Raw genomic sequence first — 288,358 nt, forward strand, 5'->3', positions numbered from 1 at the left:
CTTTGTGGTGTAGGTGTATAGGGGTGATTACATTATGTAAATGAAACCAATATACTTAAAAATCTCGGTGAGCGATCTTCCCGTGCAACCAAAAAAAAGGGTGATTAATAATCTCCTGGTTGGTCAGAGATGAAGTGAGTGATTTACGTCTAAAACCTGAGGTTCGATTCTCCGTTGTGGATAGACTACATATTTTGTTGCTTTGCATGAAAAACAACAGCGACAGCAAAAGATGTTTGACTATGACGTCAAATAATTCCGTCGTAAAGCGAATATCAGTTATAGGTCTTGAAACTATTGTAGCAAAAACTGCAAGGTTACAAAGAAAATATTTAGCACAGGCTATAACAATGTTGCTACAACGAAGTTCTTAACCACAAAGTCTTTTTGAGTCTTCATTTCCATTTCGAAAGTTATCGAACACTTTTCTTTCAAAGTTCGTTAAAATTCTGCTCATATCCTTATCTTGACTTCAATTTGATCGAATATACTTATTTTGGAGTTTACATAATTGTTATCGATCGTGCTGTTATCATACTGAAGAAAAATGAACAAATTTACTCGGAACTTAATACAGAAGCCGGATATACTTAATATATGCTGTTACCCATAACTTGGAATTTAACACAGAAGACGGACATACTTCTTATATGTTGCTACCTAATCACTCGGAACTTAATACAGAAAACGGACATACTTAATATACGTTGTTACCCAATCACTCGGAAACTTAATACAGGAGACGGACATACTTAATAAATGTTGTTACCCAATCACTCGGAACTTAATACACAAGACGGACATACTTAATATATGTTGTTACCCAATCACTTGGAACTTAATACAGAAGACGGACATACTTAATAAATGTTGTTACCCAATTACTCGGAACTTAATACAGAAGACGGACATACTTAATATATGTTGTTACCCAATCAATTTTTAGTGATACCGCTATGACATTTCTTCCATAGTCATTTTGACGCGTATCATTCTGTACCCTTTGAAAGTTCTTAACTATTATACTTTTTGTATACTTTCTATTTCTTGGCATCGAAAGAAACAACTGACGATGGATAGAATTACCGAAACCTGTCTAACTTAGTGACAAATAACAAATGAAAAGGTAAACTGACATTCACGCTTCTCCCTTTTACCATAATGGATAATTCTGGTGAGTGGAGAAACACCCTGCATTAAGAACTGGCTTCGCATGGCCAAATGGGTTAAGGCGTGCGACTCCTAATCTGAGGGTCGCGGGTCCGTATCCCCGTCGCACCAAACATGCTCGCCTTTCCAGCCGTGGGAACGTTATAATATTACGGTCAATCTCACTATTCGTTGGTAAAAGAGTAGTCCAAGAGTTGGCGGTGGGTGGTGATGACTAGCTGCCTTCCCTCTAGTCTTACACTACTAAATTAGGGACGGCTAGCGCAGATAGCCCTCGAGTAGCTTTGTGCGAAATTAAAAAAACAAACAAACAAAAGCATTAAGAACAAGTCAATTTGGTCATTGACATGAAAATTTCAATACTTATTACAATTGTTTTAAATAAAATAAGTTTGTACTCAGGAAGCTGTACATATAAATTAGACTTAACAACGAATCTTTTAATATTTTCTCTCTATTTCATTAAGTTATGTCTGAACTGTTTTTGCTTTTACAAAAATAGCAGTAGACAAGAAGTAATTATGAACGTCATCTTTATCGGGAAAAAATAGTTAATATTGTGAAAAGTGCTTTAATCCGGAAACAGGAAGTGTGTTTAGGAACTTCGTTTTCTAAAGACATTCATTCCGTCTTTTCAAAAATTTTTGTCCGTGTAACAGTGTTTGATGTCGCACGTAGAATAATGGCTATCGTGCCCAGATTGTAAAGTCAGAGGTTCATGGTTTATGTTTCCCCCAGAAATACGCTCCACACCTTCAGGCTCAAAATAAATGTGTTTTTCATCAATTGAAATACAGATTTAAAAAACTGCAAAAACAAACAAAATGTTTTGTTTGACCAACTGTATGCGTATTTTGTTTCTGACTGTAACACTTGTGTATAATATAATTGTTTGTGTATTATTTTTTGAATTTCGCACAAAGCTACTCAGATTATAAGTCGCGACCCTCAGATTATAAGTCGCACGCCTTAACGCGCTTGGCCATGCCGGGCCGTATAATACATGTCTGTCGGTGTTTGGGTAAGAAAAGTTCATACCCTGGAGGGTCAGGTTCTCTGTGACCTCTTCCTCCTCGTATAATATAGTAACTGATTGTTTGTTTTGTTTGAATTTTGCGCATAGCTACACGCAAACTATCTGCACTAGCCGTCCCTAATATAACAGTGTAAGACTAGAGGAAAGATACTTAGTCTTCACCACCCACCGCAAACTCTTGGGCTACTCTTTTTACCAATGAATAGTGGGATTGACAGTGATATTATAACGTGACACTCAGCTTACGAGTTAAGCGTCTTAATCACCTTGTCATGCCGGACCTTATATATTAATTAATGTCACGTATTAAAACACGTTTGTTTATGCTATCTGAAGCTGAAATACAGCCTTTGAAGAAGCGATTATCACAAGCATTATAAAACGTTTTATGTTTATCAGAATAAAGTCATGAAAAACGATATCCAATCAGTACTTTTTTATAATTTTTTTAGAATTTGTTCATATAAACATATAACCTAAAATAAGTTAGTACTAAACACATTTTAATTATTTCCCGCTTTTTTAACAACGTAACTCAAAACTCACTCAAACATTGTTTCTTATTTGTAATTAAGCACAAAGCTATGCCATGGGGTCTGCCTATCAAGGGTGTTGAAATCCAGTTTCGAGCGTTCTAAATCTGTAGACATACTGATGTGCCACTGGGTGGAAAGGGCTAACTCAAACAGAGGTTTTATTAAACTTAGCATTTGTATGAATAATATGACTTATAGCTGAACAGTAATTTTTAAACGGTTATTTAGTGATATGTAAGTCTGTTTGTTTGATTGGTCAAGTGCTTATCTACTGTCCCAATAAAGCTTGTCTTCTAACTCACAAATTGTTTAAACAATGCATATTACATAGATAAAAAATATTTTATATTGTAGTTTTTCTTTTTCTGTTTTTATTTTCTCTATTCATATTTTGTAAAAACCAATGTCACAGTTTATGACTAAATCTACCATCAATATTTTATTACATAGAAGGGACTTATTAGAGCGTCAAACGTCGTATGTAAAATGTTTCTGTAATTGTTCCTTTATTTTACCAAATATTCCCAAGGTCTGTTGTGATATTTTTAAATATTAAAGAGTACCCTATCAAATGCTTTATATACAACATACTAGGGATTTTATCATGAAGCTTATTAACTAACGGCATTGTTAAACAACCGTAGTTTACCTTTTTCAAAACTATCACTTTGCTAAGTAAATAAAAGTAAAGACAAATTTCAAAATTAAAAAGCCAAAGGTTTTAATTTTGTTTGATTAAAGTGTTTATAGTTTTAAATATCTATACATCTAAAGTATTTATTTTATTAGTGGAGAATACATCTAAATTAAACATACTGTTTACATTTGAACATTATGTGAACCCTACTTTGTTTCTGCTTCGCTCACCCAAACTCTTGGCACTCAGGGAATATGCTTTCGGTGAAACAAGTCCTTAAGAAGAAAGTATTGAAGCAAATAATATATTAGACTTCATATTTTCTTGACTGAAATTTCCATGCTGGTGATGAAAGGAAATTAATCAAGAAATGATAAGGTTCATTTCACAGATTTTTATCATATAGAATATCGTTTCTCATTGAATAACGTCCTCATTTAACGATAGAAAAGTGAAACATATCACTATTTCACAGATTTCTATGCTCACAAACATATTTTGATAAAGAAAATTGAAAGTGTTTTCGTGTACTCTGTTAACTGTAAAAACAAATATATAGTTGATTTCGTTCTTCATATAAAAAACAACACGAAAAGTGATACAAAGCTATAACCACGTGCATCGAAAAATAACACTTAACTAGGTAACTTTCTCCCTACAAGGTGTAATACCATACATTTTGAATTGCATAGCCTCAAAGACAATGTTACACAACACTTCAGTTTTAAACAGCATGAAAACGTGCTTACGTCAATGGTAGTTGGAGATACATTTTATTTTTGAGAGACTACTTTAATCTGGCCAGTCTATTTAGTCCAGTGTATTTGGTAGACAAATGAATAAAAACAGATGTATTGGGTGGTTGTAAGATCCTGTTAATATAAGAATAAGACATACGGCGTGGAATAAGGAAAGCCGCCTAAGTAATACTTGATGTAAACATTTTATCATGTTTCATAAAAATAGTGAACAACATCAGTATGCACGTGTGTCAGTAACAAGGTGTTTTTATTAAGAAAATGCAAATCGTTTTGTTACAGTTATATGCTTGGAGCAATACAAAATCATGATTTAAACTTATACTTTCTTTAGACTTTTACTGATATAAGCACTATTGATGTCTCAATCTTGTTTTTATATAATGTATGGACAAAACTCTTATGGGTTACATGATTATCCTTTTTAACAGAGAAGATAAATGAAAACATGTAGACAGTAAAACTACTATTGCTACTGCAATTAACACTGTTATTTGAAGTGTTTTACATGTAAAATGAGTGAATTTCACACAATGTTTTCATCACTTCTTCTTGCTGAGTGTTATAAGAAACAATAATGATTTAATACGATACAATAAATACGGTTCTACTGGTACTTAACGATATGAAAATACGTCGGTAATATAAGGATCTAAAACTGTGGTCGCGGGTTCGCATCCCCGTCATGCCAAATATGCTCGCCCTTTCAGCCGTGGGGTCATTATAAGTGACGGTCAATCCCATTATTCGTTAGTAAAAGAGTAGCCCAAGAGTTGGCAGTGGGTGGTGATGACTAGCTGCCTTCCCTCTAGTCTTACACTACTAAATTAGGGACAGCTAGCACAGATAGCCCTCGAATAGCTTTGTGCGAAATTCAAACAAACAAACTAAAACTGTAACCTCCCACGATATTAATAATGAACGATGAAAGAGAAATGCGTAACTAGATGGAGCATTTGAAAAATCGGATTTACTAAAAATAGTTAACATAAACGTTGCACAATGTAATGCTTAGAATGTGTTTGTATGTTTTAAAGAGAAGGATACAAATAAAATTATAATATGCTATACATTTCTTGATACAAAAACTCGTTTGCTATAGAATTTGACAGAGAAATTCAAATTCATAAAACGTTCTATGTTTGCTACAGTGCAAAGTTGAAAATAAGGTATTTATTCAAATAAATTAGAATTCTCTAAAGTAAAAAAAAGAAATATAAACCAGTAACTTATTTCTGTTTAGCAAACTTCGTCGTATTCATTTTTAAATGTAATCCTTTTAATTTGCTTTAACAACAACGATTTTTTTTAACTTTAACTCCATCATGGAAGTGGTGTTTGTTTAAAGAACAGAAGATATTTATTTCGAAGAATAAACTAGTATTTCTGACACTCAGGGAATGTGTAAACGAGGCGAGGCTATTTTTGCGTCTGCAATACATTTTAACATACATTACTTAAGAGAAATCATTAGAAACCTAACGCACTTAAAACGTTTCCATTTCGCTGTTTACTAAATTTTCATACAGTACAAGTAAATCTGGAAGCTTTTAAAATCTTTCAAAGCAGTTTAGAGAAGGAAGAAATTTTTAATGATTTCATATTTCAAAATAAACTTTAACAGTTAAAGTAGTGAGTGTTGCGAAAGACAAAACCATGCTTCAAGTGAAAGAAGTCACTAACATGAAAGGACATACTTTAATAACACTGAAAAAAGTTTCGTTTTTGACTGCAAACCCTACTGGGGTGTTAATATTTTGTAGCTTTACCAGTTAGTTATTACAAATATGATTAAATTTATAGTACACAATACAGGGGCCCGGCCCGGCCCGGCCCGGCATGGCCAGATGGTTAAGGCATTCGACTCATAATTTGAGGGTCGCGGATTCGAATCCCTGTTACACCAAACATGATTGTTCTTTCAGCCGAGGGGGCAAAATAATGTGACGGTCAATCCCATATTCGTTGGTAAAAAAGTTGCCCAAGAGTTGACGGTGAATGATGATGACTAATTGCATTTCTTATGCTGCTAAATTATGGACAGCTAGCGCAGATAGCCCTCGTGTTGCTTTGTGCGAAATTCAAAAACAAACAAAAACAAAACAAACACAACACAGGAATCTCAAACTAAAATACAACAAAATAAATTAATGAGTCGTAGTCGTCAGCAAACAATTTTCCAGTATTTATAATATCACGTAATTATTTAAAAATACCACTGAAAATGAATTATCTCTAGTGTATATGAAAATTAATGATTTACGATGAAAATAGTTCGGAAAAAAAAGCATTTTCAGACGAAAACTAGAGGGACACCAGATGAAAACTAGAGGGGGGCACTCAGTAGAGCGAATACCTCAGCACCGCATACTCATATTTGACCCTCAAAATATATGAAAATGTATTCGTATGTCCATCATTACCGACGAATGTAAACCATTTTCAGCAGGACAGTGAAAAATAATATTCTACACGTGTTACCAAGTTTCATCAAAATCCAATAATGTTTTAGTGATTTATGGAACAAAGATAGTGTGAAAAGTCATTCTCCATGTTAACGGATAGAGAATTTTTTTGGTTTTTTGTGACCTTGACTCTACAACACCTAATCATGTTTAAATTGGATCATAGTCCAAATGCACACCAACTAACGTTTTTCTAAATTCATTCAGACGGTTTTAGAATGCCTTGCTGACTAATATTCGAACAAGTAAACACACACAGAAGTGAAACATGACCTCCGTATATCTATGGAGGATGTAACAAAAGCTGATTTAATGCTATCCAGTTTAGAAACTATAAAATTTTGTAAGTATTACAAAAATGTTATGCACTTCATTCTTGAATTATATATCGCATTTGTTTCAGGTTTCAGGTATTGTAAAACACAAACTAACATACGTAATAAATGTGCCTTTATGTCGTGCATTACAGTTCAAAATTGGCAATTTTAGCCAATATTTTGTTCACTCCACTTTATATCACTAGAAGTAAGGAGGGCTAAATAATTATTACTCCTCCTGTTACGTATTAAAATTTATATCGAACGAGTCTCCGATTTATTACGTTACGTATTACGAGTTCAAATACGCTGAAATATTAATTTTAATTTAGTGGTTAATTGAACGTCAATATGTATCAAATTTATATTTGCCAACGAGATTGAAACACACAATTTTCTTTCTCAATATAAATACATTTAATATATAAACAACAATACAATTGATAAAAACGTTTATTACAAATAGTTATTAGAAATAATGGTTTATATACAACAGTTTTACAAATATAAACCACAGTGAGTCTTCTATCTGGTCTAGAATTGAATATTTTATCAACGGTCTAGGTTCACGATGAGCGAATTAATTCTGAATTGATATTGTTACACTTCGCTTAAGCTAAACCAGCTGTATATTCTTTGCTGGCCACACCGTTTACAAGATTACGTCAGAAGATAATTCACTGAAGTTAAGTAGTTTATAACGTTCGAAATCTATAAACTTCCTTATAAAATATCTATCTGTAGTTTCTGCGATTAATAAGTGTTTATCACGATTATATCTTCCAAGGTTTATAGTATACTGACTATTTCGTACCAGCAGTGTAAAAACTGTCTCTTGACGAGTCGATTTATAAACCTTAGGTGAAATTCTCGAAAGTTCACTTTATTCAATAATATTCAAAAATACGCTAGCGCTTTTGTAAAACATATATTGTTGATTCTTAGTCTTGAGAATCTTCTACAAATTTAGAGAACAGGCGGTACATGCGCAACACACATTTAACAATATAAATTATATACATCTCTAAATGTATATTAAAATGAAACAAAGGTAGATATTAAAATAACATTAAATCCGTTACACTCCTTACTTTTTTTAAATAAGAAAAAGGGTTAAAAGAAAAGCTCTAAAAGACTACTGTTATAAATTTAGGATTTATTTCAAATTTCAAATTAACAAGATAAAAATACGGTTTAGATATATCTACAAAGATCTTTATATGTGTGTTCAAACACAACTCACGACCACTGACAAGATATTGGTTTATATGTTTGTTGTTGTACACAAAGCTACAAAAAATTGCAAATATCGAAACTTGATTTCTAGTGTTAAATCCTTCAGTTAAACTTAATTGTTGTAGTTGAAGACGCTCTTTTTTTATAACATTTATTTAAATACTAATGTAAAGAATGCTGTAAAATGTTCGTTTTTACGAGGAATGTGTAGCACTTGTAGGTCACAGTTATAATTAACAGCGACTTCTGATCATAGTTATCTTCCTACTTACACCAAAACTAAAAGTGATCCCGGTAATGAGTATAAACATTTAAATGTTCTATGCTTAAGTGTTTATTAGGATTCATTGCTTCATCAGTTGGGTACATCTGGACAATCCAGGTAAATCCAAAGATGAACGCTGCAGATCGTCGCTATATCACGAAAAATATATTTGAACTGTTTCAATATCTAAGTCAAGATGCTACTTTCTCCAGAATTATATTTAATAACACGTTTCTGTATGTCAATACAAACTGTAATTCACACTACGATTTGGAGACATTTGTCATGAGCTTCTGCACTTTTATGTTGCTCAAACGACCCCTGGAGGCCGTCTTAGAGACAACATTGATCTTAATACACTGCATCACATCCTCCTGTAAGGCCATTACAGCGTACACCATCGGTAGTGGAAGAATAGGCGATAAGTACCAGATGTTCAAGCTTTCTGTCGTGAACACCGTAGACGTTAGTGGTGCGCTAACAATTGGGAAAACAATCATAAACGTGTTCTCTCCTCTTTTTCAAACATTCAACCCTTGTAATCTGCATTCTTATCTTAACTCATTACTGGAAGAGAGTTACTGCTAAGAACATAATCTCAACCAATTTCAGTGATGTGTATGATAGTACGGTGCTTGGTTTTTCTATGTTAACAGCTTGTGTTATAGATTTTCAGATATCGTTGAAACAAGAATATTCACATGTACAATGGATAACTCAGAATACGATCAGTTTTGTTTGTTTGTTGTTGTTTTTTAATTTGCGCAAAGCTATACGAGGGCTATCTGAGCTAGCCGTCCCTAATTTTACAGTGTAAGACCAGAGGGAAGGCAGCTAGTTATTACCACCTGCCACCAACTATTGGGCTACTCTTTTACCAACGAATAATGGGATTGAGCGGCACATTATAACGCCCCTACGGCTGATAGGGCGAGCATGTTTGGAGTAACGGAGATTCGAACCCTCAACCCTTAGATTACGAGTCGAGTACCTTATCCACCTGACCATGCCAGGCCGATCAGTTTTGTATTTTCGTATTTAACACAATATTTTAGTTTGATACCCCCATCTTTTAGATGATTATGAAAAGAATGACACTTACAAAAGAATATTAAAAAAAAAAATCCTGTATCACTCTAGATATAACTGACTCCTTTACAGGTTCCACGTGGCAAACGCTTATTATGAAAATATGTGTGAATGATGAAGGTTTTTCAAAGATTTACTAGGCAAAGTCGCTGCGGATTTAACACTCAACAAATATTGATTCTTCTCTACTAGTGCCTTTTGTTTGAATGGCTAAGTTTATAGAGAAACTAGTAAGTAAGAAACCTGAATGTTCAACCAAAAGTTTAGAGGCTTAATACCTTGAATGAACAAATAAAAAACATAAGTTGTTAATCCTATTTCTTATTAGAGTATTTACAGCCATTTTTGTTTTATTCAATAACATCAAGTATATCATCTTTTCAGATTAATTGAGGTATCTTAAAGTTGATAAATCAAAGAAGTGTGTATTAGAAAAAAATAAGCAAGGTATATTTTTATAAATCTTATAAGTCGAATGGGTGTTTCTTATTAAAACCATGTTCATATGGCTACGGATATTGTTGACCAGCTTTCTTTTCTTTTGTCTGTCAGCACAAAATTAGTGCTGGCCATAAGCGGGCAGTCCTCGTATAGTTTCGCATAAATTATGAAATCAAAGAAACAGAAAGGAATGATATTTATTAATGGCCCGGCATGGCCAGGTGGGTTAATGCTTTTGACTCGTCATCTGAGTGTCGCGGGTACGAATCCCCGTCGCACCAAACATGCTCGCCTTCCCACCCGTAAGGGCGTTATAATGAGATGGTCAATCCCATTATTCGTTGGCAAAAGAGTATCCCAAGAGTTGGTGGTGGGTGATCATGACTATCTGCCTTCCCTCTAGTCTTACACTGTTAAATTAGGAACGGCTAGTGCAGATAACTCTCGTGTAGCTTTCCGCGAAATTCAAAAAGACAAAAAACATCTTTATTAATTTTTTAAACCTCACTTTGTTACATTAAATATAAGAAACTAATCAGAATTGCATAGACTGTCTGGAATTTGTTAATATGATCCATGCGAAGTTAGTGCGTTTTGATTGAAGTGACTTATTTATTATGCAAAGAGTAAATTTGTATTGCTTGTTTTAGATGAACGTAATATTACATTGAATATTTTTCAAATGACGTTGGCCATGTAAAATCAGTACCTTACTAAATAGAAGCAGAGATCCATTAAGTGTAACTGGGTTTCCAGTCCTTAAGTTTCAAGATAAATTAGTGGTTAACTGGTTCAACTCATTTAATTATGATTAATGCAAATTTAAATTCCTGACCAACTGAAACCAATTATTCATCACATAATAATGTTTCATCTGTTATTATTCAGACGGAGATTAAAACTATAAATCACATAGTGTGAATACTTCTTTCATTGTTATTTTTCTTGAATCTAATGCGTCAAAGATTGAAATTAACAAAACTCAAATACAATATTACCTGTTTATTAGTGTCGCACATGGAATTTTATTTATCATTCGTTCTTATTTACAAAATAACATCAGGAAAATCTAAATAGTGGATTTTCATGTAAGTAAATACTGTGATTATTTATATCTTGAGAGTTTAAGACTTTTTCTTAAGTCTTTACTACTGGTTAGAATGTTCTTACTGCTAATATCGTTGAACGAGTTTTTTGCTCAGAGACACTTCTGCTCCGTAAAAACAAGTTTGAACATCTTTATTTGCTGAATAAATAGAAAAGTAGACATTAACAGCTATCATTGGAACAGAATGAGCTCTTTACAGAACGTCTGTAATAAAGTAAGGCTATCTAGATAACGAAATGACACACTTTCGAAGCGAGAACAGCTATATAAAAGAAACTTTGAAACACAAACTGGTTACAAGTTACACACTCTTTTACTTGTTAAAGTGTGGTTAACATGGTGTGGCAGGTCGTGGTTGATGTGTGCCGTATAACACTATCACAAATTACTTATTCATTATCCAGCTACAATAATTATTCTCCTATACCTAGTTGTTGTTTTTTACTGTGTTTACTATAAGACGTATCTTTACTGCTTATTTTACTGTTTGGCTCAGTAATCTATTCTGCCTGTTTGTCATTGTTTCCTTAAGCACTGTTACTTTTCCTCGCTTTTGAATGTTGTCGTGTGAGTGTGTTTCAGTGACTTAAATGACTATCAAATAACAGCATCAAGATAACTGCGAAAGTCCTAGGATTATATACATAATTGTAATGTGAGAAAATGAACAAATGTGATTATCTGTATGGTTTGTATGTTCAGAAGGCTTAATGTCACATATCTGTAATAATTATATAGCTTACTAACTGTACACCGTTTATGATAGTGTTTTGAATATTTACTGTTTATTTTTTCATATCTCCTCTTACAAACCAACGGGACAAATTTGATGCATGTGCTCGGGTGCCATGGAAGGTTGTCCGAGCAAACTTTGCTTTTGGATACTTTGGCGACAGTATTGTAAGTCCGAAAAATGGCCACTAATCGACTGGGACTTCGAGTATGTACAGTTTTTGAAGTAACTATAAAAAAATTAGAGTAATTGGTACATTAGAGTCTATATGAATTATGGGGAATTTGAACCACGAGTTTAACAAGGGTATTTTACACTAATACATTTAGTCCTTAAGGCTAAGAATACAACTCAGATAGGTCTTGAATTTCAAACTGTTTTAACCAATATAACGTGAACAAGTTAACGATTAAAATGCTTTAGAAACATTAATTACGTACAAGTCATGTAAAAAACATTTGTATCTTTCACTATAGATCAATTCATAAACTGTTATTTTGCAACTGATTAGAATAATTTAAGCTAAATGTCTTTCTATAGATTGAATAAATGTTAACAGCAAAACGTCTGTTTTTTTTAAATAAAAATGACTTTATATCAGGGTCCCACGTAGCCAGGTACTTGGGGCGTTCCACTCAAAATCTGAGAATTGCGGGATCGAATCCACGTCACACCAAAAATCTCTCCCTTTCAGCCGTGAGGGCACTATAACGTGACGGTCAATCCTACTGTTCGTTGGTAAAAGAATAGCCCAAGAGTTGGCAGTGAGTGGTGATGACTAGCTGCCTTCCATCTTGTTTCATACTGATAAATTAGGGACGGCTAGCGCAGATAGCACACGTGTAACTTTGCGCAAAATTCAAAACAAACCAAATAAATCTTGTACCAGTCTTAAAGGAAGGATAAAAACAACACAAAGCAAAGATTTATCTTCTGATTATTAAGAACTTCAAGCAAAACCAATTTTTATCCTAAACCATTAAATCCTGATGTAATATTGAAACTTGGGATTCTAAATTTCAAGAACTTGAAAAAGGACGAAAGTTTTAAATGCTAAATTTTATTACTTAGATTATTTGTTCAGAATTAAACACAAAGCTACACATTGGGCTCTCTGTGTTCTGCCCACCACAGGTATCAAAACCCGCTTTCTGGCGTAATAAGTCCGTTGTGCTTATAATAGGCACTTCTTAGTTTTGCAACTGAACTAATAACGCCAAAATGTACATCCCAATTTTGTCACACTTTAGGAAACGGCTAGCGATAATTGTAAATCTGAAGCCTTCAGAAACCTTTTTGTATCTTGCTTCTGGAATGATAATGACAAAACTATAAACATTATGATACCAAATGTAAATCATTTGAAAGAAGTAATAATCATTTTTCATCATGCGAGAAGTAGCAGAAAAGGAGAAAACAAAATTTAAAACTAGTTTAAAACATGTGAAGAATAAACTAGTTTAAATATCTTAAATCTGAAAAAGTGAAAAGAACAAGAAACAAACAAATAAAGCTTTAAATCGTGAACTGAAAATCTTGGAGTGAAAACAATGTGAGCAGCTTAAGCCAACAGTCAATATTTATACCTCAAAGTTGAAACATTATACTAAATATCTAGTTTTATATGATAAGTCTAAGGCTTTTATGAATCAATTAAATACCGAATGTAAGGAAGTATAAGTCGACTCCAAGTCCACGTGTGACGATACAATGGAAACTGTGTTCAAGTTCACTTGTTTTTGAATTTCGCTCAAAGCTACAAGAGGGCTATCTGCGCTAGCCGTCTCTACTTTCACAATGTAAGACTAGAGGGAAGGCAACCAGTCATTACTACCCACCGCTACCCTTTTACCAACGAATAGTGAAACTGATCGAAACATTATAACGCCCCCACGGCTGAAAGGGAGAGAATGTTTGGTGCGACGGGGCTATGTTTATGGACTACGTAAGCTGTTGTTGCTTCAGTACATGAACCACAAAATCCGCCTTGCCCACAACTGAGAAATGAGCTCCGCGGTTTGTAATTTGTAGGTCTGTTTAATTACCATTGACCTACCACGAGATCACTAAGTAAAACTAATGTTAACAAAGCAGTTTAAGCGATAGTCATAAGAAGGAGTATATAAATGAAAATTGGATTAGAAAGAGAAGTTTAATAAAAATCAAGTTTTGTATAATTTAAACTTATTCTAATATGTGTGTTTTCTTATAGCACAGCTACATCGGGTTGTATGCTGAGCTCACCGAGGAGAATCGAACTCCTGATTTTAGCGTTGTAAATCCGGAGACATACCTCTGTACAAAGGGGGGATTATTTCAATAGATTTTACATTGTTCTATATTTCCAGTGGTGAAATAGAAATACTAAGAACGGTCTTTTCAAATACTGTTTCTGAGAAGTTGTAAAATTTAAAGTTGTCACTGCAAGTTGTTTTAACATATTTTTATTTGTATATGAGCCAGTGATACTTATTTTAAGAGTGAGCACTCTTGTTAAGGGAAAATATAGTTACAACTGAACTTAGAACATGATTTGCACAGTAAAGCTGACATCACATTCTCTATTTAAACAAATTTCTTTAAGGAATGGCAATGATAGTCTTATGTCACACAGATTGAAGAAATTCCACAGTCCGTCCACTGTGTATAGATATATACTTCAAAAACATTACTTAATCAAATCAAAAAACACAAACGTTCATTGTACTTGAAATAATTGACTAGGAATATGGTGAAAAGAAAACCTACGATATCAGTTTCTTCAGCCATCTTTCTTGTTTTCGAAACTTACAATCAATACTGAGTTTTATATCTGGTCCAGAACTAAATATTTTATTATTGTTTCACGTTCATGACGACAGAAGTAATTCTGTTGATACACCTGTCTTAACGAGCTAGCTTATTCACGCGTGAGTTTTCCCGGAGAAAATATCTAATGTCCTCGTAGAAATACTAACGTCCGAAGTTAATTCACTGAAGTTAAACCGTTTGTAGTATTCGAAATTAAAAATGTTCCTGGTCAGATATCTGTATTTTTCCTATTAATAAGCGTTTTTCACAGTTATAGACTCCAAAGCTGATGCTATACGGACTGTAGCAAACCAACTAAATCATAAAAAACTGTCTATTGGCGCGTCGATTTATACACTTTAGGCAAGGTTCTCGAAATTTCAGTGGACAACAATATTATACTTGCACACAGGGTACATAATTGATTCTTACACTCGAGAATCTTCTACAAACTTATGAAATAAACGGGCATTTCGTAACACGTATTGTTTCTTTGTTTTTGAAGTTCGCACAAAGTTATACGAAAGCTATGTGCGCTAGCCGCCCCTAATTTAGCAGTGTAAGTCTAGAGGGAAGCCAGCTGCTCATCACCGTCCAACACCAACTCCTGAATTACTCTTTTACCAACCAGTAGTGGGATTTTAACGTCACATTATAAAGCCCCTACGGCTGAAAGGGAGAGCGAGTTTGGTGTGCCGGAGATTCCAACCCGCTACTCTCAGATTACGGTTCGAGCGACCTAATCACCCGGCCGTGCCGGGCCAAAGACATATTAAACACTATAAGTTATATGTATTTCTAAATATATATCTAACTAAAACAAATATTGATATTAAAAGAAATATATATTAGTAAATCCGTTACACAACAAAGTTCTAGCCAGTTAGTGCTTTGTATGTTTGACTAGTAGCTTGGCAGAGTGGTTTGTCATACTATTTCGTATAAATTAGCTCATTATTATTATTTTGAATTCACAAAAATATAAGAACTAATTAAATGTGAGTCTTATTAAAAGGAATAGTAATATTAGAACACTTATAAACGGGCTTAAACAACACTAAAATTTCCAAAAATATTAACTGAGCATAATGTAAACCCTTTTATAAGTGTACAAGTAAGTATTGGAAATGTATTTAGTAACATTAAGCTAATTTTATTTCTGTAACAGTATTATGAAACTTCCTGCTATGGTAATTTCGCTTTATATGGTGTGCATTAAATAAGATAGTTCCAGTATACGTTCTTTAAGTTTTACAAATAAATACTAACTACGTCCTCGTTCATAAAACAAATTGAACGATGCAACAGAACTATTCGTTTGTTATGATTTCCATCAGAATAGTCGTAAAAAAGGTGGTTAGTCGTGAAAATAAAAATATTTCTGAAAAATGTCTTTTTGATCTAAATCAATGGTGGTACATAAGCCTTCAAGGATTGCACATACTTTTGAAACTCATTTAAAATTATATGAAACCTGTATGTCGTATTCTTATCAAGATAAGTTCGAAAATTCCTAGCCACAATTCAATGACACTAATCTGAAAAATAAGAACATTTTTCAGCCAAATAGCGGATTACTATATTCTAGGGACATATAAAGAAATCCTCTTAAGAAAGAAACACCACCTGGTTCTTGTTATTCACAACAAATTACAATTTTCCTTGTGGTTATTTACATTCAAATTTTGTATTTCTTAATTATTTTAATAAGGTAGGATCGCAGATAAACTAGGTTTAAATTAATATTGTGTGTCCTTTTCATCTGCCTTTTTCTGCTTACGATAGTGACTCACGTTGTTAAGACTTCAATTGAAAATATTTTTCGTTACTTTATTTACTGCTGGTTGACAGAATGGTTTAGAACCACATCTATAAAATGTAACTTTCGTTTATTGTATCAACAGTTGTCTAAAGATCTCAAAGTGTAAAGAGCTCGTAAAAATACTGTCATTATTTCCAATTTATACGAAATGAATCGAACATCTAAATCTTGCTGATTATTGTTAATAACTGAATTTATTTTTATATTCATTTTATTTTTATTCAAGATTATAATTAAAAAGTGCAAACAGTGCAAAAAAAGCTCAGTACTTTAAAACATACACATGCAAAAGGGTCAATTGAAATTCAAAATAATGATTTGCATTTACTAATTCTGTGAGGTATATTAAAAAATATGAGTGATGTCTCGCTAACAAACAAAAACATGTTTAGTACCCATATCTTGTTTGTACCGTTTGACAGTGCGATGATAATACGGGTAAACTTGTGGCTGGATAATATCAAAGTTTTATCGAGACAAATATTCAAACAGTGAGATTGTTAAACAAGTTAGAACAGAAGGAACCAACATTCTGAAGAAAGAAGATGCCACTGTAAAAGAAATAGAGCTTTGGAACATTATTGGGTATGAAACACGAACCAATCCAAGTGGAGTTCTCATACGCAAAAAGAACTTTAATTACTTGCTTTGGGTAAATTTTTACTCTTTGTATACGCAATTAAAAAAGTAAAATATAGAAATTTCTCTTCTAATCAACAAAAGGCTAGTGTGATATGTATATCCTCTGTAGAGTTTATTAGTAAATCTAAAGTTGTTGAAGCCTCTACAACTAATAAGTATGAACACATTATGGAATCCTTTTTGTACTCAGCCAACGCTCGTACATCCAAAAGTGAGCAGCTTTAAAGGACCGCCATGTAGCCATCAGCGAATTTAAGAAACCAACAAAGAATGTGTTGCTCGCGATATTGAACCACAAACCGTGTGAACAGTAAGTTTAACTAACCGTTGTGATTAACATGCACGAATTACCTCAACATTTCCAATTATTAAAATGTTCAAACCGTGGCAAGTCACGTATAATGCTTAGCTTTCTATCGTCAAACATTATCTAATTATTTACATTTCTTAAACACGTTTTACCTCAGCTGCTCAAAATATTTGAAGAAATTAAATAATGAAATGCTGATAATGAAAGAAGTGACATTAAATCACTAAGAACACACAGTGCGGTAAAATGGCATCTAAAATCACGCAAGCGTGATCATCTAATTATTCTACAAATTGCAATGCCTTTTAATAGAAGTGACACGTATTAAGATTGAATGGCTCTAGTATCACTTATTATTGTATTGAATATTTTATTTCTTGTGAATTATATATCCTCAAGAAGAAATTCTAGAAAAAAATGTTTCTGTATTTATGCATATTCCATGCTTTTACAATAGATTATTAACTGAATAACTTTTGCAATGTTTTTCCTGAATATTTAGAACTTCATCGGTGAAATCATTTTAGAAGCAAATATAACTGGAAGAGAGAGGCAGTACAATACCTTTCACTGTATTAACTTTGTCAGTAGTCACGTCTAAGACTTAACAGATATGACAATTTTCATTTCGTCCTGAAATATCAACAGTGGTCATATTAACCGTTTTACTTTAATACATGTTTAAACGTTTCACATGGCTGTCTGTGAGGTGTGATTGTAGATGTGTTATCTTCAATACAATGCTACACCAGTAACTTAATGGTCTAATTCATCAGCTTGTTATCTCGGAGTACTCGCTGTTTTTGTTCTTCCATTTTGTAGCACAATGTGACGCAAAAACTAACATTTGGATTGTTTTCATCTAAGTAGTAATAATAGCACAATCTCATATATATATATATAGAAAAACATTACTTTTTTCCAATACGATGGTATATGATTGATATTTCATCAGCTTTACCGATCTGTTTGTATAAGCACTTCTATTTATACAATAACAGCTCCTTTAGCAGTTGCCCTCTAGTGGCTCAGCTGTAAGCTCAAGTGCTTACACGTTAAAACTTAATGATGATTGTGAAGGGCAAAGCGCAGATAGCCCATGGAGTAATTTTACGATTAGACACAAAAATAAGAGTCAAGATTAAAACCTCTAGCTATATTTCCATCTCTCTCTCTCTATATATATATATATATATATATATATGTGTGTATATAACGGATAAACAGTAACATTATCTGACTCTATTAAAAGTTTCATTTACTTTTCAAACATATAGATATTGTATTTTATTGTTGTTCTACAATGATTATTAAGAGGAACTCGGGCTTCTCATATGCAATATTTGTTCGTTGTGGAATGTATTTGAATGTATAATTATGAAATATAAAGACAGCACTTTGTGTGTTTAAAGTAATTAAAACACTTAAGTAGTTCATCTAGATTATTCACCAAAATGGTTAGGTACGTAAAGTTTTAAACGAATCTGACGGTCGTGCGGGACGTCTCAATAACTGTGAGGTTAAACGTATTCTGCAACATGTGATACCCATCAAACATCTCAAGTATGAACGACAATTTAATCCCAACAATATGATGAAGAGCGATAAACTGATCGATTTATCTAGTAAGAGACATCGCATATAGTGATGCTTTGAAAACCTGCGTAGCGGAAGAAAGTTTAAAACACAACAGAGTGTCGGTACCTGTACTCTAAGTGTCTACACACAAATGATAAAGTCCAGAGAGTCCACATTAACACTGATGTATGACATAATCCATTCCTCAAACGTCTTTTCCTTTACAATACAGAGAACTATCTCTGTTCACACCTCCCTTACGCATGTGGTGACGTTGTCCATACTTTACTATTCCTAATTTCATTTTAGCATAGTTTAAAGAATTTAAAAGCTTATCATGCACAGCGATAATACTTCATGTGGAGGTTACTTATTGAAACGGGAGATGTAAATTGAGAAAAACTGTCATCCAGTCTGGTAAGAACTAAAATTTCATGAAGCAGAAAAATAAGGATTACAATTCATCATTTTGTGTCTTAAAATTTATTTTCTTTCTAAGCTTGCATTAAACTATAAAAATATTAAAATTTAGTTTCTTAAATAGGAGAACTTGTCAATAAAGAAAAAATCTGATGTAGGTAAATAAAAAATATCTATATTTCAGTTCGGTTCATTAATGTTAACTGAAACAACAGGCTAACTGTAGAACAATAGAAGTAAAGTAGACGCTCTTGAAGTAAAAATATTGATCTCTAAGTCTTATCAACTTAAAAAGTAAATTATACCACATTATTTTAATAATCGTGGTATTTTCTCGTAATCGTACCTCGCTGTTAGAATTGACGTAACTCAGCCCTCTTTCCTGTCACATGACTGATGACATTAACGAACTTAAAACGGCACAGGTTAAGGTTATTTCATTATGGAACTCACTGAAGTTAATGGAAACTCTCAATAACCCAAGTATCTGAAAATGAAATGGAAAGATTGAATAAATGCAAAAAAATTAAAGTTCTAGAATATCTTTGTTAAATATTCAACCTAAATGACAGGAAACGTTTCTAAAGAAAGTAACGGTCTGGTACATGACTATATTGAAGCATGAAACCAACACTTTTAGTATTGGATGATTATTAAGAAACCATATTTTTTGAAACAGTTACAATTCAAAAACTATTTCTTTCGGTGAATCAAAACTTTCTCCTTCATTAGAAACACAATTAGAATCATACCGTTATTTGTAAGAGATTGAGCATGGTGTAAAAACGGTTTTAAATCTCCAGATACCGCGAAAAATATATTTGCCTGAATCATTTACGTCTTCTGGCTATTATGTATGTGGAACGTTGAAATTAGATGATTGTTTTTTTTACCATAATTGTCTACGTGGCTTAGTCCTTTCAACAGGCTTGGAGCTAGTACCAAATGAAGGAATTGAAATTTGTTTTTCGGCACGTAACTCTTCGCATTTCTCATACGTCTGCTGTTCATATACCAGCAGTCTAACCAGAATGCTTTCGAAGTTTTATCCGTGCATTTTTTACGATATTAGTAATTAAGCATTGCAGCAAGAAATTAATTAACTTTGAAGTTAATTCTTGTTGTGTGAATACGCTATTTCTCATCAACAAAAATTAGTACGAGGTAAAAACCTTATTCATTTCCTTTTACACACACATTTCATTTATATAAATACTAGTTTTGAATATTTGGGTTATCTGTATTTTAAAATTAGAAAATAAGGGTTATCAAAAATCGTACTGTCATCTTAAATAAATATCGAATGTAATCGAGGCTATAACATTGTATTTTGTTTTCTACCTAACTCTCTTTGAGTAGTATGTTAAACCAGTGCTGAAACTGCTTCTAATTGTTTGAGCAATATTCTGTCTAAGGTCTGCATTCTTCAGGATGTCAACCCTTTATTGTCAAACTTTTGTAGAAATAACTCCTAAGTAACATATTAAACAAATTTTCAAAGTAGTTCTAGTTGCATGAATAATATGCCAATTCCTTAGAGTCTACCTTCATCAAGATCCTAGTCCCACTGCCTATTTCTCGTAAACGGAACTGCAAAAAATTTAGTCTTCAATAAAACCTCACAACACAGTCTGAAGATTCATTTACGTTGTAACAGTTTGTCACGAAAGGATCCTAATATCAACCAACAATCTTTACGGAAAAGCTGCTCAGTTCCTTGTTGAAATGTCTTTAGCAGACAAAAAGTCTATTCGAAATATTCCAAAATTTAAAGTTTCTAGATACCGCTTTGTTTCTGAAACACATTTATAAAATGAATCTTATGAGAAACTTTTTATTCCTTGACCTCGAATTCAAGGTTTTGAAAAGCTAATGTGAATCAAAATTAAATATATTTCAAGGTTTATCTAATTCTACTAAGTTCCCAGGACAACCCAATCTATTGAAACAAATTTTATTTTCTATATTTTTAATAAAAACGTATGACTGGAATTTATAACACAAAATAGTATATGTATTTGAAAAAAAAAACGAAATCTTATGAAATGTACTGTTTTTAGTTAGTGACCTTCCCTTATTCTGTTTCCACAAATAATTCGCTCTTGTAACAAATTTTAACACAATTTGATGGACAGATAAATAAAAAAATGTCCTATTAATGTCACCAAAGCTACGATTTATAAATGTTTTCAGTACATTTTGGATTAACATTTCTGTAAATGAGTTGAGAAATTTTATAACCATTATCAATTAGTTTACATTCTGATTAAATACGATGAAATGGATTACATAAAGGGTAATGGAGACAATTTTTTCACATCTCTCTGTGCTTATATACATAATCATTTTAAAGATCAATAATTTTTCATTTTGCAGATATTTATTTGTTTTGTCAGAAAGTAATTCGAATTCTCTTCAGCAAACTATTCTTTTCTGATGAAAACATCTGTTTCCACTGCCATTCATCACAGCTGGTGGCACCCTATCATTGCTATTTGTAAGATATTGCACCTTGTAGACCGATCATTCATAAGCCAACTATTTCTCCAGACGTATTGCATTTCTTTTATCTACGAATTAATGAATGCATTAAATTAAAAAATATATTCTATTTCGAATATAAAGCAAATCCACGCTACTTTTTTTTATCTGTAAATGATGTGTCTCTAATTATTATTGGCTAAGCTATGTTGAATAATCGTTGTGTTATTTTTCTATCTAATAACACATATTTAACTTCGCTTGTGTAAAGGTGACAAACGTTATCTTGTAATTAGGTAAGTTTATAGTATAATAGAAACAGACTAGTTATCTTTAGAACTTACAGCCAAGTTGGATATTATATTACATTATAGAAACATTTGTGACAACCAAACACACCAACTTCGAAGATTAATGGCGAAAATGAAAAAGGCAAATAGTCGAGTATAATCATACAAATAATGTCTATTGATTATTTTTAGTTATACAACAAATTATTGTTTCATTAATCGCTTAAGTACATTAAACAACTAATTCACATAATTGTACATAAATCCTATTAACATCTAAATTACCACCAACAAACAGTAAAACTATGATACTCACATCTAAAGGTTTTGTATTTTGCTCTTGTTAAGAGGGAGCCATAATAAGGAAGACTAGGAAGAACTGTTAGCTAACCTGCAACCTATCACACGAATGATCAGTAATCATATCATTATCTATATAAGACTAGGAAGAACTGTTAGCTAACCTGCAACCTATCACACGAATGATCAGTAATCATATCATTATCTATATAAGACTAGGAAGAACTGTTAGCTAACCTGCAACCTATCACACGAATGATCAGTAATCATATCATTATCTATATAAGACTAGGAAGAACTGTTAGCTAACCTGCAACCTATCACACGAATGATCAGTAATCATATCATTATCTATACAAATGCACGTTCTTCTCTTTCATTGTAGTTTTTTATACTTGTTACTTTGGTATTAGTTTTGTTTAGAGAAATCTAGACAAATGAAGCTATGAATATATTATGTTACAGATGTATTGAAAACAGACGCCTGGGTTCAAGAGGACTAGACTGTCACAATAAACCACAGACATCCAGTTCTCGCCTCAAGAAAACTGGACTGTTACGCTAAAACACAGACATCCAGTTTCGGTTCGAAACGATGAACAGAAGGCTTTACTTACTGCCATTAACTCCCTACCAAAGGACATCATACACGTTAACAGGCTATTACAGTTAAACGTTTTCAAAGGAAGTTTAAAAAAACTTACTTTTTTAAGGTGTATCAAAAATTATCAAAAAGTAAATTTCTATGCTTATCTTTTGGATCATTAGATCATTACATGCATTCACATAAGCTGATTTTATAACATTACTCTCGACATGTTCTTGAAATATCGACTGGAAGTGTAACATGTTATTACACCTGATAATTTGTGTTTTATATTTCTTTATTAATTACTATAATCATATGTTCTTTTATGTTGAAATAAATAGAAAATAGTGTATGGGCTTTCTTAAAGAATTATAAATAAGGCAACATTCAAAAATCACCATAAAATAGAGATTAATTAATCACCAAATATCGCCATCTCTTCCTATCCAAAAACTTTGTTTTACTCTATCATCTAAACAGGCCTGCGAATTTAACTTCATGAAAGTTTTGGTTCTAGTAATGGAATCCCTATAATTCAGCTACAAAAATTTATCAAATAATATTTTTTTTTCTATCATGTAAGAACGTTTTACAACATCGGGGAAAAAAAAAACTCCTACTTAGATCAAAATATTATTTCGTTTACCACAATGAAAATGAACCAAATGAGCAATAGGAACAGATGCATATGTTAATATTTTGAAGAAGAACACCTTTAAAACATTTTTTGGATAAATCAATGAGCAAGCGGCACTCACTTAGTTCATAGACTGAATCTCCTACTATTGGTGGGATTATTCCAATAAATCTCACGATTTCTGCACCAGTAAAATGATATCCCTGGAGAAAATAAGTTTTTATCCCAAAGTCTGGAACCCTAAACCTCTGAAGAATTCTTAGTGAGACCCAAATCTCTTACCATATTATCAAGTTTATCTTGTGTGAAAAGTTATAGTTCATTAGATGTTTCAGGTTGAAAAAATTGCTATCATGATTTCTATTGACTTCAGGTTGAGAATTAGATGAAATCGTATCAAGAGTTTCCAGTAAAGTAGGTACAGATACATCAGGTCCATGAGCAACAAGTCTTATAAAAGATTGAAGGTTTGGATAAGATGTTTGTTTTGTTTGTTTTTGGAATTTCGCACAAAGCTACTCGAGGGCTATCTGTGCTAGCCGTCCCTAATTTAGCAGTGTAAGACTAGAGGGAAGGCAGCTAGTCATCACCACCCACCGCCAACTCTTGGGCTACTCTTTTACTAACGAATAGTGGGATTGACCGTCACATTATAAGGCCCCCACGGCTGAAAGGGCGAACATGTTTGGCGCGACCGGGATGCGAACCCGCGACCCTCAGATTACGAGTCGCACGCCTTAACACGCTTGGCCATGCCGGGCCGTTTAGATAAGAAATTTACTCTTTATTTTGAGTGTTGTAACCTTGCACGTTACATGAACAAAAATGGCAGTCATCTCCGTAAAAATTTGAGCCCGGGATGGTCAAGCGTGTTAAGGTGGTTGACTCGTAATCCAAGGGTTGCGGGTTCGAATCCCGGTCGCAACAAACATGCTCGCCCTTTCAGCCGTGGGGGCGTTATATTGTGACGGTCAATTTCACTATTCGTTGGTAAAAGAGTAGTCCAAGAGTTGGCAGTGGGTGGTGATGACTAGCTGCCTTCCCACTAGTTTTACACTGCTAAATTAGGGACGGCTAGCGCAGATAGCCTTCGAGTAGCTTTGCGCGAATTTCAATACAAATAAACCGTGAAAATTTATTGGAATCTCAAAAGGCAAAAACTTTTTTATTTCTTTAGTCCGTGGTTTCAACTCTTCGGCACAAAAGGTTCAAACTAATTTCCTAGTTAAGATTCTATCATTGGCGTATACAAATAACTACTTATAAATAAAACTATTACCCAACAAGTGCAGTTACAGAATGTTAAAAGTTTGAAACACAAATCAATGTACTTTTTCTAAGAGAAATAAATATGTGTGATAATTGATTTTATATTAAACTATACATGAATACAACTTTTAAATTTCTCACAATATATTGTATATTTTCTCTTATTCTGATTGTAAATCGAAATCAGTTAATGACCACATACAATCTACAACCCACTCTCACTATTTGATCTATTGCGCTTTGAAAACACCGGTTGACGTTGTGACGTTGACAAATAGAGCTGTTGCCACGATTTGTATATTCATGATTGGCTGAATTGACGGAAGTGACGCTGTTGCCCAAGTCCTTTGAAATGAATCAGTTCGTGAAGCTCTAGTCTTACGCTAGTAAATTAGGGACAGCTAGCGCAGATGGTCCTCGTGTTGCTTTGCGAGAAATTGAAAAGCAAATAAACATAACAAAGATAAACGAACTCAAAAGTAAAGATTTTGTTGAAGGCTATGCTTATCCTTTAGAGCAGTGGTGCACAAACGTTTTTGAGTCAGAGACCACAAACAGACTTCTCGTAACCTTTGGGGGCCACAAAAAAGTGAAGATTAAAATCGTCCCACAGTTGTTTCACACAAGATGGACATCATATTTAAGAACACACAATTAACGATTACATCAAAGAGTTTAAACAGTAGTCTAAGAAATGTTATGATACGTCAACTGTCACAAAGTCAGTGAGATGGATGGTGCTACAGGTCATCTACGAGCTTAGAAATGTCCGGCTTGATGTTTGACGTTGAAAGACGCAAGACTGCTTCCAGATGATCATCAGGCAGCTGATTGTGAGTGTTGTTTTTGTTCAGTTTCATATGCAAGGAAGCCTGTTCGCACCAGTACGTGCTGCCAAACATGCTGGTGTGGACAAGTGCGTTCTCTTTCAGATTAGCAAATGTATCAGGCAACATTTTGTAGAAGTCAAGCAAACTGTTTTCTCGGTAAATAGCACGCAGTTCATCAGATGCCTGGAGATCAGTAAGTTCGAGCTGATATTCTGCTGACAAGTCATCCACTGACACACTGAACGGATCAGCAAACAGTTTCATCAACAATTTGCATTGGTCAAAGTCATGGAACCGTGAGTTGAAGGAATGAATCAAGGTCTCTAGCTTCCCAACGTAAACTTGTGTGTTAATGTCCTGATTCTTCTGTACCTGTGACTGAAAAGTGGAAAAGTGCACGAAATGCCTGATGTTGCTTGCTGCCAGAACAACTGCAACTTTGTCCTGAAAGTTGAGACGTAATTTGCAAGCTGACAGACAAGCTGATTTTTGCCTTACAACTTCAAATTCAGATCATTCAAGTGTTGTGTCATGTCGACCAGGAAGGTCAAATCAGCTTGCCATGCTGGATCAGTCATGGAAATGACTTCTGTGTTTTTGTTCTTGCTTCTGAAGAATTCTATCACCTCATCAATCAACTCCCAGAATCTTCTGAGCATCTTCCCTCGATTCAGCCAGAGTACTTCACAGTGATACACAAGGTCACCATAGTCTGAATCAATTTCTTCAAGAAGACTTCGAAACTGACGGTGATTGAGCCCTCGTGATTTGATGAAATTAATGGTTTTCGTCACTAATGCCATCAGTGCCTAAAAACCAAGTTTTTTACTGCACAGGTTCTGTTGGTGAATAATTCACTGCAACTGTACCAACTGTCTGTTCTGCTTTCCCGATGCTTCATCAACAGTGCTACCAGCCCGCTACTTTCTCCGGTACTGGCTGGTGCTCTATCAGTTTTCACACTTACCAGTTTCGTGAAATCCAATAAAACACTAATACACAGTCGTACTGTCTCCTCGAATGGAGCAGACCCAATTGTTTGACCCTTTATGGAATCCATGCCGATTAGTTCCTCTGTGGTATCAAACGATAACGACACACCACGCACAAAAACTAGTAGCTGTGCTGTTGAACTGATGTCAGTCGACTCACCTGCTGCCAAAGAGAAGTAGACAAAGTTGGCTGCTTTATTTGTAAGCTGTCTTGTCACGTCTGCTGAGTGGTGTGAAATTCTTCGTTGAACTGTCATACGATTCAAAGCCACCGTCTGTAACTTGCGAACTGCTTCCGGACACGACCTTTTCGATGCAGTAATCATACATTGCTTGACAAAATCATCATCAGTGAACGGTCGGCCAGATTTCGCTATCATCAACAAAATATCGTAACTGACCTCACAAGCTGCACCTAAATCTGCTGACTGCTTTGAGAAAACGTTCTGTTGGTGATTCAGCAACCGCCGCAGAGATTCAATTCGAGCTGTTCGTTCATCACCAACAACGTTGTAGAAATCTTTATGCTTCGACTCATAACGATGCTTTATATTGGATACCTTCGCCACTGCTACAGTCGAATGACACAGCAGACAAATCACGTTCTTCTGTTATTGAACAAAACAGTATTGCGCAGTCCAATCATCACAAAACTGCCGGTTTTCGTCGTCAATTATTGGTTTACGATTAGCTGCCATTTTTGTTACAAAATAATATCAAAATAGGGTTCGTAAGTAAATCTCGAAGAACAATTGGAACGCGTGAGATTTCGTAATTACTGAAATATTACGTCATTGCGCCAATGATTAAATGCCTATACATTAACGAGATTTGCTTATTAAATTTTCTTTATTGCTCCACACAAATATGGAACCATCCGATATCTAATCTAATGCATATTCTTCTATAGCGCTTAATCTTCGCGCAGGCGCGAACTCTCTATGCTTGACTTTCCCGTTGGACATCGCGAGCCACTCCGCGACTCGTCGCGGGCCGGACTTTTTGCACCATTGGACTAGAAGGAAGACAGCTAGTCACCACCACCCATCGTCAACTCTTGGGCTACTCTTTTACCAATGAATAGTGGGATTCATCATGAGGCTGTTGTAACGTGACAGGAATTCGAACCAATGACCCTCGGATTGCGAGTCGAATGCCTTAGCCTTCTGGACATGTCGAGCCTTACTTGTTTCACGATCTACTTTCTTATTCAAGCCAAGCAGACGTACATGTTATATTTTAATTTGTTTCAACATTCATTTGGTGTATTTTACAGTTCAGGTTTCAATGATTCCATCTTTAATACTGTTTGCACCATCTTTAGATGTGTTTTTATTTATAGCAAAACAAAATTTATTTCTATTTTCTATAATTCGCAAGAAGAAAAACATAGTTTGAAAAATTACACCCACGTGTAAGAGTGACAATGAAAGGCTGATGTTTGATATTGTAATTGAGTAGCTTACAGTGAAAACAATTTGTATGTTCGATTCGCAATTAACGTATAATATTGAAGTGTTTCGTAGCAGATAATTGATTTTCCATAAAGGAACTCTTAACAGCTATTGTACATATTAAAGATTATTTTCACTAGTTCTTTACGCTTTAATGGCGAGTCAAGTCATTTACGATACCGAACAAATCTATCGATATAATGTTTATATTGGTACGTTGTAAAATGATTTAAAAATAAAACGGATGATGAAATAATCAATAGCACTTGTTAATTATGTGTAATATTATAACGTTGAAAACAAATTAATTAAAAGAAACTCTCAAAATAAAAGCTGCATAGTGCAAAAAGTAGTCCAAAATACATATTAATAGATAAATAAAACGATCGTGGTCATCTCGTTGTCTTTTGTTCCTCATGGACCTCTTCGATGAAATTTACTAGAAGGATATCCTTCAGTGGCAAAGTGGTAAGTCTCGGACTTTTAACATTAGAAATAAGGTTTCGATACCCGTTGTAGGCACAGTACAAATAGCCCAATGTGTAGCTTTGTGCTAAATTATAAACACACAAACTAGGTTAAGATGCAACAATCAAAGTTTTTGTCTTTTTCATTTCATCAGAGGTATTTTAGCCTTTGTAGGCCAGGGAGAATCAGGTTCACTAGGACCTCTTCCTCCAATGCTTAATGGTACTTTTTGCTTTTTGAATGTCGTACATTTGCGCTAGATGTCCCAGGCTTTGAAGTTATAGACTTTTGCTGAACATCTCTGTCTTATATTTCCTTTTCAAACCCACATTGGACCAATCTTTAACCTTCTGACCTTAAATCTTCTCTCATTATATTGAATTAAAGCACTTCATAACCATATGGGTATTAAAGTTTCATAAAAGCTGAACCAAGCTGCTAATCCCCTCACTCTAATAATTTTTTAATATTGTAATCCCCTAATATCTTAGAAACTGACCAAAGACCCGCCATTTTCTCCCGTCTCTTTACTTCAACTGCTGTTTCTTACACCTAATTTCGTAACATAGATCAATTAAATACAATCATATATATATATATATATATATATATACTTGCCTAGACCATCAATGCCGCTCTTATTAATTTTTGTGCCTTTAAACACTACATTTGAAACCAACGTTTTTAAACACATAAGTTTTGTTTGTGTAAGGTTTGTCAAGGCGCGTGGTTAAAGTTTAAGCTCTATTTTTTTTCTTTTGCGAGAGCTTGTTACAATATAAATACTGTGTAATCACGTCCATTAAACTAAGCATGATTGACGATAAAGAAAGTATACTTTCTTAGGCAGCATAGGACCAGGAAAACCTTACTTATAAAGCATGATTACTCTCAGTGGATGAGGACATAAAACTAAGAGATAATGAATCACATTTTTTTAACAAAACTTTTAGCTCATGAATGTCCAGGGTATCTATAAAAAATATTCTAGATAGATGCTTGGACCGTCTGTGAACATTTCAAGAGCTCTTCACAATTCTAATTGTCAAGAATGTTTCAGGGACTAGGAGATCAGTATTAGTCAAGAAAGAATCATGTAATTTCTAACTACATAAACTATTCAAGGAATCACAAACGTAAAAAACAAAACAAAAACTTTTGTCTCTATTCATCATTTAGCTACACAAATATGACCAAACGTTTCGTGTCAGACTTGAATTTTAAGAACGAGTCATAACTGAAAAACATAGTTACCTATACATATATATAGGAAAACAATTTATATTCTTTACCTAACATCATTTAATCATAAAACTACAATAAAAGTCTACCAGAAGCCATTGTAGCAATAAGTAATGTTTCCAGTATTTCCTTTATTCTTCCAGGCCTAAACTCGATGACACATAATTCAATAGGTTTCACGCACTTTATGAAAGAATACTAGATAATTTTAGTGTGATTTTGATCAGAGTTGTAAAAATTATTGAACTTTCCTTAAAACTTGTTTTTAAATTGTTTTTACATTTGTATATCAAAATTAAGTAATACAACCATTGTCTCCTTACTAGCCCATGGTTGTTACTATTCACTAATTATATTCATCGTGGCTCAGATGTCTTCAACATTGTAACAGTTTACAATTACCTGGGTATCATGGTTTACTTGACTACGTTCAACAGTTTACGTCTTGAACATATAGTGACATTTCCCATTTACACCTAACCGTCTGTTATATGCTCATTTACAACACCTAGCAACTTGGCGATTCAACTGTGCGTCTAAGGGCTTATTACGTTACATATCAGGGCAGAGATCGTCCTTTGTGTAGCTTGGAGCTTAACAACAAATAAGAGAAATTGTTACAAAGCCATTCAATTACAATATTTCCATGGTTAAATAATATCATAGATTTTATTGCTTGTTTGTTTTGAATTTCGCGCAAAGCTACTCGAGAGCTATCTGCGCTCGCCGTCCCTAATTTTGTAGCGTAAGACTAGAATGAATGCAGCTAGTCATCACCACCCACCGGCAACTGTTGGACTACTCTTTCACCAACAAATAGTGGGATTGACCGTCACATTATAACGCCCCCACGGCTGAAGGAGCAAGCATGTTTAGTGCGACCAGGATTCGAACCCGAGACCCTCGGATTAGGAGTCGAACGCCTTAACACACTTGGCCATGTCGGGCCAGGTTTTATTTCAATTTGATATTTCACTACTTAAGTTGCATCTAATACCGTTAACAGTTTTATAAATTTCATTTGGGAAACTTTACAATGGATTATATTGCTTTTTATCGTTGCTTGTTAGCTTTACGTATGCCCTATTTACCCTTTAATTGTTAATCTCAGTATTTCAATATTAAGTATGTTATTTCTTATCATTTTATTTAGTTCATTAACATTAGTACAGAAAGGAGTTTGCTCAAGACAGCTATTACTCATATAATGCTGCATTGGTATTATTCTTTGCTGGAGTCCTGTATCTCGTAACATTACTGATACTTGTTCATAAGCGTAACAATTAGAGTTCAATTTAAACAACCATTACACGTTAGTTAATTTGACTAATTATTGCTGTTTAATAAGTTTATTCTAAAATATATTTTTCACTTGTCACAGTTAAGTAGAAATGCACTGTTCCACTTACTAATACATGTTAGCCCTTCTTAAAGAGATCTCCGCAAACATATTTAGCAAGCTTTTAATAGAGGCTGTTTCTACATCGGCTCATTTGTAAAACATACAGATTCGATAGCTTTTAATTGACATCAAAACTTGTGCACTGCTGCTAAGATAAACTTTAGTCTACTAGAAGACACGAATTATTTTAAGCTTTCGGTACCACTCTAGTGAATTTACTAAGGTACTTTTTTTTGGTAAAACTATATATTTCTAACGTGATCTTTACGCTTACGTACATATAAATATCTATATAATTATACATATTTTTATATAATTTATAAACGATGTTGATTACCAATTATTTTTATGTTGTTTCTATTATCATCTTGTTCATTTATTAAATACATTATCTTGACATAGTTTCTTTGCGTTTCTTCTATTTCTAATTTATGTTATAAAGATCAACAGTAATGAACGCTTCAAATTTAAATTGTGGATAATGAGATAAAACAGTTCATTTTGTTAAAACGGCCATCTCTGAATATAATCATTTTTGATGTGCTTTCGTCAGGGTAAAGTGTATGTAACTATTATTTACATGATCCTGTATATAACAAACACGGGATGGTAACGTAAATAAAATTAGCGAGATTTTAAGTTTTTATTTTAAAAAATTGTCTAAAGGAACCAATCTAAAATATTTATGGTTACAAGGGCATTTTGTCTTGTCTGTTTCAAGCAATTAGAATTTATGGACGGCCTAATATGTCATAAAAGCTACACAGTTCAGTTTCTCTGATTTTTCATAACGGTCGATTTATCTACGATAAATGTCTTAAGATAAGATTTCATTTTCCTTCGGGGTGGCCATCTTAGCCCATACTAGTGACATGTATTGTAATCATTAGTAACTGTTTCAAGGTATGTCCGTGTCCTATACTAGTTATCATGTTATTTTGTGCGGTTTTTCTAAGTAAAGCATGATTGCGAATAACGCGTGATCTTTCCATTCTTGACAAGATAATTTAAATAATTATCCAAGTGAGTTAAACTGATTTGTTTCATCATACAGCATTTATTTTAAATGGACCATGGTATGGGTTCAATGGGGACATCTTAAACTATGCTGAACCAGAGTCCTTGCTCAACAGCTCTTCCTCCACCCTTTCCTGCCCTCTGCTCTCGTGTTTTCCCATAATACGGTCAAATTAATGATCGACTAAAATCTGTTTTTACAGACGTTTCTCTCGTTTCTTTTAGAAAAAATAAAGCTTTGCATTCACACTTGGTTCACGCTAAAGTAAACTTTAAGTTAACACCAGGTGGAAGTCATCCTTGCAATAGCAAGCGATGCCAAACCTGTAAACTTACATTGGAAACAGCAAAGTTCTCGAAAAAAACAACCAAAAGAAGTTCAAAATCACTAAACCCTTAACCTACTATATAAAAAATGTTATTTACTTAATCCAATGTCTAAAATACAACTTCTAATGTGTAGGTCAAACCAAAACAACTACACGGGAATTTTTTAACAACTATAAATCACCACAAAGAACTTCTGGTCGTAAAATACATCAACATTCCTAAACACTCTCTTAAAACTTTAACAAAAATAGAGAAACTAAATATGCTTACTGGATAACACTATCAGATACGGTAACGCCAAATGGTATCAATCGCGATCCAGGGATTTTCAAAACTAAATTCGTAATTAAACGCACTTTACATTAGCATTGTTACTCTAGCTTAATTTTTTCTATATTAGTATTATTTCCTATAGATTGTATGGCACTATTATCCTCTATTTCTTACCACATTTTTGCAACGCTAAAATCAGGGGTTCGATTCCCGTCATGGACGCAGCAGATAGCCCGATGTGGCTGTCCTATAAGAAAACATACCCACCCACCACCTTTTTAGCCGTTATTTTACTTCTATTTTTTATCTTATTTTTATAGAAATTAGCTAACCATTCTTATAAGTATTAAGTGTTTTATGTACTTCATATATCGTTTATGTACTTTATACATCTTTTATATACTTCATATATCTCCTTCATACAAACTAAACCCGACATAGACAACTCTAGGTTATGATTTGCTAGTTCTCAAGGCAATCTCATATTGAATATTATGTTTATGTGACGTCGATATCCGTGTCTCTATATGTTTCATTACACTTTAAACATAACCATCTATTTTCCTACAGAGGAATAGCCAAGTATTCGAAATCGCACGAGTTTTGGGTCTAGTTTGAAAACATCTATAAATTGTAATTATATTCGCAAGTCTTTTGTTTCATTTTTTTCACATTTCTATATTTATTGGCGAGTTAAATTTTAGTTCTCTCATGTACGTTGAAAGAACGAGAACAAAACGTAAAGCTTACTTGTTAGTTTTTTTTTTATCAAAACGTGAATTTCAATAAAGAAAAACTTATGTTCAAACCTAAGATATTCTTTGATCCGCTACACCTACTGTAACAGACTACTTTTGCAGTTTTTCGAGGACAAAACCGATTGACTTTAGTTCATAATCGTATGCTCTTTTACTTGTTTTTTCAGATTCAACTCGCTATAGTACTATTTCTGTCACATTGCTTGTGCCTTGCTTGACTGATGAATCACTCGTTTTGCTCCACCATTGTTGCCAATAGTATTCGGAGTTTCTCTTTTATCTCTTGTATTATTACGTTTTTTTTTATAAATGTGTCACCTCTATCTTTTCATATGTTTGTGTCTAGACTTAGATCTCTAGGGAGATTTTAATAAACGCACCGTCGTCTATTAACAAATCTCGCAAATATTTTTATGACACAAGTTGAAACATAAGCAGTTAACACAGCATTACATCCACCACTATACTGGTACAGATATGTAGATGACACGGTTGCGGAATTCATATCTACAGAACACACACTTAATATTTTTCAATCACATTAACTCTATACATCCCAACATTAACTTTACATGTGAACAAGAAGAAAGCAATCAAAAATCATTTATTAACCTCAAAATTACAAAAACCGACACACAATTCAAAACAGAAATCCACCAAAAAATCACCCATACTGGACTATACATTTAGACTCAGCACATGAAACAAAACAAAATCTTCACATATTAAGAAACAAATAAACACAGCCATAAAACTATGCTCATCAGGTAAAATTAACGATGAAATAGACAAAATAAAACAATACTTCATCAACATCAATAAGTTTCCTCCACAAACCATAGAAAACATTATACGCACACACCTAGACATAAAGTAAAATCAACCAACAAAAGTAAATATGTCTCACGAATCAAAAAATCACGAAACCGTATACTGCTTCGATAAGTGTATAGACTTACAAAGCTGAAATCCTGTGTTCGAATTCCCGCAACAGACATAGAAATTAGTCTAATGAACCTTTGTTCAAAAATAAACACTTATACCTCAAAGTGTTGCAACGATAACTTTGAAGCTTATAAAGTAAAATTTAGATTTCCATACCTGTGGAAACGACAAATAAACAAATAACTGCTTTTTCTTTAATGTTTATCTGTGAAACATTCTATCTTGTTTCAAGACAATATTTTTTTTCTATGGGTAAAATTACACCACAACTTTACAATGAAAAGTAATATATCTCTTATATTTAGTTGTTTGTTGTAATTCTGTAAAGTAATAACACTGAAGATATCTACTTATTTCTTGTAGTCTTATGTGAACACATTACTTTAATAACACGTGTAGTAAGGTTAAACGTTTCTGCATATATTTTAGCAGCTGTGAGCTGCGTAATGTTTTACAATCACTAACCAAGTATACTATAAAAATATCTTCTATTGGCTTAAATTTAGTTGAAAAAGCTCTATATAAGGCTTAGAATCTCTGATCTGTTAAATTATTTTAAATAGTGTTGCAACAACACAAGCCAGTTCGAAAATAAGAGCACTTGTAACATTACAGCTACGGTAATACAAAATCAGAGTAATAAAATAATGTCCCATCAAGTTCATTGTTATAGAAACTAGACGTCTGATGATTAACCATGTAGTCTGAAACAAAACGTATTTGTTATTCAAACCTGTGCCATATGTATGATGACTTCACATAGCCTTCTTGTCTGAGTAGGCCTTTGGTAGTGAATTGTAGAACTTAAGGTTGCACAGAAACAATGGTTAAATGAAGATAACATTTGAAGGTTATATTTTGATGGGAAGTGGTCGAGTAGAAGGAAACCAAACACGAACACCAGTGAAGAACAGAAACACGCGTTTCAAACTGTCGTTAATTGAAATAAACATGTATTATTGTTTTGAAACCGTTTATAGGAAAGCAACTAGACGATTACTAGCTGTTTATTCTGGATTACGATGATCGTAAGTGACGTGCCGCCAAATCTCAATTATATATTCATAGCCACGAACAGTATCAGTATATAAATGGTTAGCAACCAAGGCAAATCTGTATGCCGGAACCCTAGTGAGTGATATTGTCACAATAAGACACAAGACAGATAATGTGTTAATAACACGACACGTGCGATGCTATAGAAAGACCTGTGATACTAAAGATGTCATCCCAACGGCTCCCCCATAGAGTCATCGAGGGTGTCTCGAGACCTTATTCACGAGCATTTTAAGTAAGTTCCTTCGATGATAATGTGTCAATTCTGTTAACGATAAATCTATAATTCATATTATATTGAAATCCCATGAACTACGCAGGTGAACAATCATCTCTTTTAAATATACACTTAGGAACATATTTTGAACAAAATATTGGAATTTCAAATCACATGGGGTACGATCTGTATAAAAATGATATTAGACGGAATTAATTAACATTTTTGTCCAACGATTGCACAACATGAACGCAGACACAGCATTATAAATTTGAGCTATCCTTTCACTGTTTGTGCAATGTACTTGTTCTTCAGTATTGGTGAGTGTGTGTTTTCTTATAGCAAAGCCACGTGGGCTATCTGCTGAGCCTACCGAGGGGAATCGAAACCCTGATTTTAGCGTTGTAAATCCGGAGACATACCGCTGTACTAGCGGGGGGTGTATTGGTGAGAAGGAAATACTGATGGGCCTATATCTTGTTCCTGTTTATTTTGGTGTTTACGTATTTTTACCTCTTGAATACCATTGACTAATGTTAATTTTAGTCTTACGGGTATTGTGCACTATACTAAATATCATGATTTAATCTACCCTAGCCTGTTTTATAAGTATAACGTCACGTTGTAATAAACCCTATATAGACAGTTAAGAACACATTATTTTTCTGTTTTTAAAGGTACTTCTGGAGATTTGTATTGTTTTCGCTGATCACAAAATGGCCTTACAAATTTCAGAGATGATCGACTACCTGTTATAGTTGTATAAGCGTATAAGAGTGCTTTATTATTTCTGTTGGTTGTTTTTTGTTATCCTTTGGGTTTCTCAATATTGTTATCAACCTGATAACAATTAACACTGAAACCTTGGTTGTTTAGGATATCGCACAAAGCTAAACGAGGGCTATCTACACTAGCCGTTCCTAATTTAGTAGTGTAAGACTAAGGGAAGGCAGCTAGTCATCATTACCTACAGCATACTCTTGGGCTACTTTTTTACTAACAAATGGTGAGAGTGGCCATCACATAATAATGTCCCCACGACTAAAAGGGCGAGCATATTTGGTGTGTAGGAGATTCGAACTCGTGACCCTCAGATGAAGAGTCAAGTGCCTTAACCACCTGGCCACTCTGGAACCTGAAATTTTGTTATCACACGCATTAATCACACTTTTAGTTCAAGGTTTTGATTTCAGGCTTCTCAGTGACTTTCTTCGGAACTTCTTTTATTTCTGTTGTAATTACTGCTTTTCACTTTACATTTTTGTTTAGTGCTGTCTAGATTAGATCCTAAATTAACTTTCCTAGAGCTGCGGCTATTTAGTTTTCCAGAAACAGTAATGTAAACTTGTATTAAGCAGCGATAAACCTTTTAAAATGTTCTATTGATTATTTATCGCAGAAAATCTCATTAGACTCGATGAAGCACATTTATTACCTTCGTGGAATCATACTTGGTCTAGCGGCTAGGTTCTTAGCCTAGGAAACCTAGAGTTTATGGTTCGCGGTCTGCTGCCTCCAAAATTCGTCTCACACTTTGAGGCTGTCGGTGCGTTATAAAAGTGAGAGCAGTGTCTCATTATTTGGTCAGACAAGATTAAAAATTAGGATGGGCTAAGGGGAGATAGCTCTTTGTGTAGCTTTGTACAATAACCTCTGAAATAAATATCACCTTTTATGTTATGCACCAGATTTTGAGGATTACAACTTCTGAATTTACGTAGAGCTTTATATTGATATTTAAATTCAAAACTAGTGCAACCTCTAAGTTACGACAGTAGTGATAAAAACAACAAACAAACAGGAAAATGTCGCCACAGTCTACAAAGTTAATAACTTACTAACACTTAGAAACAACGAACCACCTAAGAAACATTGAAATAAGAGAATAACAGAAATTATGAATAAGGCGTAGCACGATGTTAAATCAAACAATGTATGAAATTTTAACAATATTAACAGTGTGTGCAGTTGCATTAAAATCATGAAAATCTTTACGGTAAAACAATATATTTAAAGTTACTACACAAGGGAATTTACGCTTTGATAACCGAGGTATTTAGCTTGTCTTCTTGTGTCAGTAACTTCATTCGTTTTACGTTTATTTCTAATTGCTCTCGGCGATCAGTCTGAGGGCTTATAATACTAAAATACCAGGTTTCCATGCTGACGATAGGTAGAAGATGGATAGATAATTTTGTAGCTTTGTGTTAGTCTATTCATCCAAAGTCCCCAGCTACTACAACGATAAGTCTATGGATTTACAACGCTAAAATCAGGGGTTCAATTCATCTTGGTGGACTCAGCAGATAGCCTGATGTGATGTTGTTATAAGACAGACACACACACACACTATTCATCTAACTTGTGCTTTAGATAACTGACTATCTTTCATTCAGGCATTTCTTATAACTTTTTTAGTTGTATTATCTTTAATGCCTTAGAGAGTTTACGAATTTCATTTCATAACATGCGATCTTTTAAGTGCTACATTATGCAGTGTTTAACTGTACATGAAGTTTTGCCCTCCCCAGCGGCATAGCGATATATTTTCGGACTAACAACGCTAAAATCCGGGTTTCGATACCTGTGGTGAGCCAAGCACTGATAGCCCATTGTAAAGCTTTGTGCTTAATTTCAAAGAGGTAAACATGAAGTTTTGTAACTGGGAAACTTTGAACGCTTTTAACACATTTACAAATGTTTTACGAGAATTATAGGATCTGAATGTTGAGACTTCTCTTGGCAGCCGTTACACATACTATGACCTGGTGATCAAAATAATAATATATTCCTAGCGTTGATACTATAAACAGGAAGCATTTAGTACTTTCTGAGCGTCGGTGACATCATATGTGAAATATTGGTTTAATAGCATTCTGGGAGGTTCTCAAGGTACAGCTACAAACATTCTTAATGCAAAACTGTTTACCAGAAAGAGGGTAACTAGTCAGCAGCACGAGTTAAACTGCCAACACCGCTACTATTAACCAGATATCACGATAAACTGTTACAACTAGAACATCTCAATAGCTGAAAATATAGAGCACATTATGAGTTGGGTTCTTATCTTGTCATCTGCAGTTGAGAATGTTAATTACTGGGATATGTTAATTAACAGAATATGTTTAATTACTGTGTTATTTCTGACCCATAAAAAGGATAACATTCATTTGTAAAATGTTTATCTGGACTGTTGTGGTTGTGAAGAATATATAAGAATAAACTGGAGAATGTACCCTTTGAATACATAGTCCTACGATGGTTATTGTCTTGAAATATTTTAATGTTTTACAGTGATTCATGTATACTGGATCCAAAAATGATGTCTATTCTTCTCCATCACGTACATACTTTTCATAAAATATCATATGTACTTTTGCATAAAATAATCACTTTCATTGAAAACGGTCACATTTTGTTATGTTCAAAATGTTGACAACCACTGACTATAGATTTCTCTAGACCAATCTTGACGTGAGCGCCTTATTGATTGTTCTAGAACCCAAGCATAATAAAAATAAACATAAAATGTTCTCTGTGTTAAACAAAATAATAATTTTATCTAAGTAAGAGTTTTTTTTCCGATCTGTGAAAAAATCCTTGCATAACAGAAAACAATAATATTTTCAAAATCTGCATAACTGAATCATGAAAAATATGTTAATTAAACCAAAACAACTTTTATGAAGATTAAATTCGCAGACCTGTATTGTCAATTTTATGCAAATAAAGTATTTGGGAATTACTATAAACCTAGAAATTATAGTTTTTATATTTTATAATTTTGTCCCAAGAGAAAACCCTTAGTATGACGTACTTTCATCAGATCCGTAGTTTTACATATGTGAATTTTAGCCACCCGTTGTATCAGAATTAGAAGGTAAAATAATAATAATGAAACTGATAACTTTTACTAGAGCTATTTGTATGAGCAATTACATAAGTTTATTTTACTTTTATTTTGATCAATATTGATAACATAAAAATTACAAGGTTTAAAATCAGTATTTTTAGCTGTTAACGAGTGTTAATATATTCTTACATTTTTGATACAATCTATGAGACATCTGACGATGGATCTTACATATTCTACTCTGTATTACAATTACGTATATTTTTGTACAACCAATGAAACTTTAAGTGTCGATACAGTGTTATGTTTAACGTTTCATTCCGGTTTAACACTTCATGTTACTTGTACGTAGTTACTTTTAATACTTTAATATATTCTACTCGGTGAGTAACAACACAAGAACTATGAAACTTTTCTAGCACATCAATTTGTGGAATAACAGAAGCAATATCTTTTAAAGTTATTGATTTTTAATTTTAAGTCACATGAAACTTTTTAGAGACTTACCATGTTGTTACTGTCCATGTAACCACGTTCAATCATGTTTTATCCGACGACCACTTATTTTGCTGATAGCTCTGTAGTACAGTTGAGGTTGCAAAAGGCTTCTGTCGTAGAATTGTCACATCTAAAGGACGCCACTATTAACTACTTGTTTTCTATAATCTATCTAGTGTACTGGGAGCACAAATATCCAGTGTCAACAGTCCTATCACATAAACATCCATAAATACTGTGTTCAGTGACTTTCACAGTTTTTCTTTTCATGGAATATTGTTAATACCTGTTACATTCTCTAATTGCTTGGGGTATACAACGGTTGAATAGAAGATTTGATTGCTAGCCTTACCTTGATGAACCACACATTGTTAGCCTTGTTTCAAGACGGACATTATTCTTGATTATGTTGCGTGCAGCACATAAACGGCTTTTGGCACATATATTTGTGGTTATGAATTCTCGCGTGTTACAAAATGCTACATTTTGCTTGGGATACAAGTCACATCACAGCAATTATCTTTCTGAGTTGTCCAGGATTCCCACACTGATCTATATTTCTTTGTTTTTTTAATGGCATTAAGTACACAAGATACTCTCGTCTTGGAAATACAAACTCTCAGTTCTAAATACATGTGTATAATACGAATGTGTGAATATCTTGCGTAGGAAAAGCGTGTGAAAAGCGAACAATTTTATGCAACATCACATTACCAACGATCGCTAAACAATATAGTTCTGATACAGTTTTATATTAATCGATTGTCATACGACTCGTTAGTTTGCATATTCAAAACAGTTTTCATATATAACGTACTCCATTTTCCAATATATGTACAATCCTATTAAACTAAGCTTGTAACAAACTCCAATGCCACAAATTATATTGTTCTTCTAAATAGTATATCTGACTAAACCCTGTTTTACCATAAATTTTGCAAAACATGTTTGTTAATGAAATAGTATTGGAATAGAAATGTCACTTTTAATTAAGAGTAATGCAAATGTTACCAACATATCTTTCTGAAATGCAATTGTTTAATCGTGTTAGAGTATTTATCAAAGAAATATTTCTCGTAAAAACACAATAATAATTTTTTTATGATAGTTAGCTCGAAACCCATCTTACTCTATCAACCTTTCTTAGATCATATTATTTTATTTGTTTATTATGTTTATTAAGAATCAATAAAATATACAATAATCAGTGTTCGAAAATTATAAAAAGACAAGCCATATTTAAACTTGATAAAATATGGTTTCATTGGCTGTAATATTTTGTCTTAGCTGAGAGAAACAAAACAAAATGTCGATTCTTAATTACTGAGGGGTTAAAAGAAATGAGAGATATTGCGCTTTTCCACATCAGTTACTTTCTGATTAGACAAACTTTTAATAAGTAAATAAGAATTACTAGGTAAGCTACTACCATGACTATTGGAATTTAATTGTTGTAAGTTTTGTAAAAGTGTAATTCTACATTTAAACAGATTGTTGTTATTGTAACCTCTACTACTTTATTCAGACGGATATAATCTACGAATAAGCTATTCCTCAATTAATTAATTAATCAACTTTAAGTTAATTTATTGTATTTGTTTTAATGAATTTTTGGCAAATATAATTTTATGTTTCGCTTCATATTTTACAGATTGTTGTCGAGTTTTACAGCAGTATTTAGTGGATCTACTTAGATTTGATACTTTAAGGTACTAAACTTTTGTAATAAGATGAAAATGGTTACACTCTTCGAAAAAAAACCAACAACAGCTGCAATCTAGTTTTGCATTGAATCATTACGTACTATGTGACCTTTATAAGAAAGGAAAAATTATTTTAATGAATTAGGTTTTCTTCTTCCCTTGTTTTATGCTGTTTAACAAAATTGTATTTATTTTTCTAACTTAATGTCCTTCGGGTATCAAAAAGACTTGTTTCAGATCTAAGAATTTTGTTAACATGTATAAAATTACTCGTCCACATGACTTTTTTTTTAAATGTAAAAAGAAACAAACTATTCTTACAAAGAATTAAAATTCCAATTTTTAATGCTTTTATATGCAAACAAATTGAACCTAACAAAGCTAATGGTCTTCTCCAGATTCCACATACTAATGTTTCAAGAAAGTTGATTATGTTAGTGTTACTCTATAAATGGAAACATGTGATCAAGGTTAAAATTAAGTTGATAAAGTTCACTGGTAGGAATAATATATGCAGTTACAGTTAATGTATATTTCTAAACCAGCTATCAAATCCATTCATTTTTTTTTAATGTAAAGGCAGTGTTCTGTGTATACGTTCGTTGATTATTCACAAATTCACAAATCCATACTGCAGCAGGCATATAAGGAGTCCACTATTAAGTGTCTCCGCACATACAAAATAACATTTATTTTCACTGTTTCAGAACACATCCTGTGTCGCAGATTATGTTATAACTTTAGACAGTTTAAGATTATCAATCCAGCACAAAATGAAAAACGATTGATGATATCCAAACGTCCGCTAAAGGCTTACTTAAAGTCTAGTCTGAATGAACAAATTCAATTATTTCTTTATCATTTAGATCATTGCTACGATGCGAAATTCTAAAGACGCTATCACATAAGAGGTAGTTTTTTGTGACAAATGGTTTACCATAACGGGTATTTACAAACATTTTATCTAACTTTGTAAGAATGGATCTGATTGGATATACCTTGAAATCAGATGATTCTCTTGATTGGATTGTTTTCGCTTTAGCTCAAAGTTTCGCAATGGGCTATCTCCCTCTGCCCTTATTAGGGAGTCTAAGCCCTTAAATAGGCATTTAAGTCCATTAGTGTACCGTTAATTTACCGTGGAACCTTTGGATACGGAAGAAAATATTTTATTTTATGTATTACTGAATAAGTATCCTTCCATTAGTAAACTAATAAAAATGGTTACACCAATTGTTACACCGTATTTTATTTTCATGAAAAATATACGAAAATTTATATTAGAAAATAACAATCACCAACAAAACATAAACCAGCACCAAACTAATATGCAAATGAAAAAGGAAATGAGTGAATTTATTCGACTTTGCTATTTGTGTAGCTCTGTATAGTGTGTATACATATAATTATAATTACACACATTTAACCTCATGTTCTGATATACCCACAAAGTTGAGTGGAAAATTTTAATAATCCAATTAATATCCATACAAAGAAAGGATGAAAACCATAAGCTTTACATTATGTTTTATAGCTACTTTCTCCTTTACCTATGTTTATATTTCTCTGTGTTTTAATAAGAACATAGCGAACATAAACATAGGTAAAAGAGAAAGTAGCTATGAAACACAATGCAAAGCTTATCGTTTTCATCCTTTCTTCCTATGGATATTCGATTTATGAACTTTTCCATATAACTATTTGGGTGTATCGGAACATAATATTATACATTAGAACATACTAATTAAACTTTTCCAGTATCTTACTGCTGAAAACTAAAGCACATATGCTTACCTATATAACCACTCAGTGGCAAAGCGGTATATTTGCGAACTCATACCACATACACCGAGTTTCAATACCCGTAGTAGACAGAACACAGATGATCCATTATGCAGCTTTGTGCTTAACTATAAAAGAAAAGCGTATCTATGTAATTTATTACACGTGTGAACCATTCATTTATGAACGTTAATAGTATAAGAAACGACTTAACTCTCAACGTTAATAGTATAAGGAACGAGTTAACTCTCAACGTTAATAGTATAAGGAACGACTTAACTATCTCCTACTCTTTCCAATCTATGGTATAAATCTCTTGGAAGTGTCTCTTTTTCAAACCTAGTGCTCTGTGTTTTGTTTCTTATTAACCTGATACTAATAATAGTCCTACCAATTCAGCTTAAACTATATATATATGAGACGAAATGTATCTGCTTACTGATAGAAAATAATAGCATTTCTTTCAAAAACATTTAAGCTTGGCATGGTCAGGTGGTTAAGGCACTCGACTTGTAATCTGAGGGTCGCGGGTTCGAACCCTCGTTACCCCAACCATGATCGCTCTTTCAGCAGTGGGGGTGTTAAAATGTGACGGTCAATCCCATTATTCGTTGATAAAAGAGTAGCTCAAAAGGTGGCAGCGGGTGGTGATGACTACTTGCCTTCTCTCTAGTCTTACGCTGGTAAGTGAGGGACGGGTAGCGTAGATAGCTCTCGTATAGCTTTGAGCGAAAATTCAAACCAAACACATTTTAGGTATCATTTGAAACATAAACACCTCATTATAGTTTCCAGTATTTCAGATGTTTTCGTCTAACTTTGTTATCTTATTAAAAATGCACTAAGGAATTTTCTAACTTTTTTCATTAGTGGTGTGTCTTTCAGTCTTCGACGGGTACATTTTATCAGAATATGTTTGTCAAAAGGCAATAATATGACTCTATTTAGAGATATTATATTTGTTTGAATTTCGTCTTTTAAAACTATTCATTGGAGTTGGTTAGTTTTACTCTTAAGTCGCAGTTGTATTATTCGTTACTTGAACAATAAAATTTTTCTTACATTATTCTCTTCACAATTAACTATTTTAAACCTATCTAGTTTTGCATCAACTTATTTGTTACATAATGTCGCGTACGTGAGATGATTAATGATTAAACAGGAAATATATATTATTAAGAACTAATGCTGAAAGTTTGCAACACATAGAAACAGATGAATAGTTTCTACACGTCATGTATATCTTCATCAATTACATACGTATAACTTCAGGGAAAATTAAATTTCATTATGATTTATGTTATTTATTTTTTCAACAAATTATAAAACTTGTTGACCCCTTTTTTCTTTCTTTGGATACTGGAACTAAAATAGATAGATTACTTCATTCTAGCTGGTATTCTTGGCTACTTTTCTAGCTAGGAACCAATAAAAGATAAGGTTCAGTCGTAGCTTTGTACCTCAAATGAAATATACCTTATTTAGACTCTGCTGATATTAAACTCGATATTTTCTTTTATGCTCATATTTGGAAATATTTTCTTTATCGAGACCAAAATACATCAGGTCATTGGAGTATCAAAACTTCACATGGATCATCATAAACTCTTCTGAAAGATTGTGCAAATGATAATATTTTAATTTCATACCATATAAGAATAGAAGATTAAACCACGGCTTCCAATGAATATTTTTCAAAGAGAAGAGAAATTTAATTATCACTTGTTTATTAATATACATGACCCGGATCTTAGGGCGTTCGACTCGTAATCTGAGGGTCACGAGTTTGACTTTCCATCGCACCAAACATGCTCGTTCTTTCAACCGTGGGAGCGTTATAATGTGGTGGTTAATCCCATTATTCGTTGGTAAAAGAGTAGCCCAAGAGTGAGTGGTGATGACCAGTTCTCTTCCCTCTAGTCTTACATTGCTAAGTTAGGGACAACTATTGCAGATCAGTTTTGCGAGAAATTAAAAAAAAACTAACAAACAAAAACAAATTGATATAAACAGTAGAACTTCCAGAAATATCTTTGTTCGTGAAAGATGTAACTCCAAACCATAGAGAGGTATTAGTGTTTCACCAGTTTCGTTTTTCGAAACGTTTCACGCGAATGCTCTTTCTCTAGCGTCAATTGAAAGCATACAGTTATTCCTGTAAATATTTTGAATCGATATTGCTTACTATCTAGAATCAAACCTATTTCATTTAAAATTAAATTAATAACATAATTCATTTTTTTTTTACAGTTTGTGTGTTAATTTCAACAAGAAACTGAAGAGACACACAGTAGTTAAAATAGTTCAACATGAAATTGTATGAATTTTGTTCAAATAGGAAATTAATTTGTTCACCTCTAATATGCTATTCTTTATTCAACAATAAAGTATTTCTATTCAGAACCTGTTAATGAATTTGTAGCTAGTTCTAAGGGAAGTCAAAATTTTAAAATCCTTTGGATCTATAGAATATATAAATAATAACCCATTTCAAAAATCAAAGTGTTCTAAAAAAAGGCGTAAACCGAAGTACTGGTTAGAAGAAAAAGAACATTTATTTCAAGTTGTTTATTGTCTTAATTGAAAACCAGGTAAAAATCTTGAGGTTCACAACTTTTTACGAAGTTAGAATTTGAGAAATCAGTTTTATTACTATAATTATGATACTGATGTTCGAAACGTTTTACACACAGATTAACTCATAATACATGCTTTTTAGAGAATATTCAAATGATAAAAATGAAAAGCGTGTACAAAACCTAATTTGGATCTTCCTAACCTGAATAAATTATCTCCAATATGAAGCTACAGCTAAAGTTGTTAAAGCTATCTATATTATATATTTAGTATACACACAACACACACACACGAAGGGTAGAAGTCTCATTATCTCTGGTCTTTTAACTTCAAAATATTCTTATAAAAATCTAAGGCCATAACGTCTTACATACAACTTAGTAAGGTATAAACCTTTTTTTTCTCTAGCTTTTGAGGTTCAATATCTACTTGTAGTAACCAAGAATAATCCTATATTCGTGTTTTTAATGCTAACGAGTTACCGACTTTCTAAGGTATAGTGTAACCTAAGATGAGAGGATGATTGGAAAACTTTACCGGAGATGAAATAAATGGTTATAGTATTCAGGTAAAAATAAAACAAAAACGACTTGTGCCAGACAGGTAAAAAAACTCGTCATTCCGGAGGGTAAGAATGCGAATCTCATCCGCTTGCTGTTTCTCAGAACTAAATCACTGTATTCAGATCTCGGCTCTCTTAAGTCAAATATAAGTAATTTAATGTTGTTAGTATAACACATTAGATTTTGTTTTACTGGCAATCGGTAAGATGGCTTTTTTCGAAACTCTGTCACAAAAGTAAGTCGTTTAGCTTCTTAAATCGTCTTACGTAAGCCTATTGATTTCATGTGATGTTTTTGCTCTGCAATTTGTAAGCAATACAATAAAAATGTATATTGATCTTTCTACAGTACGAATTTATAGTAAATATCCTTGGTACTGAATATGTCGTTTCGGAACTGTAAAATGAATGTGGTTATTGATAATAAGTGCTGTTTAATGTGAAACACTTAACATCTGACTTTATTAATTATTCACTTTTTTATATCAAAAGAGTTTCTTCAATTTTTAAAATTCTTAACATTTTAAAACATGTGTGATTTTTTTCTTTTTCAATCTGTTCAAACATAGAGTTGGTTTCGAACTTGCTTTGAAAGAACTTCTTGAAGTATGTATTTTTATAATTATTAGCAAAGATATTATAAAAATGTCAGTAAGTCATCAAAATGTTAAGTACTCATCATGTAGAAACTGAAATATCCTGTTACACACGTGTAAAGAGTCAGAGGCAACGAATTGTGGACATCGAGAACAGTAAATTGTAGAATTCTATATTTTAAAGACACGTTTGTCGTAATTTATACACAAATATCAAACATTTTTATCTTTTTCTTTTATAACTGCAAATAATATGTTAATTATTGAAGAAAGAAAGCCATTTCATTGAAAAGCACGTCACATTTTGAAGCTGCTTGTGAAATTCGTGAAAATGTATGTTCGTAATACCATAAAAACTATTCACCCAAATGCTGTTATTTTTCTTATTAAAAGGTGCCAAGCCACAAAAGTGATAAAACCAGTAAAATCGACTTTATGATAAATGAAAATGAGGCAGAAGTTTTCCTTTAACCATATGTAAATCCATGAACAAAAGTTTATCTCTTTTTTTTATATATATATATATACAATGATTAGTGGAAGTGAAGAGAGATACGCAAACAGAAGTGAAATTAGACGGTTTACTGGATAGCTAGTTTAACAGCAAAAAAAAAAATCTCGTTTGGGGTTTACAATGGCGCCATACTAAGAATTATAATTAATTTTGAAGTTTAAGTAAATTACTTTTAAGGAGTCTTTCATTAACTTTGTAATGTTCTGGTCAGAAAGAGTCGGAAAAAAACATAAAATCCATTGTTCTAAAAACGTTCCACATGTATAAATTCAATTGTAAAGTTAATATGAATAATGCATGATTTTCTTTAGCAAAACTTCCAAAGAGTTAAATTAACATTGTTTTCCAATCCTTGTCATGATATACTGAAAAACGCCTTTTATTATTGCATCCATCTATACTGTCCTATCTTTTTCCAAACTAATGTAGTTAGTTATATGAGCAAGAATTAGAAAATGATTAAAGTATTTAAAATTTTGTGTTTTATTTGTTTTTAAATGTGGAATTAATTTAGCTTGTGTTTGAGCACACAGTTGTACAAAGGGTTATTCGCGCTGTGCTCAGAGTGAGTATCGAACCCAAATTTTAACATTGCATGTCACCAATATTACTATTAAACTACTGGTGAGAAAATATAATTAACAAGATGGTAGTGATGGTTGACATTAACAGAACTTTATAGGTTGATCGTGCCAAAATTGCAGTCATTTTTTTCTTATACCTTTCCAAAGTTCAAAAGTAAAGAATGGTACACGATCTTCATATGAGATTACAGCAGATACAATAATAATGAAATTAAAAAAAGGCTAAACTAAATAAAGTGAAATGTTTAATGAGTATTATGTCTATATTTACTGAGACAGCACGCAAGCTATTTTATTTAGGTACCTTGTTTGTGTCACTAAAAACGTGTGATGAAATTTGTTTGTTTTGAATTTCGCGCAAAGCGACATGAAGGCTATTTTCGCTAGCCCTTCTTAACTTAGCAGTGTAAGACTAGAGGGAAGGCAGCTGGTCATCACCACCGACCGCCAATTCTTGGGCTACTCTTTTACCAAAGAATAGTGGGATTGATCGTAACATTATAAAGCCCCCACGGCTGAAAGGGCGAGCATGTTTGGGGCGACGGGGATGCGAACCCGCTACTCTTAGACTACTAATCGAGTACCTTCATCACTTGGCCATGCAGGGCCCAAAACAGACATTAAGATATTTTGTAAACGTAAGGTAATATCTGACTGATTTACCCTAAGCCCTTTCAATTGGATATTAGATATAAGTCTTAGAGTTCTCAATAGAAATGAGGTGGAAATTTTCATATCTTTGCATACCTCTTTTTTCCGAATATCTAAGGTTCGCTTAGCTGATAAAATTACTCTTGGATGAAATCGTATAAAATAGCAACGATTTTTCAACTTCAGGAAAGAAGAAAACAATATATGATTATTTTTCAAAATATCTGCGTAAATAGAGAAATCAATGAATTACCAAACTCTTCTTGTAATTGTTGCGAACAAAATATTCTTGAAAACCATTTGTTATTTATTTATTTTTGGGTCAGTCAGACTTGTTCACGAAATACTTCAGAAATAATATATTTCTGTTTCCAGTTTTTTTTTCCAATGAAAAATACATAGTTGTTTCACCAACTGCCTAAACCTGAAAGGTCTTTCCTTGTTTAGTGTTACAGTAACAATGACATAAAATTCCGTCGAGGAAACTTAATGACATACTGTTTATGGTACTTGTGAGTTCTCACAATCAACATGTGAAAAATCACAGATTTTATTTGATTTGTCTGTACCTATCAAAATCAAAATAGTCCATTACGTGATTACCTACTTTTCTTGATTATTCGTGTGGAAAGTTCTTGTCACGGTGAACAAAACACCTTACTTTTTTTACTTGGAATTTTTTTTAACTTCAATGAAGAGAGTTTTTTCTGTATTTTTACTATTAAACAACATCGTTCAGCTTCAAATTGGTTTTAATACATTTTTACAGTGACGGTTTATTTAAGCTAGAGAAACAATGAAAAAAGTCTTATGGTAATTTACAATATTTGTCCTAGTTTTGTAATTTTCATTTATTAAATTATTATCCCACAAGCGAACTAGTCAGGAAAATAAAAATTGCGGAAGAGTCATATTGTGAATTTATTAGAAGTGACTTAAAGAAACTGGAGATAAACGTTCGGTAATTACACTAAACAACTCCAATCTTTATACTATTAGACCTCATATATGAAGTAAAGATAACTTAGAAATATTGTCTATGTGGTGGCAGTTGGTCTGTTCAAAGAGCCATGTGTTTCAGTGAACACGTCGACAAATTAATTCAACAACCTTTAAAGTTCCTTTCTTATACCTTCATGGAAACTGTTTTCACAATCATCTATCCGTTGATTCAAATACTCTTGCAACCAAGTATTTGACATTACACAGTTAGTGTCATAATACAGTAACTGAATTGCGCATTCAACTATTTTTCTGGCCACAGTTCCAGCAGGTAATCTCTGATCTCCTGTGCAAAATTATACAAGAAAAATAGTGTAATTTATCTCTGGAAGAACAATCACAGTGTGACGCTATCTAGAATTGCATTTCATGCTTTGGCTCTATGGTTAGATAAGTTAGTGACATCATATGAGACTTCACTGTTAGCATTCTACAGAACATTAATAAATATTATAATTTCTTATTCTCCATGTCTTCGAGAGGCCGTTGCGTTTGAGGAAAATTTTAATTCTACTGAATAACCTTACCACAGATTCACAGCTTATTTTTCCTTCAAGCCAAGCATGTAACTAACTTTGAAATACCAATTCTCTGGAACAAGTTTTGGATAACTATCCTCGTTAACAACAAAGGGACAATCAACAAAACTGTATCCTCCCTGCTAACCACTAGCTTACCATAGTCCTTAAAAATGAAGTATGTAACTGGCGATAATTTGTACATGGTGAGATCAAATGAAATCCCTGTATCTTCTCTATTTAATATAAACACTAATCACATTCATGCACGTATTTTGGCACTTATCAATCGAGACATGGCACTTATATAACTTCACTGATCTTTATAGTTCCAGGAATGAACAAATTAGTACATATTTTTAGGTCAGAAGTCACGATCAGTTTAAATAAGATGATGTTTAAACATGACTGTTATTGGACTTTTTATTGCTGCTGGACACTTGGAAAATACAAAACTGCAAATTATCATCCTGATAATATATTCTATATAATAATTTCTCCGTAATTTTCTAAATGCTCACTATAAAAACATAGTTTCATTTTATCTATTTCAAGGCAGGTTTGCGGTGATGTTTCTGTGGCTGTGACATCAGGCTACCCACCCAGTACAGGAGATCAAATATGAACCAGTCTGTTGGATCCTTCCCAGACCTGCAGAACCAACTGTCTATACTGTACTTTCAGTATATATATATAAATGTCACTGACATAAATCTAGGTATATTGAAGGAAATACCCTCAGAAAATTAATTATATAATGGACTTTCTGCATGCTATCTGTTAAGCTTTTGCTAATCCTGCAATTCGTTCATGATCATTATCTCAAACAGCTTTAGTCAAGGATATAATATTCCTAACTGACATACAGTATTTCATGTACCTAATAAGCAATTATATACTCAACACAGACATTATATCATCAGATTTCATGTGTTAATGAAATAAATTATTAAGGATAGGTGGCTACATTCTTCGTTGATAGTCACATGCAAGCTTTGAACTCAGCCGTGTGGATCATACAACTATTAGCATAGTAAATAGTCACTTGCAAGCTTTGAACTCAGCCGTGTGGATCATACAACAATTAGCATGGTAAATAGTCACTTGCAAGCTTTGAACTCAGCCGTGTGGATCATACAACAATTAGCATGGTAAATAGTCACTTGCAAGCTTTGAACTCAGCCGTGTGGATCATACAACTATTAGCATGGTAAACCTTTTACTTTTGCTACTATCGTGTTCTTAAAGTGAAACTAGTTCTCACTGTATCAGTTGATGAGTTAGATGGTTGGATCATTTAAAGTTACAGTAATTACTGTACTGTCTCTTTATTAACTTCAGCATTCTAGTCAACAATGTAACTGAGATGTTTCTGGAAGTGGTCCAAATTCTCTTTAGTCCGATCTTTGAAAGAAAGTGGACTAACGTATAATCGGTAACCGTTTCTTGCTAGAAGTAGCGTATTCATTCCATTAACTAAATGTTCTGGTACCAAGAATTATAATGTCACAAGACTGATTGTAAAAGAAGTCCGGGATTCAACTCCACTTAGTCACTATTTTGGTGCAGCAGTCAATATAACTATTTGTTCCTCAGTGTAATCTTCCTCACAAACAGAGTGGTGACGGTTTGCCTATCTGCTTGTTCAGTTATGATATGCTATTTTTTTACAATTGTCTATGAAGTGGTCAATCTGCATGAGTACATATTTTGACTAGTTTGAGCTGTTACCGGTAAGACTAAAAAGTTTCATTTAACATTGAATTCGAGATATGGACAACAGTAGTCTTGGCAGTGTCACTACATTTATGCCTACTTGTTTAACTTGTTAATTACCATAGATGCTATAAATGGCTCATATATCATGTAAGTTTGTTCCATTCATAACTAAATGATTGTTTAATTCGGTGCCTTTATTCTGAAAGTGGGTTTTCTCGGTGTACTTACGTTTACAGCTACAGGAAATTCTAAGACACCTTGATTTATCGATCTTGGACAAGGTATTGGATCCACTGGTCTCAACTAGCCTGCGACACATAATTACAGGAAGTTTGTTGTTTTACTTCTTTCCTTCCTTCATCTTCAACGTCACATCATTGGCCTTGATCGTCTTCTCTTTGTAGCCTAGGATCAGGCCAGACCTTTCTTTGCATTTCTCTGTTACACTCACTACTTCAGGTATGGTGTCTGAATACTTTGTGGTTACAAATTATTTCTTTGGTGTTCTTAACGGTCACACCACTAAACACTGTACTAATTAAATACCGAAATTTTAATCATATCAGCCACTATTATACATACATATATATAAAATGTCTGCAACTGTGGAGCCATTAAAAGATATCTTAGAAATAATAGAACTTGTTTTATGGAATAGCCAGGTCAATCATTTGTTATCAATCTGAATGAAAATTTATTGACTGAGTTAAACCGATTAACAAAAGATCGAGAGCCAAACACGGAAGATAATTTTTTTGAAGTACTCAAAGAAAGATGGCAGTCAATCACTGAGGAATATCTACGCAAACTGATTTAAAGCCTGCCACTTCGATGCGAAGCAGTTCTGAAATGCAAGAATGCCGGCTAAATATTAACTTGTGAAACTGGTTTGTGTTACTTTGAGTTTTATTTTTACCTTCGATTATTACAGAGAAACTTGTATGATCATTCTTCAGGCTAATTGTAATAAGAATATCTAAGAAACTACAGCACCTGCACAACACTTTTCATGAGAATGTGAAATTAAATCATGAAAAGTTCAGGTATTTACGAAATCCAGTGTTAACATTAGTATTTGAGATCATATTTGAACAAATCTCGTCGAGTGTTTTCTAAAACGTTAGTTTTACATATTTTCCCGTTATCTAATAAAGGTTATAACAAATTAACAACATTTTCAAAGAGGGTCACCTCTTTTCGTCTATGCCTGTATATCTTACAGATGCTTTTATATAAATATATGAGTTGACAGGAGGTGTATTTCTCTCTTTCAATTTACGTGTAAACCTTCTCGAGGGCTATCTGTGTTAACCGCTCCTAATATTTGAACAAAAGACTAGAGTGAAGACATATAGACAACACCATCAGTGTCAACTCTAGGGCTACCAACGAATATTGAGACTAACACTCATTCTACAAAGCCCCACGACTGAAATAGTAGCATTTTCGGGTATCTCTTTCGATCTCACGACTGAATGATTTACATTAATTAATCTGTATGTTTGGGCCCAGCATGGCCAGGTGGATTAAGGCGTTCGACTTTTAATCTGAGGGTCGCGGGTTTGAATCTCCGTCGCACCAAACATTCTCGCCATATCAGCCGTGGGGGCGTTATAATGTGACAATCAATCCCACTATTCGTTGGTAAAAGAGTAGCCCTAAAGCTGGCGATGGGTGGTAATGACTAGCTGCCTTCCCTTTAGTCTTACACTACTAAATTAGGGACGGCTAGCGCAAAAAGCCCTCGAGTAGCTTTGCGAGAAATATAAAAAACAGACAAACAAATCTATATGTTTGTACACAAATGTCATCTTACTGTATGTATTTTTAATTTCCAAACCAGACCTAAAATATATTGATGGTGACATACAAAAATAATTTCCAAGGTTATTTTTGAAAAAACAACCACAGCGGACATTTCATAAAAACATTCCACTCTATTCTCTCCAAAATGTCGTTTCGTTAGTTGTTATTCCTCATACACCAACACCTATATTGTCGTCTCCTCAGAAAACGAATGAAAGTGTACTGGAATGTTTATTTTAGCATCATGGAAGAACGTATCAGCTGAAGTTCATGTCCGAATACTAAACAAACTTAAATTCTAATCAAATTTGTCTAATATAAAAACACGACAATTTAAAACATGGCAGTATTTAGCTCACGAATATTGTATATTTTAAAATTATTTGAGGTCATCTGGCAAACGTAGCACATGTGTATTTATTTACAGGGATACTTCTTAAGGTTTAATCATTAAGTAAAAACCATAAATTATAGCAATTATAACACCGATACCCTATAACACCTTTATTTTAATTATAAACTAATTGACAAAACTACTGTCTAAAGTCAAAGCACAGGCATTTAGTGAAGATCACAAATCGAAATGTATAATACTAACAATATCTAGACACATGACCATTCACGCGTGTAGTTGGTTAAAAATATTTTAAAGTAATAATTTTCAGTGAACTTAAAGTGTTTTTCTTGTGTTTGTATCCACCGCAAGGAATGGAACTCCAGCTTTTGGCATTACAATTTGGTAAACTTATCAACTTTCTAAGTGTATGTTCTTACACAAATAAGAAATATCAATTGGCTGTTTTGTTTTATGATTTATTTTTGAAGAGGTACCATCTTCTTGGTTTGTTTTCTGAATATTCTTACACACTTAACCAATTTTGAATTGATACATTAAAAGGAAGGCAATTAATTATTAACACTCCCCCGTCAGTTCTTTGGATATCCTAATTGCCCAAATAGTGGAATTTGACTGTGACTCTTATAACACTCGGTTATATTTTTGGAAGTAACGCGACCTGAACATCGAATCCACAAATCTATGTCTAATCTCTGCTCGTCTTTCTTTGTTATAAAGACATTCACCAATATAAAAGTCCTTTATTAAATAAATTTGTTTCTGCCATTAAGCACAAAACTACCCAATGGTCTATCTTTACTGCGCTAATCACGAGTATAAAAACAAGTATTTACTGTTATAAGCCTTCAGACTCATCAGCGAGCCATTGAGGGTGGCGTTCAAATTCAGCCAACTTAACACGATGATAGAAGTCCAAATATTCGAAACTTCATCTACGTTGCAATGTTATAAAAATTAAACATTATATCTTTTTTTCAAAATTAGTCATCAAAATCAATAAATCCTTGTTTATTATTTGAGGATAGTAAAGAAGGTAAATAGTTACTCTTTTCTGTTGCCTTTACTTGTCTTTCAGCCTATCCTTTCTTTACGTCTCATACAGTCTTATCACGTTGAAGTGAATTATAGAGTTTAACGTGTTACACCTTTTTCATGAACCTTTGTTACTTCTCTTAAACAGGATATTTGGATGTTTCACTCATGTGAAGAGTATCAGACCAATCACAGGAGATTGTTGTGCGTGTTTAAACGTATTGTTAACAGAAGGGTACTTGCTTCGAGACTGACTCAGAAGTTTATAGCCGCAACTAAATACCGAATTATTGTACGAATGGTTAGAAAACAAAGCCAACATGTATATAACGTGTGCAGTTTGCGGAGAACAACGTAGCTCACCTACAATCATAACAAGAAAACGTCTTATAAAGAAATGTAATACGGAGCAAAATTCTTTTCAAATCACCCTCTAACTTAAATTGCGATAATAAGAGTACGAAAATCTGAAACCATACCCAATTCTATTTTTATACTCAGACGTGTCGCATAAGAAGCTAAGGAAAGTGTTGTGTGGGCAAGAACAAACACTCGTGGACAAATGTTTGTTCGTTTTTTTAATTTTCTGAAGAAAAGCTACACGAATACTATCTGCTCTAGCTGTCTCCAATTTAGCAGTGTAAGACTAGAGGGAAAGCAGATAGCCATCACCACCCACCGTCAACTCTTGGACTACTTTTTCAGCAACTTATAGTGCAATTGACTCTAACTTTATACCGCCCCCACGGCTTAAAGGGCGAGCATGTTTGTTGCAACTGGGATGCGAACCCGCGACCCTCAGATTACGAGTCGAGCGCTCTAACCACCCGGCCATGCGTTGACAATATTCTATAAAAGTAACCACATGCTAGCGCGATTGTCCCTAATTTCAAGTTTAATAGGATTTGAGTATATAGTGTAGGCGACCCACAGAATTTGGAATTGAACAGTCTTGTGTTCATAATCTAAGTCATTACATATCACATAATTAAAACTACTGAGACTTCGTCACTATAATGGACTAAGTTCGAAATAAATTTACACAGTTTCACTGAAATAGTTAAGTAATGTTTTTATTATTACACTTACGATTATTCCTTGTTATCATTTTACCAAATAAGTATTTATGTTTAAAGATCTCATGCATAGAAAATGGAAATTTTCCCCAAAATTAGACCTAGTATTTCAATTTTTCAAAAGATCCTTGAGTAACTATATTTGTAGTTAATGTTCTAAAATATTTGCATTCTCTGTTGATTAGAAAAATTTGTAACAAAAACCAACAACAACTTATAGAAGGTTATTTGTAAGAAACAATGTACACTAACACTATACTATTCGTTAGAAATCCCACGTTTTTGATTAAAGATGCCAAGTCCTTGAATTAATTTTATAAGTTTATCCTACACATTATCGATGAAGGTAAATTCTATCTAGAATATTATATAGCCATTATCTTATCATTTGATAAATATTTAATGTGGTTTTATTTGAGTGTTATTCTTTATTGTTTTCAATGGTTAAATTACTTTATATTTCTTAAATTTCGTAGTATTTCATTGTTTAGTGCTCTCAACATTCATCATAATTTCTTCAGTAATACAGATCTCAGTCTAGTTATTACCCTCGAACAAGACTCGTTTTAATCTCCTCCACCGTACTTCTCTGGTAGTAGAGTTTGTCTAGTCTGCTTTCACACTTCATTTCTTTCAGAACATGCTTACTAAGTCTGTTTGCACTGCTTATCTCTCAAGTCTCGTTGAAAGGCGACTAAAGGAAACACGGAAATGGTACCCGTGCTGCTGTCACTTCGCTACACTGTTTGTTACTCAGGTTCTTCGTAATCTAAGCAATTTGACATGACATCGACTTTTATTTTAGATAAGTTAGAGAAAAGGTTCGTGGAGAAATTTTGGATGAAGAGTTTAATAAAAATAGCAAAAAACATTTATCAGTTTTAGGCAGTATTTTATCATAAATTTTGCAAACAGAATTCCGTTTTTTGTTTCCATAAATCTGGCATTTTTAGATGTTCATTTCCAGCCTTCGTTTAAAATCAAACTACGAAGTGTTCGTATTTTTCAAAAGTAAAAAACAGCAAATGAATGCGATTAAAAAAAGAATGTTTCTGTCTTTCAAAGTATTTCACCTCGAAATAATTTTATATAATACCCATTGTTGAAACATTTCAGTTAATTACGTTTATGCAACATTAGTCTATTCTTCTGTGCTTAAGCCAAGGCTGACGTTTGTTTGTAGTTAAGCGCAAAGAAACATAATGGACTACCTGTGATGTGCTCATTAAGGGTATTTAATCTCGGTGTCTAGTGTTATAAGTGTGCAGACTTTTCGCTGTGTCATAAGATCATAGGCTGATGTTAGGCTTGTGTTCATTTTAGGCGTCAAATCAAGATTTCTGTTTGATCGGCATTAATTAAAAGATAAGATTTATTTGAGAAATTTCGCTACTATTTAGTCAAAGGAATATTTTAATTAATTCTTGGATCTTCTTTGAGTAATAATTGATTTGTATGATATAATTAATTTTAATAATTTTGGTATTTCCTATCATTGAAGCTTTAATATTGTGCAGTATTAGTTTACAAAACATTATGGAAATATTTTCCACCACAGTACAAGTCCCAGCATGGCCAGGTAGCTAGGGCGCACGGCTCGCGATCTGAGAGTCGCGGATTCGAATTCCAGTCACAACAAACATGCTCTCCATTTCAGCCGTGAAGACGTTGTAATGTGACGGTCAATCTCAATATTCGTTGGTAAAAGAGTAGCTCAAGAGTTGGCGCTATGTGATGATGACTAGCTGCCTTCCCTCTAGTCTTACACTGCTAAATTAGTGACGGCTAGCGCAGATAGCCCTCGTATAGCTTTGCGCGAAATTCAAAACAAAATAAACAAGAATATATCTTTACTCTATCAGACAAAATAAAAACATAGAAAGATGTTCTTGCTCTAAAGAAAACTAATGAAAAAGGGTTTCTCACATTTTAAAGGACAATTAACTTAGTTTATTCAGAAAAGATTTTCTTGCAATGTTCCGAGGTAACTTGCTAACTCAGATTTTTTTTTGCTGCTTTTGTGATCATCATTTTCTCAAACTAATTATAAAAAAATAGTCCATACTTTGGTTTTAATTTATTTCGATAACTCATTTGTTCTTTTACAAAACAAAGTGTTCAGTTTTTGAGTGAAAAATGTGTTGGTCTTTGGCTAAAATCTGCACAGGATTAAGTTTTACTCAGAGAACAAAGGTTATGTATCTTATTATTATTTCGACAATAAAATGTTTGTTCATAATTAAGCACAAAGCTGCACAGTGACTTATCTGTGCTCTGTCCAACAGGGGTATCTAAACCTGGTTTCTAGCACTGTAAATCCACGGCCATCCGCTGCACCAATGGGGTCAAAAAGAAAATAAATGTCATGCTCATCTCTGTTGAGAGTATTGAAATAGTTAACGAGTGTATTTTGTTAAAATATTTTCGGGTTTTGTGTATTACGACGTAAGCTTAGCAACAGTTCTGCGGTTTGAAACACACGTATTAAGTTGTAGTGAACTTCGTTACTGATTAACACGAGCCAATTTCATGAAATTATTGTTGACGGATACTCTATAATATTGAGGAAAGAGTTAAAGAATTGAATTATTGTTTCTTGTTCTTTGTACTTTGACAGTATAGTAAGATAAATTTCAGGGTTAAAAGAGAGTTACAACATTTTTACTAGATCTTTTTACGTTACATAATATTTGAAAGGCCCGATACGCTGAACATGTACAGCCGAATAAGAAAAAAAAAACCTACTTCTTTACAGTTTAAGTCTAATAGTTTTACACTGCCTTAATTTCTGTTGTTACGTCTGTAGAGTTAACTGTCTGCTTACCACAATATAAATATTAAGAGTAGCATTGCTTCCTTTCGAGATGTCAGCGGCACCAATAAGGTAGATAAAGAGATGTTACGTATTATATCAAGCAAGTTTACACGGAGTTTCATGTTTGATCTAAACTTCCCATGAGAGATGGTTAATTTACCATACAAATAAACTACGTGAATTAATTATAAAATGATAAATTTTATTTGGCATTCGAAGAAACGAACTCGAGAGCGCGTAGTACTCTAAACTTCTTTGTTATCGTAATTAGTTAAACTCGTTCAATTAGTTAGGTATTCCAAATATTTTATAGAAGGTTATTTCTTATCTATGCTTAATTCGAAGACATTTTTAAAAGGGTTTACATTTATTGTGACTTATATATTATCAAGGTTTCTACGTCCAATGAATTTTGAAATATTATTTCTCTTTTAACTTGAAAATAAAGGAATAGCAACCAAGTTCTGATAATAAGAGAGACATTGGTTGATTCTGTTCTTCAGGATCTAAAGAGACATTGGTTGATTCTGTTCTTCAGGATCAAGAGAGACATTGATTGATTCTGTTCTTTCGGATCTAGGCGTAGCCTAGTTGTTAGCCTCCCAGGCTGCGGATCAAAGATCCAACGTTCGAGCCATATGTCCTAGTAATGACGTTAAGAAACTTGGAAGTCAACTCCGCTATTCATTCAAGGGTAGATGATGACAGCTAGTGGTGCCATCTGGTTGCCTACTTTCTGTCTGGCAGATCTAAATTGTAGGTGGCTTTATCCCGCATTTTAGAGGTTTCTGACATGGCTGTTTAGTTTAACTGTTTCATAAAGCACCGTTCAGGTTAAAAATACTGAAACTCTTACACCTATCGAATCTGCAGAAAAATGTAAGTTGCAGGTCCATTTTTATATTATGCTCCATACAGTCCGTCTGGATTGGACTATTTATAAGATTCTACCATTTCTCTAACAGTTGATGCAGTTAATTGTATTACTGTCATGGGATTGTACAAGAATAAATAAACCTAGTACAATTTCATCTAACCATGTATATATATATATACCTTAAACAGAGATGTATATATATATGTATATATATATATATATTAAACAAGACACATGTTTTAGCTCACAAAAATAAAAAGTAATTCAGTCATTTTATCCTGTTCTCTGTCATTTCTCTTGTTCCTTTTATTATGCGATAGTTATATGGTTTCTTCTATACAATGTTAACACAAGTTTTAACCTTACTCTGCAAATCCATCATTGTTTCATGTAAACATTCACATTTATAGAGGATTGAACTAGAGCTCCGATAATGGCTTCAATAATGTGTTGTTCTAAAATGTAATTGCTTTGTTGATTACAGCGAGTTTTTATTGAATAACATTCAAGTTTTTTTTTTTTAAATCAAGCCTTATGGTCTTCTAATTTACAGGAAAACAAATAGATTGGAATTTTCTTTGTTCGTTTCTGATGAGAGAAAAGAAAACGTTAAAAAGTTTTGAAAACAATTAATAAATTCTGACTATAATGTCGATACGTATCCATTGGAAAATTAATTGTTATCTTATATAGTACGGAACAATTTTATGTGTTTATATAGTACGGAACAATTTGTTATTTTATGTGTTTATATAGTACGGAACAATTTTATGTGTTTATTTCATTACTTTTCTGAGCACCTATAATATTTTCATATTCTTTAAATTAATATGTTACTTACTCAAAAATGAAAATATTTTACAAATTGTGAAACACAAATAAATTAAAACCCACAGGCATATACATCAAAGACTGTTCTACAAAGAGTTTCGAAAGTTTTAGATAACTTTAAAAATTGCTACGTTTAATTAGCCGATTTGTTGGCAGACGTATCCTTATATAAATATACTGTAGCAATAGAATGCAAACTTTGCGTTTACACGCCCTTTTGAAAACTGATTTAAGCACCAATGTAAACTTATGAAGTTTTATTAACGGAAAAGTTCACTTTCATTTTCAAAAATAGTAAAGAACAAGAAAAGAATCATATGATTATTTATTATTAGCTGAGAAACTGCACATGCGTTTTGCAGAAAACTAGATATAATTAGATTTGAATCATTACTTTGCCAACTTGAAACAAAAACAAGGAAAACGAATGTTTCTATGTTTACAGGCGTATACATTTATGCACTCAAAAGTGTGTCAGTTTCGATAATAATTGTAGGTGATTAAAAAACATAATTTCTTACAAACAAACTTATGGCAAAATAATTCAACTTTTACGTTAAATAAATTCGCATTGTTAAACGTTATCCTAGAAAACAAAACTGTATTATATGACATAAGCCAGGTTCACAAGAATTATATCAATTGTTATAATTAACCTTCGATCAAAGCAAGATTCCTATGTACATCAAAACACAAATCTTACTCTGTAAAGAATATAGGTATTTTGATATACTGTTCTTACTTATAATGATTAGAATGCAAGGGTACCTAATGATATCTCGCAAGGTTAGACTAGATTAGAAAATCTAGTTAAATGTAAGACCATGTAATAAACTAGCAATTTAAAATAGTACTCGTGATATATATCTGTATAATCAAAGAAAGATAATAAAAATAAATATTTTCCCGAGAGGGGACCGAAGGGGCACCTAGAGGTGTCACTTGTTTTAACTATTGACACCACTATTATCTATCAGTCAGTCAGTAGACACAAAACTAACATCATATAAGGGACGTTTAACATTTCAGATGTACTGTCGTGACGTCAGTGAACATAAGTATGCAATGAATCACGAGAAGAATTATACATTCTGTAGACTACAATACAGCAAAACATATGAACTTCAAAAGCAAGAAATAAAAATATTTTTTCTCTTAATCTTGATTTTATTTACTTTTGAAACAGAACACTTTCAGGGACCTTGCAGAAGCACATCTAGTATACTTGATGCTATAACGAATAATAACTGTGATAATAGCACATAAATGAGTTGGGGATATCCTATCTATCAAACAATATCCAAACGCTAATGATAAATTAACCATTTATGATAGAAAATAAATTAACGGTGCAGATCTAAGTGCTCATACCCACAACATCTCAACCAGTCCTTTTTATTTCAAACACTCTAAGGATAATTATCTTCCCACAAGTGATCGCAGACACTAAAAGGCAGTAGGAGTTAAGACATTGTAGGTGTAGGTATTAAATATTTATAAACAAAAATATCCCGAACGACTATTTTGATAGTTCTAAGAAAAACATTATTAAGAAGACATTGAGCGTCTTTATCAAAGTAAGGTTCGTATACTGACAGTTTTCACAGTTTTAGAAAAAACAGAACATTATTTTAAATGTTTAGTTCAACTTGTATACCCTTAACTTTTTCCAAAAGGTAACCTGGAGGGACAACGGTAAGTCTTCGTGCTTACAAGATTAAAAGCCAATAGATACAACAGATACCCCAGTGAGATTTTATTCTAAGATGAAAGGACATTTTAATCAGATGTAAGTTCTAATGTTTTTATTCCTACCTTGTTGTTTTCTCTCTTTGCTCCCTTAAACACATCAGCTTATGCTTTATCATTTTATTAATACTAAATTTAACTTTTATATTGTTTTTATTTTGTTAGTTTTTTTTTGTGACATACGGTCGTGGGTTGACCAAAATCTAGAAGCTCTTTGAACACTAAGCCTATTACTTCGTATCTTTTAATGTATTCTTAATTTACCCCTGAAGAGGAAACGTTCGAGTTGTAGTTATTTCTACATCGCGACTATCTACTGTTTTTTTGTAAGTATCACAAATATTTATATGTTACGGATGTTGTTGTTTTTGAATTAAGCACAAAACTTCACAATAAGCTGTCTGGGCTCTGCCCACCACGGGTATCGAAACCCAGTTTTTAGCGTTGTAAGTCCGCAGACATGCCGCTGAGCCACTGGGGGGCCTGTAAGGTAAAAATGAGTTTTCGTAGGTGAGATTTCTCTTGCTGAAAGTTTTAGGTACCATTGACCTTAATAATCATACACAACGTAATTTTAATCTTAATATAATGGACATAGCGTATATGTCAATATCTGTGTATGTAACCAAAACTCCTGCGACATCTACTGAATGGCACCATAAACAAAAATCCATACAAAGAAATTCACACTTTGGGAATTGAAGATTCAGACGATTAGAAAACTAGCTGTGGTCTGTGTAACAACCATTTGTTTTTAATAGAACATAATTTTAAATAAAGTACTCTCTTCACAACAAGAACACGACTTTCACTAGGAGGGTTTGATAATATCTTTATGGATATAATTCTTAAACTTAGTACTGAGAAGTTGAAGTTCTTAAAAAAATCTTGTATTTTTTTAAATAAATGGCACCACTTTTGATACATACAAACTTTACAGTATTAGTAAAATTTATGAAGATTTTTAACTATGTACATTGAACCAGTTTAATACAATAAGTTGTGTATGACTAAATAACACTATCTGAACACTTTCTAATGCAGTACTTCTAGGAACAAAATATTTAATTTTATTACAGAGGGGTATGAGTACTGTGATTAGTAATTGCCACCACAACGCTCCTAAGACGGCATTTCTGCTGGTCAAAATAATGCCAATATCTTGCCATTAGGGCCAGGCATGTCCAGGTGGTTAGGGCAGTTGACTCGTAATCTGAAAGTCAGGAGTTCGAATCCCCGCCACACCAAATATTCTCGCCCTTTCAACAGTGGAAGCTTTGTAATGTGATGATTAATCCAACTATTCGTTGGTAAAAGAGTAGCCCAAGAGCTGGCGGTGATGACTAGCTGCCTTTCCTCTTGTCTTACCCTGCTAAATCGCGGACGGCTAGAGGAGATGACCCTCGTGTGGTTTTCGCGAAATTCAAAACAAACCTTTTTAGTGATTTCATTAAACCGAGATTTTCTTAAACTTTCTGACGAGGCATACGACGGCTGATTAGAAACAAAGGAAACAATCTTGACATTATGGTTGTTTGCAGAATGATATTTATTCCGTAGAAAAATATTTAATGGGTGATTTATACAATGAAATATTTCATTATTAATAAGAAGAATCAATTCGGAGTTATTTGTGACAATAATTAAAACAGCTACGCCAGATATAATATGTTTGTACACTACGTTACAATAATTGTTTGTTTTGAATTTCGCGCAAGGCTACTCCACGGCTGAAAGAGCGAACATGTTTGATGCGACCGGGACTCGAACCCACAACCCTCAGATTACAAGTCGAACGCCTTAACCCACCTGGCCATGCCGGGCATTACGTTACAAAGAAGGAGACAATTATTTCTGTTCTTTTTTGTTTATTGATTCTATTGTTAAGGGAAATAAGTTTACTTGGAACTAAGATAACTTTAAGAAATTCAAACAGTATTGTTTTTGTTTGTTTTTGAATTTTGCACAAAGCTACTCGAGGGCTATCTGTGCTAGCCGTCCCTAATTTAGCAGTGTAAGACTAGAGGGAAGGCAGCTAGTCATCACCACCCACCGCCGACTGTTGGACTACTTTTTTACCAACGAATAGTGGGATTGATCGCCACATTATAACGCCCCCACGGCTGAAAGGGCAAGCATGTGTGACGCGACGGGGATGCGAACCCGCGACCCTCAGATTACGAGTCGCACGCCTTAACACGCTTGGCCATGCCGGGCCCCAGACAGTATTAATTACACAAATATATTTAATTTAAGGAAAATGGTTTGCAATATTAATTATTATAATTAAAGAAAAATATATATAATGATCATAATGTTATACAAAATACAAAGAAACTTTGAATTTATAACGATTGAAGTTTATTAAATCATCGCCTGTGTTCTACAGTTATAAACATTATTTTCGGCCATAATCCCAATTGTAATATACGATGTAGATATAGTTTAAAAGATTTAGGCTAAGTCTTAACTCATATATTAAGCCAAAAAATAGTAATTAATATTCATAAAATTACTGATAATTATCAATTATAATTAGTCAATCATAAAGTACAAATACACGGAACTATTTATGAAATTTCAATCAAGATGAATTAATACGATTATTGAATAAATTAAAAAGTATTTATTGAACATGAAATACTCTTTGTAGTACTTAATAATGACGTAAAACTGACATTTTATTTATTTATTTGGTAAATTTCTGAAGGCTCCGATACATTTGATAGCAACAGAACAGACAATGGCAAGATTATTTCATATCATATGTTTATTTTGACATTGAACCCCACGTTTAATAAAACGTACACGAATTTCTGAAGAAGTAATCTCTTTTCATGTATTATAGCTGTAATGGATTCGAAATAAATAATAAAGATATCTTAATACTTTGATCCCCTAACTGTTTTATCTTGATCACATTTAACGAGTGCTCTAAGTGAAAATTCTGCAACTTTGTTTTCTCTTATTGGAGATCATTTGATATCATAGATACAAAAAAAAATAAATCTTTGTAAAAACATACAAACAGTATCTTTAAAACGTTCAAAACTATTTAAAGTACATTCTTTTATTGACGATTTTACTCATTCAAAGTGAAAACCTAACAATTTAAAAAGATTGTTCGTTTGAAATGTTCACACAAGGCTTTACATGAGCTATCTTCCCCAGCTGTCCCTAATTTTGAACTAAAGGGATTGTAACTAGTCATTAGTATACACCACACACAGCCGTTTTTAAGATACACTAATGGAACAGAGGAATTTGACAGACACGTACCCTCAACCTCGAAGATCGGAGAGCAATTTTAAAACAACAGTCGCGAACCGCTACTAGTTGACTTGTATAGGGTGAAGTTTTTTCTTGATTAATATAATTACTACAAAAATGTTTAGGCTTCATGAAATCAAATTATATTGCTGCTAGTGCGAAGCTTCTCCTCGATTCTTTAACGAAATCAATATGAGTATTCAGTAAGATAATAGATAAATTATTTGTTCTTAAGTACAAAGCTACACAATGGGCTGTATTCATCATGGGGGTCAAAACCCGGTTTTTAAAGTTTAACGTCTGTAGACATACCGCTATGTTGCTTGGGGGCCAAAATAAATTAAAATGTTTTTGTCAAAATATTACTTTGAGACAAAGTATTAGTATATGATTCAATGTTAATAAATATCACCAAGGGTGATTTCAAGTCGTGAATCATTTTTCCTCATGGTTTTGAAAAGTAAATGACAAGGAAAACATATTAGCCCGAGAAAACTAATTATGTTTCCTTATATCCTTGGAGACCAGTGTCACTTTTTTTTTATCATGTACTACGTTCTAGTTTGTTAATTCTTCTTGAAAATTTTCAAGTAATTGGAGTTTTCAACTTCAGCGGCAAGTTATGTACGTGTAATATAGATGGTCAAGTTAGACTTGAATTTATAATAATGTATTTTCACCACGAATTAAACAGTAAATAATGATCAGCCATTCGTCATCAGACACATTGTTAACATAGAATTAGTAGAAACAAAAGAGCAGCCTATGGATACAAATAAACTTAGAAATAGCTTTTGCTGCAACGTGTTATTATTGTACATAATTAATTTGTTTGAAGAAATAAATACTCAAGTATTTTAGTACATATCACAGCTAATTAGCTCTGCTGTTATGCAATAAGAGAAACGTTTAGGCAAACTTTCTTCAGACCGGACGCAGCCTAGTGGTTAAGGTGATGGGCTGTGGTTTAGGTCTAAGACTCGTTTGTTTGTTGAATTTCGCACAAATAAACTATAGAGCTTACAGTACCTAATTCATAAATGATGGAATATGAAAGAGATAGTTTGTCAACACCTCCCACTGTAGATTCTTGCATCTATACTAATCGAATACTGCGATTGACAGTCACATTAAAACGCCCACATGACTGAAACTGGTTAAAGCCCGCAATCCACTAACACTAGCCACCAGGTCTTGTATAAAGCTTGAGATGATAATTTCTGCTGAAAAGCCTTTAGTTGAGATGTGGACACGTCATGAAAGAAACAGTCTCTTACTTGTGACGGCAGCTGCTGCTAATTGGTTGGCTTCCCCTGAACAACACTTCTAATCTAAAGAGGGATATATCTGAACTGTTAGGTCTCTGTCCTGGTTAAATTTGGTGACGTGTTTCATGGATACCATTGAGTATTAAAAAAGAAGAAAGAGTACCGTATACAACTATTGAAAGTTAAATAATAATAAAAGGGCAATGTAACTGATATGTATTTACAAACTTTGTCGGCAATTACGTATTGAAGCACAAATAAGTTTTTATTTACTGTGTTATTACAAATTTTTGTAGACTTTTTCTCTGGGTGATCACTTTGTTTGTCTATTTACCAGTTTAACAAATGTTATTAAATACAATATCTTACCATGTAATTATAGTTATGGATTTATCTGTAAAAAAATGTATATAAGTCGCTATAAGTTTAATGTAATCCTAAAATTTTAGAGATATAGGAGTATAAAACCACATCCAATAACAATCGCTGCGATATTTCGTTTTGAAAAGAACTTGCCATATATCGTTTCGTATATTATCTAAGTGAAAGTTTGTTTGATGCCGACTTCTGAAACTTGTTAAATAAATAGTTGAACACATTTTTATCGAAATGATTTTGAGCTTCAAACAGATGTTTTGATGCGTTAAATTAAAAATGATTTCGTTTTTTTTAGAATTAAGTACAAAGCTACACACTGGGCTATCTGTGCTCTGTCCACCATTGGTATCGAAACCCGGTTTTTAGTCTGTAAGTCCGCAGACATACCACTGTGCCACTGGGGGTGTTAAAAATGAAGAGATGTACTGTAAAATGAGGGTAATATTTTCACGCTTTCAAAGTTAACGTATCTGTGTACTTTTTGTTTGTTTTTTTTTGCTTTTTATGGGGCATCCAATACATTTTAATGCAATTTGTCTCCTTTCAAAATCATAAGTACGTTTGAAACATTTGAATGACAAAACTAATGACATTATTTATACTAGTCCACCTCATGAGTCGGCAGTAAAAAGACTTACAACGCTAAAATCAGGTGTTAGATTTTTCCCACGGCAGAAGAATTGCAGGTAGCACATAGTGTATCTCTGCACTGAAAGATTAACCACAAAACATATTATATTGTGTATATATATGTATTTGTGTGTGTGTTTATTTGTCTATTTCAGTGTTTATTTGTCTGCTCTTCCAACTGTTTTCTCTGCTTTTTAATGTTTTAAAAAGTTAAAATCGATTGAAAAAATAAAGTACACGAATCATGTCTGAAAAACATACACAGTTATTAATTACGTGTAGAGTATGCCACGTCTTATTACAGCTTGACAGAGTACAGGTATCACGCTGGTGATTTAGGTCGCTGTGGCAAAACCTTTTTTAAAATTCTCAACTATTTTGAAAATAAGTCATTTTCTAAGTAGTTTGAAAACCATGATGCCATTACTTTCGCTAACATGATTTTTTTAATTATGTTACGTTCATACTTGAAACTACGCAGAGTTTAGTGTAATTCAGTGAAAGCAAAAATCGTTAATACTCTGTGAAAACCAAAAATCAAAAGCAACATGAGCAAGAAGGCAATCACAATGTAACTTAATTCAAGATCTGAAAAAACTAATTTTCAGAGAGTAATTCAGTTAGAATGATGTAGTTAAAGAAATTAGCCATACAGTTGATTACGGGATATAAAGGCACATATGTAACTAACTGTACACGCAGAGAAGTGAAGATATATACATATACTTACGACTTAATCATAGCTCTGCTGAACGGATTTAAAATTCAATGATTCATTAAGCTCTCCACGTCCAATTAATGTAGAACATTTAACATATCAAATTATACATTGATCTGGTGTAATAAAGCAATAAACAAAAAATATTAAGTTTTCCAGATTTCACAGCATTTAAATAACGCCCTGAGTCAACATTCAGCCTTGCTATCCACGTTAACTTAATAGAATCAGTAAATGTAAGACTTGTACCAGCTTATAACTTAATTGTCAAATCAAACAGTAATTACTGGTTAAAGCAATAACAAGTTGTTTAATGTAATGGGGTATAAATATATTTATTTACCTGGTCATAAAAACTGAGTCTAAACTGAGATGGAACTTTTTTAAAAGGATCTTAGCTTTCACTTGTAAAACTTCATATAGATTGTTCATTAGTTTGAAACATCACATCAGAAGTACCTACGAAGGTGATTTATGAACATTTAGATGCAAGAAAGATAGTTATTATTATGTTTGAGTTAATAATTGTAAGTATATTGTTTTGTATATTGTGCCATTAATGTGTTTAGAAAATAAACAAATGTTTATGTTGTTAATAAAACAAACAGATATTCGTAGCAACACTTCAACTAAAATATGTTCTGCTTTTTAAAATGAAGTTGGTTTTGTTTTTGAATTAAGCACAAAGATACATAATGGGCTATCTGTGCTCTGCCCACCACAAGTACCGAAACCAGGTTTTTAAGGGTAAGAGTGTTTAGACATACCGCTGTGTCACTGGGGGGGGGGAGCTTTCAAATGTATTACTGACCTTGCCAGTACACCGTAACTTTTGAAACGTTTCTATGCGTAATACCAACCTTGTCAGTGTACTTTTTAAAACACTTTTAAATGTAATACTAATATTGGTACAATGCTGATACTTTTTCAAACGTTTCTATGCGTAATATCAACCTTGTCAGAGTGCTGATACTTTTTAAAACACTTTTAAATGTAATACTAATCTTGGTACAATGCTGATACTTTTTCAAACGTTTCTATGCGTAATATCAACCTTGTCAGAATGCTGATACTTTTTAAAACACTTTTAAATGTAATACAAATCTTGGTACAATGCTGATACTTTTTCAAACGTTTCTATGCGTAATACCAATCTTGTTTTAGATCCGAAACACCACTCCTATCGAGAGTAAACCAATCTATCTGGTCTTCCGTATAGAAACTAGTTATCGCAAGATGTCGTACACATGTCAATCACCGGTGGAACTGTCCATATCTGCAGGTTTTATTTTCATTACGCAACTTACAATAAGATATACAGCCACACTTCTTATTATCGATACTCGTTCTATTCAGACAATTTTGAAAGCGCATGCGCCTGGATAGATGATGCACTCTTCTCCATCGCTCCAAGGAAACGCTCGTGCGGTTCTTATAGAATCTGACGTGGAATCCCGAGAGATGTGGATGTGCAACTTTCTGTTCGTGACCACCAATCAACCGATGCTGGAAAACGTTTGAGTGAACTGTGATAAATCAGAAGAAATTATTAATATCACATTAAACTGTAAAACACTGGAACAAAAGAACTGTCCTCGGGCCTCCCTGGAAACCATCGAATCACCGGTTACGACCTCACAGCTCTATAGGTAAAGGACGCGTGTTTTTACGTTCCTTGGTACTCTCCGAGTTCGCATTGCATCAGTAACACTAAAACAAACAAATGTGTCTGATAGAATAAATTCGTGCCTTAAAATATTATTTGTTAGATGTTTTTAATATTTTAGCCAAATGTACAGCAAAGTATTTTTAAATCTACTTTGTTACTACCACATAATAATTTGTCTATTTTTTTATAGGATGACATCAGCTGTCTTGAATTGTTTGTACTGGACTGGACTTTCCGGTTTGTTGGTCAGTTGTTGCACTTGACTTGTAGAAATATTCCTCCAGTAGAGTTTAAGATTTTTGTTAACTACAAAAAGTGAGCGCTGGAAATAAAAATGTATAATAGAGTAATACAAGAAAATGCATTGAAATATTTCATATTTCTCGGTGTTTTCATTTGTTTTCGTCAAGCAAATAGTGCAAAAGACCGTTTAAGCTCTCGAGTTGTAATAACCAAATACGGGTCTCTGAGAGGAATAATTCGAGACTTAGCTAACAAGGACCTTCGACCTGTTGAGGTGTTTTACGGCGTGCCCTATGCCAGTGCACCCATTGGTTCCTTAAGATTCATGCCACCAGTTACTCCACCACATTGGCGAGGAATCCGAAACGCGTCTATGTTCGGCCCTGTCTGTCCACAGAAGTTTCCGGACATTCAAAATCAAACCGAAGCGCTAAAACAGATGCCACCTGGAAGACTGTCTTACTTGAGACGTCTACTTCCATTTTTAAGCGACCAAAGTGAAGACTGTTTGTACTTAAACATATATGCCCCAGCGATACGTAAGTGTAATTTCTATCAGTATATAATATGTTTATTATAAAACGTATGGTGAATATAATTACAATTATTAATTCTTTTATTTTCAAATAACATCAGTACTAAAGAAATACTGCACTATAAGTTTACTCATTGATAATGAAAGTTAACGTAAAGTATCTCTTCTTGAACTAGTACAGTTCAAGAACTTGATTGGTTGACACAATTCCACTTTATTTAACAAGTACAGACGACATCAACTAATTCTGATATAAATTGTATTAACGTATATAATATACACTTACTAGAATAAACTAAGATATTTGAATATCTGAATAACAAGAATAAGCTTCCTTTTGTGGATCGTAAATAAGATGTTTATATCTTAAATTATATGTCATATATTGTTACGTCGTGAAGATAAAATAAATACACACACAGATGTATATACAGATAAGTTGTTCTACTGAGGCCTTATATCTATGTTTAACTTGATTGATGAAGTTACAAAAGGTTGCAAACTTTGGCAACGTAAAATATTTCAAATATAAGTGTTTCATTAGGTTTTTCTGCAGTTATTTTAAATTTTCTTTGTGATACAACGTAAAGAAATGATGCATCACTTTGATTTCGAAATCATGAAAAAATAATAAAAGTTTTCAAATACTTTTCAGGTTTTTTTACTTTTGCCTTGTGATGGAAATAAAATTTCAAAAACTATATTTGTAGAACATAAGTTAACACTTTGTCCACTGCTTTGGAATGTCAAACAATTTTAGTATCATTCAAAGAATCTTTTATCGGTTGGACGTAGAAAAATCGTTTGTTTTTTTTTTATTTACAACGTTTCACTAGGTGTACCTAGCATCATGGAATGGGATACAGGTAACTTGGTGAAACGTTGTAAATAAAACAAAGAAACGTTTTACTATGTACAAACAATAAAAATGTATGTGAGTTTTCTCTTCTATCTAATATCAATTTATAATGGTCTGACCTTCTAATCTTCTAGGTGTTTATTCATTATGATCTCAATGAAGGGTGTTTACCTTATGAGCAGCGGCCCGGCATAGCCAGGTGGTAAACGAACTCGACTCATAATCCGAGAGTCGCGGGTTTGAATCCCCGTCATACCAAATATGCTCACTCTTTCAGCCGTGGTGGCATTATAATGTAACGATCAATCTCACTATTCGTTGGTAAAAGAGTAGCCCAAGAGTTGGCGGTGGGTGATGACGACTAGTTGGCTTCTTTATAGTCTTACACTGCTAAATTAGAAACGACTAGCGCAGATAGCCCTTGTGTAGCTTTGCGCGAAATTCAAAAGAAAGCAAAACCTTATAAGCAACTAAAGAGCCACTCAGTAGAGCACATTTCTCTACCACGCAGTGTTGATGAAAACGAGCTCTAAAAAAAATACGGAAATGTGTTCGTCATTTTCAACTATGAGGAACAATGTTCTATATATGTCAAACAAGTTTCATGAAAATCCGATTATTTTTCATTGAATTATAGAACAAAAAATGTGTAAAATATCGAAACCCTATTTTAACAGAGGAGAATGTTTTGAATTTTTAAGATCTTTGTGTGACCTTCACCTTTAACTTTGACCCGATAAAAACCAGTAAATTCTAGCTGGATGTTAATCCAAATTTGTATACGTAGAATGCCCAGATAATTCACAATCAGCAACTGTATATAAGTTAGTCTATAATTCATTACCACTTAGATTAAAGATGTGTGCTTTTGTACATTATTTAAGGTAATTTCCTTTCTAGCAACTTCACGTTAATTGGGATTAAGTTGTTTGTTTATTTCGTTTCGTTTTGTTCTGCACTACTTTAGTACATGTGCAAGAGACGAAACGTTAACAAAAATATATCAGTAATTCAGGGCCACTGTTTTAATCTGACGTATTTCGTCCATTTTTCATAGGATTGGGTATACAAAATTTTGTTAATGAAACTGCTCTTTCACAAAATAATTTTTGTGAGTGAAGTAACGCAAAAACAGTATATTTATTTAGTTGTTGTTATTACCGGGTTGCACTTTAGTTACGATTTATGTGTTTCTGCTCTGCTCATTTAATCTTTGAAGTACTGAAGCAAGAACACTGAAAAACCAACACTAAGATGCTTTCTCAGATCAGAGAATGAGAGAAATGTGTTTACTTTCGAAACAATCACAATAAAAAGAGAACTGGTGAGTATTTTGAGAAGTCCCTAATTTCTATTGTTTGATCAGCAGTTACGTGAGTGCTAATCGAAACTATTTATATATTGTGCTACTCGTGACAATGTAAATTGCCGATCTGTGTGTGTGCCGGTTTAATAAATGCTAAACTTATTTATATTCTCTCAGCATTTTAGGCAAATATGCGCTATTATACAAATGAAAAAGAAATCTTACATAGTTTTCTAACAATGCGTATAAAATTGATGTTTCACATCACTATGAAACACGTCAATCTCGAAATATCCAGAAGAAAAGAAGTGTTTACTTCTAATCCACCTAATAACTAATCCACCTTTAAAACTGAACAGTGTAGGCTTAACTTAAGTGTTCTAAACTGATATTAATGCATGATGTTAACTGAATAAGGCCAAAAATAGTGTTACAACAAAGATACCTAATAGATGAATAAATGTAAGAAATTATTGCTGTAATATTACTTCCTGTTACTTGTTTGAATTATATCTTATAAATTATAAGAATGCTTCATTCTAATTTTAACTTCACTACGACGTTGTTTGTTTGTTTTTTAATTAGTAAATACGACTTACATATTTATATCAAATAATTTACGATTATTCACCAATGAAGTACGACTTTTGGTACTTTCAACAAAAATAGCACCTTTTGCGACACAAGCTAAATGATAAGGTCGGAGACGCCAAGGTTTAGGTTTATTTGTTTGTTTTTAAATTTCGCGCAAAGCTCCACAAGAACTATCCATGATAGCCGTTCCTAATTTAGCAGTGGAAGACAAGAGGGAAGGCAGCTAGTCATCACCACCCACGACTACTCTTTTACCAACGAATAATAATGTTGACCGTCACATTATAACGTCCCCACGACTGAAAGGACGATCATGTTTGGTGTGACGGGGATTCGAACACGCGACCCTAAGGTTACGAGTCGAACGCCCTAACCACCTGGCCATGCCGGGCCCAGGACTTAGGAGCAGGGCAGGAAGTCAGTAAAATTCACCACCTACAGCGGAATTTACTGTTACTTCGCGCCTACACCTGAAAACGCGAAGAATGTTAAGTTCGAGCCTTGTGCTTTTCGATATTTAGCCAGACACATAAATCGATAAGCAACACGTTGTTTCTCATTAAGCTTCAATGTGTGAAAAGGAAACATTTTCTTGTAGTCTTGTAATGAATTGCAGATAAAATAAACAAACCTACAAGGCAAGGATAGAACATGAATTATGAAGACAATTGTGAACATCGAGGATTAGAGATAATGTTGTTTTTTTAATATTAGTAACTCATCATATAGTAACCTAAATTAATTTAAGTGTGTGAATCATGTTATGGTATTACGCATAATATATTATTAGGTATTATATAGCAAGCCAGATGTTTAATGATATTATATGTATGTTATAGATTTCTTTCTTTATCACCAAAGATAGAATTGAAAACATAATCTGTAACCCAAGATGTACTGACGAGTCTTGAATACGCAAGACTGTAGTTCGCAACAGTGGATACAACTAATCACATAATGCATTAAACCTTTACGTCGCAGACGATACTTTGAATTTTACCTTTAGTGAATAAGAAAAGAAATCTATACAATGCTTACACAATAATGATTTCTACTGCTGCTCAAATTAAGATGTATATATATAGTAAGTTTTTATGTTACTCTCAGAAATAAAACTTAAAGACTGTAGAGATCTGAAACACTATTCCACAGCACTTTATGAAAGCAAATGTATTTTTAATGGTTAAATATATTATTTTGTCTTTACACCATTATTTTAATCAACAAACACGAAAGAGTAATAAAATAGACGCGAAAAATATCAGTTACTCAATTTTCTTTGTTGTCAGTTTGCGCAACATATTAACCAAAGAAACAGTTGAGATGAATATAATAAGTTAAATGAATTTGCATTTTGATTTCAAAGTGGTTACTATTAAGCAAACGTTTTGCTCTACTGCCTTTGTTTAACACTAATTTACATCTGTTTGTTTCTTAAAGTGTTTGTTTATTTTTGTATTTTTTTTCATGAAATGTACAAAATATTGTTTTTTTTTTACTGTAAAAATACTCATTGTCAAACGATTAATTTCACATTTCTCTGGTTGGGCAGTTGTCTTTAGTTAATTAGTAAGATCTTACCAATCAGAGATGGAGATGAAAATTTGGAATTCAAATGAACTGTTAAAGCTTTTTACTAATACGTTGTAGTTATATTAACATAACAAGATGAACTGTTACATTTTATTTTAAGTCGTCCAAGTTATATTAACATAAAAAGATGAACTGTTACACTTTATTTTAAGTCGATGCACTGATATTAACATAACAATACTTTTTTTAAACAACTATTTCAAAACGAAAATAAACGTGTATTGAACCGCTATATGTTAAATAAATGATTAATAACTATTTTATTATATCCTTATTATTGTTTATTTTTAAGTTCAAAGACGCACAGTGTTTATGTTTTCTGTGTTGTGTCCTAAGTAGGGATTGACCTTTAAATTGTACATTTTATAAGCTTTCATTTTTACCGCTGGGCTACCTTTAGGAGATGTGGCTTAATATGATATATTCAGATAATGATATTTTTTATACAGTTAAACATAATACACAAGAAAAGTAGTTAGACGGAGATAGAAAATTACCAAGTAGCTTGCTAAATTTATGGCAACGTACAATATAATAAACTGATAAACAAAGATGAGGTTTATATATTATACAAGCAAGTTTCTTTACATGCAGTAAAAATTATGTATTTAAATAATCACAAAGTGAAATAGATAGATGTATATCACTGTATATTAAAAATATAGTTAAGAGATAAAATAAAAATATAAAAGGTGAATTAAAATACTGAGTTGTCTGTGAATTAGTATGTCTAAGTACTAAACAGCAGAACGTAACTATTCTTTCTCGGATGTGTGAATTACTATATCTATGTACTAAACAGCAGAACATAACTATTCATTCTCGGATGTGTGAATTACTATATCTAACTACTAAACAGCAGAACGTAACTATTCTTTCTCGGGCGTGAATGGACTGTTGAGAATCATACTATACAAGTATGTCAGTACATTGATATAAGATAAACAAATTTATGTATTGAAAAACAATCAAATGAAAGAAAATCCATTCAGTTGTTTATTTGTTTCAGGCAAGGCAACTCAACGGTTACCTGCGCTAGCCGTCTTTAATTTTTAACAGATAAACAAGAGAGAAAGCAGGCGGCCAGAAGCAGTAACTGTCAACTTCTTGGCTAGTCTTGTCTGACCGAATAGTAAAATATGACCGTCGCTCTTATAATGTACTAACGATCACAAAGTGTGAGAACTGATTTATATCTTTATTGCTTTATTGTTGAGGTAACATGACTCAAACAGACTGTGGACTACACTCAACCCAATTCAACTACGTATAAGTCATAAGACGAATATAAATTAGGCCAAAGTAGAAACGATCTTTTTGATTTTCATGGTACTCGAAATATATTTCTTTTTTTGCAAACTGTTGAGTTTTCTTAAATGAAAACATATACAAGAAACAATACAAATCCTTAACTTTTATTTCCTCCAAGGAACCAAGCTCTTTTTAACCGCAAGTTTCATGATTGTATTATATCTTGGTATAAAGATAATAATTTAAATGTTATTTATGTATGTTTTTCTTTTTTGTATTTTATTTTTTTATGATTTATCTGTAGACTTTCAAACTTTGGTCATCTTTTTTCAAACTTAACAGTGAGAATATTAGGACTAGAGGTTAACGATGTTATGACAGAAAGCGATATTTGTGTTGTGGTTGATCAGTCTTTTAAGTCATCCAAGTGGTCTTTTGTTGCTACTGACAGGACAAATAGTTTTTGGGTTGTAGCTACTATAGAAATATAGAATATAAGCCTAAATTACATTGTATAAGTCGCTGTTTAAGCCACATTTGGAGTACTGTGTCGAGTCTAGGGCTTTTTAACTTAGAAAAGACATTGAATTGTTAGAAAGGTTTCAGGGAGATATCCTAGAATTGTGCCTGGGATGGAAACGTTGTCGTAAAAGAGTGTTTAACATCTCTGAAATTGCTGTTTTTTTTTCGAAAAAAGAAGTATTAGGAGGGGGTCTTGTTCACATATTTAAGATTGTAAAGGGAGTTGATGCATTTCTTTTTCACAATTAACAGAGAGAATAGTAGGTCTAAGGAACATAAATATACATTTTGGCAGAGTAGGAGCCATCTTTAGCTAAGCCTTTGGTTATTTGTTACAGAGGCAGTACACTTAAGTGAATTTAAGAAAAAAAGTTTTATAAGTGTATAACTTATAAGGGCTAATTTTACGATTTTTGTTTATTTTCATCAATTACTTGAATCTAGTTTAGAGGATAAAACAGCCAAGGTGATCAGTAGGTCCAATGTTGCTCGAAAAAGTTGTTATATTATAATATTCTAATATTATAGTTTTATCCTCTAAACTAGATTCAAGTAATTGATGAAAATAAACAAAAATCGTAAAATTAGCCCTTATAAGTTATACACTTATAAAACTTTTTTTCTTAAATTCACTTAAGTGTAACCAATCACTTATATTTTATTACAATAACTGTTACATCTTTTAGTTTTTCAAATACAGATTGCAAAGCATTCTGAAAAAAAGTTTTATATTTAATACAAGTATCTGCGTGCATAACTGATTATTGTTGTTCTCATAAAGCATCTCTGACGTCAAAAGTCGATTCTGAAATACTGTCAGGCGCGTGAGCAAACGATATCTACCAAACAGAGAATATATAGAAGTATCGCGTGCGCAACTTGAAAAATTAGCATGATTATTTATAAACAAGAAACGTGAATGTCTGATATACCACTAAAATATAGACGTTAAATTTTCATGACAGGTGAAGCTATACAGGTTCAATGTAGTTACATATTTCTCACACATAGCACAGATTATATGACAATTTCGGGAAGAAATTCCTTGTATGTCTCAGTTATGGTACGCCGGCCTGGCATGGCCAAGCGCGTAAGGCGTGAGACTCGTAATCCAAGGGTCGCGGGTTCGCGCTAAACATGCTCGCCCTCCCAGCCGTGGGGGCGTTATAATGTGACGATCAATCCCACTTTTCGTTGGTAAAAGAGTAGCCCAAGAGTTGGCGGTGAGTGGTGATGACTAGCTGCCTTCCCTCTAGTCTTACACTACTAAATTAGGGACGGCTAGTACAGGTAGCCCGCGAGTAGCTTTGTGCGAAATTCAAAAACAAACAAACAAACAATTCACGTCATTATTCGTTTAAAAATTGAGCTTTCGGGATAAAAAAAAAAAGTTAAATAATCTTTCTCTGATTAGTTATGTAGTTACCCTAACTGAAGCCCAAACTCCGTTGCGAAAACCCATATCGCTCTCAAATCAGGAACCTTTGACAATTTACGCATTAGTATTTGTATTGATTAGCACATTTGTTATATATATATATGTGTGTGTATTTATTTGTCTAATTACTTAGTTTGCTTTAAAGTTTTTACTGTTTCGAACTAAATATATGTGAGAAGATTTACCTAATTAAAATAGCGGATTCTAGCGTTGAATCCTCTGATATACTGCTATGACACTGGGGAGGGGCATGTGGTGAGTGAGTAATTTGATATTTTATGTACAAATTGACTTTCGCGTGGGTGTATTATGTTAACACGTTTCACTTTAAATTTATTTTAACAGTTAGTTTGTATTGTAATTAATACTCAGTTTTATTACTCTTCCTAGGCCCGACATGGCCAAGTGTGTTAAGACGTTCGACTCGTAATCTGAAGGTCTCGGGTTCGAATCTCGGTCGTACCAAACATGCTCGCCCTTTCAGCCGTGGGGGCGATATAATGTGACTGTAAATTCTACTATTTGTTGGTAAAATAGTAACCCAAGAGTTGGCGATGGGTGGTGATGACTAGCTGCCTTCCCTCTAGTCTCTAGCGCAGATAGCCCTCGAGTAGCTTTGCTCGAAATTCAAAATCACAAAAAAATAATAAATTACTCTCGCTGACTGACCATTTTTGTAATTATTCCACCATGTCACGATCAAATATCACGAGGCTTTAACAATTTAATAAAAGGGCCCGGCATGGCCACGTGGGTTAAAGCTTTGTGCGAAATTCAAAACAAACAAACAAAATTTAATAAAATCATAATAATATAAAGAAAATGTGCATTAATGCAGTTTTTAGATAGGTCTTAACAGAATGCTTGTTGTATTTTAGTTTTTCATCCACAACTTCTCCCTCACAGATTAAAACCGATCAGGAAATTGTAAAAATGCAAATTGGTTAGTTATTTAGAATTAATCACAGAAGTCCACAGACATGCAGCTGTGCCGCTGGGGAGCAAAAATACATTATACTTTGTCAAATAAAGTAATCTTTTTCTCACTAATAACAGTGTAAAAAGGCACATTAAGAAGTTTGAACTTCAAAGAATTGAAGTATGTATGAATGTGATATTCATATTTTATTGGCTTTGTTTGTTTTAAATTTCGCTCAAAGCTAAACAATGGTTATTTTCAGTAGCCATTCCTAATTTAACAGTGAAAGACTAGAAGGAAAGAAGATAATCATCAACACCCACCGTCAACGAATAGTGGTATTGACGTACATTATAATGCCCCCATGGGTGAAAAGGCGAGAATGTTTGGTGAGACGGAGACCCGAACCCGCGCCCCCAAGATTGCGAATCAAACACCCCAAGCACCTGGCAATTCCAAGCCCATTGGCTATGTAAAGACAGGTGTGAAATCCTATACTGTTTAATTGTATTAATGCTAGTACAGGTACAGATATAATTTGTTTTGTTTTATATAATATTACAGAGTTTTTTTTTCTTGAGCAGATAGGCCTGGCATGGCCAAGCGCGTAAGGCGTGCGACTCGTAATCCGAGGGTCGCGGGTTCGTGCCCGCGTCGCGCTAAACATGCTCGCCCTCCCAGCCATTGGGGCGTATAATGTGACGGTCAATCCCACTATTCTTTGGTAAAAGAGTAGCCCAAGAGTTGGCGGTGGGTGGTGATGACTAGCTGCCTTCCCTCTAGTCTTACACTGCTAAATTAGGGACGGCTAGCACAGATAGCCCTCGAGTAGCTTTGTGCGAAATTCCAACAACTTGAGCAGATAAAAGTTAAAACTTTGTTTAACTTGCTGTTTTAAAACATTACAGAAGAAGATAATATCAAATACTACGGTTGTTTGTCTAAGAAAATACTTTTATTTATTACCTAGTTAACGGTTGAATAATTAAAAAAAAGACTTAATTATACTTATAATTACCCAATGATTTTTAATCCTGCATATAGTGTATTATTCAAATTTAAAACAATAGGATAAAACTATTTAGTTATTGTGTAGAGAATATAGATAAAGAAGAAATAGTAATTGTTTTGACTCAGGAGAAAATAATGTGTTCTGGTTTCTAGTTTCATCAGTTTGAAAAATGTAATTTGGTCTCGCTGACTGGGAGAATCAACCATTACTGTAATCACATTGTATGTATATTCAGGCATTAGAGGAGTATTGAGGCATTCAAGGAATGACAACATTTGTCTTAGGTAACTCAAATAGGTTTTATTGATTCGTCCCTAAACTTCATCATCATGCTCGCGCTTTCAGTGTTACAAGGATTCACTCTATGCAGACTGCACCCTTTTCCCTAGACAAATGAATATTGTGTGGTTAGCGGATCCAATGAGAGGTTTGTGGAAATCAATAAATCTTAAATAGAACTGGAAGCAAAGGTTTAAGTTCGTGTTTCGAAGATTAAAACTCAAAAGAGGAAGGTGGCGTCAATAAATCTTTACCCATGCCTTTGATGACAATCTTAAGTGGTATATGTTTTAAAATGAATTTTATTGAAACGTGGAAACATTTAGATGCATGTTGGCTTTGAAATCATAATCACTGACAGCTTCACAGAAAAATACAATCGTTCAGTTTCAATTAACTTTAAACATAATGTTGTTTGTTCACAGAATACTCTTTGGCAAATAAACCAAATTACATAGAAAAAATATATCCCATCTATATCAAATAAATATTAATATGCATCACCCTTTCATTTTTTTTCCATTAAGAATAACTCCATTGGAGTGATAGGAACACCAATCTGATGTGAAAATAAGTAATGCCTGATATTTCGTGGAAGATAGTTGTAGAGAAGTGACGAAAAACATAATATCTGTGTTATACTGGACGTCCAGGTGACCAAGTCTATTTTCAGCCACGGAATAACAGTTCATAGAATCGCGGGCCTGGCATGGCCTAGCGCGTTCACGCGTGCGCTTCGTAATCTGTGGGTCGCGGGTTCGCGCCCGAGTAGCGCCAAACATGCTCGCCCTCTCAGCCGTGGGGGCGTTATAATGTGACGGTCAATCTCACTATTCGTTGGTAAAAGAGTAGCCCAAGAGTTGGCGGTGGGTGGTGATGACTAGCTGCCTTCCCTCTAGTCTTACACTTCTAAATTAGGGACGGCTAGCACGGATAGCCCTCAAGTAGCTTTGTGCGAATTTCAAAAACAAACAAACAAATCATGGAATCGCTCTGAGATTTTTTTTTTATTTCAAGTGCAAACTGTTAGCACGTAATTCCATCATCTCTTGAGTGATTTGAAAGATAATTACAGGAGATCAAACTTTTTCGATTTATTGCAATCCGAAATTCAGCAAATCCTCCAAAATATAAAATACAGAAGAAAAAATCGGTATAGGGTCTGCAGGAGATATATCCTGCTAAAGACTAAAACATCACATAAATCTGGTTCGAACAAGTATTAAAAAGTTTATAAGTCTCGTAGAGACCAAACGTTTATCCAAAATTGAAAGTTCGGACTACAAATACATCAAGAACAGGTTTAAGCAGGTTTAAAACTCTCAGGAAATCAGAGAAATATAAACATGATGCTGTAAAATCAAAAACAGGTTGAAGAAAGTAAAACCACTAAGGAATAAAATTATATCGTTGAAACTCTTAGATTTGTACCAGTTTTTTTTTTAACTGATGAGAAAGAAAATTATTTGAATGTTTAGTATTTAAGTCAATTCTGGGAGCGGGGAAAATTATGGGATTGCTCCATTTTTATTATATACAAATTAACTACACAAGAGTGCAGTCTCGTGCTAATAATTTACACTGCTAGTGGCTGTGGTACAACCAACTCAACGTTAAGACACTAGCATAATGCCTAGAGAAGCACATATTATTCACAATTGTAGGGTTTTAATATACTCGTGGCTCCTCTAACAGATATACCACAAGACGAACACGTGCAAATCAAATTGTGACTTGAAAACGTTGTTTAGAGAATAGATTGAGGAGACGTTTCTGTTATTGTAATATCTGTGTTGATACCTGAAGAAGCTGTATCAAACTAACACTGTTTATAATAGACGTAATGGACATGGGGAATTGTGTCAAATTGGAACTGTTTATAATAGACGTAATGGACATGGGAAATTGTGTCAAATTGGAACTGTTTATAATAGACGTAATGGACATGGGAAGATCAGACTCTTCAATTGAAAAGTGACATTAACAGTAAAGTGAAATTAACAGTATTTCTCTAAGATAAATAATTTAGTTTCCTTCTGGTTTCAGACTGTTTATTGAAGGTCTCTCATTAATCTTCATACCGGAAATGTAATGAATCAATAGAAATAATTTTAAAATAATTTTTGATAGTTCATCACATTAATATAATGCATACTGTTTGATACTTGATGCTTTGATAACCTTAAATTAAAACCTTTTTTTGCTTTTAATTTTAAAGCTAGAATTACATCTAGAACATTTAATTTGATAAAAATACTCACAAATTATGCAATTCTGGTGTGTAATGTTTCACATTAAAGATCATTTTAATTCGACATATCGGTTTTATTATAAATATTAAGTGAACTTCCGAATATGTCCTTCTTAGTACTTTTTAAGCCACTTTTTTAATTTCAAAATATTTTGTTCTGAAAGAAAAGAAATAAACAGTTTTTTCTTTAATGGCTGCACTATTAATATTAAGGTATAAGTATTATTTGTTCAAATAGTATTTGATAAATGTATCCATAATTTTTCTTGTAAGCTTATTTTATTAAGAAGTTTAATGTTGTTAAAATCATTGACAACAAAAATAAAGTGACTATTTGTCTTACACATACTCTATGCACTAAAATTATAAGTAAATTAATCTCACATAACTGGGGAATAAAGATATTATGGTAAAAATATGAACATGTTAAAGTATTTTTTTAAATATGTTTCTTGCTTCAAAATATTTTTTTATTTTCAAACAATACGACTAAAAACGGTAGTTTTTATTTTTTGATGTTCTAGTGTAAATCTTACACTATTTAAATAACCCAAAAACATTTTTATATCTTCTTTCTGCTTATAAACAATAAAAGTGTCATCTGCATTTTTTTTCTAATAGGTAGGTTTAAGGTATTTAGAAAAATAATATTTTCAAGGACTTTTATAATAACATGTGAAAATATTAGCAATACTATTGCTAATCTAAGTCCATAACAACTCCGTCTGTCTGGTAATGTATCTCTTGATTAAAAAAAATTGTGTTTGTTTTTAGTTCAATCAAATAGCTCTTTAGATAATTTTTAGTTGAACTATTTACTTATTCTGATTACAAACCAGATTAAGAAATATATCGAGTGTTTCTTCCAAAGTTATATATTCGAAGCAAACTCATTAAACCTTATTTCTAAAATTTAACGTTTGTATATCTTTTACAAACAAAAAACTAACTGAAACAGTAAATTTATTAATACAAAATGCCAATATTTTATAAACAAATCTGCCTGTTGCAATTATAAGTACCAATATTAAATACTATCGGTTTTATCAGACATAATTTCTTAAGTACTTGTTTAACCTTTAGAAACATATAAACCTGAAATAGCTAGGCGGTTAGGGCGCTAGGCTCGTAATATGAGGGCTGGATGTTCGAATTCCCCACACACTAAATATGCTCACCCTTTCAATCGTAGAGCGTTATAATATGACGGCAATCCCACTATTCTTTGGCAAAAAGAGTAGTCCAAGAGTTGGCGGTAGGTGGTGACGACTAGCTGCCTTCTCTCTAGTCTTATAGTACTAAATTAGGGATGGCTAGAGCAGGTAGCTCTCGTGTAGCTTTGCGCGAAATTCAAAAACAAACAAACAGGAAACATCTATCCTGTCGGTCTTGGCAGTTTATATTCATTATGATTTATTAACCCTTGTTTCTTTAAATTATTAAGAAATGTTGTAATTATTTTCTCTTTCTTTCGTATAATGTTTCTTCAATTTTAGGTTTATATTCTACTTGTTATAGTTTTGTTTATAGTTATATAAAATTAATTTAATTAGGAATTTAGTACGTTTTATATAAGATACATAAGCTATATATTAGATACATAAGATAAATAAAACCTTTATTAGTCTAGTAAAATAATTTAATAACATTAAAGATATTGATAAAAACGCGTTTCTATGTAGAACTACAAACAAAGTTACTACGAACCATATGAATAAAACAGTATTTGTACTCATAGAAAATGATTACAATTATTATAAAAAAAGTGTTTTCTTTACCTGTTGCAAGAACAACATATTTTGAAATTAAAATAAAACTAATCAACTACTTAGAAAGGCATATCCACAAATTCATTTAATGTTTAGATTAAAACTGTTACGTATAATTAAAACTTTCTTTAACATGGACGGTAAAATAAAAAATTACTGATTTCTGACGTTTAATTCTAAACATATAAGTGCCATAATGAAAACATTAGAATCCACAATTAAGAAACGTATTGATTTAAAATTGTCAGAGCAACAAGGGTTAAACAAAATGTGTTAGATGAGTGTGATGAACCAAGGAAAAAAAAGGATTTTGAAATATTGACAACGCTAACGATGAATTATAGTTCGAAATTAAAAGAGTTTTAATGATGAGACTGATATCGGAAATACATTAAATAACTAGCACTACAGAAATAGTTTTAACATTATAAATGTCTCTATTGGTAACTTCTACTTATAGAAGTATCAATAGCTGGCTTTCTCTTCAAATGTGATGATAGTTAGTAACAAATTTCAATCAGAACAAATTATTTTTTAGATCGAAAGTATAGTATAGTAACGAATATAACTAATTAAACATTCATTTCGCCCATACTTTTTAACGTTAGAATGCATTGTTTCATTAGCTGGGTACCTTCACTGTTAACATTATTTTCAGTCACGAACTCAAACATATGTCACGAGGTTCAGCCAGGTAAGTCGCTCTAGGTACACTCTTTGCACGATACACGATAATACGTTAGAGATATTATTGTTTCTAAACCAATGATGTTGGAGATCTACTCAAAATTGGTGCCATTCTGAGAGGAAGTTTCACATTCTTGTCGATCATGTCATTTCCTAAGAAACAAAATTTCTTTAGTACTGAGTAATTTTCAAGTAAAACAGAAATTCCAAGCATACTGCACATGTGGTGAAATGATACATGTAAGAAATAAAATAGTCGTATGGAATATTTGCACCTACTGGACAAAGTTTCATAATAAATGTTGTTAAGGCTGTACAGCCTTGTATGGAACTTTAAGGGTCAAAAGGACACGAAAAACTGGACTGAGTTCAGGTGTTGGAAGTAAAAATTAATATTTGTAACAACATTTTGCAATCACGATTATAAGTAACATTAGCATAACAACAAATAATACTGCACTGTTTAAATAACTACAAAACACTGGTGCATTGTACAGTATAAATAATACTAGACTATTTAATTAATCATAAAATACTGGTGCATTGTACAGTACGAACAATACTGCACTGTTTAAATAATTACAAAAACACTGGTGCATTGTACAGTACAAATAATATTACACTTTAAATAATTACAAAACACTGGTGCATTGTACAGTACAAATAACACTACAGTGTTTAAATAATTACAAAACACTGGTGCACTGTACAATTTGCTCATCTTATATATTGTTGTATAATCCATGTTGGCGATTGATGAAACAGGCATTTATTTGTAGTTAATCAGTATTTTTCACTCTTGTATGCTTTCATAGCTGTTTTCAAAACATTATATGCAGTGAACCACAGATATTCAATATCATGCGTTGAAGCTAATTTTTTCATGTTACGGGGAACATGATATACTGAATATATCGTTAAATTAGTGAAATATTTGAAACAAACACATATTAATAAGTTTCAAAAAAGAGTTTATTTAGCGTTCTCTTTCTTTTTGTTCTCAGTGACAGCTCAAAGAAATATGACAAGATATCTCTAGTCTTGAATTTTTTGGTACTGAATTTTTAGTCGTTTTATTATTAATAATAAAAAATGATGCTTATACATTCCAAAATATTTTTACGTAGAATTGTAAGATGAACTCTAAGCGTGTAATATAAAAGTATTTATAATAAATTCAATAAGTTATATGTTGTTATTTTTATTTCTTTGAATGATTATTTGAAGTTAAGCACAAAGCAACACAATGATATATGGGTATCGGAACCCGGTTTCTTGTAGTATAAGTCTGCAGACGTATAACTGTCTCACCGGAGGGTATCACACAGTCATTATTTCGTCTTTAATCAGGCTTGGTAATATCACTGAACTGAATAAATCAAATAATGTTGGTTGGTCTATTATAGAGCACGTGTTACTTCCATGGATAATATTTTAATATGTAAAATCACAAAAAATATCTACAATGCTTAATTAACCTAATTATATGAATATTTTACATTTGCTTGAAAACAATATAAAATACTATATTTTAATTTTAAAATTACGTCATTGTATCTATACGCCCGTGTAACAGCAGAACCTGCACGTTTAAGACTGCTACAATAATTAGTCTATTCATTCGCTCATAGAAATTTATGACAAGTTGGCTATAAAACATTCATTCAATCTTATCTCAAAGAGATTGTATAAAGAACTCGTACTACAGTATGCCTTGTTAAGTGCATCAGATGAATTCTCGGATTTTACTAACAAATTAACTTCACTTTATTAAGTAATTTCACTGATATACGTAACGTGCTATCGATTATCAGTAGCTTATTCGTGTATTCTAATTGATTTAGGTATAAAATGGCTAATAAATACTCTGAAATTTGGAATATATATGGAAGGTGACGATGCTGTATAGATTTTTAACATGAACTAATTCAATCAAAATATTTGACATTCTTCAAAATAAACTTAATACTTGTACAAAGACTAATGACTCATTGTAGGATTTGCATCACTAAAATCCAGGACTCGATTCCCCGATAGCATATTGTGTAAGGTGGTGCTAAAATAATAACAAAGAAACCTAATGTTCCTTGTAGAAGCATATTTGAAAATATACACATCACGTAGAAATATAAACGTTCTTGTGTTTTAAAAATCCATCATGAATTACTGAATCGTCAAATAATTGAAAAGATCGACAACTTTAAATGAACAACAAGCTAAAGTAAAAATGTTTGTTTCCATGACAATGAAGAACGAGCGTGTGAAAGTAATATCACTATGCACAAGCTGTCTAATACCATGTCTATCTCGAGCATCTAAAGGTAGGAATAAAATAATATACCACGGATATGTTCGCAAATAACCAATATTAAGAAACCACTTGCATTCACGTTGGATTACAAGAAGGAAATCTTATTAATGCAACAGATGTAACCACATGTAAGGAGTGCAGACTTCTTCAACAGCAGTAGAAACTTTTATTGCAAGATATGTCAAAACGTACCGATAATCTAGTTTAGACAAAATGAATATAATTTCAGTGTTCAGAAGTGAGTAAGTACAGATACGTAGAACATTTATAAACTTTTAAAAATTAAAATATTTATTTTTCGTTAATGTTTATGAAAATCACAAACAATACCTGAACGCAACCGTACATGAATAATTTCAATAACAATTGTACTTGTGAGTGTTCATAGATTCCGTTATAAATACATAAATAATTAATTGTTATTTGTTATCTTTGAATATAGCGTATCTTAAGTCATACTATTTATACCTATCTTATAATATAAATTTAAAAGCTTGTCATACGTAAAATAAATGTTTTATGTGCGCAATTTGGGTATTAAATTGTACTCAACACCTAAAGACAAAACAAAATACCCACAAGACAAACACATTCTGCAAAAAGACTAATTTCAGTGTTATGTTTCATAAATAGTCTTCCATGTAATGTCTAATTATATCTGCGTAAAAATCTTCTTTAAACATGTACTGTTGGAAAAGATAATAAACAAGTGTTTATGATACAAGTACTTAGTGTCTCGTGAAGTACCGATACCATAACGAAAATAATATTTTTAAATTTTGCAATAGATGAGTAATTATGAAAAAAAATACAAACCATCACTGTAATTTCTGATTTTTATACAAAGGTTTTAGTTTTAATTGTAACAGTAAAATATCCTTGAACATTCATCAAAGTAAATTCAATGTTACTTTTTATCCGAATATTAATCATCAAAAAATAGATACATAAGTTTGTGTTTATGTTTTACTTTATTTTATTTTTAAGGTTTATAACATGCATCTGAATAAATACCTATATCACACCTACTTATAAACATTTAGGAGCTCTAACATCTTGCATTTACAGTAACATAAAGCAGGCTCCTCCCAGGGGCTCAGCGGTATGTCTGCGGACTTACAACGCTAAAAACCAGGTTTCGATACGCGTGGTGGGCAGAGCACAGATAGCCCATTGTGTAGCTTTGTGCTTAATTCACAACAACAATATAAAGCATGGGTAGAGCTCTGGATTTCGGAGTTGGGTTCGAATCCGGACAACACCGCAAACATAAGCCGCTCACTTTAAATTCTGGATGAGTTATGATAAATCAACCTTTTTTCGCAGATGGTGAATTGTAGATATTGCTGACCGTCTGACATCCCTTTTGTCATCAGTTAGATATTACGGACAACTCTGTAATAAATACAAATCATAACACATTACTTGAAGAAAGACAAAAACTTTAATGATATCCTTTAGTTAATGAGTTGTAATACAAATGATTTAGTACAGTCTGTGAAAATGAGTTTCAATATATAAATCTAAAGTTAAATAACAACAATAGCCGCTTTAAAAGAAATGCATTAGGATTACATTCTGATACTGTTTAGAGTTTTGTATCTAGTAAAACGCTACATTAGATATCATTTGTTACTGAATGACATTGAGAAACAAAAACAAAAATTGAATCAACTATATAACTAGGGCCACCCAGTACGACATTTGCAATAAGTCGTATCTCAACAATAGTAAGTAAAAGAGCGGAACTTGTAACAGGTAAGAATCCACGAACACAAGTCGTGTATATCCAACTTAATTCCACAATATTTATTTTCTAATCGTCGCAATCTCAAGCAGCTGGAGAATAAGACAGATATTCATGCTTCTCCATATGAAGACATATGTCAAATTGCCTATGTATTTCTGCGCAATCGGACTGTTCAACATCCATCGTCTTTACATACTAGGTAGGTTATGGAAAACTAGCGGAGAAGAGACGTGTACTTTGACTTGACTTATTTGGGCGGATTCTTTTGAATAAAGGTGTCCCTTGGTGGATGAGTAGTAACTTTACGGTCTTACAAACACTAAAGTTCGGAGTTCAGTTTCCCATACCAGATAGCTTAATTTGGCTATGTTCTAAAGCAAACAGAAAATAAAAACTTTTCTGCAGGGCTATGATCAAGATGAGTGGTCATCAGAAAGGTTTTGTATTCTTATTGCATAGTGAAGGAAGATGCTATGCTATATATCTGTGAGAAGATAGAAAAACGTTTGTTTCTTTATTAATCTACACCTCTTGCTGCATCGCATATGGTTTGTTCGAAAGTTTGGTTGTTTTTGAATTTCTCGCAAAGCTACACGAGGGCTATCTGCTTTCGCCGTTCCTCATTTAGCAGGGGTAGACTAGAGGAAAGGCAGCTAGTCATCATCACCCACCGCGAACTCTTAGGCTACTCTTTTACCAACGAACAGTGGGATTGACCGTCACAGTTGAAAGAGCGAGCATATTTGGTGTGACAGAGATTCGAACTCACGATCCTCAGATTAAGAGTCGAGTCCCTTAACAACCTGGTCATGCCAGGCCTGATCAAAGGTTCTACTGCTCTTATATTATAAGACATATGTATGGCAACTTACAATTGGCAACTATTTTTAATCACCATAAACGACATTTTACTCCATCATCAGCCAAGTGTATTAAAGAACATATTAGGTTAAATTTGTATTACGACTCCCCTCTCCTAGTGACTTAACAACAACTCTGAAATGTTAGGATGCTAACATGCTCACCTTTTCATTAGTGGGGGCGTTATATGTATTGTGTGGGTTTATTCCACTATTAGATTGTAAAAATGTAGCCCAGGGGTTGTCGAAGGTGTTGATGATTATCTGCTTTCCATCTTGTCTTACAATGCCAAAGTAGCTGCTGCTAGCGCAGATAGTTTTCGTGTAACTTTGCGCGAAATTCAAAACAAACCTTTTAAATGATTCTGATGAACCGTAATTTTTTAACTTTCTGACGTGGCATACGATGGGTGATTAAATTTACGGATACATTACACTTAAAAATGCTTATTTAAAGTCTTCTGAACAAATACAATTCAACCAAAACAACAATAACTGTGCTTCGTTATGATTTCCTATAAAATTTCAATAACTTGCATACAATCGCACGCTAGTGGCATAACGATGTGTCTACGGACTTACAGTGCTAAAAATCTAATTTTCAATACCCGTAGTGGGTAGAGCACAGATATCCCACTGTGTAGATCTATGTTTAATTCAAACACATCAACAACCACATACAAGCATATTTTTTTTAAATAACTAAAATTACGTAAACACCTTAGTTTTTGTTTACAACTTACACTATTACTCATTATTTTAATTACAGTGGAACCCCTCTAAGCGGCTACTCTTCAGATTTGGTCACCTCTGAAAGCGGTCATTCAATCACAGTTCCTTTTTTTGTTGTACAAGGGGACAAATTTGACTTATTTTCCATTTTGTTTAAGTAGTTAATTTTAACTTGAATTTTCCTATCCCTAATCGTTTCCAATTTTATTTCTTAATCTATATTAATGAAATTGTTAGCAAATATTTGTTGCTGTTAATTACCAAGCTTAAAATAGCAATACTAAAGAACAAAGTTATTTTGAAAAAGACTAGAACGTTCCAATAAAAACCAAAAAACATCAAGTCTACGTCATACTCTCGTGCGTATACATGTACAATGTATTACGAATACTATGAAACTAACACATTCCTAGACAAAAGTAAGTGTTTTAATGCTATTTACATGTGTATCCATCTAATACTGCTTAAAATTTGAAATTATCTACCACTGCCAACAAAAGGTAGTTAGCGTTAAGATTATTCGAGAGAATTGGTGAAGAGGATTTGAAAACGGAAAAATTACACTGCACAACAATTTTTTGAAAAGATTTGCTTCCTGAAAAGTTTTTGCTGATTGTGACAGGTATCTGATGGGTATGCACAAATATAGTTTTAATTTTGTTTCATCACGTTGGAACTCTGAGAAATAGACAGTTAACTGTTTACCGGCAATAACATATTTAATTGAGTTTGTGTTTCTAATACGCTATTAAGTAAACATAATTAAAAGTGTTTTGCTCCTGATTTTTGGTTTTATTCAATGTCCGGTATATGACGTTGCAGTGTCCAACAGTAGTCAGCAAGAAATGACGGATTCCAGTTGCCCTGATATCGTTTTTCCATTGTAGCAAAACGGAAGATTTCGATGAAATGGTGCGTGATGGACAAATTTGGATATGATTTTCGTGATCAGCAGCCAAAAACCTCTAAGAAACACCCAACAGTGTTCAAGAAGCAAAATCTTTGTTCTGCAGTGTTATTTGTTGCAACATTCGATATACGAGTTTCCAATGTATTTGCGTCCATCTAATCACACGCAAGTGTATTCATGTCATGTGCTGTAGAAGCAAAACAACTACTAATGTGAAGTATCTAAAATACGAGGGAATCCTCATCAGCCGTGGACCCAAAATTATTTTATGAATAATCATACTGACTTAATATGTGAGACTTTTCCCCCTTTACTATTTTTGTGCGCCAGCAATAACAGCTATGGGACGTCCATACACATGATTCTATTCTATTACTCATCAGGATTTTCACCAGTCTGCCCTCAAATTGAAATATCTTTATGTAAGATATATATTATATATATGTACTATATTACACTTTGAGCGTGGTAAGTTACATCAGTCGAAAAAGCTTGATCTCTTAAGTCGAAAACTGTAATTAGATCTCAAATTGGTTAGTATATGGCATAGCTACGAGTTTTAACTACTTTATGGCCCGGCATGGCCTAGCGCGTAAGGCGTGCGACTCGTTATCCGAGGGTCGCGGGTTCGCGCCCGCATCGCGCTGAACATGCTCGCCCTCCCAGCCGTGGGGGTGTATAATGTGACGGTCAATCCCACTATTCGTTGGTAAAGAGTAGCCCAAGAGTTGGCGGTGGGTGGTGATGACTAGCTGCCTTCCCTCTAGTCTTACACTGCTAAATTAGGGACGGCTAGCACAGATAGCCCTCGAGTAGCTTTGTGCGAAATTCCCAAACAAACAAATAACTACTTTATACTTGAAAAAAAAGCCAAAATCCCTCAAAGCCATTCTTTGGACCGTTATACCATGGCTAATAACACATAGTAAATAGTATCATTCTTACATCCATTTCAAGTTTAAAATGATACATCTGACGTTGAATCCATCACCCAGAATAGCAGAGAAAATCCGATAAAAACTATATAATAGTTGGCCATAGAAAACTCTGTACTAATGTATTTCGGTATATAATCTGCCAATTACAATGGTAAATGAAATAATTTAACTTTCATGGTGTTTTGAGTGTCAACATTGATGTGTGTGTGTGTGTGTGTGTGCATTTGTTTATATATGCATAAATAGAAACGTGAAAATCATCTCGCAAAAGGCTAGACCATGCTGTTTCATTCAAACCATGTAAAGGGGAAAAAGGTTGCAGAATAATGTGGCTCTCTGTAAATTGCTCAAACTTTGTCCAAAAGTGAAAAGAATAACAACATATATAACCAGGAAACAATGGGCGTTTCAACATCTTATCACATGCGAGTATTTGAAAACTATATGGGTAAGCATGTACTTTTCAATATAACAAACTGAGATACAACTGAAGCAGAATAAGAAGTCTGACCTCATAACTAAACAGAATACGTAAAAACATGCATTATGTTTAAAACCTTTATAATCGGAGGTCCTCAAAACAATCGATGAAATATAAGTGAATCTATCCCTGAATTATATAATAAACACACACTTTTACGTATTATATGCCGTCTCAAACGAGTTTCCGATTTGTAATGTTAGGTATTCTGTGATGACGAAAACTCACTTGAAGTAAAAACGTTTGCAAACTCTCTTTTTGTTAACCTGAAGATGATGGCCCAAGAAGGTCGAAACGTTGTTCTGAACTTTCTTTTAATTAAAGTTCTAATACACGTACTAGCCGTCTTGAGAATACATTTTTGTATTAAGTATTACGATTTCAACTAACCCTGAATTTGAATTTAGAAGTTAATTAAATGCCTATATGTGTCAAATATATGATAATTGTTAATAAGATTGATACAATTTCCTTTCTAAACACAAATATATCTTAATATATAAACAACAACACAATATATAATAACGGTTATTGCAAATAGTTTTCACAAATTGTGATTTATGTACAAATGTTTTACAAGCCTACAAAGATGTCTTATATCTGGTCTGAAATTGAATATTTTATCGACGGCTTACGATGAGCGAATGAATTTTTAATTGATAGTTGTATAGTTCACCGAGTAAGCTATCTCCTCATGCTCACACGTGAGTTTTTCACAAAAGAAGATACTTAATGTCGTAGTTAATTCACTGACGTTGAATGGTTCGTAATGTTTGAAATATATAAATGTTCCTGATCGAGTATCTGGACCCTCCCGATCAATAAGCGCTAATCATAATTATAGCTTTCGAGGTTTATAGTATAACAATTATAGCAAACCAAAATAATATTATAAAATTGTTTCTTGGCGCGTCGAATTACAGACTTTAGGCGAGGTTTTCTGATGTTCATTTGGCAACATTATTTTACTTACATACATCGTACATTGCTGATTCTTACACTTGAAAATTTTCTACAAATTTAGAGAATCAATGGAAATTTCGCAACACACATTTAATACTTTAAGTTACATGCATTTCTACATATACATTTAAGTTGAACAATCACTGATATTACAATAAATACACAGTAGTAAATCCGTTACAACACCAATACCTAAGGGTTCCACCTAGCATCTTTTACAATGGTTAGTATTGTTTAAAAGAAAGTAAAACACACCTTAAAACGTTCAATAGACATTTAATGTACTAATCTTTTAGCTTATAACTATAGAAAAACGAAAATGTAAATAAACTCACATTAAACTCAAATTTCCAGAGTAAATAACACTATGCAAAATTATAACATATTTTTTATAATTAGAACAAACTTGGAGTATTTTAAGCTTATATTATTTTGAAGTTAAATAATAACTAATTTCAGTGATAGTCGATGAAACAAAATACAGGAAATAAAAGTTAAAACATAAAAATTTATTATATCATGAACGTAGAAGGCTAAAATTTATTCAAACACCAGGTACAAAACTAAAACCCACACTATGTAAAATCTACACTGACAAACACAACACCAATATGATTTATAAGATACAATGAAACAACTGCCATGACTTATGTATTGGAAAAGCAAGCAGAAAAATTAAAACTAGATTCAAATAACACAAAAATCCTTCACACGTTTTTGAATACTGTAAATCAAATAAACACAATCATAGAAAACACACAGATGCTAAATAAGGAAACAGACATAAACAAACGCAAAATAAACTAGCCGAACTTATACAACTAAAACCAAATTAAACCAATAAAATGGAACACCTTTACACCAATACGAATTAATAACCTGACATAAACTTTCACCTCCACTACAATCCCGTGCCCGTTTGCACTCTCGTCTTCAAGACGTGCCCGATAACGGTCAGTTGCAAACTCTCTTTGTTAACTTGAAGATGACCTAAGAAGGTCGAAACGTTGTTTTCTACTTTATTTTAATAAAACTCTTGATACCCATACCAGCCGTTTTGAGATACATTGTAAAAAAATGAAATGGTTAAAAAAGTGACCACTGCAGTTATGAACACAGTCAATATGATTAGAAAATGGCATGTTATTAAAGTTTAAAAAATGGTTAGTGTCTAGTATAAAAAGTAACTAGTAATGATATTACGTAAACCTAACCAAATTTTCACTCATTTCTTCATATTAAGAAAGTTTTTTGAGAGAAGGCTATTCATTATTTCAACTTCAAAATTTCGAAAGCAAGTATGAGCTAAAAATAAATGTTTATTTTCATTTAATAATGAGTGTTTTTGAAAAGTTAGTTTATTGATGATAATGTATTTTTTAAAGATTTTGAATAGAGATTTTTATTCTAAAATAAATACATCACTATTAATAAACCACTGATGCTTGCTCTAAAGATATTCCGTTTTCAGCATAGTCTATTTAAAGTTGCAGACATACTAGAAAAAAAAAATAATGGTACAAATTCATGGGTCCAACATACAATTTTTTTTTTACTCAGCAATCTTTTATCCCAAGGCCCGGCATGGCCAGGTGGGTTAAGGCGTTCGGCCCATAATCCAAGTGTCGCGGTTTTGAATCCCGCTTGCACCAAACATGCTAACCCTTTCAGCCTTGGAGGCGTTATAATGTGACGGTCAATCCCACTATTCATTGGTAAAATAGTAGCTCAAGAGTTGGCGGTGGGTGGTGATTACTAGCTGCCTTCCCTCTAGTCTTAACTGTTAAATTAGGGACGGATAGCGCAGATAGCCCTTGAGTAGCTTTGCGCAAAATTCAAAATAACAAATAACAATCCTTTATTCCAAAGATTAATATGTTGCCCTCCCTCCTGAGGAAATAAGTTCAAGCTTCCCGATATATAATTTATTATAATACTATTTGTGCTTGATATGTTTACTGATATTAGCTTAAAATGTAGTTTGGGAAGACATATCTTTAACTTAAGAACAGAACGACCAGCAGTCGGTTCTTTTCTATTTATAAATTTAATTGCGGAAAATGGTGATAATTTCCTGCATGGATGTGTGATAAACAAATTAAGATGTAGCAATACGATTGCATTATACTAAGTTTATGTATCTGTAATGTATTTAAATTAATACAACACACCTACTAATAGATGTTGTTCTTACCCATTTCCTAAACCAAAAACATATTATTGTACAAAGTGCCATTATACACCGCAAAGCACTTAAACTAACTCTGAAAACATTGAATAAAACGCATTCGATCTCATAGACTATCACGTTAACAGGGTATCTTAGAATATCGTTTCGCATGAATAGTAAGTAAGAAAATAGATTTCGTTTGAAGTTATGCTTGCGTTTAAAAAACAAATCATGACAGTAACACAACGTAGTTAAGAAAAGTTATTGTTGTTGTTTGGAATTTCGCACAAAGCTACTCGAGGGCTATCTGTGCTAGCCGTCCCTAATTTAGCAGTGTAAGACTAGAGGGAAGGCAGCTAGTCATCACCACCCACCGCCAACACTTGGGCTACTCTTTTACCAACGAATAGTGGGATTGACCGTCACATTATAACGCCTCCACGGCTGGGAGGGCGAGCATGTTTGGTGCAACTCGGGCGCGAACCAGCGACCCTCAGATTACGAAGCGCACGCCTTAACGCGCTAGGCCATGCCAGGCCCCAGTTAAGACAACAAAGAACAATTTTGGCTGCATACTTTCTGGGCTTCTACAAATATTTTGTTAAATGTTTATCAATATTAAATTGTGATATGGATCGTTGGTAAAAACATTGCGTGCAGATCAACAGACCTGGAAGTGGACATGTAGTGACGATCACCTATAAACTATTTAATAACTTCCCCTTTGCTGCAAGTAGCAATTATTCTTCACGCAAAGCAGTGACGTTTTTGTTTCTAAAATTATTGTTCCATGTCGCCACTCAATGAGTAGTGTACAAACTTTTAAAAGGGCAATTAGACAAGGACTCGCGAAACTTTCACACTGTGGTTTATACGTTTATATATATATCATTATCAGTCCAGTAAAGATTTTAGAAACAATGAAAACAAAAATAAAATACAGAAAATACATTCACCAGCTGAGTTTTAAGACAAAGATGACTGTATAGTATGTGTTTTCTTATAGCAAAGCCACATTGGGATATCTGTCGAGTGTACCAGCAACTGTATAAAGCGATCATTTTGACAAACCTATTGTTCTATATATTCATTTGGAATAGGCCAATTTCGTGCAATATTTTTCAGCACCTTATAAATAACTCATAGAGCGTGGATTTAAGAAAATATGTTGATCACTTTCAGAATAAAATAACTAAAAACGCAGCATTTATATAAAAAAATAATAGAACTATTATTAACTTCATAGTGTTCAGTGTGTGTGTGTATTTTTTCTTATAGCAAAGCCACATCGAGGTATCTGCTCTGTCCACCGAGAGGAATGGAACCCCTAATTTTAGCATTGGCAATTTGTAGACTTGCCGCTGTCTCAGCGGGGGACTTATATTGTTAACAATATTTTTTTTAAAGATTTTATCTCAAATATATTTTGATTCCAGGCCTGGCAAACCAGGCGATCGACTCGTAATCTGAAGGTCGCTGGTTTAAGTCCCAGTCGAACCAAACGTGCTCGCCCTGTCAGCCGTGGGGGCATTATAAGTCACGGTCAATCCCACTATTCGTTAGTAAAAGAGTAGCCCAAGAGTTGGCGGTGGGTGATGATGACTAGCTGCCTTCCTTGTAGTCTTACACTGCTAAATTAGGGATGACTAGCGCCCTCGTGTAGCTTTGCGCGAAATTCAAAAACAAACATATTTTGGTTCTATAAAGAACATTGTCAGTGTGAAATATCAATCACGTTTTTAATGTACATAATATCTTTCTAAAATTTTTCGTCGAAGTTTTATTACTCTTTTTTGATAAAGTGTTTTTAATTTAGTTCAAAATTATTTATTTAAATAACAAACATATATATATATATTTCTTCTTTAACTTTTCACATTGCTTCATCATAGGCCATCTAGTAGCTAACCTGTCAGGGTGTGGATTGAAGGATCCAGGGAAGAAATATGATATCATTGAACATGCTTCATCCACTCAACTTTTTGCGCGATATGAAAGTGACAGTTAGTCCCTTTATTAGATTCACACACCTGACCAAAGCCTTTGTGGTGGCAGGCACTACTTGATGTCTGTCGTTTTTCATGAAAGTAGCTTAAAACTAGGAACTCGTTTACATGAACTCAAATGGACTCTGACTTTAACCTACATATACACAAGATGCCGTTCAAATTGTAAATTCTAGAACATCCTCTCTTATGTTGTACTGTTACACTAAATTATTAATTTAATGTTTATGTTTAGAGCCCTAACAATTTACAATACATGTGTTTGTGTGTATTCTCTTATAGCAAAGCCACAGCAGACTATCTACTGTGTCTGCAGAGGGGAAACGAATCCCTGATTTTAGCATTGTAAATCCGAAGACTTACAGCTATTCCAGCGAGAGAGTACAAGTATGTTCCATAAAAATGTTACCATTCTACAAATAAAATGAAGTTCTACTCCATTCATTTTCCGGCTTAAAGCACATGCGTAAATAAGCTATTTGTGACGAAAAATATTCATACGCTTAGATCGTAAAGATGTATTTAGAATAGGGATTTAGAATTTCTACGACGGAAATAGCCTATGAAATAAATGACGTATATGTATTTGCGTGTGAAAGATTTCATTATAAATTCACATAAAAAAACAACTTATATCAAATAAACTATTACAAACTAATAAATTATTAGATGAAATTTAATATTACCAAGCAATTCTTAAGATATTTTATTGAAATTTTATTTTACCTAAAGAAAAACAAACTTGTTTTAGTATTAAAACCCAGTGAATTTAGTAATAAGTCTATCTTTCTTTTCTGTTTTCCTGGTATTTGTTTCCATGTTAACGTAATCGAATTTATAAACCATATATAAATTTATAAAATCATACGTTTGATAACGGTCGCACGTACCACCAAAATTGTGTACGTTAAAATATCCTTCTTTGAATCTACTGCACCAGCTGGTTTTGTAGAGTTTGTTTACATTAGTTAGTGGCATCTTCTGAACTAATATTTTTTATCAGAATTGCTTGATTTTTAACCATACCGATCAGAAGCTAACTGAGGTATTGATGGTCGATACACAATTCACTACACTACTGAAGATCGATGCAAACACCTATACAGCCCACCACTCTAAGTTATTTTTAACATTAATCTTTCTTTGCGTGTCAGTTGTTTTTTTAGTTGTTTTTTTTAACTTCTTCACTACGAAGAAGCAAACTTCAGTTTGGTTTCGTAACGAGAACCTACACTTTACCAGATTAAGTTGACTTAAAGAAATAAAACATTGTTTGGAAATGACGTCCAATTTTCTAACTTTCTCTTAATATCTTCCATGTAAAATTTAGCAAACAATATGTGCTTTAAAGAAACAGAAACAACAGTTTCAAAATGTCAGTTCACTTTTAAGTATAGACTTATAAAAGTTAGCTTTTTCTTTTTTATAAACAATTTTGTTAGATATTTGTAAAACCGAATAGTAAATAACTAATTTTAACATCTACTACTTGCAATATGAAAACAAAAGATCACTTTCAACTTATATATTTTTTTAATCTTATAAAAATGATTGGTGTTGTTTTGGATCTATTATTTTACATCTTTTGTCTCAACGCTTGACAATGTTTTTCTGTGGCAAGTTGCTTAAATATGTAGAAAACTAATTTAAGGTTTGTCTTTTTTAGGTGCTTTTCTTACGGAAAAATGCAGTAAACCAATGGAATCTTAATACTAAAGAAATTGTCATTCTTGCGCGCAATTTTAATAGTACATTGTTGTGCTGACTGTATTTACTTCAAATACATTATGGACTATCAAGATTACAGTGAAAAGTACGTTAAACGATTGTTTAAAGTTCCTCCTTTAAGAATAATTTACTTATTCCTTCTCAAATTTGTAACATTCCACGTAGACATTAGGTATCTGTCTCACATTTGAAGTAGTCCGACTGAAATTTGAAATACGTCAACTTAGAACTAAGACATTATAAATGAATTACACATTATCAACTTGCATGTAGTACATGAATTAAATGATGACTGTTGGCTGCTTGCATAGTAAGGAAAAACAATTTTTATCATTAGTGTACTCATACGCTACTGAGATTAGCTAGAGCACTTACAGACACGAGATTACTTATTTAAAGTTTATAGAAGGTCTAAAGTACTTAATGTTACGAATTATAATTTATCTCGGACGAGTCTTCTATTTATAATGTTATGTACATTACGTAATTAATTTCAAATAGCCGAACATTTTTATTTAAAAGTTAAATAAATGTTAATATATAGAGAATTTATGATATTTGCCAACAAGATTGATACACACAATTTTGTTTTTAACACAAACATATTTTAATATACAAACAATAAAATTTATAATAACGGTTATTATAAATAGTGGTTTGTACACAAGGTTTTAACAAAATTACAAACTGCACTGAGTCTTTTATGTGGTCTAGAATTGAATATTTTATCAACGATCCAATTCCACGACCAGCAAATTAATAATGAGTTAGTACTGTCACACCTCGATTAAGCTAGTTAGCTGGCTTTGGTGGCCTCAAGCAGATTATAATCTGACTTTTTATTGACGAAGATATTTAATGTCCTCGTAGAAATACTAACGTCCAAAGTTAATTTACTGATTTTTTTGTTTGTTTGTGTTGGAATTTCGCACAAAGCTACTCGAGGGCTATCTGTGCTAGCCGTCCTTAATTTAGCAGTGTAAGACTAGAGGGAAGGCAGCTAGTAATCACCACCCACCGCCAACTCTTGGGCTACTCTTTTACCAACGAATAGTGGGATTGACCGTCACATTATACACCCCCACGGCTGGGAGGGCGAGCATGTTTAGCGCGACGCGGGCGCGAACCCGCGACCCTCGGATTACGAGTCACACGCCTTACGCGCTTGGCCATGCCAGGCCTAATTTGCTGAAGTTAAACAGTTTATAATGTGTGAAATATATAAACGTTTCTCGTTAAGTATCTGTAGTTTTCTGAGTAATAAGCGTTTGTTACAATAGCTTCAAAGACATAGTATACTGACTATAGTTGACCAATAATATTCTATATCTGTCACTCGACGAGTCGATATATTTATTTTAAGGCGAGAATCTTGAATGTTCAACACAGTTTGAAGACTTGCTTGTGTTTTCTTAAAATATATTGTTGATTCTTTCTCTCGAGAGTCTTATTCAAATTTAGAGTACAGGCGAGACTTGCCTAATACACATTTAACACTGTACATTGTATGGAATAAACTGAAACAGACGTAGATATTAAAATAAATGTATAATAGTAAATTCTTTACACTAACTTTACTATTTGCTTGGAAACAAAAATTAAACGTCACAAAACAATTAAACTTGACAGATTTATTTACAGTGACTGGAAGTTGGTGCGTGTGTGTGTGTGTGTTTCATATAGCAAAGCCACATCTGGCTATCTGCTGAACCTCCCGAGGTGAAACGGACCCTAGAGTTTAGCGTTGTAAATCCGGAGACTTACCGTTGTACAAGTGGGGAGGGGAAGTCGTTGCTTTTAATTTGACCTCTGTTTAAAAAGCACTAAAAGTAAACAAAGAGGGAATAACTCAACATTCACACTTTAGGTTTTCAATTGGATCAAACAAGAAAACCTAAAACAACAAGGTTAGGAATAGAAAGTAGACTTTCTTTCAAAGCTTCATCTAATATTTTATATCTATATTTTCAAACACTAAGTATTAATAATTTCTATGTACACATTTTTTTCTTTACAGTAACGTGTTTTTGGAAAAAATCCAATTGGTAATTTCTTTGAATTATCTATTTATATGTGATACCAACGGTGTATATATCTATCTATCATTATCGACAAAGATGTTTCAGTTAACTGGAGTTTGATTTAACTAACTTATTTTGATCTTCACTTTTGATATAACAATCGTTGAAAACATTATATTGTTATTTGATGTCATTAACCAAGTATTTCAACTTTCATCTTACTTCATTTGAGTATACGTGAGGTTGTGTACGTTACAGTTACACGAAACGATTTTTATTATGTAAATCAGCAAGCAACGTGATAAACATAGCCGATAGATCGTTTCGGTGGAACGATATGAATCAGAGCTACATTTTGGCATTGCTTGATATTTACTATATAATTTAACACTACCGAAAATTAACCACTTTTGGGAAGGATATGTAACAGCATCTTTCAGATGCAAAATGTTTGTACATTAAGATCACAAGGATGCGTTCAGACCAGAGATGTATAATATTGTACTTAAAATAATTGGAAAACAAAGTAATATGGATTAACTTGAGACACCATGGAGATTCAGAAACAGATTTGCAGCAAGTCCTATTCCAACCATTAATATTACTTCATAATAAAATCAAGTTACATACACAGAGCAGAACTGAAATATATACCTGGTATTGAGCATATATAATCATGAATAATGTTCAAATTATATTTCTTAAGATAGTGCTAATCAAAGTGCGGAGGCTTGTAATAGAGGAGCATCCATGAATACAAATGGGAGTAGTAAGATACATTCACATGTGCGAGCCAACAGTACTTAATCTTATATATATATTGCGAACCGTGATGTATCTCCGAGTGTTCATATGTCTCCCGTTAGGAAAGCCGCGCACGCAGGCAAAGATTAACATTCACTTTTGAAATGACAGGAGAATTGGCATGGATAATATTGATGCCAAATTTTATTTCGAAAACAGAATATTCTACACTAAATTGATAGGAATTAATCACACAGTCACTCACATTTCAAAATGTAAGGTAACTTAAATAATACAACTGTAGATTTATCATATGTTATTGTCGAGCCATTCTTAGCATGACTGATATGCTCAACATTTACTTTTTTATGGGGAAAGTATAAGTAGTTCAGAGCTTTGGCTCTGAGTGAAACCAAGAATGCATCATAATTGACCTTTTTAAAACCCATGAAATAATTTAAAATGGCAGGTTTATTTTAACCTTTCTCGTCACTGGGGACGGGTACTTTTGCTTGTACAATCACAAAGGATCTTCATTTAGAAAAACCTTACAAGTCACATTGCTGTTGTTGTGTTTTGAGCTATGCGCAAAACTGCTCGTGAACTGTTTGGGCAAACCGTTCCGAATAAAATTAAGTGAAAGACTAGAGGGAAGGCAGCTAGCTAATCAATACCGCCAATCGTCAACATTTGACTTACTTTTTACCAGAGAAAAAAAAGGGTTGATCGGCACATTATGTCACCACCATGACAGAAAGAACAAACATCTTCGATGTCAGGATTCGAGCTTTATAACCACCAGGTCACTTCTAAGATTGTTTTTAAGTGTCACATACTTTAAGCAACTAGAAAATGTATCGATTATACATTAGTTGTTTTAAATTTGTTAACTGAAGAAAACAGCATTTTAAATTTGTTATAAATATGTTTGCTTTTAAAAGCTGAAGACAATATACTGTATTCAGTTTTGATAGTATTTTCTTTCGAAAACAAAACACATATAGGTATGATTTTTTCCGTCTAAAATAACACTCTGTAAATACAATTTTACTTAACAGTAAAATAATTGGTTTGTATTAAAAGTGAACTTTTTAACTCATACTGCTGGTAAATAGAACCTAAATTAAAATATATGCCTTAGCCGTCCCTAATTTAGTAGTGTAAGACTAGAGAGGAAGGCAGCTACTCATCACCACCCACCGCCAATCTTGGGCTACTCTTTTACGAACGAATAGTGGGATTGACTGTAACATTATAACGCCTTCACGGCTGAAAGGGCGAGCATTTTTGGTGTGACGGGTATTCGAACCCGCGTCCCTCGTATTACAAGTCGAGTTTCTTAATCACCTGGCCATGCCACGCTATTGGTGAAGGAAGCTGATTGCTTTAACCTGGCCCTCAAAATCATTGAACAAATGTAAATATGGCTCGTTTGGGTTGAGAAAATTTTTTTACGAAAAGGATCGAACAACGTTTCGATCTTCTTCGGTCATCGTCAGGTTCACAAAGAAATCTATTTATATCAATTAAGTTTTCTCAAATTATTATTCGTTAGTGTGGGTCAAGAAATCTATTTATATCTATGAAGTTTTCTCAAACTATTATTCGTTAGTGTGGGTCAAGAAATCTATTTATATCTATGAAGTTTTCTCAAACTATTATTCGTTAGTGTGGGTCAAGAAATCTATTTATATCTATGAAGTTTTCTCAAAATTATTCGTTCGACTCGGTTATCTAAGAGTCGCAGATGGGTTGGCGTCACGTCGCACTAAACATTCTCGCCCTTTCAGCCATGGAGGCGTTATAATGTTACAGTCATTCCCAATATTCGTTGGTAAAAGAGTAGCCCAAGAGTTAGCGGTGAATGGTGATGACTAGCTGCCCTGTCTTTAGTCTTACACTGCTAAATTAGGGACGAATAGCGCAAGTAGTCCTTATATAGCTTTGCGCGAAATTCAAAACAAACGAAAAACAATCATGATCTTGAATGTACCATCAGAAAAAAATGCCTACGCATATTATTGTAAATAGGACATTTACTGTTGATGGAAATTCTCAGGAAGTAATAACATATTAGAGTTCGTCTGATTTTCAAGTTTTCGAGGAGTCTGATGTAAACTCGTAAGTTGTGACGTCAAACGTATTTAAAAACTAACACACCGCATTTATTTATTTTGAAATCTTAAGACCGAACGATAACATAATTGAATAATGTTTTAAATCGTCATCAACATAGAATCATCCTGTATACGAATGTCAAACCTAGTGATGTGTTAATCATATTACTTTTTACAGTTTTTTACTATCAACGCCAATGTTCGGTTCACAATAATAAGCTCAATGGTTTTCGAGTTTCACTTGCCATGTTGGAAACAATTGCCATTTTGTCATCCTTATTATATCTATAATCCAGTCAAATGATAATTATTATAATGTTGAACATTAGAGGGAGTGATCGTTACTTTATAACTCTCCCACGACTGAAGGGACTATCCTGTTTGACGGGATGGAGATTCGAACCTGTAATCCTTAGAATGCCCTAACCACGTGGCCATGAAAAGACTACATTACTGATGATCTAGTGCAATTTGTCTTTCAGTTGGACAACAGTTGGTTTGCGGACTTGCAACACAAAAATCCGATGTTCGATTCCTGGTGGTGGTCAAAGGAGATAGCACGATGTGGCTACGATGTGTAAGAAACATCGAGTGCAATTTTAATTAAATTTATACTTCTTTAATTAATTTATATTGTATATAATATTATGATTAGTTTATATATCTTTCAACCTTCTAAGATTAATGTTTAAAAATCTAGTGTGACAACATGTGAAAAATATAAAGAAACGGTTGTGACCACAACAAATAAAAATAAATGAATGGTAAACGTTTCGAACTAAGCAACTTTCACATGTCTTCCAAAAGAACTATTGGATGCTGACTTTCATATACTGCTAACTAATTAGTACTGCTGAAATACATTCAGTGATAGATATTATATGACACCATTTGCATCTCAATTCGCATGTTGACATTCGTGTTTTAGAAATCATATAAGTAACTGTATTTCATCATTGTGTTATCTATACTATTTTTATTAGGATTTTATAAGCAAAAAGAATGAAAAACCTCCTCGCTATATTTATGCTTTAGACTGATGTAAAATTGTTCTATATCGGAATGCCATGTGTAAGGACTACGCCACAGTCAACCAACTCTCTCCCTCTATATATATATATATACATACACATAAAAACGTTCTTACAAATTATCGTGTCGCAAACCTTTAGGATAAAAGACTGCATAGCAGTAGATGTCTTTTTAGAAATGACAGCTTTGAATTATCGCTTTTTTGTCACTCCTTTCTCCGTTTCTCTTTCAAGAGATAATTTGTGTTGTCATTTCTGTCTATATTTTTTATATTTTTTCAAGAAGATAAAAATATCGTTTCTTTTTCTTGCCGTGAGAAGAATGACGTACTTCGACTTCGGTACGGTATTTAACGAGACAGGAACTAATGAAGTAGGGTGTGTCTACTTAGCTGTGAAACATCTATGTTGATTGTACATTTATCCATAGAGCATCTATGTTGATTGTATACTAAGCCATAGAACATCTATGTTGATTGTATACTTAGACATAGAACATCTATGTTGATTGTATACTCAGCTATGGAACATCTATGTTGATTGTATATTTAGCCATAGAACATCTATGTTGATTGTATACTCAGCCATGGAACATTTATGTTGATTGTATATTTAGCCATAGAACATGTATGTTGATTGTATACTCAGCCATGGAACACTTATTTTGATTGTATATTTAGCCATAGAACATCTATGTTGATTGTATACTTAGACAGATAACATCTATGTTGATTGTATACTCAGCCATAGAACATCTATGTTGATTGTATATTTAGCCATAGAACATCAATGTTGATTGTATACTCAGCCATGGAACATCTATGTTGATTGTATATTTAGCCATAGAACATCTATGTTGATTGTATACTTAGACAGATAACATCTATGTTGATTGTATACTCAGCCATAGAACATCTATGTTGATTGTATATTTAGCCATAGAACATCAATGTTGATTGTATACTTAGCCATGGAACATCTATGTTGAATGTATATTTAGCCATGGAACATCTATGTTGATTGTATACTTAGCCACGGAATATCTATGTTGATTGTTGAGAAAGTATCGAAAAGTATGAAAAATATAAAACTGTAATTGTTGCAAGTTATTTTCAACTTATCTGAGGAAGAAAATATCTCAAGATAACTCGAAGATAAACGATTTTGTTGATAGTATCAACCTATACAGCATCTTATTGGTATTTGTATAAAGTATTAGTCTCTTCACCTAAAGGGAAAACACTTTTTTAACTTTTGAAATAAATTTAAAGGGTATCTTTTTTAATGTTATGAACCTTTAAAATTAATATTTCTATCTACATTTAACGATATAGTTTTGTAATGAGCTGACTATGTTATGTATAGGTGGGTTAAACAGCCAGGTCATGATTCAGACCAAGTCATTTTTAATTTTGAGCTAATGGAGACAGGAAAAGCAGCTAGCAAGAAACATCCACCACCCCGAACCAAAAATGAAGTTAACTGCCACTTTTATATCATATTATCAGATGAAAGTTCAGAACTTGTTTATAAGAAATTATGTCTCGAGCCTTGGACCCTATATTCCTATCCCAGCACGCTAACCACGCTCGACCCATTAAGAAAGAAATAAAAACTTCACATTCCATAAATCCAACATTGTACTAATATTGTATTATAAAATTCTCACATATGCCAATGTATACCTTAAAAGTAAATAAACAAGTTAGTTATAAGAATTTTATTTTTAAAGTTAATAAATTACCAGCATTAAAACATGAATCTCGTGCATTACTTTCATAACTTTTATTAATCATAACTTAAAATTAGCTAATAAGATAAGTCTTCAGAAAATACATTATCTCCCCTAACTTCATCTATAGGTTCTGATAATTGGATTTTAAATATATAGTTGTTTACTGTTTTATATTATGTTGAGCTTGATATTCGCCCCAAGATGCGTAAGCTCACAGCAGGGATAATTAATGTTCTTAAACGTTAGTGTATTTCATTATCATAAAAGGAATGCTTTGCCGGAAATATTTCATTATAGGCAAAAATATATTATTTATGGACGGCACACTATCTGGATAAAGATTGGCCTAGACGCTGTCCAGTGGTTAATGTAGGATACACTGTGAGATCATGTCTACGTGTTCTATATGAATGGTGTTCGAATCCCGATATTCAGTAAGAACAAGAGTAACTCGAGATTAGGAGACATGTACTGCAAGATAGTTGTAGTTAGCTTTCGCTCTAGTTTATCAGCTCACATTTTGCAACAGTAATAAGTAGTTAAACCTAGTATAGCTTTGGGTCGAAATTCTGAAACAAACAAATGTAGCTAGAATAATATGAGCTGTGTCATTTCCTGAATGAGATTAATTGCCATGAAAGAGATACTTGATTGTACTAGCAAACATATGCGTTTCTGGCAGATCCATTGCGTGCATTGAGGCAAGAAAGAATGACCAATATGCAAATTACACATTCAGGTAATTCCAGAGGCTTCAGTAGTGTAAGTCTAATAGTGTCTACAAACTCCAGCCATAATTGGAGTGTCATAAGCCGTATAATATGGTATAATTAGATACATAATTCAGGTACATAAAATTGAGATACACGAACGACTTACCAAGCAATGAGGGCTTAGAATGTATTCAAGAATATTAAATGCTACAGTTGACTTCCATGTGCCTTCTCAATATTCGTTTTTGCTAAACATTTTCTCCACTAACCACAGGAGTTAAGTAAGTTATATTAAATAGGTTTTGATTTTGCAAGTCAATAAGTTACAATGGAAGTCTTAGCATTGGAGTTTGATACAAGCTTAATTTAAAAGGACTTTATGCATGTTACTAGATTGAGTATCTTATGTGTTAAATAGGTTTTGAATATGTATACCAAAAATTTAAGTAACAACCAAATCCGATAAAACATTGTGTCGAAATCAGGTGTATTAGTGGGGCCCAGCATAGCTAGGTGGTTAAGACACTCGACTCGTAAGCTGAGGGTCACTGGTTCGAATCCCCGTCCCACCAAACATGCTTGTCCTTTCACTCATGGGGCGTTATAATGTGACGGTCAATCCCACTATTCGTTGGTAAAAGAGTAGCCCAAGAGTTGGCGGTGGGTGATGACGACTAGTTGCCTTCCCTTTAGTCTTACACTGCTAACTTAGGAACGGCTAGCGCAGATAGCTCTCAAATAACTTTGCGCAAAATTCAAAACGAAAAAAAAAACAATCAAGTGTATTAGCACTACATTATGAAATTATTTTGGGTAGCGTAGGTAGTGTGATGATACCAACAATTAGTGTCTATATGGAAAAGTATGAAATAGGCCTTTTCGAAGCACCATTCATGCACCCAGACATATAAATGTCTCCTGATTGGGAGTTTAGAACTTTTAAGACGAGGATTTATTTGACACTAAATGACACTAAAAAGAAAGCAACGTGGATCATCTTTGGGTCTCCGGATCATCCACGAAGAGAACTGCAACAAGTTTTACCATAGGCGTGCTAAGAAGTACTCAGCGTTTTGAAACTGGTTAGAATTCACGAATGCAATGATCAGTTGTAAAATCATTCCACGTGTTCTAGGTGAAAGTACACCAACACAATGAAAAATATGACCACCAGGAAACAAAGTCATCAAGATGAGATTTTCAGTCATATCTTTCGTTCAACTATCATCTTTCAACACTATATATAGGTTATAAAAAACAAGATGAAGGTAATAGTAAAACATGGCAGCCTTGCGACAGAGTCTTATACAATAGTAACCACACTGTATGACTAATATTAAATTGAACAGATTCAGAGCGTAAGCGGATATGGCAACGTAGACTGTAACGACGAAACTCAAAACTATTTTAATAAAACACACTAAACCCTCTGCAATATTAAGCAAGCAATATACGGTGACGGCATATTAGGTTATACTTGACAGAGCTACAAGTTTTAGTGAACATGTTGGCGTGGCAGACAATTAAATTTATATATGTGGCAGATGAGTACAAGTTTGTTAATAACATGCATAGAATATTTTTCCTCTTGCACATTATAACAGATCAGATATACATTTCACGTAATATAACATATACGAGGCGGGACATAGGTTTCACTTAATGTACTATATAGCAGATTGGGTGTACATTTTACCTGAAGTATGAGATTGGAGATGTTTATAAAATGCGTTAGGATACGATACTCTTACGAATTACTAGTTTTAGTGAAGCCACGCTTAACGTATCTCATGAGGGACTGAATTGTTTGGATATAACAGTTTATTAATATCATGAACCATAGTTTTGTTGATGTCTGTTGAAGCACTGAATAACTGCATGGAAGAATTGAATGGATATATTATTATGAATTAACAATTCTGTACGAAACAAAACTACTGATTTGTTAATGACAGTCAATGGAACAATCTACAATGATAATACTGTACTTGAGATTACATTTTTTTTTTTGTAAACCTCACACGTTCATTGTAATTTATATTTCTTTTCTTTTATCTGTTAGATAAAATTAGCAGTACTTCATCTGTGTGATATAGATATAGCTTAATAGCAATAAATAATGTTCTGGAGTATATATTAAAGAAATGGCAGGCATTGATTAGCGCTATATACACAGTGTTTAGAAAGTTCAATCATAATGGTAATCTGAACATTATATTACGTACAGAACACTTTACACCTATTAAATGAAAGGTCTGCAATAATGCAAGTATTCATATAACATTAGAAGAAATTCTGAAATGAACGATCTTACAATTTAATGTTATTTTTGTTCCACTAATAACTGCTAATGTATTGAAGATCTCTCTTAAATTACTGTTGGTTGTTGTTTTAATTCTAAGTCCCCCAAATGTTCTGTAACATAAAAAGGTATTTTTTACGAAACCTCCGAGTATTTGTTGTGTATTTAACGTTTAAGCCTGTCAATAAATTCCTGTTCACTCACAGCAGTAAACTTCAAGCAAAAGGTACTCAAAGATACAATTCTAGATTTCTTTTACAGGAAGATGTGTAACACTACATTAGTTTTAACGGCGTAATCCCTTCCGATATAGAAAACATTTTCTTAGTAGTCCCAAGATAGATCAAGAATAACTGCTTACATCAACTCTCTTGGGAGAAATCTATGAGATAAAACAGAAACCAGAACCGTTATGTCTACGTAACTCGACACAAATGTTTAACAAATTAACCGTAACTACTAGTTTCACGTTCTTAAATAAATAACTAGGTAAGTTCATCTATTATGACTTTTAGTTATACGCAAATATATCGTGTTTTTTTTTTCAATTCGACGTATTAAATACAAATAAATAGATAATAATCATCCGAAGAAATATATATTTGTGGTAGCTCATAAATCTGTTTCCGAAATGCTTCATATAATGTACATTTGATGGAAAGTGTTTTTCCTTCACAGAAAACAATATGGTCACAAACAACTACCTGTTCAATATGAACGATATATCATTTTATGCACAGTAAAACAAATAAACTTTTATATCTTTTTTCTCCATTATTTTGTAGTTAGTCCTTAAATAAGGTTCCTAAGTTTTAGAGGGTTTGTTCTGATTAACCTAACAACATATAGAGAGGTTGAAATCTTTATAATAAAGATTGTGAGTATGTAAATTAACAAGTTATATGACAATCGAAACCAATATGAAGTCATCAAACTACGTTTCTACATTTTTTGGCGAATTGCAAGTAGTGCGATGTCATCGAACATTTATTTCTTTTTGAGAAATGTATTTAATAACTCTATCCAACGAAAGATACTCATAGACTCTGATCATAAAGTTATACTCATATGGGGCTTTAGTATTTCCAAAGCAGGGATATGATTTGTACTTAAAATATTAAAAATAATGGTGTATGGATCAACATGGGTATATCAAGACTGCTCATCAATAAACATGCAATGAGTCCCTCCCATTCCATGGTAAGCAAACTGCAAAAAGAAATACGAATTTACAAACACAGAGATACATTGTTAAACTTCTCCACGTGTCTCAAACAACAGTAAGTAATGTAGTCAATAAGGTTCTCCACCTAGAGACAAGTCAAACAAGGTATAGGTTTTTTTCTTGAATAAGTCTTGCATACATATCTCCTCTTCAACCATCGCTTAGTTGAAGCAGCGACGGAATGAAATGGGTATCCAAGTCTTTCATCCAATATATATTGCAGTACCTATAGATTTTTGTAAAATCGGACTGTTGAAACTGCTGCTAGAACAATGTCGTCCTGTGAAAGCCACCAGGAATAAGTGATGTGATTTAGGTATGACAGCCTTCATGAAGGATTCTTTTGTAACAGAAACTACACTGCAGAGCTACTATCAAGGTGCAGAGATGTCAGATAAAACATGATCGGACGTGGAGACATCGACTGAAACTACAGAATGAATTTCCAGAATTAATCTTATAGAACGTGCTGAATACTCTGAATAAATTGAGTGCGTCTCGTATTCGATACAGAATCTGTTTGTTTGCATGCCTTGTAATTTAGAATGAATTTACTCAATGGGTTATCTATGCTGTGTCCAGCACAGGTATCTAAACTCATTTTTTAGTGTTATAAGTATTCAAACTTACCGCTAAGCTGTGGAGATGGAACTTAAGATGGTTGTTATTAAGGTTACATCTACATTACGTAATGTTTAATGTAAACTCTTTTGTTTGAAATTGCAATTTATATGGATGTATTTGTAGAAAGGGAAAATTTGCTTTAGGTAACACACATATTATAATTTCTTACAAAAACGAAAACACTATTCAAACGACTGAAAAAAGACTACTCATTTTTATCTTATGCTTACGTTTCTTCTAAAATCTAACAGATATGACAACACACGCTTTGCTACACTAAGCTCAGCAATAACGGTAGCAAAAGGTCTATATGCGTTTGCCGTCCCTAATTTAGCAGTACAAGACTAGCGGGAAGACAGGTAGTCATCACCACCCACCGCTATTTCTTGGGCTACTCTTTTACCAAAGAATAGTGAGATCGACCGTCACATTATAACGCCCCTACGGCTGAAAGGGAAAGCATGTTTAGTGGGACGGGGATTCGAGCTCGCGACCCTCAGATTACTCGTTGAGCGCCTTAACCACCTCGCTATGTCGGGTCTCACCGATACTACAGAATAATAATTTGGGAAAACTTGATAGATATAAATAGTTTTCTTTACTTCTGTTCAACGATTTTGAATCTACTACCAGAAAAAAAAAAGCGTACGCATGTTAGCATAAATTTATATCTTTATTTATCCTATAATAAGCAAGTATCTAGAATTTCTAGTCATGCAGGACATTTACTATAGGTGGAAATTCTCAGGAAGTAATAACATATTAGTTTTCGTCTGATTTCCAAGTTTTCGAGGAGTCTGAAGTAAACTCGTAAATTCTAACGTCAAACGTATTTAAAAACTAAGAACCCGCATTTATTTATTTTGAATTCTTAAAACTGAACAAGAATTGATTTAATAAGGTCTTAAATTGTCATCAGTATAGAACCACCCAGTACACCACATTAGGTTTATACTTATAAATACAGAACACTTTTTAGACAAGTGAACAGTTTTGTTCATCATAGTTTTTTGTTAGTTGTATCGCAAAATAATGTTTACGATGATCTGTATCTGCGTAGTGTGAAAAGATCAGATCTGCAGTTTTAGATCCATAAGTCCTCAAGTTTACAACTACACTGTAAGAACAGGTAAAAACAAACGACTTTAAATATAGGATAAACTATATTTTGAAAAATGAATAATTATAGAAATTCAGAAATATAACATTGATATTTTAAAATTATAGAGTTGATATATAATACTTTAATTGTTACTTCAAACATGTTTTAACTCACACTTTAAAGTGATTTATTCGTTTAAAATGTTCTGTAACTTTAGATTAAAGCCATTACTTGTTTTTTCAAAAATCCATCACAGAATATTTTTTTTAATACAAAAGAGAAACCAATGTTGCATTACAGATATTAGTAACTCTGGTTCGTCTCTGTTTTTTCCTTTTTAAACAAGAACACATGTTCATTCTCTTATTGCTCTAACAACATGAACTATCAGTATATATGTTTATCCATTATTGATATTGAATTTTCTCGTATTGCTTTAGAAATGTATGAATATTTTCTCATACAGCATGCTAGAGAGCATTTATGAAATTTAATTCAATAAACTAAATCTAATTTACTGCGGTGTTAGCTTATAAGACAAATAAAAGAGATGCGTTTACTTACATGTTGCGAAGATCAAGTGAATCATTGTTTGCTCAAATAGCATCACTGTTTGCCATCATTCTTTAGTTTATATGTCTATTTACTCGGACGTCGCTTCCAGGTAAATTTTATAAATAATATAGTCAATACACCAGCTACATACGGAAAGTCTCATAAGGTCGTTTATTTCATTAGGATGTTGTTTCTTGTTATTTCAATGTAAACTAAGGCAATGAAAGTTCGTTAACAAATCGTTAGAAATAAAATTCAATAATTAAAAGAGAGTGAATAATCAAATAGAAAAATAAGTATTTTCATGACATTAATATATACCAACATTTATTTATGTTGACCTTTTAAATATTTCTATAAAATGTAATGCATCTGTTGAAATAATATTTCAAAGTGGGATCAGACCCTATGAGGCCCGACATGGCCAGGTGGGTTAAGGCGTGCGACTCGTAACTTGAGGGCCGTTGGTTTGCATCCCTCTCGCACCAAACATGCTCGCCTTTTCAGCCGTGGGATCGTTATAATGTGACGGTCAATCCCACTATTCGTTGGTAAAAGAGTAGCCCAAGAGTTGGCGGTGGGTGGTGATGACTAGTTGTCTTCCCTCTAGTCTTACACTGCTAAATTAGGGAAGGCTAGCGCAGATAGCCCTAGAGTAGCTTTGCGCGAAATTTCAAAACAAACAACCAAACAGACCTTACGATTGATTTTACTAGATTTCAAAGTGCTTTTTTCTGTTCAGTACTACAAATATTATAATTTTTATTTCTCTACGAACTTAATTTCTTTCAAAAGTCATTACTGTTTCATCCATATGCAAAGTAAATAGACAATTAAGTTCTCTTTCACTTTTACAATTTTTCAAAAGATTGCTTGCATGTCGTTCAAGGGATCGTTTAGCATTAAGATATGTAGCAGTGTTCCTTGTGTTAGTAACTAGATAATAAAATAGTATTTGTCGTCAACGAAGTCTAAATATTCCATATCTCAAAATAAGCTACTATTTTTATCAAAAAGGAGACCAAGAAAATTGAATTCACAAAAGGGTCATTCAAAATTATACATGTCGATTCTTAAAGTGCAGCTCCATTAGCTTTTTAGAAAGAATATTTATATAGAAGACAAGATACTTTCAGGGAAGGATCCTAACTTGTTGAAGTTACTGTTCTAAGGAATAAAAAAGATGTCAGCTGGTTGTTATTTAATTCAGTTTGTCACGTATAAAACGTACAGTTCATACAGGCTATGAATTCTGAAAGACGTATTTCTATAGGAGATATTTGAAGCATTCCAAACTGAAACATATCCTATGGACTGCGTTTCTTTAAAAGATAATCTAATTCACTATGGGAAAGTAGGTAATAGTGACTGTCTTTCTATAGAAGACAAAACACATTTCATAAGGATATACACTCACTGGCCAAAATATTCGTTATATAAAATAATAAAGATCTTAACAAATAAAATACAAGACCAGACTTCGTAATAAGAACATAGTGAGCATTTACATGATTGAAAAACAAAAGTACAAGTGATATATATATAAATAGTAACTGTAAGCTGAACGATGACGAGAAAACCCACTTGTAGAGAAAAATATGTATGTAAAAACATTTTGTGAACCTGACGATGACCGAAGAAGGTTGTTAGCTCCTCTACATAAGATTTTCTCAATCCATACCAGCCGTTTTTACATATATGTTTTTACGAGCATCATTTGCAGCTATAATTAGAAAGTCAAAGCTATGGACTCGATTGGCAGGTGACTTAACTCTAAGGACAAATAAGATGACTAATAAATCAAAGCCCGCCATATCCCAAGTTTACGCTGTGTGTTAACCAAACAAAAAACTTTGTCTAATAAGGAAAGCTGTAGTTGGAATATGTAGAAAGCTACGTATAATTAACTTTGGTGAGCGTACTCCCTAAGGTAGAACCACTGACCTCCCTCTGATAACAATTTAAAGAAACGAGTGCTTTGGTGCCCCCTAAACTGTTAACAACGGAAATAAGTAATGTAATAAAATCATACTCACATTACTCTGCAAAGGCGATAGCTTTAGATTGTGACAACAATGAAATGAAGACGTCTTCGCTGTGCATTGTTATTAGATTCAATTTTCTAATACTCGCATTATTGCTTATAGTTTATAGTTGCTTTTTTCTATTAAAGACAAAAGTCTTTTCACAGGATTGTACTTAACAGAAGCTGTTTCTATATAGAAGAAAAAGGGTGGTCTACAATACTTTAAGACATATTAGTTGTTGATTTTTTGGGGTGGGTGGGAGGATTTCTTTTCCTAGGAGGCAAAGCACATTTCAAAGCGTTATAATTCATACTATCTATTTTTCCTGTAGAAGATGTAATATGATTTTCGAACAATTATATCTTCACATAACAATCACACACGCGTCTTTAAGACCCTGAGAAATGGCGAATTCAGAGTTGAATATCCCCTTAATGTGCAAAACGTTAAGCTCTTCGCTAAGACATGAATCTTTTCAAGATTGTTTGTTTTGTTTGTTTTGAATTTTGCGCAAAGCTACTCGAGGGCTATCTGCGCAAGCCGACCCTAATTTAGCAGTGTACGACTAGAGGGAAGACAACAGTCATCACCACCCACCGCCAACTCTTGGGCTACTCTTTTACCAACGAATAGTAGGATTTACCGTCACATTTTAATGTCTCCACGGCGGAAGGGGCGAGCATGTTTGGTGCGAACAGGATTCGAACCCGAGACCCTCGGATTACGAGTTGAACGCCTTAACACGCTAGGTCATGCCGGGTCCCCTTTTCAAGATAATTTGTGACTTATTTTATTTTGGACATTTTAGTTTTACAAGATTTATTATCTAGGCCCGGCACGGCCAAGCGCGTTAAGGCGTGCGACTCGTAATCTGAGGGTCTTGGGTTTGCATCCCCGTCGCGCCAAACATGTTCACCCTTTCAGCCGTGGGGGCGTTATAAAGTTTCGGTCAATCCCACTATTCGTTGGTAAAAGAGTAGCCCAAGAGTTGGCGGTGGGTGGTGATGACTAGCTGCCTTCCCTCTAGTCTTACACTGCTAAATTAGGGACGGCTAGCACAGATAGCCTTCCAGTAGCTTTGTGCGAAATTCCAAAACAAACAATTATCCAACTTAGATTAATTTTTTCGAAAGACATTTCAAAAGATAGAATATAGTTATTATTTTGTTATTTTAAGTTTTTACTATCATTTTTATTTTTTAACTAGCTTCCCCGTAGTACAGCAGTATGTCTGCAGACTTGCACTGCTAGCATTGAGTTTCTATACCTATGGTTTACAGAGCACAGACAGTAATTTGTGTAGCTTTGTGCTTAATAACAAACAGGTCACTTTCAACTTAAAACTGCTTTTTCATTGAAGTATATATAAAAAGAATGTTACCTTTAAAATGATACAATTACATTAATTGAAATCCAAATAGCGACATGTGGTTTTATTTAAGCATTTATTAACTTAATTCCATAGCATATAAACTTAGTTTTTTTTCTCAAATTATTTTATGGTTCAGCTTTGCTCCACTTATCTAAACTTTCATATTATGATATGAGTTACAACTTATTTTTTAAACACTGTTGTGTTGTGCTGTTCTGCTATTAATAATCGTGTTATTTCCAAACCGTAGGCTAGACGAGTTATTTGTTGTTTCTGTGTGCATCATCTCTCCAGATTCATGCTTCTAATCTGAAATTCATTTTCTAATGTTATCGATCTACGTTCCTCTGCCTCTCACTCGTCCTCCTTTCTTCGTTGTTAAAACATCACAGTTCTGCAAACCTTCCTCATATCTAATTATACGCCCAAAGTAGCGTATTTTCAGTTTCCCACGTATGTCCAACCGGTGGCTTTCTTTCTTGACACTTTCCTTATTATTGTTTCTTTTAATGCAGCTGATATTCATCATTCATATATCTAATGCTTGTTTTGTTTCAGCAAACAGGGTCTACGTTTCCACAATCTTACAGTAGAACTGACCATACATTACCTTTTAGACATATTGCCTTCAATTCCAGGATGACATCTCTTCTGATTAATGCCTTAAGAGTTAAGAATGTCGTTTTCGACATTACCATTCTTCTCTTTATCTCTTTTTCACATTTTCGTTCACTGATAATATTCGTCTCCCAAAATAAGTGAGCTGGTCTATTGTTTCAGCTATTTATGTTCTGTTTGATGTATGTTCTGGAAGATTCTTAGAAACGTGAAATTAACATTGTCTCAGTTTTAATAATATTTATTTTGATTCCATAATATTTCCTTTTATCAACAAGGTTGTCAAATGGCCGCTGTATGTTTTCCTTAGAATCACTAAAATGTGCGGATGTCACCAACCTGTTTATTATTACAGATTCTGGTTCCGTTCACTCGTATTCCTCTGTATCAGTAATTACTTCTCTTATCAACCTCTCTGTTTCATACAAATTATGTAATGTTGGTGACAGCACATAGCTATGTCGTACGCCTCTATTAACCGCAAACCAAGTGCTTAGATTCTCTGTCAATTCGAGCTGCTTCTACTTGATTCCAATAAAAGTTATTCAGTATTTTGATGTCTGTCTGATAAATCCAATCTGCAACAGTATCTAAATTAACTGTAGAAGGTTAACTCTATTAAAACATTTTTCAAATTCAAAGTCAACGAAGCAAACCAAAATATTCATTTCACTTTCTTAACTCTTTCCCTTAATATCATAAAGATGAATATAACCTTCCAAATGTCTCAACCTCTTCAAAAACTGTTTTAGTTTCCTAACAGCTCATTCTTAAATTTATGTTTAATTATAATTAGTTTGTGACTTTAGTTAATATTTTAAGATTTAAAAAATGTAATGAAAATTAATTGTTCTGCTTTGGTCACACTCAATAGGCTTAGGTTTCCTTATAATGTATAAAAAAACGAGCGTTCTAAATACTGTTGACATTGAGTAGAAACAGAAATCAGATATGTAATCCCTATAATATCAATTTTCTTTAAAACATCTACTGGTCTATCAAGTAACTATCTGAATCTATTTCTCCAATGTTGATGACTTTTTGTTAATTAATTCTACCACTTCCAGGGTGGATCTTTTTCGCTGACGCCATTATGTAATTCTATAACATATTTTCATCATCTTCCTTTAAAACTCTCCATTTAAAAAAGTACCTGACATTGTTTCTTCTTGCCTATAAGGCTGCGCGGCTGCACAAAAAACAAATCAAGTGCCGCGCACTTTATCATTCCAACCCTACTCATCCTCAGTTATAATGAGGAGACTCAGAACGTTGAAGGCCTTAATGACACCAACAGTCGCAAGCCTAAAGTCCAAATAACCAACTTGTAACATTGAGAAACGGTCTAATGATCCGATAGAGTCGATTGTCTAAAAATACTCTTTTTAAAAAAGAAACTGATAGCACACATTGACTTGTTACTGATGCACGTGAAAACATTCATTTCGCACATGAATTGAAAAACTAGAAGAAACATTGGTACCTGGTCGTCCTCACTTTTCCTGTTTCATTGGAAGATGAATATGTTTCTTATTCGCCACAAATTAGTTGTTGTCTCGCATGTCCCAGTTACTGCAAGCTGTCTGTTCGTATTCCTATCCATTGAATAACTATAAATAGAAGAAATACAAGCAGTATTTTATAAACTGAACTAACTTGGATAATTTTCGACTTTAACTTATAAATGATTAAACTCTCTTTTATACGAAAACTTTGTTCATCATTGTCACTTTTAAAAACATTAAAATAACTTGAATGAATAACCACGTCACGTTCATATAGGGCGCGCTTGAATACACTTGATTTATTTGGACTTCTAAAATTTGCTTGCACTTTCACTGGTACCAGCGTCTTTTGTTTTTATTTATTTTATAGTAGAACTCATGTAAGTTTGCTTGCAACAAGGACTGTTAAATTAACAAGCTAAATTTGATATTTTCAATAAAATAATATTTTTAATTTGAAGAAATACTGAAGATAACACCATGCTGATAGCCTTCGTGTAACTTTGCGCGAAATTCCAAAACAAAGAAACAAACACAAAAAAAATATATTAGGTACAGTCGGAGTTAATCTAGAACCCATAACAGCACCATCAACTTGGTAATAAAGACTACCATTAAATAAAAAGAAATCGTTTTAAAAGCATTATAATGTTCAAAAGCAATTCTTAAATCTCGAAGGTAAATAATAAATATTTTAAGTTTTATTTGTCATCAGACAATATTATTATGATTATTGTATTTTTAACACTACGTTCTTTATGATATCCCTTTGCATTTTTCCGAGAAGAAGAACGTATATACCATAGTATTTCGACCAGACTATGTCCGCCACATCCACTTTCGACAGCTAAAGATGTGGCAGACATAGTGGGGTAAAATACTACTGTATAGCATTCGAACTAGCATTACGTTTGTTGTATACTAATAGGTTTGATAAACTCTGTTATTAATCGAAACCGAGAAAAATCTTGTAGATGGAATAAAGAATTTAGGGTTAAAATATTACAATCAGTCTGATGCTGTTTTCTTATAGGAAGTATAATTGAAAATATTCGATTGTTTAGTTTTGAAACTTAACAATTTGTTTGAAACTTTATGTTATTTTTAGAACGATAAAATTCAAGCATTAAACACTGTTTACATTCATTCAGAAAATCCATATGCAATTTATTTTCTGTGATATCCTAAAGCAAATTGAAGTAGATTTGCAATAGTTATCAATACATTTATTCCTTTGAAATACCAAACAGATGATAAATTTTAATATTAAAAAAGGGATTAACCAAATAATATGAGGTTAAACACACATCATGAAACCTTATCTATACACAGGAATGAATACGTCAGAGTAAACTAATTTTGAATATGCAAATTAGAAAGTCAAGTGACAACTCCAGCCGGTATAAACTCGCAGTGGAACGGTTTGTATTTGTACTATACTTTCACATCGTGAGTAGTTACGTACATAGCGTAACGCCTCCGACAATTGATCGCTTTTGGGAAAGATAGGTAACAGCAGTTTATTAGTTCGTTAAAAATATTCAAGATTTGTTCATATCGTGGATTTAGAATTTCTAAGGTAAGGATATTCCATATAATCAATAGCATAGAGAAAAAAAGGAATATGGATCAAATTGCACACAAGGACCATCCTATGAAGATATTTGCAACAAATTACACTTCAACCACCATAAACAAAGTGAAGGATCTTGTAACACATGAGAATACATGAATTCAAAGGTCACTGGCAAAAGCTGCTTCTCATGTCTTCTGTCTAGTAATAATCTCTGTATGAAAAAGCAAAACAATTGCGCGTACTTCCGTGACTTATTCACTCAGCTGTTACATACTTCAAACAGCTTGAGAATGAAAGAAATGTTCATGCTATTCCATAAAAACACAAAAAAGATCATATTACCGGACACAAAACTTAGGGATTTAAATACGATTGGATTATTGAAACTAGCACGTGATTCTCATGTATTAAGTAGATTATAGAAAGGTCAGGGAACAATTTTGTATATGGACGTGTCAGCCTTATGACAAAGTCTTTTGCACTGAACAATACGCGACAGTACTATCACTTTTATGCAGTTTTCAGGAGATGGTACATGTAATTTATACTAAATTGTGTTCTGTAATAGAAGTCAGGATTTGGCGAACTGGGTTAGACTCCAAACAATTCAACAAAATGTTTCTCTACTTTAACTGTGGCTACTATACAAGAGTGACAGTCCATCCTGATGTTTCAACCGTTTTCCTTATTGCACATCCACGACCCCAGACCCTGGAGTGTGTTTTCGCTTCTAACAATTAGACTATGCTTGGCCAGATAATCGACAAATAAATGTCATTCATTATTTGATATGTGTTTACATACATCTCATATATATATATATATAAACATTTCATAAAAGCAACTAACATTTTATTAACGTCTTAATTAATGCTTTTCCTACTGTATGATTATACTGATTTCATCACTCTGATACTGCAAGATATGAGGCATCACTTGCTTCAATAGTATGCCAAGCTTTTATAATACAATGTAGAAAGCTTCTATAAAACTGGATGTGCCCACTTAAACCACATACTATCCTCTTAACATGGTTTGCAAAATGGCATAATATAACCTGGTATAGGCGTGTGTTATAATCTCGTAACATATTTGGCAGAGAAAATAGACGTGACAGAGAAAAAATCGACTTGTAGGAATACACTATCATCCTAGAGTAGTAAAAGAAAGTGTTAGATATAATTATAAAGTCCCATTCTTTAATCACATGTTAATTTGTTGTCGTATCAGTTAGATATTGGATCATCTTAATATAAATACACCCACAATCTGAATGACTTTTACTAAATCAATTAGTTTCGTTCAATTTTATCTATTCGTTTACTAACGTAATTACTTAAATTGCTTACTATTATCAGTTTGATAGTTAGTTAGTCACTTAATAGATTGATTTTAAAACGCAATTCGAATTAATGACCAAACCTAATAACTGGAGTTTAGGTCAATTTAGTTAAATCAATTAACATGCCACTTTCGTCTTCAATTCTACCTAATTTAACAAAAAGAAGCAAGACAATGTAACCCTAAACAACTCTAGAAAACACACAAATTATGTCCATACTTATGCTTTTTTTGAAAAAAAAAATCCTCGTTTTCACTAAAAGCCAAAGAAAGAAAACCTAGTTTATGTAATCCAATTCCAAATAGGAGATATTATATGTACAATAGCATTTCAATCTTATAAATGTGTGCGAGATAATATCAGAGTTTTAATATAATTAAGAAAATAACGTTCAGAATTAAGTGACTTTATCTTCTATGTTTATTTTTAAAGACTACTAAAAGCTACAGTCTTTCCTCTGTCTTTATTGTCTGACTGTTGTAACAAGTTCATCCATGCAAATACGCCATGTCTTTTCTTGCCACGTCGAATTCGTTGGTGACAACGAAACAATTCGTCAGAAAAACAACAAAAGAACATCTTCTTTATCTCTCTAACATAGTTGAAAAAGCGATGACAAAACTGCTTTTTGTTGTTTTCAAAAGGACAACTAAAGGAATAAAAAAGCACGAAAGTAATTATTCATCGCTGTCATTTCCAAAAGGACTTCAATTCATAGGCGGGCTTCTATCTTAAATATTATCTGACAGGATAATTTGTTAAGTTTTTTTTTAGTCTGAGGAAAATGAGGCTGATTGAGTTACTTGTTTTGCGCTATAACGAGATGTGAGTGTATGTGTGTTCTTTTCTGTAAGGTTGTTTTTAACAATATGAAACAACTACGAGCATCGATTCTCTATTTTTTAAATCCATTTTATATAGTAAACACAATTATAGCGTTTTCATCTCGTTCTGTATTGTTAATAAAATACCATAGAAACGTAAAAAACAAACAAACTGAATTGAACAAATAAAGGTAAGTAAAACTAAAGCTTTAAACCTGAGAGGAATTTCTTCGTTGTTTCAAATATGCTAGATAACGGCTGAGAGTCGTATCTTGCTCAATCTTATAATGTTCATAAGAAAGTTTAATTATATTTTTTCTTTAAAATTTCGTTAGTAATATTTCATAACAATAATTTTACAACTAAATAGGTGATGAGTAATTTTATGCGTTAGCCACCAGATGGAGCTCAAGCTAAAGAGTAAGCACCTGAAACAAGATCAGTAAATTAAGTTCAAAACTTTATCCTTCATTTCTGTTCTTAAAACAGCTTTGTGTAAGCCGTTGAGTTAACACAACACCTACTCGAAATAACTCCTTGCAAGTAAAGATTTAAAAGTACCCTCCCCCAGTGGCACAGTAGCAAGTCTTCAGGTTTACAACGCTAGACATTGGACTTTGATACCTGTGATGAACAGAGCACAGACAGCCCATTATGAGACCGTAGGCTTAACAAATAACCGTCAAAACTTGAAGGTACCATACAAACTTATAAAAAACACCAACAAAAGGGAATTCTCAATAGCTGTGAGATGTGAAATTATTTTAGATTATAGTAAAATAATCTATGATACTTTTTTTTGCTTTTTTTTTATATAGAAGCTATATTTTTGTGCGCTCGTAATACCAAGCGTGGGGAGCGCGTGTACTGATATAATTTTATTACTCATCACGATTTCTATCAGGTAACACTCAAACTGAAATTCTTTCAGACAGAGATAGAGTAAATTAATCTACGAGACCTTGGGAGTGATCACATACACCAATTGAAAGGATTTGACCTTCTGAGTTCTAAACTGTAATCAGATCTCAAATCGGTTAAGAGATGACGGAGTTGTGAGCTAAATGCTTGTATTTGAAAATCTCAAAGCCATTCTACGAGCCGCTATGCCGCGACTAAAAAAAAACGATAAAAAGAGTAGACAAAATGGTCCTACTAAAAACATATTTAAGTTATATCAAACTCTTGGATACTAGAAAATAACTAAGATTAGAAGTCTCAGCATTTCGAAACAAGTATTGTTACAAACCAGTAATGGTGCAGTAAATGGATACAACTTAAACTTCACATAACAAATTATTATGCAAGAAATTTCAAACACGTCAAAGTTAACTAGTACGGTTTATTATCTAGGTTCAACATCTAGGGAGAATGCATAATTGTTTACCTGTTAGTATAAACATGTGTGAGTAAAACCTAAGGCACTCAGCCATTTGAATGGAAAACGATGCACGTTGTCTTGATACAGAAGTCAAAGCAAAACTCTAAAATATCAGAAACTGGAGTTTATTATACATTTGTTGCAAGTATAGGAAGTTTTAGAACGATTTTAGAGAACGTTTATACATTGTAATGGCATTTCATTTTCTCAACTTAAAATCGCAGATACATATTGCTAGTGAATGCATTATTAGAAGATTCTTGGGCAGTATTTAGTTATACAGGTGTGTCAAACGTATTGACTTTATTTCCTAGAATGTGAAAACTAGATACGTTTGGTTTGAATTTCGCACAAAGTTACTCGAGAGCTATCTGCTCTAGCCGTCCCTGATTTAGCAGTGTAAGACTAGAGGAAAGGCAGCTAGTCATCACCACCCATCGCCAACTCTTAGGCTACTCTTTTACCAACGAATAGTGGGATTAACCATCACGTTATAACGCCCCCACGGCTGAAAGGGCGAGCATTTTTAGTGTGATGGGGATCCGAACCCGCGACTCTCGGATTACTAGTCTAGTGCCTTAATCACATGGCAATGCCGTGCCAAGAAGAAAATGGTAAACTTGTTATTATGCAACTCTTATTTTTGCTTTAAAAATAGGTTTATTAATTTTAAAGATTTTAGAACTGAAATGTGAATGAAAATAATTAAAATTTTAAAACTGTAAAATATTATTTTTATGTTATTTCCAGTTCGTCCTCACTGTAAGTTCTTTGTTAAAGAAATGTAGAAAATTTATTATAAGTTCCTTCAACCTTTTTTTCACTGATTTCTTCAGTAACATTTGAACTGATATTAACGTGTAATAACTAAATATAGTTAATTGAAAATAATTTGTATGTATCAAGAAGCTTCACCAATATCCTGTATAATTCTGTGTCGTAACTTTTATAAAACCCAACTTTCTGTCTTGTAACACTTAAAAATGGATGCTTTAAAAACAACGAAATGGAAGATTATGTTTGTTTTTGAATATCGCGCAACTTCATCCCTAATTTGCGAGTGTAAGACAAGAGGGAAGGCAAGTAGCCATCACCATCCACTCTTGGATTGCAACGTCCCCTTATAGCCCCCCACGCTTGATAGGTCGAGTATGTTTGGTGCGACAGGGTTTCGAACCCGCGAAACTTCTGATGAAGAGACAAACGCCTTAACCGACCTGGTCACGCCGGACCTACAAACGCAGCAAAAAAATGAATATTTTACTTCAAAGTGCTTAGTATAAAAAATAAATATAATGAAAGAGGATGAGCATTTCAGAAATCTAACATATCAAATAGAAAGCACCATTAATATAAACATTAAGTTAGTGACTGTTGGTGATTTTCAAGTTAATTGGTTAAAACAGTGTCTGAAATTGAAACATCTAATCAACCATACAAAAGTGTATATATGTATCAACTGCTAAAAGATCAATTGAAATTTATAGTTCAATCTAGATTTTTAGATGTTGGAATTAGTATAATAATTTATACAGTAATTTGGTACAGGACATTACGTAAAGAAAATATTAGATTTATATGTTATTATGTTAAAATATTGGTACTAAATATTGCTTTTAAAATATCAGATTATTCCCCTTAGTAGAAAGAAGAACTGATAACAGTAATAAGATGTCATATGCTGATTAATTGGATATATGATTCAATGTGTGTTTTTTTCATATCTTGAGTCTTTTTTTTATTTAAAGTCTCCACTATTTCAAGCGTTGGTACAACATTAATCTTAGTGTTACGGTGTCTCCTGACACTACAGAATTCTTTCGTCGTTTGGAAGAGTCATTCGTATTAAATTGTGCCCTAAAGAAACACAGCTTTACTGTTCTTACATTTCATGAGTTATCGTAGTGAACTTTAGAAAATAACAACAAAAAATAAATGCCTTTTCATTTCTTTAAAAGGCTAACTATGGTAGGTATGGTTAAAAAGAAACATGGTAAAAGTTTGTTGTAGTGAAATATGTTGTAAAAATAAATGAACAGGTGGAAGTAAAAAGTTCAAAGAGAACTTAAAAAAAACAAGGAAAAACTTTAGAAACGACATCCAAGGAATTTTTTCCAGAGCGACTCATTTCCATATTTAAAAAAGTAAGCAAACGATTTAGTATGAGAAAAAATAACTTAAAAAAGAACACTGGTACCATTTTCTTACTCTAAGGTGTAGCTTTTATCACTATGAAATCTGTTATATTTTTAATAACTTGAGTTTTAAAGTTATCAGGGTTTTTACAGTTAAGGATAATAATATTTCTGTTACTTCTTTCTTAATATTATTATCAACCAAAATGAGGGTACCTTTACTAGTGATCTGCCTTAAGAAGATATTAATAACGGTAAATAATGTGTAGGAACCAGTATTCTATAGATTTTAATTGTTAAAATAAACAAGAAATGGGTGTAATTCAAAAATATACAAAAAGTGATAACATATATATATATATTCCTGAACGTAAAGACTACCAGAAAATTAAATATATTTGGTAAAGACGTTGATCATGCACGTTTTTTTACAGTGATTTTAACAGTTTCTTTGCTGTTTCAGCTTTTATCGCTCAACAATTGCAACTGCTTGTTATTCATGCATAAGTACAATTCTCGGCATCTCGTTCGAGGTAATCTGACTTTCTCTGATATCCATAAAAAATGTTGAATTAAGGCAGAAAAAACTTGGATATTTTTCATTGTGCAAAGAGCTTGTGAATAGTTTGTGAAATATCCTTGGATCGATGAGATCTGAAAGAAATGCGATGCAACATCTTTTTCTGTCTTGTTATCCAGCTTGCGTTAGACGTAGGTTTATGAGAGTTTATTATTTAGTGTTCGTAATGAGTGAAACGTGTAGGATAACCTACTTGATTTATTATCTAGTATAGAAGCCTAATTAAGTTTATAATGTTCCCAAAATTTATCTTTAAGAAAATTAACTTTTCTCATGCAGCAAAATATTGTGTGACCATGAGGTTATATGACATAAAAAAAAGTTTTTTTAACATCTCTTTTTTTGGCGTCCCCCGATGGCTCAGCGGTATGTCTGCGGACTTACAACGCTAAAAACTGGGTTTCGTTACTCGTGGTGGTCAGAGCATAGGTAGCCTATTATGTAGCTTTGTGTTTAATTCAAAACAACATCTCTTTTTCACTATTACATGTGTATTTTGACTTAAAACTAGCTTTGTAGACAAATTATAAGTCTTAAGCAAATAATTCAATAATTATCTTACTTAAAATATAATAATCGAAATGTGTCAGTGTTATTTATTCCTTATTTTTATTATTATCTTGAAGAGGAATGGTTACTGAATACAGTATTAATAGTATGGGTATCCGAGATACTTAAGCCTATTCACTGGGAAGTTTCAGTGTCTTTCGCAGCATTACAATCCCAGTTTCAAAATTCGAAATATTCAAAGGCATTAAGAATCATTTTTATCAAACTTGCACTTTGCATCTGAAAGATTATAAGTTCAATAATTATATTAAATTGATAGCTTTTGTTGTTCATTCTTGTTTACGTTACGTGACACAAATGTGTCGTTATAACACAAAGTTCAGAAACTCGACCATGTATATCTCAATAACATATAAACTAAGTAAACAAAATAAAGAAACAACTTAAACTTATTTGTAATACAGGCTTCCCTTCTTTGGTGCTCCACAAGTGGTGTAACACTAATTTTAAGGTTTTTATTATGCCAGAATCTGGTGTTAGTTTGTGTGACGGCTCAGCATGGCCAGGTGGTTAGGGCACTCGACTCGTAATCAGAGGGTCGCGGGTTCGAATCCCCGTTTTGCCGAACATGCTGGCCCTTTCAGCCGTGGGGGCATTATAATGTAACTGTCATTCCCACTATTCGTTGGTAAAAGAGTAGCCCAAGAGTTGGCAGTAGGTAGTGATGACTAGCTAGCTGCCTTTACTCTAGTGTTAAACTGCTAAATTAGGGACGGATAGCGCAGATAGCCGTCGTGTAGCTTTACGTGAAATTCGAACAAAACAGTTTGTGTAAGTGACACACGATAAACATCTTTGTATTTAATAATATAAAAAACAATTTTTCTCTGTTGTTCTTACCACTAACGAAAGTCTACTTTCTGACAGTGCTACGTTTTGTCTTTTATTTTATGACGTCGGTTTCTAAGTGATTTATTATTATTGTAAACTGAGCACAAGTCTTTTGATTTGGGTGCATAACCAAGATGTAATAACTTTATGTATAATTTATAAAACTATTTCATTGTTTTCGCCCTTAAACTCAATTATTTTCATAGAACTATAATAATACACAACAACTGTAATATGTCATTACGTAAAAAACATCATCCTGTACAATCAGACCTAGTAATTTTTGTTGTATAAAACTGTAAATGTTTTAAAACGGAAGAAACACGTTCACATAATGTCAATGGAAATAGTTAATTTGGATCGGCTGCATAAGGTGTCTTTAATCTGAATTGGAAGGGCACCTGCTGAGCTAAAAAGTAAATTACTAACACCTTTTTAAAATGTTTAACTTGTGCTAGTGTTTTAATTAATTAACTGACATAAAATAAGGGGTCATAAGTTTAAGATAAATGGGGTTACTAAGGCAGATATATATTTTTTTAAGAATGCTAGCACTTCCATACACAAATTGCAAACAGAAACAGACTGAGCTAACTCTAGTCAATGAACAAGTAAGCTTGCTTCAGTAGTTGTGTTAATGTTCCCAGCATATCCTACTGTGTTGCGATGGCAAAAATCAATGGAAATATTCTGGATGGAACAAACTAAACACAAAAAATAGCAACATTTGAACTTGTCACCCAGGTAATAGTAAAAAAACACACACTCAAAACAGTAATAATTTGCTCATAGTAAATAACTTTATTAAGATATTCATAAAACCATCTCAGGAAAATTATTATTTTTAAAATTACAGTAAACATGTATGAGCTACAAGATGAGAAAATTTTCTATATTAACAACTGTTTTCACTTACGGTATACCAATTATAATGTGTATAATATACTTACGGTATACCAATTATATTGTGTATAATATAAAATTACTACTAAAACAAATGTTTAAAATCTGACAGTTTGGCTGCTCAATATAAACTCCTACCATTTAACAATAAATCACTCATAAATATTCAAGATTGCATACATTTTCTGATATACTTTATGTGGGCCGAGTATGGTTAGTGGTTATTGTGCTAAGCTACTTATCAGAAAGTTCAAGTTTCCAGCTTGATGTAATAAAAGTAACAGGCAGTTTTATTCATGGGCTCCATAAGCAGGACAAAGCCCTTCTAACAGTGAATGCTTCTAATTGGCTCAACATGAATACCGGAAGTACCTCATCTGGTTACCTCAGGCTGGAAATACAGAGGGCATTACGTACTAGGCATATATATACAGGGACTGTAGTTTTCTTTTGTTTGTTTGTTTTTGAATTTCGCGCAAAGCTTCTCGAGGACTATCTGCGTTAGCCGTCCCTAATTTAGCAGTGTAAGACTAGAGGGAAAGCAGCTTGTCATCACCACCCACTGTCAACATTATAAAGTCCCCACGGCTGGGAGGGCGAGCATGTTTGGTGCAAGCGGGATTCGAACCCGCCAACCTCGGATTACGAGTCGCACGCCTTAACACGCTTGGCCTTGCCGGGCCGTAGTTTTCTTTACACTGTGTGTTTGTGCATTTTCTTATAGCAAAGCCACATTAGGATATCTGCTGAGCCCACCGAGGGGAATCCAGAGACATACCGCTGTACCAGCGGGGGGCGGTTTTCTTTACACGTGTTCTACAAATAATCTTCAAGTTATATATAACTAGTAAAAGTAACATAACAAATGAAATTTTTAGTGGTTTGCAAATAGTGACTGAGAGGAGAGCTGTCAAAACTAGTTTAGCTTCGTTATCATTTTTTGTAAGAATTAAGAGAGCAAATTATTTTGAAACCAATTTTAAATTTAATAAGCTCTAATAACTATATAACAAAATTAACTATGTTTAAAGTTTAAACTGCTGTTTTAGGGCACTCGGCTCGCAATCTGCGGGTTCTAATCTCCGTCACACTAACATGCTCATCCTTTCAGCCGTTAGAGCATTGGAATATTGTGATTAATCCCGCTATTTGTTGGTTAAAGAGTATCTAAATAATTGGCTGTAGGTGGTAATGACTAGCCACCTTGTTTATCACTTATAAATTGGAGATGGCTAACGCGTATGTTCATCGTGTAGATTTACACCAAGTTCTAAACAAAACAGTTTCACATCAAATAGCTATTCATAACAAAATTTCTGCGATGACTATAAAAATATTCAACTTCAAATATTGCTCCTCAGAAATCAACTCAAACTGTAAGCTCTAAAATTGTAATACTTATCTTATTAATGCATAAACTAATTTCGAAGTCTTAAATTTCTTTTTAGTCTACGCACTTGAGAGGAGCGCACAACTTTCTGTCGTTGTGGCATTGAATTATGACCGAATCACTGAGTGCCCTCTATAGGAGAACAAATCGATAGTTTTATCCAATGAGCGACACTCTGCTTAAAAGTAACTTTATTTACGTAAATCAAATGTGAATTTCTTAACTCTTTTGCTATCTAATTGTATAAGTTATAGACTTGTTTAATGCAAAAAAAAAATTCTGAAGCAAAACCTAAGCCAAATATATGGAAACTACAGAATGTTTAAAAGTCTTTTAAAATCTCGTACTTATTGGTAAAAAATAACTAAAAAAACTGTCGCAGTGTTGTTTAAGTTTTTTTTTGGCGTCAAATGATTGACAAGATACGGTATACAGAAATAACAATCGATTATTTTCTGGTCTGATTTATAAAAACTTTCGAGCGAAATTAAAAAATTTGATATAATGATATATCAACCACGTAATTTATATTATATCCAGTGACGACAAGATATTTTGCCCAGCACCATAGTTCATCAGCTCGACTGGGATACGATAAGCATTGTAGTGTTCGAGACTGTTTATATAATCATTTACCTAAACACCAGATGTTTCTGTGAGAAATGAACTAATTTAAGGAACCATGCCTTTACTTTTTACTAATTTTATTTAGGCTATTAAAAATTCAAATTAGGCTTATGGCTTCATTGATGTCAAACTATTTTATTTTAACGATAAATGTTATTAATGTTGTTGAACTTCTTTTTGCCAACTTCCTTCTCTAGAATAAATATTAGGATAGAGATTGTGGCAGTGAGGGTCGTATGAAGAACACCTGCGTGGTAACACTGCTTAGTGGGGTCTTTGTTTTATATATATATATAACGGCACAGACATTTTTCAAGAAAGCATCCAATTTATATGATGGATAAACCCAATTTTTCTCTTGTGAACAAAGAAACTGTGCGACATCTCACACTTGGCCTACATACATTTTTACAGGAAATTAAAGTAAGGTTTATGATAATTCACAAAGTGTAAAAATTATAACTGACGCTGCTATAATGAATTGCTGTTTACGTTTAAGAAAGTCAATTTAGTAGATAAATATCACCAAAAATGTTTTGTTTTGAATAATTGTAATGTGATATAAACACATATATATGATATATGAATATGGTACATAAATGGCATACATATAAATATGATAAAACCTGCAAGCAGTTGAAATCGCAATTGATTTTTAGGCTTCATTAAAATTAAAACATAGTTGAAATTATTAGTTTTTTTTAGTGATGACTTAAAGATGTTTAAAGAATTTAATAAAGTTATTCATGTGACAAAACACACCAAACATAGTCACCCTTTCAGCCATGTGGGCGTTATAATGTGATGGTCAATCCCACTATTCGTTGGTAAAAGAGTAGCCCTAAAGTTGGCGGTGGTGATGACTAGCTGCCTTCCCTCTAGTCTTACATTGTTAAATTAGGGACGGCTAGCGCAGATAACTCCAGTGTAGTTTTGCGTGCAATTCGAAACAAACCAAACCATGTAACACAAAACAGTAGCTGATAACATAATACATTCAAATATATAGAAAGGCTGTAATTGTATTTCAACAATACAACTGATTTACGATGTTAAAATCAGGGGTTCGGTTCCTCTCGGTGGACTCAGCAGATAGCTCGATGTGGCTTTGCTATAAGAAAACACACACATACACAACAAAACAATAGTTGTGGAAAAAAAATTATGTAAAGTAATCTAACTAAATAGATTACCCATTATTTGTGCGTCTGTGTATGTATGGTTAAGAATAAAACTGTACAATAGGCTACCTGTGATCTGTCCACCAGGAGTATCAACACCCGGTTTCTGGCATTGTAAGTCGTACACATGCTACTGGAGTATAATTAAACATAAAACGCGTCTTTAAAAAAAGAAGCCACTCGTGTATAATAAACTAATAGAAACATTCACTGTCATAATTCAATACATATAAAATACACGTATAGGTATTAGAATATATAGATTCATCAGATGACTACCTGGCTATTAACAACTTTCCCCCTTAACCTAGTAATATCTAACGAAGAACGAGAATGTTAGTTGTGACTTTGATTTAAAATCATTCATTGTTTATTTTTTCTTTAACTTTATATACCTCAGTTGGGTAAAATTTGATATTGAGCTACTTGTCCAGTTCAAGGTAAAAAGACGTATCGATATACAGGAATCTAAATATGAGTAGTTTTTGTAAAGGTAAAAAGTTATGTCTATTTCGTTATGTTCTGCTTGTCAACTACAGACTCTGAAACGAATGATTTGCTTACTTAATTAAGATTTTGGCAATAACAATGGTTTTATCTTTCGTTCTAAATACTTCCAACATCAGAGTTCAATTAATAACGGTTAACTCTTTTTCGTTTTTCTTCCGAAAAACGAGCTCACGTGCTTTAATAAACGATTACAAAATACCGACTTCAGTGAATTATGTAAAATTTACCAGATATATTTTATGAAAAACAATTACACATTCGCAGTAAGGATCACTTATGAATATGTGATACTTTTACAAACATTCTAAAACTGTGTTTGAATTCCTGATGACGAGAAACCCACTTGAAATAAAAATGTATCTCAGAACGGTTGGTATACGTATTAACACTTTTATTGATAAACAGAGAACAACGTTTCGATTTTCCTAGGTCATCTTCAGGTTGACAGCTGTGTTTGAGTTTTCCTGGGATATAAGAACCATAAAAACTACACTAGAAATTTTATTATAATTAAATTAAAATAATTTGTTGAGTTACCATTGTACGTTTAAACAAATTAAAACAGTAATTTTATTGTAAAACAGCGCTTACGATATCGAATTACAATTATAACGTACAAATTACGACTAAAACTATTATTGAGTATACATGTATGTTAGTCAGTTAGTATCGTATATTAGAAAACAGAAATTGTATAACTATAATACATTCTGACATCGTAACGAAGTAAAAACAATCAAATACGATGTGCTTTTTGAAGATGTGAAACTGGTAAACTGTTTTCCACATTACAAGTGCCCACTGCTCACGTGCCTGATTAGTATACTGATCAGCCACTGGAAAAATATACATGATAATATAACATAATGTTTAGGGATAACAAGAAATCTATTGTTCTATTTCGGCTGTCCCATCCTCTAAGCCAAAAGAAAACTTTTAAATATATAAATGTTAGAAAATAATTTTTAACCAGCCATTATTATTCATATATCTATTAAGCTTTAGTTTAAACTCACACAATCTTATTGCCTCCACTACACCTGAAAGCAACCTATTCCATTGGCGAGGCCCCCAGTGGCACAATGGTATATCTGCGGACTTATAACGCTAGAAACCGGGCTCGATACCCCAGATGGCAGAGCACAGATAGACAGTTGTGTAGCTTTGTGCTTAACTTCAAACAACAACAAATAACATCTATAGGTCAGCCACCCTGTTTGAAAAATAGAAGTGTTTTATCCGAATACGGCTTCTACCTTGCCTACATTTATATTTGTGTCCATTAGATCTATAATTCACAGTGTTAAGTAAGAAAATGTTGATATAACAACACTTACAATTCCTTTTACAATTTAAACACTTCAATTAGATTTCTTCTTCTTTTTCAAGAGAAACCAATTCTGAGGATCTTTATCTCTCCTTATATGGAAATCTACTCAATCCCAGGTACCGTTTTAGTAACCTTTTACTGAACCCTTTCCAACAATTCAATGTCTTCCAAAGGTAAGAATTTCAAGAATGAATACAATACTCCAAATGTGGACTAAACAGTAACATATACAATTATATTATAACCTCTTTAGATTTCTATTCAATATTTCTGTAAATATAACTTAAAATCCTATTTACCCTACCACTAACAACAGCACATTATTTGGATGGCTTTAGAAAGTAATCAACCAGAATACCAAGAAACCTTTCTTCATGACACTGTTAAGATTATTCCCATCCAAATTATAATTATAATTAAAATTATAATAACCCATCCACAATATCTTACATTTATCATAATTGAAACCCATCTGACATTGATTTATCTAATTACTCACTAAATGATCTAAATCCTTTTGTAAATCAGTAGCAACATCTTCACAGCTAACAACATCGAAGACTTTGATATGTCAAACAATTTGTCATCGTTCCTTAACTTAATTCATTAATGTAAATCAAAAAGGACAATGGTCAAAGACTGAGCTCTGAGATACACCACTTGCAACATTAATCCAGTTTGACTGAACTCCATTTATAACAATCCTCTGCTCTCTTCTATCAAGCAACTCTTCTATTCAGTTAGTTAACTTATTCCCCACACCTGTAAAGATATATTTCTTTACAAACGTTTTTTATGCAATACTTTGTCAAATGCTTTCTGAAAATCCAGATATACTAAATCCACGCTTTTACCCTCGTACACGTATGCAGTAACATTTCCAAAGCATGTCAAAAGATTTGTAATACAAGCTTTTTCTCATGTTAACTATCCAATAAAATTCTAAACTTTGTTAACTGACTTTGCAAAATAGCTTTTATCAGAATTTCCAAAATTTTTCCCACAAGTAATGTAGTACCAACAGGCCGATAATTACTGGAACAATTTTTATTATCTCCTTTGGAGATATGAGTGATATTATTTAATTTCTAATCTGTTAGTTCCTGTCTACTACTCAAGGACATTGTAGCAAATGACTCACGAATCTAATCCTTGACCTTCTTTAAAACTCTCGGAAAAATATTAATTGGTCCAGGAACCTCATAATTCTTCAAACGTACCAAGTTTATTTTAACAAGCTCAGAATTTATGCAGTTGTCTTGTTCAACTTTGTTTTCATCTATCAATTGCTCAAAATGAGGGATGCTGCTTAAGTCTTCATCAAGAAAAAACTGAAAAAACTTAGCCACCTCATAATTATGAAATACAAGCTTTCCTTTATCATCCCTATCCTAACATTTTTGTTACCCCTAATGTAGCTACTGGGTAAAGGGAAGACAGCCAATAAGCATCACCTACAACCATAAAGGTTTGTTTGTTTGTTTGCTTTTTGAATTTCGCGCAAAACTACTCGAGGGCTATTTGCGCTACCCGACCCTAATCTAGCAGTTTAAGACTAGAGGGAAGGCAGCTAGTCATCACCACCCACCACCAACTCTTGGGCTACTCTTTTACCAACTAATAGTGGGATTGACCGTAACATTATAACGCCCCCACGGCTGAAAGGGCGAGCATGTTTGGTATGACGGAGATTCGAACCCGCGACCCTCAGATAACGAGTCGAATGCCGGGCCACTACAAAGGTTTTATCCAACTTGGAACCAAATAATGCGATTGACTTTCACTCCAAACAACCACAGCTGAAAGAGTGAAGTACGTTTAGCGGTATGAAATTTGATCTGCATCCTGACAAGGTAAGGCCCAACCACACCAATAAGAGGTATATAACAATACACATAAATTGTTACTTATTAATACTTTTATTTCACATTTGCTTACATATGTGTATGTGTGTGTGCATTTTTTGCTTATTTTTATCAGAATTTTGGGGAAAATGTACATAAAAGGCTGTCCCTAATTTTGAAGTTACAAATTAAAGGTAAGGAACCTAGACAACAGCTCCCACCTCCATGTTTTGAGCTACTCTTCTCTTATAGCCCCATAATATGGAGAGTTTTTCGGCAATGGGTCCCGTATCCATCGGAAATGTTAACCATCAAACGTATATCTGAACGCCTTAGGTTTATTAAACTTTGAGAGTAAACAATAATGAGGCCAAAGAATAGAGCCGTACCCCAGTTGCACATCAGTATACCTGTGAACGTACGACTTACGATGCTAAAAACCGGGTTTCGATACCCGTGGTGAGCAAAGCACTGACAACCTGTTATGTATCTTTATGCTTAATTCCAAACAAACAAAAGAATAGATTCCATTATCTAAAAGGATTTATTATAAACGTTTTCATATCAACATGACAAGCCATTTATTTTAAAATGCAATTGGTTTCCTTTCGAAAACGTATATATATTACTCCATCATTATAAAATATCTTAGAAGAATGCTTACACTGCAACTTTAACGCATTTTTATACATTTTCATTTTTGAAAGATAGGAGCATTATTTCATATGACATACAAACTTCAAAGAAACTTTATATTATTTGATTAGTTTCATATTTAAAGTAATTCAATCACAAATATGTTATCATAGTTCCAAATAAATTTACTGTCAATTGTGAAAAATCTGCTTTACGGTGTATAGTGGTGGTTGAAACATTTTAGAAAAAAATGAACATACAAAAGTAATTCGTAAGTAAGGTTTACGGTGTATAGTGGTGGTTTGAATAATGTTTCAATTGTATGGTGAAAGTGGTAACTTAGCGTAAAAGTCCTCATTTAAAGTGTCGAAGTGTTTAAATACATTTGTTCAAGCTACATTATCAAACTCGCTGGTGTACGAGACTCACGGAAACGGACTCACGTATGGCATGAATCACTTGCCACATGGCACATGTCTTCTGAAAGAGGTGACCACTCCTGCTGAATTACTAGTCAAAGGTGCAATAAGATTTTATTGTATGTGCCTTCTGACTTTCAGGTAGTTTTTCGAATGAATAAGACTCATCTCATCGTATCCGATATTTCGGTTAGGTAAGGCAGATTCTTGGTGTTTCTTTTTCTGTTTAAAACCTCTGATGAATAAAACGTCTCATGTGCTACATTACATTATCATTCTGAAAATGGTGTGATTTTTTTCCCAATAAACTATTATTAAACTAAGTATTGGTGCGTTGTCTAGAATATCGCAATATGACAAAAACAGTTTAAACAAGCTCACACCATGATATTAATCTTCATGGTATAATGATACCTTAAAACCAATCTGTCAGAAGTAAAGAATGAATAGTGGGTTTTTCGCCTCTACTTAATAGATTTTCATTGTTTCGACATCTGAACATCACAAAATCAGGCGTCTTGCTTTCTCAGCTGTAATAAGTAGCTTTTGGACTGCAGCCCATCCGTAAAATATAGTAGTTCCCTGCTAACAGTGGATGTAAGTGCCCGTACTTCTAAACCCTCATTAAAGTTCTGGTTCATGAATTTAATGATAGATGTGTGGTTTCTTTTCACAGCCTACAACAACATTCACTGAGGAGTGATTAATTTTGGGTGACTAGGCCAACATTCTACTCTAGCATCATCAGTGCTGTTTTTTCTCAGCACACTGTCCGAAGTAGATATGAGTATACGTAGCTAAACTAACCCTCGTATCGTCAGTTTTGCAGCTACAATCATTCTCCATCAAAGGTTGATAATTTCTTTCACTTCTAGTTTCCGTGTTGTACGTTCTAAACTATATATTGGGTGCACGTGCACTGTTAATAGAGGAACAGTCTCATTATTAATTTGGAGTCCGTTATATGTTAGTATTGTGGACGTTAATGATACAAGACATTTTTAAACTGAATGTTATATTTTAATTTTTGAACAGCTAAATAAAGCATAAGTGAGTTTGGTTTGTTTTGAATTTTGCGCAAAGCTACACGACAGTTACCTGCGCTAGCCGTTCCTAATTTAGTAGTGTAAGACTAGAGGGAAGTCATCTAGTCATCACCACCCACCGCCAACTCTTGGACTACTGTTTTACAACCGAATAATGGAATTTAAAGTCACAATAATACGCCTCCACGGTTAAAAGGACGAGCATGTTTGGTGCGACGTGGATTCGAACCCGCGACCCCCACATTACGAGTCGAGTGCCTTGCCTGGTCCACCTGGCCATGGCAGGCCGACACAACCAAGTCGCATATATAAAACAGACAAATAAAACTAGATTGGATTCTTGTAGGATAGGTATCAGCGAAGGTATTTCAACAAAGCAGTAAGGATACGCCTTCTGTTTATTAAGTTTAAACTACATCTACGAACCTTATATTTAATATTAAACTATACTGAAAAATTAACGAATTTAAAAAAATTGTAGAAAATGTGTAAATGTTTAAACTTAAAGGTAACACAAGAAAAACTAGTTTAGTGAGTGCAGTTGTTCTTGATTTAGTAGAAAAATAAATTATAAAAACAGTAACTTAATTTTTTTTCTAAAACATCACAAAAAATGTTAATTTAAACTTATTTCTTGAAATTATCATTGCAGCTTCCAAAATGCAGTTACAAAAGTTAATATTTTCAGCTTAAGTACACAGAAATGTGAAGATAAAAACCTGAAATTTACTATGAAAATTCAAATAAAATAGGAGGAAGTTTAACCATATCTCTCTGTTGTTCATCATGCGGCTCAAATATTTTTTAAAGTTATAATAACATCCTTTCACCCGCTCACACTTTTAATAATACAGTGTTTAAAATATTTTGATAAATATATAAATATTGGTTTTCTCGTGAACCATAAGCTTGAAAGCACAATTACAATTACAAGTAAAATATAGCCTATTAGGCGTTAAGTATAGTTAAAATATTACAAAATCCCAAATATTTTATGAAGTTCTGTAACTTAGAAATAAAAAACTTGGAAAATTATAACATTTGACTGACGACAAATTACAGATATTGCTAAAGACTAACGTCAAATAACCTGGCGGGACAGAAGTAAATCTTTGGATTTACCACGCTAAATTCAGAAGCTCAATTCCCATCGGTGAACACATCAGGTATTCCGATATACCTTTAGTATAAGAAAGCAGTTGATTTTTGTGCACCTTATGCATCAATTACATGACCATAAATGCAAATTATTGACTATTCAGCCTATACTGAAAAGTGAGCATTTGACAAAAATAAGTTTATATCTTTCAAGTTCCTGATATTTCACATCACTATGATGAGGGTAACCCAGGAAGTGTCATTACATGCTGTTGACTAGTTAGTTGTCTTCCCTTTCGTTTATGGCTTTGAAACTAGGGATAACGCAAATAACCCTCAATTAACACGTGCCATTTTCAGAAACAAACAACACAAACACGTTATTATAAATTTGATGACAAAGAGCTTACTTCTAGCCGTTTCCAAACTTTAAGATGCACGTGTTCACCACAACAGTAAAGACAGCCCAGCACAGATGATGTGTGTTTAACATAAGAATCTTGAAAAGGTCTTGAGGTATGGTCGACCACTTTTCATAATGAGCTGTTTCCAGTGCGTCTTTAGCATTTAAAGGCAGATTACAGTATTTAAGGGTCTTCCAATAGCGCCATAAATATACTTTATGGAACTGAAGTCTGAAAAGCATGTAGGGGACTCTTATCAGTCAGTTCCATCTGCTTCAAGAAATGGATCAATCCAATTTAGCCTGATGATCATTAGCAAAATCTTCCATTAGCTAAAGTCAGAATCAGCGAACGTAACCAGTAATCATTTTATTGTATGGCATTAACAGTATATTCTGTAGAATGTAGATGTTGGAACTATACTGGAGAAATATACGAAAAATATCAATACAAACATTGTATAATATATTTCAGTCACCATAGGGACAATAGAATTGGAACAATATATGATAATAATATATTAGAACGGGTATTTTGATGTGGTACTTGGTGACTGGTTGCTATTCATCTAATTGAAGAATTTTACACCCCCTTACTAACCATGTAAATATAGCCATCACTACATGTATTGAAGAAGGCATGGAGTCCAAAAAGGAAATAACTCACACAAACATGTAGAGTTACAGTTTAGGATGATGAGAGTTAGTCCATGAGATACAATGAAGTTAATCTATAAATATATCACTGGAAGCTTTAGGTGACACATTTGGAAGAACAAAGCTAGAAGTTTCCACCTATGATCTCACTTTTCTCCAAGTATGTTCCTACAAGATAAAAGATCTTCCATTAAAGATGTAGCTGATAACTTCGCTTACAGTACAAGTAGATGGATGGCAAAGGAGAGTAAAAAAACAAGCAGTTATCTCAGTGCAGTCTCATATAGTTGTTGTGGAAAGGAATAAAAGAAGGTAGATAGGAAATGAAAGTGAAATACTTCCAGCAGCTCTAATATTGGATGTTTTTACCAAAGCTTTCCAGTTTGAGTTCTTCACAAATAGCCAATATCAACATATTCAAAAAAGAAAGTGGAGTCATTACCTCAACCAAAGTAAAATAGTCACAAGGAAATATGGAGTGAATCTAAGCAGCTTCGAGGTAGCACCTCAATAACAGTTTTGGTGAATTAGTACAACACAGTAGTACAGACAGGAGAATGGTCTTAGGTATTTACTAATATAGTAAAAACCTACCAGGAGAGGAACCGTGAAGTTGAAAACCCAGAATTTCTGATTTGATGTGTAATCTGTATAATTTGAACATCACTGACGAAATTGCATCCATATAGATAGAAAATACCTGACAAGTATATATTCAAAACAGATCGCAATGATTCTAGTTTCTTCGATCATCTTTCACACACATACAACTGTTGATTTCGAAGCATGACGGTAAACGTTTGATATTTTGGCTTGTGAATTAATAAAGCTCCAGTCCTTTTTTATTTCCTAATTCATGGAAATGAAAATGATATTTTAAGCAATATAAAAATTGGTTATTAGTTTAGAGAGGTTTCTTTCTAAACAATAAACTTCACTATGCGGATAAAAGTGTGCACTTTAAAGGGTATTCATGTAGAACACTACTCTCCAGAACTTAGAAATAGTTGAAATCTTCACTCTTATATGAATATCCTTCCTTCATGAAATACTGTGACACATTTCTTCAGTTCATTCTGTAACGATATGGGAAATTTGTTTCATAATGCATTTTTCAGACAGGTTAAAACTGTAAAGTCAGTTTCTAACCATCTGCACAACGACATGGTGCTATTTGCGGTCTGATTCAGACATGACAGCTGTTTTCTGTTTCTTTGGAAGACAATCTTGCCTTGGCTAGGTTTTTGAACACTTCACTGTTGCTTTGAAGCAGTTTGATGTTTTGATATCGACACTTGCAGTTAGGATGGAACAATATTCTAATCGGCTGTCTTCCATTCCTACAATTACATGAAACAACCATATGTTTTATGGTTTTTTCAGATTTATTTGTTGTTTGTATACAATTTTCGAACATTTTAAACGTCATTGTTCACTTACATTTGACAAATAGATAAGATTGGTTGAGATCACAATAAACAGCTTAAGATGAAAGACCAATGTTTTATATTTAATATTGATCACCAGAAGGCTGCCATACCAGAGAAAAGAAAACGTGGTATCATTTTGTAACAATAGTTTCTGTCAGCGTTACAAATTTCAATTATCATTTAATGATTGCAATCACTCAGCAATGCTCTTAAGATTGTTAAAAGATTGACTTGACTCTCATATTTATAATGCGCTCACAATTGAAAGTATAGAGCATATCGAGCAAGTTACAAGCTCGAATCTTGGATGTTAGCGAATATTTTACGCCCGCCTCACATAATGCTTTATGATTTAGTTTTATTTTTAAAGTGATTCCAGGTTAATAATTATTAGTGAAACTTATCAATTCGAGCTTAACTTACAGAAATTTTTGCGCTATCTTTCAATTAAGTACGCTAACTTTGTTTAAGTACGGCGTTAGTTACATGGATATTTTAAAGTAATATTGCAAAAGCTACCAAATCACTTTTGATAAAATACATTACTTTTATTTAAATATGACATTTGTATAAATATCCAAATAAAGATTATGGATTACTAGCTTTTAAGTTAGTTATTTTGATAATTTTAAGTGTTTAAAGTAGTCACAATTAAACTGATGAAATAGTCACTGTGAAAGTTATGTAATTTAAAAGATCAACGTTATTTTTATAAATATATTTATGTGTGAATCGTGTGTTATTTCACATCTCAACCATTCTTTTGTGTGGAAGATATGGAATGATTGTTGTATTTACGCACTATTATAACACTAAACGATTATTACTTATCCTTATTAGTACTGTCAACAGCAACTGATAAATACTTATTTCATGATGAAATATGTCTGTTTGTTTTGTTTGTTTTTTTAATTTTGCGCAGAGCTATACAAGGGCTATCTGCACTATCTATCCCTAACTTAACTGTGTAAGACTAGAGGGAAGGCAGCTAGTCATCACCACCCACTGCCAACTCTCAGGCTACTCCTTTAACAATGAATAGTGGGATAGATCATCACTTAATAATGCCCCCACAGCTGAAAGAACAAGGATGTTTGGCATGATGGTAATTCAAACCTGTGACCATTAGATTATAATTCAAGCATTTTGACCACCTGGTCATGCTAGGTCTTCACTATAAGAATCTTAATCTTTTTAATTTGTCATTGTCCACGGTTACTGATGAGGGTGGAACTCTTCAAAGCTGGTATCAATTCGATGACAAGTAGTAATTAAAAAATAGATTGATTTCATACTTATTTTTGGTATTTAATACATTAATTAAACACCTCAAAAATATGAGGTACAAATAAATAGTACAACATCATCACTAATATGTCAGCCATTCATTTACTCAAGAATAGGTCAGATTTAGACGGAAGTTTCGAAAACCCGTTCCTTAAGTTACTTGCAAAATCTTATATTTTCTGTGGACTGGGCATGGTCTGGTGATTAGGGTGCCAGATTGTCAACCTCACTACCACAGAAAATGCATTCTGCACTTTTCAGTCGTAATTGCGACATAAGAGTGACGGTCAAGTCTCACTATTCAGTTAAAGAAGCCCAAGGTTCATAGCCAGAACTTGTTGACAAGCTAGCTGTCTTCCGTCTAGTCTGCAAGCTCAAAATTATAAACGGCCAGTACAAGCAGCCCTTTTATAGCTTTGTATAATTTTATGAATTAAACAAGCAAATTTATACTTTATTTAGATATAAATTGAAATAGGAAATTTTACCTCAGAATGTCTTTTACATTTATTTCTTCACTATCATGTGTTGTGTTATTGTATTGGTTGTATAAAAATATTAACTTTTACGAGCTCAACAAATTAAATCAAAAGTTTTCCATTTATTTGTTCTGTTGAAACTGTATACTTTTTCTGCTAATACTAAACAGTCATATTTATTATTATGCAACGTTAAATATTTCAGTAGAAATTCACGTAAGAAAAATATTATTTCAATGACACCATAAAAAGTTGTGTTTTTTTCTAACTTTGGAATAAAAAGTGAATGTCTAAGTATTTAGTGTATTTTTCACTTTTCTTTTCAACACATTTGATCTTTGCAGTCACAAGTATAAATCATCTGTTAGTAGGATTTTCCTTGTATTATTTATTTGTAATAAAGATGCCGACATCTGCATATGCGAGAGGCGAACTAAATTACGTAGAGTTAAGCGCAATCTTAAAATTTAAAATCAATAAAATAATTGGATCCCTTTCATGATTCCTAGGCTGAAAGTTATATTCAAATTTATCTTCTTTTCTTTCTTTTTCTATTTAAATTCCTTCGTTTTTCTTTGAATTCCAAATACTTTTATCGTACTGCTGTAAATCAATGCTGCCATCTGTACATCGATTTTATTTAGATTATTTCAAAAATTTTACCGCTTAACGACTTAGGATCTTTATGATAGTTATAAAATGAGGGAGTAAAGTTCTAATTATTTGACAAAACCTGGCCCATAATTAAAGTAATAGCTTTAGGTTTTTCCATCCTGAGTGATATCTTTAAAACAAGGTTTAAACTATCTTGTCAGAAGCTCCTTAAGATCTATAATTTGAAAGTAATCATATGTTTATAATTGGCTGAATTTATGGAAACATTTATTGGTTAATATACTTTAAAGGTTCTTCTGATGACCATTACCGTTTTTACTTTATTATTTCACCTGAAAAACAGTTTGTATATCGAATATTATATTGAATATTATATTTCGTGATTCGCGATGACGAAAAACCGAATTGAAGTTTTTGAATTTCTCGCAAAGCTACACAAGGGTTATCTGCGCTAGCCGTCCCTAATTTAGCAGTGTAAGATTAGAGGGAAGGCAGCTAGTCATCACCACCCACCGCCAACTCTTGGGCTACTTTTTTACCAACGCATAGTGAGATTGACTGTTACGTTATAGCGTCACCATGGCTGAAAGGGCGAGCATGTTTGGTGTGATGGAGATTTGAACCCGCGACGCTCGGCTTACAAGTCAAATGCTTTAACCACTTGGTCATGCTAGGCCGCCGAATTCAAGTAAAAATGTATCTCAGGATGTCTGAGATATATTATTACAATATTACATGTTATTACACCAGTATTACATTTGGTTACTTTGTTCTTTGTTACACATTTATCCTTCACAATTTCTACCAAACTTGTCAGTATCTGATACAAAATTTCATGAATAGTTTTAACGGTTCTCAAGAATATCTATATAAACATGTTTCACGTATAACCAACTAGTGAAATGTTGAATATTTCTCTTCTTGTTATGTATTAGTGTGTAGACTTCTTAATCGTTGATTTAATAAAAATTTGGTAAATAAATGAAATCTGAGTGAATATAAACTCTTCAGGTGTGTTAAGTCCACAAAACTAAATACATTTATATTTAAACGCTTGGCCCAACATGGCCAGGTGGTTAAGACACTCGACTCGTAATCCGCGGGTTCGAATCCATATCACACCCAACGTGCTCGCCCTTTTAGCCATGGGGGTGTTATAATGTAACGGGTGAAATTAACTTCATATTTCTAGTACAGTGCCAGTAAGTATCACAATACTTCCAAGCCAGGAATAGACATACAAACATTATACAACAATGAAACTCTTGCTTATTGGTATGATGCTGGATAAAACCTTCAATTACGCGATGTGCAACTTCGCGAATTGTTTTATCCTATTTACATGAAGATTTGCAATTTGGTTCACGTTTGGTGGAGCTGAATTTGCTGCGAGTAGTGGAACAAAACGAAGGTGAAGAAGTGACACGCATATTTGATGTTTACAGAGTTACAAAGCAGCAAATAGCGTCAGAAACAGTTTTGTATTATATATGACGTTATTAAACGTCACTTCCGATTCTTTGGTGCTAGTTTTCAAAGTCAAAAACGGTTGAATTTTATATTCTACTGAATACGATTTTCCTAAAAACACTCAACTCGATCTATTTATTCACATTTATTTAGTTTGTAGAAGTAGTTGATAGTTTTTAGTGTCATTTTATATCGTACAAAATCATGACCAGTACCATTGTTTGCGAAACATAAAGGTTAATTTGTTTAATTTACCTATGCGTGTGTCATGGTGGGAGGGAAACTCACTATAACCGCTTGCAAGCCTGGATAATGTCATCAATATATTGACATGAAGAGTGAGCAACTCCCTGTCTGCCACTCAAATCATTGTTAAGCAACATAAAATGAAAGGTAAAATAAACATTATAAAATAATTAGCATTTCAGGTATTCTTTACTTTATTTATTGAGTTTATATTGTCTTCATTTTTATGTGATCTATTATAACCTTTCAACTTATACCCTTCCTTGTAAAAAATCGTATTCCAAAAATAAGTATTTTCAGGATTTCGAAAAAAAAAAGTGAACACAGTCAAGTGAATGGTGTATGATAAGGTAAGGTACTTGGTCTTGAGGCTCTAGGAAAGTATCACAATTAATTAGCACGTGCCTATGCACGTTTCTCACAAATAGCTAGGTAAATATTTTATGTCTTTAGAATGTTTTTTTTTGACAAGAAAAAATATTCAACAGAGATTACCATACAAGTCACTCATAGGAATCATGCACTGCCATCTCTACCAATGCTGAAACCCCAAGTGAGCATTGGAGCCACGAGTATATATAACTAGATTAATTAAACTGTAACACTATACTTACGAAAACACTATAAACTAAACTTTCTGATCAACATAACGTTTTGTTTATTTTATAGACAGGATTTTTAATCACATTTCTAGCCTTGAGTTAGATGAATTAAGGGCTATACATACATCACGATTATTTCTTTTCGTGGGCGACATATACACATTTCACAGATTTAAATTTCAGCTCGAGGAAAATTAAACATGAATTACATGAAAATGTTACAGTTCTCCTACGTTTCTTATTACCAACTAGAATTTTTTTCTTCTGTAGACCTTTTTTTTGATACCTGAAATTACTTGTGTAATGTGAAAATAGATATCTTGAATAAATTTTCAAATACATTTAATCAGTCAGTTATTCTGATGTAAGAATGTGAAATAAAGTGATACGTTATTTAGTAGTGTTTTATAAACCACTTACCTGCATCTGAACAATATTCCATTATAATGTATTGTTTGGATAGATTAAATCAAATATTTTGAACGATAACACGTAATAAAAACGTGTTTATTAACAGGAACTAACAATTAAGACTTTTTCTTTAAACCTTTTCTGTACTGTATTCACTGTAACTTTATTTCAGAGCTAAAATTATGTTGTTATGTTAAATTTGGAATTACGTTCGTAAACATCGCGACTACAAACAAGATAGATCAAAGAATTCTAACTATAGTGCATTTTTATGTTTTGTGAAATTTAATAATCCTAGCACGTAGTGTAAATTAAAATAGCTATGTTTGATACTTAATTAATTTGTAGTTCTGAGCTATGTAGATAGGTTAGTTTAATCAAAATCTAATGATAGTTATAGATGTTGTAAACAAAATTCCTCACATTTCCGATGTGATGGTATTCCATGTATCCTATTTACACTGAAGATGATGACAGCATAATCGAATCTGTATTACATAAAATGAATAAACTCGTGAGCATTTATATCAAATTATATTTCTTCGGGTAAATGTTAACTTTAGCTCCTCAACGGAACGTGTTAAAGACTGAATGGAGTATATCGTAGTTTGAATCTGTTTCGTTTTCAAAAACACTTCCCATGTTTATGCTCGCACTTTTACGTTATCTTGCATATATCTATATTATATGGTAATTTATATCAATATAGTTATCAGACGATGTTTTATATTTCTCAACCTAAGTTTACAGCGAATAGTTTGTTAAATAATGTTTTGTTTTTAAGTACAAACATTTGACAAATAGAAGCTTTGTTCAATCAGAACATGTTCTCAAAATTTTTGTGAATCCATGTTGAAGTAGATGTAAAAACCAAGGTTTTGTTTCATTTATTTAACGTTAAGTTACAGATCAAGTTATGAATTTCTTATACCAGAAAATTTTTACAAAATATGTTTTTGGATTTCGCGCAAAACTACATGAGGGCTATCTGAGCTAGCCGTCCCTAATTTAGTAGTGTAAGACTAGAGAAAAGGCAGCTACTCATCACCACCCACCGCCAACATTTGGGCGACCAACAAATTTTACCAACTCTTTTACCAACGAATAATGGGATTTACCGTCACGTTATAACACCCTCACGGCTGAATGGGTGAGCATGATGGAGATTCAAACCCGCGATCCTCAGCTTACGAGTCAAGCACCAGAACCACTTGGCTATGCCGGGCCAACAAGATGTGTTTGACTAGAACAATGTTCTAGTAGAACATTTAATATCACGAATTGTTAAGAACACTGTACTACTAGTAGGCTGTATAGTCCACTCTATACAATAGTAGCAAATGAATGAATCAGTGTGATTCAAGTTTTATTTATGAACAACTGGTTTTCATGTCGCTTATCCAAAAATATACCTTTTTCATATATACGTGTGTGTGTTTTCTTATAACAAAGCCACATTGGGCTGTCTGCTGAGTCACCTAGGGGAATCGAACCCCTGATTCTAGCGTTGTAAATCCGAGGACTTACCGCTATACCAGCGGGGGACACATTAGAATATTTTGATGTTTTTTTTATATCATGAAATTTCTTTTAATATTCAGTAAGATTTAAACAATCCTTGTCAATATATCTGTCCCTAAAGTTTTGGAACAGTTTATTTTCTTTCAGAAATACGTGAGGCTTGTTTTTAGTAACAAAAATACATTTTCTGTGATAAAACATAAATACATAAGATCATTGCTCCTGGCAGATTCAGATATGCTATATTAAATTTTTCTTCATTGAAGAAACGCAGAGGATATATATATATAAATACGTTTGTTCAAATCCCTAAGGTAAACCTACCTCCTTCTTCAAATTCAATCTAACATTTTCATCTTTCGTCGAATTACAAAGGTAGTTTGGTAATAATTCAATCAAGCCTGAAACAAAAAAAAAAAGTCTTATCTTAAATAATAAGAATGGTAAAACTAAAGGACTAATCCTAGACGTAACTTAAATTTATTTGAGTTTGTTTGTTTTTTTGAATTTCGCACAAAGCTACTCGAGGGCTATCTGTGTTAGTCGTTTCTAATTTAGCACTGTAAGACCAGAGGGAAGGCAGCTAGTCATCATCACTCACCGTCATCTCTTGGGCTACTCTTTTACCAACAAATAGTGGGATTGGCCGTCACATTATAACGCCCCCACGGCTGATATGGTGAACATGTTTGGCGCGACGGGGATGCGAACCCAAGACCCTCAGATTACGAGTCGCACGCCTTAACACGCTTGGCCATGCCGGGCCCGTTTATTTGAGACTAACATTACACATCACTTTAAATATTATTTTTCAGTGTATGTTGTAGAGATTTTATTATATTGAAAAATATAATAGTTTAACTTTCTACTCTATAATTAAAATGTGTCATGTTCTTACAACGTCACAAATTATGTGTACTACTCCTTATCCACATTTTGCTGAACATATTTGCTGAGTGTAAGAATATTCTATATTAATCTGAATGAGAATATTTCACTTCCATGACAATATATAAGATTTAATTAATTTCCAAATTCACTGCTATGTTGTTGTTTTGAATTAAGCACAAAGCTAGACAATGGGCTATCTGTGCTGTGCCCACCACGGGTATCGAAACCCGGTTTTTAGCGTTGTAAGTCCGCAAACATACCGCTGAGCCACTTGGGGGCTCGCTGCTATGTCACACTTGATTGTATTATTTGTGGTGGTATTTAACATTGTAACTTTATCTGTAGAATTTTTGTATTTTTATTTAACAAATTATATTTTATTTTCACTAATAGTAACCCTTGTATTATTTTGACATAAATATTTTTAATTAAAGATAAAAACGAAAGTGAAGTTTGGAGTGTCCACCAGAAAATATTATAAATACTTAATAGGTAAGTGGATCAATGCAAGAGTAAAGGCAAACACTTGGTGATAGTTAAATGTGTCGATGTTTTAAAGTGAAGTAATTGTTCGTTTTGTTTCAAAACAGAAAATGTAGCCCATTGTAAACATTATGGAATCAGCAAAAACTTATGATTTTGAAATATTTTTTTTTATTTTTCGAAAATTATTTTACCATATGTTTTGAATTAAATGATTTAGCATCGAATTACATGACTTATGATAACGACTTTATAAAATAACTATGGATGAACTGGGTGATTTCTGCTACATTAAATTATTCAAATATTTTAAAGTGTAATTCGACAAAATTTTCAATATCTACATTCATAAAATTGATATTATTTAGTGACATCAGTCTTAATTTTGTCTCAAAACAATTTTGAGTCAGTGTTGTCTTATTTACTGAGTTCTAGTTTTAATATTTAACCCTTTTTATCCTAAGTCACTGCAGATCCAACAGTACTGAAATTTTCCAATATAATATACATTTTTAATCCGAGGGTCGCAGATTCGAATCGCCGTCATACCAAACATACTCGTCCTTTCAGCCGTAGGGGCGTTATAACGTTACAGCCAATCCCACTATTCGTTGGTAAAAGAGTAGCCCAAAAATTGGTGGTGCTTGGTGATGACTAGCTGCCTTTCCTCTAGTCTTACACGTCTAAATTAGGAACGGCTAGCGCAGATAGCCCTCATGTAGCTTTGCGCGAAATTCAAAACAAACCAGATACACATTTTTCTCTATATTACGTACAAGGGAAAAATTATGTGTAACAGAAAAGGATGAAATGAATAAAGAGTTTGACCTCTTGAAGCAGTTCCAAGGTCAAACGTTTCGAATTCATAGTTTCAAACACTGATTATGTGATCCTATAACCCATCCAACCCACAGCAAATTTGTATATGAATTACTTAGTTTCCTTTTTAAAGAAACATTAGAATTGGCAAAATAAATCTTGAATCTTTAAATAGTCTTTCATTTCACCTGTTAATCATTAATATGTTGTTGTTTTTAACCTTTGATTACATATTAGCGTATAGCCCGTCAAAAATGACATAGTAGGTATTTCCACCCCCATCCCCATAGTACATCCTAATTCAAATTTTATAACTAACTGAAATAAATATTTGTTTTCAAAATCAACATTGACCAACAAAGAGGCAGATAAGTGCAGTCGAGGCAGTCAGACATAGGTAAATTCCTCTGTGAGGCAATCAAAATTATGGTTACTCACAAAGTGAAATACTGGTATATTCATACAATTATTATTAATAAAACTCGGCTACAATAACAACTTCAAACATTTTGGAAACACTACATTTTAACAAGTATAACCTAATATTGTTGTTAGTCTATGTACTGAATGTCTAAAATAAAATATATGGACAATATCAAATAGTTGTGTGTAATAACACTGTGAAAGTCGCAAAGACGAAACGTTGGTTAAAATAAAGTAAAAAAAAATGATATTTACCTAGAATGTAAAGGTCGTTTATCTAAACTTTAACAAAATTGAAATATATATATATATATATGTGTGTTTACTTCTTAACTTAGAGTCTCCGTTTGTTAAAATAGGTTTGTTTATTATTTTAAGAAAAGGTTGGAGACAGCAGAAAACAACATTAATTCAGAAATGATTTAAGTTTAAAACTGAATCGATACTTTTATTTTCATGATAAATTTTATACACTTGGCTTCAGACTAGGTGATCGTGCATTACGTCTTCAATTTAGGTTTATTATGTCAACACTCACTACATGTATAAAGTTTTAAGGCAGTCCTCAATGGCCCCCTTGCAACCCCATCACTAAAATCGTGTTGGGAAGACAGTAATCAAACTATTTAATTTGGATACATATATTTGGGCTTTTATGGCTTCCCCTATTTCGAGAAATAAAAAAGCAGTAGTTTGACAAACAATTTATTGGTTACGTTAGGGCGCTCGACTCGCAATCTGAGGGGTGAGGGCTCAAATCCTCGTCCCACCAAACATGGTCGCCCTTTCAGACTTGGGAACTTTATGACGTGATGAGCAGTCCCACTATTCTTTGGTAAAAGAGTAGTTCATGAATTGGCAATGTGTAATGATGAGAAGCTACTTTCCTTATGATATTTCTTTGCTAAATCAGGGAAACCTAACACAGATAGCTCTTATGTAGTTTTGGGCGAAATTCAAACAAACCAAAAGCTAACTGTTTTCAGGTTTATGGCTCAATGTTTGGTTTGTTTTGAATTTCGCGCAAAGCTACACGAGGGCTATCTGCACGAGCCGTCCCTAATTTATCAGTGTAAGACTAGTCATCACCACCCACCGCCAACTCTTGGGCTACTCTTTTACCAATGAACAGTGGGATTGACCGAAACATTATAACGCCCCCACGGCTGAAAGAACGAACATGTTTGGTGTGATGGGGATTCGGACCCGCGATCCTCGGATTACGAGTCGAGTGCTTTAAACACCTGGCCATGCCGAGTCTTAGCTTAATGTAATCGCTGAAATGTGGTAAATTGAAATTCTAAGCCCTTTGAATATTTTTGTTTAACTTATTGAATCCTATTTTACGAGAAATAAAATGTTATAATACGACACCTAGGAGAATATTTGCCTGCTTTCTGAAATACTTAGTCTTTAACATTCAAATGTCTATGAGTAAATTAGCTTAGTTTGGAACTGCTCAGCAATAGAAAAGTATGCAGATAACTCTATGAGGTAAACTGCTTTGTATATTGAGGAAGATGTCATTAATGTGGAACTAATCTGTTCGCTATTATATTATTATGTGTATATTAATCGATCGGCAATAGAAGTACACTTCTTTTCATTGTTCGGTGATTATAATAATATAAGGTGCATTTCGAGAAGCCTTTGAAAGATGCTAGGCTTCACAAAAATTCTTATAAATCACAAAACCATTATGTTATTAAATGAGTTATTAGAGTTACTAGTCTAATTATCTCAAGTGTCTGTTCCAGGCTTTGGCATTCAACATGGACTAAAGAATATTTGTATTAACGAAATGTTATTCTTAATTTGTGTAGAGAAGATAATGTTTACTAACTCCTATAAGGTTTTACTTTATTCTCTGCATAACAATAAAGTAAGTAATTTCGATCTATTAAATCAGAAGCACCAATTAGGAGTATATACACTAAAAACACAGTTTAATTTAACATCAAAACCGTTTCGGTTCGGTCAAGGACATAATGCATACTTAAAGCACGTACTCTTGAGCTTCTGACAATAAAAGCATCGTTAAAATAATGTATTCTTTTAAACCTCAAATGACATAAACATAATTAAAATAATATGTTCTCTAAGCCTCAAAATAACACTAAAACAGCTTATGTTCACAAGTTTCAAGTGGTATAAACTTAACCAAAAGGATGTGCGCTTTTAAGTTTCAAATAATACACTGTTCCTCAAAAGAACGCGTGCGCTTAAATTTTAAATAGTGAAAACGCCACTATAAGAACGTGTGGTGGTGTTTCAAGCCACATAAACTTCTCTTAAAAAATGTGTTCTTAATGTTTAGTCAGTGTAAACTCCACTAATAGAATGTATGCTCTTAAGTTTCAAACATCATAAATTGTACTGAAACTTTCTTTGCTGTTAAGCTTTGCACTATACAAACTAAATGTATGCTCTTGAACTTTAAGTATGACTTAATCGCAAAAAGATGATAATTATAATAATTTAACCTAATATTCTGATTTATTATTTATGGTATATATAAATATATATACATTTTAACTATATGGCCATAAACTGAAGTCTTTATAATTATAATAAGTTAATATGGACTACAAAGTATAATCACAATGTTTTATAACTAACAAAATCAATATAATGTTTGATATAATGTTTTTTATTAAAGATATTATAGTAACAAATTCATCTTGTATTCTATTACATCATTTGAAATATAGGTTGTTCAACTTTAGAAAAAATAAATTACAGAAGAGTTTGTTACAAAAAACATCACATTTAACTTTCACTGATCAATTTCTGTAAAGTAAACATTACAACAAATACAGTGTTCTATGTTGTATTTTAAGATAATTCTATAAAAAGAAGCTTTTGGAGAGTTCTGCAACATAAGTTTCGTATCATTTTAACCATGCATACACCTAAATTCTTTATCAAATAATATATACATAAGTATGCATCTTGAATATAATTACGTTTCATAATAAATGAAAACTTCATTCATTGGTGCTGTAAGTCTCTTAAAAAATAAACTGTTAGTATAAGATTTCGCTCATGAAAATTAGATCCTTATTTTTTCATAAAATGCTTTTAGTTTTCTAATATTGTGAATAAAATAAACATAACATGAGATATAATCAGTTTTAACCATGAAGCACAATCCGATAGCATGATTTGTCTTTATTACTTTTGAAAAAGTGGTCTTGCACCATTTTATACCATACAAATTTTACTTATTTTCTTCATTTGGATGTGCACAAAATGTGTCTACATACGTTTGGATCGTAAAATGGAAAATTTTCAACTTATCAGACGGAAAGAAAGCGAAGAATTCGATACTTTTATAGCATGTTTGACTATTTTCTTAAGTACACCGTCTAACACTAAAGTTCATGACAAGTATTACAGGAATTACGTCACGTAACACTAATGTCTCTTCGATTTCTTTACTTGTTCCCATACGTATGTTTTATTTTACATGATATCACGTTTGCTTGTTTATTTGTTTTGAATTTCGCGCAAAGCTACACGATGGTTATCTGTGCTAGCCGTACCTAATTTAGCACTGTAAAACTAGAGGGAAGGGAACTAGCTAGTCATCACCACCCACAGCCAACTCTTGGGCTACTCTTTTGCCAACGAATAGTGGATTGACCATCATATCATAATGCCTCCACGGCTGAAAAGGCAAACATGTCTGGTGTGATAGGAATTCGAACCGTTGACATTCAGACAACTATTCAAGAGCCCTAACAACCTGGTTGTGCCGAGTCTTCCCAAAACCTAGGATACATTTTATAATCCCATTTTGTAGGTTGTACCCTAGGATCATTTTTAAAATATACAGCGTATTTTGTGCAGTTTAATGTATTTTGTTTATAACTTACAAATTTATGGTTATAGCATAATTAATCGGAGGTTGGAATTTGATGATTTTAACGCAATCCTTCCTCATAATTTTGTTTACTTATTTGGCTTCACTGTAATGTAATTATTTAATTTCACTATATATATATACACATTGTGTGTGTGCGTTAGAGAAAATTAATACTGATAACATCAAGTAAGCAAAATCAAAATGAAGGGCTGCGTTAAAAACAGCAAATTCGAACCTTTGACTATTTATATAAGTTTGTTATAAACAAAAACAAGCCGAAACAAAAATAAGTTTAAAAATAACAAACAGAAAACGCTGCACTAATTAAAAAGTTCCCATGGTACGAGCCATAGCGTGGGATATTAAATGTATCTAGGTTTTAGATGTGACTACGGAAGTAGAGCTGACACTGCGGTTGGGATACACTGTCTATCAGTCTTAATCTCCATTTTCCAGTCTCACATAAAGAAATAAAATAAAAGAGTCGTAATAGATAAAGAAATAAAAATTAGGAGAGTGAGATGTGGGTGCTCAAATCCACAACGTCCAACATCTATATCAATCTTCACTACCTGAAAACAGTTGCAGGAAGATGACTACTCTCCAAAGTAAAGAAGAAAATAATGAATTGAAGAATAAGATACTACCATTTGGGGGTAAGTAAGTTAAAAACTTATATCTTGAATTTAGCATTCCAGACCCCATTACGAAAGACACTAATTAGTAGCCCCGTAAACGAGTTATACTAGTATGAAGAGTCCCATCCAGTTATTTAAATAAACTATTATAGCACCCAACCGCCACCCATTCATTAAGTCTATTTGTGACTATCATGCTCTAAATAAGCCTTCACATGCGGCAAGGTATACATCCGCATAAAGTAGTGCCAAGTTGTTAAATGTTCTTATTCATAACTCAAAATAGTCATTATAATTTTTTAGTAAAATGTCTCTAATTTTTATTTCTTTACATTTATTTATATACTTATATTTGTTACAGAATAGTTTAATATTTTTTGAGGTTTCTTTATTAAATCCATTAACTAATAATCACTATTTCAACATTACTGATAACATGTCGTAATTTGTTATAAATTTTACAATATCTGAATAATTGCGAAGTTATAATGCTTATAACAGAAGGGTATGGTTCAATACTACTATAAGAGGGTAAACCATAAACTGGAAAAGCAATATATTTTCTTTTATCAAAAATCTTTACATTGATATCCTTTAACTTCTAAATCTAAATATTGTACTTCAGTAATAGATACTGAAGTATTTTAAATTTCTAATATTAATTATTTCAGGATTGTTTATACTAATTAAATCATCTATATATCTGTAAGTTAAAGTAAAAATATTTGAATTTGTGCAGTTTTCAATAAATCTATTCTCATAATAGTAAAGATATAAATTTACTATACAAGTAAAATAGTTAGTTCCCATTGGAGCTCCTATTACATGTTAAAAAACCTGTTTATTGAAAACATATAATTATTGTAAATACAGAAACTTAATATATTTTTTATGCTTTTGGAGCTAAATTTTCTTTCTTCCAGTTCTATAAAAGGATAACAGAACTGTTCTATTAATGAACTGAAAACAAAGATTAAATATTTTAATGGAATTGTTGTGTACAATATGGTGAAATCAAATGTTTGAATATTATTTATTTCTTCACTGTTTTTTAGATAGTTTAAAATAGTTTGGTTATTTTTTATTATCCAAAAAATATGTTTTTATTATTAACACGTATATTTTTAATTTTATCAAGTAAAATATTAAGTAATTTATTTAATACTATATAGCCAGTTGTTTAATAATTGTTCTTATTTAATTATAAGTAAATCTAAATTTAATTGGAGTTTAGGAATAGCATACAGAAAAGGTAAATATAAATAACATTTTGTTTCGAATAAAATTTATTATAAGCTTTAATGAAATTATTAACTACTGTACCTTTGCATTGGTTAATAAGTTTTAATGTTTGTGCACTATTGGTTTCATTTATCATAGTTAATGCATGAAACGTTTTACAAATAATAACTTATAATTGGGAACTATAATATATTTTTCTTGGTATTTTTTAATCTTATTTTTTAATGTATGGTATTTCCATTTCCATACAGGATAATAGAGGATAATTTAATTTTTATTTTTCAAGTACGTACAACTTCCATTCCAGATACAATTTGGGGGAAAATATTTAATATAGTTAAGTTTTAAAATATATTCATCAATATTGTTTTTAATAGATTTTAGAATATTATTCTTATTACATTTTGTGGCTATTCTGTATTTAGACCCTTTTTTGACTATTTCAGAATAATAATTTATATTTTATAACACTTTGTAACAAAATTTTTACTTTTTTCATGTTCCTGGACAGAAAGTGTTATTTCCCCATGGCTTATGCCTAAAGTAAATAGAAAATACCTATTTATTTCTTCAAACTTTGCTTTTGTGACGTGGAAGCGTATGACGAAAACATGATGGGAAACTATATTTGGGGGCTGATATGTGAAAGTGATTTACATTACAGTCAGAAATCTCTAAAAAGTACTCACTTCTAAACATTTTCGTATAACTTTAGTATAAATACATGTAAATCTTGATTCATATGTTATTTTATTCAAACCTTATGTAAATAAAGATGTGCAAATTTGCCCGTTTTTACATAGAAAATAGATTAATTTCTATATTTTATTATCCAGGTCACAAAAGCAAAGTTTGAAGGGAATAATGGCCATTTTCTGTACTTTTGCAACATAAGCAATTAAGAAATAACACATACTGTCCAGCAACAAAATTTGTGTTACATAGTGTTATTTTCAAATTACCAGTAACGATATGTTTATGAAATAAACAAATAAATAAACTACTTTCACACTCTTATTTTCTACTTTTTTTCTTTTGGAGTTCAGTCACCTTCCACAACTGTCTGCAGGCAGTGAAGGGTGATATAGATATAGGACATCTCACTCTCCTAATTTCTATTTCTATGTCTACTGCCACTCCTTTATTTAACTTTTTATGACCGATAAAAGACTGACCGATAAAAGACTGACCATATAAAAGACTGACCAATGAAGGTTAAGACGGATAGACGGTGTATCCTCACCGCAATGTGGATTTTACTTCTTCGGTCATTATAGCTTGTAACCTGGAATATTTTTAATTAGTGCAATTAAGCCCGGTATGGCCAGGTGGGTTAAGACGTTCGACTTGTAATCCGAGGGTCGCGGATTCGAATTCTCGTCGCACCAAACATACTCGCCCTTCCAGCCGTGAGGGCGTTATAATGTGACAGTCAATCTCACTGTGCGTTGCTAAAAGAGTAACCCAAGAGTTGGCGGTGGGTGATGATGACTAGCTGCCTTCCCTCTAGTCTTAAACTGCTAAATTAGGGACGGCTAGCGCATATAGCACTCGTGTAGCTTTGCGCGAAATTCAAAAAACAACCAAACAAACAATTAGTGCAAGGTCTTTTTTGTTTATTATTTTTTTAATTTATTTTTGTTTCAGCTTGTTTTTAGGTTATAACAAATTAATATACATGTATATATAAGATTAAGGAGTAATTTGTCATGAGTTAACACTAGAATTAGTTACATTTCCAAATACTTGCATCACATAAGAGAAATAAATGGATATCACATCGAACCACATTAATCTCAGTTAATCCATCAAGTACGTATTGATATATAATATCAAATTATGTTAGTGTCAGTTATTAAATATACGCAGTGAGATATTTCTTAAACATTTTGTGTCAGTTCTTAGTATACCAAGGGAGATTACAGACAAATATTCACAAGTACAATGTTCCCACCACAACAAATTAAGATTTTTAGAGCTCTTTTATAATTTGGAATAAAATGTTTTATATTGATACTCAGTATTCTTTCTGAAAATGTCCCCCGCTGGTACAGCGGTAAGTCTACGGACTTACCCCGCTAAAATAGAGGTTACATACCCCTCGGTGTACTCAGCAGGTAACCTTATGTGGCTTTGCCACAAGAAAACACACACGCTCTCTAAAAAAAATGCTAGTACAGGGTAGGAATGTATATCTCACCGGGTAATGAACAGGCGTAACGTTCGCGATAAAACTCATGCTGGACCACGTAAGTGTGTTTTCATATATCTTTTAATTGATCCGTTACATATTTTTGATCAGAGGTGTATAAATCTATCTTCCATGTTCCACAAAAGAAAGTCAATACTGCTGAAGTGACCTTTATTTCAGTGCAAGAACTCATGTGTTGAACGGCGCTATAACAGCCAAAGTAAAAATTTAGTTATTTATATATTTGATACATAATGTGATTCACTAGAAACATCGCAGTTTAATACAAAACATTAAGTTTTATAACAAAAACGTTCTTAGTTGTAATATTCTTCAATTATTTCCTTCTAGTTATTGAAGATGGTGAGACAGAAAGCGCACTTCTGTGGAGTTAAAGCTCTGGAAACAAAGGAAGGAATGCGTATAATTTTTCCGTGCGTTTAGAAAACCGATTATGTGCATGCTGTAAATGGTTTGGTCGAAAGCTTTTATTTTTCTGTTATCTTTTACCGCATTCTTTTAATGCTATAATAACAACCAAATAGTTGTTCATGAACGTTCTTACAATCATTTTCTTTTCTAATGTCCGACACAACCTGTACCGTTTTATACTGTCTATAAAAATATTTCCAGCAACGTTCATTGATTTTTCATAAGGTACGTGCAACGGTTCAGCTAAAAGTATTTAGAGATAAGAACAAATCCATTCCAACATCAGAATAAAAACAAATACTACAAGAAACGCTAACCAGAAGAACATAAAATTCCAACAAATCTCTTTTATGGATAACAGAGGTCATTTAAAATCAAGAGCTGGGCGTTTTGTTTTGAGTACCTGTGTGGTGCGAATATTGTTTTAGAAGGTCAGCAGCCCAACTTAAATTGTTATTATTCATTCGCATTATATCAAGAGCTTGTAGGAGTTTGCTATCTTATTAATGGTAGGATCTCTTCTCATTATCTTTCTTATGAATAAATTAAATAAACGTTCAGTTTATTTTACTTTTTCTTCGAGTTAAAAGAGAAAATAAATCGCTGAGGAATTTTATTTCATTATGAACTACCCTTGATTAATAACCATCTTACGTTTTTAAGTGAAATAGCCTTAAATGAATGTGTATATATATATGACCATACGCTGATTAGTTGAATTAGTTACTTCGTTTATAACAGAATTTTCTATAAAAAATTACAATTAAGTTTGTTTAGGCTTTTATCAAACATCAGCAAATTTAGCTTTGTTCCAATATATATATCTACCTACAAAAATCTATTCACAGATTTGTTTTTGAAGAAGCAGTACAAGATTTAAAGTTCTAGAGTGAAAAGTTGTACATGCATTTTCCAAAATTTCATAGCAAATCAAACACGTTTCTCTAGAACATAAAATCGGGAAGTTGAGTTGTGAGTTATAGCAATCACGTGAACTGATATATAGAGTAGCTTGAAACTGTACTCCTCAACTAATCGTTGCATGGGTTTCCTTATCGATATAAGGTTGTCTCATAACATAAATAACGAAAAAACCGAAAAATGAAACCAAATCTGAAATTCCAGTACTGTATATAGCATAAAAATTAGGTGTGTAGCATTAGGCTCTCTTTTCAAATAAAATAACATACGTAATGATCATAGAAAACAAACCTTTGAACTCACTTGTTATGCGTGTAAAGACAACTTATTCGATATGTTTTTATTTTTGTTTTTAAGTTATTTTATTTAAAACGAGAGCCTAATGCTGTTGTTTAACAACAAAATAAACAATCAGCTGTGTGTGATGTGCTCACCACGGGATAGAAACCCACTTTTTAGCGTTATATGTCCTCAGGTTTACTACTATCCCACTGGGGGGTGTACTTACTCGTTGAATGTATTGTTAAGAGAAATATGACGTTTTATGAAATCTGTTTATCATCTATTCAGCAAATTCATGTTTTTAACAAAAGTATTGTAAAAAAAATATTTGATTTGTTTGTTAAATGATGCGATGTGATGTTATCGAAGTATTATTCATCCCTAATATCTGTTTTAAACCAAAGTTTTTCAAGTAACAACCAATTACTGAAGCGTGCACTAACATGAAAACCTGATGACCATCCAACCAAACCTTCGTAAGTTTGCGCTACTTATACAGCATTAAAAATAGATGCGTGCACGCTTTCCATTCTTTGTACAGGAAGTCCCAGCATGGCCAGGTGGGTTAAGGCGTTTGACTCGTAGTCTGTGGGTCGCAGGTTCGAATCCCGGTCGCATCAAATATGCCCGCCCTTTCAGCCATAGGAGCGTTATAATGTAACGGTCAATCCCACTATTCGTAGGTAAAAGAGTAGCTCAAGAGTTGGCGGTGGTTGGTGATGACTCGCTGCCTTCACTCTAGTCCTAAACTGCTAAATTAGGGACGGCTAGCTCAGATAGCACTCGTGTAGATTTGCACGAACTTCAAAAACAAACAAACAAACAAAACAAACGTGCATGGTATGCAGACGGGCCAGAAATATCACTGATATCATTTCTTCTAGCAGTTTTTCTCAAATGTTTATCTTTGAAACCTCTTTCAACGAAGAGGTACTCTCCTATATCTAGTTTCTCGGGTGCTTTGGTTTCGTAAACAAATTCACCAAACTAAGATTGTTTAAAGGTTTATGTCGCTGAAAATATATATTTCTGAGCATTGAAGCGCAGTCTATTCAATACTTTGACACCTATACAGCCTTGCTCTCTTCTTCTGGTATTATTAAGTATGATCACATCTAGTAAATATGAAATCAGTTTAGGTACAGTTTACAGTTTTGCGCGTACACAACAATGATTCAGCTAACTGACCAAAGTTTGCTCCAAACCTTCCGTCAATCATCGCAGCCAGATATAAAACAAGATTTAATTTGTTCTACACATATGAACCTGAACAAAACTTTCACCAAGTTAGCGTGAACATTTTTGAACAGACTCTTTGCAACATATATTAACCAATGCTTGTGCTTCTTCAAACATACAACAATGTAGTTCATTCTGCCATATCTTTTTAAGTTTTCATCAGTAAATTATGTGTAAACATACTCATGTGAGCGAGAATAGTTACCTGTTCAACCTTGCTTCTCAATCATTGTCGAAACTTCTACCACCAAAACTACTATATTTCTACTGTAAAGAGTTTAACTGTTTTTAATGAGCTTTTGTAGCACATTTATATACGTATAGCTACCACAGTGTTAAAGTCCTATAAATTATCTTCTGTTACAAAGAAAGCGGATGAGGCAAGACATTGCATTGATTTGTGAAATCCATTAGGCTGGCTCTACTTTATGTTCTACGCTTTGGAATATATGGCTTCGTAAGGTATTATAACATATTTTTAGATTACTGGACAAAGACCTGTACCCGGGTTGGATGGATAAACACATCTGGTACCTCAATCGAAAGCACACCAGTCTAGCAATCTTTAATTAGTGGATTGAATATTGTGATTGATATCAAATACAAATATTTTTCTTGAACAAGGATGACAAGTAACGCCCTTCATATCAATCGTTCATGTAGTTTCACAGCCAGAAAACCTATCCTTGATCCATATAGCTGAACAACCAGGAAATGTACTCTTCAACCATATCTACCAGCTATGTTGCTGAAAACCAGAAAATGTACCTTTGTCCGTTTCTACCACTCATGTAGTTGAACAGCCAAAAAGTCTGCCCCCCCATCCATATTTACTAGTCATGCAGATTAACAACCAGAAAACTTACTCTTGAAATACATCGTATCCACATTACCTTTTATTCTAGGCAATTTTTGCTTCCCGTGAATTCTAAGGGCCACATTTTCTTTAATCTTGTTTGATTTCTCCCGAAATGATTTCTCTTTGAGTAATGTATTATATTTTTCCTATTCAATTATATATCTCTGGTATTTCGCTGATACAATACATGAAAGAATAAATACAGCTATAACAAACCACCAGCAGTAGAGTCAAGAGAATAGTTGTGACCTCAATAATTTCAATCCCAGTAATTCCAGGATAGAATTAGTTGAACACGACAGCTAGTCGAACCCTTATCAAATAATACAAAACTGACAAACAGTTCTATGCAAGGAAAATACATATGCAAAATTGGCTGGTTTGGGTTGAACATTTTTTATGTAGAGAAGCGAACAACGTTTCGACTTTCTTCGGTCATCGGCAGGTTCACAAGAAAAGAAAGAGGTAACTGACCGATAGCTGACCACATGTTTGAAGGAGTTGTGTAACTGAGAGTGGAAATGTAAAGGGCGTGCTTAAATGTTTGAATATATTTATTAATATAGTTATGAAGGTTTTTTTTGTATTGGTTTATTTTGGGCTCGAGTTGTTGAATAAGTAAGGGTTCTTTAATTTTGCGTTTGTTTTTTATTTAGTATTTGAGTGTTTTCTATGGTTATGTTGTGTTTGTTTGATTTGCAGTGTTCGAAGTGTATGCGTATAATGTTTTCTACGGTTTTTGGAGGAAACTTATTGATATTGATGAAGTATTGTTTTATTTTGTCTAATTCGTCGTAAATTTTATCTGGTGAGCATAGTTTTATGGCTGTGTTTATTTGGTTTCTTAGTATGTTGAGTTTTTGTTTTGGTTCATGTGCTGAGTCCCAAGGAATATATAGTCCAGTATGGGTGATTTTTCGATGGATTTCTGTTTTAAATTGTGTATCGGTTTTTGTAATTTTGAGATTTAGAAATGATATTTGATTGCTTTCTTCTTGTTCGCATGTGAAGTTAATGTTGGGATGTATAGAGTTAATGTGATTGAAAAAATTAAGTGCATGTTTTGTAGATGTGAATCCCGCAATCGTGTCGTCTACATATCTGTACCAGTATAGTGGTGGATGTAATGCTGTGTTAATTGCTTGTATTTCAACTTGTGTCATAAAAATATTGGCTAGAACTGGTGATACTGGGTTATCCATGCTTACGCCGCACGCACCTGTACAAAAAGCAAAATCAACTAACAAAAGTAAATATATCCCACGAATTAAAAAACCACGAAACCATATATTTTCATTGAGAAGTGACACCTGAGACGTTTTCTTTTCAAACTTAATTTAAATAATACGTTGAAAAAGTTATGTATTTTTAATTATAATTAGATTAAACTTATTTTAACATATTCTGTGTAAATGAAATTGCTTCAGTAATACATACGTCATAGTTGTTACTTCTTTAACTTCAACAATGATTTTTTATGCCCAATTTAATAGCCCATGTATATATTTCATTTTATGAGTGTTGTTCGATAATTTCAACAAAACCAATCAACAAGTCATAAGAAATTCTCCGATTTATATATATCCCACAAATTAAAAAATTACGAAACCATATACTGCTGCATACCATATATTTCCGAAATCAGCAGAAAAATAACCAACATTTGGCAAAAACTAGTAACAAAATATGACATTCCAGTTAATACCAAATTTATTCAAACACCAGGCACAAAACTGAGATCTATACTATGTAAAAACTACACTGACAAACACCACACCAACATTATTTATAAAATACAATGTGATAACTGCCATGACTTCTATATTGGAGAAACAAGTAAAAAATGGAAACCAGATTCAAAGAACACAAAAAGTCACCTTCACACGTTTTCAAACACTGCATCAAATAAACACAACATAACCATAAAAACACCCAAATACTAAATAAAGAAACAAACGCAAAATTAAAGAACTCTTTCTTTTACAACAACTCAAGCCCAAAATAAACCAATACAAGGGAATATCTTTATACCTATATTAATAAATATATTCAAATATCTAAGCACGCTCTCTACATTCCTACACTCAGTTACACAACCCCTTCAAACATGTGGTCAGCTTTCGGTCAGTTACCTCTTTCTTTTCTTATGAACCTGCCGATGACCGAAGAAGGTCGAAACGTTGTTCGCTCCTTTACATAAAAATTTTCCCAACCCAAACAAGCCGTTTTTACATATATATTTTTCTCTACAAATGGGTTTTCTCGTCATCACTGATTAGGTCCTTGTATGGCAATTCATACTCATCTCTAGCCACACCTTATGGCTTATGGATTATGGCAGTAGAAGACATTTACATAAACCACTAGACCCAGTTACCAGTATGAAAACAACGTTTTGAGTTGCGTTAATAACTTCAACATTGGACTGATAAGGACTGATGGAAAATGATGTGGTACAGGAAATCACGATCTACCCTTTTTTCACAGGTTAAAAAAATGAAATTTTGAAAAACTTACAAGAATAAATCAACGCTTCCATGAAATCCCAGCTTTTTAGGCCTCTGGTGGTAGATTCATTGTTTGGGGCGTGTTTTCCTAACGCACCTTGGACCTCGCTGATCCTCTAGAAGGTATAATTAATGCTACAGCTTGTCTTAGAATTACTGACCAAGTGTAACCAATAATGCTTCATGTGTACCTGATGGAGACAGCTACTTCCAATACGACAGTTTTTCTATTCACCGTGCCCAAATCATATGTACATGATACAAGACACATTATTACAAAGAATTCAAATATTTCCTGCAGCCACTACAATCCACGAAACTCAATTTAATCGAGCATCTGTGGAATGTCTATGAAAGACACATTCACCGTCGCTATCCTCTTCCTACTTTGCTACAGGCGTTGGATACGATATTAATAACGGAATGGGGAAAATCACTGGAACACCTTACGAACTATAAGACAATTTTAATTATGGCTGTTTTTAGGATAAAGGTGGCCTAATCAGTTATTACGTATGATAACTGTTTGGTTGTTGTTGTTTTTTTATTTTCGCGCAAAGGCTATCTGCGTTAACCATCCCTAATTTAGCAGTGTAAGACTAGAAAGAAGGCAGCTAGTTATCACTATCCACCGTCAACTCTTGGACTTTTTTTTTACCAAAGAATAATGGGATTGAACGTCATACCGTAACAATCCCACTGCTGAAAGGGTGAGCATATTTGATGTAATTGGGATTCAAACCCGTGGCCCTCAGATTATGAGTCGAGCGCCCTAACCATGTAACCATGCAAGGCCGGGTACATTAAAGTGGCTAGTCAGTGTATAATCGAGAAAAAAATAAAAAATAAAAAGCATATATTCCATTTATAAACGCTGGTTATATAAAAATTAAAGTGAAACACTCTTTTAATAAATGGATGTGTCATGCAATCTCTATGATTGACAGTGATAAAATATTTACATCTCATCCATTAACCTAAATAATTATGAGTAATCTAATAAATAAGGCCAAGACAAAACTGTTTTTCAATAACGAAAATGAGTTCGATAAAAGTTTTGCTTCTTAAATGACATGTATAATTTACCTATATTTAGTGGTTATACGACAAAGATCAATAATACAGAAAAAAAACGATTATAAAAGTTGCCAGTAAAAAACAGAGCTTAGAATTACTGATCCATTATTTTAACAAATTACCTAAGTTAATTATCTGAAAGGCTAACGAATTATAAGCTCTTGAATATATTAACAAAAAATTCTAATTCGTAGTGCTCAATGTTTTAGAGAAAAAATCACCCATGAAATAATTTACTTACGTTAATCGAAAAAACTACAATGGTTTTAACGACACTGACATTACTTCTGATGGATTTGAAGATACTGATGAAGATTTGCTACACATATAGCAAATATTGTATATTATTATTGGTAAACTGCATACATGAGTGTTTTAATTAAAAGGACGATTAGGGTTCAAATTAATAATATAGTCTGGTCTTTATCTAGGTTGAATAAGTTTGTTTGTTTGTTTTGAAATTCGCGCAAAAAGGGCTAGCGCAGATAGCCCTCTCTACTTTAGCAGTGTAAGACTAGAGAGAAGGTAGCTAGTCATCACCACTCACCGCCAACTCTTGGGCTACTCTTTTATCAACGAATAGTGGGATTGACTGTTACGTTATAACGCCCCTACGTCTAAAAGGGTGAGCATGTTTGGTGTTACGGGGATTCAAACTCGAGACCCTCATATTACGAGTAGAGTGTCTTAATCACTTGGCCATGCAGGGCCCAGCTTGAATAAGAATATTTACGAAATAAAGTAATGAATCTTTTTTTTTCGTGTTACATGTAAATGGTAAGTCTTATCCTAGTCAGTCTGTAACTTGCATTTATTGTTCCTACCTTACAGATGCTGTAACCTGTTCGAATCCTTGATTTGTGTTATTAGTCCTAGTAAAACTGAATATGTTAGTCTTATATTTGTTACTAAAAATGATATAACTTCAGCAAAAGAAATCAGATATCTCGGTTATGACAAGATTACTCCACCCAGATATGACACGTGTGGTCTATTTATTAGCGTACCTGGACTGTGAATCAGAAGATTCATGGTTTGTGCACTTTTGCACTTAAATGCGTTATGGGAGTGAAGTTAAATTGTATTATTCAATCTGACATTAGTATCCCAAGTGTGTATAAACATGTATACATTTATAAGTTTGGAAAAATAATAGTAATGTTTAAAAACAGTGAAAGCCATGTAGAATTAACATGCTTACTAAAATTATTCGAGAAAGGTTCAGACACCCAGTGATTTTAGATGCGAAAATAAAGAACTTGTTTTTCAGACCTAATCTGGACTATTGTTAATATTTGTACAAATAAATATCTTGTCGTTATAAAACAATAAACTCTACTATAGATTTGTTTTATTACAAAATGCGGAACTCGTTTGGTGATTCAATAAATAGACGTATCATTAAACAAAATAGCTATTTATAACTTAGTTCCACAATTAAATGTTTCTGACCTTTGTATGTTTAGAGCAATGTTTAAAATTAAAATGTGTATCCGAAATGCTTAGAATAATGTTAATGATCAATCATTATACGTGGAGCATATATATTATCGCCAGCTTCTTCTGTACGGATTCGTCGTACGTTGTGATTTGTGTGTGTATTCTTATAACAAAACCACTTCGGGCTATCCGCTGAGCCTACTGAGGGGGAATTGAACCCCTGATTTTAGCATTGTAAATCCGTATACGTACCGCTGTACTAGCGGGGTGCTAGTGATTTGTCAACACAAAATTATAGTCACTAACCCTCATTCTCCTAAACAAAAATTATAAACTATAGTTAAGCATAATGAGTGTGCATTCTCGATTCTGATTCTATTTTTAAGTAAGTTAAAGAGTTTACTTTGATTTAAGTATTCTTATCTCAAATGCATATATTTTTTTCAAATCTGATCAGATGAAACGCTAAACGCAAAAAAAACGATGTTCACACAAACAACGCTATGCTAACTCAATCATAAAATATCACTTTATTATATTTCACATATTATATAAATATGTATTCATGTCTTGTAATAACACATTCTTTTGACAACCTAACTTTAGGTTCTTCAAGCGACAATACTCTATGATTATCTCAAACACTTGATGTATTTCAAAGAACAACACTCTATGATGATCTCAAACACTTGATGTACTTCAAACAACAACACTCTATGATGATCTCAAACACTTGATGTACTTCAAACAACAACACTCTATGATGATCTCAAACACTTGATGTACTTCAAACAACAACACTCTATGATGATCTCAAACACTTGATGTACTTCAAACGACAACACTTTATGATGATCTCAAACACTTGATGTATTCCAAACGACAACACTCTATGATGATCTCAAACACTTGATGTACTTCAAACAACAACACTCTATGATGATCTCAAACACTTGATGTATTCCAAACGACAACACTCTATGATGATCTCAAACACTTGATGTACTTCAAACAACAACACTCTATGATGATCTCAAACACTTGATGTACTTCAAACAACAACACTCTATGATGATCTCAAACACTTGATGTACTTCAAACAACAACATTCTATGATGATCTCAAACACTTGATGTACTTCAAACAACAACACTTTATGATGATCTCAAACACTTGATGTACTTCAAACAACAACACTTTATGATGATCTCAAACACTTGATGTATTCCAAATGACAACACTCTATGATGATCTCAAACACTTGATGTACTTCAAACAACAACACTCTATGATGATCTCAAACACTTGATGTACTTCAAACAACAACACTCTATGATGATCTCAAACACTTGATGTACTCCAAACAACAACACTCTATGATGATCTCAAACACTTGATGTACTTCAAACGACAACACTTTATGATGATCTCAAACACTTGATGTATTCCAAACGACAACACTCTATGATGATCTCAAACACTTGATGTACTTCAAACAACAACACTCTATGATGATCTCAAACACTTGATGTACTTCAAACAACAACACTCTATGATGATCTCAAACACTTGATGTACTTCAAACAACAACATTCTATGATGATCTCAAACACTTGATGTACTTCAAACAACAACACTTTATGATGATCTCAAACACTTGATGTACTTCAAACAACAACACTTTATGATGATCTCAAACACTTGATGTACTTCAAACAACAACACTTTATGATGATCTCAAACACTTGATGTACTTCAAACAACAACACTTTATGATGATCTCAAACACTTGATGTACTTCAAACAACAACACTTTATGATGATCTCAAACACTTGATGTACTTCAAACAACAACACTATTCACTGATTTGAAAAAGTATCAAACTCTTTCTTAGACTTATTTTCACCTTCCATTAAAAATAATATTTTTTTACAAACAGACACATTCTTCTCTTAAAGTATCATGAACATTCTTTTCGTTGCTTATTAATTAAACGTTTACCATAAGCATTTTTAATTGTAAGCAAAATCGTTTGAATTTATTTTTGTTTTCCTATCTTTATGACTCGGAGGAAGATGAAATGTGTAATTAGATTTTATAATGTGTCAGAACTACCTGGTAAAAATAATGACTTTGATGGGAATTATCTTCTTTTAAATAACCAAACAACATTATTAATTAGTTTTTATTGTATGTATTATGTTTTATTAGCGAAGGCAAGTAGTCGGGATGACATAACTTTTCTTCGATGGCATAGTACTTGTTTTATGGTAAAGTGCTCTCCATTAAGCAGCATTATTAAATAAAGGACTGGTTTTTCTTTATTAGGTACAAAGCTACACAATAAGCTGTCCGTACTGTTCAAATCACGGGTATCAAAACCCGATGTTTAGCCTATAGACTTATCTCTGAGCCCTTGACAGACTACGTAAAGGAGAGGAATGTTATTTGTGCGTTTGTGTAACAATATTTTTGGGTATTACTAGGTAGAAGCTCTTTTATAAGCTCACAAAATGTTCTAATTTAATGTATCTAAGTTTATTATTAAATTTCTTAAATTTGTTTATTTACAACAATAAAGTGTGCGAAACTAAAATAAAACGTTCATCCAAAAGCAAATAATGGTCGTTATCTTGTATAATTTACTTATTTTTGATGCATTCATTTAATAATATACTGATGTCCCGCATAGCCAGGTGAGTTAAGGCGTTCGACTCGTAATCTGAAGGTCGCGGATTCGATCCCCCGTCGCATCACACCAAACATGCTCGCCCTTTCAGCCGTGAGGCCGTGTCATGTAACAGTCAATCCCACTATTCTTTGGGTGGTGATGACTAGCTGCCTTCCCTCTAGTCTTACACTGCTAAATTATGGACGGCTAGTGCAGATAGCTCTCGAGTAGCTTTGTATGAAATGCAAATACAGAACAAAAAACAAACAATGGTATGCTGCAAGTAATTTAATATCGTGGGTCTACATATGAAGGTTTTATGTACCACGTGATATGATGGGTCTGCATATTAAGAATCTGTATTTGATCGAATGTTATAAGGAGGTATATTATATCAACTATTACTAGAAAAATACATACAGGTTTAAATAGAAGCTGAGTTAAGTCACTAAAGTATTTTGTATTGAATGTTGAATTAAATTATGTTTATTCACTACTTCTTCCTATTTCACATTTAAAAATATACAACGAAGTACACACTGACTTCATTGATCAAAGGTCAAAATCCCATAACTAAAATGAGAGGATTTTCTTAAGAAACTTCATTTTAATAAAATATTTGTATATTTTATTAATTTTGCGTTGAATAAATAACCAACCAAGCACAAAGCGCTATCGATGACTGAGTACTAATATTATTTTGTGAAAGATAACACAAACTACCTCAGAAACTAACAGATATCCTGGTAATATTCAAACTGTTAAATCCAAAGGACTTTCTTTAGTTTGAACTATCATCCATCATCTGCGTTGGTAACAAAATAATTGCTTTCTTTCAACAGCCCCAACATGTCTGTGGACTCGAACCACTAGAAACCGAGTTTCGATACTCTTGGTGGGAAGAACACAGATAGCCCATTGGGTAGCTTTGTGCTTAATTGAATGAAACAAACCTTTAAAAAAAAATACATTACTTGTTTGTGTGTTTTTGAATTTCGCGCAAAGCTTCTTGAGGACTATCTGCGCTAGCCGTCTCTAATTTAGCAGTGTAAGACTAGAGGGAAGGCAGCTAGTCATCACCACCCACCGCCAACTCGTGGATTACTCTTTTACCAACGAATAGTTGGATTGACCGTCACATTATAACGTCCCCACGGCTGAGAGGACGAGCATGTTTGGTGCGACCGGGATTCGAACCCCGACCCTCGAATTACGAGACGAACACCTTAACACGTTTGGCCACGCAGAGCCTTACAGTACTTGTAACGCCAATGTAAATGCGTACATGACTTTATTTGAATAAACACAAAGTTTCATGAAAAGTTTTTTGTTTTTTTTTTAATTTCGCACAAAACTACTTGAGGGCTATCTGTGCTAGCCGTCCCTATTTTAGCAGTGTAAGACTAGAGTGAAGGCAGCTAGTCATCACCACCAACCGCCAACTCTTGGGCTACTTTTTTACCAACGAATAGTAGGATTTATCGTCACATTATAACGCTCCCACGGCTGAAATGGCGAGCATGTTTAGCGCGACGGGGATGCAAACCCGCGACCCTCGGATTACGAGTCGCACGCCTTAAAACGCTTGTCCATGCCGGGCCTTCATGAAAAATAAGTCAAGGTCTGCTAAAATGTTTTTTTTTTTAATGTGAGAATCATAAATTAGCGAAAACGAGCCATAAAGTGAACATTTTCACTCTAATGTTGTCTTTTTGTTTAGAATGTTATTATGTGAACTTTTATGGGATTACAAATCGCATGTAAATTGGCAGAAATATATATTAAGCCCATGTTACTATCTTGTTAAGCTCGTGGGTATAAATCTAAATTATTTCATCAAAACACTTTTCATATACACAAAAAGAAACAAAGTGGAAAGCAGTATAAAGTTGATTGATTTATTAGAATAAAGCAGAAAGCTGAACAAAAAACGATTTGTGCTCTGCCCACCTCAGGTATCTGAACCAGGCTTCTACCAACGTGATTCCACAGACGTACCGATGTGCCAGTGGGGGGCAGAATAAAAACGTGATATTAAAATAAGAGCAAAGCTAAGCCTTTTTTTGTTGTTGAAATAAACATCCAGTTCTTTAAACGTAGAATTCATCAGACATAGCCAATATTTTGACCGACTATGAAATATATTATTTATTTTGACATTTAATACGCCTACCAGCGTCACTCGTGACGTATGATTACCACACCACTAGTTAGAATGAAAACGAGCAACATTAACATGAAACCTAGTTCATTATTTTGTTCACTATTTGTTTCTGATTTATACCAGTTTCGTGGAATTATACACCCCATCATTAACCCTGTGTACAGTATATCATTGTAACAAGCATAGTGTTATTATTTTCGATTTTCCTTTGTCCATGGTTACTAGGAGGGGTAGAATTCCCCCAAACTGGTATAACTCAGTGACAAGTGATGAACCAAATAATAGACTGGGTCTTATATTTGTTTTTATCATCTTGATGAGCTTGTCTGTTAAATAATTTAGAATAATAAATAAGTAACATCAGTGCCACCTATTCTCCAGATCATGTGTAGAAATATGTTAACTGTGGTGAGTAAAAGACATTTAAAACATCATACACAAATATTAACTCATATTCAAGTCAAACAACGACGAAGAAAACAAATATTTACAGAAAAATATGTTGTACAACAATTGCTCATTTGAACCAATTACACTTATATGAAAATTACGCACACACTATATAATTAATTAATTGTACAAAATTCTCAATTTTATTTTAAGATATGAGTTTGAAAGAGAGATAATCATATAATTCGAGTCGAAAATTAGTATTTTCTTAGATTATAACAGCAAAGAGTACTGTAAAAGACAGCTGTAGTTTCATAAAAAATAAAGAAATCAAATTTTTATTGAATATTTATACTCCTATTTTTGTTGCTTATTCAACCGCAGTGTATACTTTGGTGGTGCTGCTTTATAATTATAAGGTTCTCAAAAACAATATTTTAACCAAAATTTTCTAATTTTAAAGCGACACAAAATGCACATCTATTGTTCATACGTGAAAAGTTACAAAATAATTAACTTTCCTTATTCTATTCGCAACTTTTTAACCATTTGTAACATAGATGTAAGCATTTACTGGAAATAAACAATCAATCAAGTTCTTGTTTACCTACCGTTATTTGTTCAACAGTTACATATTATGTTTCTCATTTAAATACATATGTTTATTTACTTACTTAACTGTATGCCCTTTGCTAGTACAGCGGTAAGTCTACAGACTTACTATGCTAAAATCAGGGGTTCGATTCCCCTCGGTGGGCTCAAAAGATAGCCCGATGTGGCTTTACTATAAGAAGACACAAACTTAACTGTCTAAGGTGCATCTCTAACTTCTCTTGCCGTTACGTATTACGTACAAACGTGCTTGTTTGTTTTGAATTTCGCGTAAAGCTACTCTAGGGCCATCTGCGCTAGCCGTCCCTAATTTAAGTGTAAGACTAGAGGGAAGGCAGCTAGTCATCACCACCCACCGCCAACTCTTGGGCTACTCTTTCACCAACGAATAGCGGGATTGACCGTCACATTATAACGCCCCCACGGCTGGGAGGGTGAGCATGTTTGGTGCGACCGGGATTCGAACCCGCGACCTTCGGGTTACGCCTTAAGACGCTTGGTCATGCCGGGCCATCAAATATGCATGTTAAAATGAAATGAAGAGTGCGAAGCACGCAGAAACTTGTATGTACACGTACTTTTAACCTAAAAATGCGTGTTTCTTACATGAACCTGATGATAAAGTTATGCAAAGGATCGTAAGACTTGAAATGTACGCAGAAAAACTTGTTCTGAACTCTTGCTTTTCTTGTTTAACGTGAAATTTCTGTATATTTAATAGTTTTTAAATGCAATAATCCTAAGCATGAATTTGGCACACATCATGTTAACCAAAAAGAAACATAAGAAAGGAGGACACATCACACTTTCTGCACATATATATCACAATCTGTTTCAGCGTTTCGTCCGTAGAACAGTTTGCAGTATCAGTGCATGAAACTTTGAGGAGTCAAATTCTGTAGTAAAGAAAAACATTTGGCCAGGACATTTCGAAGTATAACATCCAATTTAGGATAGCGTTATTTACTTTAGCTGAAAGATAAGTATCCTGCTCGAGCTATCGAATTCCGGAATGATAAGTTTATCTGGTTAGGGATTTACCATGGAATTGGTAAACAGGGAATAAGTGGGATGACAGGCAACTAGATTATGAAATTAGAAACCCCTCAGGATCAGTTTTCGGAAGTTTGTATTCAGTTGAAGCACTAGAAGGGCGCTCAGGGGCAGAATTTTCGATAAGTTTTATAGGCAAAACATTAAGAATGATTGCGTTCTGTGCTAGATCATGCCCTTACACGAGACTTGACTGATGTGTCGCTTAAAGGTGAAATAAATAAATAAATAAATAAATAAATATATATATGTTTAATTTTGTTATGTCGTCCTGTTACTTAATAGATAATTAATGATTAAATTTTGACTCTAGGAATACGTAAGTCAGTTTGTTTTATACGTTACGTTAGATTGTTTGTTTAAAAGTTTCGCGAAAAACTTCAAACTTTTTCTAATTTTAAACTGGTGGCTAGATGGAAAGCAGCTAGTCAACAATATCGTCTGACACTACAACAACGCGACCACAGCGCCACAGTAGAGATCTCACTCTTGCAACAACAAAACACAAAGATGAAACCCACTGATTTACAGTCCAGCTAAAACAAAAATAGGCCACTCCGGGTTCGTGTACATCAAGACTTGAAACGTATCTAACTATAAATATTTTTTTTTCTAGTACTTCACCAAACTGTTAAAGTTCCAGTGATTGTTTTCATACAAGGAGAATCGTATGAATGGAATTCTGGGAATCCCTACGATGGCAGTGTTATTGCAAGTATAGCAGATGTTATCGTCATAACATTTAACTTTCGTCTAGGGATACTAGGTAGGTAATTGGTCGAAACAATCCGTAAGAGATTTGTTCAGTTAGCTTTTGTTGTTGTTGTTGTTTTAACGTTTTGAAATCGAACAAATATATAGTTAATATTTTTTAGTGTAATTCCCGGACGAATATTTCTTAAATGGGTAATGTCTTATAATTAAGATAACCTCATAATAATAAGTTTGAAGATTATTTTCAGTTCGGTGAATTTATTCTTTGGAAACTGTATCCAGTCAAAATTGAAATAGCTAACTATCATATAACGTTGAAATACAAAAATTTTTGTCCAACAGGATTCTTTCCCGCACTAGAGGGAGCTGCCCAAGGTAACTACGGCCTCATGGACCAAGTAGCAGCTCTCCACTGGATACAGGAAAATATCATGAAATTTGGTGGAGATGTTCACAATGTTACAATCATGGGGCACGGACATGGTGCAGCTTTTGTGAATTTACTGATGGTGTCACCAATGGCAAGAGGTATCACAATTTTACTTCACTTCATGTTTTTTTTATAATTCATATCTCTTTCATGAAATTGATATTAGTAAAGATGTCATGAATTAGTTACAATACTTACAAATTTATTTGTTTTTTTAAGAAATAGGATAACGTTTCAATATTCTTCTTCTTGTGTGTGTCACAGTTGTAATATCCAGATATTATAACAAAACAATAGTAATCAGTAGGTAGTCTGTGTTTCTAGAAAGTTTCAGCTATTTTTAAAAGTATCACAGCTTTATAAGACATTATATTCAAACATTTCTCTGTGTTAAGTAAGAATTTCATAAAGACTAGATACGAGGTAACTTTTATTATACCTCCCAGAACATACAATAAAAAAAACAAAAACAGATAAGCCTAGAGTGAAGGGGTGGTATGCTAGGCATAAGAGTTGCTTTGTTTTTCGTGACGTCATCTGATATTAAGGTGGATCTTTAATCTGCTGTTGCAAGCAATCTAATTTTGCGTTGTTATACTTGAGAGTAACTTCTTTTTATATTGGATTTCTTGAATGAACACAAAAGTATGTTTTCATTTCATTCCTAGGTTATATAATGCACAAACCTTCTAAGAGCCATTATTTGAGCCAACAGGTGTCTACCAATGGTGCTGTATACCAAACCTTGTCTGAATTACATATATTAATTAATTTAACTTATGTCTGTTTACCATTAATCAAAGATGAAATGATTCGCTGCTTCCAAAAACATATTTTAATCATACTAACTTGTTTGTTTGAAATTAAGTTATACAATGAGCTATATTTGCTCTGTCCACCATTGGAATCGAAACCTGATTTCTAGCGACGTGAGTCGACAGACATATTACTGTGCCAATGGGGAGGCCGTAACATTAACAGGAGGTCATATCTAAATTTTTCGCTTATTTCAGGTTTTATTACTTGTTTTCTCTGGCTGTTGTTCAAATAATATCCTGCTAATAGATTTGCATTCGAAAGAAAACCGAGAAATTCATTAGAAATATTTACAGTATTATCTTTTGAAACAGTAGAATTCTTATCATATACATGTGACTATTGGTTTAGGGTACTTCGTCTTCTGTAACTTTATGTTATAAAAAATTTTATATATATATATATATATATATATATATACAAAACTCCAACCTGTTATTTTTGACGTGTCGGATAAACTAAACTGGTGTTTATCTAAAGTGATGTCTTACACCTGATATGATGATTATAAATGCTACATAAATGATAAAATAAGGATATATCTATATCTTATGTGTTTCAAATAATGTACCAGTCAAAAAATAAAGTACCGCAAAACATTCACAGAGCAAATAAATAAACCTTCAATAGTCAAAATTTATCTCTTTGGTACCGGAAGGCATGGAACGTGCGTGAAATATGATTATGCTATGCATATGATTGAAACCTTTTTGCGCGAATAAATGATCAAAGTTCAGAAATAATTAACAAAAGTCAAAAACAAGCGATTATAAAGAGGAAAAGAAGTTAAACTACCCAGTTGTCACCGCTGTACTTTGACAGATTCAATTACATTAGACTTCCTACGAGTCGGTAATAAAACTAGAGTAAACGTGTTTTGTTTTCCGTCATCTTTCTAAGTTAATTTATTAAATTTGTTTTGAGGCTACTTTAAAGGAAGTTTATGATTTCCATTCACAGAAGAGTATTGTCGTACAAGCCTTACAGCTAAGTTGAAATATTTTGATTGCCGTCTAATTTTAGCAGCAACTGCTATTCATTTCCATGATTTCGGTAATACCACCACAGTTTTCAGAATGTTAATGGTTTAATGTACTGTTTAGCTGAGTTATTCATCTCTTATTAATTTAAGTTTTTTGTGTTTGAAAAAACCTGAAGATGACATATGAAGGTCGAAACGTTGTTCTCTCCTTTCCGATAAAAGTGTTAATACCCATACCAGCCGTTCTGAGATACAAAATCAAGTTAGATACAGGAATATTTGACTGCTTTTTATATGAAAAACTATTAACAAACTGTGATTCGTTATGACGAGAAACCTATTTGAACTAAAAGTGTATCTGAAGACACCTAGTATGTGTATTAAACCTATTATTAAAATAAAGTAGAGAACAACGTTTTGATCTTCCTAGGTTATCTTCAAGTTAACAAAGAAAGTTTGCAAATGACGTTGACTGGCACATGTCTTAAGGACGAGAGTGTAAACAAGTACTAGACTGTAGGGGGCGTTGCAGTATAACTTAGTTTATTAATTAGTACAGATATAAAGATGTTCCTTTATATTGGTTTAATTTTGGTTTTAGTTGCTGAATAAGTAGGGCTTGTTTGATTTTGCGCATGTTTATATTTGTTTCCCTTCTTAGTATCTGGGTGTTTTCTATGGTTATGCTGTGTTTATTTGGTTTGCAGAGTTCAAAAACATGTGAAGGTGTTTTGTTTTGTTTTTTTGTTCTTTTTCATTTTTCTCCTTGTTATAGAAAGTCATGGCAGTTATCACATTGTATTTTATAAATAACGTTGGTGTTGTGTTCGTCAGTGTAGTTTTTACATAGTATGAACTTTAGTTCTCTACCTGATTTTTTAATAAATTTGGTGTTTACTGGAATGTTGTGTTTTGTTATAAGATATATCTATGTTGGTTATTTTTTCGTTGATGTCGGGAATATATGACACGCAGCAAAGTAAGGTTTTGTAGTTTGTTGTTTGCAAAGTCTCTCTTTGTTAACCTGAAGTTGACCTAAGAAAGTCGAAACATTATTTTCTACTTTATTTTAATGAAAGTTTTAATACCCATACCAGCCGTCTTGAGATATATTATTAATATATAACTGATTATTATATAATTTAAATGTATAATTGTATTTACGAAAATAGTTATTCATAACTATATAATTATATTATTGATGGTCAGTTTAAGTACAATATACTCTAATACACTGAGCTACAAATACATATACATGTGTGTAGGAATGATACACAGGACTATATTTTTTTACGAACTAGCCTTGGCCTAGCATGGCCAAGCGTGTTAAGGCGTGCGACTTCTAATCTGAGGGTCGCGGGTCCGTATTCCCGTCGCACCAAATATGCTCGCCTTTTCAGCCGTGGGGGCGTTATAAAGTGATGGTCAATCCCACTATTCGTTGGTAAAAGAATAGCACAACAGTTGCCGGTGGGTGGTGATGACTAGCTGCCTTCCTCTCGTCTTACACTACTAAATTAGGGACGGCTAGCACAGATAGCCCTTGAGTAGCTTTGCGCGAAATTCAAAAACAAACAAACAAAAACTAGCCTTGATATCAAAATACGTTTCTGAAACACTAGTCATGAGCATCAAAAACATTTCAAAAATGTTTCTTCTCAATTATACTATTTTCTGTGTTGTTAAACTGAAAGACTTCTGTGATTTGTCTTCCTAGACAGCCACTGTTTAAATAATACAGTAAATTGATTTTTTTTTTTTAGGGGGTAGAGTGCTTCTACCTATAAATATACAAAAAATACAGCTTTGGAGTAATCTTGATTACTCTATTATAATACGGTGACAATTTGAAAAACTTAACAAGAATAATGAAATCTGGCCATTTCAGTTCTTATATGAAACTTTAAATTTCAGTGTAGTATGACCCGGTATTAACTTCAAAATATATATATGCTGGAGGCGAGAGAATAATATATATGATAATATTATTGATTGAATAGGAACGTACAGAAAGCTAAAAGTTCTTTCGAAATAGAAATACAACATCTCTACTGATATATATCTTTTTACTTCTCATCTCAAAATGTATATATTTTTGGCATCTCGTTGCTTAAATGTAAATGTAACCAAAGATATATTAAAGTTGTTTCTATGCCATATTTTACAGTTAGAAACTTATTGAGAATTTTAAAACTAATAACAAAAATTAAAATTTGCACAAAAATAATGAAAAATCGATAAAATCTGCCTAGATGTGAATTATTACTAGAGCTCGTGAAGTTATCTTTATAAAGTAATACAAACGACAGCGTGTGTTGTGTGGTTTTCAATATATGTCAGTAAATAAATAAAAATGCGTTTAATTTTTTAATTAAGAAGAATCGTAATTTTTCATAACCAGTGATTATGCAAACGTTGCTTACTGATTACTTTATTTATTTATTCCTTTCTAAACACAAAGCTACACTATAGGCTATTTACTGTAATCACTGCGAGTATCGATACTCGATTTTTAGCGTTATAAACCCTAAGCATGAACTATCGGCGGTATATTTCTTGAGTTGCAAAGATCTGAAAAAGCAAAAGATGAATTTCAATTAAACTGTGAAACACGTAATGCAATACAATATTATTTTGTCACTGTTATATACTACATTTATAATGCAGCAACTGGATTTTGTTTCTAGTTCCCCCTAGTGGCGGATACACAGCGCTAGAAAGCAGATTTCGATACCCGTGATGGGCAAAGCACAGATAGTCCATTGTGTAGCTTTGAGCTTAATTCCAAATAATCAAACAATGAAATATATTGCTTGTTGTTAAGTACAGAGCTATATGGTGGTTTACTTGTGCTATTGAAAGTTGGTTTTCAATGTTTATAAGTTCGCAGACACATAATATATATATATATATATACATACTGGAAACCTGGAAACGACACATAACCAGGTGGTTAGGGCGCTCGACTCGTAATTTAAGTGTTGCGGATTCGAATCCCAGTCACACCAAACATGTTCGCCCTTTCAGCCGTGGGGGCTTTATAATGTTCGGCCAATCCCATTATTCGTTGGTAAAAGAGTAGCTCAAGAGTTGGAGGTGGGTGGTGATGACTATCTGCCTTCCCTCTACTCTTACATTGCTAAAAATCTAGAGGTAATGGACTAACTCCAGCTACATTTTTAAATAAACACCATCACATTACTTAGAATCACTTGGGTTTGCTCCAGCAGCGACTTTTTTGTTGCCCAGTGTTATCTTATTAACGCACAATATCAAAGAAAAATAATGTATTTCTTAATGCTTGTTCTTGTGCTCACGATCCATAAAGTAAAATATTTTCTATAACCTGTCAAGTATGCACTATAAATTTATATCTTTTATTTTTATCACAAAAATCAAAAGTTACTGAATACACAACTGGGGTTTTAACTCTTCGACAAGTTTGAAGTTTTGACACTTCATATTTTTAGCACCTCTTGTGGGTTTCAGCGTATTTTGACAATAATAAAATTATTAAAAAAAGATGTTTTTTGTACGAAATGGGTTATGCAATGTTTTGTGAAAATAGCCCTAATATTTACCAATTAACCCGAATATCATAGTTTATTTCAAATATAGATACAGTTGAATACATTTTCATGCAATCCATATCAGATAATTTCTATACAATAAAAAAATTGTCAGATTTTTGACGAAAGAAACTGGTTAATGCTGTATAGAAGGAGATCTGGTTTCCTCTGTAATCACAATACCCTTGAGAGTCTCCAGTAAGGATGTATTTTATAGTACATTAACATAGCCTGTCCACATTTTTGAACCAGAGGATATTAAAAATCTGGTTGCTTAACAGAAATGACACTACAGTAAAATCAAATTATCAGTTTCTAATAACGAAACTTTAATTATATATAATCAGAAAAGAAAAATAGATTTAAAACTTTTATTCAGAACACATATAGAAGTCTGTAACCAGATAATATTTACATGTTATAGGCAAAACATATTAGTAATTTAACGATAGAACAAATCTGACAGTGTGTTGCTACAACAGATTGGTTTAAATTCTGTAGTTAAAACAGCTCCAGTAAACATAATCTTCAAGAGATTTAGTTTAGAAGTTCAAAGCTAAAGCATATCAGACATTTTGAGACAAGACAGATCTGACCTTCCTAGTCATAACGATAATAAGAATAAATTTGGTCTGTTAACTCCAACTTGAACTATATAAGGATATGCTTACTCAGGATATGTGTGTATACATTTTTTTACAGCAAAGCCACATTGGGATATCTGTTGAGTCCATTGAGGAGAATCAAACCCCTGATTTTAGGGTACCTTAAGATGTTCGAAACATCATAAACATAACTTTTTCTCGCCGTTTTTTTCTCATTTTAATCAATGAGTCACATTCCAAATTTACAATCTATTATATTTTACTGTTTTTAACAGTTTAAACAAACCTTTCCGTTGATACTGTTTCTCTAATCGACACCGAAAGAAGAAATAAAAAAAGAGAAACTGTTACCTTCCTAATGAAACAGTTTATGTGGACATACATAACCATCTTTAATGTAATAAACATTTTTATCGATTTGTTAGCAGCATTGTATGAGGAACTACCTGGCAGCAAAGTTTTAACACTATATAAAAATATGAAATTCAAAATGTTTCGACTATATCCAAGTTCAAATGTTTCAATACTTTACATAGACTCGGAGTCATAAATATTGCTTATATTTTTCTTGTAAAAACAGGAGAGGTGAAAGCATTTAAATACTCAATAATTTCAAAGTCTTTAATAAAAACTTATCATGAGCAACATTTAAGAGACCAATCCCTATTTTAACATTTACTTATCTTTAAACTACTCAGACAAATAATGTTGTTAATCTTAACATTATCAGCTATCAGTTTATCATAAGCTATTGTGAAGTTTCTACTATGTTTTAACTAGTTTTCTTGTAGTTCCATATATCTTCCAAACTGTCTAGCAAAAGGAAATCTATCCCTGACTTCCTCATTTTTTTTTTTACTGAGTCATTCACGTTTCATCATTTACCTTATATTTTTTACTCTTTTTAAAGGACATTCATATGTTGAATTAACAGAAAATTATTCCCAAATTTACTAACATAACCAGGCGGTTAAAAGACTTGATTTGCGATTTGTAGGTCACGGGTTCAAATTCCCAAGACTCTCATACATGTTCGCTCTTTCATTTTGTTATAATGTGACGGCCAATCACACTATTCGTCGGTACAATAGTAGATCAGGAATTGGTGGTGAGTGATGAGAGTAAACTCTCAGTCTTTTCTTTGTTTATCTAAAGATATCTAGAACTTTCACAAACATCTGCTCAAGTGGAGCTATCTCTAACAAATAATTCACAATTACACTGAAAATCATTCCAAAAGTTGAATCAGTTTAACTGTTATTAAGTGATTCATTCTGTTATCTATCCCAAAGAATTCTGCTAAAAAATATACCTCTAATTTTAATCTCTAAACCTCTTAAATTCTTTACAGTTTTTAAGCAGTTTTTCTGATTCATAGTTTCCAATATTATTCGCAACTGTATGACCGGCCTCACAGTGGCGCAACGGTAGGTGTGCTGACATATATCACTAGAAACTGGGTTTCGATATCCGTGGTGAGCAAAGCACAGGTGGCCCTTTGTGTAGCTTTGCGCTTAATAACAAACAACCTATATGCCTCATAAGAAGATAATGTTTTTTGGTATCAACAATTAAACTGCCTACACGTTTTTATAATGTATTGTACCTTAACACCCAGAAAATAGATTCTAGTTGTGGTCTTTTTGTGCTTTTTACAGTGAATAACTTTTACAGCAACCTAAATAAAAAAGTCCACTACTCTGTAAGCCTTTTCATCATCTCGTTCTTCACTATAATCAAAGAATGTAGCCTGAATGTTAACCGAACCTGTTTCTCCAGTTTTAATATTTTTAATGACGTGGATGTTATAAATTCAACTCTTTCAATCTTAGAATTTCCTAAAACAACCCTTATCCTAACTCTATTCATTTCATGTATTTCTTCAATGAGTTCTGCAACTAATCTGTGATCCATCCCCCAAATAAAACTATCTCTAACTTATCCTTAAGTAAGCAAGCTCCACAAGTACAGCGTTCCACATCGCTGAAAGTTCCAGTCAAGGCTACAAAAAAGCCAATTCCGACATTCATCTCACCTTATAATTTATAAAACCATTTCCCTGAACTATCTCTTAACCACATTGACGTTTACTGGTATTCATTTTCTCTCTTTCTCTCTCTCTAAATGGTCAGATGGTTAGGCCGCTCGAATTCCCGTTCGAATTCCCGTCACGCCAAACATATTTGTTCTTTCAGCTGTGGGCCGTTATAATGTGATGATAATCCCACTATCCGCTGGTAAAAGAGTAGCCCAACAGTTAGCGGTGGATTGTGATGACTATCTAGCTGGCTTCTTTCCAGTCTTACAGTGTTACATTAGGGACGATTTGTGCAGATAGCCCTCGTGTAGCTTTGCGCGAAATTCAACAATAAAACAATCTATTTTTAATGTTTAAAATCCGTAAATATTTAAAGTTCTAAACAGTTACTTATTAACAGAACTAATAGCTTCAGCACTTACGATGAAGAAAATATTTTAATTTTACTGACATTTGTAATAATTATTTATTTTTAACTTGTCACTCCCCCAGCAGTACAGCGGCACGTCTTCATTCTCTCTCTCTCTCTAAATGACCCAGCATGGCCAGGTAGATAGAGCGCTCGACTCCAAATCTGAGGGTCGCGGATTCGAGTCCCCGTCACACCAAACATGCTCGCCCTTTCGGCCATGGGGCGTTATAATGTGACAGTCAATCCCACTATTCGTTAGTAAAAGAGTACCCCAAGAGTTGACGATGGGTGGTGATGACTGACTGCCTTCCCTACGTCTTACTCTGCTAAATTAGGGACGGTTATTGCGGCTTTGCGCGAAATAAAAAAAAAAATTTATAATATTTTAAACTGATTCCACTACCACAAAATACGGCAATATGAGAAGCAGCTGTAAATGTAGTAATAAAACCTGAAGGTATCTAATCCTAATTGAAACAACTACACTAAAAGTTAATAATAGCGAAATAATAGTTGTTTTCTTTGAAAGTAAACGTTAAAATTTCGAGTATATCTAACTTATCTGTCTAAAAGATATCATGTCCATTGCACTCAACAGTTCTAAAGATTCAAAATATTTTTAATAATCTACAGTCTTTAACGCAAATATTGTTTTCTAGTTTTTACTATAAATTCATTGTTATTTCAATTGAATTTTGTGTTTTGACTATCTCAACAGAATTTATTTTATCAAAAGGCTCAGTAATTAAACTAGGAAAAACAGATGAATAAATTCGAAATTTAAGAATCATTGCAGTTGTTTTCGACAATACATAGTTAAGTATGTCATTGTTCAACACCATAAATTATATCACGATTATCGAGCAGTTAGAGCTTATAACCTGTTCAGTTATTATTAATACATGTAACTTCACTCTAGATTCATGGGATGTATAATTTAAAACGTGAATATATAACACTATTTGGGGCTTTTAACACAGAGCTTGGTTTGGTTTGTTTTGAATTTCGCGCAAGGCTACACAAGGGCTATCTGCGCTATCCGTTTTTAATTTAGCAATGTAAGATTAGAGCGAAGGCAACTAGTTATCACCACCCACCGCCAATTCTTGGGCTACTCTTTTACCAAAGAACAGTGGGATTGACCGTCACATTATAACGCCCCTACAGCTGAAAGAGCGAGCATGTTTGGTGTAACAGGGATTTGAACCCACGAGTTGAGTGCCTTAACCATCTGGCCATGCCGGGCTTTACACTGAACTTTTAATTACGTTTTGAAATACGGGTTTTAGATACAAATTTAGTTCTTTCGTTAACTGCAGATTCATTAAAATTGTTCTAGAATTGAAAGATATTTAGATCATGTTTTAAGTATTATATACGTATGGATTTAATTAAATCTACACATACATTTACAAACTAAAATTTCCTAGAATAGAAAGATTATTAAGAATTATATTCGGCAACTACAGTAATAAGAATCAAAATGTGTTTCTCCTTAAAACTTGATCAGACGGCTAAAACACGATATCTCTTAATTAATTACTTTCAGCACGTAAGATGTCTCTTATTTATTTTCAAATAACTTCCGAATTATAAGTCATAGCACATTTTTTGCTTGAAAAAAGGTTTTATAAAACCATTATTACGAATTTACCTTTACGGGTAAAATAGAAAAGACTATGTGTCTTGTGAGACAACAAAGAAATGTCAAATAGTTTCCTGAGAAATGTTTCAAGCGCATCTACTTCTTTTAGAAAATTTGTTTTTATCTTCAAGCAGGCTTTACATGTTACATCTGTGGTATTTGTGATGTAGGACATAGTATATTTTCTACACACAGATATCAGAACGATATATATATAGGTATGCAGTGAACGATTTCCATCCCGCTTCGCAAATTTTACCCCTTGTTAATGAAAGAGGTGAGCTAAAATGTACTGTAGAGTTTTATTAAAAGTGAAAGCACGTGAACGTAAATGCATTCTTAATTAAACGAATAACTATAATAAAAATGCTAAATGAAGTTGTAAAGGAAAACACTCATTTTCATCTTTGTCGACATATTATTACCTATTGTTGGATAATGCGCTCTTTACTTTCAGGATTATTCCACCGAGGCATTATGCACAGCGGGTCTGCCCTTAGCCCCTGGGCAATAGCCAGACAAGCTCCAGAGTTTATTCGTCAGCTGGCCAGTGAGCTGGGCTGCTCAACAGTCAGTAATATCATCATGGTAGAATGCTTAAGAGACCAACCTATAGAACATATATTGAAAGTGGAGTTAACTGTTCCAGACTACCAAACAACCTTTGGACCAGTTGTTGATGGAATCGTCATACCGAATGAACCTGAGGTGTTGATGAGAGATTACAACGACCTGTACAATCAATATGATCTGTTGCTTGGTGTCTCCAGAATGGAATTTTATTTCAAGTTTTCAGCGAATGAAGAACGTTATGGTATAGAGGAAGACCGTCGAAACAACCTCTTTCAAACATTGGTAACGAACGTATACACATATCATTTGCAGGAGATATTTTATGTTATAGAAAACGAATACACAGACTGGGAAAAAGCTATTCAACATCCTATCAACATTCTGGAGAGCACAGCTGATGCTATGGGTGATGGTATTGTTGTTGGACCTTTGTTAAAATCCGCTGAATATCGGGCAAAAGGAAACAAGAAAACCTTTCTTTTTGTATTTGGTCATCAGACAGAAAACTCGGAATTCCCAAAGAGATTTGGATGCATTCATGGAGAAGATCTTCCCTATGCTCTTGGTGTTCCTTTAGTTGGAAGTCTTTCACATTTCCAACAAAACTTTACGCGCTCGGAGATGTCGCTAGCAGAAGCAGTCTTAGCGTACTGGACCACTTTTGCAAAGACGGGGTAATGTTACCTTTACTTTTGTTTGTTACAGTTTAGACTATATGTAAGACGCCATTACGCAAATCGATAGCACTATTATAGCCTTGTTTAAATAGTTTTTAAACCTAATATATGCGTTTGTAAGTTCTAATCCGGAGAAGGACATCATGTATGCACATGTTTAAATCAGCTCATAACTGAAATTATTTTAATATTTTAATTCTATTATATCAACATCTATACAAACTATAAACGTTGTTTTTTTAATATGCAACATTCTCATTGAATTATTCTATGCAATTCTTGGTTGGTTTAGTGTTTCATATTTACAACTGATATGTATTTCTAGCTTACAAGTAAATAACCTCTGTAAACAATGTATGAATGGCCTGGAAGAAAACATTACGTTTCTTACTTCTGTTCCGTAAAACAAATTTTAGGATAAAATAGACTCTTTCTTGACGTCTACTGCAAATGCGAACAAAATCGTTAAAGTTTCAGAGCTAAGGGTGATATAGGTTCAAAATATTTCTAAATATTACAAATTTTTACGTTAGTAACCAATGATAATCCTAATAATATGCCTAAGATATCAGTAATAGAATATTCATTCTTTCAAATAGAAACTTGTACTACAGAAAGGCTTAACTAAATATTTTTCAAGCGGTTTGGTCATGTCGTTTGATTTTATTATAATTAATGATAGTCTTCGGAAATCATCAACATCTTGGTTACGTGTGCCTCCATTAGAAACGATTTCGATAAAGATATAGAACTCGAAGCTGGGATATTTCTCTCATTTCTCAGATAATGTTAATAGACATGGAAGATTCTGCTAAATAAAGGACTTAATTAAATTAAAGCAGCTTCACCTAAATTGCTTTTAAAAGGAGATTTACGTGATGATTATTGCTTATAGAGACACGTAGATTTATATTTCAACTAAATAGGTTAACCAACGTATAATATGATTGTAATCTTGGTTATTATGAGTTAAGAATTAACGTTATCTATTATGTATTAATACTAATGTTATTGTGATTTTCTTGCATTTCTTCAATTAATGGTTTGCATTTCGCACAAAGCTACACGAGGGGTACCTGCACTGACCATCCCTAGTTTTGTAGGGAAAGATTAAAGGGAAGGCAGCTAATCATCACCATCCGCTCTACTCTTTTATCAACAAATAGTGGGATTAATCGTTGTATTATAATGTCCTCGCGGCTGCAAGGTTGAGCATGTTTGATTTGTCGGGATTCGATACTCGCGACCCTCATATATGGGTCCGGCGCCCTAACCACCTGTTCATACTGTGCTTTTGCTTTTTTACCGGAATTTACGGTTCAGTTGATTTCAATACTTTAATTTCATAAAAAGCGATCTATAAGTAAACGTAATGTAAATCTTACTATTCACTACAGTTGTATTTATTTTTTTTACTTCCACAAGTACAGAATAAAACTAATTTGGTTCTCTTAACGGACGTCTTTATCAATACAGAGAAAGCAACAAACATTACCTATTACTTCGTAGTTGTATGTCTGTGGTGAGATATGGAACTTAATTAATACGATTTCGCTTTCAGTGTATTCTTGAGTTAAGATAATTTACTAAAATATATGTTTCTTAACGATGAATTATAGACTTACTCTTGTTCGTAAGAACTTTCAAAGTTGCAGTGAATGTGAACAAAAATATGTTTTGATGTAACTGCTTGTAGGTAATTGTCGTTTACAGAAGTATAATTATCAAAAAGTACTCCTGTACTTGGTTTACATTTCTCCATTATAACCTTAATGACGTATGCTAATGGTCATCTAAATGCGGTAATAATTTAAACCCTATTATGCTTGTTACATATCAAAATAGGTAGATCATTGATTTTAAACGAAATTCACAAACGTTACAATCTGTGTTTTAACGTTAGTGTTTTAATAATAAAAAATAAGTTACTTAGATAAATTCTACAAACGCTAGTGATCTCGATTACCATTTAGCAGGTTTATTATATTAACTATAGTTTAGGAAATTATCAGTAATTACCAAGGAAGACGTATGAAAAGCATTAAAACTTTACTAATACAACAGTAAAAAAAAGCCTTGTTATAAGTTTAAAACGCAAAATGTAGGTTTATTTAGTTTTTCTGGAAAATTTGAATATTTATTAACATTTAAAAAAAGGAATACTGTATTCATAACCTTAGAAACGCAGTAGTGTGTAATACTGTATTCATAACATTAGAAGCACAGTACTGTGGAATACTGTATTCATAACCTTAGGAGAACAGTACTGTGTAATACTGTATTCGTAACCTTACAAAACTAGTACGTTCGAAGACTATGTTCCCGATAATCAAACAAAAGCAAACGGGTAACAACGTTTATTTGTTTTTCAAATAAAAACTTTTAACTTTTATTCTATTGATGGAAACTTTAAAGAACTTTTTATGTCTCGCTAACAACGTTCACGTTTAAACACAAATTACCTTCATCAACGTTACGTATCATTTACTTCACAAATGCCTATAAAACTTGTGTGCTTAGCTGCTCCTGTAATTATTGGTATTTAAAACCCACCAAGCAAATTCGTATCAGAAGCTCAAAGGTTTAATTTGCGCTGAAAATAAAAAGTGACACAACAGTAATAACCGTGTTCTCTCTTCCTTTATCTAAAAAATACATGACATACAGTCACTGTAAGGTTGACAGCTTAAACAGTTATATAGCCGGACAAACAATGGATAATTACTTGGACGGCAAAAATACACACGTATTGAATAAGTTATGGTTTTTAAACATAACGTTTTTTTCTGCTAATTATCCATTCAAATATAAATTATTGTTTAGCTACATATATGTGTGTGTGTATGTGAGTGTTTCTGTCTGAGAAGCTAGTGTCATTGGTTCACGGCTAAATTACAAGCCTGAAACTATACATAACATTATAATTTTTTCCTTTGACATTAATAGAACTTAAATTACATAGATCTGCGAATTTAAACTTCATAAAGTTGTTTTGTTTCAATAATTGTCCATAATTCAGCTACGCAGATTTTGAAAATAATAGCATTTTTTTTCTATCACGTAAGGATTTTCTTACAAATAAAAAGAAACCTCTTTCGTAGATTAAATTATTATTTAATTTACCATAATGAACATTTTTTATTATTATGGTTCGATTCTAGAACGATGGATAAGGTGCTCACGTCACGATTGGTCTGGAGAAATCTATAACTAGTGGTTGTCAATATTTTAAGCATAACAAAATGTGACTGATTTGTACATAAATGATTCACTTTTGTAAAAGTACATATGTCTTTTTGCGAAAAAATTGTAAATAGCAGAAACAATTGATATAATTGTCCGATTCAGGGTGCAGTAATTAAATACAATAAAACTATCGCAGGGATGTGTAATTTATTAAGACAAATTGACACGAATGCTGCTCCTAAAGACAGTCAATATCCTTACCTTTATGTTATATACCATAAAGAGAAACTATTAATTAAGTAGTAGAAAAACACTCATTAACATTTTGTGTACTTGCTTTTTATGTTATTTACGATCTCTTGCAAACATATTTATTACTTCAATGTCAGTATAATGCAACAACTATCTCTAAACGAAAGATGTTTTCAAACATTATTAACTAAACAATTCCGTGGCCTGGCATGGCCAAGCGCGTAAGGCGTGCGACTCGTAATTCGCAGGTTCGTGCCCGCGTCGCGCTAAGCATGCTCGCCCTCTCAGCCGTGGGGACGTTATAATGTGACGGTCAATCCCACTATTCGTTGGTAAAAGAGTAGCCCAAGAGTTGGCGGTGGGTGGTGATGACTAGCTGCATTCCCTCTAGTCTTACACTGCTAAATTAGGGACGGCTAGCACAGATAGCTCTCGAGTAGCTTTGTGCGAAATTTTAAAAACAAACAAAACAAACAAACAATTTCGTATCAAAATACTAAAACGAAGAAAACTGCTTTATTACATTGCATTCAACTAACTCAGACTTACAGATTTCACTATAAATTCATATTTTGAGAACCATTTGAATGCTTTCATAATTACTTCTTGGTCGGATCTCCTATTTAAAGGAAATAATTTCTAATGAAAGTTTAAAACTGTTCTAAACCGTTACACACTTAAATATAAGTTTATCTCCACTGTATCTTATGTTTTCATTGTACAAATGCCACTGACAACATAAGTCGATCTTAAATACTATCATTCCTGTAGCAAGTTTTATTCATCCACATTTCGTTAACAGCATCCGGCTGTATATCCATAGCTCTTCACGACAGTGTATCTGTTAAGGACGGGTGTTATTGACGAGCTTAGTGTATTACACCCCGACAAACTGACAGGAATAATTAGCTGTCCACAGTGTGACGTCTACGGTTGCTGTAATTAGTGTAGGACAACAATTATTTAATAGTAGGAAAACCGGAAACACAGTGTTGTCATGTCTCTTTTTCGTAACTAAAGCCTCACAAACATAAAATCCAACGACTTGCTCTTTATTTGTACTTATTTAATAACCGTATTTACTACAAGTGGTTTCACTGTAATAAGTCCTTGCTATACGCTTTACTAATTCATCAAAAGTATTACTCGGTTCCGTATTGAAATGTGTGAAATTATTAATTCATATCTATGCTAAAACAGTGCTAGTTTTTTCTAGAGAAAATTAAGATACCCCTTCTCCTCGTGGCAGAGTGATATGTCTGCAGATTTAGAACAATAAAAACCTGGTTTCCATACCCGTAGTGGACATAGCACTGATAGCCCATTGTGTAGCTTTGTGCTTAGTTTACAACCAAAACAAACAAATAAACTAAAACGTGAAGTTAAATTTTCTGTTAGTTAAGTATATTTCAGTAAGATTTTAAGTTTGTTTACCACGAAGTATAAAGCTACACAATGAGCTGTATGTTTTGTGGTCACAGCAAATCTACAAACCCAATTTTTAGGGTTATCATACCTCAGATTTACTATTGTGTCAATTAGGAGCAAATTTAACAATAGCAAAGTGTAAATAAACCCCTTCTAATACAAAAGTACCAAAGTATAAACTTCAAAATCGAAAATATTTTTACTATTCTCTTTGTTCTTGGTTCACCGAGTTCCCATGGCTCTCTTCGGTAACCTTGAGGAATTATAACACTACAATTCAGGGTTCGATTCCTGGAGGGGTAACACCTCAGATAACAAACCTACGATGCTGTATGTGTTACTTCAAAATGGATCAAGAGCGACCAATAACCTTCGCCACTCCTAGTGGGTAGAGCACAAGTAGCCCATTGTGTAGCTTTGTGCTTAACAACAAACAAGAGCCCGGTACGGTCAGGTGGTTAAAGCACACGACTCGTAATCTGAGGGTCGTGGGTTCGAATCCCCGTCGCACCAAACATGCTCGCCCTTTCAGTCGTGAGGGAGTTATAATGCGACGGTCAATCCCACTACTCGTTGATAAAAGAGTGCCCAAGAGTTGACGATGAATGGTGATGACTAGCTGCCTTCTCTCTAGTCTTACACTGCTAATTAGGGACAGATAACACAGAAAGCCCTTGTGTAGCTTTGTGCGAAATTCAAAACAAACCAAGCCAAACTAAACTACAAACATATCAGACCATTAGTCCGAAAATGGAAGGATTCATCATTTCATCCCCCATACTGTGATTCTACAGTGAGTTTACTGACATACAACGCTCAAATCCGGAATTCTGCACTTCAGGGTAAATAAGCCCTATTAGTCTTTTGAACAGGTTTGTAAAGAAAAGAAAGAAAATTTTGATATCGAATATTTTGTATGATTAATTAAATTTATTAGAATTATCCATCATACTTGAAGAGTACATTTATATAAAATATCATTATCTACTTGACAACACTCATAACAACCCATTTTTATATCTTAGATTATGTGTAATCTGAGAGGTACATATAAAGATACTCTTATTTATTTAGATTTCATGTCGTAAAATGCAAATATATGTTTGTAATAAATATTCATAAAATTAATATATCATAGCAGTGTTGCAAGTCTATGTGGCTTACGAAATACAATGCTTGACTTTATAGTGACCCAAATGTTCCGTTGCATGAAGACCTTGAAACAATGAGTAACCGTTTCGAAAGAGTTGAGTGGCCAGAATTTAACAACGTTCATCAAAAATATTTAAGTTTAGGTATGTGTTAGAATATAAAAGATGATATAACAGCAGAAAGCCTGAGTAAAATTGGCTTATCTTGTACAGGTCTTCAAGTTCTGAAAGAAGTTGGATATTATATAGTAAAAATATATAATATTATTATATGATAAAAATAGAACATAAATATATATATATATGTATAATTATATAATAAATATGTATAAAGGAAATATAATAAATGACGAAACTTATGGTAACTTTTCTACCTTATACCATTATGCATAAATGTTCATAATTCGTTTAAGTAGTATTATCTTTTTCATGTTTAAGCACCGTTCATTATGTTTTAATATTACTTTAACATCGATAATTTAATAATTCACGTATGAGTAAAGATGCCATATAATAAAGTATTGAGAAATTATACAGGAAAAAATATTATTATTCTAAGCTTGTGAGATGTTTGTGAAAGATAGTTTATTCGATGTAGATACTTCAGCTGATTGTGATAAGTGTAGAATTAAAATGTCAACGTTCGTGATGTATCGTATGAGTTCAATCTTACCCAATCCACCAAAATTATAGCCTGTGAAAATTATTTATCAAACGAAACTCAAGGATACAAAGTGATTAACAAGTAACAATGCTTGTAATCAGGAATTTTATGACGAGGATTGATGAATATAGTGTTAAAGACAGAGTCAAATATCTGTAAGATTTTAAGAGGTCATGCGTAAATAAACTGATACATTATTTAAAAAAAACAAAACTGCCAATACTTAAATAAAACATACTTTAATGTGAATCACATGAGTTTCGTTTAATTCCGTACTTACACGATTACTATTTATTTCTGTACTTACACAATTACTATAATGTTAATTATCTCAACCCTATTTTGTATTCTTTCTGACTGATGAAAACTATGTGATTTATTTTAAAATTGTTTACCATACTATAAAATTAGCAATAATTAACTCTGGATTAAAATTGTAATGAATCTTACCGTTCTTTATAGTATATCCTAAATCTCCATATACTTAGTGTTCTTTATTAAAAATCCATAATAATCTGCTTTTCAAAAAAGATAATAATTAGTTTCTATTGTTTTTCATTTCAAATACATTTATCACTTTCAAACTACATAGCTGCCAAAAATGGAGTACTTTATCAATCCCAGGTAACGCATTAAAACTGCCCAATTAGATTATACCCTGGTAACAACGACAATCAAGGCTTCTATTATTTTATGCCTGGCTAGTTCTTATGCTTTTTCTTTCCTAGTGTGAGCTTCTGATCACGCACAAATGTTAAGGATGCAGCGCTGTAGAATTTGGTATAACAACCGCGTTCGTGCAAAGAAACAAACAAGGAAACCTGAGTGCATTCTGCAATGAATAATTGAACACAGTGATTATGAAACTAATGCTTTGGTCGTTCTCACATTCCGTTAAAAATAAAAGATTTCTACATATTATAACTGTGCTTCGTATTTAATACACTTCTGAGGAAATTCGTTCAACTTTCGTGTTTTTAAAGTTTTAATCGCTTTGACTGTGGATTGCACTGTAATTGTAGCACAGGAACGATAGTTCCTCGAACCAAGTATACTTTAAAAATTCTAACGTACTTCTAAGTTCAATAAGAAATAGATATATTACATATAAATTCAAAATTGTACGTAATCGTTACATTGTGATAATCTGTATTCGTGATAAGTAGAAATTTGAAGCACACAAAATTATGCATAATAATATTCTCTTGTATTATGTTTTCATACTTATTGCTAACGCACATGTTTTATTGTGCTAAAACATTTCTTGTTTCCTTTCTTAGTTATTCTTATAAAAGAATAAATATTTTCTTCAGTATAAATAGTGTTCAGTTTTTATATACGTTAATTAATGTTCTCAAGTCACGGAAGTGCGAAATATTGTACATAATAAACAAAATTTTTAAATAAAATTTCATTTGAAAATTCGAGTATATTTGTCTTCCAAGTGAATCCCAATTTTAAGAATAGTTTATTTTACGTTATTTTGAGATCCCAAAACACGCAGGTAATTATTGCTTTACAACAACTCAAAAACAGTTGATTCGACTTATATAAACATAATTGTGTGTCACAAATGACGTTTTCAAATTATCAAAAAAAGACCTATAGAAAGTCATTAACAATGAACTGCGATGTTCTATAGTAGCTTTAATGAAAATACACATTGTAACTTTTAATGTCTTCGTTTGAAAAACGCATCCCTATATCTTTGCCAGACAGACTTGTAATTAACTTGTACTGAATTATTTTCTTCACTTGATTAAATATTATCAATATATTGTGATCATGTTAACATGAATTACAGACAGTTCTTAAGAATTTGACTAGTACGGCTGTCTGGAGAAATGTTCCATAAAGATAAAAGTTTTTCGTAATTTAATGAAAAATAAGAATTATTGTAGACATTGACGAATGTACCTCATTTGTTTCAACCATTTCGTATTTCGTTTAGTGTTTATAGTAGTTCGTTAAAATACTTTCAAGAACACATCATTACGTTATTTGAAATCGGGAGTTTGAGTTTATACAAGGAAATCTTCAAAATGGCACGTGTTCAGAAATAAATTATGAAGTAACAGTATTTGCTGTTTTTAACTTTCTGAATCATTCATAAGTGTTTAAATCATAAATCTAGTGCACAAAAGGTAATACAAAATTTTCTTTACTTCCATACCGTTAGCCTGTGATAAACTATCTGTGTTTTATTCGTTTATAGACATTTTATGTTAATTAACCTTGTAGTTAACTTATAAGTCTTAATACCAGAAGAATGCTTACAGTTGCAAGGTTTGTCTCCTTCTGTGTCGAGTTTAAAAAACAAATTAGAGCTGCAAATAAGATCCCAAAACCTAAAAGTTATGAGCAAACAACTTACATAGATTCACATGTGAAAGTAAATATATATATCTTTGTTTAAGGTTTCATTGCCTTAAAAAATAGTCATTAACTGGTTAATTAACCTTTTCTAGGAACGAAACCGAAAGTCCGTGACCATTATCGTGCGCATCAGTTATCTTTTTGGAACAGTTTAATCCCCAAAATACACCGAAGCGGCACAGGAGTCTATCCACACCACAGTTTTCTTGGTAACTCACATAGTCATGATGGAGTTCTAGTTTCTGACTTAGTATCAACTAAAGCTGACGAGAATGTCTATTCTATTGAAGTTTCCAGTGTTCCAACTACAATAAACCTCAATGTCCCTTTTGAAACATCAAGTGAACCATCAAACACTTCTCCTGCTGAGACCACTCCTGGGGTTTTCTCAAACCACTCTGCTGATACAGCTCAACCGTCGACTGAACAAAGCACTTACTCTACAGCGCTAAGTGTCACAATCGCTGTTGGCTGTTCCCTCCTTATTTTGAATGTCTTGATTTTTACTGGAATGTTTTATCAAAAAGATAAAAACAGACTTGAAGCCAAACTTCACAAAAATAATCACAAGGTAAAGAGCAAGCCTCTTAAAGATATTCAAAGTCGTGTTAGGTAGGTAGACAAATAAATGTAGGTATTTAGGAACTCCAATGATGATTTGAATCTAACTCGACGAATTTATTAATTTTCAGCTTTAATTATAAAATGAGCATAACTGCCAAAATGGTGTCATATAAACTGCTATATTAAAACGAACTGAAACTTGTTACTGTAAAAGTTAATAAGCTTACGATTTCCACTTATAAGTATCTGCAACATTTTCCTAATCCTGCACTCTGGACAACTTATAAAGCATAAGTATTAATAACTAATCATTTCTAATAATATGTTCTGTTTATTTATTTAGATGAAAATGGCACAGGATAGTGACAACATCGCAGTAAATCACCGTAAACAAGTGTCTCGTGTACCTCCTCTTTCTCCATCTAGTCAAGAACTTCCTCCACCACCACCTGCTCCATTACCAACACCACCAAAAGTATTGGATAAACCTGTTTACCTTCCGCCAGAAAGTAAACCTGCCCCAGAAGCTCAACCTCTCTTACATCATGGTTGCCACAGGTTGGCACCTCCTCTGAGATCAAATGTAGAGGAAATGAGAGTATAAACTGGATTCAGCAGTTAGATGGTAGAAACTTTGGTGTTTAAAATATCTAAACAGCATTGTTGTGAGATTGAGTCGATTCTACGTTGGTAATTCAAGTGCGTTTATTGGAACTCTAAGTTATATAATATTTTATTATACTGTATCTGTATTATGAAGGAAAATAGAAATTAAAACTGTCAGTCGTTTCTGTTGCTCTGATTTACATTCAAGGTTAGACTGGATGTTTCATTGATTATGTATTAATATAAATGAAGTAAAATGTAAGTTTGTTTTTTCCAATAAAAAAGTAAAAGTAAAAGTTTTTGACATTCAGCTTTGTGTGTATATATATATATATATATATATATTTCGTTACTTCAGCGCAAAAACATTTTTAGTATTATTCTAAAAGTAAACTTAAATACCTAATACTGTTTGTTTTTTGCGTGTGTGTATCTGTCTATATGCCAATATTTTTTTAGTCCCCAAGGTTTTCGTACATCACTTAACACTATTTTATAGTTAGAATACAGAGGTTGCATACGTTTTATTAAAATGACTTTAAAGCCTCACCACTTTGTTATTTGTATTTTTTTAAATATTGTTTAATCATTTCATACAAATGAGGTTCTTAATAAACCAACTAATTATGATTTCTACTGAACTTAATTTACACAACCTTTAAATACATTTTTTAAAACTAATAGTACAAAAAATAACAAGGCACGTGAGATGAAAAAAAGGTATTCTTGCGACTCATAAGGTTAGTATTTTTTCTTATAACCTCATAAGTTGTTTAATATATTCAAGAACGTAAACAGTTACAAAATAGAAAGGTATTCAGCAGAATATATTACAACATAAATTAATATATTAGTTCTGCATTTATGAATATTACCTTATAACATCACTGATTACAAACGGCTACTATACACTGTTGTATTCAATATCTGCACGAATTATCTGATCTTCCCAAGAAAGGCTCGTGTATCGTTTCGTTCACAGTGAGAAAGTTTTGGATTACTTCTAATCTGCAGTACAAACTCTGTGTACAGAAACTAAGACATACTCTCTCTCTCTGCATGAAATCGAGACATTTACAACGTTAAGAAATACTCTATATGAGAAACAAGGAGAAGCGTATGTTTCTTGCAATGTTAAATAGAATGTCCCTCTATGGATATGAGTACTTTTAACAATAAGTTTTCCGTTGTTGACAAAAACTACATCATTATTTATAATAATAGTTTGACTGTTTATTCAAATGTGATGTATTTTCCTGGAGATTGAAGAAAGTACCTCACGAGCCGCTTAACTGTTTATGAGGTTGTAAGAAAAGATGTAAGGTCTCACTGGACAATGTAAGCTTCCAATATAACCGATTTGAATTGCATGTTCTTTCTGCTTACATGTTTCCACTGTAACAGCAACGAAAGGAAAAGTTTAAAGTCAACTACATCAGATAAGTCATTCAGATAAGTCGTTTTTGATCATTTCAAGACGAAGCCCACACTTATCATGTCACTCTTCTTTCTTATATCTCACAATATATTTATGCAAACTTTTAAGTACGTTTCTTGGCTGTATAATCCTATCATGATCGAAATATATAGAAAGTTTTATTATTTTTTAATGTTTTCCAAAAGCTATTCACTACATGAATTTGCTATACTCGATTTTAAGAAACAACACATAAAGTTATTTTTTTAAGTTCATCATACATTCGTTTGACTGATTTGACTGTTTTCCCTTAGTGGGACAGCTGCATGACTGCGGACTCACACCGTGAAACACTGGGTTTCGATACCTGTAGTGTTGCTTTGTGCTGCTTAATCCGAAACAAAGATTTAGCTGTTTACTTCTTTTGTTAAGTCCATTCTGAACGGTTTTAGCTAATAAACACATTAATATGAAATGCATACCTTTTCATTCTGTCTGTCCAAAATGTCTGAGGCATAAAAGTATTTACAACTCGAAACAGATTATGGGTATTAGAAAATAATGAGCACAAACAACAACAAAAAAAGACCAGTATATTTCAGTCAAAGCTGGTAATTCTCAACAAAAACAAAGCAGAAGAACAAAAGACTTAAACACTAAAATATACCTGGAAAACATCACCAAACACAAAACATATAAACTAAAATTAAAGAATATATGAAAACAAAATAAAGAAAATATAGCATGAAAATCTTAAGGATAACATAACCGAAACGTAACTGAAACGCTGAGTAATAAAGAAAAGTAAAATCAAGAGAAGACAAGTAGTTCCCAAAAAACAAAAACAAAAATAGTATATGAAAAGAATACAATACACGGATAATGCAACTAAGAAATGAAACATATAATGTATCCACTTCAGCAATACAGAAAAAATATCAACAATACATGACAGGAAAAGTACAATTAAGACAGAACATAAATAATATATCTGTCTAGACAAAGAGAATACAACCCAGAAAAAAAAAAAAATTAAGAACACAAACGAAACAAGACAGGAAGAAAATAATTAAGATAGGAGAAGAATAATACAGTCATCTTAAGAACACGAGTGAAACGTAATTGAAGGATATCGGAAGAAAACTAACAATACGAGGATAGAATGTAAACACGGTCAGGTAGTTAATTCGCTTGACTCGTAATTCGAGGGTTACAGGTTTGAATCCCCGTTACACCAAACATGCTCGCTTTGTCAGCCATGAGTGCGTTATAAGTGATGGTCAATCTCACTTTTCGTTGGTAAAAGAGTAGCCCAAGGGTTGGCAGTGGGTAGTGATAACTAGCTGCCTTCCCTCTAGTCTTAAACTACTAAATTAAGGATAGCTAGCATAGCTAGCCCTCGTTTAGCTTTGTGCGAAATACAAAACCAAATAAACAAACTTCTATCATGTATAACCAACTGGTGAACTTTACTTACAATCTATTGTGGTCGTCTCTAGAGTTGACCTGATCAGGGATCATTGTAATGTGAACGTGTACCACACTTAGCACACCACAGTTTTATGTTGCATATGCTGAAACACCCTCTTCTAATGTTGTTGCAGTATCCTGGTAGATTTCTTTCGGTGTCATTTTCTAATTAACGAAATATTTTATCACAGAACAAAGCTCGATCCTCTTCATCACTTTTAACATAGCTCACTTTTTTCATTCAAAAATTCGCAGCACACAAAATAAGCTCGTTAGGCTGTGTTGTTTATTCATAACAAAGGTCCAATCTAATAGTTACCATACAAAAAACATACATTCCAGTTTGCTTTTGTTTCTTCAGATAGGCCACGAAATGTTCGAACAACCGTCGTTTTAACAAAAAAAAAAAAGTGTTATGATTCTATTAAACTTTTTAAAAGAGTATTTGGGAACCCAAATTGATGACCTATTAACAAAGACAAAAACTGTTTTTAAAATTACTTACCATTCTGTCGACTAGAAAATGTTTCGATGTAGTAAATAACCTTAAATAATCCTGTATTGGAACTCCCCGTGATCTTTTGTTTTTATTGAAAGAAAAATCTAATTTTCTATATCAAGGGATGAACTTCTTTTCAATATACTTATGATTGGTTTTATACAGAGGGACATAGAAAGCGATTTTGTAAAATATAGAACAGTGATACACTTTAGTCAATGATCATTGTGGTATATTTATTTATATCATGATGATATTATTTATTAATAAACAAAATAATTTTTCACGTCGGTCGTAAAACATTTAAGTTATAAAATAGTCTTAACAGTATACATTTTTTTTCCTTTCTATAGGCTGGTCAGATTAAACTTCTGATTATATAAATACACCATAGAGTGCGCTGAAAAGTTCGAAAGTGTCACAGTTAAAAAACTTTCATTTCCGATTATGAACTGAAATTAGTTTATTAACACACTTGAAACGCTTCAGATTCGCTTTAGAAGAAACTAGGATAGTGCTGAGGGAACAAAGCGTTAAAATTGACAATAGTCTCACAGGAAGTATAATAAAGTTTTATGGGTATTCAAGTCTGTTGATTCATTTCTATTTCTGACGCTACAGATTGTATTCTTCATCTCAGAGTTTGCAAAACGTACTTGAAGTGACCTGAAGTAATTAGCATTTAATAACTAATAAGTAATGAAGAGAAAACTAAGTCTGGAGTTTTCACTCAGTAGCATGCGCTAACAGTATATTTCTTTGAAAAGTAATTATTTACGCAAAAATTAATATTAGCACCTCATAAATTTGAGTTTCTGATATTTAAACAGAAAATACTTTAAGTTTATTTTTAACAGCAGCTTAAATCTAATAAAAGTAAATTAATACTCTTCGTAATTGAGTTTGTATAGAATATATCCTATACGTTAGTGTCTGCCGTGTGAATAAACCTATCACATTTTATACGAGTTGTTTATTTCTTTTTAAACAAACACGTGCTAAGTAATTTGGAATGCGAATTGAGTCAGTTAATTAAATATATGCATCAAAAATGAATCAAAAATGAAGTTACTCTTAAGAAAGGCTTAAGTCCTAAGATTCAAATAATACAGTTCCATTTCCAAAAACTAGGGTATACCTCCTCTTTCTTCCTCTTGTTAAGAACTTCATCTTCACCTGTGTGGATCAAAACCATTTGAAGATAGACCAGACTTTTTTAGCTTTCTTCTTGGATACCAACCTGTTAGAAATGCAGTTAGAGCGTACGAATATATCAACGTTGTCCCCAACCATATCTAACGTTGTCAATATGTTATTTAGATGCCAAATACATTATTTGTTTACATTCTGTGCAAATAATTGAACTGAAAACGGCAGGCAAATATTACTGTAGAAGCAATACCTTGAATTATCTGAGTTTTCAACGTAATTATGGTACCTTTTGTCTTCTTTATATAAATCCCAAGTTTCCAGTTCAACATCCTCCACTGTATTCCTCTTTCATGTCTACACCTATACCTAAAACTACTTCTTCCCCACTGTGGCACAAGAATGTGCCTGCAAACTTACAACGCTAGAAACCGGTTTTTGATACCTGTGGTGGGCAGAACACAGATAGCCCATTGTGGAGCCTTGTGCTTAATTACAAACAAGTAAACTACTTCACAATCACTTTGTAGTTAAAAACAAGCCAGAAAGTTTCCAATTTTATCATAAAATAGATACAATGTACTTATAAATGTAGAGTCAAAAAGACTTACATGTTGTATGGACGATTTTGTAAAATGCTAAGAATATAGTCCTGTTTTCTAATTTATGGATAAAGTAATAGTTTACTCGAGTACATAAAAACTGGTAGAAAAAAAATGAATGGTAAAAGTAATAAATCACTTCTTAAGGGCTCACATTCTCCAGATATCTAGAGCACTTCCAGTTTGTATGTAGTTATGTATGATTTAGTATCACCATAAACTTCGTTTTCAAATTTTATAAAGACTCTCAGATATTTCACCCCAGTGCCATCCACGTGGATATTACTGAATGAACTAGACGCCGTGTCTTCTTCCTTTCTTCGTGTCCTACTGTTCCAATACTACCATGGCAGAGTTTTGATGGCTAACTGAGATAATGTGGACTTTTTTACTAGCTCCTTCCACGAGTTATGGTTGAAGAAACACATTACTGTAGTCGATAAAGATCGTTCTTAGCCATATGGAGTACGGTTTCTTTTCGCTGTAGATAGAAATCGTAAAGTTATGGTGTCCGCCCTGTTATTGATCATGTCTCACGGCACTTATAGTGTGAAAGCTACATTCACTAACTTATTGACTGCCTTAGGCTCGAGAATAAAATGAAAGATTTTAAAACTGGACAAACCGTGTGTATTTTAGTTAACAAACTGAATTCACTGAATACAAATTACATGTAAATAAATAATTTTAAAAATCTATTTAAAAGCAGTACTCACGACTGATTATTCATTTCTCAAATCCCTATATTTTTCATGAAACTTCTGTTGCTTTAAGTTCTCTGTTTGTTTGTTTTTGAATTTTGCACAAAGCTGCTCGTGGGCTATCTGTGCTAGCCGTCCATAATTTAGCAGTGTAAGAATAGAGGGAAGGCAGCTAGTCATCACCACCCACCGCTAACTCTTGGGCTACTCTTTTACCAACGAATAGTGGGATTGACTGTCACATTATAACGCTCCCACGGTTGAAAGGGCGAGCATGTTTGGCGCGACAGGGATGCGAACTCGCGACCTTCACATTACGAGTCGCACGCTTTAACACGCTTGGCCATGTCGAGCCTTATGTTCTCTGTTTACTCACAAAATAATGAACTAACACTATGGACTATGAACTTTGCATAATCAGTAAAGAAAATAATTTTAAAGAAGTATGTATTGCTCCAACAAAAAGCAAATATAACAAAAAATACACAAGTCCGTATGACTTATAATAGCTTCTTTTTTATTATATAAAGAACAAAAACAATGCTCTTAAAACTTTTTTCTATACTTTATTGACCATTTGTTTGACCAACATTTATCAATTGAAAGAGATACCAACAAGGTACAAACATCACAAAAATATTAGTAATTCTAACACCAGTACAAGCATTAAAATGTAAGATTTTAAACATTCCATACTATGCACTGCTAATCACGGTTTTTTATTTATTATAGCTTTTATTAATTACTTTCACATCCATATATGTAAAATTAAACTTGCTTACAGAGAGTGTTACGTCAGTCAAGCAAAAGTAAAGAGGAAGACAAGTAGAAAACAGGCAAATCAAAGAGAAATCTATATTAAATCAAAAAGTCTCATCACGTAAAACTGATGATGTTTCCTTTGTCATCACATGGAATCGAAATGAATAATAATTAAATATAGCGAATTTTCGTACTGGAGAAAACAAAATCATTATTTATGAAAGCTTAAAAATAGTCAATATTTCTTATAAGAGGAGGTAAGATGGGAAAAAGCTTAACCACTTTAATGAAATGCGAAGCATACTTACTTTAGGGATCAGGTGGTCAACAATAACCACAGCTTGGGACAATGGAAATTGTGATTCACAAATCGTTATGACGAAAAAAAAATTGAAAAAACAACAACAATGAGTAACAAAGACAGTCGAAGAGAAGCTGTTCAAGTTTCTAAAGAAGCCGCAGTATGTAATTCAATGAAGAACTTAGAGGATATACTTAAGCCTACAACAGGCAGAATAGTGTCCATACGTATCTTGCCAGGGAAATTCGTCCAAAGCTGTAACTGTGAAAGGCTAGATATAAAATATGATTTTCTTATTTGTTGATCGCAATAGTTATTGGTTATGATGGTGCAAGCAGAGTTGTTGGATACATAGAGATTTGAAAACCAAACAATGAATCTCAAATTTCAGAAGTGTCGTGCAACAGTGACCTGGATTCTGCAAAACTAATGATCTGATGATAAATTAATAACGCAATCGTATCAAGCTCGTGAAATTTGAGCACATATGTTTTACTGTGAGAGTTGCCACATACGCATGAAAACACAACAATAATAAATATCTACGTGTTTGTTTCTTTGCACTGAGACACATCTACATGAAAATAGAAGTGTATTTACCTAGTTAGTTCTACCTCTACTCAAGAAAAAAAGATTTCACGTACAAATTAACCCAATTGTAACTTAAAATTGTGCAAATAAATCATGAAATATTACGATAAGTCATAGAACCAACAGAAAGTCTAAACTTTGTGGCTAATGTTAGCTGTAAAGTAACGTGGTAATAAGACAAAATTGTAAAAGTGGTTGGAGTAAAGTACTTTTTGTTTCTACTCTATATTGAAAAGGTTTATCAGCTGTACGGAGATAAAGTGCGAGCTGTGAAAAAAAAAGTTAAAGATTATATCACTTCTGTTGTAAACAGTCAAGAAAAAGGTTTGGTCACTACATCTGGTACATCTGTTTTTGTTTGTTTTTGGCATAAAGCTACACTGTATGCTGTATGTGTTCTGTTCATCGCGGAAAATCAAACATCAAATTTTAAAGTTGTAACTCCGTAAATGTATTACTGACCTATCGAGTAGAACACCTAACACATGAAACGTTTTTCAAAATAAATAATTTTGAAGTTGAGTAAAAATTCGGTAGTTCTTTGTTGATTGTTTAATCTTGGAATCTGTTGAAACATGTCATTTTTCCATAACATAGCCTCAGTCATAGCTTTACCGAATCCTTTGAAACTTTTAGAGGAACGCAGCCAGCGTAGTGGGAATTTTTATAAATGACCTATAACTGTTACGATAACTTGATTCAATCTTTAAACCAGAAAAAAATACATATATTTATTTTTATTAGAGATAAAAACACACATTAAAGATAAACTTATCGACAGACTGTTGATTCTTCATCAAGATTCGTGTCAATGTACTTATATATATATATATAAGAAAGATCATTACTTGTAGAACTGGAACGTCATATCTCGATGACTTCCAAAGATGTTCTAAATAAGAAGTTAGAACACCAATTCACATAAAAAAGTTGCAATGATTGATCTTATAGAGCAATTTTATTGACGATGTAACCTCTAAATTTAATAGGGAAAGACCTAAGTTTTGAAATGAATTTTAATTTGAGTAACTTTTGATTGAAAAATTTATAGAAACTGGTGATTCTGTGTATAGGAGACATTATACAAAGTATTTCAAACAAAGAGAAATAAAATTATGGAAGTGTGTATATATTGTGGTGGAATTTTGTTTCTGATAATAACCAACTCTAAATGTCCTTGTTTAGGAGTGAACATAATGCTAACACATACAACTCATAAATTCCACAGGTTTTACCAATTGATTTTCATTTTTAATATGCTCCTGGTTTTACAAAATAATTAAACAATTAACAAAACTTTATGGAATTGTTATTCATAACTTATTTAAGCTTTCACTCTTTATTGGGTAAAGTACCTGACGGTTAAATCAATCGTGTGAGGCATATAAAGCTAAAAATTAGGTTTAGGTATCTGCAGTGGGTAAATCATAGATAACCTATTTGATACTTTGCGCTTAAGAACAAACAAATATTGATAAGCACCCTTACTAAACAGCCTAATGAAAAATTTGTTCGTTTTAGCTAGGATATTAAAAAATAAAAACAACAAAGTCAAGTTTTACAAAGGCCTGAATTCCTGAAATGAAGAATTTGATGACAGTTTAAAATGTTTATCCACCCTGAAATATCCTTAATACTTACTTTGTTACTCTGAATTCTTGTTTCTTCCATGGAATTGGTTAACGTGTTAGAGCAAAGTTACATTAGGCTATTTTCTGTGTCTACCGCTGGGTATCGAACCCTAAATTCAACCGCGTCTCCGCAGAACCTTCCATGGGGAATCCGTAAGTAAAGCTCGTTAACATTGGTCAGGTCTTAAAACAAACTATACTAAATAAAGTGTGTTTCAATATCATGCTAAAAAAGTAAGAGAGAGATAAAATTCATCGTGGTTTAGCCTCGACAAGTAAAAAAAATTTATATCATTTTTTTTAATAATCTCCATTTCTAAGTAGCTCATATTTATTCAAATTATACATCTCAGCATATCTTGTGTAGTAGTAAATTGGTAAAAATAACCTCACATAATTTCTTTTCAGTTCAATATAAAGAATGGTTGTCATAAACAACAAATCAACCTGGCACTGGTATTGCACATTTAAGTCATAAGACTCTGAGATATACTCTTCTGTTTCCGGTACATGGTAGTGTCTGAAGTCACTTGGCATTATGAATATCTTAAGATGATCCAATAAACGTTCAGGATAACTGAAATTTCGTGAGAACTCGAACCATTCCGTTTAGATATTCTTTTTCTAAATGACTGTGTCGACTGGTTTAGCACATTAAGGGCGATCCTTTATCATCCAATAGGAAGAAGTTAGGACCAATTGCACCTACATATGACAGAATAAAGAATTATATGTACTTATAGAATGAAACTTCCTCCTATACCTATTCCTACAAACACTAGACTTCCATTACTTCCATGCGTAACCATCACTTTCTTCTATAAATATGGAAATGACTTCTTCAGATGTATATACGCCAGTTATCAGACTCCAAGGTAAAACATGACTTATCTGTAAAAATAACGTTGCTTTTCATATCGCCGATCAGCTACATGTATTATTCGTGTAAGTTCCAGCAAGTTTTTTCGTGCCTTACTGAAAGTGGAATGTATTTTATTCAATCACATGATAAACCCTTTCAATGGCAATAAACCCAGTTCAAAGTGTAATGGGTAATCCTCAGGTCGCGGGTTCGAATCCCCGTCACACCAAACATGCTCGCCCTTTTAGCCACGGGAGCGTTATAATGTGCAGTCAATCCCACTTTTCGTTAGTAGAGGAGTAGCCAAAGAGTTGGCGGTGGGTGGTGATGAATAGCTGCTTTCCATCTAGTCTTACACTGCAAAATTAGGGACGACTAACGCAGATAGCCCTCGTATAGATGAGCGCGATATTCAAAAACAAGCAAACAAAGTGTAACTGTCGTCTGCTTGCATTATATATTATAAATTGCTTTATTCAAATGTCCGAGTAACTGTACCATTGTTTAAAAAAGTGGTTCTACCTTTGAAGCACCGATAGCCAATTCTCAGCAGCCTACTATGATTATTTGGCTTTCATTCATTTTATGGCTCTCCACGTAAGTGAAATATTTAGGTATCTTCTTTATTGTCTTTAAAAGTGAAATCTGAAACAACACTGTCTGAAGTCACTGTATAGATAGTAGGTAGGCTGAATGACAAATTATATTCATTTTATATCACATGCCTAATTTGTATAACTGTGAATTGAGCGCTAATTGACACTACTTTATAAAATTGATTTGAAATGTCATTTATTAGCTATTTAGAAATCCTGAATGACCTGTGCAGTAAGGTTAATATTTATTTGTTTAGTTTTTCATAAAAACAATGTTTCTTGAAATTTAAATCACATATATATGTGTGTGTATGTGTATATATACAGTAGTGAATAGAACAATAGGAAAATAAATGGTATGTCATATTTCTCATTTGTTTAAAGTAGCAGTATAGGTTTTAGATCGTCAAAACCAGTACTTTTTCTCTACAGTCTCAGACCCGATACTTTGGTCTAATCGATTCTCTGTGTCTTAAATATGTCCCAATAAATCACTCAAATAATAACAAGGCATTTATCGCTTCTCAGATAAATGGACAGAATATTGGAAACCGATTTTGTGTTCAGAAAGAGGTCAATATGTATCACATACGTATTTCTTCTGACAGTTTCTGGCATAATTAGACAAAACACTTCTTCTGAAGACATTATGTTTAAAGATTTTACTAAGAAAATAAAACACATGATAAGTAACCAGTTATTTGAAATTTCTTCGTATTACAGACATTTACTAATGCCACGTAACTTTGTATGTTAACCAAATAGCGATATTTGTCTAAACATACTTTTATGGGAGCGTATATTTTGAATTGTTATAATCATCAGACAATTAATATAGATCATGTGCCGAGCTGTATCATGAAATGATACGCAGGAATAACGTTAAAACAAATTTAATATTTTTACTATCTCACAGCCCTGTGAAATTGCCTGTATTAAGTATATATTTTGGTCTAGTATGAATTTTGCCTAAAGCTATCTGCGCTATCCTTGCCTACTTTAGTAGTGCAAGTCTAGTCGGAAGGCAGCCAGACATCACCACCCAACGCCAACTCTTGGACTACTCTTTTAACAACAAATAGTGGGATTGACTGCATATTGTAACGCCACCATGACAGCAAGGGCTAGTAGGTATGTGTGAGAGGGATTCGAACCGATATCTATTTTGAAAGCAGGCACCTAAAGCTACTGAATGTGAAATACAGTGATGTATTTAATTAGATTTTATTTGCATAGTTACGCGAGATCTCCCAATTTCTTTTTTTCAGAAAATACTGATGTGTGCCTATAACTGACTGTTTTATACAAGTATGGTGTGTATTATTTTAGCCAAGCGTTGCATTGTGCATAAATTTTCCTTCTCAAAGATAGAACTCAAGTATTGAATCCATTTGCTTAGTGTTTCTAGAAACACATTATTGAATTAGTAACCTTCAACAAAAGCTTGGAGCTTAAGTCTAATTTAATGTACATTTTGAAAACCATCGATATTACTAACGAACTGGAATATAAAATAGGATAAACTGAGAAACATGTTAGTCCTAACTTATATTGTAATTCTCATATAATCTGTGTGCGAGTAAGCATACCGTTTTTTTTACTAACTTTAAACTTAATAATAATCAAGAAAATATTTTTTTTGCCAAAGAGATATAGAGGGAGAACTTTTAAATGAAAGAAAAGTATTTGTCGTTACATATTTAAAATAATGAATAGTGTTAAAATATTATTTGTCGACTCAGCTCAATTAACCTCTGGTAATTTTGGCCCAGCATAGCCAGGTGGCTAGAGCGTTTGACTCGTAATCTAAGGGTCGCAGGATCACATCCCCGTCACACCAAACATGGCCGTCCTTTAAGTCGTGGGGGCGTTATTAAGTTATAGTCAATTCCACTATTCTTAAGAAAAATAATGCTCCAAGAGTTAACGGTGGATGGTGAAGACTAGCTGCTTTGTCTCTAGTCTTACACTGCTAAATTAGAGACGGCTAGTGCAGATAGTGCTCGTGTAGCTTTGCGCAAAATTCAAACCGTTAATTTAGTACATTTCATCATTGGTTATGTCTGTTTTGGGGGACATTGGTAAAGTAAGCTGAGACAAAACATTACTTATTTTGATTGATCTTTAAAATGTTGAAAAGTCTGTAGCTATATTTTTGTGTAACTTAGCTGTGTATCGATATATATATATACATTTCATCATTGAAGCTCTTCACTATTTAAAGTTATAAACATCTCTATGCGATAGATTTGTTAAGGTAACCGCCAGAAATGGAGGTTTAAGCTTAAAAGCTACAAATTTCATGGTCTTATTTAAAATACGTTTTTCTGCATTAGGGTGACTTTATATTTTTCATAATAATATTTCTTAATTTATTCTGCGTGATTTCTATGGTTAGGTATTAAAAGTTTTTATGGATTGATTTTCATATACATAAAAAGTGTGCATAAATTTCATAATATCACAAGAACAAACTGTCAGTATTTTATCAAAATGATCTTGCATCCACAGAAGAATTTATATAACCTTTAGGAGCCGCCCTGGATATTACATTTATATAACCCTTAGGAGGATATTACATTTCTTCTGTAAATGAAAGAAAAATATTAACATTATGATTTTTATTTCTAAATTCTGTGCGAATTACTCTCGATGCAATAACTTGAAAATTTTCATTAAAGGAAATAAAGTTAAATAGTAATATTTTTCAAAGTTCATGTTTTATTACAAATCTATTATTTATATGAAAAAGAGTGTTTTCTCATTTTCTTCAAAATTCACAATGCAAACTGTATTGGTCATGTAGGTGTTTGTTTTAGAGTTTTATAGTAAATATTTTATATCGAAGAGTTTTTATTTTTCTACTATTTAACTTCTTCAAGAAACATCTAATATTTTTTTCCTCTAAATTAGTGGATAGATAGACAGACAAAAAAGCAGATAATGTTTCATAAAGAATATAAAAACATTGCAAAAACTCAGATGTACTTTAAAAAACATATTAGATACAGAGTGTTATACGGACATGAAATGTATCTCAGCTTCTAAAGCGTACAACGACTGTCTTCTTGTATTTCTTGTAAATGTAAACAATTTCCAGGACTTTAAAAAGGGTGTGATGTCTAAAAATGGTAAAAACCATTCAAGAGGAAGTATACAGAAACTTTGGTATATCGTATGTAAGAAGAAAAATAACACACAAATACCTTTTCCGGCTGGCTGTACCCTACACAAAGAATTCTGTTTTTTGCCTTTCTTAGAAATATTTCTTTGATAAGAAGACTTGATACCACCATGTGCGTTTGGAACTCAATCCCAGATAAAATGTTTGTGAACTTTGTTTTGTTTTACATTTTTTTTAGTATATTTCATGAAACCAGACTACTTTTCTGAAAAACCTTAGTTGAACTAATTGAAAAAAAAAGTATTCATATAATGTAGGTTTTTGTACAACAACCATAACATGGAAGGAATTTCGATTACAGGGTTCGCAGATTTTTAAAATTCTTTCACGAATCTCCTTTGAGAGTAACTAGCCGTTTATGTGAAATTAACTGCTTAAATAGCAAAACAAATACACATAACATTAGAATTGGAAGATTAACATAGTGTATTAATACAGTTAAGTTCTTGCAAGAAATGTATAGAAGGAAGCCAGAGTACTCTATCTTGTTACAGAAGCAGTACAATCAATAATAATTTTTGTTTCATAAAACAATTGTGAAATATAATAATATTTTTGTATGTCGTTTTTATCTGATCAGTTATCTTAAGTTATAAATTAATTAACATAAAGAAAAAGACGTAATTCGTGATGACGAGAAACACACTTGAAGTAAAAATATATTTCAAGATGGCTGGTATGGGTATTAAAGTTATTATTAATATAAATCAGAGGTTAACAAAGAGAGTTTGTAACTGACCGTTATTAGGCACATGTCTTACGGATGAGAGTGAAAACGGGTACTTACTCTAGGGGGCGCTGCAGTATAACTTAGATTATAAATTAGTATAGGTATAAAGGTGTTCATTTATATTGGTTTAATTTTGGTTTTAGTTGTTGTATGAATAGGGATTATTTGATTTTAAGTTTGTTTCTCTGATATTAAAAACCAAATAAACACAGCCACAAAACTATGTTCACCAGATAAAATTAATGATGAAATCAACAAAATAAAACAACACTTCATAAACATCAACAGATATCTTTCCAAAAACCGTTGAAAAAAATTATACACACACACACCTAGATCAACAACACAATTAACAACAAACAAACAGTAACAACTCCCAAGAAACAACAAACTACAAAATTTCACACTGCTGTATACGGTATATTTCTGACATTAGCGCAAAATAACCAACATTTAGAAAAAAACTTAACAAAACGCAATATTCCAGTAAATACGAAATTTATTCAAAAACCAGGTACAAAACTAAAGTCCATACAATGTAAAAACTACACTGACAAACACAACACCAACATTATTTATAAAATACAATGTGATAACTGCCACGACTTCCGTATTGGAGAAACAAGGAGAAAAATAGAAACTAAATATAAGGAATGCAAAAAAACACTTTCACGTTTTTGAACACTGCAAATGAAATAAACACAACATAAACATAAAAAACACCCACATACTAAATATGGAAACAAACAAAAACAAACGCAAAATCAAACAAGCCCTACTTATACAACAACTAAAACCAAAATTAAACCAATATAAAGGAACATCTTTATATCTATATTAATTAATAAACTAACACATTATGCAAAGCTCCCTACATACCAGCACCCGTTTACACTCTCGCCCGTAAGACATGTGCCAGACAACGGTCATTTGCAAACTCTCTCTTTGTTTACCTGAAGATGACCTGAAAAGGTCGAAACGTTGTTCTCTACTTCATCTTAATAAAAGTTTTAAAACTCGTACTAGCCGTCTTGAGACACAAAAAGCAGAATTCCGTGCATGCAGTAATTATAATAATAATAATTATAATGTTTTTACTAAGAGCAAACACAATGTAAGAAATGAAAAGTTGTACCTTTACAGGATATCTCTGGCTAAGCCGTTAGCTCAATGGTAGAACGCTGTGCTTGGTGTGCTGGAAGCACAGCATTTAATTTTTGGATGACATAAATGTTGAATTAGTTTAATGCGTCATTACTGAATTTAGTCACATGACAGACGAATCGCTATAACGCGTTATGAACGATATGTTTGTTATCCGACCATATTACAATATTTAACAAGTATATTTTAATACTTTTGTAAAGTACGGAATGCATTGTTATAATTAATTGTTATAGGTAGCTTTTCCTTTTTAAAGTGATATTATTACTCCAACAACATTTGGTCCGTTTCACGTACCAAACAAAAATTTCACCTTAAACATTTTACTTCCTTGTTCAGGTGCGTGCCTAATTTCACAGTTACATTTTCAGTTCCGTTTCTTGTAACAGTGCTTAAAACAAAACAAACTCATAAAGAAAAAAGTAATATCGAGTTTGTTTGTTTGTTTTTGAGCACAAAGATCTTTAATGTGCCCACCACGGGTGTCGAAACCCAGTTTTAAGTGTTATAAGCTTTCACACTTACCACTGAGCCACTGGGGATAGCAGTGAAAAAGTTGAATGAACACTGCATGTGATGTAAATCGCAAGTGTAAGAGTGATTCAGAGTCAGTAAATAGGTTTAAGAAAATGTCATAGAAAGAACATCATTCGATTCTGTAGAACCTTCTGTAGGTACATTGTGGAAGAGAGGTATAAAGCAAGCTGCTAGGGATCAATGGAGTGCAAATTGGTTTTCCAGATTGTCTGGTAAACATTTACAAAGACTGCTTGTCAGTGTCCCGGCTGTGAAGCCTCCACTAAATAAATAGAACAACAAGGAAGGTTAGATCACGTGTCTCTAGAAATCGATATCGTATGGGTGAAGTTAAATAATAGTAGAAGGTATACAACTTGTTTCGTTTGCTCTATCCTACTATTTACTTAAAAAAATAGCGTTCGACGTTCATTGTTAGTGAATGTGTTCATACTAAAATAACCTGGACTTAGAAGATAACCATATACATAAAACAGTTGTAAAACTGAGAAATAATGTAGTACTTATTTGCTAACAGTGCAATGAACTTGGAAAGTTAGCTGTGTTTAAGTTGTTGATCATTACCAAATGATCATGCGTTGAAACAAAGAATAGAAAGAGGCTTATTGGATTTTACAGAAAACTCAATTGTCAAATTAAACTATTAGCTTAGGTGTAAGTCTACACTAAATAATCGTTACAAACACCAGTACTGGCCTCCTAATAACACTTGAAAGCTTGTCTTTGTGGCGCTTCTCTTTAAATCTAGCCTTGTTTCTTTAGTTAAATTTCACAATTTTAAAATATGTAGGAGTTGTCGTTTTATTAATGGGCATTTGTGTTCTGTCCATTGCAAGAAATCAAATTCCGGATTGAAGCATTCTAATTCCTAAAACTTATTACTGGTTCACTGCTGGGTAACATGTAGTCACTTATCTTCTCTTACATTTTAATTTGTACTAAGATAATGTTTCACATTCAAGTTTGTTTATGTTCACAGTCAGAATAACATTTTGCATGCATATATTTTTATTTGTTTACTCAGACCGTCGAGTGTAGAAATACTGAAAGTGAATGTGAAATAAGCTTTATTTTTGTTTGCCGTTTAGTGTTAAATATAATTCATGTTTGTTTAGACTCAGGTTTGAGGACAATTTAACGATATTATATTGCAAACCGAAATTATTTTTCAACATAATAATACTATCACTTCTCTAAGCTTTAGTTTTTTGGAAATGTTGTAGGATAATATTTTATTTTCTGCTATTATAAGAACTCTGAAACATTCAACGAATAATTAATAACAATTAAATGTATATGTGTTAGTGAAGGGAGCTGATTACGTTAACCTATAATTAATAACACTTAAGAGAATATGTGTTAATGGAGGGAGCTCATTACATAAACCTATAATTTTAATAAAAATTAAATGTATTTATGATAGTGATAATAACAATTATCAAGATAAGAAGTTTATAAACTACAATTTCTTATTTTATTTTTACTTTTTAACAAACCAACCTTCACTGTGCATGTTGTGTTTTTATGATTTAGTTAAAATTTTACTGCCATGATTTGTAATGTTGATAATATTTAGAATATGGTCCTTTTTGGAAGTATTTGTGGTCCTACGATAACTCTAAAAAGTAATAAATATATGAATTTATTCAATAGTTGAAGTTTTCTGGAGTTATTGTATACTTACAACTAACCATCATTACGTTAAACATGTATCATGCTAAATATTACTTTTCAATATAAAGAAAATTTTCTACACTTACACTGTTTTGAAGATATTCTATTATTTAACCTACTTTAACATTATCATAAAACCGTAATAATAATAAGAAAGGTTTGTGTAAAACGACGACCCAATAAGATTGGTACTAACAGTTGATATCTTATAAGTCACTGATATTAGTATCGTTACTATCAAGGTTTGGTGTGATGCAAGCCCAGTCAAAATAATGAGTTTTAGCATCGTCGGCTGCAACATCAGAGAGTATGCAAAGCGTAACGTTGAGATCTTAAGTTCTTATTATTGGAAACCTACAGAGATGCAATAAAGAAATAATTGCTCTTGTTATGATATGCTGTTACACAAAACACCAATCAGATGATCACGTTTCATCCGCGAAAAGTGTTTTGTTTATTAATAACAATAATTTTAAGATTCAAAATCTCCATAATGCATTAAAGTCATTTTAGTCTTTACAATACCTCAAGTAAACATTTTCGTCTTTACAATACCTCAAGTAAACATTTTCGTCTTTACAATACCTCAAGTAAACATTTTAAATTTTACAATACCTCAAGTAAACATTTTCGTCTTTACAATACCTCAAGTAAACATTTTCGTCTTTACAATACCTCAAGTAAACATTTTCATCTTTACAATACCTCAAGTAAACATTTTAGTCGTTACATTACTTTAAGTAAACATTTTCATCTTTACAATACCTCAAGTAAACATTTTTGTCTTTTTCTTCTCAGCAACAAACTAGTGGAATTGTGAATTTTACAGAGGATCATTTTTTGTTTTTCTACAGTATACAACGCTGAAGATGTCATATTATACAATTTCTACAATAATGACTTCAAAAAACTTGCAGTCAAATTCCAGTTAACCTTAACAACTTATTTTTAATGAATCTAAATAATCAATCCAGATAGCCTTCGAGTAGCTTTAAGCGAAATTCAAACAAACCAAATTAAACTGGGCACTAAATTGATTCTAAATTACATGCTATTTGATAAAGTTTTAATCTTTATTATTTTAGTAATCAAACAAATAGTCTAAAAACGTCTGTATGTTACTTGTAACCTGTTATATGTTCTCAATTTTCAGTCACCTTAAAAGCATGTTCCGTATTCTAGAGTTATAAATGCGCTATAAGTTTGTTTGTTTGTTTGTATATTTGTTTTAGTACAGAGCTACACAATGTGCTATTAGCGATCTGTCCACTGCGGATAATTAAATGATGAATCTTACCGCTGAAAGCCCGTAAACTTACCGTTCACCCAGTGGAGAGCAATGCGCTATAAAAGTTTCGATCATGTCCCACCATTCGATCAGATAAATGTAGCCCAAGGATGACAGTTGTTGATGCTGAGTAGCTTCCCTCTTTCTAGCTTGTTTGGTCGAAAATTATGAATAGCATGCTAAGCTTAGCCTTAACTTTTACAAAATTCTCCAACATAAATGCGCAGCTTTAAAACAATTATACCACCTCAAAATTACATATCCCTTTTCACATTTGTTTCGCTTATAATAATAAGTTTGTATATAATTTTGACAGACAACTTTGAGTAAAGCTACCGCAATTCTTATCTCAAGAAATAATTTGTGCTGAATGGATTATGCAGGATATTACTTAAATTAAAATAAATGGTTAAAGTGCTCCAGAAAACATCGATCGACATTTTCATATTATAGTTTCCTCAGAGTATAACCATCTCATACAAATGTTTCGGGGCTAACTGGTACAGATAACTTTAACTATTAGGCGTTTGGTTTGGTTGTTGTTAAGTGCACACCTCCGCAATGACCGTCTTTGCTCTTTTCTTTGCGAGTATCGAAACCCAATTTTAGGTGTTGTAAGCCAGGGAACTTACCGCTGAGCCATTTGTGAGTTAAGAGCAACTTACTCCGTTATACATATAAGTTAAAAAAAGATATCCACGACAGACGTGACATTTATTTAGTTAGCCCTTCGTGAATGTCACTCGTAAACATTAGAGAGATGACAAGGATAAAAATTAAAATGACAGTCAGATTTCTTAAAATGAATAAAATAAGGATTTTAAATATTCCTGTGGGGCATGCGCAAGAAACTCTGAGGAGTTTTAGCATCTCTGTGTAGCATACTTAAAAATACGTGAGCAATTTTAGTATTCATATGGTGTAAACCCAAGAAGCCGTAAGAGCTGTGATAATGTGAGATTTCTTTAACTTAGTTCTAGTAAAATTATGGAGAGACCATGAATTTTGTCCTCTTTCTGTGTACTCAGTACCACTGTAAAGTGTCTTTACACAGGTTTAGGGGGACAGAATGTTTTTGTTGTCCACTAACAATTTATTTCAGTCAGCCTCTTTTTCCTTCGTTTAGGTTTTGAACAAACATTAAATAAACACTCAAAACCAGTTTTACCTAAAGAGCATATCAAGCATTTATTATCATCTGAATTTTAAATCCAAACTGTTGAAATTCTACAGTAGTGCTTAAATCCACTTGATAATGTTGAAGGTTACTCATGACTGTCAACTATGCATAAATAGAACAATATATCATTTTATATTATTCATAAGAAAACTAATTTGTTTTGGTAGTTGTTGATTATACAGCTACACAAAGGGTTATTTGTGTTCTGCCCACCAGGAGTTTCGAAACCAAAATTCTAGCGGTTTAACACTGCAGACTTACTTTATAGCTAAGTCATTTGGAAAAGAAGAAAATTATTAATAGAACTAGTAGTATACATTCATTCAAGGGTCAAAAACTTACTTTTTCAATGAATCTTATGGAACTGTAGTAAAATAAAATGTAATATTTCACAAAATATTTTACGGTTTACAATAACATAAAAATATGTATCACCACTTTAAGTTTTACATGTAAGTTACTATTCTTATCAAACAGTGTACAATTTTTTGGATAATTTAATTAAAGGTATAAATAGTTATATAAATGAATTTAAAGTTAATTCTCACTATACCTCTACAATTTTATAAACGTTTTCAAAACAGGTTCTGTTTTTGGAAAGAACATGAAGAATTTTATCGAGAATCCGTGCAACATTACATGGCTTGTAAACTCACTATCACATTCCACACACAAGGTTCTTTCAACCGCATGGGTGTTCTAAAGTGACAGTGACTAATTAAAGTGGGATAAGACATTCCTTATAGTATGCTTAATTCGCTATCTTTCTTTTAATTGCATTTAACTTGGTAATACTTTAAATATAATACAAATACTTTTATTTCTGTTTGTAGTACAATTATATTACTCATTGTTTTTTGTTATATATTATTTTTAAGTATTTCAGTAAACATTAGTTCTTTACTGCCATCTAACTCTAGAACTAAACAGCAACAGGCGTGTTAGTAACTTATTTCAGATGTTAAACTACTTTGAATTTACACTGTTGGAGACGTTTAATGAGGTTTCCCTATTTACAAAAAGTTCGAAATGGTGGGTTGTACAAAGTTTTGAGTATAATAACTACTATTTACGTACTCCACAATGAAGTTGTAACCTAGTATTTTCCTAAAGTTATTTTCATTAAAAGTATTAGATGGTATTTGTAATATATCTGTTTTAATTACTTCAATGTTTTTATCATTATAAATATATTACATACATTATTTTGTATTGTTTTCTTAACATGTGGATTTAGTATTAACCTGAATTTTGTAAGCCAGCTGAGCGTTGTAAAATATTATTAGGATTATTGCCGAAAACATCGCTGAAGGCAAACGTATATGAGTAAGAAAAAAAGGCACTCTAATCTTCATAAATAAAAACTGTATATGTAATACAGCTATGCTTATTGCCGAACTCATTTGTAATTACGATATATCCAAGTAGCTTGCTTTGAACTTAAAGAAATAGCAATTGGTAATAATATTCCAAATATACAAAACGGTTCTTCAGTATACACTTAGTGGCCATTTTATTAGGTACACCTATCTAGTACCGGGTAAGGCTCCCTTTTGGCCCCAGAACAGTCTGAGTTCTTTGCAGCATGGATTTAACAAGATGTTGGAAACATTCCTTAGGGACTTTGGTCCATGTTGACTCTATAGCATCACATAGTTCCTGTAGATTTTTCGGCCACACATTCACGCTACGAACCTCCCGTTCCACCTCATCTCAAAGGTGCTGTATTGAATTGAGATCTGGGAACTTTGCAAGCCACACTGAAATCACTGTCATGTTCCTGAAACCAGAGTGAAATGATGCGTACTTTGTCCTGCTGAAAGTAGCCATTGGAAAACGAGTAGACTGTGGTCATAAAGGGATGCACATAGTTGGCAACAATGCTCAGGTACGCTGTGGCATTCAAAAAATGCTCAATTGGTATTAAGGAGCCTAATGTGTGGCAAGAAAACATTCTTCACACCCTTAAAACACAACCACCAGCCTGTACTGCTGACACAAGGCAGGATGGATCCATGGATTCATACTGTTTATGCCAAATTTTAACCTTAACATCAGCATCTCGTATTATAAATCGAGATTCGTCAAACTAGGCGACGTTTGCCCGATCTTCAGTCAGTCTTCTAGCATGGTGATCCTGCGTCCAGTGTAGCCTCATCATGAGAGACTGTATTGCGTGAAAATCCCAGTAGGTCAGCAGTTACTGAGATGCTGGAACCAACACATTCTGGCACCAACAGTCATTCAATGGTCAAAGTTGCTTAGATCATACATCTTCTCCATCCTAATGTTTGGTCGAACAACAACTGAACCTCTTGAACATGTCTGCATTCCGCATATACTGAGTTGCAATCACATTGTTCGATGATTGTCTAATTACGTTAAAGAGCAGGTATACATATTAAAGTGACCACTGAGTGTATTGTAAACTTTTGATATCAGTGTAAGCATTATTGCAAAAAAAAAACATTTTAAGACTGTTAAGTTCCAAGTAAACAAGAGGAGAAACTAACTGATTAAAGCATGGTGGTTTCACTTGGGATACTGATAAGCAGCTCAGACTAATTCAACTGATTTTCGCTTTCTTTGTTTCTAATACTCCTAAGCATTACTTTGTTTTGTTCTTCGACTTTTAAAGTCAAAATTTCCATGTTTAAATTTATTAATCCATGTATTCAGTACGTTATAATTTGTTTTTAAAACAGAAATATGAGATTCATGCCGCTTCTTGTGGTCTGTAAACTTCATACACGCACCAAGGTTCTATTAGCTTCTTCATGCTAAAAGAGGATCAAGGAAAGTATATTAACTAAATGTTTTTAACCTAAAGCACCATCTAGCGTTGTAGTTTTTTTATTTCATCAACCTACTCTGATAAAAAATATTATTTACCATGAACTGTTTATTTTTATTACTTTCACGCAAAACTACACAAAGGGTACTTTCATATAGTAGACCCTCATTTCAAGCTGATAGACTATAGGGAAGACAATTAATAACATCACTTACTGTCAACTCTTGGGCTACTTTTAACTAACCAGATAGTGGGATTTTCCCTTGAATCGTATAATGCATTCACGGCTACAAAGTATTCTTGATCTAATCACGTCAACCACTAGTCCACGATTGTATCTTATTTACTACGGGCTAATCACTGGATGTACTTTATTTAATGTATGACATCAACACAAAAGTCGTGTTGTTTTTTTCAAACCAAATGTTTAATGCTTTATGTTAAAAATTCCAAATAAAAGAAGTTGTTACAAATAAATGTGTAGGACAAGCTGGATAACATTCATGAATTATAAAGAGAGAGTTAATATTGAGTCTTGCTCTGATATGCCTTTATTGTAAATACAGCGACAAAAGCATGATTTATATTTTTTATTTAATTTAAAATATCTTGACGGCTCACTTTTTGTTCATTAAATTTCATAGCTGACATTCGTTGCAGCTGAAATTGCTTTTCCAAAATTCATAGCTTAACATATTGAAACATATAGCATCTTTATATAGCATTTCTGTAGCCTAGCTAAAAGCATTATGGTATAATAATATACCATAGGTTTTTTATGAAATATGAATGTTGATTCTTAATTTATCTTTTAATTTTGATTATGTGCAAGTTAGTCTCGTGGTTTTTCCCGTCTTTCTATCATTTAATATTTCACCCTCTTGGCCTGGTAAGATGCCACATCTCCTTCCGTAGTTCACTGGGTGAACAAAGATTGTCAAGAGGAATCGCCAGTAACTTGGTGGTGTCACTAGAACAGAGAAGTCTGTTTGAAACTACCAACAGTTTAAAAGAGTGTTAAACTGATCCTCAACCTAGTTCTCCAGGATCTCGTACCAAGATAATCAAGTCTGTAGTAAACCATGCTGATGTATTAAAAGTAATGATTGAAGTTATTAGCAGTTACACACAATGTAATTTTATGTTTACGCTTAATAAATATTATTGTGACTGTGTATTATACAATGCGTTCAATCAGTTTATTATGCCTAGACTTAAACGCATTTGTTATTCCGATTCAGGCGGTATTAATACGGCATTGTTTCACGATAACCGTAGTTTATCGAAACTCCTGTTAAAGCAAACTGGTCAAATGAACATTTAGAACATAACCAGTTTAACCTGCAAATACCACAGCAATCACAGACTTCCATCATTTCAACGCCTGTATGTCTGTGTTTAGATAGGTAGATACTCTATTGTGCTATTATGAAAACTATAAATCATCCTTAGAAACACTGATGTTCAGACAGTCTTTTAAATCATCTCATGAATAACGTCAGGATTAACATGAAGCTTCAGCCTATGGTAAGCTATTACAGGTATCACTGCTCGCTTGATGAGCAAACGAACTCTGACCTTATATAAAATTACCACATCGTATCAAAAATATGTCTCCTATTTGAACGACTGATATTAATTCGTTATCAGATATTTTGTTAATAAACGAAATAACGCAGCAATTCGTAAGTTCCGAGACTTCTAAATTATACAATCCACTTCAATATCGTCTAAACTTTACTTGTAGTATTGATCATATAAATAATGTATTTTAACTAAAGCAAACAACGCTACTCGTTAAACATAACGATAATTTACGTTAGTGTTAATTATTGGTAAGAGCAGTTTCCTATAGGCTTATCTTTACAGTCAGATAGTTGATATTGTCAAGTCACTTGGTATGACTGGGCAGCAGACTAATTGTACGGAATTTTCAGAAAGTACTGAGGTGCAGAGATCTGGCCAATTCTACATTTCACGAATTTTTTAAAGTTCATCTTTGATTCTCCTGATCTTATATTAATATATAAAAGGTTTTGTATCATTAGTAAGATAATTATTTTACTTTTAGTATTTTCGGTACACAAATGAGTTTTTAGCTCTTTAATTTTCAAAAATGTTTATTCAACATTGGATCTTAACTCTTCATAATAATTTTTTCTTGAGTTGCCCAAAATAAGCACACTTCCTGTACAGCATTGAAGCTAAATAACAATTATGGCATAATATTATGGCAAACCATAATCTTTGTAAGTCCCTGTCTAGAAACATTAGTAAAATTCTGGTAAAATCAGATGTTATTTTAAAGTTGGTTGATCTATTTTAACGTCCACAATTAAACGATAATCATCAGATAAGCATACGTTTTGACAGATTAATTAATGAGATGATAGAAAAAGTAACTACTGAAAATAACTATCACTGAGAGATGTAGATCATGTTCTTTTCTATCTTTAATTTCACATAAAAAAGTCACAATACCTTAATAACTTGAGCCCCATACCCAAAAGTCAGTAGTAGCTGATATGGAGATCATACCATAATTCTATGGAAAGTATCTGATGATTTCTCGACTCGAAAAATCATGCAACATCTTGAGACTTGAGTGAGGTACATTAAAGTATCATCTAGCCCGAAAATGGTTTCATTCAAAACATTTGTTTTGTGCAAGTTATAGAAGATAAAATTTTTCAGTATGGATTGGTAGAATATATCGTTTACTGCCAGTGTGTAAAATAAAATGAGGCCTAATAGCAAACTTGCCTGTAAAAACCAATATTTAATTTAACCTCCTAATCATAGTCGTTACACAAAGATAATTTGAATTGATTTTCAGACATGACACAGCTGCAAGTGTTTACGTGACCAAAGAGAGAGAAGTGAGCCTCATTAGTCTATAATATATTGTGTTGCCAGTTGCTATGAATTCCTACTTGAGAAAGGAACTATAGCGCAAGGTCTAGTCAATCCTGTGCATCTGTAGAAGCACACCCTAAACGCCTTAAGTATTCTTTATAGGCCATGAACAATGGAGACTCACTGTGCTTGGCAGACATAACTGGTGCTGCACTCCTATCAAACCAATGTTTGACTGACTTCGGGAGCAATCTCAACAGCTATTAAAGGCAGCTATTATGAGCCAGCTATTATGGGCTGCCTATTACCAGTAGCCAATTCTGCTTGAGCAAATTGCTTATCAACATCCGATAAGATTCGTTTTTACATGGCCTTTTCAATCACTAATTTCATGCCAAATGTATCTTATGCCATACTAATGTTATAATCACCATTAAAATAATATTTTACATATAAATACGTCCTCTGTTGTGTCAGCAGTAAGTTTAATGGATTACAACACTAAAATCTGAAGTTTATATTCCAGCACTGCACATACCACTGGCATTCCACTGTATTACTTTGCACTAAGTATAACAACTGTAACCATATATAAATATATATAAAAAAAAACATTTATCACAAGTCTGTGTATGCATTAAAAAATTAGGCTTGACATCTACTTGTTTTACATTGCATCACATGTTATTATTTATTCTCAGGATAACATTTTCATTCCTTTGTACAAACGAACATGTAATAGTTACAATCTGGTAAAGTCTAATGGCCTGTTGAGTAAAAGCAGTCGTCTGCTTTACAAAAGTAGATTTAACTACAATTTAAACACGTTTGAAGCATTAAAAAAATCCATCTTTTCTGGAAGCATTTTATTCTCGCATATTTTGGTGATTAGTTCGATACTAGTTTGGTAAGCAGTGGTTAAGGGTGACTAAACAACCTTTCACCATCTGAACCTACAATCCTGCTCTGCGTGTCCAAAAGTAGTATGAAAACTATATATTGCTTGTCATCGTTTAGCTAGATAAACACTTAGTGGTTGTTTCATGCCAAATTAAGTTGAAATGGCATCCTTTGTTAGTTAAAGCACAGTTAAGACCTCCTTGGCCTATCCAACCAGTTGTAACTTTTTTAGTAATTAAATACTTATGAAAAATATAATATTTGCTGACAAACTACATAGCTTGTGCATGGATATAAACTTTAATTGGAATTTATAGCTCGCGGAGATATTTTAGAGAATTTATAACAAAAATGTATAATGAAAAAAATTTCGTGATAACAGCAGATATAAATATTGATGTTTTGACTTTTCATGCAACTTATAGATATGGATCATCTTTAGATAATATTTGTATTAAAAGTGAATTTGAGGTCTTAACAAGTATCTGCTGTTGTAGATATTACTATTACAGATCACTATCCCACTGTATTTGAAGACAAAAATGTTTGATAATGTATATTGAAGCAAAAACCCAAATTTACAAAAAATTAATTAATTAAATAACGCAAAATAAAATGAAAACTTTAAATGAGCAAAATATAATGTTAAGAAAAACATTAAATTAAATTGTGGTTTATTTGATAACGAATTATTACATTAATTGAGGTATCTTACATAAAAATAAAACAAGCAAATAAGCAAAAAATAATAATAATAACCTTGGATTACTTTCAAACTTATAAACCTTATAAAAACTGAGATTATAATATAAAAAAATGTAAAATAAACTAATAATAAGAATTATTAAAAAGATTATAAAAATGTAGAACCAAGCGTATTACAATGCTTAGGAAAAGCAAAATATAAGTATATGAGTTTATGAGATGCGTTTAAGAAATAAAAAATAAGTTTAACCGCATTATAGGTGAAAATAAAAATAATTTGGTATTATTAGATACACTTTTGTATAAGAAAAACAATCAACCGATGAAAAATTCAACAAAACGCAAATTAGTTTAATAGCCATTTAATAAGCATTATTACAAATACATTGGTGAGGATAAATGATATTTCATGTAAATAATGTGAAAACATGTCTGACATAAATTCTAAGACACTATTTTTGGACATAAAAATTCTATGGATGGTATCCATAATTTACAAATTAAAGTTATATGTTTGTTTGTTTGTTTTCGGAATTTCGCACAAAGCTACTCAAGGGTTATCTGTGCTAGCCGTCCCTAATTTAGCAGTGTAAGACTAGAGGGAAGGCAGCTAGTCATCACCACCCACCGCCAACTCTTGGGCTACTCTTTTACCAAAGAATAGTGGGATTGACCGTTACATTATAACGCCCCCACGGCTGGGAGGGCGAGCATGTTTGGCGCGACGCGGGCGCGAATCCGCGACCCTCGGATTACGAGTCGCACGCCTTACGCGCTTGGCCATGCCAGGCCCATTAAAATTATAAAAATATAGATTATATGTATAGGCCATTAACACATGCTCAGAATTTATCTTTGTAACAGACTAAACCGGGAATATTTTCCTTCGCATATTAAATATAGCTAAAAAAGTCGTGTATAAAAGTGGAGATAAATATAATTTTGGATATTATCGTTCAATATTGTTGTTGTCTGTTTATCAAATATTATTAGCAAAATTACTAAAATTACGATCAAAATCATTAATGAAACCCAATTTCTTTTAGAAAAATTCAAATAATAAACATATTTTGCTATTTTTTTCCATGTCATAAATTTTGAAATAATGGTAAAAAAGTGTTAACTTTTATTTTGACATAAGTAGATTTTTATCACCATCACAAATAATATATTACTTAAAGTCAGAAAATAAAGGAATTAGAACTATAGCTTTAAAGTTGTTTAAGTCTTATTTAAAACTACAATACAACCTGTATGTGTAAAGAGCATTTATAGTATTCTACAAAACATTATTTACTGTGTTTCACATGGATCTGTTTCATAACATATGTAACATTTATAAATGATTTTAGTGATCTATAATTAGATGGAAATGTTATTAAATGTTACTGATGGTAACTCTGTAACATATTAGAGTTACAAAAGGCATACGATTGTTTTTAATTAGAAAGGATGTAAAATATAAACTTATATGAATCAAATAACTTACATATAAATATTTCAAAAATGAAATATAACAATTTAAAGTTAAAGTAAAAAGAAACTGAAAGTTGTTCTATTATTTAAATTCCATGGTAAAACTAATTAAGAGTGAGTGTGATAAAATTAGTTGTAAACAGTAAATAATTGAAAAATTAAGCAGACATTCACTGTTACAATATGAAATAATATATTAAAGAATATAATACTATGGATTTGGTAATTTTTATAGAAAACAGTTTATAAATCTAATTATACAAAATAGAACTACTATTTCTATTCATGAATATAGAATATAGGATAAGACATATTTTAATATATTATAACAATTTTAAATCATATAGTGAAGTATAATACTTTTAAGGAAATGAAAAGAGAATTTTATAGTTTAGAAATCGTGGATTTAATAAATACAGTATTCTGTTTTGTTAAAAGGAAACTAAGCATAACCATTATAATAATGTTCCTCAAAGATTATTCAATAAGTTACCGATAACAAAAGAGGTGAACTAAATATAAATAAATATAGTTATTTATTTAATACAAAAGTTCGACTATATATTTTAAGATAATATTGTTTATAAAGCTGTATAAAATTAGTATGTTAAAATATTAGCTGATACCTTGTACAAATGTGCTTTTAATGTGTAATTTGTGTATCGATAACAAAAATAAAATAAGCAAGTTCAGATATTTTTGTTCATTAGACTGTTTTAAAATTGCAGCTTGTTTTAATCACATATTTCTTAATTTATAGTAGTATAATCTTGTTGACATAATAATTAATATAGGTGGGGCAAGCTCAATCTCCTATAACACCAAAACATACGTTCATATGTATTCCTTCCATTAAATGTAGCAAATATTACATAAATCTTTCATAAAGGACTTAACAACAATATAGACTTGTCAGAGATAATATTTAGTTACAAGACGTTTCATCTTCTTGAACCACTATAGGACTAAAACCTGTAAGTAATTGTGGTGCAGTATATGAAATAAGCAAAACCTCTCCTTCAATTAAGTATTTATTCAATTGTATTAGATATTAACCTCTTTTTTAATTTATTTGCGTAATCTCTTTAATAACATTTACAGTCAGAACATGTTAAGTATATGTTAACTCCATGTTGTGTGTGTTTTATAGCAAAGCAACATCGGAACATCTGCTGAGCCCACCGAGGGAAATCGAACCCTTGATTTTAGCGTTGTAAATCGAATGTGAATTATGGTACGCCGTTATTTAGTACATTTTTATTACAGACAAAATTTAATAGTATTTCATTACCAATATTAATTTCAGGTTCAAAGTACTTATTACATTGTGTTTATGCATCAATGATTTAAATTGGGTATAAACAACACCACGTGAAGATTGACTTCGATTTCAAATTTTTTAAATTATTTGAAATGATGTCTTACACTCTTACTTTCTGACTCTTTATATTGAAAATCTTTGGATATCACACACCTTTCTGATTGGAAATCTTTATTAAGGCAATAAATAATGATGTAATTTGAACTTTGATACTTTTAGTTTGACAAACTACGATTGACCAGATTAATTCAGTTTTACACGCTTTGTAAATATCGTAACGTCCCCCAGCGACTTAATGGTTTATAACGTTTGAGTTACGATTTTCATCCCCGCGATCAGAACAGAAGTACTTTTAACAACAACAACAGTTGCCGAGTTTGACAGTTCCATTCACAATAAACTGAATACTGATATTTGCTTAGCATTTCTTTTTCTTTCTCAAAATACATGTACAAAACTGCTCAAAACAAACTGTAGAAAATTGAACATTTATATAACACAAATGACTGGTAAATGGGAATTTTTCAATACATATTTGAAAACGTTATATCAGTTACAAACAGCCAACCCAAAATTCTGAATAGATGGCTAAACTTTATGAAATTTGTTTATAAATAAGGGACATCTGAATTAATATTTCATTGAGCTTATTAACCTAATCTACTTAGCATGAAAAAAAATACTTCATTAGTATGAAGAAATGTAGTTGTGTAGTGGTCTTATTCTTCTGTGCTAATGATATACTTCCCTTATTGATCTTACAAAATAGAAAAAGAAGATTAATCATGTGGTTTGGGTATTAACAGTAGATAAATAAACTTGGATTGTTTATCTCAGCATTTCAGAGTTCAGTTTCTTCAAATAATTTGAGAATGAATAATAAGAATATTTTGTAAATGTAAAATGAAGTAGGGATGGCAGTGTCACAAAGAATGCAAACAAGAATATAGTTATGATACAGTTATACATGACTTTCAACATTAAAATTTAATGTTATACTGTAAAATGCACGAGCACAAAATGGTTACGAGGTCGATCAATTCAACTGACTTCATAGTGAATCTGTAACAGTCTATAATATTCATAACATGTTTTGACTCGACTTTCTTTGTAAGTCCTAGGGTATTAATTACACTACATTGATGCCTGTACTAACATGATCACTTTATGATAAACAAATTACATACCAGCAATCAGGAATGTGTAAATTCCAACTACAATAACATTAATGTCAAGTATGAATTTCATAGTGTAACTTTAAATTCTAATATTGAAAGCCATGTACGAACGATCTATGTATAACTGTGTCATACTTGTATTCTTATATGCATTATTTTTGGCACTGCTAACCCTGCATCATTTTACATTTACAAAATCTTTTTCATTACTTGTTTTGTGATGTTTTATGCTTTGACTAAAAGTCAATGTATTTTATGAATCTGTGTTATAAAATATATTATTATGTGAATTGATTTGATTTTTTTTACACTTTACTTTAAATATAATATTCCGGTTGGTTTCCTGAAGACACCGATTGTAAAGTGTACAAACGGTTGAGTATTCTACACGTTACACTCATCTAATGTTCATTTATTATTGGCTGTTTCAACCCGCACTTATCCCTCTTAAGGTTCCTCTGAAAAAAACAACTTCAAGAGATAATAATAACATTATTTACACCAGAATTATGATTTTTATTTACTAATTACTACTAATTATTACGACAAGCGATGTCATCGTGCATTGCCCAGAAACACATTTAGTGGATTTAGGTTTATACTGACGTTAGTGATTAAGTAATTGTACAGTTATCTCAACTGAAATGAGAACAAAGATGAACAATTTGGTGGTTGGTCGCTTTCTGGTTTGGCATCGTAACGATGTTTTTTTACCTTGTTCTGGGGCTTGATGGGTAGAAAAACAAATGAATTTGAGAAGCAATAATTTTTTGAAGTAAAACTGTCTGACATTATTGATTGTTTTAATGCATATTTGTATTATGTCTATTGAATACCTTCGCTATCACTACATACAAAGTCTATTGATTTTATGATACATTGAGCTTTAGATTTCGGTTTAAAACAATAACAAACAAATCGTTAACACCACCTACTGTTTAGTTAAGTATTTGTTAATTTATCAAAATGTCATTTTTTAGTTATTCCACTACCGAAAGTCTGTTTGAGCAGTAATGTTGGTGTTATTTCGTAACTCTGAGTAAATGCAAATCTTATAATTGCTAATGTTTTAATAGTGAGACTGGTTATATTTATAATGTGAAAAATTACTCTACGTATTTAAAAATAACAATTACTGTTCCATAGAGGTTGATTATGTTATACTAAAACGATTTTGGAGTTTACCTCATCGTTACAATCCATGCCACTACGTCCGGTCTTGACCTATCTGACGACCGTGCATCTTGATAATAGCTCTGTAGTATATTTTTCATTGCAGAAGGATTAGTCCAAAAGCTGTCACGTCCATATCAATTCCCTCCTCTGTTCTTTTCTATTTCATGAAAGATGATGATGGTTTCTTTTTCCTTCAGTCCTTCCAGTTACCATATCTTCAATTATATTTCGTCTTAAAAAGTCCTAGAAACTTCAACTGTTTTTCCTGATGTTACTCAGCAACTTTCTCCTGCAAATGGCTCTTGACAAAATAACTCATTTGAGATGTGACTTGTGCAACATAAGTTAAGATGCAATGCAACCTGCAACAAGAAATGGCAACCGACTACAGTATTTTTTCCAAGCACAATCTGTATTGTTTCACAAATTACACTACCTAAAGAATACAGAAGAACGTCAATATGTAATTCTGATAAATGTCATTCTTCCACAACTTTGTATCGGTTGTAGTTTTCACAAGACTCGCGTATTTGTACATTTAAAAATGCTTCTAGTATAATGCACTTAACCCTTCGTACTACTCAGATTAAAGTAAAATGATTTATAACAAACAGTAAATACCACAGCATGTTAGATACCTTCAGTAACGTATTTATATCAGTTATAGCATTTCATTTCTTTCCATTTCTTCTGTTTTACTTCACAGGATATTTATAACAACATAAAGATATGCTGTTTGTCTTCTGTTTTATTTCAGAGGATAATGTGTAACAACATAAAGATATGTTTTTATGCCACGAAAAAGACGAAATTAAAATTGAAAATAAACAGTTTCTAGAAACTATGGCTATGTTCACGATGTTCTAAAATCACGTAGGTCCAAGAAGTATTGTAAAAATGAAATAGAAACTATATAATCTGAGAGCTTTTTCCAATTCGTCATGTAAGTGGTTCCGTTTTTTAAACCTCACAGGTTGGGAGTGGAGCCTGAGAGGTGAACCAGGAGCGCTCATAAACTGTTGTGTCTCTTCAGCTCCACACACATTCAGAGGTTAGACGTAACTTAAGAAACAGGGGTGAGTTCTGGTTGTTTTAGATGGGAAACCCGGGAGTCGGGAAGAGTTAGGAGAAGCTCGGAGAATTCGCTGCTTGTGATGCAGGCTAGACTATCCCTTGCACTTAATATTTCTGGTGGTGAAAACGATGGTTGAGCGGAGAGTTCCAGGCTGAAGCACGTCAAGTGTTGGGTGAGAGTAAAGAGAAAGCAGCGAGAGAATGAAGAGAGCGATAAAGAGGGGAGGAAGGTTAGAAAAAAGGAGAGAGGAAGTGGGTGATAAAGAGGACCTTTCAGGGCCTGCGTGTCGGAGATCCATAAATCCGATGGCAAGAAGTTTAGTTGTGGGGGAAACTGGAGTGCCCAGAGAAAATTACTTTCACTGGATGGGCGCCAAATAATCTACCCGCCTAGTGCCCAAACTTGAAATGTTACAAGTTATTAAAACATAAATAAGGTAATACTATTCAATACGGTTAATGATCCAGTTTAGTGGCAAGTTCAGCTAGTAGAGATATTTGACGTGTTTGAGTGTTTCTGTTTTTGGCTTTGGTGTGTAATAGCGATCTACTAATTTAATGAAACGGTTTTATATGAGTAGGAGATCGCTTGGTGTTTCGAGGTATGTCGTGGGGGTGTAGTTAGGCAACCGAAAAGCGGTTTAGCTTAGGATTCAAAACTAAAGCCGATAGAGAAATAAAAGAAGTTTATTGAATTACCAAGCTAAACACTGTTCAAACTTTCTGAAATAATCTAGAAACAGGAATCAGTGATCTCCGGTCAGTAGTTTCATCTCTGTCAGAAAACTAACTGTATTCTTCACTTATTTTTTCATAAAATATCAAAACTCATTTTTTAACTTGATTAACAAAACATATCTTCTTCAATCACTATCCAGGTGTTATCTTTATTTTATTTTACTTAAACACCTAAGTTTTTTTTTAATACACATACATTTAGCTATTTAGAAATTAAAATATCACTAACACCTTTTCGTGAAGACTCTCGCCATCGGTTACATTGCACCGGAAATGAGATGCTCACAACAGTATACAGAGAAATAAATAATTTCCAGAAAACCGGATGACCCCCATGATGTCACTAAACACACTTTTTATATATTATTCGTTCAATCACACTTCCGTTTTCAGTTTGCCCCTGAAGAAGAAAGGCCCATCTTTCGAAAGCGCTCGGGTTATAGAGTAAATATTTGATTAGTAACTATTGATAATATCATTTATATTCATTATATATAATTGTACAATTGTACAAATCATTGACATTTTTGTCCATACCATACTAAATGGTTGTGTATTAGTTATTTTGATTTAAAAAATCAGTTCACATTAATATATTTGTTAATAGATAGATAGAAAGTGCTATTATGGCCATTTTAATAAAAATATATATTTGTTTTTGTTTCTGAATTTCGCGCAAAGTTATTCGAGGGTTATATGAGCTAGTCGTCCCGAATTTTGCGGTGCAAGACTAGAGGGAAGGCAGCTAGTCATCACCACCCACCGCCAACTCTTGAGCTACCTTTTACCAATGAATAGTGGGATTGACCGTCACATTATAACGTTCCCACGGCTGAAAGGGCGAGCATGTTTGGTGCGACCGGGATTCGAACCCGCAACCCTCGGATTACGAGTCGAACGTCTTCACCCACCTGGCCATGCCAAGCCTATGTTTATTTATTTGTATAATACTTTTTCTCCCCTGAGAACCAAGAGAGAAATTGATTTAGTTTATTTTTTTTTTTGCTGGAGAAGAATGTTTACTTCTTTCCATTTACTCTTGCTACGGAATCTTGTGCTAGTAGAGAAGATAATTTAGATTATTGTTCATGACGTAAGTTCAGCCAGAAAGTTAATTTAACTTATAAAAATAAAACTTCTGCTTGATCATCTTTTGAAAAATGTATGAAAGCAAAACTGTCAATGAACCTTCTAAAAGAAATATACGCCGTTCTTTCTATCAATGTCATCATTAAATTTTATCATAAGATAACTCTCTCTCTCTCTCTCTCGTTGATAATGTCACACCTTGATTCAGCATTAAGTACAAAGATTAACAAAGAAAGAATCTGGGGTTCGATTAACCACTGTGGACACAGAACAGATATAAGTTTGTTTACCTTTGGAAAGAAGAGCAATACATCGGTGGTTTGTATGGTAAAATTATTCAACATAAGTATGTATAGCATATTTCTGTTTATTTTTATAAGTATGTATAGGACATTCCTGTTTATTTCTTATTATTTTAATAAGCTTGTTATTTACTGTAATTTCAAACCAACGCTGTACTTTCGCTGTTTTAGGTCAAAACATGAATTGTATTAAAATTAACGCTTATTCTATCAAGAAGAAAATATAAATCTAATATCGTCACTATAAACATTATCGGTGTTGTACCTTTCAGAAATCTTATAACTAATACAAAAAGTGTCAAAACAGTCTCTTGTTAATCTATTTTACAATAGTCTGTGTGGTGCACTCAGCTCAAATTTTTGTTTTCTGAGCAAAAAAAGGATTAATAAAAGAGCTTTTAACCCTTTATTTGGTTATGAACTTTGTGTTCCAGCTAAAGGTATTTATTTTACGTTTAATATTACAGTTTCAATAGCCCAGAACTCGATCTTTATTTTATATAATGACTAGAGTTTGGAACAAGAGAGGTTTATGAGGTGTATCAAACGAAACTGACATCACAAAACGCTTTTGCAGCGTAAGATGTGCCAAAAAAGGCAGGAAGCGGAACCTTGACTTGTAAGGATTTCATTACCAAGGAAATGAAAACGGAGGCCGAACACGTGTAATGTAGAAACGTTTTTGTGTGGGGATTAGCGAAAATTCCGCGAATAATCAATGCAATCTTTAATACCGTGTATTAGGAATACACAGTTGCCTCTTACATACTCTGCGGAATAGAGTTCTGTCCTTGATCGAGTGCAAACCACGAGGGACGTGCACAAGTTAATTGAATCATCAGCATAACCTATCTTTCCTTCAATAACTTCGAGCCGTCAGACGTCATCATAATAAAATCGGGTCCACATCCTCTTAGAACGAACCACGAAAATTAAAAACTGCAAAGACCCCTTTACAAAGTGATCTGTGCAGGCTTAATAACATATGTTTTTGAAGTTTCGGCACATTTTAAGCATGTGTATTAACACCAAAATTTTTACAACAAAAATATATAATTTAATAATCTCCATCCATTTTTTTTATAATAGCTGTGTCTTGTTACAAAATATCCATTCTATATTCAATAATTTTATTATAAATGAATTATCGGTATGTTTTTAATTAGGTGTATTTTGATAATATGCTGTAAACGAATAAGTAAATAAGTAATTTGGTTATACTGTGTTGTCAAGAATGGTCACCATATTTGTCTGTAGGATTAGAGCAGTATCGATAACATGAGTCAATAGTTTAAACAGAGGAAAACGATAGTGTCATAGGAACTTGTAATCCATATAACACTTTTGATTCAACATAAAACAACACAGAGTCTATTTTATCTACTTTGCGCTAGAGATGTTAGAGTTTAAATCAGGCTCCTAGAAGTTTCATCACGAATACTACGACAGAATTTTTAGTGCAATACTTATATAATATAAGTCATTCAGGAATAACACTTACAAAATGAGAAATGCATGTAAGAAAATTATATGTTAGCAAAACTACACTAGGCAAATTAGCAATAAATTAGTATATGTTTCTTTTGGAAATTAGTTTTACTTAATCATATGTTGATATAAATCGAGAACTGCAAATTACTAAGCCTACAAGTACATATAACTAAGTTCACAAATACTTTCATAAAAAGTATGTGTGTAGGTTACAAGTACTAATTAATATGAGAAATTATACAAGTACGTGTAAGAAAGCCACAAGTATATGCGACATCATCTTTAAATACATATGGCTAACTCTACAAGTGCACGTAACAATACTTGCAAAGAAATGTTAATAAGTTTGAAGGTGCTTGTATCTATAAATACATAATGCTAGATATAAAAATGATATTATTTTGAAGATAATAATACCACTGAAGGAAACAAAGCAGCTTACGTTATTTATTCGTAACTTTGTTTTACAGATTTGTGTAAATACCTGTATCTAGACGAAGTGAATTAATCTATATGTCTGTTGCTAAGTAACCGCATACAAGTTTTTTCGATCTCAGTGTATTATAGTGATGTTCAATCTCAGTAAAAAAAGCACAATTATTCTGAGCAATATCGCACATAAGACTGTAACATTACACCTAATTATTTACCCGGAAACTGAACATAAAACACCTCGTTAGTGGTCAGCGTCAGTGCTTATATCCCTATAGTGTAACGTATTTCCTGAGTTATTCCAAATAGGTATGGAGTCATCATTGTTTAATGACTTTCCTGTCCTGTGGCTTTTTTACTTCCCTTGAGATAGCTTACCTCTTTATGGTTGTTGTACAAACAAATAACTTCAAAGACCAAAAGCAGTAAAATTACCACATGAAAGTTTGTTGTTTTACAAATTTCTAATCAATTTTACCTACGACAGAAAAGTTAACATTTATTTAAAGACAATTTATTTTGACCCTGGGGGTGAACCAATAAATTATGATAACATGCTTATTCTAATATCCATTCAAAAGAAGTAGTTCTTAAAAACCTTGAGAATGGTTAGCGTTCAGTAAAGTTTGTTTGTTTGTTTTGGAATTTCGCACAAAGCTACTCGAGGGCTATCTGTGCTAGCCGTCCCTAATTTAGCAGTGCAAGACTAGAGGGAAGGCAGCTAGTCATCACCACCCACCGCCAACTCTTGGGCTACTCTTTTACCAACGAATAGTGGGATTGACCGTCACATTATACGCCCCCACGGCTGGGAGGGCGAGCATGTTTAGCGCGACGCGGGCTCGAACCCGCGACCCTCGGATTACGAGCCGCACGCCTTACGCGCTTGGCCATGCCAGGCCCGTTCAGTAAAGTAATCTTTTCTTGTAAGCTATAGAACATATAGAACTATGCAATACATGTTTCAGTTTCAAATGCACAGAAGTAATAAGTAAGATACATAAAGAAGTTTATCTACGGAAGACACAAACAGATATAAAGAAAACACAGATCCGGGTACAAGAACATAGATAGATAAAAAGATACATACTTTTTTATATCTATAAGAAGTCAGGCGTAAAGATATATAAACACGAATAGATGAGAAAAAGACGAGATACACAGTTTCACGTACAATAACATAAGAATACGCTCACATGTTCACCTTTAAGAAAGCAAGTGTAACGATAAACATCTATAGTTTCCAACTTGTGAACAAACATATAGAAATGAAATATTTTAGACAGAAATATGTTATTTATACCTCAGGAATGTCATCTCGCAGAGGAGTTTTCTCAAACAGTAGTTGAGAACATTTGATTGGTTTGCTTCATTGTAATAACCCAAGGTGTAGCGGAGGAAAACGATTTTTTTTTTAGTTTTGCGCAAAGTTACTCGAGGGTTATATGAGCTAGTCGTCCCAAATTTAGCAGTGTAAGACTAGAGGGAAGGCAGCTAGTGATCACTACCCACCGGTAACTCTTGCGTTACTCTTTTACCAACGAATAGTGGGATTGATCGTCACGTTATAACGCCCTCACGGCTGAAAGGGCGAGCATATTTGGTACGATGGAGATTCGAACCCGCGACCCTCAGATTACGAGGGGAAGGCTTTAATCCACTTGGCCATGCCGGGCCTGAGAAGAAATGAAATAAAAATGGCTTACAACAAAGTAAAATGCAGTCTTTATTAAATTTTAAATTGAGGTGAATAAAGAAACTAAAAAAAGATGGAGAGTGTTTCAAAGAAATTCAAATAAAAAAATAAAATAGCATAACTTTCAAATAAAATACATAAATACGATCGGATACAAGTACCAAATAGATACATCTCCTTCCCAGGTTACTTGTTCTTCCAACCAGACAAGAACTAGCATTTACTTCCAAGTTTTAAAACTATGCCATATCTGATAACCAGACTAATAAACAACACGCAACAAAGTTTAAGACTATCTTCTCACGTGATACTTAAGTCGTAACTTCACAAAGTGAAATCGAATTCGGTTGTCACCAGAAATCAACAGATTACAAGAAAGAGATAGTCTACGGTGAAAACGACTGCAAAAATAGCAAATTGCCAAGAGACCAATAACAGGCGTTCTGTTTTTAGTTTGGTTTGTTTTAAATTTCGTGCAAAGCTACATGAGGGTTATCTGCGCTAACCATCCACCGCCAACTCTTGGACTACTATTTTACAAACGATTGACCGTCACATTATAACGCTTCCACGGCGGAAAGAGCTAGCATGTTTTGGTATGACGGGGATTCAAACCCACGACCCGCGGGCTACGAGTAAAGTGCCTGAACCATCTGGCCATGCCGGGCATTCTGATTTTATCCAGAACAATAGAAATCATAAACTAATACTGTGCGTCACTTCATTAGCAACTAAAAATCATTCATAAAAGAATTACTTAATGCTGTGAAAATCATGTTTGCAGTCGGCTACTATTCAAATTTCTTGTTACAGAAAGGTAAAAACGTGTTCGTCTGTCAACCCTTCGATGGAATGACCGTACATTCACGGACTTAAAATAATAAAATCTGGGTTTCGATTCCCAGTTGTGAGCACATAGCCAGAACAATGTGGTTTTCTCAAAAAGTAAGCAAACAAAGCATGTTATTCACTTGGAATTTCCTTATTCTACGATTTTCACGTATGCCATTTAAGCTACGCTTTTATGAAAGCATTATGTGTTGGCTCAATGATTACCAGCATATTTGAAACAGAGGCCCGGCATGGCCAGGTAACCGGTTAGGGTGTTCGACTCGTAATCTGAGGGTTGCGGGTTCGAATCCTCATCACACCAAAAATGTCATCCTCTACGAAATTATGTTAAATTGTTTGATCATTCAAATTATTTTATCTTATAACTATCAGCAAACGCTGTAATACTTTGTATCTACACCAATGTAACACCGTTAAATTTATATATGCACTAGTGTCGTCATTTCACATGCCCTCTTCAATCTATTGTCACACCAAACGTGCTCGCCCTATCAACCGTAGGAGCGCTATAATGTGACGATCAGTCACACTATTCGTTGGCAAAAGAGTAGCCCAAGAGTTACACTGTTAAATTATGGACGGCTAGCGAAGATAGCCTTCGCGTTACTTTGAGCGAACTTCAAAAAACAAACAATATTTGAAAAAAAATACGCGTACTGACTCATAGACGCAACTTCATTTAATAAAAGCACATATAAAGTAAACAATAAAGTAATGGTGCTTATAACAGTGTACAAAATGTTAAACCGTTACAAGAGATGTGTACAAGATGGTTTTATGAGTCGAAACAAAGAAACTCACAACAACGAAGACTAATTTCATAGCAGTCTATGAAACGAACCGAAGCTAAATTATTACAAGGCAAAGTAAATGTAAAATTGTAATGAAGGCAAAGTTAAACGAATATGCAGAAACGTTTGAACGCGTGTTCACGAAGTGTTAAGCATACATTTATGAACGAACTGTGGAAGAATGTTTTAGGTCTAAATGAGTAGAAAGCCCAAGGAAATTTTATTTAGTGTAATTTTACTATTTTGTAAGGAAATTACACACAGGTTAAGTGATGTTTGTGCGAAATATTTTGCAAATAGAATTAACTCAAGTTAGAATCGAAGCCAATGGCCTCGTGCTAACAATGACGTTGTGCAATCGTGTACCATGTTCATGCATTGGAAAGTCTGACAAAGCCAACCCCAGGTAAGATTATTCTGAATTGAAAAGCCAATTTTCAATCCGGATTCTGCAAACAAAGGCCTTTCTAACGATACAAGATATGTAGAGTATGATTGTGAAATTTGTATGAAAAGTTCCGGACAGGCAGTTGCATACATATCGTATACAAAGATATAAAATATATAATAGAATTATTCTGAATGTCGTATAATCATGCTTAATCATCATCATGCTTCAATTTAGTTTTCATTAATAATTTTAATCCATCGTTTTATCGATATATATTCTGATATCATCCCTAATTTCAGTCCATTAATGAAATTATATACCGTTGACTTTTTAATTATTTGCTTGAGATTATAATAAAATTACATTCATTTTCATACGAGTGTAAAAACTAAGAAACATATGATGAACATGTTATTTCTAGAATGCTTGATCTCTGATAATAAAAGTTAATTTGTAACGTAACTAGTATGCATAACCTATCATACAGATGGACTCTGTAAACTAGTATACATAACTTGTCATACGAATAGATTCTGTAAACTAGTACACATAACCTATCATACGGATAGATTCTGTAAACTTTTTAGTAATTTAGGATGGTATTCGTTCAAAACAATATTTTATCTTCTATTTTATCAAATTATTGTACAAAGGTTTTGTTTCCTTTTCGTTATTAGTAGTTTTAAGTTTGGTATATATTGCCTTGTTTGTTAGTAGATTCATCTTCTCTAATACCAGTTAATTCGTTAGGATTAATAATCTGTTAAAGTTTGTTGTAAACACAATCACTGGTTGGTTCGAACATTCTTCGTTTTTATCATTTTGTAAATGTAACAGCTAGATCAACATAATATTTTACCATCTATTTTCTTGTTAGATTACAACAGGTCATGCTGTTATCTCATTACTTATCAACCACGAAAATTAACAACATAAATTTATTGTTTCATATAATAAATATGTATTCGATAAAATGTGGTACAATAAAAAGTATATAAACAGAATAATTTTCAATGTTTTTTTTCTTACATTGACTTAAAACAATAAAATGTTCCTAACTGATATACATCGTTAAAAACAGCTGTATTTGTAATTTGTATGGTCCAACTGATTGGTGTATGTAGTGCACATTCAAAGATATCAGATTCCACCTTTCTTCTTTGAAAGCTAAATATAAGGTGTTTATTTTGGTATAGTGAACTTTCTTCCAAACAAATTTAATAATAGCCTTTTGAAAATTAGTTATCAAAATCTTAGAATTTTATAATACCTGAAATCAATGTTACACACTTCTATTGATAAAAAATTAACACTTTGTCTTTTAACGATAAAGAGGTTAAATACATTTCCAAACTGGAGTAAAATGGAAACATTCCTTTTTCAGCTCATCCCACCTGCTTTTAATCCTGACTTTTAACCATCATACAGCCATGTTTATCCTAACGTGTTTTCTGTGTACATTTTCAAAGCACCAGCCTATAAACCAAAATACTTTTCTTTATTCAACTCTGATAAAAAATATTGTTCGTGTTCTTTTCTTAAGTTTTAATAACATTAATTTTGTTTCCTGTTTAATATAATATTTATATTATCAGCATAAAATAATTGTTGATGGTTCCTAAAATTTCATACTGTTTTGAAAGACTTGTTTTTCTTAAATTATAATAATAAGGCCTATAGCTAATCTAACTAAAAAAAAAAAAAAAAACACTTACTGGATCTCCATATCTTACATCTTTAAAATGAATGGTTCAAGTTGAAAAATATCCATGAATTATATAAAATTTAGTATTTATACATGCCCCCTCAACTGTCCCTATAATATTCCTTTTTAAACCATATTTTTGAATACTTTCCCTAAATAATTATGGTTTGTGGTTTAAAATGCTTTTTATGTTTAAAATAACAAAACACTCAATATTTTGGTTTCAATATTCTATCATAAACGCAACAATTTAAACGAGTGTAGGTCTGACTCTTATGAATCAAAAAACACATAAAAGGTTTCATTCTGTTTCTTATGGTGTTATAAAAAAATTAATAATCACTACATAGATGCGATACTAATCGCCAGTTTTTTAAATCCGTCAAATTTCTCTTTTTAAGATATTAACTTTATTACTGCATTTTTTTTATATTTCTCCAGATATTCATTAAATACCTCGAACAGAGAAATGTCAGTCTTAGACTAAAATTTTGCTAGACGCTCAACTGTTGTGAGGTCAGTTCCAGGAGACTTGTATTTGCTAAAGATTGACAACCAAAAGTTATTTCTGTAAATGGAAAGATCTGGATATAAACTCGCTAGGCATTCAAAGAAACTGTTGTTATCATGTTTTACGGTTACTTCCGAGTATAGTCTCTTACAAAAATATATATTATACAATTGTATAATTTATATTATTTACATAACGAATTGCTCTTCCATTTCTATCCTTTAAAACTGTTAGTACGACCTTTTATTAGTAGATATTTATTTAATATAAGAAATAAGATTTATATATATATATAAAACTGTCAATTCTCTAACTCTTCGGATTTCTTCATTGAGTTCACGGTAAAAATTTGATTTATATCTCATTCTTTCAGCATTTCCTCATCGATATAATAAGTATTATCGGTAATAAACAAACGAGACAAATTTATTTTCAAATGTTCAACCTCACGTTTCTTTTTTAATTCAACTTTCCTTTGAAATGACATGCATTTGTCATAATCATTACTTTTAAACAAAACTTTAGCATTCTTAAATTTTTCTCTTGTTTCTTATGTTTAGAAACCCGTTTTAACTCGGACAGTTTCAATTATGTACGTGATATCTTTCAGTAATTTATTACTAAAACGCCAATATGCGTAAACTTTTTTTATTTTGAATCAAACCTTTTATGTAATATGTAACGACTACTGTATAATCAAAGATACGCGTATCTACACGAGAACACCAAAAAATTATGATCAACGTAACTGAATTAAAAAAATAATTTATCCAGTCTAGTTTTTAAACGTAATACTTCCTGGTTCAGGGAAATTCATTTTTGTATGAATGAAGATATCAAATGAACTAAAGGAACCAATTAGTTTACTAAATCATTTCGTGTAACCTATATGATATCTATGTTATTATGGTATACAAGTTAATTCCATATTCAACATTATATTGAAACCTACAGCTAAACACAACAGATGACCACTTTGTTTTTCATTAGACATATCAATTTTCCCTTTTATTATTTTCATATTTCGAAGCTTTCCTCAAATAAGTGGTCGAATCTAACAATGCAAAATACATATTTTTTCTTTATGTTCATTGGCCTTAAGATTTTGGCCAGCAGCGTATCTAAATATTTATATGCTTTCTATAGGCATATTAAATAAATGTAAATTTGACTTTTTTAATTTTATCAATAAATGCAAGATGTTACCGTTATACTTAGAGAAAAATTTCATTTGTTCCTCAGATGACTTAAGTAAGTTTGTAATTAACAAGGTTTAAGTTGTTGTGTAGCGTACGGATAAATTATATTATAATTTCAATTATTACGTAAAATACGATAGCGTCTCTACATGAGCATTAGTTTCTTGTAATACAATAATTTAAACACTGTGGCACATAATATCACTTTTAACCACTCTTTTAATAACATCTTAGAACAATCCCTAATATATTAATTAAATTCTCGTTTTAAGATTATCTTTCACATTAGTTTCATTTTGATCGTAAGTTAAATCAGTTGATACTTTACGATTTTTTGGTCTGAACTATTTGAAGCCTATGTTATATTTTCTTGTTCAATCATGTTATAATTGTTTCATAACGTGTTTCAATAACAGTCCCCGCTAGTACAGTGGTAAGTTTAGGATTTACAACGCTAAAATCAGCGGTTCTATTCCCCTCGGTGGGCTCAAGAAATAGCCCGATGTAGCCTTGTTATAAGAAAAACACACAATAATAACTTTCTGACTGAAATTCCTTCATCTTCTTCACAACACTTTCAGTGTTTTCAGTCGATGCCATATATACTAACTTTTTCCTGGGTTAATATTAGCAGGTGCTTGTCCATTTTGTTGCTCATATTTGTTATTTTTTTGCTTCTGGCGATCTTGTATTTGTGTATTTATTGTTCCAATATTTATATTACCTACGTTACCTTTACCACATCTGTTCTTGTAAGATATTGTTGACTTGAGATCTCTCCTGTCATGTCATCATAACTTGAATTAACCATTTCTTTATATTATTTTTACTTAAGACAAAATATTTTTTTTAATATTTCCGTTGCCCATACATCACATCGCTAAACTTGAATAAAAGCATAATTATAAACTTCTGAAAAATAATTCTATTTGTTCAGGCCTTTAAATAATTCATTGTCATTGGTAAATTTAATTGACACTTGCAATTTGAAACTTTTCTCTTGTTTAATTCTACATACTGATCTTACATAGGAATGTACAAATATGACAAGATATCCTCCAAACTTTCAAAAAACTCAATTATAATTGCATGACTTACTGCTGGTGGCATACGTTCGAAACTGTAACTTTCTTTGGAAGTAAAGTTACTGTTGTATTCCATGAATGATCGTAAATGTGTATATCTGAAACCAGCTAAATACAGTGGAGCTGACATCACTGATTTTGGCGATATTTCTAAATTTTAATAGCCTCAAATACGTCACCTTCTATTATTTCTAAGTCGTAAACGTTACAATGCTGTATCTCTAGTAAGAATATTTTGCTCGTCAGATTGTTTCGTTTGTGTAGTTTTATTTTGATTGCTCTTCTTGTTAACTATTTCAGTATAGTTATTTATTTAAGCACAAAAGACAACTACCTCTTTTGCACTAAAATAATTAAATAAACGAATAATTCTGTTGTCAAAGAAATATGATAAAAACGAAAACTCTTATTAAACGATCGGGTATTAATAAAAGCTTGTTTTGTTTTCGAATTTCGCGCAAAGCTTTCGTCCCTAATTTAGTAATGTAAGACTAGAGGGAAGGCAGCTAGTCTGATATCACCCACCGCCAACTCTTGGGCTACTTTTACCAACGAATAGTGGGATTGACTGTCACATTATAACGCCCCCACGGCTGAAAAGCCGAACATGTGATGGTGCGACCGGGATGCGAACCCGCGCCCCTCAGATTACGAGTCGCACACCTTAAACTACCTGGCCATGCTGGCCTATTAACAAAAGCAACGCTACAACTTTCAAAGACAGGCAGAAATGTTGTTTAAACTTACACTAAAAAAATATTTTTGACCTATTTCACGTAGCTTTCGATTTCGGCCGCCATTTTCTAAATCTGTTTCTTTCTTCATTAGCTTTGCTTCTGTAATTTATCAACATAAACACTAAGCATTCTACACCGTGAATTTAAACCTAAGCGTGGAGCCATCTCATCTATCTACATCGAAGCGTCTTCAAAACTACAAAGTTGCTTAGACCTTCATATGCTTCTGCCAAGAGCTAGCTAATACTCTCACTATCTTTCATTAGTTTAGCATATCTGTTCGTCACATAATCACTCACCAAACCCATCAGGGCCTAAACTATTTCCGTTAGGCCTTCAAATGATTTTTTTATTTTCCATGATGTCGTCATGCAAATCTCTAAATTCATTTACTGACTGACACGTGATCTAACCACTGCACTGAGTCAACATGGTTGTCAAAGAAGTGCTCGGCTGTTTCTTACTTATTACTCCAACCGCCCAAGTTGTCGACGCATGTTATCCATGTAACCTTCATATTTAATGTGTAGCATTGGCTAATAAGACTTTTGTGTATGCCTCTGATTCATCCACGAACCTTTGTTGCCGTAGTAATAAATCGTAAGTACGCTTGATGAGCCAATTCATCATAACTGTTGAAGATAATTGTTAAAGCTGTCCCTTTAATGTGCAGATCACCCATGTTTTTCTCTTTCTCCATTGGGATATTTCGTATTTGTTTTTATTTAATCAGCATAATAAAATGGGTAATTTAGTACATAATCTGATATATAAATGTCATTTGTCTTTTGGTAATGCTCAGTTTGTCTGTTTCACTTAGCAACACAACTACGATCTGATATTATGATTCTTCGAACGTTCAGGAGAACCAGCCTGAATTCCACATTTTCCTAGATCGATTTACGAGTTATTTCATATATGCTTAGCCTGACATAGATAGACATTTCAGAGTTCCATTAGATTTTTAAAAAAACATCTTCGTTAGAGTTTAATGACTATAATTCGTATGTACTTGTTAGATTTTCGTGAAGCTTAATTAGCTTTATTATTACCTTTATGCAAAGAAAACCCTATTTTTTGTTTCTTTTTAAAATGTATTATCATTAGTATTAATTAATGATGGTATTTGAAATTAATTTTTAGGTTTACATTTTGGAATTGAGATTTTTATCATAAACTTTAAACCTATTTCGAATGTTTTGTGTTCTTTCAATGTCGTTTAAAAAGCAGTGTTCAGGTTATATGACGCGATTACAAGAATACTTTATGGGGGTCGTTAAATATCAATGGATTTGTGACATATTAATAATGTAAGGATTAAACTGAAAACTTAAAATAAAATGATTTTTATAAAAATCTAATAGGAGTTTCGTCACTTTATATAAAAACCATGAATTTGACGTATTCTACTCTCTTTCGGTGATTAAAGTATAAAATATAGACAAAAGTCAGTTGTCATTCTGTTTGTGTGACTCTCATATTATCACTCATGTTAAAGTTAAGTTTGCACCATTATTACAGAGTTTCTGAAAGTGTAGCTGAAAATGTGTTTCTTTTCTCAATGTATGTGAGTTTGTTTTTCTTTTATGATGGAGAGAGAAGTTTGCTGAGCAAAGCCTCGCTGAAGGGAGAGCGGAGATCTTCGAATGATTTTTTTTACTATGATATAAGAGAAGGATAGACGGAAAGATAGAGTGATGAAGAGAGAAATATAGAAGTCAATATACGACAGATATTTTCTCGGTTCCTTACTCTTTTAACATTTTGCTGTAACTGCAGTACCACCGATAAGAAGACTTGATAAGAAATGTTTTATATTCTTAGTCATATATATTTGAAGAATTATTACGTTTTAAACAATTTATTGAACCATATTTCACTTCAAAATCACCAGAAACACAACTCTGTATGCTTACCAACAACAACAAGAAGAAAACTGAGATTTTGTTTCCAACAAAATTCCACAGCGATGTCTTTGGAATACAGAACGAACTTTATCAAGCAAGTTTTTCTCCACACGTCTGAAATGTCCTGATAGAAAACATTTTAAACCGCACTCCTACTGTATCTAATGAATTCTAACATCAACGTTATCCATCAAATCCATACTCCACTGAGTGTTTGTGTAAGTGGTGAACGAAATCTGTCTCAGATTGTTCTACAGACAGTGTTATTCTGGAAGATAGTTTTATTTCTGTTTTTTACTGGAGTGTACATTTTCCAAACTCCACTGGTAACTTGAGTTGAAACGGTTTGTTTCACGTCGTGTGATATGGTGTATAAAGTTTGGAAGTTTTTACCGAATCATCATAATAGAATGGATAATTTAACACATAATATTATTTAGAATATGATAATATTTTTACTAAAATTTTAGCTCATTTAAAGTAAAGCCTAATTCATCTTTATAATAAATTCAAGATTTGAGGGTTGTTATATTTCAACAAAACAAGAAAAGCTTTAATTTATTTGTTTTAACGACGAGTGTTACATTGAACTGTTTGTGTGTCCACAGCAGAAAGTAGAACTTCGAATTTTAGTGTTATAAGTCCGTGAGGCTACTCCTGTCCCATCTGGGACAAAAGTTTTAACAAATACATTTTCAATAAAATCAGTTATTTCATGAGAGTGATCAAATAAGAATCGTGAATCATCTCTGAAGTTGTTTTTGTTTTCAGAATACATATATAAAACTAAATAAACGTGATATTGGTTATTACAACACGATGTATTTTTGAATGTCTCTTCTCTCGAAGATTACAGAAAAATATTTTCATTCACTTATATTTCATTTAATTCATGGCTTGCGCTGTTTTATTAACGTCACAACAGTACAAGTTGTCATGTTAACCACGCATTATTTAACGTCATTTTAATGTCTACTGACTGACTAACAAAGAACACATACGAGTGGAATGATTAAAAATAGTTACCTCTCCAGGCGGTCTTCGGCCCACTTTTCAGAAAAGTATCATAAATAGAAAAACTGTACATCTTATCAAAAGGTGTTAGTAAAGAATAATCATTAATGCTATAAGAAATTAGATTTGTATAAAATAAGGAACATAACCTAAAACGTTTTGATCTAATAAAGTTAGTATTGTATTAATTACAATATATGCTTAACTTTATGTTCTAAAAAAGTCACCAGTTTACGACTTTAATTTAAAATAAATGTAATTTACTTCGAAGACTATCTTCGTTGCTCTAGAATTGGATTGATGAAATATTAAACAATCTGGAAACGTTGTTGAATGAAATAATAAAACTGTTTATTACTTATCATGCTTTCAAGATAATTCAAACCATGATTTGTGTGTTACATATTAAAAGAAAAGCTACGCAATGGGTTATCTGTGATGTTCCCACAACGGGTACTGAAACCCAGTTTCAACGGCGTGAGTCTCTGACTTACCGTTGAGCCACTAGGGGACGTTAATTGTGCAAAAAAAAAGATGGAGAAGCTCGAGTAGTGAATATTATTGAAAGCCACCATACAGAAGGTACTGTTCATAAGAGTGTCAGTAAGAAACATTAAGGTATTTAAACTACTGATGTCACTGTATAAATAGCACTGACTTTTTCAAAGTGCTGTAAAGTGTCCAAAACATACTATAAAACGCTGTTCTTTCTGAAATCTATATATCAAATGAAATGGCCTCAAATACATATTAATGTGAGTTTTATAAATAAGAAAGAAAATGGAAATAAAACTTATTGTACAAAATTACACGTTTTGCTTTACTTCTTAATGTGATCTTTCTCCCATGTTTTCTTTTAATTTATTTCATTGTTATTATGTTTTTCTGAAGCAACTCTGATAAGTTTGTCATTTTAGCGAAAACTTTTTATCGTTTCCGTAGTATGTTTTCTTTTTAATCTCCGTACAAAGCTACACCAGGGCTATGTGCGCATAGCTATTCTAAACTTTGAGCAAACAGACTGGAGGAAGGACTGCCAGTCAATTGTACTAACGGCCAGCTCTTGGTTTACTCTTTTCTCACAGAAAAGTGGAGTTCGAACCTTACTCTTGTAGCGCACCTAAAGCCCCAATAACAGATTCGCAATTTTGTGGCAACAGGACGCGAATTAGAACTCTCTCATTTACATTCCGAACATGCTAATATCTAGACCACACCTGATTCTGACTGCTAAAAGAAATATATACCAAGTTCTTGTTTAAAATGTTAGATTTTAAGTGTAACCAAAATCGACTTTACTAATTTCTCCAGTTTAAAACATTAGATTTTTAAGTTTAACCAGTATCAATAAACTCTACCAACTTCTCCAGTTTAAAACATTAGATTTTTAAGTTTAACCAGTATTAATAAACTTTACTCACTTCTCCAGTTTAAAACGTTAGATCTTTAAGTGTAACCAGTATTAATTAACTCTACTAATTTATCCAGTTTAAAACATTAGATCTTTAAGTAACCAGTATTAATTAACTCTACTAATTTCTCCAGTTTAAAACATTAGACCTTTAAGTGTAACCAGTATTAATTAACTCTACTAATTTATCCAGTTTAAAACATTAGATCTTTAAGTAACCAGTATTAATTAACCCTACTAATTTATCCAGTTTAAAACATTAGATCTTTAAATGTAACCAGTATTAATTAACTCTACTAATTTCATGCTTTAAGTTTAAATGAAAACCATTTACACTCCTCGTGTTGCTTTTAGCAGTCAATGTGTCGTTGACTTAAATTATATTTTCCTAAAAAATTATTTGAAAGTTCATTTAAACCTTGCCACAGGTTTCAGAAGTTACAAAAAAGGTAAATTTGTTATTGATTTTAACATTAACAATTTCTCTTTCACAAAAAACATAAACATAAAGAAATAAAGACCTTAAACCACGTAATAGATATTTCGCTTAAACTTATCGTTAAAAAATATTTGAAAGCTCGTCACATGTAGATCTGGGACAACGTAAGGGAAATCGACTCACAAAAGATAAATTGCGAACGGTTGAAGAAAAGCAGCGAGAGGAAAGCTTTCCTAGGATGGCACACGAAATGGAAATTTTATCACAAACATTGTTTCTAGGAATTTCTCGAAAAGTTTCCATCTCTTAAAGTGACAAGAGAAATTGAAACTTACAGAACCCAACAGATGAGATTCAAAAGTTAGCTTTTATCTATGACCCTTGGGATTGACCACAAAATTGGCAAATGGAAATAAAGAAGAATATCTTGCTTTGCATTTCAATGCGTTATAGTTGTTTTAAAACTGAGTTAAACTTTGAATAACTTCGAAACAATCACGTTTAACCAATGTGAGAAAATGAATCAAGGACAATGTGAAAACGTTTTACACTTAAAAAGAATAATGATTCAATACAAAGAATTATTCACGAATAATTTTAATAAATTTATTGATTCTGTTTCTCTTTTCATTTTTTAATATTTTATGTGCTGTTAATTAAACTTAAAATGTTTTGTTCTGAATGTTTAAATAAATTTAAGCTTGATAAATACTTAAAATACCTGTCCTTTATTTATCCTAATTTTCAAATTGTATGGACACAATTTAACATTTTTATAGATAGTTCTCTTATTATTTTGGCACCAAAACAAATAAGTAAAAAAGTGAGTCGTTCTAATTTTCTTTACTAAGACCATTCTCTAAACAAACAGAAAGACCTGAGATTTGAATAAGTAAAATATCGATAATTAATCTATTGAGTGTTCTTTAAAGGCAAAAAATTCTTCCATTCGCAATAAGAAAAGAATCTTTTCTTGGTAACAAGTTAAGCTTTTTATCACACTACCGTTATTTAAAAAGAAGACACGTCCAAATATAATATTATTATCCTGGCAGTCTTGTGCTGTTATTACCCTTGACGGCGCTTTACTCACTTTTGAATTATAGAGTAGGCTCAGGGTCTCGGGTTCCAATCCCCGTCACACCAAACATGCTCACCCTTTCAGCCGTGGGGGTGTTATAAACCTACGGTCAATCCCACAATTCGTTGGTAAAAAAGTAGCCCAAGAGTTGACGGTGGGTGGTGATGATTAGCTGCTCTCCCTCCAGCCTTATACTGCTAAATTAGGAACTGCTAGGGCAGATACTTCTCGTGTAGCTTTGCGCGAAATTCAAAATCAAACAAACAAACAAACAAACAAACCAGTAATTATAAATTAACTTACTCAAGTATCTTTGTAATTGCAACAGAACACATCTAATATACCACTAGTAACACATGCAAATACGAATCAAAGTGCGATACATTAAGTTATTGCTTGAGCCCTATAAATATAAAACAAAATTCCGTAAAAGCAATGAGGTGTCCGACCTTCAAAGACACATGAAAGTGGCTACCAATTTAGCAGAGACTTCAATATTTTTGACAGGCTTTTCAAAAACAACTGTCGCCACATCTACCAACAGTGTTAGCAAAAAGTACGTCATTAGTAAAACCTACGGTTACCAAACAGTGAGAGAACAGACTAAATGAAAAGTTGCTGTTGGAATGAAAATGTGTGATGTGGTCGAATGGGTCTCGTTTCACCACTTTCTTTAATAACAAAAAATTACCATATATAGTAACTGACCTTTCACATATTGTTTAACCAATCTCAAGCGGTGTAGATTATTTAAAGACGTGGAGAATGAGCTTGTGGCGAGAGTTACAATGTAACTTTCATCAGAAGTAAACTACATCAGCAAAGTAGAGAGCGTTTTCTTCATAACGTCCTCTCTATAACTCTGTTTTTCTATCCCGATAGTCAATACCATTAAAAGACAATAGCACACCAATCCATTGTGTTCTAATTGCTTAAATTAGTTCGGAAAAGGTGACAGAGGCCTCAATGATTTTCATTAGCTAGCTCATACATTTCTCAATCTGTATAAATGTCTTTGGTATGATCTTCGAAACAGAGCATATTCTACGAAGAATTGGTTACAATTAACCCAAACATTGTACTACGACTCATGTACTTCATTTAATAACGAAAAGATTACGCCTAACTAGAACATTGCAAGACATCTCATGTACTTTAGTGAACGAGGAATGAATTAAATAACCAAAACACTGTAAAACATATCGTGTACTTTATTCAACAAAGAATGCAAGATATTATAGCAGATAGTGTAACATCATTTAGCATCGGTTCTTTGAACAGCCAGTATATATAACTTCGCCAGTTCTCTTGATATAACATCGTATTTGTTTCATTTATCAGTAAACTACACTTTCAGAAAATTGAAACTGATATAGCAGTAGTGGTGAAGTCGATTAATCAACCTTTCTGGTGACTAACAATTTCTATATATATGTAATGGACATTGAACAGAACTTCTGTATCGAGATATGTTGAAGTTCTGCTCCATTTTGCTACCAAATAATGACGAAATTAACTGCTCATATATGTTGTAAAATTCTATGAAGTGTGAAACTCCTAAATATATTTAAAAGTTACTATAAAAGAAACGTATTTTACGGAACACCAAATAAGATACTACGTTAAAAAAGTAAATATTACGGAAACATTACTAGTCGTAATCAAGATAAGAACTAAGATGCATTTGCGCAGTTCATGAAATAAAAACAGAATATTTCACATTTTTTAACGAAAGCAACCTTCGAACTGGCACATACCTTAAGAAATACGTAGTTCCTTATTATGAATATAGTGGCAGTTACTTCTCAGTTGGCCCGACATGACCAGGTGGGTTAAGGCGTGCGACTCGTAATCTGAGGGTCGCGGGTTCGCATCCCCATCGCACCAAACATGCTCACTGTTTCAGCCGTGGGGCGTTATAATATGACGGTCAATCTCACTATTCGTTAGTAAAAGAGAAGCCCAAGAGTTGACGATGGGTGGTGATGCCTAGCTGCCTTCCCTCTAGTCTTACATTGCTAAATTAGGGACGGCTAGCACAGATAGCTCTCGAATAGCTTTGCGCGAACTTCCAAAAACATCCTTTTTAGTTGTTGAGCTTAAGAACTTCACCTTTTATCATCTGCGCTATAACCCGTGTTTTGTGTCATACACGCTTGTGTTCAGTATACACTATAACTCATAATCTTTATCAACTATAAATTTGAATACTGTACCTGTTAAGGATCAAATAAAGTATTCATTATAGTACAATATTGTTATCATATTAACATTTTATATTTTATACGACTCGCATCTTTGGACAATAAATTTCAAGGCCAGTGCATTTCAAGAATTCTATTCACTACAGTCTGGGTTCCGTGTCTACAATAGTACTTAAGATCGTACTTAATATAACTCGAGGCTTATGATCTTTGTAGTTCATGTTATTTGTTTAGTAGAAACTGTAGTGCGCCTTCTTTAGCATCTTGTTATCAGTGTATTGTTTGATCTGAAAAATACTTAATTTATTTGTACTCGAGATTTTACGAGATTTACGAATACTTATTTTCATGAGACGATTTATAGCACACGGTAATATCACTGAAATATTAGGACTAGTATACGAACAAAAGTTAAACAAATACTGTACTTATGCACTTCGTATAGAGGTAGACAGCTGAGAGAATACAAAAACAATCGGCGTATTTCCTTTTTGAATTAAAAACGGTTTTACAGCGTTGATTTGATGACAGCTCCTTCAATAAATCATAACTACATTATGTAGTAAACATAAATTATCAACATTGCAACATTAGACACTTCTCATTATTCATTCTATGGAAAAGAAGACTAATTAATGTTAATAGCTTCAAAGCGCAAGAATAGCATAGACTGTGCACTTTATGGTTTGTATCGGAATAATATGGTACAGTATGGAGTCCCCAGAACGTCTTTTGTAGGCCAAAACTAATGTTTCTATGAGTTTCTCTCTTTCTTAGTGTCGTATTTTCACATGCATACCACTAGAGAAGATAATTTTTACTTTGTTAACTTGATGACTAACAAACTAAAACCATAACATTCAGCTTTCAAATACTACAAAACGTTTGACTGAATTTCCATGATGACGAGAATCCCACTTGAAGTAAAATGTATTATAAAGACAGCTGGTATGGATATTAAAAACTTTAATGAAGATACAGTGCAGGTATGTTTTTTCTTATAACAAAGCCACATCGGACTATCTGCTGAGTCCACCGAGAGGAATCGAATCCCTGATTTTAGCTTTATAATCCGTAAACTTACCGCTGTACCAGCGGGGGACAATAAAATACAGCACAACATTTCGACCTTTTAAAGTCACCTACAAATTAACAAAAACAAGTTACCAGTTTATAAGAGTGTCTTTGTTAATCTGAAGATGACCTAAGAAGTTCGATACGTTGTTCTGTAGTTTATTTTAATAAAAGTTTTTAAAACACATACCACCGTCTTTCAAATATATTTTGATTGATCAGTAATTTTTGTTTGTTTGTTTCCGACACCTCTATTCACAAATAAGCAATTCAGCGTAAAGTTTAATACCAGTTCGTAGTTTTGTTTCCAATGTATGTGATCCACATAGTTTACATATAATCAGACTTTAGTTTCCCTTGGCAGCTCAGCAGAAAGTTTGAGCTTTTATAATGTTAAAAATGAGGTTTCAATATTTGAAGTGGGCAGAACATATGCAGTTTAGTATATCGGTTCGTGTTGCATAACAAACAAAATAATGTCGCTTTATTTAATATTTCAGTGCTTCAAATACACTTCCAGTTTGTCTAAATCATGGTAAAAATGCTTCGATTTTATCGTTTCTGCAATAATAACAACAAAAACGTTTAAAATCTTATAAAGGATTATAATAACGAATGATATTGTTCGAACATTGTAAACAACACAAAAATATATTTTGAAACAAGTGCTACAATATTATCCTACTAAACTGTATAGGCTTTTTGTTATATTACAATTTCTCTCAGAATTTTAATCAGGATATTACAATTTTCATGAAATTCTTGAGTTTGTTCTAAGATTAATTTAAATCGTTTGGTATAACGAATACTGCGAGAATCACTTAATACTTTAAAAAAGAAAACTTTTAAAACCATTCATGATAGAAAGTGATGTAAAATATATATGGCAGTTATCGGAATTTAAAAACTATTGATATTAAAAGTATCCACCACTGAAATAACTTCATTTACATTTTCCTATAGTTTTTTTTTCCATACGTTACGCCACTTTGAAAATATTTTACTATCAGGGTTATCTCACGTTAGGTCCTTCTACATAAAACACGCTTCTGTAAACAGTTATTCCGTTACTATGTAATCCTACGTTTTTGAAAACTACCTCTTACGCGATATTTTCGGATTTACGTATTTAAGTATATTTAAGAACAATGCTAATCCTCACACCTATTTAATTCTTTTCTATGATACAGGCGTAATGTAGTGTGAATTTGAGTCCCACTTCTAATACTGTTCAACCTTAACCTTTCCACCCGTTTTTATCCACTTTACCAAATAAGATTAGGAGCAATCGATTATACGTTTATTTATTTCAGACAGCTAAGAACTATGTAAGTAAATAAATGGTGAAATAATAAGTTTACGAATTTTTGTTAATTTGCACACACTTCATATTTTTTATGTTAAACCTTGTTTTTTACACGTTAAAGTATAAATCCTAATATTTCAACGTTTCTTCAAATAAATCTTTACAATTTGAAGTTTAAAAGTGTTGATAAAGCTCATATGTTAGAATAGGTAGCATTTATAAATATTTGCAGTAAAAGCACGAGACCTAGACAAAAGGGTGTTGTAGTAAATGAATCACTTAACAAGAATATTGAAACCTAGAGTTAATGAAATACCTGGAGTGAGTAAGATGTATCAGTAAGTTCTGAATGATTTTTTATATCGACTCTCATAGAAGCTTAGTTAGAGCATGATAGTCACAGTAAACTTAACAAATAGGTGGTGATTGGGTGCTATACCGATTTATTTAGACAACTTAATGGGACTCTTCATAATAGTATAATTGGTTAACTGGGCTAAAAATTAATGCCTTTCTTCCATAATGGGGACTGTAATGCTAACTTCAAGATGTAAGTTTTAACTTACTTACTTTCAAATAGTAATACCTTATATTTCTCATTTTTATTTAACAATTTATTTTTTCTTCTTTAATTTGGAGAGCAGGCACTTTCCCACAACTGTCTTCAGGTAGTGAATAATGACCTAGATGTGAGACGTTGCGGGTTTCAGCACCCACATCTCGCTCTCCTAATTTTTATATCTGTTGCTACTTTTCTATTTTATTTCTTTATGTAAAACTGTGTATACCCACCGTAATGTTAGTCCTACTTCTTCAGTCACCTCTATAACCTAGGGTACATCTTGTATCCCACATTATAGCTTGTACCCTAGGATCTTGTTAACTATTGCAGAGTTTTTTCTTTATTATTTTATTTTTATTTTGGCTTATTATTAGGTTATTATAAACATTTATATATGTATAGTAAACTCTATGTAACATATTTCCTGAATGAATTGTAGTTTTGTAAAATAGTGACACTCAAAGTTATTTAAAATTAAGATTTAAATAATCAATAAAATGTTATATTTCCTAACATTATAACAACATGCCTACTGTTAACCCAAATCACTTGATTTCAAACACCTCCCTTTGAGTCTCTACTCCGTAAACAACGTGACTAGCCCCCCAGTGGCTCAGCGGTATGTCTGCGGACTTACAACGCTAAAATCCGGGTTTCAATACCCGTGGTGGGCAGAGCACAGATAGCCCATTGTGTAGCTTTGTGCTTAATTCAAAACAACAACAACAACGTGACTATTTGAAAAAACTCTCACTGCGTGATATCACGAGAAATCTTGTTGCTGACAAACGAAAGTAGCCTCTACATTGAGAGTCGGTATAGAAAATCACTTAGAACTTGGTTGATCTATCATTGATAGAGTGTGGACTAACAAGCAACTCACTACCGAAGTAGGAAGGCGTTAAACGTATTGTCACGTCATCCATTCTCTTTCTTCTTTTCAAACTATTCTCTTTGATTCTCAAACCATTACGTAAGAAATTGCACAAAAATATTAATGTTAATGTTTGTTATTTCTTACTTTATATGAGACAATCTGCGTTACCAGTACTTTGTTGGTGTTACGAACTTTCAAAAATGTGATGGTAGATGTTAACTTCCACACAAGTTATTTATAACATAACACATTATTACAGTATTTATTAGCTCACCGAAAGTTTTCCATAAGCATTAAGAAGTCACTATCTACATACTTAAAATCTGGTATACAATGTGTGATGGTAAGGGTGACTTTGTAGGAAGAGGTAGCAGGCAAAGTCATGACGATAGATGTGGTTTATATTATCTGATTTTAACACCAAGCTCTTAATGTCTTTCCACAGTGTTTTATGTAATTACTTAATTGATGGTCATTGGCCAGTGAAGTATTTTATGGACCAAAGTTAAAAGATTACAGATCAAAGTTGGACGCTTAAAAAAACAACTTTGTGTATCAGCCTAATGGTGGCTGTTGAAGTATAACTTTCAGCTGCATTTATATATTGTTGCAATATTGGCATCCATTTGTTTTCATTGCGTTTCTCCGTAAAAATCTTCTTTCACACACTTGTGAGATATATAAGACGTTTGTGTATCCTCCTCCACATTGTGTGTATGTTGTGTTATAGAAAATTTATTTTTTATCATGATATAAGGATGTGGCGCCATCTATGAGTATAGTTATTGCACACTCATTCACAATAATAATGGAAATTGTGGGCATTGTTAACCCCTAATAACATGCTACTTGTTCCAACCTATCATCCTACAAAGTTTGGTTGAGATTGGCTTGGTAATCTATGCGTAATTAGATAACGGACAAGCAGACAGATACATATTTTGTCCTTTATATATAAAGCACAAGTATATATATATATAAATCACTCTGGCAAACACTTTATGGTAACTGCACACATAATGTCTATATCGAAAACAGTACCCATATTGTTTACATTGGTGTAACATAAAACAGGGTGTTTATATCGATGTGGAATAAGATTTTAATACACTATGCGGGATGTCTGTATTGGAGAGAAGTACATTTTCTGATACTGTCACTAGTGTGTCTATGGAAGTGCTACAAAAAATTCATGTATACAGCACCTGATGTATTTATATAGGAGCTACATACGTCAGGTGATAACAGAGCCCATAGTGTCATTACACAATGTAACAAAATTTTTACTTTTTCTTGTTTCTGGGGCAGAAAGTGTTATTTCTCAATTGCTTAAGCCTAGAGTAAATAGAAAAGTCCTATTTTTCTCTTCAAACTTTGCTTTTGTGACCTGGGTAACGAAATTTTCAAACTTACCCATTTTTCAGAAAATTCCAGGTAGATTTAGTGCTGAGTAGCTGATAGAGAATTTTCTCGAACTAACAAGAATTTTAAAGAGCTTTCTAGAATGTTGTAGAACTTATGAGGATTTTCAAAAACCTTGTAGAATTTTCTAGAACTTTCCATAGTAATATATATACAGGGGCTCACCACTCACCACTTCAGTTTAGCTCTAGCTGCCAAAGTGAGCACAGACATATCTGATTTTATGAGAGAAGACATCAAGAAGCTGCAAGCATTCACCAGACGCATTCTGCTATGTATGTGGCCAAATTATCAAGACAAGAGCGAAAAAGAACTCTGTGACAGCATCTGCTAAAATGTGTGAAGCATACATTGTGGACCTTCAGAAGGTGTTGTTCCCATCATTGCACATAAAACTGGCTCTCATGAAACAATTTATCACAACTCTTGATAAGGAGTCTGCAGCCTTCAAGTACCTTCAAAACTTCTTCCATAAGCTGTCTGAGGCAAAGGTCAAAGCTGGTGTCTTCGTTGGACTACAAATAAAGAAGATCCTGGAGTGCACAGAATTCCCCAAGAAGTTCAGTAGGAAGGGATAAAAAGCTGAAGCAGTTTTGTTGCAATGGTTCGGGGCTTTTTGGGCAATCACAAAACAGAAAATTATGTGGAACTGGTTGAGGCTCTGACGAAGAACTACGACAAAATGGGCTGCAGGATGTCCTTGAAAGTCCATACCCTTGACGCTCACCTTGATAAATTCAAGAACATGAGATCATACTCAAAGGAGCAAGGCGAGCGCTTCCACCAATATATAAAGGACTTTGAACGCCGCTACCAAGAACCGTATAACGAAAACATGATGGAAGACTATATTTGGAGGCTGATATGTGAAAGTGATTTACATTACAGTCACAAATCTCGAAAAACTACTCACTTCTAAACATTTTTGCATATCTTTAGTATAAATACATGTAAATCCTGATTCATATGTTGTTTTATTCAGTCCTTATGCAAATGAAAATGTGCAAAGTTTCCCGTTTTTGCATAGAAAATAGGTTAATTTCTAAATTTCATTATCCAGGTCACAAAAGCAAAGTTTGAAGGGAATGATGGCCATTTTCTGTACTTTTACAACATAAGCAATTACGAAATAACACATACTATCCAGGAACAAAATTTGTGTTACATAGAGTAATAGAAGCTGAGATAAATTTATCTGTTATGTGTTATGTTTTAGTAAATTTAATAAAGGTTTTTGTGTATGTAAGAATATAGCACTATATATTTAAGTTGTTTGTTTTTATGAAGTTGAGAGCAAGACTGAAAAATGGACTATCTGTGCTATGCCTACTCTTGGTATCGACACGCAATTTCTAGCGTTGAACGTCCGCAGCCACACCGTTGTGTCACTAGGTGCGTGAATGTAATTAACGTTAACTTGCTTCAAAATAAATAAAAACTCAAATGAAGCAATAATGGAGAGTGAATATGATTGTGAGCCTACCATTAACATGCCCCTTGTTCCAAACTATCGTCCTACAAAGTTTGAATGAGATTGGCCCAGCTACCTAAGAGGTAGTTATATAACAGACAGACAAACAGCCACACAGATTTTTTGCTTTTCATAAAGAGATTATATATATTTCAATTATTCTTTAATTATTTGTTTATTTATTTTATTATATAGACTGGTGCAGCAAAATGGCACTAACATAGTATTGTACATAGTACTCGAAATTTCATTTCTATTTGAAGTTAAATTTTGTAAACATAATATCCCCATTTTCATAACAAAACACGTTTTCAGTCTTGAACAGTTGGCTATCCATTTAATTACAAAATACTTAATCAGTAAATGCAAAATGTGAGTCTATAAATCGAGTTGGTGTAAACTAGACAAAGCTTTCGTCTTAGTCTGCTCTAACCTTTCATCTCTCCTCAATAAATAAACCAAAAATTAATTTGATCACATGGATTCATATTTAATTTTTGTACATAATTTGCAAAATTAAATAAGTAATTATATTTTTATAGTTAATACTTGTTACACAGTTAGTTATCACAATTGCTTCAAGAGCTTTAAATAATTGCCTCTTTTTTTTCGTTAAAGCTCACACAGGCAGCTTCAATTACTTTGAAACACAATTTAACAAGACAAATTTTCCTTCTCTACTTTGTTATCACAATACATTCTATTACAATTCCACTTTATGCTCTTTATGGCTAAACTCATAATCATGCAGACTAGATCTTTCTAATTTTCAAACTAAATTTTCTGCGTGTATTGATACACCTACAAAGATATAGAACGCTCCAAACACTTCTGGACATTATGATGTAACAACGCCTAATTAAATAAACAAGAAAAACTAAGAAAGGTGCAGTAACATGACGCAATAGTATAATAATCGCTAATTCGCAACAACTGAGCCATACAACGTATAATTCATAATCATTTACTTAAAAAACTTGCGATAAACTGTCGCTTCTAAAAATAACTATATTTAACCCGCAAAATATGTAAACTATCTAATTTACAACACTCGCATCAAACGTATACTGAACCAGTCGTGTATATCTAATATTAACATTTTTAGATGGGTGCTTGTTTGTTTTGTATTTCGCACAAAGCTACTCGAGGGCTATTTGTGCTAGCCGTCCGTAATTTAGCAGTGTAAGACTAGAGGAAAGGCAGCTAGTCGTCACCACACACCGCCAACTCTTGAGCTACTCTTTTATCAACGAATAGTGGGATTGACCAACACATTATAACGCCCACACGGCTGGGAGGGCGAGCACGTTTGGTGCGACCGGAATTCGAATCCGCGACCCTCGGATAATTAATCGAACGACTTAACACACCTGGCCATGCGGAGCTCAGTATAAGAGATAAGATTTAAGAAATCTAAACTGGTTGGTATCACAGGATATTTAAAAGATTATAGAATATCAAGAAAGTTGGTGAAACATGAACTTAGAACGTGGAAAAGGATGCATGAGAAAAAGTTGGGTGAAATGTAAAAATTAACAGTAAGGATTTATTTAAATACATTAAGAGTAAACAAATAGATGGGATGAAGGTAGGACTCTTGAAGGATGATAAATTAAGGCTCGTATCTAATGATTATGAGATGGTTGGGTTATTATTAAATTTTGTTTTTTCTTCGGTTTTTACTAAAAAAAGTTAAATGTTATTCTACATCTTTGACAGTTGATAGATGGAAGAGAGATTGAACAAAACGATTGCATTAATTCTGAGTTGATTAAGATAAAAATTGGGAAGTTTCGAGAACGATAAGACTCTTGGGCTAGATGATATTTCTCAAAAGGTTTTGAAGAAAGTTAAAAATTAGATATGTGAACCACTTATTACTATTTTTTTCTCAGTCCTTGGATAGTGGGCATGTATAAAATAAATGGAAGTTAGTTAATATAACTCCTCTTCCAAGAGAGGTGATAAAATCTGTCCCAGTAATTATAGACCTACTAGTCTTACATCATTTGTGAGAGAACTTTTGGAAAATCCGGTAAAATATGCTTTGTAAAGTCGTTTATCGAAGTTTAGAATTTTATTGGTTATTCAACACAGTATTACTAAGGTTGTTTTGTTGTTGATTTTATAATTAAGCACAAAGCTACACAAATGATTATCTGTGCTCTGCCCGCCACTGGTATCGAAACCCAAATTCTAGCATTGTAAGTCCGCAGACATGCTGCTGTGTCACTGGGTAGTGTTAATAAGGGAATATGTTGCCTTACAAATTTTGTTTACGTTCTTTAAAAATGTTACTGATTATATAGATGAGGGTAAAAGTGCATATCTGATGTATACGGATTTTTAGAAAGCACTTGACAAGATACCACATGAAAGGCTTGTGAAATAAACACATGGAGGATAATTTAGCAAATTGGATAGAAGAGTGGTTAGATGGAAGAAATCAGAGAGTCGTCACAAATGGAGTTTAGCCAAACTGGATTAATGTCACAAGTGGTGACCTTAGGACTTAGTATTGGGATATTTTTTATTTACATCAATGACATAGATGAATTAATAATCAATAAATTACCCAAATTTTCTGGTTATATTAAGGTTTTGGCTGTTGCTGGTTGTGAGAAAAATGCTGCTGATTTACAAATAAATTTAGCTTATTTAGTGAGTTGGACAAATAAACGACAGATGGGTTTTAATTATAATTAATGCAAGATAATACGTAGGGGTTATCATAATTATAGGTAGAATTTAGATCGGAATAAGTTTAGCATTGTCATGAAAGAAAGGGATCTCAGTGTAATAGTTAGTTGATCAGTCTCTTAAGCCATTCAAGCAGTGTCCTGCTGCTAGTGTTAGAGGAAGTAGGACTGACTAGACCAAGTTTGAAATACTATGTTCAGTCCTGGGCTCTTTACTCTAGGAAATACATTGAAATGTTAGGAATGTGTCAGAGAAAAGGTTCTAGAATGGTGCCTGGATGAAAGAATTGTCATATGAGGAGGGATTGAAATCTTTCAGATTGTTTTCTTTTGTATAAACGCCTTGTTTGTTTCTTGAAATTAGCACAAAGCTACTCAAGGGATATCTGCGCTTTGTGATACCAGCACCCACCATGACTACATTCACACGAAGGATGTGTGACATACACTGTTTTGATAACAATACCAGCGTGTTCTCATTACATTTCATATTACCATTACTAATTTTGTCAATATAAATGTGACAGTAATTTTATGACAGTATCGTTTAGTGTGTTTATAGTATTGTTTTATATATCATGTGATAAGGAAACCCAGTTTGTCCGTATCGGTGTCATATACACTTTGTGATAACGGCACTCAGTCTCTCCTTATCGTTGTAAAATATATTTTGAAATAACAGTTTTTACAATGTAATTATTGTTGTAACATACACTTTGTGCCAACGAAACCAGGTTTTTCTGTAAACATGAGTAGAGTTTATGATAACGGCGCCCTATTGTGTTTTTATCAATGTGATACACACGTTGTGATAACAACACCTACTCTAGCTAAATCAGAGTGGCATAAATTTTAATATCAACATTTAATTTGTCTTTATCGGTGTGACATAGATTTTGTTGAACAAAATTTGTACTATCAACAGTCATTGTTGGTATGTCCGTGTAACATTCCACATTTGAGGTCACAAAAAATCCAGCATACTTATGTTCATCTGATTGAAATCAACATTTTGGTAACAGTAGCGCAGGTATTATACAGATTTGGCACCCAGTTTGTTATAACGTTAACAAGTATGTCTACATCAATCTTACATTAATTTTTGCCTTCTTGCCCTTTCAGCCGTGGGGGCCGTAATCCGAGGGTCGCGGGTTTGAATCCCGGTCCCACCAAACATGCTCGCCCTTTCAGCCGTGGGGACTTTATAATGTGATGGTCAATCCCACTATTCGTTGTTAAAAGAGTAGCCCAAGAGTTGGTGGTGGGTGGTGATGACTAGCTGCCTTCCCTCTAATCTTACACTGCTAAATTAGGGACGGCTAGCGCAGATAGCCCTCGAGTAGCTTTGCGCGAAATTCAAAACAAACAAACTTTATTTGCTTTATTTTTTATCATTTTAGCTGTTGTGACTTCACTCATTCAGGCTGAAAGACTTGCTTTTTTTAGTTCTTATAAATGATACCAAACTGAACCGAAATTAACGTTTTGGATAAAGAATTCGTGATAACAACAAAATGAACGAAAATATTGTGTTATATATCCTTATCTTAATTCTGGCTTTTAAATGATCTTAATAAAAATAGATAATAATTACACTATTTGTTTGTAATTACGTTTCGTAATAACAACACAGAATATTTAAGTCGGTCTAGTATACAATTTGTAGCAAAAGCATCAAATAAGTAGCATGCTTGTTTTCGTAACAGTATTAAGAATATCTATACCACTGTGGTGTCTACTTAATGATAACAGCACCCGATGTGTCTACATCTGCCTGGATTACACTTCGTGATAACAACATTAAAGGTCTTTTCTTGTTTGTTGCATATACTGTGAGATAACGTCACCTGTGGTTTTGGTTTCGCACCCAATGTGTCTAAAATCGGTGCGACAAACAATTTTTCTTCATCAATGCGATTTACTTTATAAAATAACGGCAAACTTTGTGTTCACATCGGTGGCGACAAACATTTTACCGTAACACTTAGTTTGTCTACACTTCTGTCATACATATTGTGTAATAATATCCACGTGTCACTCATTTTTAATAACACTCAATGACTAATATATAGATTATATTTTCTAAAACAATAATCGATGTGTTTAACAGTATTCGGCACAAAGTTTTCCACGTATATTTTGTAATAACGACATACAGTTTGCCCGTACCGGCGTAACATCAATTTTGTGAAAACAACATCTAGTTTCTTAATGTCACTGTTACGTAATTTTTGTGACAACACCACCCAATGTCTATATCGGTGTGAAATACATTTTGTAATCCTAGCATTCAACAAGTCTACATCGGCATGACATACTTTAACAATAACAATTACACTGAAGGCATCTATATGAATGTTACATAGATTTTACGATAACAGCGACCAGCGTTTTTATTATATATAAATATATACGTGTCTGTGTCTGAATGAACTGATATATAAACAGATAATGCGTATGGATTAAAAGATGTATAAGATGAAATTTGTAGTGAAATATTTCAAGTTTTAAGTGATCTTTTTCCGTAAAAAGCAAAAGGATTCTTAGTTTAATACATGACGAGGTGGCTAGGTCGCTCGACTCGCAATCTGCGGGTCGCGGGTTTGAGTTTCTGTCCCACCAAACATGCTCACCCTTTCAGTCGTAGAGTCGTTATAATGTCACGTTCAATCCAACTATTAATTGGTAAAAAGTAGTCTTTCACTGCTAAATTAGAAATGGCTATCTCAGTTAACCCTCGTGTACCTTTGTAAATCAGATTATTATTCTAAAGATGGATCTGGTATGGGTACTAAACTTTAATGAAAATGAAGTACAGAACAACATTTTGACCTTCTTAGGTCATCTTCAGGTTAACAAAGATATAACGATGACCTAAGAAGGTCGAAACTTTGTTCTGTACTTTAATTAAAGTTTCAATACCAATACCAGTCGTCTTTATAATACGTTTTTACTTCAAGTGAGGTTCTCGTCATCATAAGCGAAACCAGTTTAGTACATTAAGTAAGGAAAGAATTTTCAGTAGTTGGAAACCTTAAAAAAAAAGGTTGAAATTGTAATATTCTACCGTTAGGCTTCAGGTGGAAGGTTTAAACTATCATACAGTTTAATTCATTTACTTTGTTGTTTTATCATGAACTGTTATCTCCCATGATTTAAGTATTTTGTATTAAACATATATTTAAAAAAATATATAAACATGTTAGTGCCGTCCTGAACCTTCAATGACAAAAAGTATTTTACAAAAACCTCTATTTTGATTTTATTTATTAACGTTATTGATTTCCCACACTTAAGGTTGAAATATATCTAACGATTTCTTCACTGGTATCATTTTGAAAGTCAAATAAAGTCGGCTAATTCAAATAATAAACGAATCTTTCGTTGTATTTTAGAAGTATTTGTTTTTGTTTCTGAGATAAATATTTGTACGGAAATTTATCAGATTAAAACATACACACAATATTAATAAGTATAAGCTCATTAAATAATATTTACAATTCACAGCAGAAATGTTCGTACATTTATTCTCAGTTAGACGAGATACCATACACAATTTAATTACTGTTCGAAATTGTCAGGCCTCCAGCCTTTGCTACCTCAGAAGCTAATCTACTTGAAACCTGTCTGCTGTACCATTTAAAGATTTTACTGCACTTATGTTAACATTGCACTATAGATCACTCTAACGTGTAAAAATTTAGGAAATAAAAATACGCAGAAAAAATCTTTTTTCTAGGCTTTGAACTTTTCCAGAGGAATTTGAGTATATTATTTCAAAAGAAATAAATTACAGAATTATCTAAAGTTGTTCCAATAACGGTGTTCAAGATGGTCAAAGAACAGTGATATATAGTGAAGTGGATGTTTTATTGAAATCTCTGTAACGAAAACTAAAATGAACCATTTGTAAGTTGACTGAGCATCTTTTTTGTTAATAAGCAGTTTTTATGTGGACACTATATTTGTCATTCGCATTAATTACGATCTTAGAGAAATTTAAATAGACGACCACGTCAAACTCGAAAAAAGTATTGAAACATACAATATTTGATTGTCACCTTTGAACTTAACATTCACGCATATTTGTAGCTCTCTTGTGATAAGGCCACAATAATCTTGTGAGAAGCAAAGATATATAAAGTGATATTTAACACTAATATTTTTCATGTTCATAACAAACAAAAGTCATACGAAGTGTAAGAGTAAAACGTATTTAACAATATCTAAATTGATTCAGAAGTTCGAAGACTTTAAAAAGAAAGGATAGAAATATGGTTTTATGATTGTATTCTGTTTTAATATCAGAAAAATATAGTGTGAAGGATATTCGAACTTAAAATAGGGTCTTATTTCGTAGTTGGGTAAGTTGTTTCAAAAAGCCTATACAATACTTCCCTTTTCTCTTAACGAATAGAGTCTACACCTGTTATTCAGATAGCTACAAATAACAAACAGTTTTTATGATAACATCAGAAAAATAATTCTTTCCTCGTTATCGTTTTAGTTTTATCTTGTTCTTCAGGAAAAAATAATAAATGCTTGTCATTTTAAAATCGTGCTATGTTTGGGCTATTAGTATATTAATGATACTAGCATAAAAACCTAAACATTTGAAACAAAGACTGTTTTGAAAACTCATAACTTACTGTATTTATAATACTTTCATCTTTTAGTACTTTATGTCAGAATTTATAATAACAAAAAATCACAAGTTGATTGTCAACGACATTTCTTATAGAAGACTGAATTTAGAAGTAAAATTTGAAGTAACGTCAACGAGATACCCTTCACTTTTCTTCAAATCAAAATAAATAACTCGATAACTAAATTATGCTACTCACCGAAAGGCGGTAAGAAGAAAGACTAAAATTAATATACTTGAATTATAATTTAAGATGTGAGTTTTACTATGTAGTGAGCCGTAACTAGATATCAGTGTTTAAATGTTTTGTTTTTTTATATTTTTTGAAAGTGATTTTTTCAGCATACACTTTTCGGTGCTGAGAATGCTAAATATCTACTGAACATTTTAACCTGCTTTAAAAATATACCTACAAAAACTAAGATAAATTATTACATTAACAGGTAGGATCCAATAAAATTAACAAACATAAAACACATCTTAACATCATTAATCTATACCAATACATTTTGGTTTGAATTGTTTGTTTTTTTTTAATTTCGCGCAAAGCTACACGAGGGCTGTCTGCGCTAGTCGTCCCTAATTTAGCTGTGTAAGACTAGAGGGAAGGCAGGTAGTCATCACCACCCACCGCCAACTCTTGGGTTACTCTTTTACCAACGAATAGTGGGATTGACCGCACATTATAACGCCCCCACGGCTGAAAGAGAGAGCATGTTTGGTATGATGGGAATTCGAACCAGGGTCCCTCAGATTACGAATTGATGCCTTAACTACCTTGCCAGGCCGGGCTCAATTCGAATTTATAAATTTTATAAAATGAATTATTGGTACGACAGGTGATAAAAAATATGTGAGATTTAAAGATACAAAAAGCTTATTTCTTGTCCTCTCCAAGTGTAATAAGCCCTAGAACATTTCAGAAAGATCTTCTACATTTCTAAAAACATTTCAAAAATAGACAGACGCCTGGTCCATTACATTAGCAACAACTGAACAACTTCATAACTAAAACAACGAGCTCTAGAACACTGAATAGTATAATTTATTCATCTGCACTAACGTCATAGAGTTCAACGAATAAATAACGTACAGTTGCTCATTAGCTAGATTTTAACTTTTTCAGAAATCTGCTCAATGAGCTATCAACCTCTTAGGCCGCTAATAACGCAACCTGTTAGTTTGGTGTTCGTGTTTAAAGAAAAATGAACAAAATGCACGTTCTGTATTCTTGGTGATGTAAAAATATGAAAAGCATATCTTAATTTGTGTAGTTCGTGGCGGTATATCATCAGAACTTCAGAACACAGCAACAGCTGTAATAATGATTATTATGTCATTATGCAATGAATTTAACAGAACCACAGATCCGCAGAAAAATGCATTTAAGGAAGCGCTGAAAGAAGATTAAAAGCCAGAAAATTAAATAAAACAAAAGTAACTTCAATTTAGTGTAAATGGCTGCTTAGATATTTATATGTAACAATGAAAACGGTCGAGCGATTTATGCAATATATTGAGTGTTCTTTTGAATATACCATAACCATTTCAAAAATACACTGAATCTAAAAGAAGCGCTGTCTTACTTTAATTGCTAAAGGCATATAAAATACAGTGTGTTTCTGTACTCGTATGAACGGAACAAACATTTGCAAAGCTTATAGGCTAACAGTTGAGTTTGTTTTAAATTTCGCGCAAAGCCGTCCCATATTTAACAGTATAAGACTAGAGAGAAGGCAGCTAATTATCACAACCCACCGCCAACTCTTGGGCTACTCTTTGACCAAGGAATAATGGGATTGATCGCATATTATAACGCCCTCAGGGCTGAGAGAGCGAGCATGTTTGGTGTGACGGGAATCCGAACCCGCAATCCTCAGATTTCGAGTCGAGTGCTTTAACCACCTGGCCATGGCGGGCTTTATAAGTAACAGAGCCTCACTGTTAAACAAATTTCCTCAAAAAAAAAATTTTTTTCACTTGATAACAGGTTTTTTTTGTAACATTGGTTATTGAGTTTTTAAACAGGATTTTTTTCTATTAGTAATCAACTATTTCCCACTGATAGATAGTTTTATATTTCTGCAACTAAAATACAAATATTTTTTTCTCCGTGAAAAACTATCATTAATACTTGTCTGCCACGGCAGGTTTTTTCTTCTTCTTTCCAGCGAATTTCCTTAATATTTTAAATATATTTATATTTTTAGAAACGCAAAAAGCAGTATTTACAAGATTCTTAATTATTTTTATTTACTTCTTAATCAAAATTTATACACACATACATTTCAATTTCGTTCCAAAATCTCAAGTTTAACCATCATGTAATAGAACCAACAAAATTTGGAAGAGTCGTCTTAGACAGCACTTTCAGGTGTGGAACATTAAACACACTGTCAGAGAAGCTCCTTGACTGGTGGTTATTCTTTTCTGTTTCTTACTTCCTTCTCCTCTTCAGTTCTGAAAAGAAAAGAAATAGTTCTACATCTCTCTTTGAGATACAAATGTCGAATTTTAAATGCGCGCAGGAAAGGAAAACAAATATAAATCACATAAATCTGAAACAGAATAGTTGTATTTAAATTAACGTTGTTTTTTAGTATCTATTTCTAGAAACTAGAAAGCTAAAATGAATGAAATTATACGCAATCTCGCCATTAACAAAAAAAAACACAATAAAACAACATGTTAAATTGGACTGAAAGCTAATAGTTATATGTTTTATCTCAAGTTGCTTATGAGTAAAATATACTCGCATTGTTGTTTCTAGTTCCTGCCAATAAAGTTTTCCATGGAAAGCAATTTGTATACATCACGAATTTCCCTTGCCAAAGTTGAGTATAAGAACTCAGCTATAAGTTGTCAGCTATCTTATCCATTCATCTCATAAAATTTAGACAAAGCTTGTAATGTCTTGTTTGCTCTGCCGTTACACAATATAACTGTTTTCTACCACGGCAACTACTCATACAGTTCCATCGACGAGCTTCAGTAATAGAGTTAGGTTTAACAAGTATAGCAGAAATATCCAATGTTTTCGACAACGTCCGTGAGTAAGCTGTTTGTAAAGCAGAATCATTAAGTTTAGCGGATTTACTTTACGTGCAGACAAGTACAGCAGTTGTAGACGCGCCACTAACTTAATGATGATGAGTTTCTGTCTGCTGAACAGGATGACTCCAGCGATTTTCTCTGATCGAAAGACTTTACACACAAATATAGTATGTTCATATAAATACACTTCGCTCTTTTCTAAAATTGTAGTTAATGATATCAAATTAGTCATAGCTTTCGAAAAGAAAACGTTAGTTTGAAAAATATAATAATATAAGACTCCGTCTTTAGGTTTTAAACTTGCTTCATCTGTGTTACAAAACTTGTTAGAGAACTCTAAGTTTGTCATTTCAATTTGTTTGTTTGTGTTAGAATTTCGTGCAAAGATACGTAAAAATTATCTCAGTATTTTGGTCTAAATGAGTAGATAGAAGGTACCAATTTTATTTTTCTATTCGCCATTCTTGTACCTCATCCGAACTGCGGAGCGCGTGTCAGAGGCAACTTTTCGCAAACCATGAATCCTAAAATTCACAGGTTGATCACGCTCACCAGTAGATTAACTCATGCGCATCTATAGTTTGAATTTCTTTACTTTACTTCTCACTAACGCTTGGTGTTAAAAAGCCAGGACTGTGTTGTAGATTCACAACAACAGATTTATTGGTAAACTTGTTCCATTGAGTTCTGCCCTTAATAAACTTTCAAACTGTGAGGCAACTTATATATCTTACACTTTAAAGAGAGGCATTTGCAGTTACGATGAAAATATCAGCTATTAGTTATTGTTGTTACTTCTTTAAAAGTCAACTATATATAGAGAGAAATTTTACATATACATGTATATATTGGCTCTGTAGTAGAGATTTAGTTTATCTAGTTGGGTAAAGAGTGACAATTAGTGCCTTAGCAGCGGTGAATGATAAAATGCTAATGACTGGCTTGAAAAACTTTGTCATAAGACTATGGGCCAGTACTTGGAACGATAAGGTGTTTTTAACTGAAAAGTAAGTTACTTATTATATTAATAACTGAATAATAAGGATCAGTTAGTAAATCTAAAGCAACCTTAAACCAGGTAATTTGCACATAAATCACAAGATCACTTGGCAGTGTATTGTAGATCGTAGATACATTGATTTTTCAGTCTTATCTCCAAGTAGAGTGAGCTGCAAAAAATAGCGAATAAATCTTAACGACTGTGTGTGTAATTAGTCAGTGAAGGAGACACACTGTTTGACACACTATGAAAGAAGTACTAAAAACAAATTAAAATTAATAGGATTGGATGAGCAAAGTTTATATAGTGACTTGTAGTTTCTAATTACTGTTGTAATTAATTTAAGCCTATAATGATATAACCTTTCCCAGGTTCAGTAATTGTGGATGAACTAACCTAGCTCTTAATTTTTGAGCCACAATAAAACTGTCGTTATGAGCTACCAAACAAATATCAACTATTTCATACTTCAGCCAGCAAGTTACTTAAGCCTAAGCTGGACCCTACAAGATGTTAAAGTGAAACTGAGGATACTTATATTGTTCTCCATCGAGGGTTCTCCAGTAAATTAGAAAACCCATCTTCTATAGCTGTCGATGTTCATTTGTCAAATTTCTTTTCAATCTCTTGAATGTGAACGATTAGAGAAAAAAAAGAGGACAATGTCTGTGAATGAAAATCAGATATTTTTAGATCATATAGTAAGTAAGAAATTAACCAAATTATTTCAATTCTTTCTTTCTTTTTCATATTCATTAATCAAAATGCTTTTTTTTTATTTTTTTGTGTTACTTTTTAAACTTATTTGAAATTTTAGTCTCACATGAAATGTTAATAAAAACGAAACATTTTATATGATAAACCAAATCAACTACTACACAATTTTGTATTGTTTAGTTGCACACTGAAATGTTTTGAGCATAGAATTTCCGTATGTTTTATCTACTTAACTATATATCAATGGAAGATTATTAAGCTGTATACATATATATTAATTTTTCGTAAGAAATTTCGCAAGTTTTCACATTTATAAGATACCCCAAACCACATTTAACCTTCTATTCAGATGTTGCTTTCATAACACACTACACAAAGCAATAAATCTCCAATCAGAATACGAAATATTTTAAGTGAGAAAAACAAAATGTCAACCCCCCTTCAGTTTACTCTTAAAGATATCAGGCAGTTTCTGGCAAGTTTGCTACGAGTGTTTTGATGTGGTACTGCTGAAACCATCGCCACAGCTGTTCGATAGACATCCATAACAAAGGAAAACAATTTTATCTGTTGGTTCTATCTCGCTGCATTGTGGAACACTTTCTTCAAAATGAGTAAAGTAGTTGAAACTTCAACCGGACTAATTTTCAATGTAAAAACGATTAGAAACGGATTTAACAAGCCAACTCGTATACCAGACGTCTAGTGAGAAACACTCAGTTCACGGTACGGCACAAAACAGTTAATCTACAATGGTGACTTTAATTGTTAGCGATACATGGACAAGTATTCCTTTTATAGACAAGTACAACTTAACCCTGCAACCAGATTATATTCATTATGATAAACTCTGGAACCATATCCAATCTCATTATCAAACAAGAAGGAGAGGTATACGACCGTTGCACAAGTATGATTTGAACAGGTATAAGTATTGATGGATGTATTGGTCTCTAACCTTGATAAACGATGTTATTAATGGAATATATCTTAGACACCACAACCTAGGACACTTGATGATCCACATGCTGATGAAATTGGCTCTGATTTCGGCTTGATGAATTACAATGCCCACTTCTTGTGCTTCACACATTCTTTAAAAAAATAAGAAACTGAACGAAGGGAGTTGTCTCTATTTCTGCAAGAGTTCAATCTCACTGCGCATGTATGGGATATTTTTGATAAAGGTATCACATTTCGTTACTTTACTTTCCTCACTATAGGCGAACTGGAAACAGTTCTTTTTTGAGAGTGTACAAAGTTACCTAAGACACTAAAATGTAGCATTGGTATCATCACGCCACACCCTCTTCGTTCATGGTGACCATACCTCATAATTTTATTGAAGTAACTTTCGTGAACTTTAAAAGCGTAAATCTACCTTCAACAAATGCTCATTTATATTTGCATATCACATCATATGACGGATTACTAGATACGTAATTTATATGATAAAAATCCGGGGATGTGTTACTGACGTGATTTTAATAACAGTGGTTTTTTTTCTTTGTCGTAACGAAAATATTATAAATTCCAATCATACTTTAATTATATTGAGTAACCTGCACTCTAGAAAAATCCATAATTCACTTTGTATTAATTAAATCAAGTTAATCTGGCATAGGTACAGTGAAGCAAGCTGACACGCCACAAGTACTTGTTCTATGATCTACGGATATTAAAATACGCACAGAAAAAAAAAAAAGCAGTTATTGGTAAATGAAATAAGTAGGAAACCAATATGTGTACTGTTATTGTAGGCTATCTAGACACGAGAGAATCGATCCTCTGGTTTTAACGTTGTAAGACATAGCTTAACAAAGGATAATTTAAACTCTAGTGTAAGGATTGTCCTTGACGTAATTACAATGAAAGATAATATTAAATAGAAAATAAATTATGTTTCATTATTTTGATAATTATTTTAATAGCAAATAGTAATTTAGTTCTTACGTTTTCCTATGACGCTTTATTAGTGTGAGCAAACGGCCGAGTTTTACGCATTTATATTGTTTTGTGACATAAAAGCTTGAACAATTAGGCATGAAGTATTATTTTTACAAATTTATGTTTATACTATATTTATTTTAATACTTCGGAAAGTGTGTTTTGTAATCTTATTCGCTGTTTTATTTTATACTTATTCAAATGTTTCTTACTTATTTTATTTTTAAGGGATAACCTGATAAATGCCTCCGTTGACTAAATGAGCCATTTTGATTTTATTTAGTCGTAGGAGTGATTACACATTTTTTATCTCATTTCAAGAAATAGGTTCTAACAAGAAACCTACATTTTGCTCGTTTATTTACACAAAGGTTATATACATATAGGCGTTCTATAAATTTGAAATGATGATCTGTTTGTTTGTTACACAAAGGGCTATCTGTGCTACACCCACCACGGGTATCGAAACCACTTGGGGGCTTGAAATGATGAGCCAGAGGGAAAGAAACTATTCAACAACTTTCGTCGGACCGATTATAGAATATAATGTTTTCACTGTCTCAAAGTGTGAGGCACATTTTTACACAAACAGGCAGTGAGTTCTTTAATTCACACTTTGTGCACATTAATTGTTTGGCAAATTAAAGACTGAATTTTTTGCATTAAATACTTATAGAAACTGGAATTTTACTCACGATTTCGTTAATTCGAGTTTTACCCTACAAGGCATTGCAAGTTGTTTCGATGCCTAAAGGATAAATTAGAGTTTTCTATACAGTGCTATTAAAATACTGCTTATCTTGTCTCTACCATAATCGTGATTTCTTTGACACAGACGAAGTATTGTAAACTGGCAGTATTTAACTTTAAAACTATTGTGTTGTTTAAGATACACATACTTCAGTATTTCTTGTTGCTGTTCATGTGTATTCATGGAATCTGTTTCAAACTTTTGGCCGCACATGCTGAAGGTAGGGGAATATTTTAATACACTAGTGGATTATTTAAAACTATTTTTACTTTGTCTTGATAGAAGTATTTTTTCAGTTGTTTTAAGTTTTTATAAAAAATAAATCTATATGTAAATTTGTGTAATGTAATATTATTTGTAGACTTCATATAAACTGGTAGAAAGTATATAATATAGTATGCAATAAGCTATATCTAAATACATAGATAGATAGATGTGTGTAAATACGTTAATTTTCAATATATATATAATTTTTGTGATTACTATTAGCGGATACTGGGCGTATATTTTGCAGTTGAGTACTTAGTTTCATATTCACATATTTTCTTATGTCCAAGTTCAAGTTCCAATAACATTAAACATATTAAACATCTCTAGAATTAGGGTTTACACATACAAAGATTTCGCAGACGGTTACTACCTGTTAAATCTTCTATTTGTTACCAGAGGGTGCTCTACGCCAGGATTATATCGTTTTATAATCGGCAAACAGCCATTTTGTCTTTCCCAATGCTAACTTCACACACATCAGTTTGCGAAAACTCTAATCTAAAGATAATTAAGTTTATATCTGTTGGTATCCACAGTATTTTCCTATCATCGATTAATGAAATTCAATTAGCTTTTTATCTAATCTGCAATAACCAAAAAACAGAAATCTGTAATTGTTATCATAATTGTGTTGATTCTAGAAAATAGTTAAAAGTATTACTAATTGTGTTGCATAACAACCCTTCATTTAACACTTTGTGCTACACATCTCAGAGAAACATTCGCAAATTATTAGTGAAAATTCTCATTAATTTAACATAACAATAACTTAAACTTGTAAAACTGTATTTCCATTTTCAAGTTTTAAATCTAGTAAAGTTTATACAATTATGTATTGCTTTGTTCATCACACACCAGAGTAAAGTTAAGCTCACTAAGAGATAAGGATCGAACAGAAAATAAAAAAATTAATACACAATAATTTTATTTATATCGTGTTAAAAGATTAAATCATAAATCTTATAAATTATTTTACGTTATATTAATCAAGTCAGCCTTTCTGTACACCTTCTATTCGCATTAACAAAAATAAAATGGATTACGCCTTCCATATTATGAGAAGCTTGGGAGTACCTCACGCACGAATTGTGTGTTATAATAAATATCTTACTGGTAATCTTCGGCTAACTTCATTACTTGTAATCATGAAAAGCAACAAATATGGCGTTACAAAATATGTTAGAGCTGTTTGTTTGCTGTTAAATACAAAGCTACACAATGGACTATCTGCCCAGCCCACCATGAGTATGGTAACCCAGTTTTTTAACATTATAAGGCTTAACGTTGATCCACCAAGAGGCATTTGTTAAAAATAGAAAGAAAGGGGGGGAAAAATGCGTGTATTTGATTAAGGTTATCATATATTTTATTATATGTTTGATCAACACAAATAGAAATTTAAAAGGTGATACAGATATGTGTATGACGATTATTAAGTGACCCTCAAAGGAAGGTCGAGACAAAAAGCTATTTTGGTAGATTAGTTTCCAAACATAGATTTGTGGCGCTTACTTTCTTTAATCGTCTGAACAGAGATTTGAGCATCTTTTCATAAATCACACCAACTTGGCCGAAAGCTTACTAGTTAGTTACACACCAACTTACTAGTTACTAGCTTTTGAATTTGTAAGTCTCATACTCTACCTAAAACTCTACATAAAACAAGATAAAGATAGCACATGTTACACAATATTATATATGATTTCTCTGCACATGTAAAATGTATATATGGTTTCTCAGCTCTATAATGTCATTTATCCGTGGTTGTCGCAAATTGTATTGATAGAGGTGGCGGGAAGGAAACATGTACACTCATCAGTGTCTTTGTTGTAATGGTGTCTGCTCAAAATCGCACACACATAAGTTAAGTCAGTTGGGAAAGCTAGTTTGGTGTGATGAGGATAAGATAATATTAATAGAAACAGCAGTAGAAATACCACTAAGGCAACATCACCGCCCCCCCCCCCCCCCCCGCATATAGGAATGTGAGCCAATCAGTGGTTTATTTATGTTTTAAGCCAATCAGAAATAAATATTCATAAGCGATTTTTATTTGACCAATCACGGTACACCAACATGAACAGTTTTGAGAAGGGGATTATTTTGGTAGTAAATTGTTTTTGTTGTTGTTGTTCTGGTGTAAATAGATCAAGTCTTTTATTGGAGATACTTTTTTGTTCTAGTTTGAATGCAAAACACTTTAACGGCCTTCTTTAGCGTGCTTAATTCCACGAATTCATTCTCATTCACGGACTAGATGTCAATATCGAACAAAACAATATTGCATTTCCATTACTTAATTTTTCGTTTAAATGTTCGCAGCGACATCTCTAGGAACTGAATTATATAACTATTAAATTCTATTCGCAGCTTGTTTACCACATTTTTAAACATTGTATTTGTGTAACCCACCTCAACCAGATACGGCTCTTTTACCATAAATATAAAACTCTGTGATATAAGCAGTGGGCTTTGTACAGCAATTATATATATATATGTGAAAATACTCAATTTCTATAAATACTTGATAAATTTTAGGTTTATTAGTATTCATATCTGAGAATTATCAGTTTTAGCAATTATTAACTTCTTCTTTTACAATATTATTTTGAAATATTATCACTAAAATGTATTTTGACTACGGCCGAATAGAAACTAAATGAAATAAATGAAAGATTTGTCCATTCACCTCACATAAGGAATCCTGTTAATATATTTTAAAACATATTTGTACAATTGTTACGCTTTTAACATAGAATCAAGAAGAAAAAATCAAACTTTGTTACACTTAACTATGCACATAAGTTTGTCGTTAATGTGATAAGCTAGAATTGGAACTCATCTCAATTTGCTGAACTCTTTCCAAACAAATAGGTTTAATAAATCCGGGTACTTACTTGTAGCCCAATGATCATATACTTAAACGAAACTTTTTTATTAATGTCTTCTCTAACAGGAAAGAAACATGCTCGCTCAAGAAAACTGACAAGATATTATACTTGAAAGTTTCTTCAAAATTAACACTAAAATTATGTTGTACTAAAATCATTCAAAAGTATCGCTACGTATATTTTTATCACATAGAAATAAATTACACAACACGTTGTTGTAACTTAAGATATTCAATCAAAGATTTCATATTCACTCTAACAATTTACATGTATGTTAAATTATTTGATCACTCAAACTATTTTATCTTGTAACTATTAGAAAACGCTGTAATACTTTGTATCTACACTAATGTAACACCGTTAAATTTATATATGCACTAGTGTCGACATTTCACATGCCCTCTTCAATCTATTGTCACACCAAACGTGCTCGCTCTTTCAGCCGTAGGGACGCTATAATGTGACGGTCAATCCCATTGTTTGTTTGTTTTAAACTTGCTCAAAGCTACACAAGGGCTATCTGCGCTAGCTGTTCCTAATTCAGCAGTGTAAGACTAGAGGGAAGGCAGCTAGTCATCACCACCCACTGCCAACTCTTGGGCTACTCTTTTATCCAGGGTCTGATGTGGTGCTCAAAACCTTTAACTTATATATTATTCATTTTTAGAAAACTACAAAAAAATGATAACATTTATATTTTGGTTTGAATTTCTTGGGAAAATTTCATTCCTAATTATTTTCATTTTACTTCTTCCAAACAGTTTGAAATTGCTAAAACTATTCTAAGCACAAAATATTTGTTCGCGTGTGCACTGATCACTATAACAGTAACAGGAATTTTTAGAATTAATTTCTTATTCAGAATTGTTATGCAAAGTTATACAAAGATTCTTTGACCAAAGCAGTTCCCGAGCAGGAGCTAGTATACAGATATTTAACATAACCACTGCCAGTTCTTGGGCTTTTCCTATCTAATTGAATAACAGGATTTGATCGTCGATCTTACAGAGCATCTATGGTCTTAAAATAAAAACTTACATGTTTTTCAGCAATGGGGCACGAACACTGAATCAGTCTGTTTACGATAGAAACACGATCAATTTCATTTTAATGCATTTTTTAATAAGCCATGAAAGAAATGTCATGAAACGCTTGAGAGTAAATTTCAATTCATACGCAAAAAATGGTTAAGATGTATAACCATTCTTAACCCTTATATATAGTTTTGTGAAAAACAAAAAATTGAATATCTCTTACACTTTCTTCCTACATTTCAAATACACATTGTAAACTATTCAAAATTTCTTAGTTGCCAAACTAAATAGATATTATTTTCTAAGAAATGTATAATAAAGATATCTCAGTATTTCAACATATTTAGAGAGTTTTGTCTATGTACACTATTGTAAATAATTATATAACCGATGAGGAAAAAAAGTAAAAACAGTGAAATCCTACAGAAATGAGCTGCAAAGGTTAAACTCATATGTTAATAATACTGTGATTGGTTGTCATAGAATCAATCAGAAGGTGCTGTATCACCATAAAGCCTATAAATGCATATGCTGTACTATGGCCAGTAGAAGTAGTGTGAAGACTGTTATGGCTTCAAAGACTGAATTTCGCGAAAATACTCGATAATCAAGGATAGTATCTGAAAATGTTGTGGCAACACTTATGGCAGCACTTGTCTGTCTCTTTGTTGGTCAAGTCTAATTTCACGTTTCATAGCAAAATAAAATAAATAAATTTTGCGAAATACGCTGGTATTCTTTATAAAGTTGTCGTTGATCGATTACAGGTTTTGCAAATGACCTTCCTCTAAATGCGAATGTTGTCTCAATAACAGAAAACATGCATTAGCGCAAAGTGATCTCGATCGATGTGTATCTGCTCTGGAAGCACTGTCAAGAAGAGGTAACCAAACCAAGAGGTTGAAATAGTATCAGAGAACAAATAACGAAATTATTCAAGCTGGAGACGTGTTTTATGTACAAATAAATTCACGTTCGAATTGTCTGCCAGCAATCAAATACAGTTTTTTTTTCCCGATGGTAGAGAGAAAACTGTATAATGGCATTCAATATACAACAACATCAGTCGGTGACCTGTACAACTTCGGGCCTACATCTTAATTAAAAATGTCAATAATCGAAATAGATCTGATAACACTTTGATTATGAAAAGCATCCAAACTCTGATCCTCCATTCCATTCCCTCAGAAACATGATGGAGATTCATCGTCCGAGAAGACAATGATCTCAACATAATACAATGAATTTATCTTCAAAACGAAGATACGGGTGGAACACTCACAACCATATCTTAGTCTGCACAAAATCAATAAACGAACATCTATGATGTCACGTGGGCTTATGTGAATGGTTAAAAGATAACCAATGAACTTAGAACAGTATTCCCCAATCGTATATTGATGACCTGTATTTAATATAAAAGTCACGTGCAAGAGCATAGACAAAATATTGATGCATTGTACAACTCATCTCCATTTCTTTTGAATTTTTCTTGATAATATTTTACACCATTAATATAGCATCCATCTAGTTTGAATTACCTGATGTGTGACTCATAAATATACAGCGCTTATGTTTCCATAAATAATTTCATAACGAATATTGTTGTCTCCCCCTGTGATAATCATATTTATAAGCAAATATATAAATTTGTTGAAAAATGTATCAGTGATGAAAGGGTTAGTTTTCAAATGAATTAAGTTCTATCCTAGCCAATAGCTTTTCTGTTGTTTTGCCTTCCTAATGACTGTTGAGATTCTAAGTAGATTATACTTGCAAGTCGATCAGACGATTTTACCCGCCATAGAAGAATATCTGGAATTAAAATAGTTCCAAAATAACAATCAGTTTTAATTTTTAAGCAGTTTAAAAATTTAATCGAAATTTAAATTTTCACCCTGAAGAACAACTTATGATTAGAGAGAGAAGATGGCCAATCAGCAGCATAAACCACCACAACTCAAAATATTTGTCCAGCACACTTCGAACCACAAAATGCGATTGGCCGTCAATTTTATAATAAGTTCACAAGTGAAAGTGTACCAATAAATATCAAATATATAATGTTTATTTGTGTATATTTTGTACCAGTAAATATCAAGTATATAATGTTTATTTGTGTGTATTTTGTACCAGTAAATATCAAATATATAATGTTTATTTGTGTGTATTTTGTACCAGTAAACATCAAGTATATAATGTTTATTTGTGTATATTTTGTACCAGGTAACATCAAGTATATAATGTTTATTTGTGTATACTTGGTATCATGTAACATCAAGTATATAATGTGTGTTTGTGTATATTTGGTACCAGGTAACATCAAGTATATAATGTTTATTTGTGTATATTTTGTACCAGGTAACATCAAGTATATAATGTTTATTTGTGTATACTTGGTATCATGTAACATCAAGTATATAATGTGTGTTTGTGTATATTTGGTACCAGGTAACATCAAGTATATAATGTTTATTTGTGTATATTTTGTACCAGGTAACATCAAGTATATAATGTTTATTTGTGTATACTTGGTATCATGTAACATCAAGTATATAATGTGTGTTTGTGTATATTTGGTACCAGGTAACATCAAGTATATAATGTTTATTTGTGTATATTTGGTACATAATGTTTATCTTTAAGACTGTTTAAACCAACTAAACTACTTCACCTTTAAATATTTTAGAAATAGTGTAACCAAGTTTGTTTTTACTCAACCAGCTGCTGTATATTGTACTTAATAGTATTTAAATTGCCAAAGACATAATATGTTTTTTTAGTTATAAATTTTTTTATCTTTTGCTTTCAACTGTTTTCAAACATTTTTGCCACTGATGAAGACTGTAGTTTAATCTCTGGTACTCACTGATTCTTATGATGGCAGAAATAAAGTTCTTATAATTGTTTTTTGAAAGTTAAATCAGTTTTACTCCTCACATAAGAAAGACAAGGGCTGAGTATACAAGAACATCGAATACTCCATATGTTCTCTCTTCCACATCACCAGAAGCAGATTAATGTTCTTTGCTACATATTTATTGATCAAGGCTGGACTGCGTAGCTATAGTATATAATTTTCTCTTGGAATTCGCGTTAAAATTGCTTCATCCATCGTATCATTAATGTCCTTGCTATACATAGGCACCTGCTCACTTTGGTCTAAGCTTTGTAGGTCGAGTAATTTCTCTCAGCAATAATGTTCATTGTTTTTGTTGATTTATACTTAAAATTATACAATCACTTTGAATAATATTACTTTATTAATCTGTAATGTTTGTACGTGTCAATTAAATAACTATTTTACAAATGAGAGAAACAAACGATAAATATATGTATCTAGCTACATTAAAGATGGTAAATAACAATACATCATTAATACTACTGGTAAAAAATCATGCACAAAACGTTTAATATGTTTTTACTGAAGTTAGAGAGCAAACTCGTTATGCCTCAAATCAGGTTCTTATAATGCCTATTGGAAAATTGATACATAATTAATACCACTGTTATGTATTAACTTTCCAATGGGCATTATAAGAACTTGTTTTGAGGCATAACGATTTTGTTTTCTAACTTCGATAAAAACATATTAAACGTTTTGTGTATGATTGTTGTTGTTGTTGTTGTTTCTATTTATTGACTTTACTTCTTTTTTGTTTGTTGAGCTGATCATTACTCAGGCTAATGATTGAGAGTGTGAATCAGTGAGTCTGTTACTGTCCAGTTACACGAAAGATAAATTCTTTTGACACTGTAGTGCAATGTTTGCGATATATATTATACAAGTAATTTTTGTTTTATTTTTGAATTTTGCGCATAGCTACATGACAGCTATCTGCGTTAGCCGTCCCTAATTTAGCAGTGTAAGACTAGAGGGAAGGCAGCAAGTCACCACCGCCCACTTTGAGCTATTCTTTTACCAACGAATAGTGGGACTGACCATCAAGACTAAAAGAGCGACCTTGTTTGGTGTGGCAGGGATTGTATAAAAATGACAATCAGGCATTACTATTCGGTTAAATAATAATAACCAAATTTTGTCAATAAGAATCTTTATTTTAGTCTATCACACCAGAATTAGTTACCTCTGAACATGACTTACGTGTAACTTTGCACGAGCATCCAAAAAAGAAAATGAAAGAAAGCAAGCTTTTGTTTGTTGTAATGTAATCGTTACAACAAGTCGATTGTGAGGTAAGCCATTCAAATAATTTGTTTATTGAAATCTTACACGGAAAGCATTTTTTCAAAGTGTGTTGCAACATGTTTTTATACCAATCTGCCCGAATGTACTTTTTCTCTTACTACAAAATAGGGACAACTAGCGCAGATAGCTCTCGTGTAGCTTTGCACGAAATTCAAAAAACAAAGAAACAAAACGTACTCAAAATTACTTTTGCATGTCTTGAAATAATAATTAAATTGATTTGAAAACTTATTTCGTTCCTATAAGCCTCCTGGCTCAACATTTATCAAATTAATATATAATACATGTTGAATTGCGCTTTGATCATCGGCCTTTCTTGTACTCCTAAATATTTCATATTCTGGATTCAAGCTGTTACGAACTGATAAACTGTTTACAGTTTCCTGTACTCTGGTACTGAATACGAAGTATTACTAACTATAGAACATCATGCAAAAGCTTTCAAAGTGATTGAAAGTTTCAAAAATTATTGATTGTAAAAGGAAAAGCAACTGTAACATATACCAGAAACAAAATGCGTGAATGTTAAATTTCGATACGTCATCTTAAACATTTTTTCTGTGTGTGTATGTGTAGCTTGTTTGTTTGTTTTTTGCATAGCGGCTGAATGGCGAGTTTCTTCAGAGATAAGAAATTTGTTAATAAGAAAGTGTTTTTTTTTAGAAAATTTCGATTGATATCGATTTTACAGAATTAATCTAATATCTTTTAGAAAAGATAAAAAGAAAGTTTAGTACAGTATATTAATATTTTTTTTCTAAAAATGAGGTTGACATGAATGGCTTTAAAAACACTGACAAAACGTAGGTGCTGTACCGTGAACTAATTGACACGCATAAGAAGTTACTTGCACGTGACTGTAGACTGAAGGGCCCAGCATGATCAGGTGGTTAAGGCACTCGACTCGTAATACCAGGGTCACAGGTTCAAATCCCCGTCACACTAAATATGCTCGCCCTTTCAGCAATGGGGGCGTTATAATGTTAGGGTCAAGTTCACTTTTCGTTGGTAAAAGAGTAGCCCAAGAGTTGGCGATGGGTGGTGATGACTACTTACCTTCCCTCTAGTCTTACACTGCTAAATTATGGATTAGACTCTTGGTCAACTTTTTTACCAACGAATAGTGGGATTGACACTAACATTATAACGCCCCCATTGACGAGCATGTTTGATATGACAGGGTTTAGAACCCGCGATCCTATACGAGGGCTAACTTTGCGCGAAATTCAAGAACCAAACCTGTAGACAGAGCGGAGAGGAACCGACATATGTAAGGAGTTACTCGCGTGTGACTCTGTAGACCAAGTGGAGAGAAACCGACATATGCAAGGAGTTATTCGCACGTCACTTTGTAAACCGAGTGAAGAGAAAGTTGCTAAGTTTCGCGCATAACATATTCGGAAAAAAATCCATGTCAAGAATCTGTAATTAGTTTCCCAATCAAAGGATCTGGTGGCATTGCTTCATCAATCTTTGACTGTTTTCAGTGTAATAACAGGGTGTGAGTAATAAATCACAATGACTTTCCATGTTAGACATTCTCCTGAACGACCAGTTCTAAGTAAATAGTTTCCTCGTTACATTGGAAGAAATAGTAGAAGGAGACTAATAAAGTTTTAGATTGTGGAGACTATTGTAAAGAAAATTAATTTAGTGTTACGTTTGCTTTCCTCGAAAAAGCAATTTACCGTTGAAAGCTCAAGCCCCTCATTTCCAAGTATTAATCTGGTTAAGTGCTTTAAGTGTACAGATCCGGTTTGCCAGAAAGAGACATTATTTGAAAATCATGCAAGCTAGTGTGTATGCGATATTCTGAATGGGTTAAGATATAAAATGTTTCATATATATATATATAGAATATTAATACTGAACAGTCAAGTAAAATAAAACAAAATCAAAAGGAAGGACTGCGTTAAAAACAGCAAATCCAAACCTCTGACTAATTATATTAGTTTGTTATAAACAAAAACAAGCCCAAAGAAAAATCAAAAGGATCCCCATGATATAAGTTATAATGTAGGATATAAAATGTACCCTAGAATTTGGAGGTGGTGACTGCAGAAGTAGGTTCCAGAATAGCATAATCAGTGCACGACAAACTGCAGATTGGCGTGCAAGTAACTTCTTACATATGTCAGTTTGCTCGTTTGAAGTTAAGCACAAAGCTATATTATAGGCTATCTGTTTGAAGTTGTTGTTTTTGTTTTTTTGTTTACTTTAGAGAGCAGTAATCTTCCCAAAACTGTCTGTAGGCAGTGAAGGGTGATATAGATGTGGAACGTTGTAGGCTTGAGTACCTTAATCTCCAACTTCTAATTTATATTTCTATTCATTTGATTATTTGTTTATTGGCGAACGGAGTTTAAGACTGAAAGACGGTGTATCCCCACCGTAATGTGGGTTCTACTTCCTCAGTCACCTCCAAAACTTAGGGTACATTTTATATCCCACAATATAACTTGTACCATGAAGATCCTTTGGATTGGTGCAGCGTTTTTTTATTTTTTCTTTGGGCTTGGTTTTGTTTATACATATATACAAGACTATTTTATGTTAATTTTGAAAATGTAATTGTACGGTAAGTGTATCATAATTTTATCCCGTACTTGTTTAAACTTATGAATTAAAAACAAACATTAATGTAACTCTCTTTCACATCGGTGTTACCAGAAAGATGCGGGTAATACGATGAATATAAAAGCTAGAATGCATAATACTTACATAGTCCAGCGCAGAGCATGCGTAGCGTATCTTTATATATATTCATTAAGGTTTAGACTATTTTATATTCATAGTTAAATACAACTGAATAGATATAAAAAGCAATATTAAAACTATGATCAATATTGTCTGAAAGCTTCTAGTAAACATTATACCTTGTTCATTAGTCTTTCGCCTCCTATCTCTCTACCCTATGGTTCAGAGATAAGTCTGGAGGCTTATACTGCTAAAATCCGGACTTCCGTTCAGGCACAGCACAAAGAGTACATTGTGTAGCTTTGTGCTTAAAACAAACAAAAACTAATCTTTCTTCCCTACATTATCAACTTCTCAGTATGTTCAATGTATGCTTAATACCTACACGGATGAAAAATGTTACTGATGTAGTCTAAGGAAATAACGAAATAGCTATCACATCCTATTAAATATCAGTAAGTCTATTCTCTTACTTCTGACGCTCTTTCTTTAAATAGATAAAAAATGTAGTGCTTTTTTGAACAGTGGAGTTAAATACTAAAACACGTATGTATATCTATATGAAAGAAATAAGCTTCTATTCTTTAGTTATTCGTTTAACAATATTATAATATTGTTCATGGATAGTTTGCACGTTTTACGTTTATTTGTTTTTGTTTGTTGTGAATATTTCGTTAACCACATGCAAAAACATAAACAATGGTAATATTTTAACTCCTCTAAAGCTTCGTTACTGGTAGCAAAGAGTAATATATTTCATTGTTATGATTTATATTCTAGTTATCATGTTCTGTACCTATATATAACTCAATATACCTGCAGAATCAAGTTATTTACGTTGTAACCATTTTATGCAAAAATTTACTACATTAGTGAACTAAAGCATTTAGAAGTTCTTTTTTTTTTATCCTATACTATAGGCTTTATTTTCAGAAATTGAGTTCTGAGTTTTACAACCTATACATCGTTGTTTTTAAAAACGAAAATTGTTTTATAGCAACTTGTTTGAGATATCCTTCTTTAATCACAAGCAGGATGTAATTTGTGTTTGTTTTATTTTTGTTTTTTACATGGCTATGCTACTTTCAGTTTCAGAAGAATATCTTGTTAGTTTTAATGAACTTACTTGCAATCCTCAATAAATTGACGTAACATTCATGCAGCTGTGAAATAAATTCACACTCGGTTGCTCTTTAAGATGTCTGATGCCGAAGATTTGAACTTCGAATGAAAACTTGTCATGTCGCAAGCAGTTTAATTTGTTTATAACTTAGTGCTTCAAAAACTGGTAACCTAAAAAGAACCATTTTTAAAGATGTAGCGGATCAGTGAGGCGTATAACAGCAAGACTAAATTTGTGGGAAAAAATAAGAAGTTGCTTTTTTTTCGAATGTTTTGTCAGATGTCCTAGAGAAGTGAAAAAAAAATCAAGAATGTCTGAAGAACAATTAATTAAATTAAATATTTCAATTTTTATGACAGGACATCAACTGAATAATAGATAAAAATTCATAATATACTGTCCAGAATTAATATATATATATACAGTAGAAATGGTCGATATGGGTATCAAAAACTTTAATTTAAAAGACAAAATAAGTAAGCGCAGATAGCTCTCGTGTAGCTTTGGATAAGATTCAAAAGAAAATGAGTGATAACGTTTTGACCTCCTTGGGTTATCATGAAGTAAAAAGTGTTTCAAAGATGACGTTTCGGTTTCTAACCTTCACCAAAGCAGAAATTTAATTAATAAAGAAAAATTTTATTCTGGATTTATAGATCATTTTTGTGTTTTTAATCTGTAGTGAAAACTAAATTAAAAACTTTACAATCCTGACGTTTTTTCATCTCGAATTAAAATTTATC

General features: G+C 32.8%; 1 protein-coding gene and 1 long non-coding RNA gene across 2 annotated transcripts; one reads left to right on the top strand and one right to left on the bottom strand.

Moving 5' to 3' along the window:
* The first annotated feature begins 70,688 nt into the window (after positions 1 to 70,688).
* LOC143232422 (neuroligin-4, X-linked-like) lies at positions 70,689 to 199,210 on the top strand. The gene is made up of 8 exons (XM_076467869.1): positions 70,689 to 70,919; positions 71,130 to 71,721; positions 176,901 to 177,050; positions 177,341 to 177,526; positions 187,953 to 188,742; positions 194,800 to 194,906; positions 197,895 to 198,373; positions 198,710 to 199,210. Exons 2-8 carry the CDS (start codon positions 71,274 to 71,276, stop codon positions 198,968 to 198,970), a joined length of 2,421 nt encoding a protein of 806 aa, XP_076323984.1. The 5' UTR covers positions 70,689 to 70,919; positions 71,130 to 71,273; the 3' UTR covers positions 198,971 to 199,210.
* Positions 199,211 to 270,148: 70,938 nt separating this feature from the next.
* On the bottom strand, positions 270,149 to 270,975 carry LOC143231522 (uncharacterized). Its single transcript, XR_013016964.1, has 2 exons — positions 270,678 to 270,975; positions 270,149 to 270,381 (listed from the first exon to the last, which is right to left on the bottom strand). It is a non-coding gene; the product is annotated as an uncharacterized LOC143231522 (long non-coding RNA).
* Positions 270,976 to 288,358: the final 17,383 nt, after the last annotated feature.

Source organism: Tachypleus tridentatus, chromosome 11 (genome assembly GCF_004210375.1).
Source record: "Tachypleus tridentatus isolate NWPU-2018 chromosome 11, ASM421037v1, whole genome shotgun sequence".
Taxonomy (NCBI): domain Eukaryota; kingdom Metazoa; phylum Arthropoda; class Merostomata; order Xiphosura; family Limulidae; genus Tachypleus; species Tachypleus tridentatus.

Excerpts from the sequence above, each read along its gene's own strand:
- LOC143232422 (XM_076467869.1), top strand. The coding sequence starts at position 71,274 with ATGTATAATAGAGTAATACAAGAAAATGCATTGAAATATTTCATATTT. Across the intron at positions 177,051-177,340 it reads CTTTCGTCTAGGGATACTAG|GATTCTTTCCCGCACTAGAG; the intron begins GTAGGTAATTGG and ends TTTGTCCAACAG. Across the intron at positions 194,907-197,894 it reads TCAAAAATATTTAAGTTTAG|GAACGAAACCGAAAGTCCGT; the intron begins GTATGTGTTAGA and ends AACCTTTTCTAG.